General features: G+C 45.2%; 3 protein-coding genes and 1 long non-coding RNA gene across 4 annotated transcripts; 2 read left to right on the top strand and 2 right to left on the bottom strand.

Annotated features, from left to right (window-relative positions):
- Positions 1–33957: 33957 nt before the first annotated feature.
- LOC135385250 (trypsin-1-like) lies at positions 33958–49665 on the bottom strand. Its single transcript, XM_064614455.1, has 7 exons — positions 49502–49665; positions 47240–47334; positions 46821–46909; positions 44791–44851; positions 43650–43824; positions 38560–38717; positions 33958–34251 (listed from the first exon to the last, which is right to left on the bottom strand). Exons 1-7 carry the CDS (start codon positions 49566–49568, stop codon positions 34093–34095), a joined length of 804 nt encoding a protein of 267 aa, XP_064470525.1. The 5' UTR covers positions 49569–49665; the 3' UTR covers positions 33958–34092.
- Positions 49666–55392: 5727 nt separating this feature from the next.
- On the top strand, positions 55393–57120 carry LOC135383251 (uncharacterized). The gene is made up of 6 exons (XR_010419771.1): positions 55393–55807; positions 55892–55916; positions 55982–56024; positions 56093–56141; positions 56199–56225; positions 56320–57120. It is a non-coding gene; the product is annotated as an uncharacterized LOC135383251 (long non-coding RNA).
- A 48578-nt stretch (positions 57121–105698) lies between these two features.
- LOC135384430 (uncharacterized) lies at positions 105699–122866 on the top strand. The gene is made up of 8 exons (XM_064613632.1): positions 105699–105732; positions 105815–105821; positions 109329–109411; positions 110147–110362; positions 111268–111312; positions 113577–113704; positions 119553–119708; positions 122466–122866. The coding sequence occupies exons 1-8, from the start codon at positions 105699–105701 to the stop codon at positions 122553–122555; spliced, it is 759 nt and encodes a 252-aa protein (XP_064469702.1). The 3' UTR covers positions 122556–122866.
- Positions 122867–127734: 4868 nt separating this feature from the next.
- Positions 127735–256827, bottom strand: LOC135385249 (glucose dehydrogenase [FAD, quinone]-like). The gene is made up of 12 exons (XM_064614454.1): positions 256755–256827; positions 254042–254074; positions 209064–209231; positions 206877–207076; positions 175040–175229; positions 174812–174943; positions 151484–151608; positions 145292–145436; positions 140880–141043; positions 137070–137247; positions 135582–135798; positions 127735–127929 (listed from the first exon to the last, which is right to left on the bottom strand). The coding sequence occupies exons 2-12, from the start codon at positions 254049–254051 to the stop codon at positions 127773–127775; spliced, it is 1686 nt and encodes a 561-aa protein (XP_064470524.1). The 5' UTR covers positions 254052–254074; positions 256755–256827; the 3' UTR covers positions 127735–127772.
- Positions 256828–277517: the final 20690 nt, after the last annotated feature.

The following is a 277517-nucleotide window of genomic DNA, read 5'->3' as shown; positions in this document are numbered from 1 at the left end:
CGAGGGCCTTCACATGAAAAAGGTCAGTGCGAGATGGGTGCCACGACTTCTCTCGTCAGTTCAAAAGCAACAGCGCGTCGTCTGTGCCAAAGAGATTTTGGAGCTCTGTCAAGAGAACGAAGAAGAAATATTGAAGTCAATTGTCACAGGGGATGAGACTATGGTGCTCTACTATGATCCCCTTTCGACAAAGGAGTCGATGGAATGGCGCAAACCAGGAGAAGCACCCCCCTAGAAAAGCCAAGGTCACACAAACCACAAAGATTAATGGCAACAATATTTTGGGATTGTCACGGGATTCTCCTCATCGACTTCAAAGAGAGGAACACCACAGTGAATGCGACTTATTATACTTCACAGCTGCACCGACTGCGAGACGCCATCAAGGAAAATAGGCGCGGCAGGTTGAGTCGAGGTGTCCGGTAGCTCCAGGACAATGCCCTGTCCACACGGCTTCTGTTGCCAAGGCTGCACTGAAGGAGTGCGGCTTCGAAGAAATCGACCACCCACCCTACAGTCCAGACTTGGCACCGAGTGACTACTTCCTGTTCTCAAACTTGAAGAGGGATTTCAGAGGACGGAGATCTCAAAACGATAGTGAGGTGCAAGAGGCAGTTTTCACATTTCACATTACACTGTGACACTGAATACATGCGTGTCGTGTCTCACGATGCTGGGGAAGTAGTTGCATGGGAAGTGTGCATGGTTCTAGACTTTTAATTTTTGATCGCGTGATCGGAATATCGGCACCTCTCGCGTTGTGGCTTGCATGTGACCAACCAAGTGCTGTTCCCTTACTAGCGCTCCTTACAAACGACAAAACGAAACATGTGGGAAGTTATATTTTGGTTACTCATATACAGGGTGTCCCACCGAAAAAGGGCCAGGGGCTAATGAAAAAACGGAGTGACCTGCAGAAATGGAACCAACTGTACGTGCTTGGCAGTTGTGTGGTCTATCCAAAAATATATTTTTCATCGCCCCTTGTCAATTAATTAGCGATAATTAATTTTCCAACTTTTTAATTATCGGTTTTAGCTCTCAGATGTCAATGAGGAAGTTGTAGTACATGAAAAAAAAAAAGACGCAACTGAAGTGGTTCGAGGTTGCTATGGCTTGTGGTTTAGTTTTTTCCCGGGTTTAAAAATTGGTTTCAGAAGCCGCGCGCACCACAGAGCGCCTCCCATAATTCGGCGCCCGCGCGCGACGATTGCAGTGCACTCTGATAGGTGTGCTGTGAAACAGGTGAAATATCTTCCACTTGTGTGACGTGGCCCAAGGATGGTCTCCAAGCGCTAATATCAAGGTCAATGTACGCCGGAGGGCGCTGGAATCGTCACGCGCGGGTGCCGGATTACCGGACTTTTAAACCCGGGAAAAAACGAAACCACAAGCCATAGCGACCTCGAACCACTTCAGTTGTGTCTCTTTCGACATGTACTACAACTTCCTCATTGACATCTGAGAGCTAAAACCGATAATTAAAAAGTTGGAAAATTAATTACCGCTAATTAATTGACAAGGGGCGATGAAAAAAATATTTTTGGATAGACCACACAACTGCCAAGCACGTACAGTTGGTTCCATTTGTGTAAAGCACTCCGTTTTTTCTTTAGCCCCTGGCCCGTTTTCAGTGGGACACCCTGTATAACGAGAAAATGTATCGTTTTCAGGTTGCTGCCACTACTCCATGTGCCCGCAATTGTCCTGCGTGTATGATTACACTAACGACGTCGCCCTCCACGGCGGAAGTGGTTTGCGCACACGCGTTTTAGCATGAAGCCTGCAGGTAACATCTGATGCTTACCCTTCGGATATACTGATTCTGAATTTACATGTTGTAGCTTAGAGGAATTCCGAATGCCCAGAGTGACACACGCTTGTAACATCGTGACATCAGCGCAGTGGCATAAGCACTAATGTAGTGCCCCACGAAAATGAACGAGGGGCAGTGGTTTATCCAGAATCCCAAGCACGAGAGGGGTGTTGGAAAAAGTTGGGGAGGGGGGTCATCATTATATTTACGTCATTACAGCTTAACATATCATTACAGACGTGTCTGAAGCTGAAATTTCAAGGGCACCCCCTGTAGGGGGTGCACAGTCAAAAAAGCTAGCAGTCTTGTGGTCATCATCAAAAAAGGGGATATGTCGTTTTGTTCAGCACCTTATATACTTTTCTTTAATTTCAGGTGGACGTAAATTGTAGAAGGCAGCTAGTGGGCAAAAAGATCATGGTCATAGGTCATGTGGCTCCTGGAGCTCCCAGTGGGCTCCCTTGTGGAGTAACTTTTCAGAACACACACACACAGTTTGCTCACAGAACCAACGAGTAGGATGTTGCTCGAATACTGAGACAAAATGGCGTAACACATACAAATATCATGTGACACAGTATGACAATAAAAACATTTTTCACGAGGGATGCATGAAACACTGTCGCAATATTGTGTGCATGAACCATTGTGTGTGACACAAGCCGTGGGGACACACCGCCTCGGACACACTTTGGAAGCATAAAACACAGGGATTGCTAATATGGTGGATGCTTCTTTTTTCTTTTTGGCCGTGATCTTCGGCCGAAATGGGACTACCTTCGGCCGTAATGAGATTTGGCTGTAACGAGACACTTGGGGATTAAAGGAGTTTCGGCCGTAATGAGACTTTCGGCCGTAATGATGCTTTGGCCGTAATGGGACTTCCCCCGTAATAAGATGTTACCAAAAGAAGAGGGCTGTTGGTCTCAGTGTGCTTTCTCTTTACATTACACAGGCACGACTATGCAGGCTCAGATGATAATCCCCTTAGGAGCAGCTAAGCAACCCTTTGTACTGGTCTCCAAGTCTATGCCCTAAGTCAGTGGGATATGAAAGTAATGAGAAGAGAGAGAAAGAGGACGAGAGAGCGAGAGAGAAAGAGCACTATGCTGCGCATGCGAACCGCTTTCTCGGCGGATGGATACGGTCCGCGCGGTTTCTCCTTTGCGTCACCAGAATGTGCCACAGAGTGACATGGTCCACTGGGCATTCAGTCGATGTGTATGCGTACTCATATTTCATGCTTTTTTATAAAAACGAAAAGTGGTAGACATATATATTTGGTGTCTATCGATTCCCGAAATATTTCGAGAGAAAGTAAATGGGAAGTTCTTTTCGAAATAGCTATAGAAGTTTAATAAATACCTGTTCAAAGAGGGACGAGAAAAAATGTGTATTTTATCCCATTCGTGACGTCGCCGTAAAATGCATATGACATGTATCAGAAATGTATAAACGTTATCCAATTCATCTCGGCTTCCTCTTTATAGTGAAACCACCCGCGTTAAAACCTAAGCGGTGGTTACTCAGAAAAAGCATAAAATATGTTCCACAGGAAATACATTGGACGGAGAGCTGGTATGCCCTCTTAATGCGCTGCATCGTTTTCTTCTGCGCGAAGTGTCACCCTACCGGTGCATCGTGTGTAATTTCTAACACTGTCTGACGCCGTTCAGTCGGCAAAACCAACTGTGTACACAACCTGTGAGCTACCCGGTCTTTATGGAACAACAGTCCATCCCTCACGATCATGCCGTGTGTACCCTGTTTAGCCTGTTCCCATGCTTGTTTCAGCGATTCGTCCGCTAACTGCTCTTTCCGAAGCGGCCGGTGAGTATCTTCGTGTTCCGTTCGTTCGGCGTCCCGCATATTCGAACTATCAATCACTTCAACACTAGTGACCTGCGCAACAGAGTCCTCTTCCTCAAACTCTAGTGTGGGTTGTCTTCCCACATTGGTGTCCTGAAAGTGGATTCGAATTGCTCCGCGTTCGTCCTCACCAGCGTTAGCTGCTTATAGTCGTCCCGTGTGAGAAGAGCATCCAAATTCGGCGCGAGCTCGTGAGTGACTGCGCCTCGGGATTACGACTACCTGCGAATGATTCAGCTAAGTGTAGCGGCACCTCTCTCAACTCTGTCTTCATTACATGGCAGAACGCGTCCCTGAGCTTCGCCAGCGTACTTGCTTCATCGGAAGACGGGGGTAATAAGGATTTTCGGATCACAGTGATGTCGGCACCTGAGTCGACCACCGCTACAAATTCTTGGTTCCCTGATCCCACTTTGACGTGTCGGTTAGAATTCTCGCTCTCTGCTATCACCCGTTTCTCGTCACCATCTGCTTTCTGTGCCTCCTCCCTCGCTTCGAACATTTTCTCGACCCTTGCTACAGTTTTAGACTTGTGTTTGTTCTGCAAGGCGGTCCTTTTCGGGCACCCGTTTCTGAAGTGCCCTACTTGACACCGCCCTAACTCCTTGCAAAAGTTGCATCTATGTCCGTTGTTAACCCGGGGCCCACTGTCGCGGTCTTTTATTGCGATTTTTCCCTAAATTTTGCCCGCCTGACAAGTGGTGCCTTCTCGAAACTACGCACGTATGTTCCGCCTTTCCCTGTCTTGCTTTCTTCATGACATTCTGCCAACTTTGCAAGTTCCTCAGGCGATAGCCATTTTCCTGACTAATTGAGAGCTACATAGGACCTACTACTCTCACTCATAGTCAGTTTCATTTGGTCTGCTGCTACTAGTCGCATCAGCTCCTCAGATATTGTTACCTCTCTACTCTTTACGTAGAGCTCCCAGTAACTACTCTATCTTGTTGCGAATTGGACCCTTGTGTCGTCTTTCTGCTTCACAGCCGCGCGAAACATTCTGTAGTACTCCGCAGGGGAAAGTCTCATCTCCAATAATACTATTTCCCCTAGTTCTTCGTAACTAATCACCTTCTCAGTCACAGAGCGTGATACCGCTGCGCGAACCTTTTCAGATAAGAACGGCGTGACAATTGCTCCCTGAATTTCCTTCGGAACCCCAAACGAACGGAACTTTGTTTCCACGCCATCAAACCACGAAGGCACCCTGGGCTCTGAAACAGGCATAATTGTCAGTACCCCTCGCATGAGCTGCGATTACTTTAGGATTTGGTCATCACTGTCCTTAGACTCCCACCGGCTAGAACCCGTCTCACCCACGGTTGCTGCTCTTGCTCTTGCATTACACAGTACTACCTCTAACCGCAAGCGCTCGAGTCGAAGCTTTTCTAGTTCAATCTCAGAAAAATAGGCGATGTGAAGTTGCCGGTGATGAGCAGATCAAAGAGTGATATTAAACGGTAGGAGCAACTTATTTATTTACACTTGGTTACAAGTCTTTCGTGCACGATACTGCACTTCTTCAGGTTATAAAAATATGAACCTGGTACAGGAACATATATACAGTTGACGGGGGAGTTTTAGTATGAGAGGGTGATGAGAGGGTGATGGAAAGGATGCAAATAGAGGTAAAAATGAAAATATCATAAATACAAACGAAGGGGTATCAGAAGCGCAACATAACGCGAGTCCAAAGGCTTACACAGGAAACGAGAACGCATGTAGGTGACGTTCCAGGAATTAAGGATAAAGAAGGGGTTGTGGCGACGGAATAAGGACACAGGTGCGGAGTTCAAAGGTGACCAGTGGACCGTGAGAACGTGAAAACAGAGGGGGGTTCTCAGGAGAGAGTCAAACGAAGATAATATGGAAAGAAAAATGAGAGTTGTTTTACAGTTTGCGTATGTGCGTGTTTATCATTACTTTATTTTATTTTATGATAGAAATGATATTTACGGGTTAAATAATTGTAGTGGGCCTGCGTGGATGTTCAAACCGTGCAGCTTCAGAGACTGGAATTTTGCAATTAAAAAGGATTCGCGATTTTTGCGCTTCATGCCACTGTTGTAATCCGATTCAAGGATAACGATTTTGATGTCTGTACGCAAAGCGTGTCCAGGGAGGTTAAAATGTGTAGAAACGGGTGTAGTATGGTTATTAGCAATATCGGACTTATGGCCGTAAAACCTTTCCCTCATGGTGTTCGAGGATTCTCCGATATACTGAATACAGCATTTAGTGCACATAATAAGGTAACATATGTTAAAAGAGTTGCAGTGCAACCCCTGTCGGATTTCGAAAGTAAAGAATTTGAGGTGCTCGAGATAAATGTACATGGGCTAATGAAATGACATGTTTGGCAGCGTTTGTTACCACAAGGGGAACAACCAGGATTTGGTCGGGATAGACGGGATGAAACTAGTAAGTTACGAATGTTACGTGATCGGCGGAATGCGATATTGGGGGGAGCAGGAAAGATTATTTTAAGCCTTTCGTCGCTGTGAAGTATGTCGAGATGGCGGTTGAAGATGGATCCTGCGCCGCTGAGTGCTTTGTTATACGCTTCGTGCAAAGCGTCCGGCGCGCCACGGAGAATCCTGGCGGCAGCCATAAGAACTTGCTGTGTGAGTCCGCTCGGTTCTCGTGGCTTATTCGTACGCTTTCAATATTCACCTTGCTTGGGTGACGCCGCGCCTGAGTTGATAGCTGCTAAAAGTAATGCCGCAACGAACTGTTGCATCGTTGGGTGCACAAATACGTACGAGAACGCCGGGCGTAGCAAAAAAATGGTCCCTGGTTGTGTGGGCAGAAAAATGGTCCCACATGTTCCTGCGCGCCCAAAAATACAGGGGCGTGGTTGCGGATAACTGATGAAACAAATCACAGCCGACCGAGTGTTACCACTCACTCTCCCCATTCGTTGAAAAACGAGGCATAGGCCTTTTTCATCTGTTAATAGACAATAAAATCTGCAGGTCATTCAATGAGTAACATAAAAGCGACATAATTTGCAGCACTAGTTCGCTGGATGCTAGCATTTCTCTACTGTTGGTCAGACACCAGTTTTGAGATTATAAGTTTGAGCTTCATTGTAAAAGAAGAAAATAAAAGGAGACACGAGTTTTACCCCCCTGCACCTTTTCCGTGTTGATGTTTGTGGACAATGAAAGCTGTTGCCCTCTCATTCGGTGGTTCATTGGCTCTTCAACTCCGCTTCTGCTGACCTAGAAAGTATGACAGAACAGCTGTAAAAGCTGTCAGACCAACAATAGGAAAGCACTAGCTTGAATTCGGAATCGTAACATTAGGTTGAATTGGGAACTACATCCAACGAGCCCCCCCCCCCCCCCCCCCCCCCGTACAGCAAGTGTGAGGTGGGAGCCAGGCGGCAATGCGCTCAATACAGCCGATGCAGCGAATGTAATCGCTTTCCCGCCAAATCCACACGACGTCGACAGGAGTAGAAGATGGATGTGGGCCGTCAAACGTACGTGTACAAAATAAGCTACTCCATGAATTCCGTCTTTTTTTGGCCAATGATCCTAATTGATTGCCGTAATCAGACCGTATATCGTTCGTGATGTATGTTTTCAATTCAGACATGAACTTCCAACTAGCTTGGACCTTGTCCCTTTGTCCCGCTCAGGTAATGAGACTTCTGCATCCTTTTGGTGTGGGTGCAACCTTTGCAAAGTTACTGTAAAAGGTATAAAAGAAAACACACGCAAGTGCGGTGCGCAGGAAGAAAAGCTCAAAAATTGTAATAACGCTGACAAACCTGCTTCTGCATATGGTCTTATGCCTTATTGACCGCTGAGGACAGAAATTAGCCGTTCTCAGTTTAAAGCGATTGAAACCGGCAAAATTACGCAACCGATTCATACATTTTTGATCTGCATGACGCCCGCCACATACACTTTTGACTGGTTCCGATATCGGACGACTCACACAAAAAGTTCGCTTTCCCACCGCTACGTGGCCACGCAAAGCGCCACCTTTAGTCTGTGCACGAGGCGTATAGGCGGGAACGAAGGATAAGGGATTTTGGTGCTGCCGCGGTTCATGTGAAAGTAATTTATTCCGAGCTTGAGATTTGCACTTGGAGAGAGCATTGTTTAAATGGTTGGGAGGGTAATTTCGTTTTCTAAAATCGTTCGACATTTCTTCAGCGCATGCCTCAAAATCTTCTGGGTTAGAGCATATCCGTTTTAGACGTGTGAATTGACCAAATCGGATATTCCTTTTCTGATATTAGGATGGTAGCTGTCAAAATGAAGGTACTGGCGTTTGTCAGTGGGTTTCTTGTATAGGCTCGTGACCAGCTTACCAGACTGTATAGAGACAGTCACGTCTAGAAAATTCACTGATGCTTGAGAAAAGTTACAAGTGAACTTGATGGCCTGATGTACAGAGTTAAAATGCTCGAAAAACGCAATTAAGGAATGTTCATCTCCCGACCATACGATGAAAATGTCGTCAAGGTACCTTCAGAATTCTAAAGGTTTGATCGGGAAGGATGCCCCTAATGTTTTAAAGTGCCCCTTGAAAAGATTCGCATAGTTGGGAGACACGCGTGATCCCATTGCTGCACCTTGAATTTGTACAAAATGTTTCTCGCTAAATATAAAGCTGTTATACATGAGCACAAGCTCAAGAAGCGAGAGGACAGCTGATGTCTGGAGAACTTCAGACGGGAAAGATTCAAGAAAACGTTTCACCGCATCGAGACCCTCATCGTGTGGTATATTTGTATAAAGGGATGTAACATCCATAGTAGCCAATATGACGTTGCTCAAATCGCTGTTCTGCTTATTAATCGAATTGAGTTTAAGGAGAAAGTCATTTGTGTCTTTTACGTAAGAGGGGAGAAGCGGAGGAACGTGTTTAATACAATGATCTAAAAGGAGAGAAATTATTTCGGTGGGTGTGTTTATTCCCGATATTATAGGCCTGCCGGGGTTATTTTTCTTGTGTACCTTAATTAATAGGTAAAATGAACATGGAGTAGCATTTTTGGCTCTAATGAAGTCCGCGATGTTACGTGGAATTGAATCGTTAGGGATTAGTGCGCTGATCTTCTGGCTAATTGAGCGACAAAATAGTGGAGTGGGGTCAGAGTCAAGAGGCTTGTAAAACCTAGCATTACTGAGGTACTCGTTTGGTTTGCTGATGTAGTCTGAAGTATTCATCAAGACAATTCCTCCGCCTTTATCAGCGGGCCTGATTGTGATGTCATCACGAGGTTTAAGATTCCGTAATGATATCCGTTCTTCCTTGGATAAGTTAAACGATCTCCGGTTGAGAAAATTGTTAAGAAGGCTTTTAATGTAATTGTATACTGCTTTAAGATTGTCGATCATAGGGCTAGTTTTTGATGGGTCAGGAGTCCAGACGGAAGCTTTCTTAAACGGCGTTACTTCAGTGTGTGCACTGCCGTGAAAAAATGTTTGAAATGCATTCGTCTACCTAAATTTTGGAGATCGTTTAGAACTTTAAATTCCTCAATACCATGAGGAGTGGGGACAAAACTCAGTCCTTTGGATAAAACGCTAGTTTCAGCTTTGCTTAAAGTAACGTCTGATAGGTTAAAAACAACATTTAGCGGTGGGCCTACTGAGGTCTGTGGTTGGTCTAATAAAGCAGTAATGTCGGTAAGGTGGATATTATCACGACAAGCTTTCTTGCACTTCGTACACTGTACTTGGGCGAGCTTATCGGAAGAAAAACGATTGAATGTGAGCACCTCTTCTGGGAGAGGGGGGGGGGGGGGCGTCAGAGCGTGAGCTAGTTGACGGACCTGGTTGTCTATGTCTTTGATGATGAAAAAACTTTCTGTTCGCAAAATTCTGATCAGTCCTACAGAAGCACGCGTTGATATGTTACGCCATCTCTTGGAATTTCGCGGTGAGTGGAAATTAAATGATGGGTGAACGTCAACCATTAAACCTTTGGGTATAACATTGTGTGCTATACAATCAGAGTAGAAATGGAAGTGAGAAACAAATCTAGCTTTTCTATCTAACAACTTACGTGCCCTAAGGAACGTTGTAGAGTTTATATTGTCCGCACATAGTCAATGAGAGCTCCTTGTGTTGTACGTCCGTGTCACACGTCGTTGCTTCTTGGGCAGGCGTGTCCGGACCGAGGGAGCTGTGGCGGCGATGGGGGTGTCGGCCTGAGCAGTGACGTCCGCGGTGTGAGGTGAACACGGTGAGTTTCTGTTTGAGGGCACTCCAGACGTTTGGGGATGAGGGCTGTACACAGGGTTGGCGCAGGACGTGGGCTGGGCAGCACAATGATCACGGGGAGCATTTCACCGGGTAGGTGACCGTGTAGACGAAGGCGGCCACTTAGGACGGTTCCTGATGGAAGGGGATTCTTCGGGGCGGTGGTGGGAGAAGCTTGAGATGTTGAGGGTGCGGTGCGGGCTGGCTGAGTTAGGGCCGTTCCTCGTAGTCGTTGCAGCGTTGCCGTGTGGGGATCGTTGACTAGGGTTGGAGCTCCCATTTGGTGCAGCAGGGGCAGCAGACGGCTGACCGATGGGAGGGAAATCTTCGGGACAGTGGTGAAAGCCGCTGGAACTGTTCAAGTTGCGATTTGGGCTTGCAGAGGCGACAGCGGTGGGAGGAAATTGCAGCTTGATTACACTCCTATAGCGGGAAGCTAGGACTTTCGCGCCTCGAAGATTCAAATGATGACCGTCCAGCGCAAGTAGATCCCATGGGGACTGATCCGAGCTGTGGTGTCGGATGAAGGCAACGTGGTTATTTACAATCGACAGGTACCAAAAATGTTGGTTCAGGAGTCGGATTTTGTAGTTGGTATCAAGGATAAAGGCTCGTTGGTTCTAGTGGACGTACCAGGTTGGGAGTCGAGGAGCGATGCTTGACAATACCACAAAAAGGTGTGGCCGTGAAGATTGGATGTGCGAAAGTAACAGGTCAAAATGCTCCACACACGAGAACACTGATGCTTCACCTATATCGATGGAACCAGCTTGAATAATAATTACGTCCAAATCTTGGGGGAGGCTATCCACGACGGCGATTAAATCCAGAATCTTTCTTCCTGGGAAGGCTTTGATCATAATGTCTTGCGAGCAGAGAAACTTGGGTACCAGCTTGATTAGGGAGTTACCGATTCTGGCGATTCGGGGAAGATGTTCCGCTCCGTTTGGGCTTGACATGATGAAACAAGAAGATACGAAGGCAGAAAAATAGGCGATGCCAAGTTGCCGGTGATGAGTAGATCAAAGAGTGACATTAAACGGTAGGAGCAACTTATTTATTTACACATGGTAACAAGACTTTTGTGCACGAGACTGCACTTCTTCAGGTTACAAAAATATGAACATGGTACAGGAACATATATACAGTTGACGGGGGAGTTTTGGTATGAGGGGGTAACAGGTTGATGGAAAGGATGCAAATACAGGTAAAAATGAAAAGAACATATATACAAACGAAGGGGTATGAGAAGCGCAACATAACGCGAGTCCAAAGGCTTACACAGGAAACGAGAACGCATGTAGGTGACGTTCCAGGAATTAAGGATAAAAAGGGGGTTTGGCGATGTATCTGAGGACACAATCTCCTCAGATACCGCGCTTTCCGCTACTGATGCACTTACAGTACCCTCTGCCATCTCTTCTCTCAGTTAAGTGATTCTGACTGTTACCCGCAACGCGTTCCAGACTGTCAATTTTCTGAGTAACTGACCTAGTCACAACTGGCATAACCAAAAGCAGCCTGTGGAAGCAATCGAGGTGTCTCACCTGTCACGATTGATTCCTCTTCCACGACGCTTGCTCTTCACCGTGTCACAGTCACAGTAACACTGCACCGGCCAGTCTACGTTGCACAACTTGCTCTGTATGTCCCTCGACGACGTCACTGCTACACCCAGCTTCGTTGCAGACTCAGAAGCGTGTAGCCGATGTCTACTCTCCCAGCGTAAAAACTGGAGCTCTGCCGATGACTTCTCCAAGGTTCCACCGCTGTTGTCCACAGGTGAACTGACCATCCGTCCCGACGTTCCCGCATCATCCTTTCTACGATACAGCCTTTCGCTCAGTCAGTGATTTTCCCAGGCTTCTCCGCAGACTCCGCTGTCAGCTTTCAATGCAACGAAACGATGTTGCATCCGCCTCTCACCTCCAGTAATCTAGCTGTTACTAACGTCGCACCATCCTGTCGACTACGCCACTAAAAATGTGGATGGATGAATGAATGATGATTATGATGATAATGAAGTTGTCCGTAGTGTTGTCATCCTACGATGGTGGATGGATCCAGATGATGTCAGCAGGCAGTTCCGGACGGGTTCGGATGTGGACGTGGTCAAGCGAAGAGTCAGCCGTGGATCGATGAAGACAGCAATTTATTTACAATAATATACATGGCGTCTCATAGAGACCAGACTTCCAAGTTGAGATCCAGAATATCTTCACAAAGCCAAGTTTCTCCTTTTAAAAGGACCATGGTGCCATGTCCCGCCTGCATAGTCGCATCACACTAATGACCAATAAACACATCATAAATTAGGGACAACTCACTTTCCCAAATTAAATATCAATCACATCGCCAGAAGCTGACGTGTGAAGATCCCATCTAATCACGGGTTGTAAAACTCTCCCAGATCACAAGCATGCACTTAATTCCAGTGATGGTAGTGAAAATGTTACGGTTCCCGGGAAAGCGGGGAGGATTAACAGACACAAAGGCTGACCAGGCTTTTCTTTCGCTGGGAAGTAGGCCGCTTGTTTCCTGCTTCATGAATCTAGTCCCTAATCCACCTGCTCCGTAACTGTACGGCACCTCAATGAGCATTGTGAGTTAACTCTCTCTTACTTACATTGGGTATTCGCGGCCTTGGCTAAGTGGTGTTATACAGCAACACGTGATATCATTTACATGTTTGGGGAAGTGACAAAATTCAAATAATCACAACGTGACAATCACTAAAAATATATATTTGTAGACGTCAGAACACTAAAAGAAAGGTCTCTTTCGGTTTTCATTTGCTTCTATGACATTTGACAGAACTGCGTTATATCCAGTTATTATTTCAAATACTTGGCGCTTACTGTGTGCTACAACAATGATACACAATGGCACAAGTGTCGAGAAACGAGCTGTTTTTCTTTCAAATACCTATGGAGACGAGATCGGCAATAACTGCGAAATAAAAGCAGGATTGATGGAAGCTCGGAAGTTCATCTTCAAGGAGATGACTGTATATTATTTATCGATACCACACAGCTTTTCATTTCAAGATGGCGTATGGTGATACGCAATTAAAACATGATGAGGCAACGCAACGGACCAACTCCCGTGGCAGAGTGGTTAGGATGACAGCTTTTCACGCCGAGACTGTGAGGTGACGCGGGTTCGAATCACCCCAATGGCGAGTTTTCCCTGGGTTTTCTGGTACACTTTCCAGACGAATGTCGGCACAGTTCCCCCTGAAGTCGTTCCAGCACGCATACTAACTCCCACTCCTTCCTGCTGTCCTCTCTCCATCTGTACTCCCCTCATAACCGCAGTTGATTCGCGGCGCTAACAAGAAAAAAGAAACGCAACTGAGACACTTGTGTCCCGGACAAGGTGATCATGGCGGTTTCGATCATTTAAAGGGGTTGGGACACTTCCTTAGATGTGGTTCATTACATCATGGTCGCGTTGTAATGCACGCCAGAATAGTGAAGAAAAATTATTTTTCTACGTGTCTTACTTAGCGAGAGACAAGCCCTCAAACACACTCCCGAGCAAAGCGCCGACGTCAGAGAGCTCATGGTTGCGTCCATTCATATTGGCAGCCGTAAGCACGTGACTTCTCGTGCGGTACCTCACTGGCAGTAGGTGTCGCTGTGACGTCAGAGCCGCGTGAGTTTCGGTATTTGCGGTGCTCATTTTCTTCGCTTCTATTACTCTTTCCGCAGTGGAACTTTCAATGCGGGCTCACGTCGGTGCAAAGAACCATCTTTTACGTGTATCCGGGATAACGTGGGAAGTCCTGTCCCAGCCCCTTTAATTGAAAGCCGTTTTATAGAATTGTTTCTCATTTCATCAGGAATTCTGTAAAGTCGAGCTCAGTTGCGTCACAGCACTTTAAGCTGAACGTATAGTCATGATAATGACGAAAAAATAACGTAATGAAAAGTTGTCGGGCACCGATAAATACGCACAGATCGGCCTGAAGATAAACTTCTGAAGAAAGTCAATCCTTTTTTTTTTTGTAATTGTTATCGCCCTCATCTGCGCACGTCTTTCAAGGAAAAGTTCCTAATTTCTTATGAAATGCACTAACTTCTCGCAGTTATGGCTCACCACTTGTTTGTGCCAAACTTAGTTTCCTTATTGTTGTCATCGCATAAAGCACAGCTAATGTGGAAGAATAACTGAGGGAACACAGTTTGTGTTTCAGAACCAACTGGAACCGAAAACACGAGTTTCTTTCACTGGCTTAAACATATAATAATATAGTTTTCACACTATATTTTTATGTGATAATGGCAATGGAGAATACATAACAGAAGAATGGCGACCCAGAGGATGGCAACTGTCGAGAAATGACAACTCTAACCAGAACGCCTGTACGCCGAAATAAATCTTTTAAAATAAAACATTAAAAAATCAAAACTTAAAATTCCACCCTTCAAAATCCATTTTCTGAAATAAACCGCTTAAAAATACACGCCCTCAAAATACAGGGCGTATCCCGTTCGAAACCCTTAAAAATAACCTTTCAAAAATAAACGCGTAAGTAGGCACAGTTAAGAATATATCTCCCAGAATATACAGTAACAAATCAACGCACAAAAATAATCGTTGAAATATCCCCGTGTAAGTAAAAACGCTAAGAAATATCCGGTTAAGAATATATCGTTAAAAATAAATCGTTTCAGAATCCCCCAAAATCCACCCTACTGTTGTTTACAGTCACGTTGTATGGCTGCGAGGGAAATAGACAATCCGCTTCGACGTATAGTCCCAAAGTCGGCGAATTTAATTGGACTCCTACCATGAGTATACATCGTACATCGCACTTCGATACTTCGCACGCGAAACAAGCGTGCTTCACTTGAACGTCAGTGCATAGAGAACTCTGGACGCACACACGAACGAACGAGCGCTCAGCACTGCCCCTCTTCCCGTCGGTGCTTTCTAAAGCGAAATAACGCGAGACATGCATATAATGCATAGCCTTTCTACATTAGAAAGGAAAACATAGGGGTGTTACACTAATAAATCTTTAAGAAGAAATCATTTAACAAAAACTCTTTCAACAAACATTGTTTCACAATAAACAGCGTAAAATTCCCCGAAAAGGAATCAACTGCGCAAAAGTACCCGCCCAAAAAACAATCGCTCAAGAATCGATAATTAAAAATATATCGTTAAAAATGAACCGTTTAAAAATATACCATTTAAAAATGAACTGTTGTTTCAAAATACATCCTGTAGTCGAAATATATCTTATACGACAGCGGACTTACGTATCTCAACACAGAGGATAGCGGCACGATGAAGCTTACATTGATGGTTCGTTGTTAGCACTCACCCCCTACCTATGTCTGGAGGGGGGATTCCCGAAATCCACCATTAAGGATAAACCGCTTAAGAATAAAACATTCAAGAATAATCCAGTTAAAAAATACACGGTTAAAAATATATATCCTAAAATAAACCGCTTACTATCCCCGCTTAGAGATCACCGTTTAATAATCCACCATTAAAAATAAACTGTTTCAAAATCCCCTCACCATCTAGCACGGAGGGGGATTGATTGTAATTTGCGCCGGTTAGCGCAGGTTATGTTAGGTTAGTTTAGTTTGGTTTCGGTTAGTTTGGGATAGTTTAGGCTAGTTTGGTCCTGTGAGGTTAGTTTAGGCCCATTGCTTGCAGTTCATCTTCATTTGGGCTATACAACATGACCCTATCAACTGTAGGGTGGATTTGGGGGGATTTTGAAACGATCTATTTTTAACGCTATATTATTAACCGTGGATTCTCTAGCGTTTTTATTTAAACATGGATACTTCGGCGATTATTTTTGTGCGTTGATTTTTAAGCGTATATCCTGGGAGATACATTTTTAACAGTGGGTACTTACGCGTTTATTTTTGAAAGATTATTATTAATGGTTTCCAACGGGATACACCAGACTATGCATTATATGCATGTCTCGCGTTATTTCGCTTGACAAAGCGTCGACAGGAAGTGTGACAGTGTTGAGTGCCCATTCCTGCATGTGTGCTGAGTTCGATTTACTCGGACGTTCAAGCGGAACACGGTTGTTTCGTTTGCGAAGCATCAAAGTACGAAGTATACTCATGCCCATAGAAGCCCAATGAAATTGGCCGACCTCGGGACCATTCCTCGAAGCGGATTGTCCATTTCACTCGCACGCCATACTACATAACTGTAGCAACCGTAGAGTGGGTTTGGGTGGATTCTGAAACGATTTATTTTTAACGATACATTCCTAACCGTGGATTCCCTAGCGTTTTTATCTACGCGGGGATATTTCAGTGGTTATTTTTGTGCGTTGATTTTTAAGCGTATATTTTGAGAGATTTATTTTTAAGAGTGGCTACTTAGGGGTTTATCTTTGAAAGGTTATTTTTAATGGTTTCAAACGGGATACACCCAAACATAGCAACAACACACACACAGAAAAATATGTCAGATAAGACAGATCACTCGGTAGAGGGTGAGTGCTGACAAGGGCATAAACCACCAATTTAAGCTACGTCTTACTGCTATCCTCTGCGTAGAGATACATATCTACCACTCCGCTGTCGTTTTAGACTACATGATATATTTTCAAACTGTTTATTTTTAACGATATATTTTTCATGGTGGATTCTTGAGCGATTGTTTTTTCGGCGTGGATTTTTTGCACGGTTTATTGTAAAACAATGTATTTTGATAGAGTTTTTCTTGAAGGATTTATTCTTAAAGGTTTATTAGTGTAACCCCACTACTGGGGGTTATTATGCCAGAGGGAGAGAGAGATAAAGCTGGAGAGGATGCATGACCAATAAAATTCGCCAGGCGCCCAATCAGGAAACATTCCCCCCCACTAAGTTGGGAACACTGGCCACGGGTCTCATACAGAGAGACAACCTACTTCCGGTGTAGAGAAATCCTGGTTCACAGTTCTTGCCCCGGCTAGCCCCAAGCGCGATGAGCGCACTATTTTCCGTGGCGGACGTAGAGCCGCCGGCTGTCGACCAATCAGGGACGGTGGATTTTAAACCGAAGTGATTTCCAGTAAGTAAAGTAAAGGTTTAAAATCACCTGTGACTAAGGTGATCTACCTTTCGTCCTTTGGGCGATAGATTTTGCCAATAGAGCCACACGAGACGTTACAACCACTACCCGTTCCTCTCCTGTTCCCACAACGCAAAGCCCGTCTCGTACAACGGTTTCCGCAAAGTATGTAAGACGAGGATGCTGAGTCTCAGGGCTATTCGAGCAAACTCCCGCCCTCCTGGCACCTTTTCGTGCCGAAGGAACTCGCCGTTGCATCGCACGTTTTCGCACACACGGGCACCCCGAGATCACCTCTGCAGCCTCCACTATTCCGGAGTCCGGACAACTCCCTGCCTTGCACGTATTGTACAGTACTCGTATCTCCAACTTCGTAGAGCAGCGACAAAGAAGATACCGTCACCATATGTAGTCTCACACTCACTTATGTACCGACAGTTCCCCTTCCTGATCCTTCTCCCAAGAGACCCACACCACTGTGTGACAACCACCTACGCTGCTACCTGAAACCCCCTCGTGCTGTCACTAGGTCTCACGACCTTCCATGATCTAAAGGAATGTGTACACAGCATGCTAGAGCTGTAGACGAGAAGGCTGTGGAGGAAATTTGCCTACTCAGAGCGGGACGTACCACAGGCACTCGGAACAGAAAATACTATGCAATCGTGTCCTTTCAGGGAGCTGGCTGTTTATTTATTTATTCAAAGTACCCTACTCCTCCACTTACTGTCGAATTGCATAGGGGAGAGGGAAATACAACTAATAACAACAATGTCAATCACTATATCTAGCTAACACAAACTGAGTGCTTTCTAAGTAGCAGGAAGATTCAGACATAAATAAACAAAGATTCCTGGAGAACCTGTTTCTACTGTTGGTGGCAACTAGGTCCCGTGGAAGGCCATTCCATTCTGATATGGTTCGCACGAAACATGAATCCTTAAAGACCGACGACCGGTGGCGATACGGCTCGACCTTGCATGCGTGATCCAGCCGTTCCGAGATAAAACGGGGACTTCGCAAATAATCGTATCGGCTAACACCCGTGTGTCCATAGTACATATCTTAAGTTTGCAGTACGTTGCCATTCAACCTCGCGGAGATTCTTGAACCGTGTTGTAACGCTGCCCACCAGATACAAGGTCTTCGTGTTCTTGCGCAGCTCTTGTGTTCCACCGGTCTGAAGACGCATCTCTAAAAGTGATTCCCCATCATCATCCCGTCATCTCTTCCCAATGATCAATGGGGCAGTGTACCGCCACTGCGGCGGTGAATCGTCCACTTCGTCATCAATCCAACGCGCGCGCGTGTGTGTTCGTGTGTGTGTGTCTGCGTGTGTTGCAAATGGTGGATTGCCTGTAGTACATGGGATAAGCAACACAGCAGAGAGTGCAGAGCGTTTTAACAAGAGGCCTGAAAAATATGCCTCGGGGTACCTCAGCCACCTCCAATGTTTCGGCAACAGCAGAGGCTAGAGAGCTGCTTTAGATGCGCCGAGAACGCAAGAAATAAATTGTCACCAAGGACAACAACAAATCCTTCCTCAGTACAAGTCGGGAGACGAGTTCGAATGCTCCCCTTTTTTTCCTTACAAACAAACAAACATACGCAAGAAATTGTGCGCCACTACCCTGTTGAAAAAACCAGTAAGATTTAAACTGGAAATGTTACTGGTCAGACCGAAAATGCCACTGGTCACACTGGAAATGCCACTGGTCAGACTAGAAAAGACTGGAAATCGGACTGGCAATATTGGAAACCAGTTGATACTCGTCACTGGATATACTGGATTTTCACGGGGTACACTGGTCACTGGCACTACTGGAGTTTCACTGGATACACTGGAAACCAGTCTACCGCACTGGAGTTTCACTGGGACAAGTGAAACTGGCACTAGATATAGTGTAATGCAGTGTACACTGATTACAGATCATAGTCCCACTGGAGTAGTGTCCTATAGAGATCAGAGATGTGTTAGTTTTACTCATAACCTTCAAAAAGTAATTAGTTGCGTGACTTCTTTATAATGCATAACACTAAATTGTTACTTTTGTACAGTACGCAGTTACTGGGTCATTAGACATTACATTGTCTTCAAGTTGCTAACAGAGTTACATTAGCCGTCAAGAATATAATGGCATTATACATTACACGCTGTATGCACACTTGGGTCTCGAAAACATAATGAATTACGTGCTGCCGCATTTTTGTAACGCATTACCAGTAATGCGCTACTTCAAACATGATATTACATAGTTAGTCAATTATGCGCTAGTTGCAATCAATCCGAGTAAGTCGCCCTGATATGGAAGCTATTTGGATTTCTGAATCTTTGACGTCGAGACGTCAGCGTTGATAAACTGACGAATCCCAGATGAATCTGGGATTCGTCAGTTCGTCGGCTCAATAACATAAAAACCAGCACTGTGGAAAATTTAAGTCATTAAAGTCACCAAACCGTCTCTTGTTTCGGTTTCAAACCGCTGCGTCTAGGAACCATGTAGAAAGAGATCAAAGTACCTGGGAGTAACTATTACGGCAGATCATCAATACCCAGGGGAACACGAAGCTCAATTACGGAAGAAAGCCATTCGGAAAATCCGGAAAAATTCGGAAGCCAGAAAAGCCATCGGAATACTACGAGCAAAAGCACTATTGTCCTTTAGCAGGCTCAGGGTCGTCCCAAAACTGTGGAAAGCTGTCGCAGTGCCAGGACTCACGTATGGCAGTGCTGTTCTGTGCGTATCGTCAGCCACAACAATTTTTCTAGACAGGAAGCAGAAGGAGGAGGGCCGCACAGCACTGAGAACCCACAGGTCAACACCTAACGCAGCAATACAGGGTGAGCTGGTTGGTCAAGCTTTAAGGCAAGAGAGACCGCAGCCAAAATTGCATACGAAGAGAGGATTAGGACTGTACCCGACTCATGAATAGTGAATAGAATTTACAGAAAAATGATATATATGGACCAGTACACGACCTGGAGAAGAAAAACAAGAGGGCATACCAGCTCTCCGTCCCAATGTATTTCCTATGGAACAGTTTTTATGCTTTTTCTCGATAACCACCGCGCAGATTTTGACGCGGGTGGTTTCATCATAAAGAGGAAGACGAGATGAAGATATTTACGGTACTAGATTTCTCATACATGTCGTATGTATTTTACGGCGACGTCACGAATGCGAAAAAATGCACAATTTTTCTCCTCCCTCTTTGAACAGGTTTTATTAAACTTCTATAGCCATTTCGAAAAAAAACTTTGCATTTACTTTCTCTGGAAATATTTCAGGAATCGATAGACATCAAATTTATATGTCTACCCTTTTCGTTTTTATAAAAAAAACATGAAACGTGAGTACGGATAAATACCGTCTGAAAGCCCCGTAAACCGCGTCATTCTGTGTCGTCCTCTAGCCGTAGCACAGGAAAAACCGCGCGGAACATTTTGACCGTATCCATCCGCCGACCATGCGGCGGGCACGCGCACCGTAGTGGTGGCTGTTACGAATCGTGTGGGAGTGTGGATGCTCATTTTGCAACATACTTTCGAGTTGGGTTGTGCGCTTGGTCTCGCTGCGATGGCTCGAGGATTTGTGTACGGGAAGCATAAGCGGAAGAAGAGGTTCATGGCAGATTTGGGTAGCACAAGTATTCGTGTTCGACGGTCTGGAAATTCATCTGTTGAAGGTTCAAATGAATTATGTAATGTTGCATGTTTGAGTGATAATCCTCCTGATACTAGCGCGTGTTCCGCTTCGACGAGTTCGGATCTCGTATCTAGTTAGACTCCATCATTGATGCTGACGATATAACGCTCCAGCTGCTGTTTCTGACCCGGCCCCTCCTGTTGACGTTGGCGATAAAACTCAAACTGGTAACTTCGTGCTTGACGGGCGACGTATTGTCGAGATTGAGCATTTATTTTCATCTTTGCAAGCTTTGTCTGTACATAGTTCATTTGGTTGTGGCCTCGGTGATATGTACGTCATATCGGAACAATGGCGAGGTCTCTGTAGTTTTTTTTTGGTTGAAGTGTAAGATGTGTCTCAGGGAAGATGTTGTCTCGACGGAGAAATCACCTGGACAGCTTGTCCAACAGCGCCTAGACGTGAATTCGGCAGCTGTAAACGGAATTGTGTCGATAGGTTCTGGTCTCTCTGGTCTTTCTGAGTTTGTTGGTGCTCTCGATATACCCTGTATGGCTAGTGGCACGTACAGTGCGTATCAGAAGAGCGTTGCGAAGGCAGTCTACAAAACAGCTTGGGAAGAAATGAGAAAAGCAGGTCTTGAGAAAGCTCGTTTAGCTAGCGTGAACCTGTGGACGCCCATAGTTCACAGCGCCCAGCCGATCAGTTCACAGTTCCAGGCGATTTCCATCCTACTCCCCGCACTTGGAAAATATACAGATGACCCCTATGGACGACAGTTGCTATGCACATGTATACTTGTCTGTTTCCTACAATAAACCATAAGTTGTACTGTATATGTGTTGCTGAACTTTCTCGATGGCTGCGGGGGTTAGAGTACATAACATTGTGTTAGTATAGTGGTTTGGTATTCAATGTTGCATGAGAGGGAGAATGCAGTGTGCCGCAAATACTCGCACTTTGCTACTCCGGCAATGAGGGTTCGCAGGTTATAATAGGCCGTACAGACTCACCAATTTCCACATAATTACGAGCACACGTACAAAGCCACAAGTTTTTTTTCACGTAAAGTCTGAGATAAGAGAACTGCAGATAGCAATCAACATTTCAGATCTAACGCCGCAATCTGTTAGTCTACATGCGTGTATTACAATGTCGAAAGCAATGTTGGAAGCACATATATTCCACCACCACATTCTTTCTCTTTATGTGTGTGTGTGTCAAAGTTCATTTCCTTACTCACGATAAACAACAAATAAGAAACAACACCCCGTTACTCTGGGAAGAAAAGGTCACTGGGGAAAAGGCCCCTGAAGTAAACGCCGCACGAAACCTAGCGATCGGCACGAATATCAAACGCGTGCATTATGCAAGATGTTCGGAACCTAACCTCAGAATCTTAGTTGCATGTAGCGCAGCAATGTGAAGTATCACTTGTGAGAAATCATAATCAATAAGCATTTTCCAATTCCTGATACGCCTACGCTAGCTGTTCACTATTCTTTTATTACTGTATATTGTTTTACTGTTTGTTACAATTTTCGTCTTCTCCCCTTATTTTTACCCACGGGTTGAAATGTCCAATGAGCAACCGTCCGCACCCCCACTGACGATCCCACTTTCTTTTACGATTCACACTTCTGGATTAGAAATTAATCTTCCAGCTTGGGAACGTGTTTCTATGCACAGTACGGTACAAAATTTCGATTATGTCTTTCGATTTTGCGCGAACTCAGTCCGCTAACAAAGAACAAAGCGCAAATGTTAGCCTCCGAATGAGGGACAAACACACAAAGCCCTGGACCGATAACCCAGAAAATGTGGGTTCGGGTCCTAGAGCTGGCTAACCTTTTCAGTGAGTTCCTTCTCTCAAAGGTTAGCGTGCGCTACGGCGGCTTGCTATTACCGGCAAAGAAACAACGAAAAAGGAAGGAAGAAACAAATAAAAAGAAGAAAAAGGAAATATATCAAACACAGAAGGAAAATAAACACGAAATTGGTCACGGTTCACCCAGAATGCCACAGACTCGCACGAACTGAACAAGTGCCTTTGTCACTTCACTATGTTGTGTAGAGCCTAGCAACGTAGCTGGCTCATAACAAGACCGACGGGAACCATGCACATCTCCAGTATTTTCACCATTATGCAGCCTCGAGGAGCGTGGGCCACGTGCATGCTCGTACTACTACACACGATAGGCCTACGCTACTCATAAGAATGATAGGAAGATGATACTCATAAGAAATAGCCAGATAACATTTATTTACTGTAGCTTATTTTTCAATGGGGACTTCGATCACGTTATTTTGAGATACGGCCAATTTTTCGATACCGGTTCCCTGGATTTTCCATCTTTCGACAATCCTTGCTAGTTGCACATTGGATGACCCAAAACCTGTACCCGTCTGTCTTTGGACGGCGAACAAAGGGAGGCCTTCTGAGGAAGATAAGGAAAAGCTCCGGGTCACTGGGGATTCTCCGCTGAACTAGTGTCTACGCTGAACGAAAGGTCTGGTGTAATGTGAAGTACCCTGTGAAAACCAAGGAGTGTCTAAAAATATAGTACTGAAGTTTCCGGGTAATAATCAGCGCAATTATGAGACGGAAATCGTGTTTCGAGACCTCGTGCGCGTCAAGTTCCTTTCATTTTATCTAGTTCATTTATACATAAAAATGGAGTTCAAGGAGTTTTATGAGCTTCCTGCTTCTCCTTTTTTCTTTTTCCATTTTTTTAATAGCTGTTTTTAGACTGATTGAGCCTATCAAAAGACCAAAAAATCATAACGCCGAACTGTCAGAAGGCTGAAAATGGAAAGGCCAAAAGACACAGGGTGAGCACTCCAGTGAATGACCACTGAATGAGATGGTGTAGATTATGAAAAAGTTTTGTGGCTATTGTATTAGAAATCAAATAACTGGAATGCATAGCATTTGGTGCTCGCAAATAGACTAGCCAGCGAAGATGAAAAACAACAATCTACAACATGTGTACTACGAAAAGAAAGTGTGTGGTGGGTAAAGTGAGGATAATTGTGCATTAAAAGCCCCTGAAATATAGATGCAAGTAAGAACTGAAATCTAGACAGCCGATGAAGCACATCACAGCCGACCGAGTGTTATCGTTCTTTTTCGGGATTTGTTGAAATTGTGTTAATAACGTTTAGTTAAATCTACATTCCATTCAACAAGCAACATAAAATAGATATACAGGGTGTTCGAAATTAAACTTTCACTACCACTTTATAAATAGGCGAACAAAAGAAAACTGGTGCTATTTTTTCTGTTCCTTGAGTAAGAAACAGGTGCTACATAATCAGCAGCACCTGTTTCCTAGACAAGTAGCGTAAAGTTATCATCCGGTTTCCTGTCATCGCTGTGTTTGCGTAGCGCTCGTGAAAGCTTAATTTCGAACACCCTGTAGTTCGTTGCATTAGTTCGCTGGATGCTAGTATTTCTCTACTGTCGGTCAGACACAGTTGTTACAGTTGTCCTTACGGGTTTTAAAAGCTCTACACCCACTTATTCAGGTGTTTCATTGCGGTTTCATTGCGTTGAAGATACGGTTCATCAACATTTCATTTATTTCATTTTCATTTATTAATCCCAAAGGCCCAGGTAGCAGACATACATACATACAACAGACAGACACACAAACATAGAAAGTATTAGACAAAAACTACAACATCATTGTCTGACCGCCACCAACAACAAAACAGAACTATATATGACAATACTAGTATTCCGGTTGAATTTGGAACTACGTCCGGCGATATCCACGTTCAACGAGCGTGAAGTCGGAGCCTCAGGATAGTATGCATTTGCGTTTCATTTCATTGATACGAATACAGAAGGTAATGCGTCATTGCGCTCAGTATTCTGTAGTACTCCCCTTTATAAAAGAACGCGGCTAACATATATGCCAGAAATAAGTAGAAGGTAGCAGGACCTTGGAAAATCACCAGTGATGAATCACCTCATGTCATAGCCAAGATTTATTTGTTGTTGGAGAATCGCTTCCTAATCTTACCACGTTGTCTGCATTCAGCAAACCTTGCGAGAGAGGAACAGAAAGAACAGATGTAATCGGCACAATGGCAAGCGGCGCAGTGGGTGTAACCGCATTTATGTTCCTTGTTCAATGGTTTTACTGTGCATTAACATGCATGTTAATTTAAAAATCCCGGCTCCCAATTTAAACAAATATTGTGATAGCGCTTGATCGGCTATGATCCGTTGCCTCAGCTGTTCACAACGGCGCTCCTGTAATTTCCGGGATACGGAAAAATCGTCCCGGGTGGGAACCTGGGTTACAGCCGGGTCCTAGGTTAGTTTTCAGGGTTAGGTTAGTTTAGGCTTGTTTTTGACAGTTCACCGTCCACAGACCATCGCATCGTCCTTATCACATTATAACTGGATATTCCGAAATCCTAAGCTGTTTGGAGAAGGCGTTTGATCGAAGACCGCTTGGTCGAAAGCCGTTCGATCGAAAGCCGGTTGATCGACGCCGTTTGTTCGAAAAACGTTTATTCGAAGGGAGTTCGAAACTCGCAGCGTGTCCTTAGCACCTCTTTTTCTGTAACTTTTGACTCGAACATATGGAGCATGAGGCAATCAGTGTCCTCTCCTTTTTGTTTGTTTGTTTCTTGCTTTTTTTTTCAGCTAAAGAGGGGAGACCACTGGTTATTTGTAGACCTTTGTCATTCACGAACAGCACAGCCTTCTGGCTTTTTACTCTCTCCATCCGAAAGGAAATAAAATCGAATAAAATTGAATTGAATTGAATAGAACAATGCGGAAGTATCCCGCGTAGCAGTAGGGCACATACCGAAGAAAATGTCTTCAAGTTGGGAGCAGCCAATAGTCTGTGCTTCCTCTGGGCACCCTTTTCATTGCTGGGATCCGAAATGGGATAGTGATATGTGCACGAAAGGCACTCGAAGTTTGAATGCTAAGAAGGAAATTTCGCCATAGTATAAAATACAGATATTGTATTAACAGCCATATAAAACTTTAGTTCAATCTTGAGTAGAGTATGCATCTGCTCCAAACGAAGCAATAAAAAAGTCAATCAAACGACCGCTGCCGTTTCGATCAAACAGTGTTCGATCAAATGGCTTTCGACCAAATGTCCTGCGTTCGATCAAACGGCTTTCGTTCTTGCGGAGACGATTTCTCCGGGGGACATTTTTCCCTGGGGCGGTTCTTCCTGGGGACATTTTTTTCCGGGGAGGAAAATCCGGCATCTCGGAGCTTTGATTATATGAAACGACTTCTTCGGGATCATTCCTTCATTGGGCAACTAGCGCTCATATTCACCTCTGGAAACCCCAATTTTGTAATTGCATCTGTGTTGCCCTTCAAGAATAGTGATTTTCCTAAAATAGCATACATTCGGCTCACATGTTATCCAGTTCTTCAGCTTTTCCACGACGGAATTTCACGTTTTCAAGTTTGGATTGAATTAACTGAGACCTCAGCATGGCAACACAACAAAATCTGGAGTAAAAATTTACGCTTCAGAAGTTCTTCTAAAAAAAGGAAAGAAAGCATATCTTATCCTGTCCCACGTAATAAGGAGGCCGAACTGCACTTTTTTGCAACACGCAAACAAGAACCTGTTATGTTGTCAGGTGACCATTGTTATTATTTTTCTGCGCTGTGTCCTTCTATTTTTCGTTGAATCGTTCCTCTTGGCGTCCAGAAAAAAAAAAGACGCCTTGTAAACGAATTTAGATATTTGATAATGCTTACTCACCGGAAATATACATATCAAAATGTCATTTTTGCATGAATAATAGAGTTATTATCAGGGTAAATTGCATGTAAGCGAGTGCAGAAAAAAAAATTAATAATACCGTTTCGAGCACTAGATTTTCCAGACTGGCATTGTAAGCGATGTGTGCAGGTATTGTTTATCGCCTAATTTACAGCCGCTGGTTGATCCAGTTGAGAGCCTCCGAGATACCGGCATCCGTACTATCCGATCACACTTGTACATCGGCATACAGTAAGTATGCACTAGTAAAACAATACGAAGAGCAACTAAGAATTCCATAATCAGTCAGTACCGGCGCCAGCAACTTGTGAAAACAATAATTGTAGCATAAATATATAACAACAAAATAAAAATAAAGTACTCATATAGCAATAGGAGACAAGCAAAAAGACGCGAATGTCTGGAATCGAACTGCGGACCTTTCGTGGCAAAGTCCGGCACTTTACCTCTAGACAAACAGCGCAGATGGCGCTGGCCACCTTATACTCGCGAGGTCAACCATGCACAATGGGGATTATTTCGGGAGTCGGAGGCGAACGGCGTGATAAGGAGGGCGAGCGTGGCGCCATCTACAATCGGGAAAATCGTGAATCGGAGTTGCTCCCCGACTGGTATGGCCTCTTAACAGAGAAAACTTTGACAGACAATGGCATACTGGGAATACGTACAATACGAGACTACGTCCGAACCTGGGAAACGGTGAATTGGCTAAAGAGCATGGACACCAAACCGGCATTGAAAAACTACCGGACAGGAAAACAAACAATTGGAGCCGAACACATGTACGACAACTCTACAGGAAGCACCCTACTGTTTGAAGCACGAGCGGGAGTCCTACGAACAAAACTATGGTGAGCAAAAATACGACGCAACGTGCCACAGCCAGCAACACAAGGGGCGTTAACTGCGCCATCTGTGGGGAGACTGAGGAGACAATTGATCACATCGTTTTACGATGCACGAAATAGGGGGTTTTCATGGAGGAAGGAAACACACATGGAGGTAAGAAACTAAGGAGAGGGCTATAAGATCGGAGGGCCGTGGGACCCCTCTAGCGGTCGCTCCTGGCAATACCACGCCCATCTAGTTGCCCGGTCACGTGATCTCCATATGTTTCGGCGTTAAGGCGGTCTGCGCGGAAGCTTGGAAGTTTAGCAAACCTCATCTTCAGCAAACCTTCAAGGAGTCCATTCGCACAATACTTTGAAGGTTATGGATTGTTTCAACATTGCCGCGTGATAAATCACAGCAAAAGTTGAGCAAAACAGAAGAAAAGCCAGGCAATGTCACGATGACGTACGTACGTCTTGTAGCGATTTAGTGATCCATTGCTTCCACACTGAGATGATCTATCTTGTGTTTCAACGGGTGTGATAATTTCTAACTCCAAAGACGTTATGAAAGCGGAAACAAGTTATTTGGCCGCAGCTCGTCTCTGTATTCAGGTAAGATACGCCGCGGAGATGGAGGACGCCAGGTTTTATGACGTCTTGCCGTGACGTTTATGGGTCACGTGTGTGGGGCAACTAGCCACAATGCCATGTGCGGGTCACAGCACGCTCGCTTGCATTGGGAGAGGCTCTTAGGGCGTCTTCTTAGTTTCTTACCTCCATGGAAACACAGGAGCGGCCGTTTCGACCAGATCTCCGTGGGACCCCTCTGGCGGTCGCTCGAGTCAAAACCGCCATTACTTCCTGTCCACGACGTGACCCTCAATAAAGTTTCGGTTTTGCATCGCTTTGTTGTTCGTGCCGTATGCGCAACTCTCCGTGCTCTGTACTTTTCGAAAGCTATTAACAGTTAAACTTTGAGTACCATCGTGGAACTAACGTGATGGTAACGTGTTCCTGTCCCGGCTGCGGCTCTCGTTCAACGGAAAGCAGCTCCGTCACAGGAATAACGTTTCATGCGTAAGTGTACTTGATCACTGTAGTGACTTCGGTCCCATGTGTGTGTCTGAGTTACCTAACTTTGTGAGCGCTAAAACTGGAACACTTTTCTTCCTCTAGCTTACCCTCTGACCCCACTGTACGTGATGCGTGGGTTGTCGCAATTGGAAGGGTGGGCTGGTCGCTAACGAAGTGGAGCGTACTCTGCTCTAAACACTTTCGCAACCAAGACTTCGACAGGACTTCCCTTCTGGGTGTTCGTTTGCGAGCTGGCGCTGTGCCTGTGCTGGAGTTCCTCCCCGAAGTCATCACTCACGAGGTCAATTTCAAAACGTATTTGAAAGTATTGGACATATTGACTTGTTCTGCCACAATTAATATACGCGATTACATCATTACAGGATGCCACTTGTGCACGAAGCTCCGATGAATGTGCGCCAATGCCAGCTAGATGCGAGGACATAGAGCAGAGTCTAGAAATTAGTAATGTGAGTACAAGTGCATCATTTCGCGCTACTCTGTCCTAAAGCTATAATTTCTTGCCTCATTGCGGCTATATAGAAACGCACCGGATCCAGCAGCGATGACATCGCATCCGTCGACGCTTGCACAAACGTTGCAGGTGAACTGGTAAGACTTAATTGTATTTTTTGTTTCCATGTAACTCTCACATGCGTTTTATTAATCCACTATATAGGTACCTACCATTCTGGTGTGTCACAGTGAAGGCGTATATATCACCTTCACAGGATTTGCCCTGTGCTGACTCAGTTTGTGGCATTTCTCGATACAGACATGTAATACAATGTCAGATGTCGCAGTCAGATAGAAGACCAGCTGCTTATAGTTCTTGCTTTCTTGTTATGGACCTCAGAAAAAGATTCAGATTTTACATGCATCATAAATCTTTCTTTATTTACTTTTTAAGGACACCACTAGCTCACCTAGCCTCTCGACTCAAGTCATCGATGTGGTAAGCCATCTGCGTAACATTTTCTATCTTCCCGTATGTTGTTATAGTAACTGAAGCTGTCAGTTTCTTTGCTTTAGTGCAAATGAACTGTGCGTTGACTGTTGAGCTACATTTTGCACATTATTTTGGCCATAATAAATTTGGATCAAGTTTCCTTGTCAAGCGCCAAAGAACGGGCAGAGACGAGACAACACAAGAGCCTGTGTTGTCTTCTCTCATCGCGGTCACTGTTCTTTGGTGCTTGACTAGAAATATGCACCAACCAGAGTGAGTCTATGCCTTGTTGTCTAAACTTTAAAACAGGTTAATACATGGGCTCTGTACAATTCAATTGCATTGCAGGAACACAGCACTCCATCAAGTGGTTGCGAACCTGTGACACCAGGCCGAAGTGGACATGTTCAATTTGTAAGGAATTTTGTGTTGTTGTGACCATAATGACAAGTTAGAGATGCTTTATTAGTGATTCATTCATTGGAAAAGAGGTTAGCAAACAGTCTGAGTAGTGTAAATCATATTTACAGCAACACAGCACTCCATCAAGTGGTTGCGAACCTTTAACACCAGGCCGAAGTGGACATGTTGACTTTGTAAGAAATTTTGTGTTGTTGTGACCGTAATGGCAAGTTAGAGAAGAGTTATTAGTCATTTAATCATTGAAAAACGGTTAGTAAACAGCCTGAGTAGTTTAAATCATATTTGCAGCAATACAGCACCCTGTCAAGTGGTTGTGAACCTGTGACACCAGGCACACGTGGACACATTCAAGTGGTAAGAAATTTAGTGAAATCCTGACTCCAATGACAAGTGCTCAGTTTTTATTTCCAGTGCATTGTTAGTTTAGCATTGTTGCATCAAGACGACCCATATAGGGAAAGCGACGCTCTTCACATTAAGATCAATTGGTGCAGCTCAGTAAGGGTGGAATGCTTACTTGTTTCGATTTTGTTCTTGTTCAGACTGGACGCTGAAGTCAACTGTTTAATTGAACTTAAGACACCTGAAATACACAGCGAACACACAGGCATGAAGTTAACTGTGCAGATGTTCTTGTCACTTTAAATTGAGGTACTACACCACATGGAGCTTTGTACAGAAACTCGCTGTTGTCAGGACCTGATTAATTTGAAGTTACAAAAGAGGTTATCGCTTTGCATGTTCCCCTGTTTTAATTTGTATTTCATTTCATGTAGTTCATTATTCAGAGAGCTAAAGGCGACTTGCATGATCACAATTCAAGGACAAGCATGTATGTCCACACATTATGGAATACGATCTGCATGTTTGATGATTTATCTAATAAAGAAGATCAAATTAGTTGTGATTCAGGTTGATTTGCATGTGACTCAGTGAAGAGACAACGTCTAACAGGTATGTGCGCCAGTTTTTCTATGATATGATTTGCACGATGGGAGCAGCTAACATGTTACCGTTATGTGTACTATATAACCTGGAACAAAGTTAGTGTATTTTTATAAAGATGTGAATAAAGAGAACATTGTGTGAACGGTGTGCTTGTGTGATCTTGCACGAAAACAATCAATCGTGCATGACAATGGAAATCAAAGCTGTTCATCATTCTATGTGACCATCTCTTAGGTGAACGTGACGCATGAACACTTCGTCATTTATTGTTTACTGAGTGTTATACACATGACCATACAGTCTCAAGACTTGTGACAACCGGCTTGTGGACTTGTAAACACTGAGAAAAGACAATAATGAAAAGGGTGAGTCAGGGTCGACATTGCTGTTCGCCTCTGTGGTATTGGTAGTGGGAGAAGTGGGAAAGTTCTGCCCCCCAAATGGCATTGGGAGGTAGAACCCTGAAAGGTGCGCGTCCATCTCTAGGAATGTTCCGGCAGGGCAGTTGCCCCCCCCCCTCTATCCGCCCTTGTAGATACTGGCACAGGGGCGAGTAGTGAGCCACAATTGGGGACAGTTACTGTAGTTAAAAATACACTGTGGAAACATGGGCCTTTCATGGTTCTTTGTTGTTTTGTGTCTCTTTTTCAATTCATTCCTATTAAATTCAATATAATCTAATTCGGAGTGGAATATTTGTGTCGACTATTATTACAACCAAATTATAATGGGAGTATTGCCACAATCTGCTGCTCCAGGGGCCATCACAACCACAGGACACTCCTGTCAAAGCCTTCCTGAAGAAAGAAGTAAAGCGGTTGGGCAACCTCCATACAGCAAGCACGAAACGAATCAAGGCAATTCAGGAACAACAGCGTCGAATGAAGCAGAAAATTGCCAATCTCGAGAATGTTATTGATGATCTGACATAAAAAAATATCCTACTCCAAGAAAATGCAGATGTGCTCTCCACTGTTGCCGGACCGAACAAAGACCTTCTAATGAGGCAAGTTGGAAAAAATACAGGCCGCCCAGTACAAAGAAAGTACAGCGCTGAGCTTCGAGCGTTTGCTTTGACACTTCACTTCCATTCCAACCGAGCATACAATTACGTAAGACAAACATTCAACACCTGCCTTCCTCACCCACGCAAACTCAGTCAAGATCACCTGGAACTGTTTTTTTTTTTGTGCAATTCGTGCATATGGAAAGTGCAACAATAACCCAACAGCAACACAGTTCGAATCGGCATTTAAAAAACTGATTGTTCAGAACGAGACTGGACAGCAACGTACGGGCAACTGTCTTCCTTTGGGTAACATCAGCATCCCCCCCCCCTTCATGTCACCAGTTCTGCTATGCCTCGATCCGAAGACATCATCAATTGGTCAACACCACGAAATCTGCTCTCTGACTCTCCAGACAATGACGACAGCGCAGTTTACCACGATCATGCTTACCTCCCAGATCCCACTGTTCTCTCACCATTTGCTGACAGGATTGTCACTTACATTGCGGGATATGTCGTTCGTTATTTGCAAAAATACTTCAAATGTGAAACATGTGTCGAAGCTCTGAGTGTTCCCGCGGCTTCCATTCCACAACACTCTCTCATTCGCCGAAAGAGCATAGGTTGGTTGGTGTACCCATCAGATGACGTCATTCAGGTATGTACTCGCAGTGAACAGGTGTTCCGATCTTTTGTGGAACGTTCAGGACTATCATCGGATAGGATTCTACAAAAAATGTTAATACAGGTTCTTCAGGCTGTCATTGTCAGCAATCACTGCAGAGTAATCATATGCTTCAGCAAGCACCACTTGAAAATCATTTTTACCACTTGATGAAAAGCATTTCACATAAATACTTGGACATACGCCTGCATCATGAATCCAGAACAGCAACAGCAGATCTCCACCGAGAAAGACTCCGGCAAATGTACACCAAATTGACGCTGTTTAAGGGGCAATAGTTACCATACTTTAATGGCATACACTAGAGTCGACACCAGGGTTAAGAAGCTGCTGCTCCCATATTGGAAGGATTCATCATTCCCCTCATTTCATAGCTGAATAGGAAGCGCAATAGTAGGTTGGCCATGGAAATGGAAGTACATGGATACCTATATCAAACTTCGGCGACTTCGAATAATAGGGATAACGCTGTGCTTACTGTGGTCACATTCCTTGCACTCTGTAGCATATGTATGACAACTACCTCAGACAACCACAGAAAGGCACACATAGAGTGCAGTGGAGAGACTTGTGTGATGTCATGTGTCCATCGATCGTCATAGATTGCAATTATATATTCTGACAGTCGTGACTAGTGTCGTTTTTCTCTGCTTTTTCATTAGCTGGAAAAGGTCGAGGTTCAATGAGGAATCAAAGCATAAAGCGTTTCTTAACATCCATGTAGTTAATTGCAGTGTTCAGGGAAAAATATCTATGTACCACCACATTTTATGAAACACTTGCACTCCTGCATCACAGGCCATGAAAACCTTAACAAGACGTTCAGTAGTCGTGTGTACAATAATGTATATACTTTTCTGAATTGCTGAACTAGTACAAATATTGGGGACTTACTGGAGCTGAAAATATCCCTCCGGTAACCCCTCTGTTTTCTTGTCATTATCATGTCATGTCAGCCATTATCAAGTTTTCTGCATTGTGTATGTATGCATATTACTTAGTTTACTGTGCAAATAATGTATGCATTTTATCATTTGTGTGTGCTGAGTGCAAAGAATTGTGTTGTCATTAAATATGTTTGCTTATGTGTCAGAGTGTCATTTTATAAAGTGTAAAGATAGGTACACTTTCTCTCGAAGATATACTGCACATTAGATATACGTATGTAATGGACATGATTTGTGTTAGGTGTTCAGGAGCACTGTAAGTACCTTCATTTGATTCATTTCATTACTCTACAAGTTTGATTAGTATTCTTTACCTTGAGCAATAGACACGAGAAATAAAACTTCACGCGCGCGTTCACCACAATGCTGATATCTAAACCTCTGCAAGGCTCACAAACGCGTCGTCTGCTTTGTGGGATGGGAGCCGCCATGCTCTTGGGGTCACATGAGCGGTACGTTATGGGTCACGTGGCAGACAGGAGTATCACAGAATCCAACGCGAAGGCTGGCACGCTGGTCCCAATGGAAAAAGTATGGAAGGGCCGCTCCTGTGTTTCCTTCCTCCATGGTGGTTTTCATAAGTCTCTGTGCATGTCTCTGTGCATGCACTTCTGAACTAGTGATCTGGGGTCAGTGAGCTTGAGAATAGTGAACTTGTGGATAGTGAACATGCGAGCAGATAACTTGAGAAGTAGAGAAATAGTAATGTTCATTATTGTTCTATTCTTTATTTTATCTTTTTTTTTTTGCTTTTTTGGGGGGAGGGGGTTGTTAGGAGTAGCAGAACACGTCGGGAGACGAGTTTCAGTTTCTCTTCTTTTAGAAACAAAAGAGCAAACTAAGAATTGGAATTTTCGCGTATCCAGTCGAGGTAGTGCGACACTCTGGTATAGAAGCTAACGCTGTTGGAGTGTCCACAATCTGTGCAGAACGATGCTATGCCAACCAGAACAGCAGTCCCGTTCTGCATTTGAGCGGCTGGCCCACCGCAGTCGCCCTGCGTCAAAACAGACATGGTTATTCTACAATACAACAAATGACAGAAAAAGTAACGCAGAGTGCTCTCTACAAATAACAAACTACATTCCTCCGACAACAACAACTACTACATGCATGACGATGGGATGACGAAACTTATGTTCATCATGGAAATGCAAGTACGTCATGGATGTGTCGCTGACATGGAGTACATGACGCCGTCTGTTAGTGGCAGCTTCCAGAAAGGCGGTCTATCAGTTTCCGATTGTGCCACTACGGGCAAGATCTCGTTTCTTCAGAATGCCATAATGTAAAAGCTTGAGCCTGGGCGAACAGATGGACGACCTTTTTACAACGAATTTTTTACATTCTGGTGTTCATAGCCTGCATCTACGCCATTTTGCCAGTGCTGCAGAACGCTACCGAATTCGTGTCATTCCATCGTGTGTTGTTTCTCGTGATGTCTCTCATCGTGATGTCTCTCTATGTGTCATGGAAGTGACCATAAAAATATTTTGGAGAGCTATGACGACGTGATGTGCCCTATCCGCGATTTGTGTGGCAACATTGGTACTTGAAGGTCGACTTCCATCTCCTCATCACGGAGTAATACGATGAGTTTGATCTCCCCCGCCCTTCAACCGATAAGATATGATCACGACGTCGATATCATTCATTCATTTTCATTTTTTTTTTCTTTTACCATCCAACATATCGATCAATCATGATTAATTTCTCTAATGTTTTGTGTCGCGGCGCGGCGCTCGCGTTCCTTCGGAGGCCGAGTTCGGAAACCTGTAGCCTTGATAGTGCATTCTTTTGTGAACATTTTCGGGAAAAACATTGATATATAAAAATTATTTGATGTTGCAAATTCACATGCAATATACTCCTAATTACCGCAGCCAAATTTTGTCGGAAGTCCTTTCTGTATTTTCTTCGCAGACGAAGACCAGCTTTTAGTGGAGCTTGAGTGCCGTTCCGCATGGCAGCCATGTTTGTTTACGTTCTCAATCAGGGAATTCTCTCCCATGGATATTCATCAGATATGTTTTCACGGAGATACGCATATCCGTAGGAGTAAGATATTTCTCCAGCGGATATCCATGGGACCTCTTGGTGGCCGCGAGAAGTATTTCCTACGAACGTACATTTAATGGACGTAACAAGGAGATACGGACGTAAGCAGGAGCTCTCTGGGACGCTGCATGTAGCTCCAAGGAATGTTGTTACTTCTTATTTTATTTTTAGAAGTGAGTATACGGTTTCTGGTAGAAGAATCAGCGTCTTTCTTTCTGCCATTTTTTTAACCTCTGCCACCGTCAGACGACATTAGATTTTCTGTTACTCCGCTTTTTTTCTCGTATTTCCAATGACGGAATATGAGCGCGGCGTTTCAAAAAGCAAAAAGAGACAAGTCCTAGAACCACTATGTCCAAGAAGCTTTAGTGGCATTCCCTTCCAAACAGAAAACATACAACACATTGGTTTTCTCGCAAGCTTCCACACATTGGAGAGTCCTGCTCGCCTGTTAGCCGAAATTAAGGGTAGACAAACAACACTGAAATAAGGAATTGTTTGGCGTATTAACTCACCATGAAGATAACGCCTGTGTTTCTTACTGCTTTGGTTTCAGAAATTCTGTTGGACATGCACACATCCAACCGTGAAGAAGATCCCAGGGATGTCACGCGGACATCCATTTCCGAAATGTGGACATTGGTATCTATTTCGGACGTCCGTGGGAGATAGTGTTCTGTCTGGGTTGTGCATGTGTGTGCTGTGCTGGTGCAAATGTTGCGCAATACCGCGAATTTTTGCTGAGATTTCAGGCAACAGATTTAGCCTCTACGGCGACGACAAAGAAGCTTCTGTCAGTTCTTCATTATGGCCTCGAGCACCGTTTAGCTTGTACATTGTATTTCTTGCGATCATTAGTAAAGCGCTGTGAGGTTATTAATATTGCACTGCCAAGGGTGGTTTATCAATGCAGTCTAGCTCCCAGGGAACGCCACCGCCGAGGCGGGGCCGCAAAAGATTTCGGGAGTGACCGCATTTCCTAGTCGAATTTCGTTGTCATTACTTCTCCTTCGTGCTCTTCACCACAGCCACTAATGCAGTACTCTTGATTGCGTAATGTTCACTCAGTGTATTCGTGTTTTGCGTATTCATGCTCTGAGCGAGTTTGATTATACGAAATAAAATCCGGAAATGTGATTTTGTAGCGACACACAACCTCCGATCGCGTATCTTTCATTCGAGATCATCTTAGAGATAATCGTTCGAGCATTATTTAACATGAGGTTAATTGAAATGAACCTGGATTTCTTTGTTCTTAAGAAAATTAATGGGTTCTAATCAACAAAAAGTTTCAAACGTTATATTTCTCTTAGATGACGTGGTATTCGCCCGTCAAGGGCGTATATGAAATTACATTTTACGCAAAAGGCCTGATATGTTCACACATTTTTTACTTCCATTCCAGAAGTTAATTAAACTGAGGCTACTGCATGCGCTTTGATGCAAACGTCGCACAGGTCCCATCACCCTGTTACCCTCTCATACCAAAACTCCCCCGCCAGCTGTATATATGTTCCTGTACCATGTTCATATTTTTGTAACCTGAAGAAGTGCAGTCTCGTGCACGAAAGACTTGTTACCATGTGTAAATAAATAAGTTGCTCCTACCGCTTGATTTTATTTAGGTAGTTTCGGTTACTTGATTTTCTACTTATATTCTTACGGAATAGCAAGTCGACACACCGTTTGGCTGACCTTTCCACTTTTTTTGCCATTTCTTTTTCTCTTCTAGTAAATATATCCCCCCTCTATTTACATACTGAGAAGCACTTCGCTGCTGTGTAAACCATGCACAAGAAAGTTTTATGGAAATTCTGAAGAGTGCCACGTAACATGTTTCTCTCTCTCTCTCTCTTTTTGGTCATCCTGCCGAATCATGACGTGTAGCTGTTATAATGCTCCACGTCCGAGTAGCTTGCGCCAAATCGGCACGACCACACAGCGTCCACACCGGTATCATTTAAATTGCCCCCCCCCCCTCCTTAGTTTTGTTTCTAGCTTGTCGTTTTTGTCGCATTCCACTGTCAGGCGACGAACAATAAATGAGAAAAAGCCAGACGAGATTGTCCAACCAAAAGGAGAAAAAAATATCCTCGAATTCATAACCAATCACAGCGTTTGCCTCGCTCTACAACACAATACCGCGGAAGAACTCAAATCAGGTCGAGGTCGCCACGGGTTTTGTTCCTTTGATGCAGCCTTGTGCAGTAACTAGTAAATGTAACTAGTTACCTTTTGGAGTAACTAGTAACCAGTAACTAGTTATTTTTCTGGAAAGTTAACTTCTAACTCCCCAATCATCATCTTAAAATAAAGTTGTTGTAACTTCTAACAGTAACTAGTTACCGCCTCTGGTAAAGTAACACTCAAAATGTAACGAACCAAGTTACTCAGGTATGAGAATATTTACCACGCGTCAGTTCCCTGGCATCGTTTTGCCTTGCAGGCTTCAAGTATATGCTGCTGTTTTTACCAACCAGGAGTTCCACGAATTTTGTCACCTCGTACGCATCCAGGATGGCTAACTCACTAACTCACTCACTAACTCACTAACTCACACCGTGACGTTACGGTCCACATGGAATCATCACGATATAAGTATGCTACAGGCCAGTACTAGTGCAAGAAGTTATTGAGTGGGTTACATTTATTCGACTTTTTGTTTCTTAGAAGGTAACTGTAAAGTAGCGAAGTTACTTTAACGTGGAAACAGTAGCTGTAGCTAGTTGCATTCGAAAAAGAGTTACTCTAACTGTAACTCAATTTTTATTTTTGCGGGCTAACTGTAACTGTGACTTAATTACTTTTTCGTAGTAACTTGACGTCAACCCATGACTGGTTTGATGTGTATTTTTTTGTGTAAAGGAACTTGTTTTGTGTATTGACGTGCCAGTATTAATTGGTGTACTGTATCCAAGCGAACCAGTGCTATTCTACAATGTCAAGCGTGAAATTTGCCCTAGGCCGTCAAAATTAATCCTGAGACCGACCACATTGGCGCGACTCATAACAATAGTTGTCTAGCGATATGTGACAACAACAACAATAAATGATGGAGAAGTGATGATGACATGGGATGTTTCCCTGCGGTAGCCACAGGACCGTACCCCCATATGTGAAATAGAGCAATAAAACCCCGAATTCAAACAAGTTGTTTGAACCCTGTCTGGTTCCCTAATTGTGGTCTGCATCGGCCAATTCTCATTGTTTACGTCGTTTCAAACCCCGAGTTGTCATATTACCTTACCTGGAAAGTGTCCTTTCCTCCGGAAAGGTCAGCAGCACAAATCATCGTCTTCCCATCGTACACTGCGCTTGGACACAAGTGGTTGTACTGCGACATGCAAAAGGAATCGTTCTGCATAGGAATGCTGGCCATCTGCATCACTGGTGTGGGGATGCCACCTGCAATGTACGGACACGTGACAACAAACGCACAATGTTCTCTGGAGGTTTGAGTAGTACAAAAAAGAACATGAATTCGTCGCACGACGAAGTCTGTTACGAGCAGAATGAGCCCCAGAATGCTACACCCAGAATAAATGAGGGTGTTGGTTGACTCGAGACGCTCAAATGCAAATGTCGGCACAGTTCCCCGTGAAGTTGGCCCTGGATGCACGATCCTTCCCCCCGAGGCTACAATCATCTGTAGCAAACGGATTAATGTCTTCATGGTGGTTCATCCCTATCTACGTCTGTGTCATAAACTAAAACCATTTCCTAAGGACATGCGCGATCCGACTCAGGAGCGCATTCAATCCGAGGAACGGCGTCCCTTTGAACACCGTATTGCTCTTCCTCGCACAACTACTGTATTCGGAAAATGTCGCGGGATGCGATAGTTTTGAGCAGTCCTATTTGTCCTGTTTTAGTCTAAAAATATGAACAGCGCAAACATTGTCTTTCTTCTGCCCACCGGTATCTGAACTCGCATGCCCCAATGACGTCAACTGCTCAGTGGTGCTAAAAGTGAGCCGAAAACGAAATAATAGAAGACTCTCATCCTAACGTGACTCTGACCTTCCGCTGTTCTGGTAGTTCTGATGATAGTTCTGTGTAGTCCTAGTTGCTCTGTTTTCGTCTAAAAATGTGAACAGCGAAAATATTGCCTTTCTTCTGCCCACAAGTATCTGTTTATATGACCCAATGACGTAAATTGCTTAGTTGTGCTAACAGTGAAACGAGAACAAAATAACATAACAGAAGCTGTCTCGTCCTAGTCTGACTCTGACCTGCCGCTGTTCTGATAGTTGTGACGATGGTTCTGGGTAGTCATATTTGCCCTGTTTGTCTAAAAATATGAATAGCGCACATATTGCCTTTCTTCTGCCCACCGGTATTTGAATTTGCATGCCCCAATGACGTCAATTGCTTAGTGGTGCTAAAATGGTCCCCCGGAAGTTATGGACCGCGACTTCACACTAATCGAGCTAAAGGCAGCGTTGAAGCTTGTGAACGCCGGCTCGTCCCCTGGACCCGATAAAATCACCTATGCCGCCCTACGAAACCTTGACGGGCGGTCACTCCAAGCTCTCCTTCATGTGTATAATACGTCTTGGCAACAATGATTTTTACCACATACATGGAAGGAGGCATTGGTTGTTCCCATCCTGAAACCAGGCAAGCCCCCAAATGCCCTACCCTCCTTTCGCCCGGTGAGCCTGACAAGCTGTATGGGGAAACTGATGGAGAGAATGGTTTTGCATCGCCTCGACTGGTGGCTCGAAAAACAACGTGCGTTCCCTCACGAAATGGCTGGATTTCGACGCTACCGAAGCTCCATGGATCCAGTTCTCGACCTAGTCTCTACAGTTCAACATGCTCGTGCCCATCGACGGATCGTCCGATCGGTTTTCCTCGACATCAAGCGCGCATATGATACCGTCTCGCACATTTGTGTGCTGCACGCCTTGCGCTCGTTTGGAGTATCCGGTCGGCTCTTCATCTGGCTCCAAGACTTCCTTACGGACCGAACTGTCGCTGTCCGTACGTCCCAAGGCCAAAGCCCTCAGCATCCTGTTCCTCAAGGAGTCCCCCAAGGAAGCATTCTCAGCCCGACACTCTTTAACGTGGTGATGGCCGGCCTACAATCAGTAATTCCTCGCAAAGTGTCGTTTTCCGTGTATGCAGATGACGTCGCCCTTTGGACAGTAGGAAAATCACGCCCAGCTCTCCAGCGCCGCCTGCAGCTCGCTTTAAACAATATCCATACGTACCTCACGCACCTCGGGATGGACCTTTCACCCGAAAAGTGTGTCGAGCTCCCTTTCACGCGTAAAGCTGTCGCCAATTTCCCTCTTTGGCTTGGTACAAAGAAGCTTGAACCGGTACGCTTTCACCGCTTCCTTGGCGTGGTAATCGACTCGGACGTGCGCTGGGCTCGGCACATTAAACACCTTGAAACTAAAGTGCAGCGATGGATCCCCGCAATTCAACATCTTTCTGGCTCAGGATGGGGCTGTGATCAGCGTTCCCTGCTCGCGGTTCACGCGGCATTGGTGAGGGCGACTGTGCTTTACAGCCTTCGGATTCTGCACAGGATATCAACAACTTCATTAAATACGCTTCGGTCCCTGTTTGCTCGAAGCCTTCGTCGATGCCTCGGAGTTCGAAGAATGGCTGAAACACGGCAAGTACTGGCTGAAGCTGGTGAGCTCCCGATTGAAGTTCTCCGTGAACGGGAAACGGCTCGGCACTACTTCCGTTTGCGTGCTCACATTCCACGTCACCCGCTCCTCAGGAAAAGTCGATACCGCCATAAAAGCGACTTCTATCGAGTAGCGCAGAGGACACGCCAGACTCTCACTGGCTTCATAACTAAGGACACTATACCGCCGGAAGCCCCCTGGTCTCTACCGGTACCTCCCACTTTTGTACGCCTCCCAAACCTTCTGGAAAGGAGAGATCAGTTCCCCCCCTTAAGTACTCCGAGCCCATTTTTATGCTCTGGTAGACGAGAAGTTTTCTACGTTTATGGCAGCCTATACAATGGTCAATGGCGCATCCTGCAACAACAAGTCCGCCTCAGCATTCGTCATACCACCCGAAGGCGTAGTGCAAGGACGACGCCTTTCACATCCAACCTCCTCCACAGCTGCAGAACTCTATGCCATCCTTTTCTTTCTACAACGCATCGCTGATTTTACACCCCGAGAATGGGCAGTCTTTACAGACTCCAAATCTGTACTTCAAGCAATTGAAAATTCCGGCATACGAGGCCCATCCGCACCCCTAGTCACAGATGCGTTAATGGCTTACCACACTATCTACGCCGCAGGCCACCGGCTAGTTCTCCAGAGGGTTCCAGCCCATTGTGGTGTCGTGGGGAACGAGCAGACCGACAGCGCCGCAGAAGCAGCACTCTCGTATCGGAAGCCGACCCGTATTGTTCTGCTGAGAGGAGACCGCCGTTCAATTCTGCGACGCCTAGTGACACCCCTGGCTTCCCGCCAACGGACAACCGACATTCTTCCCCCCTCTATGTTGAGCAGAGTTGATTCAACGCTCGCTTTCCGCATGCCACGAACGTATGCCGCATGCCACCTCGCCATGCGCCACCATGCCACCCACCATGCGCCGATCAAAAGTTTTAGTCGTTATAAATTAAACATTTTCGAAAATTTCCGACTTCGTTGGCTGTGGCGCCCCATCAACAAACCACTATGCGCCACAAACATCGGGAAGAGGCAAAAATGAAAAGAGAGGAGTCAAAGGGATCCTGACCATTACCAGCCGTCTCGACTGAACGGCCCCGGAAACAGAGAGAACTCGCCAGATTGAGGCAAGCGCAGGAGCCGCAGCCGTACACCAGTGGCTGCGGGACCAAACAGATTGTCGCGGCCCACAGTTGAGCCTGCCGAGTCACATGTACCCCCAATGGAGGTAGACGAGCTGTCCGGCACATTGGTGGCCACCCTGGTTCTCCAGGTTGGGCCCAACTGCTCGAGCGCGCGGAATCACAACCGGAGCATTTTAAACATGCGCCTGAATACCGTGTAGGCGATGGGAGTTGGCCACAGCGCGCTTTAGAACTGTGTTCGTGGACAATTAATTCGGCCACAAGTGTGACGTGTGTGAGCGGATGTGATTCCAGAAGGACTTTAAACGCCGTGACTGGCCCTGTGGCCCGATTCTTGGAGAGCACGTTCCCTGGCGTTGCCTGGCGCGTATTGGCGAAGACACGACTAGATTCGTGCTCTGCCGCAACTGCTCAGACGTGTGCAGACACAAGCGGGTTCCCTCGCTGAGCAAGAGTAATGGGTATAGGTATCTGTCATACCCTACCCATCTGCCCAAAATTTAGCCCAATGGAGGAGCGGCTGGTGTCCCCGAGGCTGCCATACATGCAGATACGCCGACTGCGGCGCGCAGGCCAGTACGGTATCGTAGGCCAGGTTATAAATGTTCCCGTCGACGTTAACAACATGGTGCAGACTCTGCCGCGTCAGTTGGACGAAGACTATTTCAACATAAAGTTGGCCATCATGCATAAGACATCGTTCTTGAGCGGCTCCGTATGGAAATCCACAGTGAAGCTGCGATACGTAGTAGACAAGCCGCTGGCTGGAGGATGAGACGGATGTGCCGCTCGTTCTCACAGGGCACTTCATACTGCCGCCTACAGACCGAGAGCGCCAACATTTTAGCCTAGAGCTGGCCGTAGACACGGACCAACAGACCACGCTGAGCGGCTCATGCGTCAGTTTGACACTCGCTCGTAGTAAGCGTACCGTTTGCAGATCTTACGTGTCTGATCTTTCGCACCACTACCCCGTCTTCAATCTGCTGAGAGTGCGAGACGCCGCCGACAAGGCACTACCGCCAGCCACTCCAGCCACTGACCGCCCGCCAATACCTGAGCTAGCACGTGCCCCTACGCCACTCGACTCCCCGCAGTCGCTGCCCGACTCGCCGTCCACCGCCCCGTCTTAGAAGGGTGCGGAGTAAACGCCTAGATTAGTGCCTAGCTTGTCCACCGTTTATGTGTAGCCCTTATGTATGTCTGATTATTTAAAATTTGTGCAATAAATGTGCATATACTATGTATGTCATTTAGTTTCGTTCATTTGACTACTACGTAGAATATTTATTGACCAGATGTGCATAACATTACCGAACAAGGTACGTACTATACAGTACGTACACTATTCATAGACAACGTTACGGGTACTACTTCGCTGTACCCCTCAACTACGCATTCTAATTGGCCACGCATAAGAAGTCTCACAGAAACCAATGCAGGGGCGTCTCTGATACCACCCACCCAAATTTTTTCCTCTTTTTTTTCCTTCCCTCTTTCCTCTCTCTGAGCGCGTTGCTCAAATCGTAGGTACTGACCTTCCGCTGTGACTCCCCAGCCTGAAACGATGATATTGCCCTGGAGAGAAGACGACTGTTCTGGATCAGGATCTGGTAAACAGATGGGGGCCACGTATCCCTTCGAGCCTTCCAAGTCGAAGGCCTCCTGCACCTTCAGCATTGCTATGTCGTAGTAAGTTTTGAACCATTTCGCCTTTGTGGACGAAAAACACAAACGGACTATATTAGTATCAAGAGATATTTTATGCAGGGTGTCCCAGAAAACGTGTCATTGAATTATAATAAAAAAAACTGCGCCACCTAGAATCATGGGGTTAACGGTATTTGTTCTTATTAGGTTTTTGCAGCCTCGTGATGTGAATGTCATGTATCGTAAGCTTAATTATGTAAATATTTGCGAACTGAACTCAGAAATTTTCTAAGTAAATATCACTTTTTTACCCCACCAATATGAAGAGCGTGGCGAATGCACTCAAATCCATGATAATTGACAGCGATATTCACGAGCTATCCCATTGGAAAAAATAGCCGAACATCATGCTTTTTGGAGCTCCGGACCATAACGCGGGATGACTTTTTGAGCGCAATCGCTGTGAGTCCGACGAAAGGAGGTTCCTAAGCCAGCCCACAGAGTAATAGAAGAAAAAGTAACATATTCCTAAAATTGGGAGAGGGAAAGCATCATCCCACCGAAAGTAGGACGCAATAAGCCATGCCTGTGTTATCTGTTTCTGTGATGCCGGGGTGGGCTGGGTTTCCAACCTCCTTTCGTCGGACTGACAACGACTGCGCTGAAAAATTTATCGTGTGCTATTCTGCGAGAGCTCCGTAGAGCATGTTGTTCGACTATTTTTTCCGATGGGAAAGCTCCTGAATATCCCTGTCAATTTTCATTAATTTGAGTAAATTAGACACGCTCTTCACATTGGTGGGGTAAAAAAATGACCTTTACTTGGCAAATTTCCGACTTGCGCTAGCAAAAATTTGCATAATTCAACTTAAGTTACACGACATTCACATCAGGAGGTGGCAAAAACCCAGTATGAACAAATGCCATTGACCGCATGACTCTAGGTGGTGTAGTTTTTTTCTTATAATTCAATGACGCGTTTTCTGGGACACCCTGTATATCATTGGATAACTACTTTCGTTCGCTTACTTTTCTACTTTGGCTGTGTGTTCCGGCTCCCACTCTCAGATACAACTCAGTCAGGTTGCTCCTGTTGAGAGATACAGGGTGACGCTCAATGTGTCGCAGCAAAACCATCAGTGGTTCTAGTGAACGCGGTTGACAGTATTGGCAGTAACATCCGCAACCGCGCTACTTGAAATTGGTAAACAGCATCCGCGCGGATATAAATATGTCTGCACATCCGCGATCGTTCCAATCGTAGGAATACAATTTACGTGATAAAATGTTATGTGACAAAGGCTTTTACTGCTAAGCGTGCAAACTGTTTAGGAACATTATGTCATCCACATGCAGTCTTCAATTTAGAGGAGGTGCGTTCCCCTAGGCATTTAGTGACCTGGACGTGATTTCAACAGGCAACCTTCTGAGCACGATAGAAGTTAAATGCACAGCAACACAACAAATGACACAATTGGACACGTCATTTTGGATTTGCTGTGTACTTTCGATTGTGGCTGCAGCTATTGCGCGTGCTCCGCGGAGCAGGGTGTCGAACCGAAACGTCTTTCGTTCCAGTTTTCGTTCAGGTTATATCATAAACGATCCGGTACCGGTTCTTCTCCGGAGCAAAAAACTAACGGTTCATACCGGTTTTAACCGGTTCCGCTTCTGCTGGGAATATTCAACCCCAGAAAAAAAAATCAATGTTACAAAATGTAAACCCGTTTATTCCGCATACACGGTATTTAATATTAATAGACAGCTGTGAAATTGGTAGCTCCTGGTTCCTGGAGGTTACTGTCTGTTCAAATAGGCTTTCTCTTTTCTTGAAGCGCATGCTACAAACGGACTTGTTTGTCGTGATGTCATACGTAAAGTACTTTCTTGCTGGGTTGGTGTGATCGCGTCCCATCCGAATGTCTGTTACTACTGTCTAGCCAGCAAGCACCACCGCACGAGTACGACGCAAATCGAGGAACACCTTCACTCACAATCGCGCTCGACGGCTCCGTTTTATTTTCTCTGTGTCCTGTCCACAAAAGAGTTGCCACTTCGCACGGGCTTGCCCTCGCGTATACGTAAATGTATTCAACTTAGCTGCTCTCAAACAAGGGACGCGTTGCGCGACATTACCGATAGAGAAGCCGTTATGCAGCCCCCTTGGGTCGCTGTTTAATTGAGGAGAGTTTGGAGGGATGAAATTAAAACGAACACTACGGCACACTGCTAGAGAGTCACGCGTACCTCTAAGTCTGTGTGCGTGCGCGAACGATAAACCATTACAAAGGGAGCCTAAGGGTCATAGTATGCCGACATACATTCCACCGTAACCGCAACCCTCGTATAGCATCCATGACATGACTTCAGAGCACACGACGTCTGTTTCATTCGCCTATCCGTAGTCCAAACCGGCGAAGTTTTTTCTTGGGCCGAAAACCGTTAAATATATTTTTCGGTTTCCCTCCTGAGCAAAAAAACGTATACGGTTAAGATTGCGGTCCGGTTCGCACCAAAATATCGTTTTTTTTTTGTTTTTTTTCGGTTTGCTCCGACACCCTGCCGCGGAGGCACTTGGTTCCATTCGTAACTGCGTTGATTTCAAAACGTTCAAACATTTCCATCAAACAATATTTGCAGGATCCAGAATATTTCCATCCGCAAATCAGGATCTCGATCACGCGGATCACCGGATCTGTGTCGTCCTCGCGCCGCGGATAACTGCACCCGCCCACACCTCTAATCATGGGAGAACCACTACCTCCTCCTAGTGGCAGCTGCAGTAACATGCTGCTTACTCTTTTGTCTAACCTATACTCTTTTCTTTTATTTCTTTTTTTTTGCGTGTGTGTGGGGGGGTTCTGTTTTATCGTGTACCTTGATTGCAGTGCATCATACGAGTGTCGTACGTGAGCGGGAGTGAGGGTTGTCATTCCTCCCTTCTCTGCCTCACTTCCTCACTTCTCTGCCCTTTCATTTAATCATTACTTATCATAATCATTTTTATTATGTTTCTCAATCTACTATATATTTGCGGTTGTTTACTGATGCGATCTTACTTCCGCACACAATGCGCTGCAGTTACCACCGTGCGTCCTGAGATGATGACACCGCCACAGTAGTGAAACCCGTACATAGTAAGTGATACCTGAAATCGATGGGTTATCATGGTGAATAAGACAGCAATGTTATGAGGGAGCAACAATATAGGCAATATTCTCATTCATTCACTTTCTTTCTTTCTTTCTTTACTTTCCAGGACGGACACGACTCTTTCTAGGCCAAACCCGTCTGCCGGATATCCTTTGTGTACGCCCCTTTGGTCTGTTTGCCCTCTATATCAGACACGAGTTACCGCATTCTCCGATATTCAAAGGTTGCAACATAATTTATAGCTGTGCGAGTTGTAATGAAATAAAGTGATTTCTGTCGCTCTTAAGCAATGAATTACAGGACTAGGTTTCATCGGGAATCTCACCTGGTAAGGAAGTTGTCCTTCCCTCGCTGCTCTGACACCGACGATTCCTTCGACCTCCACTCTGCTTCTGCCGCACTCTATGGCTTCACGTGTATCTAGATTGTTTGTACGTCAGTTACTTGAACATTCCAAACCACTTCTTCTTTCGTTTACGTAATGTGTTGTTGTAGCTGTGTGTGTTATTGATTAACGTAAATGGTTGCCTACGGTTATGTCTGGGTTGCACTGAAACAGACGCTAGTAGCGCTATTAATAAGAGGTCATTGAACTGTCACACTGAGTGCACGAAGGCAGGACATGAGTTATCCAAGGGGAACACGGTGAATTATTGTGCACGTTATGTGCTGAGGGAAGTAACATATAGGTTGGAGAACATTTCTTGTTGTAGGAAAATTTAACACGACGTGGACGGTCAGTACATGGACAGCGCCTCAAAACAATATTTACAATTTATGAGTTATGAGGGGCGATATATGCATTGCTACGCTGATACAAGAGGGATATGCACTATTTACATTCGATGGAGCATGAGACGAGTGATGGGAGTGATGAGTGATGGGAGGAGTACTGTTCACGGAGGGACACCTCGGACAGATACGGAGCCCCCTTGCACCAAAAGCGAAGGGTGGAACCGCCACCGCTGCAGAAACTCGTCGCCGCCGAGTGCAAACAGTTCTTGTTGCAAGCTATTCGTCACGAGAATGCGCAGTTGACGAACCAGCAGCAAAACGGGGATGTTCCGCCGCCGTTGAGCGACAGCCTTGCAACGGGCCTTCCACAACACTGCAGCGCCACACGCAGCGAATAGCACACTCAGCCTCTTTGGGCGCCTTTGATCACACTGCACGGGACAAAGCACATTCGTGCAACGTGTAACCAAGTGCCAGAAGATGCGGGAAATGCGGCACTCGAATAGCACGTGGCAGTTTGTTTCTGCCCTGCCGCAGTACGGGCAGGCCTCAGTTGATGTGATGTCCCACGCCAGTCGCGTGTGGGAAGTATCCGCCAGGCAAAGGACCAAATGATGTCGCGCAGTTGACCAGGAAGCCACGGGCCGACGAACGATGTCCAAGAGATGCCTGAAGCATAGTCCACCCGTCTTCGAAGGCTCTCAGTGGTTGCGGCAGAGTCCAGCAAAACTAGTTTGGTCATCGTTGAAGGCGAAGTGGATTGCAAACTGGAAGCAGCGGGGAGCAGAGACGAGACCTTCTGATAGTAAGCCCGAACCGCCGCGTGAAATCGGTGAGGAGCTGCACGATGGCCATGTTGGAGAGCGTCCCACCAGAGGCCGAGCAAAACTTTAGTTGGAGAGTCCGCGGCATTGAGAATTCGCAGTGTGGTGCTGAGCGCAATGCCCCGGTTCATCAACCCAACATCGGGAAGGTTGACTCCGCCAGCAGACTGCGGGAACGAAAGCATGGTTCGCGAGACTGTGTAGCGGACGACGACAACGACGACAACGATGGCCACGCGCGTGGAGCACCGGCTTCAGTTCCACCGGCGCGGCCATGGAGATAGGCCACCGTCACCGCCTCTCCGTGGCGTACCATCATCGCCGGTCGGGGCTCATGTAGAGGAACTCCACCTCCTCTACATTTGGTGACCTTGGTCCCCTTCGCTTCTTCCAGAAGAACGACGAGAGGCATGAATGGATGCGCGTCACAGCAGCGTGGGGGGCGATCGAAACATGACTGAGATGCCACACGCGCCCGTGCAGAACACTACGCACCAGGTAGGACCGCGCGTGATACGATAGTTCATAGTAGCTTGCAGACTCGGATTTCACTTGCACCTCTTCGAGACAACAACAACAATAAATGAAGAAGTGATGATGACATGGGATGTTTCCCCGTGGTAGCCACAGGACACTACCCCACTTCACAGTGGTTAATATGAGAGGATGAATTATGGTGAGATTGAAGCGACGAAAGGTACCGTGAGAGCCGCACATTTCCCCCTGGAATTATGTGCATTATCGATATCCGCACTGTTCGCCTTCACAAATGCTATAAACTAGTAACTGGGTTAGAGGTCGTCACTCGTTAGTTTAAAGCTTTCGATAACTTCACCTGCGAGCATAGCTCGGCGCAATCATGATCGAAATGCCTTATCAAAGCCTGATGATCGCGATCACGAGTGCGATCACGAAGCACTGGCAAGGCTGCCGCGATCATGATCGCGCCGAGCTATGCCTGCGAGCCTAACCTGAGTTACTTATTACAAATACAATACGATTCAGTGCTTAAGTAGAGTTAGACTTACTAGGGTTGCTAGAGAAAGAGCCGACCAGCAAGATCAAGGTACAGGTAACTATTACTGCATCCCTCATGGTCCTTAACGACGTCCTAGGCACTGTGTTTGCTAGATCCTGCCGCGGTTCAAACTCAGTAGTATGATTAGGTTGGGAGGGAAAAGCGTAAAGAGTACAACGCGGGATATAGATTACACGCGCCCCCTCCCCCCATCCCCCCGCCTCCAAGGGCGCCGGAGGAAGTGCGCAGCACCGTGATGTGGCGGTAGATTACGCGCACAAGCACGCAACTATATAGACATGCACGCAGCAGACATACACAAAAGTACAAGTTGCAGTATATTTATTAAAGCCAATTATATTGCCAATATATTTATTAAACGCAAATGGTGCTGGGAATTATGTTGCCAATCTGTGTGAAGGAGGAGAACCCAGCCGAATCACAGAACGAACGAACGAAACCCAATGCATACACTATTTGTATTATTGGTAGAAATCATTCATTTTACAACTCTTTATCATCATATATGATAAGCTACTAATTATAAAAAATATTGAAAATCCAGGAATGGAATGGGACCTGCCTGCCTGATTTGACGTGAAATCGGCCACCAGGATGTTCTATAGGCAGCAGCCACAAAGAAACAACACAAGTATTCATCTGAAATGCAACTAAGAAATATGAGGCTTTCCCGACTCAGAGAATATTCGACTCAAGATCAATATTTTTTATTCTCGTTAATCGAGGGAACACCTGAAACAAACCACAAGCGAGCAATTAATTCAGGCAATCATTTTCTAAGCAAGCGAGGAATGTTGTGCTAACATCGGCGAGACAACACTCAATGAAGACGAGAAAGAATAGAAATAGAAAGAAAAAAATTAAAACGTAGGTCGCACTGGTGCGACCAGCTGTTCCAGGACGCTTGACGTATGAAAGCACTGAATGATTGATGACTGATTGATTGAAAGATGAATGCACGAGAAATAAATTTTAATGACTTCCAACTGTTTATAGTAACTTTGCAACAGGAAGTTCTACATGGATCAACCATACAGAAATATGACAAGGTTACCCCCGCGGGATAGTCATTGTACTCGCAGAGAGGGGAGGATTCTCACAGGGTCTCATACATAAAATTATTGAAAGCAGACGTTTTTTTCTTTCACATCACATATTTTTGTAAATCAGTTTCCGTAAAGGCTACATGGGCGGGATTTGAATTACATTCTAAGCCTTATAGCAACACAAATTTTAACAAATAAAACGAGCACAGGTATGCTTTAATTAAGTGTAGAGCACTCTGTAAAACAGAACAAACAAGGAATAGTCATCGATGAGATGGACGTATTTTGCGCACGTTACCGTGAGTCATGGGAAGACGTGATAAAAAATTGCTTCGAAAAAGAAGAGCCTCGAAACGATTCCATTAAGGCTGCATTTCGATACGTCATATAGACATGGTCGCACTCGGAGATATGGTAGATATTACAGAATTGAAGGTGCAATAATTTGCATGTCACATCTACAATAGTTATAAAAATATCTGCACAGCTATCTTGAGGTCGGCTAACGAAGAACTGAAGTACTCGACCCCAGATGTAATCGTAATCATCGCAAAGGGCATTACATTCATCAAGAAAGCAGTCATATCAAAGTAACATCTACAAGCAGTGTATATCGCGCGATTCATTATGGATTTGCTGAAATTACATCTAACTGTTGACATAGAAAGTAGATAAAAATCTTATATGTTATCACGCGATATGTTCCACTACCGCGGCAATGCAATTATTTTCATCTACCAGTTGTTACAATGATGTCGAATGACTAGAAGTTCAATATCGCTGTACAGCATCTGATGTACCGTCACTTATTGAAACTCAACGACCATATCAACTGCGGTGGACCACCAAGTGATTTTCACCGAATACTCTCTTGTACACCATTCAAGGGTCTTCATACAAAGAAAGGAAACATCAATAAGAGATTGCGCAAGTTACTAAAGGGTGGAGAATGTCGAAGTAGCTTACCGTCTCTGGTCCCACACGAGTGGGCATCGTGACGACTTATGCTCCTCATAATTGTCAGAAAAGGGTGTACGCCTCCCGTTTTCAACAAATCAGGGCAGATAACGATATCATTCTAGAAGATGGTTGGCTAGGAGCGTGCTATACGGTGAAGTTCATTTCGAAAGTGTAGATCAGAGTAGAGAAGCAAGTACAACAGTGTAGAGAAGCGTGATCTGTACAACTTCTACACCCGAAGGATAGAATTGACGGGGAAGAATCGGTACAATTATGTCATTGAAATTCAGAGGCATGATGCATCAATCTTTGCTTACAAAAAAAAAAAAAAGAAAGAAAGAAAGGATCACGAATCTTTATCATATTTTGTGAATTAAATTCCATGCTGTGTATATTTCTCAACCAGCTGAACTAGGTCTTTTATTCTTCATAATGCATAATTGAAAGAATGTCTAGAACATCTTTTGACAGCATACGTTGAAACGAACCCATTGCCGAATGGCGCGATGCAAATAGGTGATACAAGCACAATCAAGCAAGCCAAATATTGGCTGACCTCTCTCAACAACAACCACAATATGCGGGCGGAGGCTACGTTTCTGATCGCGCAACCCTCGTAACAAACGGCGATCAAACGAATGTGAGATAAATTCTGACTGGCAATCAGATTTTGGGAGGAGCGAACCACACAATTATCATTAGAAATGTTTAACCAAATATACAATGAGGATGAGCATCATGCATAAGCACAATGGAAGACACGTAAACTAACTTAATTATAATATTTTCTAAGCAAATACTCCGTATATATATATATATATATATATAAATGAAGAAAAATAGCATACGCTCTTTGGCTGCACGTTGAACATATGTTTATAAGTCCCAAACGTCGCCACACCAGCATTGGACAGCTGTTTCGGCCTTATTGGGCCTTCATCAGCAATGCGTAGGTGGGCGACGTTTGAGCGAGTGGCGTCGGAAGGTCACGTGGACCGACGCCACTCGCTCAAACGTCGCCCACCTACGCATTGCTGATGAAGGCCCAATAAGGCCGAAACAGCTGTCCAATGCTGGTGTGGCGACGTTTGGGACTTATAAACATATGTTCAACGTGCAGCCAAAGAGCGTATGCTATTTTTCTTCATTTAATACTTTACTGGCTTCGCACTGGGCTTTCAGAGGTGAGTCACTCACCCTGACGGGAGGACATCACGTTCCACGTGACCTTCCGACGCCACTCGCTCAAACGTCGCCCACCTACGCATTGCTGATGAAGGCCCAATAAGGCCGAAACAGCTGTCCAATGCTGGTGTGGTGACGTTTGGGACTTATAAACATATGTTCAACGTGCAGCCAAAGAGCGTATGCTATTTTTCTTCATTTAATACTTTACTGGCTTCGCACTGGGCTTTCAGAGGTGAGTCACTCACCCTGACGGGAGGACATCACGTTCCACGTGACCTTCCGACGCCACTCGCTCAAACGTCGCCCACCTACGCATTGCTGATGAAGGCCCAATAAGGCCGAAACAGCTGTCCAATGCTGGTGTGGTGACGTTTGGGACTTATAAACAGATGTTCAACGTGCAGCCAAAGAGCGTATGCTATTTTTCTTCATTTAATACTTTACTGGCTTCGCACTGGGCTTTCAGAGGTGAGTCACTCACCCTGACGGGAGGACATCACGTTCCACGTGACCTTCCGACGCCACTCGCTCAAACGTCGCCCACTTACGCATTGCTGATGAAGGCCCAATAAGGCCGAAACAGCTGTCCAATGCTGGTGTGGCGACGTTTGGGACTTATAAACATATATATATATATATATATATATATATATATATATATCATTATAAACAGCACGGGCCACACCTAAACGTAGGACGGCTTCGGCCATACATATTGTGTTTTGTCGTTCTTCTACTTCTAATTTTAGTTACATCCTTCCATTGCTTGTTATTGTGTACTGGCATCCAACACAACATAACAACAAAATGCGTGATAATACTGGGCAAAATGGGGGCCGTGCCAGGGAAATGCGCCAGTACTGTAGTATATTTGATTCCTCTTAAACGCGGTTTCGTGTTGTTACGGCTGAATTTTTTGGTGATGAATCTCATTTCCTTATTTTCCGCGCCTTCTTCTGCCCTCTGTTTCCGCTCCGTTATACAGGATGTCCCAAAAAACGTGTCATTATAATAAAAAAACTACACCACCTAGGGTCATGCGGTCAATGGTATTTCTTCTTATTGGTTTTTTGCCACCTCCTCATGTGATTGTCGTGTAACGTAAGTTTAATTATGTAAATTTTTGTTTTATGTTTTTTTTGGGGGGGCTGCATAAACTGCCCATAGAAGTATGCATTGAGAAGACATGAATATGGCACCCTATTTTCAGTGTACTTGTTCTCGTGTCCTGTGATAATATTTTATTTATTTATTTATGCAAATACCTCAAATTACCCCGATGGGGCGTTACATGAGGGAGGGAGTTACAGAGTAAAAGGAAAAGGAACGAGATAAACAACAAACAAGAAAAACTCGCGCATATTTGTAGCTAGATACACTCATGAACAACAAGCAAGATGAAACGCGTATATATCACACTGCTAGGCACACTGATACTAAGTAAAGAACAAGATAACACGATATTTACAGCTAGACACACACGTAAAATGATAGATGAACAGATATATACTTAGAGTGAGACATAACGAATACATGTAAAATAACGATAATATGCATGAACTGTACGGTAACTTAAATCTGGAGAAAATGCAAAAGTTCACGTTTGAAAGCGGTTATATCACGAGTGATGACTAGCGGCAATGGAAGACTATTCCATTCGGTGGTGCATCGAGGAAAAAAAGAGCGAGAAAAATGTGTGGTTTTACTTGAGAAAGGTTCGACTTTAAAGGGGTGATCCAGTCGCGATGATATATGTACAGCTGGTAACAGAAAACTGGGTCTCAATGAACTGGTGTGAAAGAATTGGTGATAGAGACAGAGCCCCATAAATTTCCTGCGTGTGTCGAGTTCAGGAAGGTCAATGGATTGTTTAATAGCTGTAATACTTGAAGGATAATGATAGACATTACTAATAAAACGAGCAGCCCGGTTCTGTAATGCTTCAAGAAGGTTGGCAAGGTTAGCGACGTGAGGATCCCATATACTGCACGCGTATTCTAATTTTGGTCTAATCAACGTGGTGTAAGCTAGTTTCTTTATCGTCGGAGGAGCATGTTTTAAGTTGCGGCGTATAAATCCTAGTTTGCGGTTGGCATCGCTGATTATGGAATTAATATGGTTACCCCAGCTTAAATTAGATGCAAGATGCACTCCAAGATACTTGTATGAATCAGATTTTAGGATCGAGCGATTATCAAGTGTGTATGAATAATGATAAGACTGCTTAGCGCGTCCCTTATGAAAATGCATTTTGTCTTTCTGCAGACTTCTTGTGGACTTCTTGTTTCCTGTCTTGACAGTGTGTTGACTTCGACTTCTTGTTGATCAAGTCAACAGGAATTGCTGTTGACATCATGTTGACAGTCTTTTGAAATACCTTATGTGTACCTTGTGTGGACAATGTACATAGGTGTCGTTGTTGACGCTTTGTGGACTTTCTGTGCACCTGTGTAATGAGTATTTATTTCGACCGTTTTATTTTATAGATATATTTTGTATTATTAATTACTGCATTATCGGCCAGTAATGTCCCAGAGGTCGACCTCTGGGGGTACCGAGCATTTCCTAACGGGGTGGGGGGTGGCGGTATATATGTATAGAGGCATATTTGTGAATCTATTCATTGGGAGACAGGCTGTATGGGTAATATTAGCAATTTCAGGGTGAGTAAAAAAAAAAACGGGAGGTAGACAGATCAGTGTTACCGTCTTTCCACTAAACAAAGCGGTATTTGAATCTGAACTTATGATCAAATGTAGCTTAAATGACACTTTGCCACATTTTAGCTGCACACTAAAGCTCTAAATACATTTTCGTTGGCTTTGGGAAGGCGCTTCCTCGTATTATTTATATTTCAGTTTATTATGCAATATATTTCCAACTTATACGACCACATGAGGATCATGCGCATGCGACAAGTTTGCTCCACATTTTGACTCTGCGCCGCCGTGCTTCACCCTCGCCCCTCGCCTCGTCACGAAGGAGTCATCGCCATTAGCATCATCGGAATGTCGTTGGAACCGTTGCAAGACGTTTGAACGGTCTCCGCGCTCGCTCGTCCATTTGTGAACAAAGGAGGCCGTGATTTTGCGTCGTATGGGGTAAGCTGTGTGACCGAAGTGTGTGATTAAGCTCCACTTGTATTCACACCATGACTGTTGGCTTTTGTTGTTTGTTTGGAGCAGCGGCTGCAGTGTTGCGTCCCGTCAGGTAAGCGTACAAGTATCAGTTCGTGGCCGGTGTTGCTTCTGCTAATTTCATTCTCGTTGTTGCAGGCCATGAAAGAAGGAAGGAGGATATGATTTTGCGTCGTAATGGGTAAGCTGTGTGATCGGAGTGTGTGATTAAGCTTCGCATGTATTCACACCATGACTGTTGTGCTGTAGGTTTTTGTTGTTTGTTCGGAGCAGCGGCTGCAGTGTTGCGTCCCGTCAGGTAAGTGTACACTTCGTGGCTGGTGTTGATTCTCCTAATTTCATTTTTTTCTTGCAGGCTCTACTTTGTTGAACACTAAGCTGGGTGAACCAACTTTGTTGTTGCTATGACCGTATTACTCAGTTTTACTCACTTGTGTTTGAACGTTACTAATTTGCGATTGCACGCCCTATTTCAGACACATATCTCTCCAGCGCTTCAGAGACGTCGCTGGCGCCGAAATTCTAGCTGTTTCACCGTGGGTCGCCAGAAGAACAGCAGATCATTGACTCTATTGTGCGACGCGACACTATGTGGCACGAAGGATGTGTACGTGTGAAATACGTAACTACTGTGTGCGCGGGATGTTTTGTATGATTGTGTCGACACTGGATACCACTTTCAAGGTATGCATTTTCGGAATAAAGTAGATACATATATAATTTTGCAGTACTTCATTTCGTGTATTTTCTGCGTGTTGCGAGTAAGTGAACATATGCACTCTTAAAAATGAACTTCACCGCATAGCATGCTCCTAGCCGACCATCAACTCGAATGATATCGCTATGTGACCTGATTTGTTCAAAACGGTAGGCGCACGGCTTTTTTGTGATACTTACGCTGTTCATAATTGTCACAAAAATGGCGTACACCTCCCGTTTTCAGGCAGATAACGATATTCGAGATGATGATTGGCCAGGAGTGTGCTATGCGGTGAAGTTCATTTCTAAGAGAGTGGAGTCACAGGAAGTCTACAAAAAGTCTTCACATCATACGCGGGATGGTGTTACCAGAATTATGTTGACAGTACACAGAAAGAGAACAAAAAATTCCACAGCTATTCTGTAGCCAAATGTCTACAGAAAGTTGAGGGCCATAAGTCAACAAGAAGTAAACATATGATGTAAACATGAAAGCAACACAAACTCTGAAGAATGTTTGTTTTCCATGTTGACCTTGGTCTGTAGAAAGTAAACAGAAACTAAACACCCATTTTCATAAGGGATGTGCACACTTCGAAACATTAAGTGATAGGAGCCAAGTGGAACACCAGACGTTGATTCGATCGAGGTCATGCTGTAAGCAATGTCGGTCAGAGTCAGAAAAAACGGGGCGATATAAGACGCAATCGTCGGCAAAAAGACGTATGGATGAAGATATGGAGTTCGGGAGGTCGTTGATAAAGATAAGAAAGAGAAGGGGACCAAGTACAGAACCCTGAGGCACGCCGGAAGATACAGGAAGGGGTGTAGAAGTATGGTCGTTTATCGTCACCATTTGAGAACGGTTGGTCAGGTAATTTTCAATCCATTTCAACACAAGCGGGCATAAATTAAGAGAGGAGAGTTTACGAATGAGATGGGCGTGACAAACAGAGTCAAAAGCTTTGGCAAAGTCTAAGAAAATGGCGTCCGTGCATACGTTATCTAAATTACTTTGAACATCATGAATAAACCATGCAAGTTGCGTCTCGCAAGAGTATCCTTTTCGGAAACCGTGTTGAGATTCGTAGCAAAAAGAGTTTGATTCAAGATGAAGAGAAATAGCTGAGAAGATAATGTGTTCTAAGATTTTACATGAAACACTTGTTAGGGATATCGGACGGTAATTGAGAGGATTATTTTTGTCACCTTTTTTGTGTATTGGTACTATCTTCGACAGCCGCCAGTCGACTGGAACTTGACCGAGCCTAAGTGACTGTGAGGAGATAAGAGACACGTATTGTGATGATATATATTTCGTATTCTTTAGTACTTTGGCGTTGATACCATCTGGGCCGCATGCTGATGACAGCTTCATTGTATCGATTATCTTGACGATGCCATTGGGGGAGATGGTGATGGGGGAGATGGGGGAATATGAGCTTACCGGTAGTGGCGGGAAGACTCCAGTTATATGCGTGACCTTGCTTCTGGTGAGTGTCAAGGAGAGGGCAGTTCAGCGTTGTGTTCAGGCTTTGGAGTCGGGGTTTCGGTCGTTTGTGCAGAGCTGCCCTTGGATGAATGACAAGGAGCAGGGGAAGACGGCTGACCTTGGCACGCTTCCGTTATTAGTTTTGCGTCGCGTCAGAGCAGGTATGGTGTTGTGGGGATGGGTCCAGCATTAAGGAGCGCCGCGCTGTTATATCGGATGTAGCAGGTGTGGTCGGGAAGGGTTTGCCGTTCAGCGTTGTATTTGGAGTTGGGGACTCTGGCGCAGCACTTAGATGGCATCCGTAAGGGATAGAAAATGAGGGTCGACACTGGCGCTCTCGCGCTATTTGATTTGCATCGCTTGAGTGCAGGTGCGGTGGAGGATGGCTCCAGAGCTTAAAGAAGCGGCGCGTTCGGGCTTATGAATCAGTTATGAAAATCAGTCTCCTGGCACTCGTTCTTTTCCTTTTTGTTACTGCCTGCAGAGAAACATTCCTGGTGTCTGGGCGAATGAGCGAGTACATGGAAATATGGGACGGGTATTTATATACTGGTTCAACACTGAAAAAGTTGACTCGAGCTCAACTCCGGCAAGCGCTAATTTTTAGCGGCTTGGAACAATGCGAGGAGGAAAATATCGTGCTATGTTCTAGCGCTATATATCAAATCGCTGTTTGTCGGAACAGGCCTTTAATGTAAGCATTGTTTTTCCTCGTATTTGGTGTGAAGGTATACTGCACAGCAGGCATGCACCGCGACATCGTCTGCTTTTGGCACTGTACCACAGTGCACATTGAATAATAATATAATTTGGAGTAAATTTACGCACATCGTGAGTCAGCCCATTTGTGTGACGAGATGGTGCACGTGCCGACGAGACGACCACAAAGTAGATGTAGAAAGGACGCGCGCTTGCTTACAACTAACTTTAATTGGCATCAGCCGAAGATATAGAGGTTCAAAGGAGCAAAGGAGTATAATCGGTTCAGTAAGGTGATTGCAATCAATCAACAAGGTTATCTCTCGTCACCCTTCCAGGAAGCTCATTTCAATCATGTGCAAATATATCGAAGTGTTACCTACACATTTTTTACCTAATTTTCTTATATGATAAGCATCTACTATCTCCCGTGCCGTCACATCCCTGCTCCTGCACAATATTCTTGACTCATTTAAAATCGGTTTGCATGTGCAGCTTTTACAGTGGGCTGGCAGATGTACACAGGGGGCATCTTTTACGGACAGCTGATGTTCGCGTAATTGGTCATTCACACAATGGCCGGTCTGTCCTACATATACGCTACCACAAGTGAGGGGTATACACAACTCCCGCCGCGCACTTCACGTAGACATTGTGGTGATTCTTGCCGCATCCCTCCTTTTCTTGTTGTTTTTCCTCCCTGGATATGCGAGCACATAGCCTGCCCAACTTTGAAGGGGCTGAGAACACTACCGGTATACCGTGCTTGTTGGCCACCTTCTTCCAGTTGTGTGATGTCCTGTGCACACATTGTACAATCTCTGGCCTTTTTCTTTCTTTTATTTCTTGTCTTTTTCATTTTTCTCACTCTCTCGCCTTATACTTCTTGACTAAAGCTTCCGCGCTTCCCATCCGCACTGATGAAAGGTATCCCGCCCCCTTCAGTCTGTCAAGCTGTTTATTGAAACATTCCTCCATGGCATAAGGGCATGATTTTTTTAGAAACGACTCTATGTAATTTGAAGCTATGGCTCGCTTCGCCGTTTTCGAGTGGGAAGAGTCGTAGGGCAACAGTCCTTTGTGAGTTCTAGGTGAATAGTGCCAGCACACGTAGTCATCTTGGAGGATGAGGGTGAGGTCCAAAAACTGTAGTTTGTTATGTTGTGGCAGTTCATGGGTGAACGACAGTCCTTTCCCACACTGTCGGAATATGCTTAAGATATCATCGACTAAGTCGTCAAGTTCTAAGCCACTACGTCTGTCTAGCAGCAACAAATAACCGTCTACACATCTGAAAACTTTTATCACAGTTTTCGGCGTTAATGACTTATGCAAAGTGTTGTCAACATCGGCTAAGAATATATGGCATAAAATAGGTGATACACATGACCCGATACATATGCCTTGTCGTTGTATGTAAAACTGGTTATTAAACCTAATAAAAATTGAGTTCGAATAAAACTCAAGCAGAGACACGAAACACCTTACTGGAACTCCTGAAGAATTCTGGAAACGGACATCGCCATTCTTCTCGACACAGTCACGCACTGATTCAAGTAGTTGTCTGTGCGGCACAGAATAGAATACGTCCTCGACGTCCACAGAGAATGCAGTTCCTATTGTCTTGCTCTGCTGTAAAAAGGCTGTGAGGTCTTCAGAATTCTTCGTAGCATACGGGTCCTCAACTATGAGGTTTGTCAAATGCTTTTGGAGGAACTTGCTTAGTTGATGTTGCCACGTTCCCCTTTCGCTGACTATAGTCCTGAACGGGTTTCCTTCTTTGCGAGTCTTTGCTGAGAAAAACGCCGTTAAGTTGTCACTGTTGCTCTTTCTAACCGCTCCGACGAGCTTTTTCAACTCCAAGTTGTTGCATAACGTTAGCGCTCTGTTTTTAACTCTCGTGGTCTTTTCGCGCACTATTTCAAAGTTCTTGGTTATTGCGTCTGCAGCCTTCTCGTTGAACATATTCTCTGGTAGGACAACATAGCCTCGCTCTTTATCCGCTTGCATCAGCATAAGATTGCTGTTTTTAAAAAAGGAGACGATTCCTATAGCAGGATCTTTCCTAGTGGTTTTCGAGTTAGACTTCGCCACTGACTTTGACAGAGCCTCCACGCCTTCCAAGAAGCACTTGTCTTGACCTGTTTCTTCAGCTCTCTGAGCCATACGTTGGTTTGTAGAAAGTCAATCATGTCGTGCGAATGCTGTCTCAGTGCAATATTTCGGCCCTTTGACGAGGACTGACTTCACTTTGTCTGGAACAGTAATTCCACCGAGCAGGTGCGCATCTGCTGCTTCATGCCTCCTATGTTCGTTTTTCTTTTTTTTTTCATTCTTTCTTGCGTCATTGAGAACGCACATCCACCATATTTCTCTCAACTTCTTTGCTTGGAGCGTAATGTGTCTCATCTTGACGGTAGCCAGCCACTCAGGGTACTGTGTGTAGCAGAGGACTCGGAGCAGATCTTGGAATAATCGTACCTGACACCAGGTCTCAGAGCGGAAGGAAATGAAAAAGACAAGAAATAAACGAAAGAAAAAGGCAAGAGATTGTACTATATATGCACAGGTCATCACGCAACCGGAAGAAGCTGGCCAACAAGCATGGTATACCGGTAGTGTTCTCAGCCCCTTCAAAGTAGGGCAGGCTATGTGTTCGCATATCTAGGGAGGAAAAAAAAAGGAGGGATGCGGCAAGAATCAGCACAATGTCTAAGTGAAGTGCGCGGCGGGAGTTGTGTACCTTATACCCCTCACCGTGGTATAGGGTATATGTAGGACAGACCGGCCGTTGTGTGAATGAACGAGTACGCGAACATGAACTGTACGTAAAAAATTTCCCTTGTACATCTGCCAGCCCACTGTAAAAGCTGCACATGCAAACCGATTTTAAATGAGTCAAGAATATTGTGCAGGAGCAGGGATGCGACGGCACGGGAGATAGTAGAAGCTTATCATACAAGAAAACTAGGTGGAAAATGTAAGTGACACTTCGATATATTTGCACATGATTGAAATGAGCTTCCTGGAAGGGTGACGAGAGATAACCTTGTTGCTTGATTGTAATCACCGGACTGAACCGGTTATACACTTTTGCTCCTTGGAACCTTATACCTTCGGCTGATGCCAATCATCGTTAGTTGTAAGTAAGCGCTCGCCCTCTCTACATCTGCCCTGTGGTCGTATATTCTAGCGCTATCTTCTGTACTACTATAGCAGCAGTGCAGCGCAAAGAAAGTTGACACCATCAAGCCACCGAAGGCAAGGCCAAGACCTGCTATGCCTTTTCGAGTGTAACGATATCAGTAGTCGATCGGCGCGTTGCGCAACAACCAGTAAACTGGGAGGGTAGCAGCATACCAGCCGCCACGCCACTTGGCAGTCCTCATCCAACGCACCAGGTATTTGCATTCAGGCTTTCAGTACAGCCCTATTGCCACCCCGCCCCACCAAAAGGCTCGCTCCGAGAAGTGGGCGGGCAACCCGCCAGGCCCCACCCACCATAGCGACACCACAAGCAACACAACACCTGTTTAATTTACGAACGTCACTGTAAATGGCCGCCGCCCAAAAGATTACATCTGTGGCATGCGCAGTGTACAAGGCCTTCAGTCTCATACCGGGCCCTGGTATTGAGATTCAAAGTCCACCATACACGATGAAGTTGAACTCAGAACGAGTTCTGAAGTTGAATTCTGACCTATGATGTTATGGGCGGCAGGGGTTGTGTACCCTATATCCCTCACCTGTCGTAGGGTATATGTAGGACAGACCGGCCGTTGTGTGAATGAACGATTACACGAACATGAACTGTCCGTAAAAACTGACTCCCTTGTACATCTGCCAGCCCACTGTAAAAGCTGCACATACAAACCGATTTTAAATGAGTCAAGAATATTGTGCAGGAGCAGGCTGAGCTGAACATCACACACACTGTGATGTCAAATGATGAGTAATGATGTGATGGGCTGTGATGTTGAATGATGCGTAATGATGTCATGAGCTGTGATGTCGATGTTGAATGATGGGTTATGATGTGATGAGCTCTGATGGTGATGTCGAATGATGGGTTATGGTATTATCGGCTATGATGGTGATGTGATGTTATGGGCTGTGGGCAAGGCCGGAAATAATGTGATGTTGAATGAATACAGTCAACCCTCTATTTATTAACCTTCGATTTATGAATTGAAGGGGGGGGGGCGTTGGGTAGACGAGCCAGCATTATCGCGGGATTTTTCGCAACAGTGGCTGCCTCATGAACTGTGCACGTTTATGCTTTCGACATATGGTATTATTTTAAAATTATAGGCGATTCTTTTTATTTTGTACCTGAAGACTAAACACGCGTGTGGGCGGTATTTCGGGCAACAGTGGCTGCTTGATGAACTGTGCACGTTTATGCTTTCGACAAATGGCATTATTTTGAAATTCTAGGTGATTCTTTTCATTTTGTACGTGCGGACTAAACACGCGTGTGTGCGGTATTTCGGGCAACAGTGACTGCTTGACGAACTGTGCACGTATAATGCTTTCAACATATGGCATTATTTTCAAATTATAGGTGATTCTTTTATTTTGTACATGCGGACTAAACACGCGTGTGTGCGGTATTTCGGGCAACAGTGGCTGCTTGAATGCACGTTTATGCTTTTGATATATGGCATTATTTTCAAATTAATGGTGATTCGTCTTATTTTGTACGTGCGGACTAAACACGCGTGTATGCGGTGTTTCGGCAATAGTGGCTGCCTGATGAACTGTGCACGTTTATGCTTTTGACATATAGCATTATTTTCAAATTATAGGTGATTCGTCTTATTTTGTATGTGAGGACTTAACACGCGTATATGCGGTCTTTCGAGCAACAGTGGCTGCCTGATGAACTGTGCACGTTCGTCCTTTCGACATATGGCATTATTTTCAAATTATAGGTGATTCGTCTTATTTTGTACGTGCGGACTAAACACGCGTGTGTGCGGTATTTCGGGCAACAGTGGTTGCCTGATGAGCTGTGCACGTTTGTGCTTTCGACATACGGCATTATTTTCCTATTATAGGTGATTCTTTTTATTTTGTACGTGCGGACTAAACACGCGTGTGGGCGGTATTTCGGGCAACAGTGGCTGCTTGATGAACTGTGCACGTTTATGCTTTCGACATATGGCATTATTTTCAAATTATGGGTGATTCTTTTTATTTGGTACGTGCGGACTAAACAGGCGTGTATGCGGTATTTCGTGCAATTGTGGCTGCCTGATGAACTGTGGACGTTTATGCTTTCGACATATGGCATTATTTTCAAATTATAGGTGATTCATCTGATTTTCTACGTGCGGACTAAACACGCGTGTGGGCGGTATTTCGGGCAACAGTGGCTGCTTGATGAACTGTGCACGTTTATGCTTTCGACATATGACCACCGGGACCACAGGGACCACCGAGACCAATAAACCTCTTCTTTTTTCGGTGCGCTTATAGAGAAGTGAGATGAGTTTATTAGCTTCACATGGAACGTCAATTTGCTCGATTTTGCCGTTTTGGGTTTGTGCTTACTCAGTCAACTGTCTCATAAGGCTAACGAGAATCTCTTGTATTTACGGCTTGTGGAAGGCCGACTTCACAAACATTCCAGTAACGTTCAACAGGACTGCACTGTAATTTTCGTAATGTTGAAACAGCCAGCATTAACACAGATAAATGTTTCTTAGGATAACGGCACTTAGAATTGCAGCTTCATTTGTTGTTTTTCTTTCTTTCTTTTATTGATCGATTTATTTTTATCTTTATTATTTTCTTTTTTTTTCATGAACGCTCCACGTCGACCAATAAGAAAAATCGATCAAGCGGCCGCTGCACGATTATTTCCACCGAACAGTCGTTTCCGGAACCCAAATTCACATTCGCGAAGCAAGGAAAACCAACGACAACCAACGATAGCGACGGGGGAGGGCCGATATATTTATTAGACGAAAAGGAAAAAAAAAAGCAGGCTAAAGGTCAGCAAACAGGACGTCGGCTTGCTATTCCAGAAATGCATAAATAAATAAATAAATAACATTAAGAAATCAGATATAAATGAAACGGACGCGACGGAACAGCACGTTAGTTAGTTGATTGTTAGGTTAGTAAAAGTGCGGTGTTTGCATTTTCATGTTCAGGTTAGTCTAAGTGGGCTTTGAAAGTTACCGTGCAGAAATAGCCAGATAACATTTATTTACAGTAGTTGATTTTTCAACGGGGACTTCGGTCACGTTATTATGAAATACGGCCAATTTTTCAATACCAGTTCCCTGGATTTTCCATCTTTCGACAATCCTTGCTAGTTGCACGTTGGATGACCCAAAACCTGTACCCGTCTGTCTTTGCACGGCGAACAAAGGGAGGCCTTCTGAGGAAGATAAGGAAAAGCTCCGGGTCACTGGGGATTCTCCGCTGAACTAGTGTCAACGCTGAACGAAAGGTCTGGTGTAATGTGAAGTACCCTGTGAAAACCAAGGAGTGTCTAAAAATATAGTACTGAAGATTCCGGGTAATAATCAGCGCAATTATGAGACGGAAATCGTGCTCCGAGACCTCGTCGCGCGTCAAGTATCTTGTTCATTTATACATAAAGATGGAGTTCAAGGAGTTTTAGGCGCTTCCTCCTTCTCATTTTTTCTTTTTGCATTTTCCTTTTTTTTTTGAATAGCTGTTGCTAAATGCATTGCATTTATTTAGGCTGATTGAGCCTATCAAAAGGCCGAAAATCATAACGCCGAACTAACAGAAGGCCGAAAGCCAAAAGACCAAAAAGTCATAACGCCGAACTGTCAGAAGGCTGAAAATGGAAAGGCCAAAGAGACACAGGGTGAGCACTCCAGTGAATGACCACTGAATGGGATGGTGTAGATTATGAAAAAGGTTTGTGGCTATTGTATTAGAAATCAAATAACTGGAATGCATAGCATTTGGTGCTCGCAAGTAGACTAGCCAGCGAAGATGAAAAACAATAATCTACAACATGTTTACTACAAAAAGAAAGTGTGTGGTGGGGATAATTGTGCATTAAAAGCCCCTGAAATATAGATGCAAGTAAGAACTGAAACCTAGACAGCCGATGAAGCACGTGACAACCGACCGAGTGTTATGGTTCGCTTTGCTGATTTGTTGAAATTGGGAGACATGGGGTTCTTTTTCTTTTTTTTATGTGTTAATAATGAATAGTTAAATCTACATTCCATTCAAGAAGCAACATAAAATGGATATAGTTCGCTGCATTAGTTCGCTAGCGATATCGCTCGCTGGATGCTAGTATTTCTCTACTGTCGGTCAGACGCAGGTGTTACATTTGTCCTTACATCTTTTTCTGGGCCGATGTTTATGGGTTATAAGAGCTCTACACCCACTTATTCAGGTGTTTCATTGCGGTTTCATTGCATTGAAAATACGGTTCATAAACACAAAAAGTATTAGACAACAACTATTACATCATTGTCTGACCGCCACCAACAACAGAACAGAACTATATATGAAAATACTAGTATTCCGGTTGAGTTGGGAACTACGTCCGACGATATCCACGTTCAACGAGCGTGAAGTCAGAGCCTCATGATAGTGGGCATTTGCGTTTCATTTCATTGATACGAATACAGAAGGGAATGCGTCATTGCGCTCAGTATTCTGTAGTACTCCCCTTTATAAAAGAACGCGGCTAACATATCTGCCAGAAATAAGTAGAAGGTAGCGGGACCTTGGAAAATCACCACTGATGAATCACTGATTTCATCAAGATTTGAGACTGAATCATCAAGAGACTGAAGAGACTATCATCAAGATTTATTTGCTGTTGGAGAATCGCTTCGTAATCTTACCGCGCTGTCTGCACTCAGCAAACTTTGCGAAAGAGGAACAGAAAGAACAGATGTAATCGGCACAATGCAAGCGGCGCAGTGGGTGTAACCGCATTTATGTTCCTTGTTCAATTGTTTTACTGTGCATTAGCATGCATATTAATTTAAAAAATCCCGTCTCCCAATTTAAACAAATAATGTGATAGCACTTGATCAGCTATGATCCGTTTCCTGAGCTGTTCACAACGGCGCTCCTGTAATTTCCGGGATACGGAAAAATCCTCCCCGGTGGGAACCTAGGTTAGTTTAGTCTTGTTTTTGACAGTTCACCGTCCACAGTCCATCGCATCGTCCTCATCACATTATAATTGGATATTCCGAAATCCAAAGCTGTTTGGAGAAGGCGTTTGATAGAAGACCGCTTGGTCGAAAGCCGTCCGATCGAAAGCCGGTTGATCGACGCCGTTTGTTCGAAAGACGTTTTTCCGAAGCTCGCAGCGTGTCCTTTGCACCTCTTTTTCTGTAACTTTTGACTCGAACATATGGAGCATGAGGCAATCAGTGTCCTCTCCTTTTTTGCTTGTTTGTTTCTTGTTTTTTTTTCCATATAAATGGCTTTTTACTCTCTCCCATGAAAGGAAATAAAATTGAATAGAATAGAATAAAATTGAATAGAACAGTGCGGAAGTATCCCGCGTAGCAGTAGGACACATACCGAAGAAAATGTCTTCAAGTTGGGAGCAGCCAATAGTTTGTGCTTCTTCTGGGCACCCTTTTCATTGCTGGGATCCGAAGTGGGATAGTGATATGTGCATGAAAGGCACTCGAAGTCTGAATGCTAAGAAGGAAATTTCGCCATAGTATAAAATACAGATATTGTATTAACAGCCATATAAAACTTTAGTTCAATCTTGTTTAGAGTATGCATCTGCTCCAAGTGAAGCAATAAAAAAATCAATCAAACGACCGCTGCTGTTTCGATCAAACGGTGTTCGATCAAATAATGGCTTTCGACCAAATGTCCCGCGTTCGATCAAACGGCTTTCGTTCTTGCGGAGACGATTTCTCCGGGGGACACTTTTCCCTGGGGACGGTTCTTCCTGGGGAATTTTTTTCCGGGGAGGAAAATCCGGCATCTCGGCCGAGCTTGGATCATATATGAAACGACTTCTCCGTGATCATTCCTTCATTTGGCAACTATAGCGCTCATATTCATCTCTGGAAACCCCAATTTTGTAATTGCATCTCCGTTGCCCTTCAAGAATAGTGATTTTCCTAAAATACGCATAAATTTGGCTCACATGGTGTCCAGTTGTTCAGCTTTTCCACGACCGAATTTCACGTTTTCAAGTTTGGATTGAATTAACTGAGACCTCAGCATCCAACACAACAAAATCTGGAGTAAACATTTACGCTTCAAAAGTTCTTCTAAAAAAAGAAGAGAAGGCATTTATTATCCTGTCCCACATAGTAAGGAGGCCGAACTGCACTTTTTTGCAACACTCAAACAAGCACCTGTTATGTTGTCAGGTGACCATTGTTATTATTTTTCTACTCGGTGTCCTTCTATTTTTTGTGGAATCGTTCCTCTTGGCGTCCAGGAAAAGAAAAAAAGAAAAGAAAAGACTGTGTTGGGAATATCGCGACTCCCGCTGCGAGGCCTTGCCGCTCGACCTTTCCATATCTTCTTTGGTTTTCAGCCTTTGAGCCTTTCAAATATGTTACTGGAGTTTCCGGGTAATAATAAGAAGTCTGTTCTACGGCGGAAATTTTGAAAAGTCTTTTGCACCACCGCCTTGTAAATGAATTCAGATATTTTATAATGCTCCCTTACCAGAAATATACATATCAAAATGTCATTTTAGCACGAATAATAGAGTTATCATAAAGGAAAAATTGCATGTAATCGAGTGCAGAAAAAAGAAAAAGAAAGGAATACCATTTCGAGCACTAGATTTTCCAGACTCGCATTGTAAGCGCTGTGTGTAGGCAATGTTTCTAGCCTAATTTACAGCCGCTACTAGTTCCAGTTGAGAGCCTCCGAGATACCGGCATCCGTACTATCCGATCACACTTGTACGTCGGCATACAGTAAGTACGCACTAGTAAAACAACACGAAGAGCAACTAAAAATTCCATAATCAGTCAGTACAGGCGCCAGTGACTTGTGAAAACAATAATTGTAGCATAAATATATAACAACAAAATAAAAATAAAGTACTCATATAGCAATAGGAGACAAGCAAAAGGACGTGAATGTCTCGAATCGAACTGCGGACCTTTCCTGGCGAAGTCCGACACTTTACCTCTCGATAAACAGCGCAGAAGGCGCGGACCGCCTTAAAGGTCAGCTCCGGAGATACCTTGACTTCTTGAAACTGTAACAATATTCTGGAAGCCCATATCGAACTGTGTCTGAAAGCACCCTTCATTTCCACAAAACAGCCCCATATTTTAAATAATCGTAAATTAACCATTTCGAAACAGACATGGGGGCCGCCATTTTTATGACGGCAGCTGTTCACGCGGTCTATATCGCCGACGTAAGTGATATCAGTGTTCTTCAAGACTTCCCTCCCTCTCTACGGAGCATACGGGAATGTAAACAGGCGATGGTGGCAGGGAGCGTCTGCTCGATCGACGTAGGCTTCTTGATCGCATCGGTTTTTTAATATTTGGGATGATCTGCCAATGCTAAAACACGCTGTTGATACCACTTGTGCAGTTAGGATTCGTGCAACTATGCTGTCGCGTTCCGGCCATCGGCAGACTGGCTAAGAACGCAATGAACGTCACGTATATTGTCAACGGAACTGTGCTACGCCTACATACGAAAGATATTTTTATTCGCATTCTAGGTGTCTTTGATAAAGTAAGTCAATTCATCGCTTAATTGAAGATTTCACTCTCTTATAGTTACGGCTCACCACTGCTGCATCACTTGCGCGTATCTTTATCACTCTCGAATACCTGGCGTTTGACGTTACAGGAGCAGTAATCGCATTTCTTGGCATTATAACCGGGTGAACGAGTTGTGTTTGGCAACGCCATGTTATCGTATACATACTGCAGGTACTACGTACGTAAGAATTAGGCTTGAATGACAACCTTAGTGTAGATTCGCGATGAACGTATTTGCCGAAATTTTACACTGTCGAGAGAGCAAGCACCAGGTACAAGAACAAGATACTTACATGAGCGCATACGTGGCTTATGAGAGCTGAACAGAAAAAGAAATGAAGGAAAAAATAAACGAATACAAAAATACACTGCACAGTACAAGGACACCATGCAAGTGTAATTATCAGGGATATCTTGCACCTTATTTCGGCTGGTTTACTAGTGCAGTGCAGCCATGAGCCATCACATTAATCAACCACAAAAAAAGAAAGAAAAAAAAACAGAAAAGAAATGAAGATGAGTTGCTTCCATATGTGAAAGACACCAGTATTACATCTGGATCTGCATGCTGGTTTCAGGAGCTGATTTACTTCTTGAATCAATGCACATCTCCACACATTCCACAGATACTGTAATTTTACACGTAACACTGAATAGACCATAATTTTATTGAATACACAGAGATCATAAAACTATCTGACTCCCCCCATAATCCCTCGCAACAGGTAAACAAGCACACTGCAAGATGGACAGAACACAGGTGTCAGTTCAGGTGTTCTGTGGTAAGTCTTAGGTGCAGAATCAAGTCATTCCCCACAAACCAGTGAAAGGGGTTGCAACACCACCATCCCACATGAACATAAAAGCTTCTTCGTACCAATGTGTATTTTACAAACCAAGGTTGGAATAGAGCGTAGAAAATGGGCACCTTGAATAGCAAAACTCAAGCAGCTCTGACGTCACAGACCTCAGGGCTATCAGTGGAATTGGCTGTATTTCTGAGGTCCTTGACATTCGTGCGTTAGTCAGGCATCTGTTCGAGAGCTTTTATCTCACGAAGTATGACACATGAAAAAAACAAAAAAAAAACAGATTGATCACCATTATGGAGCGCAATGCATGATGCACCCATGATGTAACAAACCACGTCTATGAAAGCGTCCCAACCCCTTTGATTTTTCCCTGGCACTTCATGTAGTAAAAATGGCTAAGGAACATGGAGTACCATTTACTGTGTGCTCCAAAATCTTGTGTTTGTTTCCCCATCCCCTACGCTTCTACAGAAGCCACCGATTAATGGCGAATGAAATGCCAAAAACTAAAAATCCTAGGTATGCGACTGTTTGTACATCTTCGCCGAAGCCCTTCTGCTGTCGACTTGCATTTAATGCCTTGCAGAGTTGTTAGCGTTTACTCATTCACTGTAACTCTTGCGGTGAGCCCCCCTTGTGTAGTCTCTTCCTTCTGTTCGGGGGCTTATGAACAGCTATCGTCCACAGAGATCGAGCAGAGCACCAGAAAGCCCCTGGACATAACCTGACATGAAAATTAGCATTATTAGAATTCCTAAAACAGACAGAACAGGCTTGTGCAGTAAAGAAGCAATGCAATTCTCTGTTTCAGTAGTTTTCTCACACACATTCCTTTTGTGTAGATACAATATGTGGCACACATATAAGGTGGAAGTGATACATGACCTACTTACCATGACATACTTTGATACATGACCGAGTAACAGCACTGAGACAAGGAAACTTTTAGTGCACACAATGGCGGGATGTCCTTCAGAAGGGGAAGTACACCCACTATCCCGGATCCCCTACAACACTTCGAATGTTCCAGTTCCTGTAAGTGAGGAATGCAGGACAGTTGCTTAGTAATCGCTGCTAGCTTGAAATACTGTAAATCACCTTCGTGGGGCCAAAGCAGCTTCCCAATGTCTTGATGTGCACATCTTGCATGGTGACTTTGATGCTCATGAATATGTGAAGCAACGTTATGATCCAAATATCCATGACATGCCAGAGTATCATGAGCCATTTTACCGGAAACAGGTTGCCATTATCATTGCTTGTCCATGTGTGCACACATGTCCATGTTCACGATACTGTGTCACCATTATTGTAGCACCAGACGTTGCTTCACCAGTGCTGCTGTATGTACCTCTTTCCTGGGGCCTGAGAAAGGAGAAGCAGAAATTATAATGATACCTGTTAAGGCTAATATTGTTAGGAAAAGTGCAAAAAAGCATCTACATATTTAAGAGCTACAAAATGTGATCAACAATGTTGACAGCATAGCTTGCCCCCAGCTATACCCCTTCTAATAGGAAATATGTTGTCAACCAATGGACAGCATACATATGTGTTATGACTGTGTGCTACAAAGCAAATGTGGCCCTCTTGCAATGTGCCATGTGTCAAAACGATGATTCACAGGTAGATGAGCCTTTCTCATGACTTCACCTATTTCTGATAAACTGTGACGAGCATGCTGATCGTCATCCCTTACTGGTCAAGGTACTCAGTTGCTGGAGTCAACTTCATTAGTATAGAAGGACAGAATGGAATTTCTGGCACGTAATAACTTTACATTACAACTTGAACACACGGCACTCACAGACACAGTCCGGCTTTTAAAGAGGAACAACAATATGCTACCATGTATGCAGGATATGGTGTGGTTCCATGGTTGGGAAAAGGCTGAATGTGATCACACAGAAGTCCAGACAGACACAGAGTGTCTCAAAACAGGAACTCCTAAGTTGTTGCTGATTTCAGCTGCTGTGACTGTTTTGTCTTCCCTGTGCCCAAGCTCAGACTTCTCCAAACTCATGTAATTTCTCAACCAGCTTCTCTGAGAAACTGCGTAGTTTTACATACAACCGCGGATTATAGGGTTTAGCAGTCCCATATTTGTCGTTCACATGTTTACATTGTGTGCAAGCCATAGTGCAAGTTCGTGCGGACACTTACCCGCAACTTTGGTCCTTTGTTGCTATCCTCTCCTCTTTGTTGTCGTCGAACGAGGCAGGTGCCGCATCCCTTTCCAGCGACTTTTACAGTCCAAATCGGCCGTCAAGTGAACGACCTCGTAACATTCTGATGCAAAATGCTTCGTGCACACACGGCAGTTGCCTTGATAAGTTCAGAGCACTCAACTACTGGTTTCGTACCACTCAATCACGCACAATATCAACTGGGAACCTGGCACGAAACATCTTTCTTAGTAGCGTACCTGCGCGTACTGCGAGAAGCACGGCATTCTCACAATTCACTCACGCTGCATCTCTCACAAAGTGACAACTTAGATAAGGTTGTGTGTACTGACTAGCCGGAGTAAAAAGATAATCAAATTAAGACGCGGAGAAAGGTGCCCACACGTACACGACTCTCGATTTCGCTTTCAGCCTGACGAGTTGTGATTGCTGGCGATTGCGAAACTGCGAGCCAGCAAACAAGCCAAGAGGAGCCAAAGCGAAAGCTGAGCGTGACGTCAGCTGTTCAAGCGGACGATCGGACGGTAAACCAAAAAAACAGATTTCGCAGTAAATACAGGGTATTCGCCGAAACTATTTTGGAAGTACATTCAGTAGGCATCAACCTTTGTGCCTGCGAGTTTTTGTTGTAATCCGTGGCAGTGAGTTTCCTCCGGAGCTGACCTTTAAACTCGCCAGGTCAACCATGCACAATGGGGATTATTTCGGGAGTCGGAGGCGAACGGCGTGATAAGGACGGTGAGCGTGGCGCCATCTAGAATCGGGAAAATCGTGAATCGGAGTTGCTCCCCGACTGGTATGGCCTCTTAAAAACCCCAGAGGAAATCCGAGACCAGTTGAGTGCGAATGTGCTGACATCTCTTCTTTCCAAGATTGACAAAGCGGAAGGCATGGTCCTAAGCAAAATTAATATTGCATAATAAACAGAATATGAATGCGCTAACATCTGTGCTTTGTGAGATTGATACAGCAGAACGCATGGTCGGAAGCAAAATTACACAATATATGCCATTATAAACACAATCCCAACTCGGAAATACTGTTCCGTTTGTTCGATAGTACTCACTTAACGGAATTTTCGATTTATGAATCTTTCGATTTATGAACGACTTTTCGGGGAACCGAGGGTGTTCATAAATCGAGGGTTGACTGTATTTCGAAAAATGCCGACTACTCTAAACCCAGTGGCGGATAAATAAGCGCTATTTCTGCTTTTTTTTTTTTGCAAAAAAAGCCGCAAACACGGCGAAACACGTGTATTACTACATTATTACTACTACTACATTATTACTACTACTACTACTACATTATTATTACACATGTAACCTATTGCTGTCGCATCGTTCCATGAGTATCTGTTTCTCCACGTGCAGCCATAGAAGCCATCTTAATCTGTAAGTTTGAATTTCAAACACGTCTAGCGTCATTTACTTATTTCTTTAATGGCTTTTTTCCCCTCTTTATAATTCACTGGCTTGCACGGTGGCATTGAGGAGTGCTCAGTCACCCTCCCAGGTGTATATCGCTCGCTGAGTGATCCCTGGTTTGCCAATCCCGGACGATGCGCAGCTACCCAGGGCTGACGAGCCGCAAACACGGCGAAACACGTGTCCCCTGGTGCTGTCGCATCGTTCCATGAGTATATATATATATATATATATATATATACAGGGTGTGTGCAGAAAAACATGACCCGCATTTTTACATGTAACTCGTTGTCTACTTAGCCGAGGAACTTCCGGTGGCGCACGACGGCGTATTTATGCGTGCGAAAGCTACAAAAAAATCCTGGAAGGCATACTCAGTGTAAAAAAATAAACAGAGCGCGAAAACATGGGCCTCCATGCATTAGAATAGGGCGGTCATGACAGTGCATGGTAGTGCATTTCGGTCTCAGGAGAGTTATGTGCAGGCACCGCTAGGGGTACTGCCGATGAGCATCCATGTGGGACATCGTTTCGATTTATGCACCGATAGCTCCCCTAGCGGTACTTGAACACAACTCTCCTACGTCAACCGTGTTGCCCTTTCACATACACCCTGTTGTCCACCATGTTGCCCTATTCTGATGCACGGAAGCCGACGTTTTCGTTGTTCCGTTTATTTTTTAAGCTGAGTATGGCTTCCACAATTTTTCTGCAGATTTCGCACGCATAAATGCGCCATCGTGCGCCACCGGAAGTTCGTTAGTTAGGTAGGCAACAAGCTATGTGCCTAAATGCGGGTCATGTTTTTCTGCACACACCCTGTATATATATATATCGGGTGAGGTAAAAGGATTATCAAACGGTCACGAGGTTTTACACTTTTTTTTTACTTTTTTAAAAGTTTGTTTAAGTTTTTACTTTTTTTTTTGTCCTGACGAAGACAGTGCCACTGTCGAAACGTCGACCCCTTGCCCTTTTTAACGTCTCCCTATGTAATAAACTAGTGTTTGTAACTTCCCTAAAATCTGTTTCCGCGTCTTTTTTTGAACTTATATATATATATATATATATATATTAAACACAGGAGACAAAGAAATTGTATCAAGATAAGGGCGGTTATATTCATGGATAGCACAAGTAGAAACACTGAGTTTTCTCAGCTACTTGCGTACAGCGACGACATGCAGCATAACCTACCCGTGTGTTCTGTACTTTCCCGGTTGCATCCAGCAGGGTACTGTCAGTACTGTGGTACAGACAATGAAAACTTACTACGTTATGGAGCCAAATTAAGCGGCACTGAATAGATAACGCTAACAAGAACATGCGCAGCTCGTGATTGCTTTCTCCAGTCAAATTTTCAGCATAATTGTTCCCCAGAAAGTTCGCAACGTGCAGCGACAATGCTACGAAATTCACTGTATCACTTGTTCGTCGGTTTAGTAATCTTAACTGCTAGTATCTCGTTTCTCTCTCTTATTGCTAGCATCTCGCCGGGCGCCAGAAAACGCCATCCACGCCGGCAGCTGCCCCAGTTTGTTTGTCCCAGTTGTGGCGAAGTCTCACCGCAGATTGGCTGCCTCCAGTCACCTGATCGATATGACGTCCTCATGACGCGTACTATATGTCATCACTTCCACTACACTTCTGTGATGCAACGGTCGTGCTCCCTCCTTCGTTTTCCTTCGTCCAAGCCTGCAGCAATGACACAGCTGCGGACTTGGGAACATTGCTAGCCGCCATGCTTCTATCCGCACACCGTTTCGCAAGGTACTCAACAAACAAAACAAAGCCGTACATAAACTTTTCTTTCAGTGAACACGTGCTGGGAGTTTGTTTTCTTTTTATTATTATTGCATTCTTTTTTCGTTGTTAACGTGTAGAGGTAGCCTGACGAGAACGATGTCATCGGCATCATCACGGCGCGCATCACGAGCGTGAGCTTCCATACGTGCCGACGGCTGTTTCTCCGTCAGTTGGTTCATTTGCGCTCGCCGAATAAAGACGTTTTGCCTGCTTCATTGAGCCACAAATGTTTTGGTGGTGTGGCCGATAAAGCTGGCAGACAATTAACAACAGCAGCAAAATATGCGCCTTTTCTTCGCCCTTTATCCGCCACCTGTCTTTGAGTGTATGAGGGCCCCACGCCCTACCGCACGCGAACTCGCGACTCGTCACAATATCAACCAGATATCGTACCATCCACGAAGACGGTTTTCTTTGCCAATACCGAGCAGCCAATGCATTTGACAGCCACATGACCATGGACGTGACTGGAGACAGAAGAGCATCTACAGGGTGTCCCAGAAAACGTGTCATTGAATTATAATAAAAAAACTTCACCACCTAGAGTCATGCGGTCAGTGGCATTTGTTCTTACTGGGTTTTTGCCACCTCCTCATGCGAATGTCGTGTAACGTAAGTTTAATTATGTAAATTTTTGCGAGCTGAAGTCGGAAATTTGCCTAGTAAAGGTCACTTTTTTGTCCCATCAATGTGAAGAGCGTGTCTAATTTAGTCAAATTAATGATAATTGACAGGGATATTCAGGAGCTATCCCATCGGCAAAAATAGCCGAACATCATGCTCTACGGAGGTCGCACAGAATAGCACACTATGAACTTTTCAGCGCAATCTTTGTCAGTCCGACGAAAGGAGGTTGGAAACCCAGCCGACCCCGACATCGCAGAAAGAGATAAAACAGGCACGGCTTATCACGTCCGACTTTCGCTTGGATAATACTTTCCCTCTCCCAATTTTAGGAACTGTTACTTTTTCTACTATCACTCTGTGGGCTGGCTTCGGAACCTCCTTTCGTCAGACTGACAGCGATTGCGCTCAAAAAGTGATCGCGCGCAATGGTCTGGTGTTCCGAAAAGCATGATATTCGGTATTTTTTCCTATGGGATAGCTCGTGAATATCACTGTCAATTATCATGAATTTGAGTCAATTCGGCACGCTCTTGATATTGGTGGGGTAAAAAAGTGACCTTTACTTGGCAAATTTCTGAGTTCAGTTCGCAAATATTTACATAATTAAACTTGGAGTACATGACATTCACATTAGGAGGGGGCAAAAACCTCATAAGAACAAATGCCGTTGACCGCATGATTCTAGGTGGGTGGAGTATCTAGAATTCAATGACACGTTTTCTGGGACACCCTGTATGTGCCCCACAAGAGCACACAAACCGTGCCGCAGGGAGTGCTGAAATAGAAAGCGCACCCGTGTAAACAAACGCACGAGGCTTGGTGCCACGGCCGTGACCACGCGCTCCCCACACATTGAATAGCCCGGTAAACACACCAGTCTTTCTGGCTCAGCATAGTTTCGCTTATTGTCACTACCCTTGAATTTCATGCGCGTTTGGGTGTCTCGTAATAGAGAGTAAAAAAAGAAATATTTTGTCTGGGTTTCTGTTTTTTTGTTTGCGGCAGAATACGTGTAGTTAGGGTTTCCGTTAGCGTTTCAAGAAACCAACCCTGCATAATACATGCGGTTTTTTGGTTCCGGGGAATGGACGACAAAATTGTAGCTACCGGAATTTCTTCAGCTGCAGAATACCTAGCGCATTGGAAGAACACCAGTGAAGATCGTGCGCGGTTAGCGTCTTGCCGGTGTCATTTCTGTATTAATCCATTTTGTGTAGATGTTTTAAAAGAATTACGATACTCACGTATGGGCAAGGCACCCCCTTCTGGTTCCGGCAGAGGCTCTGGTGCAGCTTCAGCCAGAGTAGCCACGGTACCTTGGAAGATATATGAGCGTACCGATGAGATTTCAACAGGAAGTTTGTATGCAACAAGATCCGTAGAATTTGCTGACTAGTACGACGGGGAGACATATAAAGAAGAGGCATCCCGTGTGCTTTTTCACAAAGCCGTAATATATTTAGTACATCTATTTATACTACAGACTGTGTTGGCAGTCCAAACAGGGAAGGCATCAAAGAAACATTCAACTACAATACGTTGCGTAGATTTTATATAGGAATGAGGGCACTGTAACACATTATAGGGTATCATGATTGCGGCCACTCCATTCACGTACCGTGCGTGGGAAGAACAACTAAAAGAAACAGTTGCAGGTAGCGCCAAAGTTCATAAGGGATTTATTATGGATGTGTCTTGTAACCTGCGTTTGCGTAAAGGTTATATAGAGGTCTGGAGGTAGTGATAACCTATTGTTAATTGAGAAGGTAGATAAATTTAAGATGGTGACTTTTTCTGCTTGCAGACAAGGGTTCTCTGTTTCTGGATGAGTGCAATGACATGACCGACTTTCGAGGATTACATTGGTTGAAAATAAAACGGAGAGCACGCTTATGGAGAGATTCAATCTCCTGGATGTGGATTCAATCTCATTGGGTGTGTTAGGGTCCGAAACTACGTCCGCGTGTTCTAAAATCGGACAAATAAGTGTTTTATAGGCGGTTAACTTTACGGTAAAATTTGCGAATTTGCTAAACGTAGGCACCGCCGGGGCGACCACAGCTTTAGGTCCATTTCACACTGGCATTTTTTTTTTCGCCTCCGTGTTTGTCACGGAGGCCAAGCAGACCTATTCGAACCTACAAGGTTCGATTGTCCTTAGGTTCTATTTTTGAAACAAACGACGGACGAAAAACACGGAAATGTGAAAGCGGCCTTAGGCTGTGCCTTGCAACCGATATAATGAATATGATTGTTCCAGCGGAGGTCGGATGACATGGTTACGCCAAGGCATTTTACCCAGTTACTCTCATCAGGGGAAAAATTTGACAAACAGGACACAACATTTGAGGAGCAGAATAAAGCTGCATTATCAAACCTCATCACGATCTCGAGAGAGTCTGGATGTTCCAGGATGAGCATACCTCAGTATGCAGCCCACATGTCGCCCCACGCATGCGCACTGTGTGCTGAAATAATGAAGTAAACTACGGCGATGATCCCTTGAAGCGCGTATAAGTGGCCATGTTTGCGTTGGCGAACGTCCCAGTGCATCCCTTCAATTGTTGCGTCTTTGAGTCTTGTTGTGTAGTTGTCTTTGAATAGATATTCGTGTGGGCGGAAATAACAATAAAAGCAGTCACATTTCTCAATTAAGCAAAGTGTTTGTGTCGCCTTCGCTTGTTTACGTGTCACTCAGTTTTCTCGTTCATCATGTATACTAGCTCGTCTGCGCCCTTTCCCATTTGGCGATCCAAATTATATAATGAAAAATTTAAGGACAATTCTCGTTCGCGTTCGGAATTTTAATGCATTGCGCCTATGGGGATTCCGTCGATTTTGGCACAGGGCTCATGTTTAGACTACGATTTTTCGAGAGAGACAGTAAAATTCTGGAAATGTCAACGCCTATTTTTAGTCAGTACGGCGTCCAAGCCACATACTAACCACGGCACGATGTGTGAGTGTTAATCCTGATGCATCCAGGGCCTTCAAAGTTGCGACTCAGACAGGGTCCCCCTCCTAGGCGCTCGACGGACTAGTATTATCGTAATAAGCATGCGCTGAGACTCTACTGCCTTTCTCAAGGAGTTCGAAAGGCGGACGGTAATTTTTTTTTGAACTCCAAAGCGCTGACAGGATATTCAACTTTGCGTTGTCCGAGTAATATACAAACGATACCGTTCTGTATTATATCGCTTTTATATTAAACTATACAACTTGATAACCTTGTCCATTTCGAGTGCCGTTTCGGAAGCGATTTTGTCAAACGCGACCTCTCGGGGTGCAACAGGGGAACAAGGTACGGGGTTCAAACCTCGTGATCTTACTTTCAGATATACATATTACAATATCAGCTTAGGACATCATTAATATTATTGTTATATCAGACCATATTAAGCCCCAAATTTGACGGCATTTTACTTTTTTCGCTAGTGTTGTTTTGGAGGCAGTTTCCTCAAACGCTTCCTTTCCATATACAGGGGAAACAGGTACGCCCTGGCACTATGATTAAAAGGACTTCGCAGGATTTAAAGGGTTCGATCTGCTGCCGAACGTCGCAGTGGCCTCTGTTACAATCCCAGTACAAGCCGTTCATAGTGTCTTTTGGCACCATGATACAAGTCATTTGAGTCATTGTAAAGGACCCTGCTGCAGCCTTTTCCAAATCCTGCGGTAGTCTCCGATACAATCACAGGAGAGGGGCATAACATAAGTCGTCGCGTCATTCTATTAGTTTGTCCTTGTCACCATGATTAAAGGTGTTTTTGTCCGTTTTAAAGGGCTCTGCTGCAGCCTTTTATGGAGTTTGCCATCGCGTCCCTATATAATTGCAGTAGAAGGGCAATAGCATAAACCGTTGCGAATACGTATATGACTTTGGAACTACGATACAAGGGGTATCGACTTCAGCTCTCTATTAAACGTTTAAACGTTTTCTTAAGAAACGCGTTTTGTAACACGTTTCACAGATTTCACGGATTTAAACGTTTTCTTAAACACGTTTAAACGTGTTCTGTTAGATATACGTTCAACAGCACGTATACGTGTTTAAACGTTTTCCCAGGATACGTTTAAGCGTTTTCGTTTACATAAAACGTCTCACGGTACGAATACGTACGTAAACGTTTTTTCAGGCAGCGTTCCCTTTTCTTTCTTTTTTGGTTACAATAAGCGACATATCACATGTGCGTTAAACACGGCCAGTTATTGTTCATCATTTGTATATGTTACAATGACCACGAGGGTGATATTATTATAAGAAAGAAGTGAGTTGCAAATATTCGTTTTTTTTCCCTCCTCTAAACACTACAGCTTACTTTCCTTGAAAGACAGTGCAGGGTATCGTTAAGTGGCATATTACTTTGTCCCGCTCATTTGTGATCGTCTTATGTTTAATAAAGAAGAGTCACAGCGCAGAGCGCATTTTATTCCGTTTCTTGGTGGTTAATAGAGCGTTGCCACGACCCCGTTCGCAGCGTGCACCGAACTCCGCTCCTCTCCAAACTCCGAAGCGAACTCCATCACCGAACTCCGAACTCGTGGACTCATGGCATTGGGTCGCTGACACTCCAAAAACAGAGCTTTATCTCATCGAGCTCGTCCGGCAGAATTACAATTCTAGGTATTATCCTTTTCTCCACCCCAATTTGTTCATAACGGGAGGTGTACGGCTCTTTGTGGGAATTCGCGTCAGTGTATGATGCCACAAAAGTCGTGCTCATCATTTTCTTCCCACTCTGGCGCAGGAATGATATCATTCGGGACAGTGATTGGTTCTTAAGGCGTAATTGGCAAATGTTCTGGTTTTAGAGTGCAATAGTGGGAACTAGTAGGAAAGAGCAGGTAACATGCTTCAGGCTCAAGTAGTCGCTCAAGGTCACAATCTTCCGCGTCTTTTCACCAAAATACTACTCGCGTAAAGAAGATAAATACGGAATTTTTAATATAAACTACCCAAAAGATTCAAACGTCATCACCGCCATTACGAGCTCGACATGTTTCAAACTGCAGAGAAACATGTCTGTTCATAATGAAATGTACAACGAAAATGAACACACATAGCGTTGCTTAAAAGCCAAATACGAACTGAAGTAATAAGCTACTTATAAGACAGTGAGAAACTGGCGTAGTTGGTAATTACTGATGGGAACCATGGACGCGCCAGCCATAACGGGGACAGCTTCTGTCTCTGTCCCCGTAATGCCTGGCGCGTCCATGTTTCCCATTAATAAAGATAAGAAGTTGCTTAAATAGCTATCCGTTTCGAAAGGCGTTGCGTTTCGTATTAACAAGACGTTTAAACGCTTCACCTTGACATAACGTTCAACCGCTTCATTTTAACAAAACGCTTAAATGTTTCACATTAAGGACACGCTTAAACGTTTCGCATTAACAAAACGTTTAAACGTTTCATAAGGAAGGGTTTTCGAGACTATACGTTAATCTAAACGGCGTATAAAACGTTTAAACGGAAACGTTTTAAACGAAAATCGGAAGGACGTGTTAGATCCCGAGCCCTAGTATCGACCGTTCTTGGCACCAGAGCGCGTAGGTGTCGGCTGCCGCGTAAATGTTCGGACTGCCGGCGATTTGCCGTGCAAGTTCACTTTTGTGCCTCGTATCTTGGCAAGATTTTTCGTTGCCATATCGTCGCGGCTCTCTCATGCTGAATTCAAACGGCGGGTATTATGTTTTAGTCCGTTGCGCAATTCGTATCAGCACCGAAGAGAGTCATTGTTGTTCGTCTGGCTCTATCAGCAATGCTCATAGAAATCAAGATGCGGGACCCGGCGTGATAAGATGTCTGCGTGATTTCGAGTGAGCGAACCATAGGGCGGTATATGTTTATGGATACATATCTCTGGGCATATGCATTGGTGGTCAAGCTGTATTAGGCAATCTCAGGAGGGGGGGGGTAATAAAATCCCTGGAACTGACCGCAATTATAGCAAAGTACCCTAGCGTAAAAAATATAGAAAAGAAACGGCATTATTACGTATTCGCATATACAATCCATCAATAAAAAACTTCACTTGACGCACCAACAGAAACAAATGACCTGCCTTTCCACATGAGACACGGAAAATTTGAAAGGCGTTTCAAGTTCCTCGTACATAGTTCTTCACGAACGATTATCCCAACGTTCACGAGCACCGAAATTGTCGGTTTATACACTGTATTGTTGATTTTGCTTTCATTTAACATGAAACAGAGAAAATCAGAGAAAGTGAAATAATTAAATTTTTTCACACAATGACCCCCCTGCATAACTGCTCCATCTGTATTTTCCTTCTTTTTTCTCTGCGCCTCTCTTTGCTCCGTATTCGCGCATCATATCCGGGGAGGCTGCTATGTTGCAAGCCCATACCCTTAATGTACTAATTAAGATGATGCCATTCTCTGCACTTGTCTTCATTATTACTTCTTAATTATCATATTACTTATAGTGTAGCTTGTCAAAATGCACGTTCAGACCAGGTCGCTATAACTACTTGTTGAGGTTCACGAGGCACAAGAACTGCTCGAAAGCGTATGCACTTCTTAACATCGACAGAAGCAGCACTACATCGAGCAAAGGCAAAAACAATGCCTGAAAACCTGGTTTCATTACGAATTATTCATCATCGGGGGGGGGGGGGGGGGGGAGCTTTATTCTATTTAGTGGTCGAGAGCCCTCGGGGCACAGAATAGCTGACTGCAAGCCATGCACATGCGGCACGCGTGTGTGAGGCCTCTGATTACCCTTCCTCGAGCAATAGATAATGTTCTCAAGGGAGCGTAGCACTTGTTTAGCGTTATCTCCAAATCTACTCAAGAAGAACTTTATTTTTGACGTTGGGTATCTAATCGGCATCAGCGATATTGTGCCCTGTTCGAGCCTCTACTACCACTCAATCCGATGCCAGCCTTCATACCATGGATCCATACAAATGGTTATTGGAAATCTACAATAAACATTGGAGATCAAGTTGAAATGTGTAGGCTGGGATGGAAGGAAGGGGTCGCGCTATCAAACCGCGTTATTGTTGTTTCGTTCCAAGCTTATTGGAACTCGCTGATTGCTATGCATTTTAGTTTTGGAGCACCTTAAATTTTCTACGCATAACTGTACTACTAAATACAATAGACATCGGTCGACGTCTGTACGCCGCTCATAGCCACAGTTACTTCGCGGCGCCAACACGCAATAAAAAAACAAAAAACAATGTAATACAACAAACTCCGTACGATGCATTCGATGCACTCTACATTTGTAGTTGTAAGGGACGAATGTCGCCTCGGTAGAAATACTTTCACCCACTGGATCATGTCACGGAAATTTTCCTTTCCGGGCGGGGAGCGGCAGACGTGCATTGTCATTCAGAGATGCAATAACACACCGCCGAACGCGTTTCAAAATGGATCCCCAGAAAAAAGCTCATTTTCGTGTTATTTTGGTTTCCTCACTGATTTTCCTTTCCCACACTTCAGCCATTCAATGAAATTTTCCTACCTCTGGAAGGCAAAATCTGACATGGGGGCTTTAAGTTAGAAACTGCAACATCTGTTGTCTGTTCTTGTGTTGTAAATTGCCCTGCGACCTATCCAGCTGCGACTATACCCACAAGTATGGGAAAACCAGTATTGTAAATACACTAAAATAAAATTGACTCAGTGTTCTCTACCTCTGCACCGCATCTTGTGTCGCTGACTTTCTGTATTCCTAGCCACTCCAGGGATTTGGGAATATACACGCCTTTTATTCGGAATGTGTGTAGTGGTGCACCAAAATTTCTGTTCCAACGAAGTCGCGTTTGATCGAAACCCAGGTAGCACTCGCAGACGCCAAATTGTCCAAATCTTCCATTTTATTTCGTGATAACTCTTGTCTGGATTCACAGCAGGTTGTATCAAGGCCGCCACGGAGTTATCTCGAGCAATAGAGGTTATCAGTATGGCAGTGTCATATTAGATTAGCCGCTCGCAATCGGAGAGGGACCACACACGTGCCAGAGTGAGGGCGCTGGAGTGGCGCGATTGCCAAGTTAAAAGGACGATTAAAAGAGAAGAAAGCGCGGGGACATTCCCGAGAGAAGCTGGGTCACGGAACGGAGCCGAGCCAGCCTGCGGTTTGCATCGAATGGTAAAATAAACCATTGCTTTGTTCCTTACGATGTTGTCTGTACTTCCTCCGGGAGGGCGAACGGGTCAGGGACGACCCCGAGAGTGGGACTATCGTCCTTTGAGGGACAGAAGGTAGAGAAGTTCCCACACTCTTGATATAAACGTGATATCGAAGATGTCATCATTTAATTACGCAGTCTCTATATCCATGCTTAATAGCTATGGGTCCGCGGCCCACACCTGTTTCCCTTGCTACAGCCAGCGAAATAGCGTTTGGTCAAATTGCTAATTTTCAAGCGACCACAGAACAAACAGGAGACGAGGTCACACACAAATCGATATGTTGTTGTTTCGTGTTTGTTCTTTGGTCGCATGTGGATTTACACCAAAAAGCCCAATCTAAATACTTCATACATTTTGTCAAATCGTCGCATAAGTGGCACTCACTGGTGCCAAATTGTCAATTTCCTCTATTTTAGCTCGTAATAACTCTTGATACCAACTTGACATTGACGGCATCATCATAAAATTACGTAATCGGTATATCGTCTACGGACCGTAGCTGTTGTCCTTGCTGCACCTTTAGAACTCGTATTTAGTCAAATTGTCGTCCAGAAGACTATCACATTCGCCAACCAGCCAATTTCGTCCGGCAATCTCCCGATATCTGGAAAGTTTCATGCTCGTTCCCACAGTTATACATCACGTCTTATTCTTTATCTTACGCGAAAGTTCCCTGGCGTGTTATCGGTGTTGTTATGAGATCGGGGCGCGAGAAGGGAATTGTTCACCTCAGATATAGCCCCCTCACGCTGCTCAAATCTGTTCCTCCTCACGTACTCACGCACCACCCTGTAAACCTCCCAAGCAGCACAATGTACTGAAAGTCGAGTGCAATAGGGGTGGGCGGTACGTGTCTTATCAATGTTCTTTAGCTTCACGATTGCGTTCAAGGCCTTCCACCTACCCGTCCACCCCTATTGCACTCGACTTTCAGTACATTGTGCTGCCTGGGCTAGCTTCCTTGCGTAGTGCTCTGCTATTAGATCATGTCGGGTTTCAGAGGGGTGTCCCGGAATGCTGCTCTTGTTTATCTCCCCATGTCGATTATGACTTACCGAAGGTGACAGCGAAGGTGAAGATTGTACGAAGGCAAGACATGGTGTCAGAGCTTCCGATAGACTTCTTGGGAAGAATCATGAAATCGCTCGTTTAGGACAAGTACATCGAGACAGGCCATTCGTTTCGGGCAGCATCGAAGAGGCTTACCTGTTGAAACAGACGATGTGATTTAGAGTCCCTAGCCCGTCCCTCAGTATATATGTGCGTCGTATGATCTCACGAAGCACGTGTTGATCCTGGCAATTGTTCCAGGAAATTAGCTGATGAACTACAAACCGGGACTCCAGGGCCACATCGGATGAATTCAGCGTAAAAGTAGACGTTTATTATTGCGCACTTTCCGCTGATAATACTGTGCAGCTACCCGTGAAATGACTTCCCAACACGTGCTTCGCATGCTCGGTAAAGCGTTTCGTTAGCTAATGAATCATTAAGGTTCAGGAACGCGTCGAATAAACTGTAGCACGTTTACGCGTGGAACCACCTGTGCTTGCACTGCAGTTCCCGAATACCTGCGTATAGCAACGAGCGTATTTTAATGCATCCAAGATTTAGAGAATCCCTACAGCGAAAGTGAGTGCGCATAGTGGTTCTATTTGAGTGCCACGCAAATGTTTCTCCATTGATGCTACCTTTGTGATGAAGAAGAAAGACTCACAGGCCGGGCTAGGTTTCCGGGGAGGTTTTCTCCGGGGGCGTTTTTTCCAGTAGCCTTTTCTTCTACACCCCCTCACGACACCGAGCAATGCCGAGAATGGACGGAAGGATGTAAAGGAATAGATGAAAATGGAAGATGTGAAGGAGCAGAATCGGAAATGCTATTATTTTCGGGAACCAACCCTGGTACGACGAATGGTCTTTGTTCCGCAGGCTTTAAAGCTGAACAGGAGTTGGTTTCTAGATAATATGTGTAGACGGACCAAAACGAAGAAACAGAGATCATTCGAGAAAGTGCGTATGGAATAGATTTTTCCTTTTTTTAGCTGCGCCAGATTTAAAAACAAAAACAAACACACACAAACAAACTATGAGGACATCATAGATACCGCTTTTAATTTAAGCTATAGGAGCAGGCGGACACCGTTTCTAAGGAGTATGTAGCTACTAGATGACTAATTACCTAAACTTCATTCATTAACCCTTAATTTAGGGTTTCCAGAGCAGACCTCCCTCTCTTTCTCATGTTTTTATTTCTTTAGATAAACGATCCCCCCCCCCCCCCCCGCTAGAATAGAGCTAGGGTTAGCAGAATGGGAGACAATTCTCGTTGAATGCTATTCTGCTTTAAAAACGCTCAAAAGAGTACGTACATTGAGATATTCATCGTCGAATTTCGTTATTGCCATTTTTCCAATGCGAATGAGACGAAACCGCGTGGCTTAAGAACACCTGGTCTTCGCCGTCGGAGGCTCATATAGGCCGGCCATCGGCTGTTCTGGCCAGTAGATCGGCATCTGCTCCAATGAGGTCCATCGCCCCAAAGCATGTGGCCACCGATGTGTTGTTGTTGTTGTTGATGGAACTGTATGCACTAGTCGGCCACGCTCAGCCCCGCTGACGTGGAATGAGCGTTGCCTTCCCTGCGCTGCTATTCCACTGAGTTTCGGCTTCGGCTCATTATTCATTTAACAACAAGAACAGTAACATGCAACCCTTCACCTGATTTTCCTTTCCTTTTCGGCTATAGGCGTGTCCATGCCCACTCGTGTGCGGCCAACAACGGCAAGCTATTCAGCACCCCCTCCCCCCTCTGCAAAATCCGACGATGGATCAACGTCAACGTCCCGTTTCATGATTATTTCCTGTTTCTTCTTTTTTTTTCTTCCTACTTAAATACTGTCCTCGAGAATGTGTCCGCCTGCCGTGCAGCTCAACAGCAGTGACGACGCGTATGCGGCTCTCGGAGATTTTTTCTTTGTGTGTGTGTGTGTGGTAAAAACACCTCTTGAAGGCTTACAAGGACTGCTTTCGGGTCATGGAGCGTGTATGACACAAGCCGCATACAGAGCCCACCACACGCGAATGTAGGAAGTTACTGAGACGCAGCTCCTTGGCGTGTGGTATTGCATAGAGTGCGACCGTTAGACGAACACCGATTATGTTTGTAAAAGGCTAAACTGGCTGAGAGGATTACGTAGCCATGACGTCAAGTGGTATGCCCAGGGTTCTGTTCGGAGTTTACTTTTTGGGCGTAATCGGATAATTGTACTTTGGCGTTTTATATTTCTCAAAAACTCGGTGTGTTTCGTCATTCACCCTCCCTTATTCTAGGATCTGATAACCAGAGATGTCAGGCAATCTCGACACGAAAGGCAACGAACCCCACCATCCTTCCATCAGTGCTTATAGCTTTTCTTGCTCAGCTCTCGATTGCTCGAGCCTCCAAACGCGGATTTTGTAAATATATAAATGCGAATAGCGTTAACTTGTCTAAAGCTATGTCTTTCTAATCTTTGGAACTAACGCGAAAACTGGAACGCTGGCTATGTCGTGCCGTGACTTCTGCGCGCTCTAATAACTCTTATATTGCCTAGGTAGGTATTTAAACCCTTACAAAAATGGGCTTTCTACAGACTTCTCGTGTATGTTTTGTTTCCTAATTTGACAGACTGTTGACTTTGACTTTTTGTTGAGTAAGCCAACAGGCATTCCTGTTAACTGTGAATGTACAACCTGTTGAATGCATTTCTGTGTACTTCCTGGAAATGTAATCCACAGACGTCTGTGTTGATGTTTGTTGACATGTCAAATTCCTTGCTTACGTGCAACATTTTAACTGGGCTACTCCGTAGTGGCAATAAGGTTCAAATATGTTGTCACCTTCATACTCCAATCAATTTACAGTATTTGTACATGCTGTCAACTCCATGTCCACACAATAACAGCAGGGAAGTCAGCATCATGCTGAGAATGAGACAGTTATATATTCGTTTACATTACTTGGCTTTAGTAATAATGCGCTCAAAAACTGTTATGCAAGACATTGTATAAACTCTGAATAGAGCAGCATGGGAGCATGCTGAAAGGTGCATGAAAGGTGTGAAAGGTACATGGTCAGGTAGCCTCAACAACAAGATTATCATGCAATGCAAACAAGTGTATTGACCTGTCAATGGCCAAGGCAATGCATTTTTCGGCTTGTGACGCATCAATCACGATAACTTCTTCAGATCGTTCAGCACATGCAAAGCTGTCTGTGCGGAAGTCATCTGCGGAACACGAAGTAAAGTTTGCTTTGTGTTGAAACCTTGGAATATTATCATTACTGGAGCCGTTCTTGCTTCTGCCGGAACCGCAGTTCTTTCCTCACAAACGTATATTTCCAAAATCAGTCCAAACCTCTCTCCAGCTCTCACATAAGAATTCCATCGCCGTGATGTATACAGTCGAGGAACGGAAAAGGTGAACGGGCCGCGAGTGAACTTTTAAGAAAATAGCTTTCCATGCGATGCCTTTCCTTTTCCATACAGTACAATATTACTGGAACCATGAATTTTCTTGTGGGGCTTGTATGCCTTCAGTAGCTCATCAAGAAGAGGCTTGGCACAACTTGTTTAACGGTGCACTGGGAGGTTTGACAACTTTCTTGAGATGTTTTGCATAAACAAATACTTCTCAGCAATTTGTTCCGCGGCGTAGCGTTCTCCATGCACCAGCTTTAGCAGCCGGCCGTTCATGTTCTCGAACGTAAATGTGGAGTAGTTCCACAAAGATCCCCAGTTCCTCACACACTGCACTAAATGGATCATTAGGTGTGTGTTGTATTTCATGTGCGTCTTACCATACATCTTTTGGTATTCCGCCAAGAAGGATCCCATGTGTTTTTGCAGGTCGGCCATATGTCCAAGCACATCCTTTTTAAGTAGATGATGCATGATACACACAAACCGGTAATGGTAAACCAGTTCTTGTAATACTTTCGGGGCAAAATGCCCTTCAGTACCAGTGGTGAAAAGAAAAGCAGAATATTGCGCCACTCCGGCGCTTTCCAATATTTCCACTTTTTGACCAATTGCGGGAGACGGGATAATTCCCATACCGACCTCAAGCTCCTATGTCTGCCGTCAATTTCATCTAGTCTTCCACCCAAGTGGTAGAGATGTCTTGTTTGTTGCTGAACCATATGGATGCCGTGCTTCGAACAAAACCAGCATAGACGGCGTGCATGTAATGCACTACACACCCTGTCACAACGTTGAAGAACGCTACCAAGAACAGGATGTCGTGCCCCTTGATACCCTGAGAAGACCGCCCTTTTGCCTCTGCAATTTCAGCGTTGTGCATGATGTTTTCCTGCGTCCTTGGACGAGGCAAATTATTTGTAACCGGGTAAACTCTAGCATGGCCGCTGTGCACCTCTACCACTTCCCCTTTGTACTCACACCACAAGCAGCCATACTTTCCCTTGAACTGGGCCATGTTTAAAATCTGGTACCGTGCCACACTGTCGACCGTGCAGGGACCAGGGAAGGCTCTTGTTGTCTGTTGACCTCCAGATTTCCTGGTCTACGTGAACCCAGATGATGAAAAGTTGTTCATTGTGTCAACAAAAGAATTTAGAAAGCACTGCAGATGCGGTTTGCCAAGGTCTGGTTTTTCCAAACCAGAGGCCCGCCAGTAGCACATTCTGATTGATTGCTTGATTTAATAATGGCTGATTCATAATGCGACGATCCGAGGTGGTCGATGTTCAGACTTGTTGGGTTCGCAGTAGCTCTGGGTGGGTTAAAATTGGACGTGCTCAAGCGAACAGTCACGATGTCCAGTAAATATAACAATTTAATTGAATGTTTAACCAAGACAGGATTCTGTTCCAAAGTACAGAATAGAATAGCCAAACCCAGCAACCTTGCTTAAAAGGGTTCCAAACCCGGGTACCACATGGTCACACAATTTTCCGCTTACAATGTAAGGCGAAACCATAAGTCACCATAGTTAAATAAAGCGGCCATACTCACTTTCCCAGACTTATGAACCAATTAAACGTAAAAAATGACGAGAAACGAGCGGACCAATGGCCATCCTTTTCCCTTTTTCCACATTACACATGTGGCCATGCAGATCTCGAATAACGGTTCTGAGAAACGTGCGTGGCAAAATTGTATACTTTCTAAGAATACGAAGGAGAGCTCTACACTTGTAACCAAGTCAGTGGCACACACATTGTTTTTGTCAAGTAAGGGTCTCACACCCCCTGCTACGTTATCTATGGGTGCCACTGCCGCCCTCACTGTAACATTAACATGGATGTCCCGTTCGGACAGTCGTCCAGGCTAAGTTCATTTGGAGTCTCTCCTGCTGTTACCCTTGTACATTTCCCTTTCGTCGTTCGCACTCGTCGTTTCACAGTTATTTCCTGTCTTTTCCCACGTGGGGGCATGTGTGTGCTTCGCTTGCTGGCCACAGCCGGCTGACCTCTCCTGACTTACACAAGATACTGAGAAACACCATCACACCCTGCAAGCACTTACAAATGGCTTCGTAGGATATAGTTGTACCAATGCACAACAGATACATAAATTACGAGACACGCTGTATTGCTTTTCTTTTTGTTTTTCATGTTATAACACTATAATTATATTATTGTATGCTGTAATATTGTTAAAACAGTATTATCGATGTAAGATCACGCTATAGGTGGGCTCTCTTTTTGGGGGTATACCAGCACGTTGGATGTAATGGAGCAATGCGCACGCGACTGCAACCGAAATCTGACCCGATCTGTGAGGATCTCTTCTTTCTCACAGCGGTAGCATGAGTTTCCGTGACACTCAAATAGAACACAAGTTGCACATGTGCACACTGACGTTCTCTATGGAGATTGTCTAATGAAAGCTTTAAGATATGCTCGTTGGCGTGTGCAAATATTCGGCAAGTGCAGTGAAAACGCACGTGTTTCCACGCGTAAACATGCCAGAGCCTATTTGACACGTGGCTGAACCTACTACGTGGTGAAATACTGTATAAGTAGTAATTTTCGCGAGGACCTATTTTTCGCGAAATTCGCGAACGCCCTTTTTTCGCGAATTTAAAGTCCCGCGAAATATTCGAACCAATGACAGAAAAATACGTGAAAGAAATATGTAAGAAATTTGACCCAGGACGCTGAGACAACTTATGTATACGGAGTTTCTTACGCTGTTACACTGCATTGCTTCGCAAAGTGTTCCGTTCGCCGCTGCAACTGGAGACTGTAGTCCTGCCTTCACGTACGAATCCCCCGCGGATGTAAGCCTCCCGTGATTCCGGGTCCTTGTAAGCCTGGATCATCCAGAAAGCGCGTATGCACTCTGTCACGCGTATAGACCTTTGGAAAAGTTGTCGCATCACTACCAAGTGCCAATCGCACCTGCTCGATGCGATGACAGGAATGACGGGAGACAGGGTAATTGGGGAATTGGCACAGATACGAGCCGAGTAGGACCCCTTAATCGCATCCCTTGCAGGCAGTAGTGCTCAAAAGGAAGACAAATTGAACGAGTTACCCAGTTGGGATACCTCTTATTAGCTTCTTCCAAGAAGTTCAAGGTGGATGGCCCCTAAGATGCAGGGTGGACGCAGGGCGGTACCGCGAATTTAAGGTTCCGCGAATAATTGCCTGATCCTGGCTTCTCACAAATTCGCGAATTATTGAGCCCGCGAATTTAAGCACTTATACTACTTTTCCGAGCACTTAAAACAGATGTTGGGAAGCCATTTCGCGGAGAGCTGCAAAATTTAGCGAGGTTCCACTAACTCTTTCGCGTCCTCTCTCAGCGTTTATAACACATGTTTGTAACACAGCGAAAAGTGCGCAGCAAAGTCTAGTCTTACGCCGAATCCATTAGATGTGGCCCTGGAATTCCGCTTAGTCGCGTTCATGAGGTGATTTCCAGGAACGTTCTCGAGCAACAACACGTGCTTGGAGAGGTCATGTACCGCCATACGCACATACACGGTGTCACAGCAAACGTGTCATTAAGTTATAATAAAAACTACGCCAACTGGAATGATGCGGTCAACGGTATTTGTTCTTACCATGTTTTTGCCACTCCCTGATGCGAATGTCATCTAATTTAAAATTGATGATCATTGTTTTACGATCCGAACTCGGAAATTTACCAAGGAACGGCCGCTTTCTTACCCCATCAGTGTCGAGCGCATGCCATAATAAAACTGACATAATAAAACTTAAGTTAGGTTACATTCACGTCAGGAGGTGTCAAAACTTACAAAGAATAAATACCGTTGACCGCGTGGCTCTGGGTGGAGTAACTTTTTAAGTTATAATTTAATCACACGTTTCTAGGGACACCCCGTATATACTGAGCGACGTCCTAGGGACTCTCAGTCACACCGACCGTTTCAAAAGACAAACTGCTTCGATGTTGCCCGTAGGGCTACGTGCATTTCCCCGTATTTGTCCCAAACGAGCGATTTCATGATTCTTCCCACGAAGTCGATCGGATGCTCTGACACCATGTCTACCTTTGTACCATCTTTGTGTGTGCTCTCATCTTTGGTAAATCACAACCGACAGGAAGAGATAAAGCACAAAGAAGGAATCTCATGTGCGTAAGGCCATCTACTATGTACCCGTGCATTCAGGTTGATGCAGGCCGATTTTAGCGATAGGTATACGAAGCTATGAAGGTCTTCTGGAGGATGTAGCTCTCCTGGAGTTTCATTGAATGAATCTTACATCCCCGTTCCTCTTTTATCGTTTTTTTTTTCTTCTGACAATAAGTTCCCCTCCCCCTATTTGTATGCGAATGAAAATCTTCCTTAAATTTCCCATGACGTGATTGAGATGGCCAAAAGGAAAACGGCGCAGACGAGCTAGTATATGACGAACATGAAGACCGTGAGACACATAAACAAGGGAAGAGACAATAACACTTTGTGTAATTTGGAAATGTGACTTTTTATTGCAATTTGTGCACCCGAGCATCTAAGCAAAGACCCAGCGCAGCAGATGAAGTGATAGTCTGGGACGCTCATCGACGCCAAGGTGACCATCTTTACGCACTTCAAAGTACCACCGTCCTTGTGGACTTCGTTTTGTCAGCACATAGTGAGCATGTATGGGGCGTCTTGGGAGCCGATCTACTGAGTTATGCTCATCCTGGAACACCCAGAGCCTTTTGGGGTGGTGACAGGATCATCACCATCGATCATTATCTCAGACTTTCAAACAGGCGTTTTCTACACCACAGAGGATAGTCACCACCCCTGAGCTTACTCAGACATTGAAGTTCTTTTCTGGCCGGCCCAACGACGATTTGGCTTTGGCTTTGGGCTATTTTTCTGGAGAAAAATAGCCCAAAATTCTCTCTCCCTTCTCTTCTCTCCCTTCTGCTTTATTTAATGTACTATGTATGAAATATTGTTTGTGATTTATCCACGAAACTAATAACACTTGTAGTATAATGGAACTGTGATGTTACACGTAAGCTTTGTCTGCGCAGTGTGGCGGCATGTTACACGTGCCGCAGGGTAGGACTGCGGATAATTTGGACCACCTGGGGGTTCTTTTGACGTGCGCCGGAAATCTCCGACACACGGTGCTGTAAGCAATGCTTACCTCCCCCACATTGCTACCCGGCTGGGATCGAACCCGCGACCCTGAGCTTGCCGTATCTTGTCGGAAAAAATCTGTTTGTTTAGGAATGTTTAGCTAATTCATGAACTTCTGGAAATACTGAGAATTCCCTTATAAAAATGGAACGTGCCTGTGTTTTGACCTCATTTGGACGTTATTTGGCTTCTTTGTCTTTTCTATTAACTTTGATTCCCTATTGGCAATTGTCCCAATTGTCCAAAGACTGGCATGTCTCAAGAAGTCAAACCAAAACGAAATCTACTGAGAGCCTTCGGAGTTATCTTCTCTTTATTTTCAAAAGAAAACAATCTATAGGTGACCCAAACAACGACAAAATAAGTGTTCCGACGGAAACAAGAAAAATAAAGCTCGTGTAATGTGGAAGTCTAACCGCAGGGTGTTTGGGGTGTGTTTGGTGTTTCTGTACAGCGTGACACATCAAAGAACTACATCACTTTGCAGCATTGCGTTTTAGTAACAACTGCAAACACCGACTTTAGCCACCAAACACGACAGCAGTGCCACGGCTTTGCTATCACGTCAAGCGGTGAAGTGAGACTATACCTTAATTTCCCTGTACATTCAGGACGTCCACCTCTGAGCACGCAGCACTGGAGTTTCCTTCCTTATAGAAAACAGATATTATACATTGCTTGTCTTGCGAGCTTACGCAAATTCGAAGAGTCCTGCTTGCCTCTGAGTCAGAATGAAGAGCGATGTGTCTCAGCTTAATTTGATTACGTATACAACCAACACTAAAGGGGGAAATTGCTTGGGGTATCAACTCACCATCGAGATAACGCCTGTGTTTCTAACCGCTTTAGCTTTGAGACATCCAGTATGTCCATCGAAAGACGATCCTGAGCAGTAAGACGGTTACTTCAATGACAAATTACCCACTGCACAAAAAAAAAAAACAAAAAAGAAAAAGAGAGAGAGCGAAGAAAGATGCCGGTCTCGCTTGCCCTGCAGGCGACACGCATCGGCCAAACGCCAAAGCCTAGCAGGGTAGCACTCGATGAAGCACACGGTAGTACTACTTCTACCATTTTGGTATTTCTCTCCGTTTTTCCTCGACGTATAAACATCATCGCTTCGTGTCACACTCGTTCCGAATCCTTTCCTTGTGCACCTGCTCTGATCATAATTTGTGACTATTGACATCACCATGCGGCTTCTCCAGCATCTGCCTGTGGTCTGCATATGAAACGCAATGATGGCGATTTCAAGATATCAGTTGTCCCTCCGCCTGAGGGGTGCTCAAACAGGTGCACAGCTTGTTCGAAAAGTGTCTTAGATTTAATATTTAATATGACGGGAGACCAAAGCTAGTATTCTAACTTGTTTAGTGGTTTTATTGATATCACTGCCTCATCGGTGTGTTCTTTCAGCTTCTCCGTTCGGCTACTGCAAATGCCAAATGGTATTTTTGTTTGTTGAGGACAGAACGCTTCATGGAGCGTCAGTCTTTTATCTCTCCTTTTGTGTAGCGCTCTGTATTGAATTAAAAAAAGAACACTGTATTCTGATATGTACGAGGCCGCACATCGAGGCATAAATATGTAAATGGCTCAGGATAACGACGTAAAAACGAAGAAATTAACAATGCGAATGTCGTACGACAGCATATTTCTGCTGCACGAAGAGAACATGCCGCAATCTTCATCCGATTACCTGCACAACGTTAGCCGATTGCTGCGCGGCATGTGCCACGACTGCAGAAGCAACTGCGAAGAAGGTCCCCTGTCCTACAGGGTACCAACCATGTTTTCTGAATTTTTAGGTGCAAGGGCTGAAGCTTGCTTCACCCACCCCATTGCAGCAATTGGAAAACCAAGGAAGATGGACATCTCCACGCACAGTCTGTATCCATTCTTCGGAAAGCAGACTTATCAACATTTTTGCAGTATGTATGTGCAGGGCTGCTGGAAGACTCGGACACTAGGACTGTACAGTGATGTGCATTCTTCCAAGTGCGTCAAAAAGCACGAAGCAGCGAAATATAAGGATGGAGGCTTGCGACTGTTTACATTTGGACACATTAAGAAGCTGGAGTTGTTCGAGGACCCTTCCAGCCCGAATACACTGGTCCGAGCTGATGTACTTGCTACCATGCAGACCTCTACTGTCTCATATACCTATAAGGTGAAGTTGGTGGTTGACCCTGGTGGAAAAAGTCTGCAATCTCAAGTGGTTCATGAAACCATTTCCATTTTAAACCGCTTACGTACAAATTGGTTCAAAGTGGTTTCAAGTGGAAATGATTTCATAAACCACATGAGATTGCAGACCTTTTTCACCTGGGGACAAAGCAACGGGAAGCATATCCTCAGGACTCTGCGAATGCAAATCAGGGACTAGCGGTGTCTGCAAACATCCTATATGCTGTAGTACATAGCACGACGCATGAGCTGAAGAGTGTTCCTGAAGATAAGTCCTGCATTGAAGGCCCAATGCAATGGTACACACCGCGAGACCCAAAAGCGGTACCACGAACCATAGACGCTCTAGATCTTGCGAAGGACACAACGGAGAGGCTAAGCTGTGCAGCTGTGCGATGCCTTGTACACAACTGGACGGCATTGAGCGGCACTGTAGACTGAATGGAATGAACTGCTTAGCAGATGTCATTCAGAGCAACGAAGTTGCTCTGAATGCTTGGATGCACGCCTGAACGTCTGGCTACAAATCATGAAGTTGATCAGCACCTTCCTTGCAGTCTTGAAGTTGCTGCTCAGGTTGAGGTTATTACTCGTGGGCAAAGCATGTGCAACATGTGGTCAAAATACAGAGCTGGAATGATTACTTCGTCCTCAGCCCACAGGGTATTCACATGGATAAAAGCAACTGACCGAAAGCCAAGACCGCACAAAGCGGTACCGCTGGTTCATACAGTGCTGAAGAAACAGTGTGTCGAGACTGATGCTATGAAGAGGGCACTCGATATGGAGGTTGTTGCAAAGGCAAGCTACCTGGCACAACACACGGCCAGCCACAGAAACTCACTGGCTGTGGAACAAGGACTCTGTGTGCTTCCTGGCTGTGCCTTTGTGGGCGCAAGCACAGACGGAATCAAATGCGAGTACTGCGAAAAGAAGATCATAGAAGTGAATTGGCCCCTCAGTGTCCAACGGCTTACAGTGCAGCACTTGAAAAATGAGAGACTCCGTTTAGCTCCGTATGAACCCCTTTTACACACAGTTGCAGTTCCAAATGGAAGCAACATCCATCAGTTCAGAAGTGCTGTTCATTTACCAGAATTATAGGCCTTCGGTGGAGGTTGCTGTAAAGTTTGACAAGAGCTATTATCTCAGTGTTACGAGATCATTGAGACATTTTTACTCTGAGTACGTCGTACCGCGCATTGCTACTGCATCATGCAGAAGTAAGCCGAACAGCGTGCAGTGAATAAAAGGGCCAGAACAGGTACCTCATTTTGCCACATTTACTTTTCATTCTATGACACTTCCACCAGGGAGTATGTGATTATTAGTTGTTTAGTAATGACCTCACATTAGTTCCCAATGACACAGGAAAAGTATACAGGTTTTCTGGGAGGAACTACATAAGTTGAACAAATGACAATTCCAGGCTCGTTGACTGACCAAGCATGTCTTACACTACAGCGGTTCAGATATTTTGTCCACTAGTAGCTGGTCAACAACATCCACAAGTCTTGCACAGACATGCCACACCTTGTTCACTTCTTGTGATATCGTGTTCGGAAACAGTTGTGACAAGATCTTGAAGGACTCGACTTTGCCTTTGACACGTTCAATATGAATGCGAAGACTCGCAATCCTGCGTGTCTCAACCTCTTTTGACAGAGACAGCTGGCTCTTTCCCTTTAGAAATGTTGGCCTATTCCCCCTGCCTCCTGCCCCAGCTAACATTCCTTATCGATTTGAAAGGCGCGATCTGCCATGATACTTCTGCCAGGCTCAAACTTTTTTAGCACACTAGGTTCAAGAGTAAGTTGATTGACCCAGAAATCAAGTCTGATACAAAAGTAACAAAGCCTGCAGGGTTGCAAACAACAAGGCCGTTCATGGTGCTGGCCCTTTTGTACAGAGAATACGTTTCACTCTATACCCTGTACGATGACGGCTTTTTAATGAAAATCTCTCTGCAGTCCGGTATCCCATCAACTGTGCTGTAGCGTTTCGCTTGGAGAACTGCTGGGCGGTACCCGTCGCAGAGATCTGCGGACATCCATGCGGGGACCTGTGATATTTTAATAAGATTATCAGCACTCTGTTGCATGCACATGCTCTTCAGTGTCTAGTTGAGCATGCTCACAAAAGCCTGTTTAAAGAAAGTCGATCCACGTCGTGCATATACGGGACGCAGTAGCTTCCAAGAATTGGTGTCTGGACAGGCAGGGGAGTACTACTTAAATTAAAGTGTGTGTACATACCTGCGAGCAAGATTAGCACCGTCTAGGCCATGGCGCAAACGTATTAAAGTCACGATAAACGGATCTTTCAATGGAACAACACATTTCGTTTCGTCTTGAAGCACTGCGGCTTTCCTCATTTGCCAGAAGCGAAGTTGCTTCATATAAGGTTCAAAGATCTTGTAGAAGTTTTCCAACAAGGCTGGTGACGCGAACCTTATGTAGTACTGGAGGTTTCTAACAGTCGCTTTAAGGACGTCGTACGGTATGCAGTTTTCAGCTATGTTTTGCTGTGCTGCTTTCATAGTTTTATACGCAGACCGAAACTGCGCGAGCAACCACAGGTTGCGCTGGTGCTCTGCAAAGATCTCCAGCTCTTTGCGCTATGTCTCGCCCTCCTTCCTGTGACATTCCACACGCATTTCATTAAGCTGCACATCCTTTGCTTTGAGGAGCTCTTCATGTTCCTTTTCCCGTTCGATGTGGTGTTCTTTGATATTCCACTGCTGAAGGGTCATTTGCCTCAGACGGCAGTCAATAGTTATCATCTGTGCTTTGGTCAGGGTAGCCGTCCGTGAATGACTCAGGTGACACAGTCCTGTCACATCTTCATTCAACTCGAGCTCCTGGCAATAAATGAGTGCTCACTATGAGAATGCATGCATGATAACAAAACTCGAATAGAACAGAACGCATTGGACATACTGTGTACCACAATGAAGAAAAATCGTAGCGACTGTTGCGATTGCTTCTTCTGCAACCTTGCTGACCGCGGGCATTTGTTAGCAATTGGCCCCAGCAGACAAAAATGTTGGGGTACGATTCATATATGTTTCACACCAGCCTTGAAGTGAAGACCGCAGACTCTATGACCATCTGTAGCAAGGAATTCTGAGTACCTGCAAGAAAAACGTGCGTTGACCATTCGTTCACAACAACAACAACTTTATTTTCGACCTTGGAGAGTGGGGAGTTTCATTGCCACAGGCGATACTCTACCCCATTGCTGGATGGAATGGGGGGAATAAAATAACGAGCCCTGAACAGTAATCCTTGTGTGCTAGTACAATACCAATCTACTGGGTGTTTATCTTGTGGAAACAGAGCGCCTCACAAAAGGAGCGATAAATGAAAAGGGGGTAGGCTATCCTGGAAGTACTTGAGTTAGATGCAGGTGTTGCTTGCAGCGCATGCAGGTGTCGCATGCAGCGCATGTCTGTAACTCAAGCTGCACAAGATGTTCTGTTTTTCGTCCTGTTCTCGTTTTCTTTCTTTTGTCAAGCGCGCTGCTTCTCAAACGAACAAACAAAAAATACACAGATACACATCCGCTATAATATCACGAATATGTGACAGTAACAAAGGCAATGAAAGAAAGCGGACGAACCACTAGGAAACTAACATCGTTACAGGAAATATTTCAACTCCGGCCCCGTTCGCATAGAACGCTCAGCACGTACTCGTTCTCATTCCAATACCTTTGGTAGTGCTTTTTGCGCGTACAGCGAGGGAGCGTATAATGCTATGTCAAAGCTATTGAGAATGACAACGAGTACGTGGTCAAAATACTTAAATGATATTACAAGGAAGCCCTATGTCGACACAATATTATGGCCGTTACCATGTTGCACGCGCCTAACAGGACAAAATACAGGGCAAACGAAGCCACGGATGCAACTTACCTGCCGCTGTTTCCTCTCCTGCCAATACGCCATATCCATTCGTTTCTTCGTGTTTTGTTCGTGGGAAAGTTGTAAAAGCCGAGACCTTTGCGCTTGGTGCTATTTTCGTAACAGCCGGGAACGCAACGCGTGAAGCCTCCCATCTTTCACAGAGAAAAGTGGAAAAAGCAAGGGCTCAAAGGGTATAAAATCGCGCCGCGCATACATAAGCGATGGAAAAATTCCGAGCTATGACTACAGGTACCGGCATGCATTTCGGCCGGCGCTCCAAACGGTGACCCTTTGAAACTCGCGGTGAAATCGGCTTCATGGACAGGGCTCGTGATATACAAAAAACGCGGTACTAATAAACTGATTCCAAGGCCCTGTTACGAGCTCGCGTGGCTCAGTGGTGGTTGCCGCGCTCGCCACGACGAGACGGGGAGGTATTCGGGTCCCAGTCACGGTGCCTGCTGTGCTGTCTGCGGTCTTTCATGTGTTTTTATCAAATGCGGTCACACATATGTCGGCACATTTCCCTTAGAAGGCGGCCCAGGACGCCCAGAGTGTCAGTCGTGGCGTTAACCACCTCTGTGAGCCCGACAACGGTGAGCTCTTTCGTTAGCACCAACACCAACGCACTGCTCCTTCTTTGTTAGTCCTTCCAGTAGTGTAAGTTGTTCCATTGCAAATTTTGGTAAGTGCACGTAAAAGTCTCAGTTTATACCGCACAATCTTGACCGAGGCCAAGTCAACCAACATATCTGATGAGGTCTTCTTTGATAAACTTTCGCTTGTTTGGCAGTTGTAGTGGTTTGGCTATCCACACGTTCTTCAGATTTTCAGATTGATGGTTTATTTGCGCATACAGGGATATCAATACAGTATTGTGTTTCACAAGGAGATGTCCCACAGTTCAAAACTAGTGTAGGGACCCCAAATAGTCGACGAAGAGCATTTGCGAGACAACTCCGTTATAACACTGCCTACAATGTGATGAAGTTACAACTGGTATTTTCAGACAACTAACTTGATTCACTGAAAGCAGCCTAAGTGCAGCCTAAGTATCATAATATGTACTTTCGGATGTAGTTCCGTACGGGAAACGCTAGGGCTAAAAAGAAAGAAGACACACACGTCGTTTTCCCTGAAAGAAGACAAAAACACAATTATTGAAAAACAAATGTCGAATGTCGTGTGTGAGATATAGGCAACGACACTTTGGCGGCATAGTCTGTTGCCGGTACTGCACCAAAATATTTTCACCCCTACATACTAACACTTTACCACTGGACGTTTCTTGATCACTGTGTCGACGTAAATTATTTTAGTTAATATTCGGGGAAGTTCCTCAGGACGAGAGCCGACGATATTTCGAACAGAGACTTTTCTTCTTCTGGGCGCTTGTTCTTACAGTTTCTGTTCGAAATATCGGCGCCTCTCGTCTTGAGGCATTTTCCTTCATATTTCCATACCGGTTCACTCGATTTTCTACCATTCTATACGTTATGTTAGTTTAAAAGGGTTCAAAACATTGTCTCAAATGATGTTCCATTTCTTGTGTTCATTGACTGTGCCGGTTACTTATAGTCGCAACTTTGACCTGGAACGTTAGCCAATAATTCAGTTTAGCATCTGTACAGGTTGGAAGCTGTAAAAGGTCGATCAAATTTTCGCGTGTGACGGCATATCTACTTGAGAGACACTGCGTTCTACCACCACGCAGTACATGATTTATGTCATTTTATGTGCGAAAAAATCGCGGTTGTCATGCACTGCGTAAAAAATAAATACGACCACGCAAAGTTTCGTCTTCGTTCATTTCATATGCGCTATAGCGATGGAATGAGTCGAAAGTTTGCATGGTCGTATTTATTTTGTTACGCAGTGCTTTGTAACCACAATTTTTTCGCAGGTTTCTCTGGCATAAATTCGTTATTCTGAGGCAGCAGAAGTCCGTGCGTCAACACTCTTAAACCCGTACCTTTTATTGTAGCTTTTAGAAACATGTAACTTCTATATAGACGTACATTTCGAGATTTCTTATAGGTTACACCACTGTAACGTATATTTAGAGGTTAAAAGCGACCAAGGTCATGTCTTTACAAGACGAATAGAAGTTACATCTCGGAAAAAACAAAAACAGCTTGTTGTAACTTATAAATGTACCCTCTACTCCGACACTGTAACTTCTAAGCGAAATCTCCAACGATAATTTCTTTGTTAGTTTCTTATCGTTTGTTAAATGTATCGTTTCTTGTCTTATCGTTCGACTACATGTTATCAATGCTGTATGAACACAGATTATAAGTTCGCAGTCTGGAATACTGATAGTATGTTTCTTTCTAAAGGGTGGAAAACCATTGCCAATGCCGCAACCACCAAGATTTCCGATTTCTCTGCGTAGCCGAGCCTGGTCTAGGTCTATCCACACTCAGAGCGGTTTCCTTGAAACGCTTAACGCTCGTCGTCCGTCCGTTAACAAGTGTAATCTGTTTTAATCAGTGGTTTTCCTCGCGTTTATCATAGTATCGTCAAAAAGAACGGAAAAGCTAGATGTCGCTAGCAAACAAGGATATTTTCGGTGTTCTCAGGGGAAAGTGTAGTGAGTGCGAAGATTGCAAAGAACATATAACCGAAAACGAACGTCACCACCGCAGCCCTAATTCACACACTTCATACACTGGGTAAGTGTACATTTTGTGTTAGGTACGTGCTTAATTTGATAGTAAGAGCTCTTAGCGCATGTTTGTTGTGATTATGGCAAGCGTTTTGCGGTCCTGCATATGAACGCCACTAACGCTTGCTACTTTTCTGCTCTTACTTGCATTTTGCGAGCTGCGGATATATGCATCGAGATATATAATTCGCAGCTTCCTACTTGTTGTGTTCTTACGATATTCTAAGACTCAATCGCGGAGTGAACGCCTTCCCGCATTTATGCTGCTTTATAGCTTGTGCTTTGTACGGATTTGAATGGTTCCGTAAATGTTACTCTCATTGCTCAAACTTTTGTTCCCAGGATCCCACATGCAGGTTCACATACCGTCACCAGCGCAATGCAGTACCTCACAAACTCGTCCCAGAGCGCCTCCAACGCTGATAACGCAGTAAGGTAGTGTCTCCTGCGTTACTGTACACTCATATTCCTCAAGGTTGTGTGCGTTTTATGTAATACTGTATTGCCATTTGCGCTCGCCTGTGCAACACGAATGTGGAATAAATTTTTTTCTGCTGCAATTCTCCATTTCATTGGGTCTGTTCAGCTTGGCAAACATAGGTCAGTTGTTTTGACTCGCTGGCTTCCTCGCACTTTTATGCATTGCTTCTCACTTAGAAGATAGTTCTTTTTTCCATATACATGGTAAAGCGACCATGGTTTCTCCTCACATCAGAATCGCACTTGTGCACAATGTGTCACCTCTTGACAGACTTCTGTTTTTGTAATATACATATGCTCAAGATCTCCTTTTCTGCTGGTTCATTTTGGTACCTTGGTGTGTTGTGTAAAGGTCTGTCCATATCCCACGCACAGGGTGTTTGTTTTTATTCGAATCACACCAGCGCTCATTTGACATTTGGGTTATGTTAATTTTCGCAAATTAACCCATCCGTCGTTACAAACATTTCCGACATTTCCTGACGCATGTGTTTGTAACTACGGATCGATTAATTAGCAAAAATTCACATAACCCACCTGCCAAATGAGCGCTACTCTGTTGCGAATAAAAATAAACATCCTGTATAAAAACCGCACGTTGGCGTAACCTTTACGGGCAGGTGCTGGATTGAAGGCCGTAACCTCTAACTAGTGGGTTTCCTTGTAACTTTTATAAAAGGGGTCGCTCAGAAGGTACCTGGTAGCTTCTGAAATAGAGGGTAAAATATTGCGATTTTTTACCCTTTACTAAAGGGTACCGAGTTAAGAGTGAACGAGGTATTGGTCAAGGAAGCATCACGTCACGCACGTAAATGCGACTGACCTTTTAAAGCACCTGCCCAGTATCAATATGACTGAAAGTGCTAGTTACATCCAGATGTTCTGCTTACAACGATAAACAGATAAACAGAAGTCGCCTATTGCATACAAGGGCATATGTGCGTAGCACAGTATTAGCATCAATCCATAATTCTGGCCCCGAGCTGTCGTCGGGATTATTCTACACCTTGCGAAAAGCTGGAGGAACGATGCATGTCGCTTGGCCATCACACATGATCCCCTATCCATTGATAGAGGTGGACGAAGTGTGATCTTGTCACGCGGCCTCCTTCTGCTGGTGTAGACTCTTGTAAGTTTCTACTAATTTCTACTATGCTAAATGCGCTGGATATGTCGATTGTGTGTGGGGCTGCCACGGTATCATCGCTATCTAGTTATAACAATAAAATTATCGTGTGTAGTATTTTGGGCAAACAAATATATCTACCGTACATATCAACCAGGCGGCACCCGATTCGAGACGTCAGTTATGCGTTGTCAGCTTGTCGTTCCCTTGAAAATATGGTGTTGTAAGGGGTCGCATGGTAATGTCGCGTCATTTAAGTTATTGAGAACTTATTGTTGAACTGGCTAGTACGTGATAGCTACGAAGTCAGCATGGCATACTGGAATAGTTCAATCTACTCCAAATTATTATTTACCGGAATAGTAAGGACAGAGGTTCCTAATTTAAACCCTAACCAACGCTCGTTTCTACGAGGATGTTTTTCAATAGAGATCCCATACGTCGTGCGGATGCTAACATCACTGGCGATATCAGATTTCATGATTCTGTCGAGGTGCATGATAAACCGCCGCATCAACTTTGCATGACTAACATCGGAAATCCTAATACCATAAATATTACGTGGGATTAGCGATTATTTGGGATTGGTGTTAGAGAGCCAGTAAGTAGTTAATGGAGCGACCTACATTCGTGAGATCGCTCTGCCCGTCTGAGTTAATTCTGGCGCTCCGAAGCTTCGTCCAGAAATATTACTTTTCCACCACGGTGACCGTGATCGTCCTTACCCGAAGGGGACAATGAAAAGCGTCCATTTGCACAAAAAGTACTCTATAGCTTAAATGTCATTGCTTCACGGCTATGAAATGTTTTAAGCATACTTAAAATTGACAGGCGTTTCCCGATGCATTGACACGGTCAATTATCAACGCATGGAAGTTCGCACAGTTCGAGTTAGCTAAGATAGTTCTAGAAATGTACATGAAATATTTATCTGGTGGACGGAAGAACCTGTATTCAAGGCATGTCGAGCAAGCATGGTGCACAACTGATGCCATTCGATGTGCTCAAAATAGTTGTAACAGCGCACCTAGAGATATATGAGGAGGGATATATATATAGAGGGATATGTAACATATATAATACGTTGTGATAAACATGCCATATTTATGACACATGATATGTATGTAGTGTAAGCGTCATCCATAAGTGGTACGAATAATATATGACAGCCGTAATATATCTGTGTCTTTAGGTCACAAGAGCGGATTCTTGGACCGGCAAGATGGCTCAGAGTGCCATGAAAGATGACATGTCAGGTGAGGAAATGATTTCCGCGCTCTTTCCACTGCAGGTTTTTGCGTTCGTGACAACAGGTGTTTCCGTTCATTTCCTTCGCAGTTTCCGAGTAAGTAGGAGAACATAGAATAGAACGGATGTCAAGTTTCCCGTTTGTATGATGCTGCTAGATATGTTATATAACTTCGCACCGTCTCAACAAAATTGCACCATGAATATTAAACGAAGTGTCAACAATGATGCTTCAGTACTATCCGCAGTGTGGTCTTTCCGGTCGTGCAGTCTTTCAGCAACTCAATGTTATAGTTATCTCGTTTCGAGCCTAAGGTTACCTTGTAGTTTTCCTTCCTTTTGTTTTTGTAATGGTGTTTCTATTACATAGAGGCTTAGGCTTAGGCTTACATAGAGGCTTAGGTTCTAGAACTGTTTATCAGGGCCGATTCAAAAATGTATCCATAAATGTGATCCAGACACCTTGCTAAGTGACGCCCTTTGGGCAAAAGCCACCTACACTGAAGATGTAGTAGTCCACAGTAAATGCCACCTCTCCCTTGTTCTCTTACGTTAACACGTAAAGTTGCGGTGTCGTACTCTTTATTAAATCGCCGCAGACGGATTCAAATATAGAAAGTCTGTGCCTACGAGTGGTTTCCAATGCGGCTAGTGGTGGCTTGTTCTCATGGTTACGGCCGGTGAATACACGACTGTGAACGCGTGGTGTGATAACAGTGCCACTACTTACTAAAACATTATGTTTAATTTGTTTCTTATCAGAAATTAGGCTCGCTAAAGGAGTTAGCCCTAAAAGTACGAATGCCGTCGGAATGCTGTCAATGAACTACATGCGCTTCGAGGAATTTTCGGTAGAAGGCACCACTCTCCATAGATGTGACATCATCGAGAGCCGGTGTCTCTCCAAGCAATAGCTTGAGGTCCTCCGCTCTTTACCCAACGAAGTCTGCCGGAAGCCGGGGTGAAAAAACGGTTATCGACATTCCGGGAGCCATGTTGCAAGGTGCATTGCAGATTGCGAACCCTTTACGTGATATGTCACCGGCATGGCCGACCGAGTAATGTCGTCAGCCAAGGCCAAGGTCCTGCGGAAGACAGGGATGTTATTGTGCTGGAATCCTACCACTGGCTGTGGGTATTGAGGTTTTCCTTGGGTTTTCCAGCGCGGACTTTCCAGGCGGACTTTCCAGACGCATGTCGGCACAGCTCCCCGGAGTCGCTCTAGGACGCATGCTATACACCCTGTCGTTCCACTATTGTCTGATGTCCTCTCTCCATCTGTCCACGTCTGTCGGCCGCTCGTAGCCACAGTTGCTTGGCGGCGCTAACCCGGAATATAACGTCATGCTCGTCAAGAACTCGGAATTTCACGTGGTGACAAATAAAGATGATTATTATTGTTTTTTTATTTCGGTCTTGTAGAAACAATTAGCGTAATCGCGTTTACTGTGTAGCGCTGGTGGTTTTGTTGCCGCATGTGCGGAGAATGCCCGAATTCAGAGTAACACGATCCAGGAAAGCCTGAAGTGCCATGAGCATCGCTTCTGTAATGTGCGATGATGTTAAGGAATGAACAAGTTGCCAACATACGTGAACTCCGGCGTCATAAAGTTGTCTCGATATTATGGGAGCGTACATCGGTACCATCCACATGTGGCATTTTGCGTCTGCAAACGCAACTAATTGAAAAAAAAAAGAAAAGAAACAAAGAAGAAGAAACGAAGAAAACGTGCATCACCTTTTTTAATTGCAACTGGTTTGCGTCAGGGACGAATATGATTGTTTCAGTTTCAATTCATAGTTAACAGTAGGCACTTGGGCAAAAGTGGGCTCAGTCGGTAGCGTGTTCGCCTTCTGATCCCAAGATCGCGGGTTCGAACCCGGCCAAGAACGCTAGCAACTTGGTGGCAGGGTACAAGTTGCTTAGACACGTCGTCTTCCGCGAGGGACGTTAAATACGGGGTGCCGTGTGGTGAGCTTTCATCGCACGTTAAAGAACCCTCAGGTGGGCAAAAGCAATCCACAGACCGACCGCTGTGGCGTCGCTCATGATCTCAGTTGTCTCGCGACGTAAACCCCCAATTATATATATATATATATGTTTGTATGTCAAACGTCGCCATGCCAGTACTGGACAACCAGGTCCCCCAAACTCACATCGGAAAAGCGTGCAACGAAGAAGGCCGCCACTAGATACCCCACTGTTGCCGTTCCGGATCACTTCAGCGCGCTAAGTTTAGCGGTAAAATGTTTTTGTTGTTTCTGCGAATGAATCTAGTCTTTATATGTCCAAATAAAACGCGTATAACAACTTTCTGTGTCGTGTTTCACTTTTTGGTCCCGTTTTTAAACGTGTTGAGCGATCGGAAGGATCTAGTGCACGGCTGCGTGCATCACATGGCGTACCTGTCGTACCAGGCGCCGCCAGTGGGCACCGCAGGCGCAGTCGTCCATTTCTCCTTCGGTGACTTGGCCTGGCTTGAATTGTGCTTCAACTGGATCTTTAGCGCGCTACAATCAAACGCAAGCCAACGTCTGGTAACAATGGGGTATCTAAGGGCGGCCTCCGGCATTGCACGCATCGGGATAGGAACAAATACATGGGAAAATGGCGACCTTGGGGGACCTGTGGACAACTGTTTCGGCCTTCTCGGGCCTTGTCAGTAGTTCGCAGGCAGGCAACGTTTGAGTGGATGGCTTCAGAAGGTCACGTGGCACGTGATGCCTCCCGTCAGGGTGTCCTAAGACACCTCTGAAAGCCCAGTGCATAGCCAGTCAAGTGTATAAGGGGAAAAAATTAGCAGGAGCCCTTTGGCTGCACGTATAGCATATGTTTGTAAGTCAAACGTCGCCATGCCATTACTTACAAACATATGCTATACGTGCAGCCAAAGAGCTCCTGCTATTTTTTTACACAAATTTTTTAACTTACAAACATATGCTAGAACAGACATCCCATGGTATCTTGTAAATCTGGATGATAAAGCCGCAGCGTGTAACGGCAACAAAAAACGAGAGATTCGGCAAATGTCTAATCACTTTTTTTCTTTTTCCTGGAAAGACACCCTCTAGCAGCGCGTCAGACAAGAACGGCGGTAAAAGTTAACTGCCACTTGGTTCTTTGTGACCACAGCTAAGAAAGTCATAGTTAGCAGTATGTTTTAACAACGAGAGGGAGAACGAAAAAGGCGCTGAAAAAAATAGTGTTCCGGTCGTACTTGGCTGTTATACCTATCTTGTATCTGTATGTACTATCTTTGTGTCTACATCAAATGAAAGAAACTGCTTGTCTGCTTGTCTGAGTGGACACAGCATCCAATGGCGGGCGATAGCCCTAAGGTCATGCTGAAAATGAAAACAGAGCTGGTCGGATCAAATCCCACTGTCCATAGCCGTACTTGCGCCGCGATACTGACACCGTGTAAAAGGCTTTTATCAACACCTGCACACGAGACGCAATGCCATCTCCGCTGCTAGTGGTGTGTTCTTCGTCAACTGCGATGTAAAGCAACCTTTGAACAATAATTGGCCGCATAACGTTATTGAAAAGAGAGATTTTCGCCGATTGAAATGAAATGTCACATATTTATTTTCTCATGTGCAGCGTTGAAAGGAGGAGGAAGGTCGTCTACGGATTTGCAGCAGGAGTCCTCGTAGGAGCCGTTGCAGTGGGCATTATTGTAGCAGGTGAGTCGATGTTCATCATAAAAGTCTCGAGGAAGCAGCCACGTTTTCTAGATCCCTGAATGTCAAAGCAGAGCATGAACAAGCAAGTTTTGCATGACGAATCGAGTGGTACACGCAGATGTGTAGCTTCCTAAGCAGGAGTAATCTCAAGTTCTCAACAGCCAGCGTCGCGATTTTCGTTAGGTTATCAGAAAAGTGACTTGTGAGGTTGCTCTCTGTGTGTGCAGTATCTGCTTTTCGTTGTCCTTTTTGGGCACGGGCGTTTAGCACCACTACAGCTCTACGTGGCGTGACTATGCGGAATGAACTGTCTGACGCTACTAAATTGTTATTACAGCCAGACTTTACACACGGTCCAACGTAGTGACGCAAAACGCATGAGAATTGAACGTTTCGTAAACGTATCGTTATCGCCGTGAACTAGATAAGTTCGTCGTAAAATAAGTCTACAAGTTTAGTCACTTCCTTGATTATCATTATGTGTCCTGGCGCTTCTGCGCTATGGTCGACTTTGACTGCTGAAGGCTATGTTCAGGCTGAACTGCTGTAACATGCTGAAGGCCAATCATTGCACAGAATGATAGAGTTTTCACTAAATAAGGCGAAAGAAGGACGTCACTCGAGATTATGGTTGGCTAGGAACCGGTTTTACGGTGAAGTTCTGTTTTACGAATGCAGGTTCATACTGTTGAGTGGGACGTATGGTTTCAACGCTTTTTATGAACATGTGTGCAGCCGCAATGTCTAGCAGTTCGGATAGCGAAGAGGATGTACGACCAGCAAGTGCAGGAATAGCCGAGGAAACTAAGATGACCAAAACTCTGCCGACACGGCCCTCCTTCAGTCCTAGCATAACTACGACAACGACTACTACGCGAAGGACCACACGTACAGGGTCAACACCCAAGATACCTACACGGAGTACGCCGAGGTCAACAAGGACGACCAGAAGTACGTGTTGTGTGTGCACGCACCCACTCGGTGCTCCTCTTTCAGCATCTTGGGAGTTCGGAATGGAAGGAGTTGAGCCTCTACCTTCATCGTCGAAGGTTCCTATTCGTTTAATGGAGCGTAGCTGCTTATAGGATGAAGGAGAGGGTGTAGCTATCATTGACACATACTTTGTTACGTGTATAGGGGATGTGAAGTTTGCTTTGTTTTTTGTTTTTTTTCGAGCAGGCCCCCAAGCTTACTAGCGTACTAGCGCGTACTAGCACACGTGCCTTCAGGAATGTTACTCAAAATTTCGATGGGATGTTACATTGAACAGAGGATTTTTCGTGTGCTGAGAGACGACATCTCAGAGTAGAGTCATACTGTGTAGGGTAGTACCATAATGTGGTGTTACGCGTGCCATGCCACAAGTTGACAAATGGGTGGAACCCGCAGCCACTGGCGCGCTACTCTACCCTCCACTGCGTTACACCGCACCAATGTCAGGCGTTGGAACAAAATTACTCTGGGTCAGTATAATGAGATATTCTGAATTCATATTTGACGGGAAAACTGGGCCACCCAGGATATGTAAGCTAGCTACACCTGAAAGGAACTGAAGCGCCCTTTCTTGCAACAGCACGACTGCCTTCATTGCCGTGTGTCAAAGAGCGCCAATGTGGTTAAAAGTTTTTTTATTGCAACGTGTCATCAGTTACTGATGACAACGTCTTTGTTACTGCTGGATGTGCTGAGGAGACACTGTATCTCTTTGTCATTGCCGATGCCAGGATAATCCGTGGAAACAATAAGATTAGTACAGAAATAAGCGGAATATATGTTGTCATTTGCTACCAGCGTGTTATTATGTTACGTGCTACGGTATATTAGAGACAGCCATTGACATCGCCTTTACATTATAGGAAAAACTAAGAGGACCCGGGCTACAATCCCTCCTTCTCTGTCTGGTACGTATGTTGTGCATATGTATCACGTTGGAGCTAACGGAGCCCTCGATAACCCTACACAAGATCTCATGAGACATTTAAATCCAGGCTTATTGGGCTGCTCATAACACCACCAATAATGTAACGTCGCGGCATGTTGAGTTCACGAGGATGAAAGCGCCTCTCGACATTCTCTTACGCAGTACGTGTCTGAGAGTATGGCATAGATGCAGTCCAGCTGGTGGAATGTGTCTGTCTTGGACGTGTTCTTCAACCTGTAACGAGGCACCTCATTTGCGGTACTTCCCTGATCTGGAGATATGGAGGCACCTGTATCTGATTCTTTCACTATTGTCCTCCATTCTTCATTAAGCGGCGCGTTTCTGACCACCTCTATCTTAACTACACTGGCATACGGTTCAGTGCCTCATGTCCACAGAATAAACATCGACGTCCTATCCCGGTGCTGCCACTGTGTAACAAACTGGTTGTTTAATTTGTCAGCACCCCCTAATTCTCAAAATAATCAAATCGACAGTTCTTACACTATTTTTGTTTCTATTGTTGTTTTGGTGGTTGTTTTCGTCTTACTATTCTTGCAAGGTACGTTAATATTTGCTCGCCTAATACACTCCAGAAAGCAGAGAACGTCCGAGATTCCCTGTTACGTTGACCTATCATAAATCGTATGTGACTGTAAATTGAGGAGACATATAGAAGACGCAAATAACGCAGCCGCAGCTATCGTTGTCGTTCTGTAGTTCAAGCTTGACGGCGCTGTAAGCGACGAATGATGTTGATTCCGAACGAAGCTCTCCCGAGGTTATATAACAGCTGTAACTGATGTAACAAAGGTATCATATTGTAATGACGAGGTCAGTGAGGACGAATGCAGGGTTGGCTACACTGCCAAGTACGTCAGCTTGAACTTATGAAATGGCTCAAGTGTTCGAGGCAGACTTGCCTTCCAGTTGAGAGAACAGTTCCATGTTGGTACAGTGAAACATCCCATTACGGACACCGCCCTCAGACGGATACTTCCCTGTTGCAAAAATATTCCAGAAGCCAGGAGAAGTCATAATAGAAAACAACGAAATTGCACACCGGCTTGACGCAACAAATAACAATTTTAATGCAGACGTTTCGTCTCCCATGCGGGGGACATGGGACCCCGCATGGGAGACGAAACGTACACATTTTTTTCTGAGAGTGGACAACCGCATAGAGAGGTCCCACTGTAAAATATTTTAGCCAGCATCGATGCAATGGTCGATGCGTCGGTAGCCGGTATGCTAGGACATGTCAATGTCACAAAACTGGCACATATGATGCAAGGTACAGTGGCATCAAATCAATGACAGCGACAGAGCTGTTTATCACTGAGCTGACCTCGCCCGTCGCAATGTGCATCGTTTGCCCTGTCGACTGTGGTCCGCAGCAAGATCTACTAACGTACATACACTTCCTAGGACGACCCATATAGGCGCTGTTCACCTCCACAGATACTCCCAATGCCGTATCTGCTGCTGCTGCTGCGGGCAATGAGAAGCCGGCACTCGAGCAGCGGAACTCTCATGAAGCCGCAACCGTCGCTGCGCTGTTTCTGCGAGGCGCGTGATGCACATACAACGTGTCTCTGCGAAATGATGAATCTGCATCTCGCGCCTTTTTCTCGTTTCCGCGCTTCATCTCGCGCCAAGAGAGAGCAGGGTTTTCGACGATGCGATATACAGACAGGGTCTCCACGAAATCAAGCCCCTAACAGCTGTCGCTGTAAAATGTTTATTAGAAATCCCGAATTACATAATTCGGGAATTCTTCACGCCTTCCTGAACTTTGTTTTGCGCATAAAGGGTCATCCATATTTTTTTTTCTCGGGATGGGGTCTTTTCATTAGATAATTTTCAAGGAATTACCTGCACCTAAACGGTTCGCTAACGGGATCGCGGACCACCAGTGAGAAGAGGGAGTTACTCAGAACGGAATCCTCTGGTTTCGAAATCCCGAAAATCGTTGGCGAACGTTTGATCGGAACCAATTCACTAACACTATTTTGGTGCACAGCAAAGCGAGAACTTAACTTTGCACATGAAACAACGATATCCAGTTTCGTGCGTATTATTTTTTTAACTTCTTGTTGGTGTAATAAGTTTTTGCGATTGCATCTCCGTTTCTTTCACTCAAAAAGCGCGGTGTCCTTTTGTTTGGTGTGGCGAAATGTTGGAACAACGACATTTTCAAGATTATTAATCCGTGACTCAAAAACTGACGTAAGAGTTTTCCAGGGTTCGCGGAGCCCTGTGACGTGGTACTTCTGAACAAGTCCGGCGTCTTGCAATCAAATCCGGATATTCGGAACAGGACCAGGGTTACTTGGTGCGTGGCAACTGAGCCGAGGACCGTGATTAGCGTGGTACGTATCTCGACTTCATTGCATCATAGTTTGAACGTTCCAAGTGGCTGGCTGACGTTGGGGTACGTGCAAAACTGGCTGCACGAGCGACATCGCGTCACGTCCAAGGATTCCTGTTGGTTAAGCGTTGAGATACACACACGCCGTAACGAGAATAAAAAGCTGTTGCCATTCACACACCCACATCCAGATATTTCCTTCACGTTCCTCATCTATTTTTTTTTTTCGTTTGCTTTGACACTCGGACGTCGGCGGCTAGGCGCTTCATATTCCTTCATATTCCACCTGTATGGGGTATAGTGAAACTCACCAAAAAGAGTATAGCAGTGTCGAAAACCGTAAGGCATTGCGTATGCTTGCACGTTATTCGGATCGCAACCAATATGTTCTCCTATCTTCTACAAGCACACTCGCATGAAGTTCACTTTTCCTAGGCTTAATAAGAACTTATCGCTAATCGACGTGACGTGGTCATTAGAAGTCCAGCCAATCGCAGTCATGACCGTAGCGTTGCAATGACCGTATACTATATAACCATGCAGCCGATTCCGAGGCACATGGACAGCGACTGCTAGCCACAGACTATATTTGTTGGAAACGCACTGACTATACATACCGAATATTTCCTTTATGATTTACGGATTTTTAAAAGGAAGCTACGAGAGCAGCGTAGATGTCGTTGTTGAAGTTCCGTTTTCGGTCAAGCGGACATCCTCTCGAAGAGGTGGTTGCTATAACATGACTAATTACCTGAAATCATGACTAAATCTTTAATCAAGGAATTTTGGGCAACATCAATACAGCGGAATGGGAGACAATACTCGTTGAAATGTATTCTATCTTTTGAAAATCCTGAAACGAGCTCGTGCAGTTAAATAACCATCGCCGAATTTCGCTATGGAAATGAGACGAAAGCAATACTGTGCGCCTCACGAACGCTTTATTTTTTTTTTAGTTCCGTGTTAGCGCCGCGAAGCAACTGTGACTATGAGCGACGCACACACGTAGAAACACAGAGTGTGCACCAGGAAGAAGTGGAGGACGTGGAGGGGGTTGGTATACGTCCTAGCTCGACATTGGGGAACTGTGCCAACATTCGTCTAGAAAGCCTTTGTAAAACACAGGGAAAACCTCACACAGCACAGCCGGTGGTAGGATTCGAACCCGTCACCTACCAGTCCCCAGCACGACCTTGAGAACGACCAACGAGCGGCACGACTGCATACACATACGCCGACGGAGGCTTATCTGGAGCGCAACGCTGTTGATCCTGCCAGCACATCAGCAAATCTCCAGTTACCTTCGAAGAAAAGTGGTCCTCTGACATGTACCGTATTTTCACGCGTATTAGCCGCGGCTTATGCGCGATTTTTTTTTCTCACGGGCGTCCTGCGGCTTATCCATCGGTGCGGCTTATCTGATGACTATTTTTTCCTGGTATTTTCCCCATACGCCGATTTTAACGAAAGGGCCGACAGTGTCTCTGGAACAGCACTGTCCTGCCGATGCACGAACAGTGCGTAACAGGGACGGGTCCACATTCGAGTAGATTGATCTTCCTGGTGCATTCCCCCAAGCAGCTTTAAGGAAAGTGGTGACAGTGATTCACGTCTTCTGGAAGATCACTGACCCATCAGTCCACGAAAAACACTCGACAAGGGCACAATCCGATCCTGGTAGAACTCCAGAACTGACCTCCTCTGTTGTACACTGTGCCGATCCCGGAGTATGGACCACAGGGTTTATGGCCTTCTCTATGGTCTCCTTTGTCGCACAAATCAGTCGTCTCGTATTGCCCGCGGCTTATCTGCGGGTGCGGCTTATCTCCCAGAAAATTTTCAAAACGTCCCAAAAAACGCGTCCTGCGGCTTATCTGCGGTGCGGCTTATACGCGTGAAATTACGGTAATCAGCACTGTTCTCCCGGCGCTCTCGCTCGCCGGGGTTTCAGTTTCGGCTCATTTGCATATCGAAATTCGGCGATGACTATTTAGGCGTGTGCGCGTTCCAGGAAGTTTTAAAGACGGAATATCTTTCAACGAGGGTCCTCGCCCATTCTGCTGTCTCGCTTCTGTAAGAAGTCTCCTCGTTAAAGATTAATGAGGTAATCTGTGTGCCTTTCTGCCTTTGTGTGCGGCAATAAGCCCAGCAATTAGGAGGTCTAGCAGAGAGGCTCCGATCGCATTGACGCGTACGGTGCACGGTAAGATCGTATTCCAACGTGACGCGACACTATCGCGCGCCTTCTCCTAAAGTCCGAGCATCATTGTTCATAAGCCAGTTGTTGAAGCCGTGAACATCGGCTGTTACGTAGGAGTCCTTGCAGAACAGATCAGGTCAAATTTATTGTAATACACATAACTGTGTTTAGGGGAACATCGAAAACTTGAAGACCCGGATCGTGCGGTTTGGTGAAGATACAGGGCGTTTCTTTTTATCTGCAACAAATTTTCATAAAAATGGGAGTTGCTTAGGACGCTTTTACTTTTGTCATTGGATCAGTCGACGGGCCTGCTACTAGCCAACCGTTTTTTCTCAGTTAAGGGACTAATTAACAGACATGTTGATCGACTTTTCAATTAAGTTTAGAGAGCACATTGCAATAGCCCTCTGCCGATGAAACATCACCGTGACGTATTCATGACGTTGGTAGCCATAGTGAAACCGGGGCAACGCGGGCACAGAACACCGCTGTTTCACAAAGCCGTATTCTTTCAAGGAGGTCAAGGGTCGCTTCTTTGCATTAGTGGTACACACAAATGAGGTCACGTTTTTAGTTGCTTTCCTGTGTTCATTCCCATTCCCAGTCCACCGCGGGAAGAAAAGAAGGCTCGACCTAAGGGTTCGTTGCATCTGGAAGGTCAACGTCGTAATCCTGTGCGGAATGTGGTTTTGTTGTTACGACTAGAGTCACTAAATAAGCTACGCTTCAGAGTATCGACACTGAGTTCCAAGAGCGAGCATGCGCCATCTTCTTTCCGGGCCACGCTAGTGACGTTATTCATGCGCACGCGCACATTTGTGCACTTTAGCTCACGATGCCATCTATCGTGCGCGGGTGAAATGTTCCTCTTGCAAGCAGCTCATCAACGTTGACGGCCTTGAGCTCACCTTGACACCCTCGGGAGGCTCTGGTTCACAATACATGGATTATCGTACAACAATCATTGCACGCTTCTCTGTCCCACATCGAGCATTATGTTAGCCGTCTTTGATCCTCAACCGGGGACGGTACCGGTGCGGTGCGGAAACAAGATGGCGCTCCTGCTCTCCCTTGGACCTCAGTGTCGACACTCTGAGGCGAAGCTTATTTAGTGACTCTAGTTACGACTTAGTTCGTGCTTGCTTTGTATAGAGACCCAGTGCACTCCGAGAGAAACTCGTGACCTTCAGGCTCTTGAAGATAGAATAGCCCGCTAGTCATCTTTAGAAAGGGCTACCGAAAAGATAGGGTTGCCGATAAAATGGAGCACAACAAGGCCATACAACTAACAGTATGCAAGGAATTGCACAAAAACAGTACAATATGGAAAACGATATTTAACCGTAGACGGCTAGAAATCCAATGAACGGGCAAGGAAGTACGAATTGTCTCAGGACGAGAGCCGCCGATATTTCGAACAGAGACTGTATGTTTGTCTTATGGGCACAGTCCTCATCATTGACATGGTAATTCTGTTGACTCAAAATTCGCATAGACCTTTAGTACGTCATACTTGACCCTTTAATTACCATGCCAATGAAGAGGACGGTGCGCAGAAGACCAGTCTCTGTTTTATATTGAACCGTGGCTTTCTTTTGACTCATTCACATTTGTTTTTGTAGTTCCAGTCTACCAAGTTGGCGGCGCTGTTGTACCATATGACCTCATTTGTTTGTAAAGAGGGAGAGGTCCATTGAGGTTAAAAGCGCTAAAACCCCAGTGCCGTGGAGCAAAAATCCGACACATTTATTTATTTACCCTCAGGGCAAGAAGCGTTACAGAGGGGAGTGGATTGCAAAAACGTTACAACAACAAGATTGTAATACAGAAATATGATAGAAATAAGAACATGCTGTGTTAGGAAATTTCACACTTCGGTAACAAACACAGACAGCGGTTTTAAATAGATTAATGGATCAAATCTATGTGAGACAACAGGGAAGGTGGCTGCAATTCTGGCCTGTACGAAGAGCAAAGGAATTGGCGAAGCATGTAGTATGCGAAATAGGTATGTGCACTTTTTGGCGATGATTGGTGCGGAGGGAGATGCATGTGGCAGGACAGATAAAGTTAGTTCACAGCGATTTGTTGTGATAATAGATTTTGTGAAAGAGGCATAGTCGATAAATTTTTCGGCGTACCGCAAGATCGGTCAGCTGAAGGTTAATTTTCATAGAAGTGCACTTGCAGTACATTGATAGTTCCCGAGGATGAAACGCGCAGCTCTGTTTTGGATGGTTTCGAGAGCGTTAATTAGCATTACCTGACCTGGATCCCAGACGGAAGCTGCATACTGGAGCTTAGGTCGAACGATGGATTTATACAGGGTTAGCTTGAAGTAAGAAGGTGCGTGATGAAAGTTACGTCGAATGTAACCTAGCGAACGGTTCGCGTCGCTAGATATAAAGTCAATGTGAGTTTTACGAGGCAAGTCTGATGAAATGAACACGCCTAGATATTTATAATGCGGAGCTCTTTCTAATGTAATGTTGTCCAGTGCGCAAGAGTGGTGACGTTCCGCGTTTCGTGAGATCTTAATGTGCATACATTTGTTAATATTAAGCTCCATAACCCACGTGTTACACCATGTTAGTATATTATTAAGGTCTGTCTGAAGGAGTACGGTATCAGCATCACATGAAATCTCTTTGTAAACAACGCCATCGTCAGCAAATAATCGAATTGTCGAGGATGAAAGGCACTGTGGTAGGTCGTTAATATATATTAAGAAAAGTAAGGGGCCAAGAACAGAGCCCTGGGTCACACTGGACAAAACAGCGGCAAGGTTCGAATCTGTATCATTAACTGTGACGTACTGATTGTGACCAGGTAAAAAGGAATGAAGCCATGTTCATACATTAGAATCAATGATCACTGCACCAAGTTTGCGCAGAAGCAGCAGGTGTGAAACAGATTGCACTGAAGTCTGTCTATTGAGATATTAAAATTTAATCTAAAGAGTATACTTCAGTCTGGGCGATTATATCGGCGTCACTGTCGCTGTTTTGCCGATCACTTGCGCTTTGCAGCAGACGGCAGAGCTAAAATACTTAGGTCTGTGGCGCGCGCTGCGATTACTTTTCGGCTTCATCAGCAGTTCGAGCGGACGATGTGGAGATCAGGCTTTACTATCGCAATTGCAATGTGGACCCTAGGCTCAATAATTGAAAAGTAGATGAGAATATATCAGTTAATTTGTCACCTATCTGAGATAAAAATAGGGTTGCCTTGAAGCAGCTCCGTCGAGAAGCCCAATGACAAAAGTAAAAGCGCCCTAAGGCAAATCCCCTTCCTATAAAAATCTGTTTAAGATAAAAAGAAGCACGCTGTATATTGAATCAAAAGTCTCAGATAGGAAACGCCACTATCTCGAACAGGGACTGTTCTTGTACCGGTGGAAGGAGAGTCCCGAAATAAGGCTTTTGCTTCAACGTAATTTGTGTAGTTCTTATACTGCACCGTTACGCTTGTAATACTCTACTTTTAGAGATGACGACGATTATCTGTCTTCAGGGTACACAAACAAGTTTGACTACATACTTCAGTGATCAACAAAAACAATTCGAGATCGTCATGCTGCACCAGTTAGCCTGCAGTCTTTGTCTTATACACGTGCAATATGGTATCTCACAATTCTTCCATGCAGCACTTCGAGAAAGTGAAGTTAACACAGGCAGAGCAGTGCACGATAGAAAGCATTCGACTGTTCAACGGTGGCAGTTCAGGCGCTTCGATGCTACTGATTGTCTGTGGTCTCACCATCCCAAAACCAGTCAAGACGACCGGAAACATTCTTTACGTTGTATGTATACGCTTTTTTATTAGTATGTGCACGTAATCTCACGCTCGGGGTTGTGCATGGCGGTATGAGGAGATAGCGGTCTCCTTGTGGACAGTGAGGAAGCTGAACATCTCTATTTTATCAGAAACACTTCAAAATTGGCTTTCTGTCCTTACGGCTGGACTTATGATGTTCTGTTTTGTCCTGAGATCTACGTAACTCCAATATAGTCGTGTCATTCAAAACGCGTCAGCTGCTTCTACTCCCCACAGGCATACTCCCTCTATAAATGTCATCACAGTCCCGAGCACTTCGACCAGGTACACTCCCGTAGCCGCATCATAAGTACTCAGAGAAGCTCACTGTACTGTGTCTTGTCCTGTTTTTCTGCTGAGTACCAGTTAGATCACGCGAGTTCCTGGTAGTGCTTGCATGCGTTTTGCTTATTGTGCTCGACTCCCGCAGTATTTACAAAATGTATTTATTTATTTAAACACCCCAATAGCCCTAAGAGGGCATTACATTGGGGTGGCACATGTAACACAGTTAAGTTAACCAAACCAATTAACCAGATAAGGAAGAAAAGTAACCGAAGCACTTTGGCTGCACATCGAATATGTGTTTATAGGCGCTTATCGCCGCCTTACCAGCACTGGACAGCTGTTAGTGTACTACCAGCACTAATACCTGTCCAGTGCTGATATGGTGGCATGGGGTCATAACAGGCAGGCATTTATGCTCTAAAAACAGCAAAATAGGCAAATATAGGCACTATAGCCTTGCAAGCTTACGAAGTATTTGGAGGTTTGAAACCAAGATTAGATTCCAGACAAATCCGTGATGAAGTGCTCTTCTCCAGCGGAATCAGAGATGGGAAATTAGAAGCCCTTTTTGACGGACCTTATACCATCAAGAACAATGCCCATAACGCTTACGACATAGAACGACCGCTACCGAATGGGGCTACCGAAAGGAAGATAGCGACAGCTATGCAGATCAAACCCTATCGCGAACCCTCTCATTCCGAACATGACTTTAACCTCAGTGAGGTGTATCAAGAGGGTCACCAGGATCAGCCTTCACAGGAGCAACCAAGCTTAACAAGTGACACACGATTTGCAACTCCATTGCAAGGCTTTCGATGTCACAATCCTAAACGAAGGCGCCGACCACCTAGATGGCTACTGGATTGTGGTATCTTGATTGATCCAGTTCTTCCGGAAAATCACTTGCCTTGTAGCATGCCACAATAAAAGTCATTCGCAGGTTCTTGAACTTGAAAGTGCACCTGTTTGCTCTTGAGACAGCCCTGTATTGGGTGAAGCTTATTTCTACGTCACACGGCGTCACGGGGGCAAACTTGAAACAGGAAATCTCGTGCAGGCTTAGGTCTTGACCTGGTATGGCGTGTTGCTCCCGTTTAGGACCTCTCCAATTTTGAGCAGTGTGGACAGATGCCGATTCTTCTGAATAAGTGCTTCCATCTTTACAGTGGCTCTAGAGCCTTTCCGTTTCAGGTATTGGAGCGCAGAGCAGACACGTTGGACAGTTTTTACACATTCGCTCAGAGGAACGCCAGCTGTTTCCACCTTCCTCATGCATGCCGTCACATAACATAAATTTACGTTAATATCTGCGAGGTCCCTTTCAACTTCTACATTGCTAAAGCAATCACTTGCACACTTCAGAGGCACAGCATCGACTTGTACTGGCTCTACCACTCGCTTTACTGCATTAAAATGGAGAGCGTAGTATATGGCTGCATTGATCCATGTTCCCCATCGTGTTAGGACAGGTTGTGGCGGCAGGGGAATGTCCGGTGCATGCTCTCTGGAGATGCCCATTCTGGAAGAAGCCTTGAGAAAACCTTTTTTGTATTCGACACCAACGAATCCACTTCAGGAAAAGCCAAGCGAATTTCATCGGCGACACGGTGTATAGCGTGAACAACGCACGTCACAGGGATCATTTTAGAATATAAAACTACTAGTCCTTTTGCTGCTTTGCACATGTATGACGTTCCATCTGTCATGAAGAGAAGAACCTTCTCTGTATGTTGCCAGGCCGCAGCAGTTCCAAGGACGAAGTAGAAAACCGTGCAATAGTTGAGTGGTTCACCTTCTGCAGTTCCACTGTGTTGAGCAGGAGTGGACGGCCAGCTTTCTCGGCCTTCAAACTCCCAACGATAAAATTTGCCACATAACGGCTGGTGCTATCAGTTGTTTCGTCGACGGACACCCATACATAATTCTCGCCGATTTCTTCTCCGATTTTTGCAAGAGTATCTTCATAGCAGTCTCTGACATACCTTTTACGGAGCGTTGACGGGTCGGGTACACATTGTTTGGTGTGCTTCTCCAAGAAATTGTGAAGCTCACTGTTCGTCAGTTTCCACAGAGGTATCTCTCAACTTCTCTCAGCTTCTCTCTCCGGAAACCCGTATCTCACTGGCTTTGCAATAAAGGATACTTCCATCTGTTGAAAACACACCTCCGAATACCCATATCCTGCACCGGGCAGCTGGTGTCGCTTTTTCCTTCGGCATTCTCGGTTTGTCGCGTGCACTTTGTGCTGACGGCAGTTGACTGTTGCTGTGAGTGACCTTATGTAAATAACCCTACGACCACCAAAAATCACACCAGGGGTTCATTTTAAGGTGACTATGAGTCACAAAAGTACGGAAAAGCATGCTGGTGTATGCGATGTATATGTATCACACGGGTTTGCGCGGCGGACTTTTTGATGTATCTCTTAACCGTCATCGTGTTATTTGCGCAGGTGTATCATCGGGACAAGAACGTTCACATGGGTGAATTTAAGGCCCGGTACGTTGCTCTACCTGCGCCAACTTCAAAGCACGCAACGTAATCTCTACCAACTGCGTTGAAGACTTGTCATCGAACTCATGGAACACTACCTGCATTAATTCCAAAATTATATGGTGCGAATATAAGTGCCGGTACTTAAACCGATGGCCGGTACTTAAACTGGACAGTGCCTGCAACCTCCCGTTTTCGTTTTACAACGCGTCCCTGCTATGCCATGCTGATACTTATTCTAATTATTACAATAGGATTCTATCTCGTTCGTGTTCCTCTTCTCACAGCATAAAGCATTGAGAAAGATAGGAAACAAAACATGGTACTTAGGAAATAAATCAACGTTATTACTACAACGCATCGCGAACTTTGTCGTCAGTCATATTTTTCACTAAAAAATCACTCCTGTGCTTCTCCGTGTGTTTGCGTGTGTGTGTTTTGCTGTGGCAATCGTCGTAAACGCCAAGGGCAGTGTGTTACGACAGAGTGAAGCAATGGAGCGCACGACGAGGGTCACGGGGAATCCCTTCAAGGAAAATAAATGGGGAGTTGTACAGTATACTGTAATACGTACACCCCACGTACACGTACCCATCTGTACAGTATACTGTAATACGTAGTGTGCGACGCTAACCTTTTGTGAGAGAAACAAGGCAATGACTTTCCACTCGTATTCATATCCAAACTCAGTTTGGACGTAGCTTATAGCGCAAAGGTACAAAGGTGATAGCGGAAATTTTGAAAGGTGGTGACATGCAACTGATTGATGTGAAACGTGACGTACGTCACGTTTCGCGTCAATCACTTGCATGTCACCACCTTTCACGTGTTCTAGCGTGTGTAATGCGACTACTAAGTGAGCCTACACCAAATCGAGCTTCCAATGCAGCTCAAAGTGTGAAATGTGACGAACAGCTCATGACCATATCTAATGGGGTGAACCAAGTAGTAGCTACTGCAACAGTGTGAGGATGGACAGACGGTCACTTTATGCAGAGGGGTCATATCAGCGAAGCAAATATATCGCTCCCTGCCCTACTCTCCTTACACATGCAAATTTTGCTGCTTTCCGAAAATTGGAAACTAGATTTAAACTACCTTGACCAAGCTTGTAAACGTGGCACTGAAGTCCACACACAATATTTTACTCATCTCCTGAATAAGAAGCATAATAACCTCACCGACCGGCACGAAATGTTCGCCACATAGATAGGATTTTCAATTGGGGCATAGGAAGAATCGTTTTGGAAGTTGTGTTTAGAATCTGTGACTGCTATTCTAACTGCTATTCTAGCTGCTAGTCCAGCAGCCGATCCGGAGATACGTTTCTTGGGGGTGGGGTGGAGGTCGAATAACGCGTCCTGGGCAGACTTCATCAGGAGCCGTTCCAAAAGTTGAAAAGTTCCAAAAAAGCTTCCGGTCCGTTGAAGCTAGGTTAAAGCAAAAGTCTCACGTATGGAGCTGCTTGGTGGCGGCTCAGCATTTCAGCTTCTGAGGAAATCCCCGAGGAAAGATTAGGCTGCGCAGCCGATGTCTGGTTGGTGCGTGGGTCGCTTTCGAGATTCACCAGGGGCATCGCCGAGCAGGTAATGTGTCCGCTCGTTCGCCGTGCTGAAGACTGGGAGGATATGGGTCTGAATCCTACCACCGGCTGTGGTGTCGCAACCACTCAACATTCTTCATTTTAAGCACTCACTCCCCCCCCCCCCCCCCACAAAAAAAAGAAAACTTTTCCCCGGGTTTTCCGAAGACTTTCCAAGTGAATGTCCACCCTTTCCCTTCAAGTAGGCTCAGGGCGCATGCAAACCCGCCTGTCTCCTACTTCTCCCTACTGTCCTCTCGTATCTGTCTACATCTGTACGCCACTCACAGCCACAGTTGCTTCTCGGCGTTAACATGGCAATCAGAAGAAAACTTCCCATCATTGGCATGGACGGCGATCGTAATAGCCGCTAAGCGATGGGAGCTGGTTCATGAGGGAGGGTTTTTCGGTTTCGGATTTTGTACTTTTCAAAATTCTGGCAGCCAAAATCGGGTTATAGGTTTAGCTGTGATATGCACGGACACACCGGCTTTCGTTTTTATTTTGTATTTCCGGGCCAAATAATGAAATATCGTATGTTTCTAATTGGTCGGACCCCGACAACGCACAAAAAAAAAAGCACGGCATTTGGAAGATGTGTGGGTAATTTCGTGAAAATTAAATGATGGCCCTCGCATGTGGAATGCTAAACTACGCATCTTTGCGAATACTCTTTCGGTCATAAATTGATGTACTCACACAACCCGAATTCGTGCCACGGGGAATAATTGCATGGATGCGTATTTTCCTATTATTTTCATTGGGTTTGCCTCGCTTTGTGTTCTCTAAAAAACTCATGCTTAGGAAGCTTGCGAAGCTTACGAAGCTTGGGAAGCTTTGCAAAACAACAACTTTATTTGAAAATATATTCTAAAAGCCGGCTTAACACAACGATTAAAAACAAATAGTGTAAACGTTTTGCCGCCTATCCGAGTGGCGTCATCAGTACAACAGAGGCCAAAGACGGGCATATTATACAGCCCCCCACAGCACTCGCAAAATCTGTATCAAAGTGCGTGTTACTGCGCATGGAGCAATCCGTGCCTCTCCATTGGTCGGAACACCACATGTGTTCGGATATGTTGCCGAAATTTGAAAACGGCGCTTCCTCGCCTGCGTGCTGCGTACTCTCTCGGCGGTTTCATTTGAAATTTGAACGGTGGACGCCAGGCGGCGGTATCTTTGGTTGGGAGGCAAGTGCGTTCGCCGTCCTCTCCGTGTATGATGGTGTCGTTGATCGTGTTGTATTGTTTCTTGACACAAGCATCGGTCTACGGACAGCCAATCGGATTTCAAACTGAAGTGCTGTAGTGAATTCTGGCTCGATGAACACGTTCGAGCGCCGTCAGATTTGCATAGCGGTGACAAGAAAATAGGATTCATGAAGCAGCATCATTTTATGTTTCACGTATAGCAGGCAAGGACATGATGATCAAGAGATATGGTGCGCAAGTATGTGACAGTTATTCGTTGTTGGGAATAGGCTGTGTCGATATGCGTGTTTGGCAAGTTTGAACTTTGTTGCAGTGTGCCAGGCAGCGCTACGCAATGGACTCAGTATGCTCAATGCATGTAAGCGCGTCAAGCTGCCGATTGTGCCAATATATGGCTCAGATAAATTTCTGTTCACTACAACACTTTTCACAATTGCTTTGGAATCACGGAATAACTTTACAGCGTGCATGAAAGCTAATAGATTTTGAGGTCAGGGTAAGCCGGTACGGACCAGTATGGAGTGCAGAAGTCAACAAGAGCCAGAACCGGTCCGGCTGCGAGCCAGACGGAAAGACTTCTGATTGGACGATGTGGGAAGCAATCGCTGCATTCTCATTGGCCGTGTGCCCAGTGTTGTGTGAATTTTCCTAATATGGGCTCAATGGGGCGTTGCGGAGGGTCATACACATCCGATAGGGGGCCACGGTTTGTACGTATTACAGGCTGATGCGTCACACCTGATGAACCAGGACTCTAAGAAATTTCTAGCGCCCCTTAGGCAAAGAATGGTAGCCTAATTCAGTTCTGGTTGGAGTAGCAATAGTATCCCTGGCAACGTCCCTTGTGTGCTCTTTTAGTCTTGCCCCACGTCTTTTGTCTATCTCGCCAATGTAGGTTGCATCACAGTCTATGCACTCAACTTCTTATACAACACCGCTTTGTTCATGAGCCGGGGTGCGATCTTTACGTTTTCTGAACGTTGCAAGACATACAGCACTCGCTTCCACTCCCTTATCCGCCAATGAATTACGTCCTTTTGCGCTTCACCGCGACCAGCCGCGATACAAATATGTAAACTGAAACCAATTAATTACTGCTAGAAATGACTCGCTCCCGTGGCAGATTTTTCTCTAAAAGGTGTCCACTGAAGGTTCGAAAAGGTGAAGAACCCATTTTAATGCCGACAGCGCCCTGCTCTAGAAGTTATGTTTCTTCTCGAAACTCATTTGAATTTTTATTTAAATAATGAGCGCCTCCCGCTCTTTCCCACGGTGCGCAGCTTGTAGGCGGTATTGGACAGGTACTTGTAAAAAAGAAAGTTCTTCGATTGGTCCTCCGGTTCGTGAACTACTTAGCTCGGGGATTTAACTGAGATACCCTATAGAAGGTTTCCCGCGGGAGTGAGTTCCCGCGGGGACACTCCGCTGTATATTGTTCTTGGAAAAAAATAGTATCTAATGCTATGTACATGGGTGACTAGAAGAGAACTGATGCTGCCTAATCCAGCCCAGCAACGCTCTGCGCTCAAAGCTCTTCTGACATTTCTGGGCACCATAGGACTTCGATCGTTATTGTGAAGGGGCTCGTTATTTTATTCACCACATTCCCACCGGCAATCGGGAAGAGTATCGCCTGTGGCGATGAACCTCCCAATCTCCAAAGCCAGAAATAAAGTTTTAGTTGTTGATGCTGCTGCCTCTCGATTTTTTCTTTTTTTTCCAAGGAGAAAATGTCTGTAAGGTTATTTAATATATTGAACATAATTTACCTATACCTAAACTCTTAGAAATGAACTTCACCACATAGCACGCTCCTAGCCAACCATCATCCCGAATGACACCGTTCTCGCCCCTGATTTGTTGAAAACGGGAGGCGGAGCCTATTCTGTGCCGTGCATAATGTGCACAACATAGGCTCCGCCTTCCGTTTTCAACAAATCTAGAGCAAGAACGTTGTCATTCGGGATTATGGTTGGCTAGGAGTGTGCTATGTGGGAAGTTCATTTTTAAGAGTGTACCTAAGTTGCAGCAGGAACATGAACAATGTCAAGCGACCAGATCGTGAGTTAGAAGGAACAAGTAAGGTTAGAAACATAAAAAAATTGTTTGAACGAGACTTTCGTGTAGCAGTCTACACGTCATCAGGTGATGATGAAGTGAAAAAGTGATGGAGTGTAGACTGTTACACGAGAGTCTTGTTCAAATATCTTTTTTTTTATGTTTCTAAGCGTTACTAGTTCGTTCTAATTCATATACCTACCTAAGTTAAGTGTACCTACTATTGGCATCTCGACGGCAGGTAGCTATCCATAGGTCTATCCATACCACATAGTTGGAGAGGCGCTTCCATATTAAATATAGCTCCTTCAGCGAGTTCTTACATTTCGCGTGCTTACAACATTCTCAGAACCGTTTTCACTGGAAGACAATGCTGCGACATTCTTCACTTTATTTTGAGTTACTGCTAAGATTACATAGAGTTTGGGTCGTAGAGTCCGTGGTCTTGCAATATCATAGCGGCTCCCTTGGCTCCAATCATCATGGCGGGCACATTGGTGTTTCCCGAGACTATATTAGGCATGATTGAGCAGTCCACCACTCGAAGACCCTTGATGCCACCAATCACACTGTGAGACGATAAGCTGGTCAAGCAAGCTATTACTCGGTTTAGTGTGCCAACTGTACATTAAATTGCGCTCCTTTTAGGGGTCACCATGGGATTTGCACTGGGACAGCGACCGAGAGCGTTGACGCACAGATGGCAGCAAACGTTATGATGTGGTCAAAATTGGTGGGCAGGTGACCCCCAGGAACGTAGCAAAAAGTACAGTTGCATGGAAGAGCTTCGAGGCCTTTATCAAATATTTGCAAAAATCCAGGCTAAGTATAAGTTGACGCCAGTATATGAACAGGGTAACCTGTTAGGCTAGGTAAAAGAAGTACGCCATACTCTTAAACACCGTATACCGCTTATTCCGCCTGTTTTTATTTGCCATATTTACCCAATTTTTCTCGAACATCGACCCGATATCGATCCGCATCCGATATCCGATATCGTTTCGTCCCTTCGATGATTTCCCATTCCTTTTGGGTTTGCCCGTTCTGCTGTGAAGGAACATCAATCGCCTATACAAACTAAAGCTTATAGAGTGAACACGATCGATGCTTGAAGGTCAGCTACGCCGATTTCCCGATGTGTTAGAACTGTTGTGATATTCAGAACGAGCACATCCAACTGCCCCCGAAACGCATCTTCGTTTATCACTTTTGTCTTCCTATTACGATAATTAATTAATCAAAGAAACCAAAACAAGCCATGGGCACAGCCATTTTTGTGACGTAGATGGGAAAAACCTGCTCCATCTACGTAGATAGAGAATCGTACTTCTGATTGGATGAAAGCTGAGGCTTTCTCTGACTTCCCTGGCGTCAACTCCTGTTTGCGAGGAAATCCAGTTATGGCCGCCGGCTACGATGAGCGTTTCGTCCTAGGTAATCCCGAGAACTATTGAACGATGGAAACAACAACTGCCATTCAGCTGCCATTCACGTCGACCCGTTTGCTGCTTTTACTACAAGTGCAGGAATGGGAGCGATTGCGCACCAACGTGAGACTTGGTGGTCGTTTGAACATATACCTGCAGGCTGCAGAGGACTGGTCTTCAAAGAAAAAAGACCGTATTTCTGCCCGTGCGCATCGTGCGATTGCCAGGCTTGTCACACGAGATATATATATTGTGCAGCATCGTAGTGTGACCGCAATGAACGACGTAGGAATGTATCGTGACCATTCGAACTGTTTCGTTCAGCCATTCGTCGGTTATATGAAAGTGGTCATTACAGTTGCCCCGCACAAAAACTGTTGGGTGTAGTTTTGTAGTGTGTTGGTCATCTTGTAGAGCGCATCGCGGCATGTAGATCGAGAGCCCTTATACGTATTTTTTGCATGTTTACTTCAGGGTGTGCATTGTTCTATACCACACTGGCCATATTTCATTCATAATAGTTTCGCAAATAAACACGTACGGGTCCGTCTCATAGTGCTTTTGAGTTAGGCATAGTGTCTTCAGATCAGGGTATATGTATCCTGATTTGCTGGGCCATACAGATATTATTAAGGGTAGTGCAACATTTCCCAATACTTGAACCATGCTAACATTGCCAGAATAAGGAACATTACACTGCGCTGTATGTTCCACACTCAGTTGTCTCGCGACGTAAACCCCCAATTATTATATTATCTACTCCACTTGTTCAACCAGGTAGCACTTCCCAAACCCTAATTTTTTTAAACATGTGCTTGAAATTGCACAACTGCCACTCAAGTAACTTTGCCACCAAATTAGTCAGTGACGAAAGCTATATATACTTTATCACAAATTTAATAACCTTGGTGGAAATGGTTGATGCTGCCCTCTGCCTTGTACGGTGCACTGCGTAGCAAAATACACAGAGTCCAAATGTTTTCCTTGTCCACAAATGCCCTGTCAAAGCTGAAAGACCCTTACCAAATTGGGGAAGCCCGGGCTTGCAGCGCTCAACGTAAATAACTGCATGCTCAGCAACTAAGGCTGGTGATACCGAAGACCTAATATTTCTAGGTTAAAAGGAACAAAGGAGAAAATACCACTGCGGCATATTAATGTTGTTTCAAAAGTATAACACCACAAAATTTGTGAGAGTCAGTTGGTGTATTTAGTTATGTTGGTCACCTCCTGCACCAATTTTTAACAAGGTTCAATTGCGTTGCTACCAACCAGAACCTAAGCCTGACCTAGGATCTAATAATAATAATAATAATTCAATTCAATGTTTATTTATACTTGTGGCAAGTTAAATAATAATAACAGTCCTGCCTAAGCCCGAGGGAGCGTGTGAGCAGGGACTGGAGTCAGCAGCGGTACGCGTCAATACCCACAAGATAACGGGAAAAGGTGCTAAAAGGAGGTCATGGAGAAGAAAAATACAGAGGGAAACGGCACAGTAAATTACAACTTTAACAGTAATAGTATTTTTTAACAGACGCTTTAGCTGTGATTTTGTACTTACAGTTACAATCTCTGGAGGTAGGTGATTATAAATATATGGCACGTAATAGCATCCAACAACAATAATAAAATAATAATAAATAATAATAATAATATCTATCTATCTATCTATCTATCTATCTATCTATCTATCTATCTATCTATCTATCTATCTATCTGTCTGTCTGTCTGTCTGTCTGTCTGTCTGTCTGTCTGTCTGTCTGTCTGTCTGTCTGTCTGTCTGTCTGTCTGTCTGTCTGTCTGTCTGTCTGTCTGTCTGTCTGTCTGTCTGTCTGTCTGTCTGTCTGTCTGTCTGTCTGTCTGTCTGTCTGTCTGTCTGTCTGTCTGTCTGTCTGTCTGTCTGTCTGTCTGTCTGTCTGTCTGTCTGTCTGTCTGTCTGTCTGTCTGTCTGTCTGTCTGTGACCTATATGGACCTTCAACACTATTTTGGTCTAGGTTTCACACGTGGCTTCTAGTGAAATTGGAAGCTGCTCTGTAGAGCTGACAGGAGACTTGCAGTGTAGAGAATTTTTTTATTTATATTTTCCAAAGAACACGTAAAAAACAATGTGCTGTACCACCTTGTATTCGAAGAAATACAAATATACTTTGTTTTAGCTATGCGCATGTTAGCAGATTACAGGTGACCGATGACACAAAATGGGCGTCAAGGGTGAGAACACAAGAATACTACCACTGCAGGCACTGTCCTGAAATTCGAATTCACCATTTGTCAGAAAACAATGACCACGCACAGCCTAAGGATCATATTGAGCTCCTTCCATGATTCTTTTTATTGACAGCATGTTGGCTATCATCCAGTTCATGAAAGTGACCTTTATCGTTGAAAGAATGGTTCAACAGTAAGCGAGCTGGTGATAGTGTCCATGGTGGCGAGACCTGAAGACGAGATACAAGAAGGAACATACACACACCATTTTGAGACATTGTGTATGTCCCTTCCTATCCCTCGTCTCAGGGTGTTTCGTTTTGGACCTTCATGATGTTTCCTTCCGGAAACTTCACATGTTTTTATGTAGAATTGTGAAGGTACAGCCAGCCAGGCACTGTTAGCAAATCACACAGTATTTTTCTTCAAACAAGAATCCATAGATGGTACACAGCCATCTTCAGCATTGCACACATCTATGGGACATGTTAATCACTTTGGAATGTCACAGACATGTCGTGGAGGCCGGCACATGATTAGTGGTGTTGAACAGACAACTCTTTGTCATATTTTAGGCACAAAAAGCAGTTTTGGCACCTGCATGTTGAAACAGTTCTACCTCTACATACTTTGCTATGACACAAATATATTAAGCAAGAACTGTACTCTCTACTTTATTATGGTTATTAGTCAACACTGCCAAGAATGTGGGAACACAGTCTTGTACCACCTACACTCTTCAAAATGGCCTTCACACACCACACATTGTAGGTCAACGAGACTCCGGAATGATGTCCTTTCCCTCCCATTTGGCTGAAAACTTTTTGCTACTACTTTGCATAAGGGGAAGTTAGTACAAGAAACGCACATGTTCCTTTTTTGAGCAAATCAGTATTCAGAGCGTTACCATACTGTGGTGGGCCTGCAGTGCATTGCGTGGTACAGCACACACTGCAAAAAATTTCACCGTAGAACATGTCCCCCGTTCTAATGACAGTCTTCTCCAGTTTTTCAAACTGCCGTTTCCCAGAGTGCTTTATGGTATGACACAGTACTTCGAAATCTTTACTGTAGTTTACTGGTTGTAGCAGGAAAAGATACCACCGTTTCCGATCACAGGACGCAAGCCATAAGTGCTATACGGCAACAGTACATGCTGCTGTCTAGCAGTTGTTCGTGTTTGGACATGGTATGGTGCATGCAGGGTAAATTCCATGGTTAGAATATCCAAACGTGAACAACAATTAGATTACATGATGTAGAATGCTGTATAGTACAGTAAAACCTCGAAAGTCGGACACCTCCCTACCTCGGACAACTCCCCATGTCAGACAAGATTTCATTACACGGGCAGGCTGCCATTGAAACTACATGGGGACGAAATTCTCTATGTCGGACACCTCCCTATCTCGAAAGTAGGACAGGGTTTTTCCTGCTAAGTCGGACAAAACCCTAGCCAAATTGCATGAATCTCGGCCCATCTTTGCACCAAAAAGACCCAAAATGAGCCAGTGGCCTTGACTTTTTTCCCCTATACTGGTCTCAGCATTTTTTTGTTTTAGTTTTTCGAGTCCAAAAACAAGTGCTGTCAGTCTACATTGTCATTCTTTGTGTGAGCCCTTGTCTTCGGTTTGTATAGAGCCTTTGAACGCGCACTGCACCAAAGCAATGAAAAGCGGGCTGACGCTTCAGAGAAAAGCCCTCGCTGCTCGAAAAGCTCCAGAGTTAATGGCATTGAGTGGAATCTGAACGGAATTGAATATACCAAAATAAGTAATAGTCAGTGAAGAGTGGGTAGAGGTACAGCTTGGGACAAAAGTTTACGGAACACGGCACTGGCGTATTTCTTGATGTGAGCGGCCCCCTGCTACATATCAAGAAGATATCGAATAAGAAACGGGTGTTCGGCTATTCTGTCCATCTCTCAATGTGTGCGTCCACCTCTGTTTGCTGCTAGAGTGTCGCTCAAATGGAGAAATGTGACAACCCCGTGTTCCGTAAACTTTTGTCCCAAGCTGTACCACTACCACCAGGTACCACTACCCGGCACCACCACCAGGCACCACTAAGGACCATAAATTGAAGAAACGGGGCATTTCTGGCAACACAGCGATGATCTTTTCCAATTTTTGTTTCCCTCATATTCTGTAACTCGGACACCTCTATAAGTAGGCAACGCTTAGGCTGCACCGCGGGTGTCCAACATAGGAAAGTTTTACTGTATTTATGTCCCGTGTCATGTGACCAAAAACAATATGTGCTTTTGATCATGCTGCACACCACAGGCGAAATTAACTGCGTGTGAGGATAACAACATGAAACCCGAGGAGCGGAGGAAAAGGCATGACTTTACGATCTCTGTGTGAGTTGTTTCATGTTGTAATTGCATACCAGCTCGCCTGCACCTGAGAATAGGTTTGATGCATTGTACACGCACCTTAGACATGCAGTGTGTGGTGTGTTGTGATAGTAATGTCACTGCCAATTGAAAAATAATGCTCCAGGTGGATTGTTTCGGTACAATCTTGAACTAAGCATACCAAGGGGTAGGGCATCTGCGCGACAGGTTTACCTGGAAGTAAGAATGTAAATGTTAGCTGAAGTCATTGTGTGACTAAAATTATCAATGTACTGCTGCAGATCATACTAACAATAGCACACAAGATGCTCCGATATGTTCTGCAGGAATGTCTCTGTACTCACAATATTAGTACAGCAGCTACAGAAAGGCATAAAACAAGTTTTTGTATACACGATACCACTTGAATGCAACACAAGCTTCTACTGCGATGCCAGAACACAACAGCGGACAGATTTACCATACCTCACCTGAGAAAAATAATGTACTGTTGCACACATGATGCTGTTTGAATGTAATCCTGAAACTTCTCGAAAAACATAATTTATGAAAGAAATACATCAACTGGAAGATTTCGATTTACCTTACTGAAAACTGAGAAAAGGTATGTGCTGTTGCACACATGAACCTGCTTGAACTGCTTGGGGGCTCTGGAAGAACACCTTATTTGTGACCAAAATACAACTGCTGAGCCAACATTTTAATTTATATCTTATTCAAAATACACAAGATGTGCTGCCGTGCATATGATACGATGATATTGCTTAAATGTACTCTGAAAACGCTGAAGTAAGGACACAAACACCCCAGGCATGGTTGCTTTAAGCTAGCGAGCAACAGCAAGGGTATACGAACACAAGAAGTCAAGCACAAGTGATGCAATGCACTTGATTCATCAGAAAATGAAATGTCTAATTACCAGGTGTCACTGTTCCGTCAACAAAAACAGATGGACTTTGAAGGGGCGTCTGGTTGGCACTGGTGACATCATTCAACTTGAAACCCAGACGGTGCCCAGGCAGCACAGTGTACTGAAAGTCGAGTGCAATAGGGGTGGACGGGTAGGTGGAAGGCCTTGAACAGACTTATGAAACTAAAGAGCATTGGTAAGACACATGCCGTCCACCCCTATTGCACTCGACTTCCAGCACATTGTGCTGCTCGGGTGATAGTTGAGACGTGTAGTGCAAGCTTCTCGGTGGTGCCAGAATGCCTGCGAAATCATTTAACAAAATAAGGCAATTCCAAATCTGTACTGAGAATACACCCGCTGAGGCCTAATCTCTAAAGGATGAAGCAGTAACTGACAGATAGTGTACTTTTCTTTTCTATGTGATGACATTTGCACCGCATGACTGACTTGTCCAACATTACGCGTCTTACCTTTATCTGATGCCTAGACCTGCCACTGCTGCAGATAAGGTTGGCACAGCATCCCAGATGAGATATCTTCGGCTTCGTGTGAAACAACTTGCGCATTGCTTCCGTAACATTCGTATGAGCGAAATGAACAGATCAAATCGCTGCTTTCGAAGGTGGCACCCAGTCGGAGTTGTAACCGATTGTTGCAGTCAGTAGCTTTTTCTTTCGCCTTTCGGAAAGTTGTGGTTTGAGACATTGGAACTGCTTGCTGAAGTGTTCTTGCAGACGGGAGCAAAACGCTCACGCATTCTTGGCACGCAGCACAGAACACGAAACACACCAGGAAGTTTGTACTGTCCTAGCAAATACTTTGCAGTTGAAGGAAGCAAAAGTCACGTTCCTCGTGAGTTCAGTGAAGTCCACAAATATACTGGCTCCCTAATAGCGAACTGTGCATCACTTCCCCAATGTCAATCTGCGCAGCAGACGGCTCGGCAGAAGAAACCGGCCGGCTTGACGGAAGAAACCAAGCCAAATGTCATGCCAAGCCGGAGCCCGGGCAGACCACGAATGTGTCGTCGACACAGGGTTTGAACAGGGTTTTTGGCCACAAGACGGAATGTCAGTGAAACTAAAAATTCACTCTTTCGAAAAACCGCGAGGGGTTTGGGATAACTATTTTGCACACATAATTCAGTGTTCCCTTATGAACACATCGTGTGAGTGCCATTCCATTCTATAACACTCGAAAATCGGCGTAGCTGAGCTTCGAAGGTTCGCAACAATCTCGGCGGTCTCATTCAGTGAGTTATAACAAGACAAAGAATGCCTGCAATGTCATAGTATTTCACTCTCTCTTACCTAAGCCTGGCGTCGACAACTGCATCGGTTCCATTCCCCATAGCACATGTGCCTACAAAATGCCAGGCAGTCTCCGTTAAATGCATCGAAAGGCACGCGATGTACGGATCGCTCCACAATTCATGTCCTTCGCAACCGGGCATGGTGAGGTTCCAAGGCTTCACCCCAAGTGCTCGCATAGGTGGCGTGTAGAGAACCTTCATTGCTTCTTTGGCACCTACGAGGCCAGTGCTGCTTTAGATTCACAATTCTGATGAAAAACTGGCACAACATTTGGTAAGATATGTACCGTCGTCATGTGCGAGTGTTACTATTGTACACCAAAACGAAAGGGAACGTTCCACGTGGTTGCCATTCACTGGCCTGAAGCCAGTTAATCACAATCAGAAAATGAACTTTTTAAAATTCCATTCTAATTTAATTTAGTTTAATCCATTTCCACCGAAAGGTGGGTTTAGGCAAAATACATCAAGGCTGCTTCACAAAGACCGGAAACGCTGTGTTTCAAATGTTCGCTACTTGGGACAGAAGATGGACAGGGAAGCAGTTTACTAGACAATCTCTCCTGACTTGTCTCTGCACAAAGCCGCTGCTAAGTTTCACATCACTGTGCCCATTCGTGTGCCTGAGCGGCCTGTCAACACATGTGTGCTGAGCTCTTTTTGGAGGAGTGGAAAACATCGATCATTTGAGCCTGAGGATCAGCTTTACTCATATGAGGATTCGTGATGGTATGTTGCCTTATAGTGTATGCCTTTGAAGTCAAATAACAGCACGTCTAGTCCATGTGAAGCTACATGCACTCAAAAACTAACCGGTTGATGCATCGGAAGAGCACGATGTTGCGATAATGCGGGTTGCCCAGATCTTCTGAAGCTTCAAGAATATTATATGCCCTCGTGAGAAAGTGAGCGAAACGAGGGACACCATGTACCTTAAGAGAAAACTGAAAATTGCAGTGTGGACTCATTCAATCTCATTATACTACCCACCCATTTTAAGCGACGTGACACGCACTAAGTCCGTATGTCGTCTGCTTCCGCTAATAATCTGAGACGGTTTTTAAGAAAGAAACCATGCTGCTTCGAGTAGCTGCCTGTGAACAATAGGCGCTCAAAGACTCTTAAACCGGAACTGCACCGGATAATATGCTCCGAACCAACCAGAGTGAAATCAGTCTTCCCCTGATTCCTTGAATGCGGTTCGCGTACGCCCTTTAGTGACATCTATGCAGTTACATCATCTTTCACAAAAAGGCGTATGTCCGCGGCTTCCACAAGGCAGAAGCGATATCGGCATGATTATGTGCAAGGGCTGCCATTCAGCATGTTATGCGATGAGGGCTTGCATTAAGGGGTAGCTACTCTCGTTAAAAGTGCCACCGTAACTGGAAGGAAAGATATACCACGTCAAGAACTGGACATATCGAGCATAGATGGCATCAGCTAATGGCGTTGGACAGCGTCGAGAAAAGCCTCGATAGCATACCTTCAACAGCAGCACGTATGTCGTCGGGATGGGAAAAGTATCTTGGGTCTACGACAGGTGAATCCTCATAATTTGCGCTTCTCAGAGTAACGCTACCTCTGGATGCTGGCCTCAGGACTATGGGAACGATCATGAAGCAAAACTTGTCTCTGTTTGGTCTGTAGTACGCGTCGTACACCTGAAACACATAACCATGCGACGTATCGATATACTGAGGAAGGTAAAGCTTGATAGATAAAACTGTACTAAATAAATACAGGGTTGGAGACCTAAAACGTCAGTCACATTTTCGCGCATGTCGCTATACCTACTTGACAGACAGACTTCCGCTACCACACAGTGAATAATTTGCGCCAGAAAAACGTGCGACAATATCCTGGTTACTAGACAGTGCGTAACAAAATAAATACGACCACGCAAACTTTTGTTTTCATGCACTTCCTATGCCGCTTATACCGCTGTAAACACGGCGGTCTGGGGATTACTGAATGTAGCATCCACATAGGTGCCTTAGCTGACATGAGTTTGTTTCGGTTTCCACGTTGCCAGCGTCGCTAGCGCCCCTAGACGGAAGCTGCACACAACCATTCGCAGACTGCCGTTTTACATCGGTATAGCGCAGAAGAAATGCATGAAAACAAAAGTTTGTGTGGTCGTATTTGTTTTTGACGACATGGGGTAACTTCGCCAATAGTCCTAGCGGTTACCGTGGTGCCGGGAGCGCCCCAATGAAGGCTGCTGAGGGATGCTCGCATGTTCTCTATGGTGGGTAGTCCGAGAGGACACATCCCAGAGCAAGAGGGTTAGCACGCCCCTCCCTCTCCTGTGCCACCATCATCTCTTCCTCCCTCTTTCACCCCCCCCCCCCCCCCCTCTTCTCCACGCTCTTGGTGCACCGAGCACCACTGCACCAATTCACAGCAGGCTGGCCGCACCTTCGCCCTACATCACAACCTCCCCCCCCCCCCCCCCCCCCGCATGAAGACGGAAGTTTGCGTGCTCGTATTTATTTTGTTACAGAATGCTAGGTAACCACGATTTTTTCGCAGGTTTCTCCCCGTAAATTCCTTACTCTGAAGAGCGGAAGCCTGTGCGTCAAGCACGTACCGCGTCACGCGCGATAGTGTGACTGGCCCTTTACAGCACCCTCCCTGTATATTCTGACCCGTCGCTCTTTCTCTTGTTTCTCTGATCGATGAATATTTCTTAATAGATTTAGAGGCAGGGAATCGAATTAAGGAGGAGTGTTGACTAGTCGATAGCTAAAAGCGTGTTGTCCAGAAAACGAAGCCTCCATATAACGCGAGTTTTCTTAGACACTAAGAATGGACCACTTCCTTATTCGCGTCGCTCCTGGCGACTGAATGTCGAACGTCGTGTCTTTCCCCCCAATAATGGTGATGCTCTTTTCGGACTGGCACGTTGCGTGGGAATGTAGCAAGGGAACATTTGAAGAAGAATGCGGAAAGAGTGAAAGCGCACTGTACTCATTACCAGACCTGAACGTCCGCGTAACCTTGAAACCGATTATCTCCGCACAATGAACGTGACAGTCTTCCGCAGGTGCGTCCATAGCGATGTTTTCCACTCAAAGAAGGGGTACTCAAGGGCTGGGCATGCGCATACGCGTTGTCGGAAATGGTCCATTTACGCCCATGTAGGCGTTGAAGGCGTGTATTTTGCAATTTACACCCTACAGCAAAAGCAGAACACCTATCAAGGTGCAAAGATGGTGTACTGTACAGTTTACACCACGCAGTCAAAATAGCAACACCTATCTTGGTGTAAAAATGGTGTACCGGCTGAGCCAAAAGTTTGGGACACGCACGAGCGGCGTCAACCCTCTGCGGAGCGACATCCTGCGAAACAGGGACGTCCACTTGATCAGAGGGGTGCCAGTGGCTGTTATCACATGCGATAAGGCTGTTTTCGATGCACATTGTCAGCCATCCACCCCTGAGTGAATGTACTCATTTCCGGTTTCCATTTTCATTTGGCACTGCTCGCAAGTTTTTGACCGAACCTGTACACCACTACACATTCATTTATGAGATTTGTTTGCTCTGGGTGCTTACAGAGTGTAATTAGGTAATAACAGCGAACTGCTGGCTTAAAATGGAAATAAATAAAGTATCATTATAGCTGTAAAAGTTCATGCTAAGAACAGAAGAAGAGAAAGAAACAGTACTAAAATAAATTGCATTCAGTTTTCAGCACTCCTGTAAGCTGTGCATTGCAGTTTCTCAAATTGATTACAATGTTACAAGACACCATACAGGGCCGCTTGCGGATACAATGAAAGGAGTGAGTCATACAGCTTACTAATAATGTTACTGCGTGTGGTGCTGAGACAAAAATGTGAAACAATAGCATACCAATAGTGACACATTTTATTGTGACAATGGATCGCGCTTTAACGTGCATATTAATACGCATCAATATGAACATATCCCAGCTGACTGCAGCGTTTAACTTTTAGCTCATTCAAAGTGATTTTTGATGACAAAATGACCCATGGTTCTTGTACAAGCGTACAAGTGTGATGTCTAGTCAGACAGTCTCTGTTTAAATTTTGTGTCCATGCCTGAATAGTCAGGAATAAATTAATATATTCAAAATGCATGCGAGCATTTTGCTTCCACCAGACGCATGGTTGTGGGTGGATGCACGTATAATGCTGCTATGCAACACAGCTTCCTCTAATGGCTGTACCCGTCCTTGCAGTTGAAGCACAGATCACCATCGGCCCATGCATCTAAAGGGTGTAATATCTTACACCCCACTGCTTTTACACCAGGACTGGTGTAAGTTATCAAACACCAATTTTGCGCCACAAGGGGTGTAAAAAATATGTCAGTTTACACCCTTCTCAAGGGTGCACATTCTTACACCCTACTGACTTTACACCGAATTTTGTGTGAGTTATCAAACTCCAACTTTACACTCAAAAAGGTGTGATATGTTTTAGTGTGATAGCATGGATGTCAAGACAAGCGCATGGTATGGACGAAGATATGGTATGGATAACCATGACGATGATAATTGCAATGATGACGACGCTGATCCCATCTGACAATATTTGCATACCATTATTACCCTGACTGACGACATATATCTGGAAACGAAATGACATGAGTGTTTCTCAGGTACTGTGTTTCGGACCAGGGCGGTTTTCGACATCCGCGTTGTTTTGTTTTTTGGTGCTGTGTTCCTCAGACTGAAGGGAATGTTACCCTGTCTACAGTGCAGCAGTTTGCTTGCAGGCTTCTCATTAGTTTTGTTTTCCTAACACATCGAGTAACAGTATTTGCGTGATGTTCGGGTGCAGTGGCAGAGACAGAATTTGGAGACAACACACAAAGGTTCAGAGATAAAAGAAATCCCCAGGTTGGACGTAACACCAGAATGCAAGGAAGCTGGTGCATAGAAGCGAAGAATGTCGCATTTCCTTGGGCTTCAGGAAACAGGGAGACACACGACATCATTCAATTTAGCATTGCACTGTGCAGTTCGTGTTCTGTTTTGTGATCTATTTTCACTGGAACTCGAATGCTTTTTCAGATTCTTTGTATCCTTCCTTTTGAACCCTGTTCTGCAATGTATTAAAGAAGGGTCAAACAGCACGAGACCCTTGCTGAGAATCTGACAATCTTACACAAAAGTTCCACCCGATCGCTGTTGGGTTTCACTCGTGACTCTCCCTAGACGACTAATACCAACAAGGACAACTCGGCGTCCGACAATCACCATCTCCTTTGAGAATATGTCATTTGCGTTGGTGAGGGCCAGTTTTCGTATCTGTCTGCTTACGTCTTGCCTGATGCCCAACGCTCTCGATCCCAGTTCAGCCTCTGCCGTTGCAGGAGAAAGTGACACCAGGAATGCCTGAGTGTCTGGACGATCATTTTCTGGCATGGCCAAGGCACTTTTGAAGAAGGCTTGGATTTCCACACCAGCGTTAACGGTTAGCGGACCTGCAAGCAGTTGCATTGAAGTCATTAGAATTTGACCTGGACTTCGCTCGCCTCCAGACCGGCTTCATGGACGTACGAAACACACGAGAGGAACCGGCAAATTGTGGCGGCATTAAAACACCCATTTTGCATGAATCAGAACGTGGGTAGACCTAACTCTAAAATTCGTGGTAGGTAGTAGTCCAGCTACTATACCGCTAGGTTGTTTCGTGAATACGTCGCTGAGGGGACACTGAAACAGCAGACATCGGTTTACAAGGTGAAAGTGTTTTCGAACTACATCTTCGCTGGCTCCCAACAACCGTCGTTAGATGCGGAACGGACAGCCGGTGATCGTTGCCTAAGCCTCTATCTGCATGGAAACTGCGCGTTCTCTCCTTTGTGGAAGCGTCGACTCCGAAGTTGGCGAAATCCGCAGTACCGTTCTTTGCTTGGGTTCACGTTCGGCATTCTCTCTCACGTGATAGAGCTGACAACGCTCCGATTGCTCGTAACCGGAACCACTCCAACAACAACTTTATTTTGATGAATGGGAGCGGTTGGCTGGCTGGCTGGGCCTTCGTCGGCAGGGGCGATACTCTACCCCATTACTGGTGGGGATGTGGGGTATGAAATAGTGAGTCCTATGAAAGTCCTGTGGTGTCCAAAAAGGCAAAAAGAGTTTGAGGGCATCCTATTTCTCAAAGCACCGTGCCATTTATTAGCCACGAACTGAGGCATTTGTAGCTGATGCCCTTAATACCTCAACAAAGACAGTGACTTCATTGTAGGGGTGCGGAGGGAGCGCTCCGCATCGGGTGATGCGACGAACAAAAACTACCCATCAAAACTACAATACTACAAACTATTATACTATACTACAAAAACGGAGCCCTCTTGTTAGCACGTGATTTTACTTATCGTTTATCGCCTGATATGTATAGAAATTCATTATTGGGGAAACGGAAAAGACTTCCCTCACATGGTGACGCATACTCCTGACGCCACTGCACAGCGGAGTCCTCCACATTAGCACAGATAATCCCAAGTTGTATCCTGTAGTGCTGTGTACATGAACCAACTCATAACTTCACACTTCTGAAACGCAAACGTGACATGTGCTCTCAGCAGGACGACAGACTGTTGAGAGTTAACTTCAAACGCGTGCCACACACGAGAGGAGCTGACCAGGAGGTTGAGATAGGTTTCGTTATGGCCTTCAACCTTGAGATCAGCGTTTATGAAGTCGTTTATGAACTCGTAATGTCGGATTGACAGCTTGAGTAACGAAAATGACAGTTTTCGTGTCGCTTGGCTTTCCTGGATGCCACCGTACCCCGCGTCGACTTGAAAGACGTATTCTCCCGCGTATTCACGTATACCCGTCAAAAAACAGTAATTCACCGCATAGCACGCTCAGAAGCGTCAGTCAGAATGATGTGTAGAGAGCAGATTTTTAGGGACAACAGGGGACGCTCTTAACCGCATAGCACGCAGTATGCCAATCACCATCCCGATAAGCTGAGAGAGGAGACGCGCACCTTTTTATGTATCAACTTTCCTTTTCAATCGGAAAACACAACGACATGGTTCTGAATGTTGGTTGGCCTAGAACGATTTATGCGACGAAGAGCTCTACCTGTTAGTTCCTAGAAATGTGCTCACTAAATTGATATCCTTCTGTTTCCTGATAATGTTGAAAATCAGGAGTGTATGCATCCTTCTATCAATCAAGATCAATCTAAATTGACACAAGAAACTGTCCATATCCTATGTTCAACAACTCGAGACAAAGATTAATGCATGGTCATTCGTGACGGTTGCTTCTGAGCGTGTTCGCCACCGTCACGTTCCCACATTCCTAAAACAGAACTTCACCACACAGCACGGTGAAGGCCTGCCACTGCACAGAGTGATACAGCTGTCACCTCTAATTAGCTTTGATGTGCTTTTGTATAACAATTAACGTAACTTCATAAGTGTCATAAAAACGCGTACGCCTCCCGTTTTCAACCAGTGAGGAGAGACAACGATGTCATTCTGGATGATGGTTGGCTAGCTTCGTTCTATGCGCTACATGCAGTTCTGTTATATGAGCTCACACGAGAGGAGAGCTCATTCAGAACCCTCGCCACCACCCTCGCATCGCCACTACCCTCGCCACCACCATCTATATCATGAGTATATCCGGCGCTTTCGTGTTCATCATTGTCTCTCTGTACGTGTAGACGCCGTAAAAGAACTGTTACTATAGGTGGTGCACAGATGGAGTGACCGAATGAGACAGCACACACAGTAGGGAGATGGAGGTTGTGCATGTCCTGGTAGAAACCCTGGGGAAATGCGTGGATATTTCCATCGAAGCACACGGGTAGTCACGAAGGAAACATCGGTTACCGGCGTCAGTGGTGACATTAGAACCTAGCCGCCTCAAAGACTTCACAGTGTTAGGTGTTGTGAATGGTATCCACTCAGTCGGTTTCGTGTCTTGTACTTGTACGAGGGGTGTTCAACTCAAACCGGGACTTTGTGTCTCCTGAGTTTACAAATGGCTCGCACTACACCTTTTTCGTCAAGTTCACACGCGACAGGCCTCTGCGTTTACCACGTGGAGGTTTGTGCAAAACAGAAGACACGTGCTGGACAAGATGGCCGACAACGAGGTGAGCGCGCACATGGAACAGCGAATTGTCACGAAGTTTCTCGTGAATGAAGGCGTAAAGTCATCTGAAATTCACAGAAGACTTCAGGCTCAGTATGGCCACGATACATTTAGCCGCAGCAAAGCGTTTGAGTGGTGCAAACGGTTCCGAGATGACCGTACATCAGTGCAGGACGATCCCGGCCGGGGCGGCTCAGAGCCCAGTGTCAGAGTTCTTGAGAACATCCAAGTTGTGGAGCGCCTGATCCTCAAGGACGGACGGATAACATGTCTCCAACTGGCTCGAAAGACAGACCTTTCTGTGGGAACGTTGAACACTATCATTCATGAACACCTCCAGTTTCGAAAAGTTAGTGCCCGTTGGGTCCCGATGCAGCTCTCCGTGTTTGACCGGCAGAGAAGACTGGAAATCACCCAAGAGCTAAGGTAATGTTTCGACACTAAAGGACATATTCCTTGATCGGATCATCACGTGCGATGAAACGTAGGTGCACCACTTCACTCCTGAGTCTAAACGCGCATCAAAACACTGGAAGCATCCGAACCTGCCAGCTCCCAAGAAGTTCCGAAGCACACCGTCTGGGGGTAAGGTCATGGCCACGGTTTTCTGGGACAAGGCTGGCGTTGTTCATGTTTATTTTCTGCCCAGTGGTACCACCATCAATAGCGCATATTACTGCCGGGTTGTCAGGGATGTGCATAAGGCGCTGAAGCAAAAGCGGCCGGGCCTCATCACCAAAGAAGTCCTCTTCCTACGCCCGCATACCACGCATCTCACGACACGAACCTTACAGGAACTTGGCTGGGAGTTGCTGTCACATCCCCCTTACAGTCCAGGCCTCGCCAGCAGCGATTTCAATCTCTTCAGGCCATTGAAGGCGTTCCGTGGGGGCCACCACTTCAGCTGCGACGACGAGGTCAAGAATGCGGTCCGATCATGGCTGCTACGCGCCGGTAAGGATTTCGACGATGCTGGCATGCAAGCCCTCGTGAAACGCTGGGACAAGTGCATTAGTGCAGCTGAAGATTACGTTGAAAAATAAAACTAATTTCTCGCCTGTAAGTTCATTTTACCTTTGCGAAAAACGAAAAGTCCCGGTTTGACTTCAACACCCCTCGTATATCGCACTGAAGCGCCTACTGTCTTAGCAGAAAAATATATCCCCATTTTAATATAAAAATGTTACATTACACGTAACACATGATACGTTACAGCAAGCACTGGGGCAGCGGAATAATACAGGTCACACACGAAAACAAAACGGGGGCTTCATTGGCCTATAACGGTGGTTTCCAGCAGACCACATTAATGTTTTTTCATCAACCAGTACCGATACTGCCTAGATATTTACGATACGACAGTTGAGGAGGAGTCTCGACATTTATCATTTGTCACAGAATCATCGATTTCTTGCTCATGGCCGTGGACTAGAACTTCATACCGGAATTAAATGTAGCCGTTAAAAAAATCACATCTTCACATATTTCTGGACTACTACCTCACCATGTTCGGTTCCCTAAGTACGCCCGGCATCAAAAAAGTTGTGAAATGATACTCCGATTTAGCTCTTAAAATGGTCACATTCTAAATATAGGGGGGAACACACCAGATCTGCTAATAAAGTAGTCCGACGCCATGGATAAATTTCTCGCATCTATTCCTGCGTTTTCTTCCATCGTTGCTGCCACGCCACCGGTAATGTGATGATCCTGAAGGTTTCGACCTACTGGGAGGTTGGCACGGACAGGAATCTGGAAAAAAAAAAAACTTGTTCTGTACTAACGTCTGCATGTTGTAGACTGAGTCTACGAAATATCTGATCCAACTCCCGCTGTAACACGGAAACCACTGCTGTTTGTTATGTGTTGGATTTACTGGGTTGTTGGGTGTGCCAATCATGTGTCAATCGCAAGCCGAAGCGGCTTGCGATTGAAGAATCCAATATGAATTGGCCTTGTTGAATTCATTCATACGCTGTCAGGGGTCCTGAAGGTGAGAGGCATCGGATGCTGAGAATTCGCTATGAATCGGTATACCCATGCGGAGACCCGTAGGACGCGAGTGAGGGTTGCGTAGCGGTCCAGGTCGGAAACAGAAGTCGATGGGCCTGAAGGCCCGCTGCGCACTGTATTGGACGATGTGTCGTCAGTCTCTTGAGTTTCGGAAAAGACCCGTCGTGGGACATCGGTTGGCCACTCTTCGGCCGGCATGATAAGCCATTGCGGACCGTGCCACCAGAGGGAGTCGTTGTCCAGACGATGAGCGGCGATGCCGCGAGTGACCAGATCAGCTGTGTTGTTCTGTCCCTGGCAATGATGCCATGTCTGGCGGTGGTGAGACGTCGAATCCCGGCTACATGGTCTGGACAAATGTTCGCCTTTGCGAGGGTGTACTTGTGAGCCACTGCAGCACGATAGTGGAGTCAGTCCAGAGATGGGTGGGCAAGCTCGTGTGCAAAGGGATCTGCTCGATGCGAGCAACAAGTCTTGCTGCGACCAAGCATGCGATAAGTCCGAGGCGTGGGAGGGAGACGTGATTAAGCGGAGCTACCCGGCTCTTGCTAACGAGCAAACTGGAGGTCCGCAGCCCGTTCTGCCCTGGGGCACAGATGTATAGCGACGCTTCATAGGCGCGCAGACTTGCGGCAGCAAAGGCGTGAAGCTCAGTAGACGGACTCGTGATGTCGCACGATGATGCCAAATGACAAGAAAGCCGCATAGTATTGAGGACAGGCACCTCAGAACATCATGCTGCCCAGTCAGCTTCCTCCCGAGCTTCAACAAGTTGGCCTAGCCCTGTCCTAGACGCCACAGAGATTGGAATAGCAAGCGACCACGTACTGTGAAGGGCGTCAAGTACCCGTGGGGATCGAATATGCGAGCTAGCGCGTGAAATGACAGTTCACTTTGTGGTACATTGATTCGAGAGGTACACGATGACGTTGTCGATATTGAAGATGATGTCGTCTGTGGGCCGGTGCCAAAAGAGTCCCATAACCCTCACTGCTGGCTCGGTTGACACGCGATCGTATGTCATCCCCTCTTCGAGGAATTGTTTGTTCAAGTTGGAAGAGTTTGACGACCATTTGCGCAGCCCCATGCCCCATGTAGTCAGCATTCAGGTTAGGCCCTTTGTGTAGTACTTGATCCTGTAATACCTCGCCGTGCACGTGGGATGACACATCGAAAACTACACGAACCTTAGTAGTCATTACTTCCATACGTATCACTGCGTGATGCGGGAAGCAGTAAACGTTTTCTTATACGTGAGGATCAGCAGTTACCCGTTCTGCGTGACCCTCAAGAAAGTATTCCGAGTACTTGATAACAAGGGGTACTCGATACCGCTTCCCTATTTTGGTAACGTGTTCTTCAGGCTGTTCCAATGCAGGATCCAGACCGTAGGGTTCATCGGTGTTTCCGATAGCGTCTATTTTTTACATGTCCGCAGGACTGAGATGAGGTTCGATTGGTGTACATGCTACCGAGAATGCTTCGACCACTGATGAGCACGCTAGAGTGGAGTGGGCCTATGACCACTGAATCACTTACCCGAACTTACCACTTGTCTCTACTGCGCTGAGCCTTGACGTCGGCCGCTGAATGCTCCCGGACACCATCGACCAGTAAATGTCGGAACCGATGAGTACGGCAATCTCGCCGTCATCGTGCTCGTCGATAGGCAATGCATCGGCCGCATCAAATCCCAGAGCTCGTGAATCCTCTAGATTGGCAGAGTAGAAGGCGTGGTTTGTGAGGGAGCACACTTGAGGTACTTCGAGCGCCTCTACTGTAATGGGAACAGGCGCGTACTGGCTTGTTAGGCGCAAGGCTACTAGATGGCAACAGTACCCTGTAGGAGCCTTACTGCGGCCAAATGTCTATATGTGATGTCTTCCGTTCTGAGTGTGGGGCATTCAAGTTTTCTGGCTAGATGTTGACGCATGTAAGTCCGACGACTCCCTGTGTCAAAAAGAACACGAACGAGGAGACTGCCAATAGGTCCAATACACCAATCACGGGCCGTTTGCAAAACGACGTGCGTTCCCGGTCGCATGCACGTTGCCTTCGTGATAGGTGCGTTCGATGTTTGAAGACTGTCGGACGGTGTGGACGAACGTTCAGAGGACCCGCGTTGGATTTTGCACAGCAAGGAGAGATGATGAGCCCCGCAGATCGAGCAGGTTAGTGATCGGTACGAGCGGCATTCCCGCTCAGTGTGATTGTATTTCACACATTTGAAACAACGGCGTTTGGACAGGAGTGTCTGCGCTTTTCAGACGAGGGAACTCTAGCGTGCCACTCTTGTGTTCCGTGGCTGGCGCTGTGGCACAATGGGCAATTTCGTAATCGATGATTTGTAGCCCGTGCGGCTAAAGATAATGCCGTCGGAAGTCCTGGTCTCTGTGGCAGATCAGACGAGTATTCACGTTGGTGGGCCCGCCGTTGTGCGAGCTTGCAGTCCTCACGGCTTTCAGTGTGGGTATGAAGAAACGTCATCATGCGTGTGACCGCCTTACTTCGTTCGTCGTGAAGCTGCTCGCTGGGTTGCGATGTCCGAGAAGAGGATTCAGCTTGAGCTTGTTCTATCTGCCTTTGACGGAATTCGACGGCAAGCCCCTCTGGGAGGCAACGCATCGTGACACGATGTAGCACGACGACGTATTGGGATTGTGGGACACCTAAGATATGCAGGCACCCAGACCTGTATCGTAGAGTTCCCGCAGCTTCTCAACATATTTGGCAGTTGTAACCGGATCTAAGTTTAGAACCTGGCCGATATGAGTGTGCACGAGAACCCCTTGTCTTCCGAATCGGTTCTGTAACGTTGTGATTGCGATGTCATAGTTGGCCTCTGAGTTACTGATCCACTATATATAGCACGATATATATAGCACACCTGGCTGAACCAGATAGGCATGAGAGCAAATACTTAAACTTTTCAATCGTGGGTAAACTTGCGCAGTGATGATTCGTTTTCCTAAAATGGTTCCAGAATCCCCGCCAATACTCTCATGTGCCTCCGAACGTCGGCTGGTGCAATTTTGGAAGGGTCATCGTTCGAATACTGGGTTGGGGGCTGACCGCTTCCCGACGAGTTGCCGGAGGTTTCTTGCGGAGCAGATGGACTGGCAGCTGAATTCCGCATTGTTGTACGACGAGCTCTCGATAAGGCGTCCTGACACGCAGCGATAGTGAACTCTTCGTCAAATGCATCGTCCAGCTCTGTTAACTGCTGAGCCTTCTGTTCGAGTAAATGTACGTTGTCTTCGATTTCACTAAGGGTTGGATCACTTGTGGTCGAAAGGGCTTCCAGTTTGTTGATGACCCGTGTGCCAGCAGCACGAAGGATGCCGCCGGCCTCCTGCGAAATGTTCATGTGGAGGCGGGTGTACCGGACCATGTACCGCGGTGTTCCTTCCAGTCGGGGGTCTCCCTGGTTTCGGCACCAAATAATGTTACGCAAGGAAGGGACACTCATAGACCCGTCACCAACGTCTTCAATGGTTTTAATCGCAATTATCAACAGACTCGCTCGTGCCGCTGTTCCCTCTCCCGTACAACGGTTGGCACCCGCTTCCTCCTCTATTTGCAAAACCCCGTACTCCTAGAGGTAACCAGTGTTTGTGGTTACTGATCATTTCACGAAATGGGTTGAGCTGTTTCCTCTCAGGACACTGACCTTCCGGAAAATATGGGAAAGGCTATACATTTTGCCATTTCGGGTTTCCCGCTCAGCTGATTACTGATAATGCGACCTTCTTTACAAGTAAGGCGTTTTCAGATTTTTGCGCCGTCTTAGGCATTCAGCAGAAGAAATCTTCCCCGCATCACCCTCAAGCCAACATTACCGAACGTCCTAACCGGAACCTAAAAATGTTTAGTGTGTTTTTTCCCGACTCTCAGGGTTCGTTATGAAGATCTAAAAATGATGTTGGTTGCTTTCACAAGTGAGCACCACCGCGATTGGGACCTTCGCGAGCCTGAGCTGGCGTTCGCTACACGCACGACTATCAACAGATATACAGGCTTCATCCTGGCGTTCCTGAACTTGGAACGACAGGCTCCTTTTCCACCAGAGAATGCGCAGGGCCTACGGTACGGTGCTGAACACAAGTTGTGCCGCGCCTTGTTTATAGGGGATCAGTCGTTGATTCTTTACAGCCATATGTGGAAGAAGTATGCTTCGATACTATACTGTACTATCTACTCGTAATACCTACGGGTTATTCTCCTTTATAACATTTATATGGTGTCTGTACTGGGATTTTAAGTACCGAAACACACACACACGCAGGTACACTTGATCGATTTCGTAAAGTCCGCATAACGTACCTCGAACCTTTGAAGCTCATCTGTTGGTCCGATACCTGATAGCATAAGAAGCTGAGGAGTACCAATGGCTCCAGCGCACAAGATCACTTCACGCCTTGCCTTTGCATAACGCGGAAGTCCACCTTTGACATATTCAACTCCTATAGCTCGTTGTCCGTCGAACCGTACGTGGGAGGAAGCGTGCACTGTGATTCTCTTGGAAACTGAAACCACTTGTCTTTAGGCGACTACGGTAAATCTAATATCTTGAACACGCCGTTGGGCAGGATGTGTAGATCGACACCCGGTGTTCACTGCAGCCCGGTTTTAGATATATTTGCTGTGCGCACTTGACATTGGGGATCCAGTTTCTCACATACCGCTAACTGTCGAAAGCTGATCGTGTTAGCCACTAAAGTGGTGATTTAGAGGTAAATACAGCCGTTCGGAGACTTTATGTTGGAGACTTTATGAGGATGACTTTATGAGGTTTATGTTTAGCACTTCTAAGATTCGGCATGTAAGTTTCCCAATATCTATAAGGCCATTACTTTAGGATTTGTGGCCTCGGTTGATCAGTTGGTAGCGCATTACGGCTACTGTTCCCAATGTGGCGGGTACGAACTGACGGAGGTCGCAGGTAATTGTGTGGCAGGTTACAAGCAGCTTAGAGTTGCTTCTTTCGCGTGTGACGTTACGTACGGTGCGCCGTGTGCTGAGATTACGGCGCACGTTTGGCACGTTAGGCACCACTCCACACAAATGTGTTAATATTGAAATTATCGATGTCTGTAACATGGCGTTATATATGATTTCGTGCCGCCAGTGTGCGCCAGTGCGTGTTAACTGGATTTATACCGCGCAAGTATTCCGGTTTGCGTCGTTTGTTTGCGAACAGTGAAGCGGTCTATACATTCAGAACTGTGATACCTTGCAGTTCGATGACGTCATCAAAATACTTCGTAGTGTCAAACGTTTTGAAGACAGTCATATGTTAGAACACTATGTTGGATGTAGTCAGTACCTTGTTGAAAACAATATGCTTTGTTGCCTAATACTTGGGAAAAGAAAACTGTGTCGTTCAGCAGGAAGTGGAGCGCTCTTCTGTATGAGTACACACTTGGTGGTGTTATACTTCAACACCACACCTTATAAAAGTATATGCTCAAGAATTTTACGCGAATCTGTCGTACTAGTTTTTGTCTAAATGTGCTTTCGCACTCCTTTGCTTAATTTTGTGCCCATGACCTGTATATCTAACTGTTTTGTTGGCTGCTTCAATTTCTTTAATCCTCCTGTGGAAGTGCGCCGATTATTATGCTATTGACCTAGCTGTTGTCATGCACTAGAACAAAAAAAAATCAAATGTCAAAACAATGATCGACATTGGTGAAACCGTTTTTCTGGCAACCACCATGACAAAGGCGAAGCTGGATGCCACAGAAATAAAATAACAGTGCCATAAACCCTAGACTCAGGCTTACTTTTGTAGCCACACTCCTCAGAGTTACGCGAAGATTATCCCGTTCTTGAATCACAGGGGTAATGAATGCCCTGCTTGAGCTGAAGCGTTCTCCACGATCTTGGTTGAACTGCGTAAACGAGTGACCTAAGTTTGAACAGAACAAAATGTTAATATTGTTAGCTCCATATGAATTTCCACACATTCACAAAGTTAATATTCAAGGAACTATGCATTACTAAGGCAAATAAAATTATCAAAATTGCTGCTATCATGCGTGTTAGAGAAAGAGAAACACGCGTGTATAGCAGCGGGTCACTTAATGGCGGTGTCGTATGGCTAACAAAGAAAAGACTGAGCGAATTCGAAACACTCCAGTGCGGAAGGTACACCCACACTGCAAAAACAGTCGTGAAAAATACAGACATATCGCCGTGAAGATAACGGGAGCGAAACTGTTGTTTCAAACCACGCGCGTTCCCTGTTATGTCGCGGGAGAGGAGCACCCTTGGGGGGACTCTTAACCTAAGCGGTGTAGTGACAACATATGAGAGCTAAACTTGCTGGGAACTTTTTCAAACTTGTTGGCTAACCTATTTACATATGAATGGGAGTGAGTGCGGGTATACCGGCTGTTATACGCGTGCGAATAACCGCGCGGTTTTGCGATTTGCTGGTAAAACTTCAGTGTCGCTGTGGGTTGCGCGGGAAAATGTGGGTATACCCGCCATACATCCGCCGGCAATGTGAAAAAAGAACGCGTTACCCGCTACTAAGCTAACCTTTCGTCACCCTGAGTTGCTCCAGACCACCCTTTGCTTATACTTAAGCACCTGACAAGGTGGACACCGAACGTCAAGCGAAATAGCATGTTTTCGTAGAAGTTTCTCTCGTGTCCTTGAAGTGAACACTATCCGACAAGACACGAGATGATTATCGCACCGAACCATGTTCAGATTGCACGAGCTGTTATTAGGGGTGGATCCTGGATTTAGCTGAGGGGGGAGTCCAGCCTTGGCCAGCATGGTAGATAGACTATCTACAGTACAGTGTGAAGACAGAAATCGAGGAGGGGGTCAGGACATCCTGAACCCCCTCAAGATCCGTCCCTGACTGTTACCATGTAGTGTTGCTACCTTTTCTCGGGGGGTCCCCGTAATCCACCATTTAGAATAAACGCTTAAGAATAAAACATTCAAGAATAATCCGCTTAAAAAAATACACGGTTAAAATTATATCTCCTAAAATAAACCGATTACTATCCCCGCTTAGAGATCACCGTTTAATAATCCACCATTAAAAATAAACTGTTTCAAAATCCCCTCACCATCTAGCACAGAGGCGGACTGATCGCAATTTGCGCCGGGTTAGATCAGGTTATGTTAGGTTAGGTTAGTTTGGTTTCGGTTAGTTTGGGATAGTTTAGGATAGTTTGGTCGTGTGAGGTTAGTTTAAGCCCCTTGCTTGCAGTTCACCTCGATTTGGGCCACACCACATGGTTCTAGCAACTATAGGGTGGATTTGGGGGGATTTTGAAACGATTTATTTTTAACGATATATTCTTAACCGTGGATTCCTTAGCGTTTTTATTTAAACGGGGATATTCCGGCGATTACTTTTGTGCGTTGATTTTTAAGCGTATACTCTGGGAGATATATTTTTAACAGTGGGTACTTACGCGTTTATTTTTCAAAGATTATTTTTAAAAGTTTCAAACAGGATACACCCAAAATTAACGCAGATGATGAATTCAACAAGTGCCAGATACGGGATTGTAAACGAGTAAGAAGGAGTCATATGACAGCAAGAAAGGGAAGCTCGTTCCGATAGGCTACTTCACATCTTTGCATCTGTGTATGCATGGATACGTAGCGCAAATAAATTTGAAACAAAATAAAATAAAATACGAAAAAAAAACGGTAGTCTTGTAGCATCTGGAATGTGGAGCAGAACCGGGTATTAGAGTTGTAATGACTACAAGCGGGGATGCACACAGGGGACAGTCTTTTATCTACCTTCGCCTAGCCTCCCAAACACATTCACTCACTTCTTCGGTCACGCTCGCAACAAGTGCAGCACGCACCAAATTCACTGGGCGTCTCGAACGTGGGCCGCTTTCCCATGCCCCTTTTCTTCTCCAGCTTCCACCGCACCTGGATGGGCAGGCCCAGGGTGCACTGGTGGCGCTGTCGTCTCTCTGAGTGTGCCACGCCAACGCTCCGTTACTGATTATTGGGAGAACTCGCTGATACCACGGTCTCTTGGTGATACCTTGCTTCCTGAAGGAGCGCACAGCAATTTTGCTAGCTTAAGCGGTTTGAAATAGCATACCAACCAGAAGCGTTCGATTTCAGTCGTTCCATGCGTCCGCGTTCTCTGGGACCGACGCCATGAAGACTCCAATACTACACAAACCGAATTTCTATTTCCGAACCTATGTTTTCACATTTTCACTGACTTTAATCCCATGATCTGTTTCAGGAAGTGGCTAAAAAGTCGCTAAAGCCAGTATACGACAAAATCGCTAAACATAGCAAAATGTCGCTATATTTAGTGATGAAACCGCTAAAGTGGAAGCACTGTTACCATGTCACTCGTTTTCCCAGCATACCCATGATCAGATCTAACCATCATTATGGAATATCGTTCTATTTTGTGATTGGTTTTGGAATGTTACTCTTTGCGAGTAGGGATTTAACAATAACAACTTTATTTTGAAATGGAAAGTGGGGAGGAGTAATACGCGAAACACATTGCGCCTCACGAGTTCCCCAACAGAAAAAGTGCCTCCACGCTTCGCAAAAAAAGAAAAAAACAAGGAAGAAAATGCTCCAACCACGTCGAACATGAAACACCAAATTTTATTGTCTTGCACATACCTTTAAATTGCATCCAGTACATCATCGTTTGCCGAATGCAAATGGAAAGCATACACAGTTCACTACTCCCAACACACACATATGGAGCACGCGTTGCACGGACACACAACCCATCCGATGATCCGATGCACCAGGAAGTACTCCAAACGCCGAACACACAATCCTCGAAACTTCGGCCAGGCTGGCACTGCAAAGCTCAATGAAGATCCTTAGTGACGAACACGACGGTTCCTCAAACGAAATGGTCGAGGAACAATTGCCCAACAAGTGGCAACAGACACCAATTCCATGTGAGAAGCAGTTGCAATCTTGCACGCGTATGTGTGACCGTTGAGACAGGAAACAACCTGTAAAGAAACCGAAGTGAATATCACGCTGGTATTGTTCCAACGTTAATGCTGTAATAGTACTCCATTTTGTAACTCACCTCCTCGCAGTCGATGCAGTCCCATGGTCACCTATAACGAAAGAATACAATTAACCTCGCTTGTAATGTACATCGTCGCTTCACCGATGCAGCCGATCCTCTCCTGCCGCCATTTGCAATGCGTTCACCATCTCCAACGGAATGTACTTCGATTGTTAACACGAGTAAGACGCAGGCGTCGTACGATGCATCACAGCTAGGTTGACTTACCTTAAGCAAACATTAGACCTGTACTTAAAAAGCCAGGTGTTATCCTTTTCAAAGGCGAGGTTGCAACGCAGACAGCGGGCAAGAAAGCGGGAAGGAACGTACGGGATCACTCTGGTTTACACTTCGCAAAATAAACTTCGAGGATAAACTCCTCAAAATAAATCACGAAAAAATCCACGGTGCAAAGATTAAGCCGTAAAAATCAAGTTTTGCAATACAAACGCTTCAGATTCGAACTTTCAAATTAAATCGTCACTGATTGGTCGCCAGCCTCAAAGCAGCGAAGGCTTTCGGCTCCCGAGTCTCAAAATAGTTCCCCGCAGGGTGTGACTCTTTGCGGTGGGCTGGGAACGAGAGTACCGAGCCTGCACAAATCGTTTGCTGTATTTTTCGCCGGCTATCAGGGTTCTGTTGACGCTGCAGTTAATGCTCTGTTCTGCTGCTCGCCTGTCAAATTTGAGTATCTTAAACTCTGACTTCTTGTCATAAGTCACCGAATGAGTTCCCGGTGTTGGTTCCAACTATGGTGGACACTTGCTATATTACGAACATTGTCGCGAACATCGCCATTCTCCTGCAGGGCTCCCTTGGTTGCGAAATGGTAGAGTTGAAAAGTGACGATCGACGAAAAAGCCCGATACCGTGTGGATGTGTTGTGTTTGTCCCTCTGTGTTTGTTTGTGTGTGTTCCAGCCTCAGAACCGTAGAATCGTGAAATCGGAACCTGCCTGTGTACTTTCCTACCTGTGGTTTTCCTTGTGAGAATACGTTCTGATATATGCAGGGAACAGGCACTGGACAGACTCTCGAAATGCATTTCTGCAAATAAGCTGCATAAGAATGTGAAGAAACTGTTTGTTTGTTTGCAGGTACAAACTATTTTCTCTTGCATGAATAACTTCAGTCAGCGGAGGTGCTTTAATTTTTGGAACCAGCATATGGTAATCTCAAAGTGTAACGAAATAAGATTCTAATTTCAGGAACATCCACATTGATTCGCGCACATTCCTAGACAACAATTTGCCATGCAAAAGTTGCAAGAGATGTATCTAGACATAATACTTAGTAGACATAGTACTTTGTTTTCACTGGTCTTTCAATACCCTGGAACCTAAGAATACCATTTTCAAGGTCTTAAAAACCATGAAATTTTCTCACAGAAATTTTTGCATCTTTTTTATTCGCGTGGATATACAGTGCAAATTCTAGTCGATGTCGGAGCTGAAGAAAACCAAGAACAATAAGTAACTGAAATCAGAAGTGTGAGAAATGAATGGCACCCTCTGTTGTATTTGTTTGCCTTCCTTTCTCTCCTATGATATTCGCATTCAGAAATCCCCAAGTACGTTTATTAACAGGTCACTCTTTATGCTGAGCACCCACGCCAAGAAGAGGTCTAAAATTTACGGTACCAGCTACTTCATTGTATGCAATGGTACCCTTGCACTTATTTTTACAGCGTATAAACATCGTGCTGAGATATGAAATCGCAAACTTGCATCCTGCGCGACATTACATTAAATGTGCTGCTTGCAGTTCTGCAGCATTGTTTCTCCCTCACGTTCAAGTGAAAAGGCAAAAAGAACGCTCCGAGACTTACTCTCACACAACCATTATTTCGGGGCCATGTCCTCATACCAAATGGTCACGAGCGTGCTTTTGAAAACTATAGTGGCACATAGGGAAACCGACGTTGCATTTGCACCGACCTTCTATTTCCAATAATTAAACGAGACCTAATTAGTACATTCATTTCGGGTGTAGAACATGTTCTCATCCCTTATAACTGCAAAAATGTGATTTCTCCTAGAATAAAAATATCAGTCCATGGACACGCTATATGCACCGCGCCTACTAGAGATTATCCAGTGATTGCTGAAAATGTACTGATATTTGTGTTTTATGTGATGTATGACCCACATTTTCCTTTTGACCAGCTATGCCAGTGTGAGAGCTCCTACCCCAGACTAGCTAATTCATCCTCTTTGTCCTCCGTGCGGTCACATACGTGTTACACTACAAGGAAGCTAGCTGGTACTACCACATCCAAACAGTTGACTTAACATGAACACAATCACATAGCATGTGATGCCAGTCTCTTTCACCCCACTCCATGTTATTTCATGAGCAGTTAGCATCAGAATCAATGAGCTTGCATGATGCACTTATGAAGGGTAATTTCTTGTGTGCCGATAAACATACTGCAGTGCTAATTTAAAATGTAGTTTGTGGCTGTGGACCACGCTCATATTCAGTATCCCTTGTGAACTAGGGGAGCATTTTCTGGCATAAACGTTAGATGAGTGAAGACCCCAAAAAATGTAAGCACGTGGTTATGGGCATGTTTACGTGCATTTGACAACCTGCATTTTTATTACTGAGAGGCTCTCTTCGTAGCAAGAGGGAAAGGGTGCTGGCAATATGGCACATCTTCATAAAATGTAGAACCAGAGACACAGAAAAACAAAAAGAGAGCATATCATGATCTCAATCATGTCATTGTGTCCGTGTTTCTGTCTCCTGTTCTACATTTGTTAATCTTTTTGTGTAGTTGCTGGATTTTAGCCCAACAGCGGGGGTCAGCAATTAGAGAACATCCAGAACATGCAAGACATACATTTCCTCATTCTCCGCATTCCTCTTTCAAATAACGCTGAAGAAATAACTATGCTAGGAAACAATACAACAGTGAAGCTGGCATCAGTACACTACAATATATCACATGTAACAATATATAGTATGCCTCAGTGTTTCCCAAACCGTGTGTCAGGACCCCCATTGAGGCCGCGATAGCCCAAGCGGGGCCCAAGAGAAAGCAGATGAAGTGAGCACAATATGCCACCAAAACCAAGGAAACTATCTCGCTACAACTGCATTATATTGAAGTTGTTTGACAAAAATGCAAGTTCAGTCGGGAAACAAGCTAACTCGCAGCAATGCTTTGAATCAAGTGTGTCGCAGTTGGTCGCAGTATTCCTCACCGTATGATGACGAGACCCTGGACCTGCATGAGACGTTACTTGCGCGCACTAGTATAACATTCATATTACTGTATATGCATCAGGGCATAGTACAACCTTCCTAAACAAGAGCACACACACACACATGCACAGACGGTGATCTCAGTTGTCTCGCGACGTAAACTCCCAATTTTAACACACATGCACAAACGAGGAAAGATATCGGCTGTCGCACACACAGCCATCGCGAAAGCTATGCCCATCTTCGTTGATGCACCCACGAATCCACAGGAAGACTGCCGAAGCTCTCCCACTCATATTAAGTACCTGCACCTTGAACTGCAAACAGTTTGGTGCACGCCCCACCAAACGAGAACAGCTGATTGCTGATTTCATGGGCGCGACCATGCGAGCCGAAAAGGAAAGTTCAACGTTCAACAGAGGGACAATTTTAGCTGAGTTCGAAGGCGGCGCTAGTATTCGGTGCAACAATTTCCAGAGTGAACCGACCTCGATCAGCTCAGATAGCTCAACACTTTTTCATTCTTTTTCTTTTTAGTATTATTTATTATTATTTTTGCTCCATTTCCAATTCTAATTCCAATTCCAGGTCAACGGCTCAACCGCTCAGCGCGCTGACACTAGTCCAACATAGAGTCAATAAATAGCTGGTATAAAAACAGCGGTTCAATTTCACAGCGTGTGACAAAGGAACGGAGAACTCTCGCTTCCCCAAGGAGAAGAGTACTTGATTTTTTATGATTACTCGTGTTATATGATGTATATACTCGTGTTTTATGACTCCTTTTTCCTCTCTCTACGTTCCAAAAACATATGGTTTTTGAGCCAAGACAATATAGTTGCCAGCGCAGTTGACATACAGAATTATATACAGATCTCGTATGGTGAAGACCACCACCCAAACGTGGTTGCCACGGTTTCGGTTTTGGCCCATTTGCACGTCAAAATTCAGGGATGGATATTTTAATACACGTGTGTGTTTCAAAATTTTTAAACGTCCCAGTCAACACACTATTGTAAATTCGACGTAGAAAAAACGTTGTATATCAACGAAATGAATGCTGAATCGACGATGAAAGCCAACGTGAAATCATGATGTCAAATGTCCGCTCGAAAACACGTTAATTTAACAAGTGCCGATCAACGTAAATTTAACGTATATGAAATGCAGTTTATATGTGAATACAACGTACCAGACTGTATGACATTAGAGCATAAAATAAACAGCGCTTTACAACGTTTCTCCAATGCTGCCATGACGATAAAAATTCATTGTAATTTTACATTTCCTTTTGTATATCCCCTTAACACTTTGAATGTCCATTTAGACATCCCAAGTCTCGTATAAAAATAATTTCACAGGAAAGTGGGGAATAGAATCACTTTATTACCCAAAGCACATATGGCATAGGCGTTGACTTGAATTTGCTATAGCCCTCGTGTTTATCTTCTGCACTATTGACTTGTGGTTGTGCTGGGACCTCTGCTTATCTGTACACGTAGGCACTTGGATGTTGCATCTGTAAAAAATCGTGAAGTGCCAACTGATCAGCTGCTCTTGCCTGTGTCAAGACCTCTTTGTGGTTATTTATGTTTGCAAATCGCAGCGTCCGTTTATATAGATCCCCATCACAATATCGCCACCTTATGTGAATAAGGAGGATTGTCGATGTTACTCACCAGCATAATTAGCTCGTATCCTGCCTGCTAGCGACGCAGCTGTACCCTCTGGTCCCTTGTTGCCTTATGAACGGCTACCGATTTCATTGTTCGTTCGTGTTTTCAAATCTCTGGAACTCACCGGCCGAGTAGAAGTTCCGCCGTCAAAGCACACTGAGAAAAACAACACAGACATGATACAGACATTTCAACGTTAGATAATTTTCGGATTTACGCAGCACTCTTACCTGTAGCGCATTAGACGGTGAATGATTTCAAGCTTGCTCAAAGCGCCACTTTCCAAGTCCTAAAAGAACATGGAAGATGAAAACTACAGTGAATCGACCACGAATTAAAAGTAGCACATGCACGCTAATGTGCCTACAAGCATAGCCAGCATCGTTTTGATTTTCATGAACTCAGTGGGCTGAATCGACTGGAAGAACAATAGAGTCTCAAACGAACGCTAATAAACAAAGACACCACGGCCGTTTACCTGTATAAACTGTGGCCGCATGTGGTGCATCCGTTTCCTACGAGGGATACTCACTCAACCTGTGCTTGAGCTGTTCGCGCTGGAAATTACCGCACTACTCCAAGACATCGAGACGCCGCCATGTTCCTCAGCGCCATCCTCCAGCGGCGTCTCAAACAGTTTGAAATTAACCGCTGCAACGGCGCAACGGGCTAGGGCATCACGTGATTCCCTCTTCTGCGCCTGACGAAAAAATACGCCTTCTGCGCAGATTTCTCCTGTGACCGGCTGGCCCGGGCAGTGGTACGGTGGTGTGGGGGTCTCAGACGGCAGGGGGCAGGGTTGAGAAGATGGGGTGAAGGCGAATGGTGGAGAAAAGAGGGCTCAAACGCAAAGCTTTTATTTTTCTTTGAAATGAATGGAATTTGATTATAGGTAGGGTTTTCAAGATGCTCTGAATTTGATAAAATACCGTGTCTGGATTACTGGGTGAGCACTTACTGGTTTTCCATCAGCTGTAGGTTTCCGACGTATGGAATTACTACCATATTAATATTTTCTTTGTACGATCTTTTGCAATGTTAACAGTAGCAGAATCACGCAAAAGCAACCTTGTAAAGCGCTGTTGAAGGGCCTGCGCGGCAGATCCATTGTTTGAGCCTGCTTTTTGCTAAAGGCAAAATTTGCGCAACAGCAACGTTGTATATTCGACGTCTGTCCTTCTGTGACTTTTCATTACAGTTATCGACGCTGTTTTCACGTATGACAATCTACTGTTAATTTGTGTGCAACAAATCCACGTTATATTCACGTAAAAGATTTGACATGCTGAATTGACTACGTAAAATCAGCGCGGAATCAATGTTCGCATTTTGCGTTCTACATTGTTCAGCAATATTCAACGTTAATTCTGCATTCTACCAACAATGTGTGTTGACTGGGGTGGTGTGGATTTTAACTAGGACAGTCTCCCATATCGGTATCTGGCTTTTGTTCATGACGTGCAATTAAAGAGTTAATTAATGAACTTCATTAATTAGTCATCATTATTAGCCATTATAGTCTTGCTTGGAAAAGATATGCGCCTGAACGTAGAACTGAACTGTGAAAATTACGTGTTCTCGCGGCTTCTTTATAAAAATTTGTCCAAGCTGAAACGCACACACACACAAAATAGACGGGAACGTGCCACAAAGGCATACTTCGTGGTCGTAGTCCTATTTAACACAGAATTTTTTAAAATAAAACAACTAGGACTACCTGTACATTAGTTTCGCATTTACGGTATGCGAGTGGAGGAAAACCTTATCTGCAAGGTATTTTGAGATTCTAATTTCCATAATTCACTAAGATGTAATTTTTTTTATGAAGCTGTTTTTCTTTCTTTCGAGAAACAGAAAGAGCAGAATTCCTGGCAATCTTCCTTGATGTTCATTTCAGATATGAGGTGAATCCTTCATATCTGTATGCTTCAAATTATTATCCACAGAGGTGACATTTGTTTGTATTGCACCGTTTCAGGTTTTCCATTAAGGAGATACCTCGCTCGCATTATTCTACTTCCCTTATCCGTAAGGCCGTCGGAAGTCCTTCACGGCATGGAGGAGCGAACCCCAACCTAACCTAACCTAACCTAACCTAACCTAACCCAACCCAACCCACCCCACCCCGACCCGACCCGACCCGACCCGACCCGACCCAACCCGACCTGACCTGAAGGAGAGCACTGCGGGACATGGAGTTAGAGATTGAGAAGTGCGGCATATACAAAAATAGGATCCCCTAGCAATATGACTCGTCCAAGTGATCTGATGACGGTGGACGTTATAATGCAGATGGAGAAGGCCATCTCGCGTTATGGTTACCATGATGCGGAAAAACTCGCGCCAGAGCAGCAAAAACTGGAGGTGCAGAGCCACCGTGAAAACTCGAGGAGCGGTGGACTGTTTCCCCTGCCCCCCACATTCCGATTCATACCGAAACTAAACAGGATCAGCTTTCCAAGCTAGGGCTCCGGAACGAACCGACAACAGTAAAAAACGATCAAGAAAAAAAGGAAAGAAAAGTGAGGAAGGAAGCAGCAAAAAAGGTATATTCGCTGGAACCGTAACGGGACGGAAACCATTGCAAACACGTTTTTCTTGTGGCGGCCATCGGCATTTAGAAGCCTTTCTGAACCCTGATGTGGATTACAGGCCCAAATAATGACAAATGAGCAAGCAAGCATCCCCGCTGCTCACTTCTTGGTGTTTTACGTCGTTTGAAGTGCACCACTAGCGCCACATTCGCGTTCACCTAAAATTGCTCCTCTGTTGAACTGTCCTTGTCGGCTCGCATGTGCACGCCCATGAAATCGGCAATCAGCTGTTCTCGTTTTCTGGAGTGTACACCAAACTGTTTACAGTTCAATGTACAGGTACTTAAGGCTTCGGTCCCACTCCTCTTGTGAAAACGGCCATGTTTGCCAAGAGATTGCGCCGCTCCTATTTGTCTGACGTTGGAAATATTGATGTCGTAGGAAAACATTTTTTCTATACAAATGTGCTACAGCGCCCTTTTGTTTATACATCGCTCAGCTGTTCTACTATAAAGCGAAGAACATGACCATATTCTCATTTTTTGCTCATCTTCGCCAAGGTTTTACGCGAAGAAACAAGCAAATAGCGCTATGTAGTTTTTTGCAGCGTTGTGTCCTGGGATACACAAAGTGTGCCACAGCCCAGTATTATTCATATTTGACGTAGGCAATTTATAAACACTCCAAAGAAACGCTGAAAAATTGGATTTTTGAACTTGTCATTTCGGATTGTTCTAGTGCTTGTTTGAAAGCAAAAGCCGCACTGAAGAGAAACAATTATGCACACAACAAATCCTGAAATTTTCACCGTAATCGGAGTGTATCAAGCCCGAATGCCTAAAAGCTACCCACTCACCGCCCAGCGAAACCGAAACCGATGGGCTGTGGCAAGCGAGATTTACCGCGTAAGTTGGTAGCCATGGTTTGTCCCAGCCTTCCCCGAGAGATGTCGCAGGCAAATACCGAAAGAAGACGTTTTCTGCTACAGCTGTTTCTGCACTTTTCGTTGTCTTCTTTTCTATTTCTTTTTTTTTATTTTCTGTCATGAACTTTCTGCGAATTATGCCGTTCATTTCTTTATCCTTCTTTTTAATGTAGTGTATTGGTTTCATTGAATTGAACTCGGGAACTTGCCGTCAGTCACTGTAACCGAGGCGTCAGTCTGCAAACCTTTTTCCTTTTCAACCGTATTTATCTTCCTCGTGTTTTTCATTATTATTATTTTTAGACAAAATGCGAATGGTAGATACCAAAGCACGTAAACTCACGAACTGAAAGTTCCTAAGCTCAATCCACATAGCTAACAGTGCGCTTTGTGCCTTTCGCTCTCCACAAAATCTGAAAATCTGCCGTGCAGTTTTGGTTTCGATAAAGAAAAGTTGGATTAGCTTGTCAATATTATCAGCATATTTACTGGAATTAAGATGAATTAAATACGTAACGGTAGATTACGGCAAAGGCTCACACTAAGAAGACTGCCTACCGCATACATTTTTCCGGCTTATATTTTGGAGTGGTAATCAGGGCGTGTTGCTCGCCCATCTCAGAATCACAATTGTTCTTATTCCTATCTTGTGTTTGTATCTTGCTCGTAAAAAGTCTCTATTCCATGTCCGCACCCTCTAAGTTAATCCGCGCATAGTTTGCCTAGATGCAACCAACCCGATAACGTTCGTGGGTCTAGCGACTTAGATTGTTGCCATAATAAATTTCAGGGAGATAACATTTCATTATTAAAGATGAATGGCGAATTTGCAAAATTCACGTGTACCTGAGGAGGCGCTTGCATAATTTCTTTTTTACTGGTCAGTCAAATCGGTTTCTAATACGAAAAGCAAATAGGAGTGTCCTCTGTAGCATAACAAGGTTGTGCCTAGAATATATAATCAATATTGTACAAGAATTCGTAATCAGTTTCATACAGACTAGGACACGAACTATAGGCCAAATTTTCGTTTATTTTCATCTCATTCTGATACACATTAGCAAAGCATGCTCAGAACAGTGCAAATTCCACCGGTGGATGAACCCCGGAAAACACAATCCTGAGTTTCCTTCAGGTCCCTGGTTGATCTTCTGTATGGCAGAACGCGATAAGATGCGTCTTTTTGCCCCTGTGTATTGTTTGTGAATGTAACGTAGAGTAGTCATACTCAGGTTGGGGATCGTGGGCAGAGCCGTACCGACGGGTGTGCGAGAGGGGTAGCCGCCCCGGGCACCCTCGGGGGCGTCGAACGGCAGGCCCTGGCAGGTTGGTTGGACAGGATAAAGCGGGAACGAAGGAAATTTGAATTTACGATCTCGGCAGTGCAAATAAGCGTTTTAATTTCTTTGTTTACAGGGCTTCTGACAGCAATTGGAGAAGGGGATGGGACGCTTCAGATTTGCCCTGCCCTGGCCGCAAACTTGCCTCGCTACGGCTCTGATCGTGGGGAATTCCTCTTTGTGTCGTTTGCAGGGTGATTGCCCTGCGGATCGTCTAAGAAACCTTTGGGTACTGTAACCGTAAAAGAAGGCATGCATGCCCATACCAAGAGAGAAAACAGCTCAGATTAGGTAACGTTTGTTGTGAAAGTCGTCTCCGTTGATATAGGGAAACCAATTGTGCATGGTTGCTACGAGTAAAAAATGACTGGATTCCTCAGTATCAGCACACGTAAGCAAAAGCCGAGCTAAGAATATAGTACTCATTTGTAACATGATTCCTTTATTATATTAGGCAGGGTGTTTCACCTAAGGTGATAAAAAATTCTAACTGGCTACGTACTCGCAGGAGGATTGTCAGACTTCCGGCAATTACCTTCTGGAAAATTTTGCCACCATTGAGGAATACTTTGGACAATTTTTAATTGCGGAAATTATATTTCTTCAATTAAACTTTGAAAATTGCCAGCGAACCTCACTTTTTCACAGAAATATGAAGTCCTCCAGGGGATAACGACAGGCCCCCCAAAAATTAGTACAAACTCGGCTTTAGCCCCGCCTGCTTGATTTCACAAAGAAAAGCCCGCGGTACTTGATGGGAGAGGGGGAAGTGTTCCCGCCCTTTCGTTTTACCTAGAGTTTTACCTTCCTTTGCGCCGAGTTGACCTTGATGCTGGTGACAACCCTCTTATCACAAAGAAAACAACCGTCTTCATCACAAAGGCCAAAACAAATGAAGGCGGGGACACTTTCTCGTCGTCGACTTAGGCTGCGTTCCAATACCTCGCGCCCGCGAAGCCGCCTGACTAGGCAGCTGAGTTGACCCCTTTGCTTGTCACTATTGGAACAGGCTTGCTTAGCCGAGGCGCCATCTCGTTGCTCACGCAAGAAATGAGTACGGCGCAAGCGCAGCAGGACTCTAATGCTTTTGTAATGTTTGTAGGACATCGTGCATAAACTGTCACCCTCACAACTAAACATGTGTTGCAACTCTCGACGCAGTTTAAAAAAAAAAACATACCACTATGTGCAACTTTACATTTAAAGCCAGCAGAAACAGCGGGCACGCTGGTACCGTCAACGCGCGTCTCCATCCCGGCTGTCAGATGGTCAGGCGTATTACTAGACTGCATCGATGCGCACTAGGCGGTAGCCGACTGAATAGCGGACTTGGCGAGATTTGGAACGAGACTTAACATGGCGGCGCTTCCGGTTAGACCGCTAGGCAGTCGACTAACCGGGGTATTGGAACACAGCCTTAGATTTCGCGTGCAGTTCTCTGCGAAAATCAAGCAGGAGGGGTTACAGCGTAATTTTTACTATTTTTTTTCCCTCTATTTCTGATGCGATACTGTGCATAGTCTTTGTTGGGTCTGCGGTTATCCGTGTACATCATATTTTTGTAAAAAAAAAAGAAAAAGAAAGTAAGGTTCGCTTTGCAATTTTCAAAGTTCAATTGAACAAAAAAATTTCCACAATTAAAAATTGTCCAAAGCCTCCTGTATTCCGGTCTTTCGCATTGCATGATCTCGAAAAGCTTCCGTGAAGCGTTCCTCATCTCCAACGTCCTTGACTCTTGCAAGCGAACATGTACGCGTCCTTACATATGTGGCTTCCCAGCTAATAGTTATTCTTATGAAGCCACAAAGACGTGGTAGTTAGTAGTTAGTTAGTTAAATAACTTAGTAAAATAAAAATAAAAACATGGTATTTCTGTAACCATGTCAACTGTTTTACATGGCATATCGTGTCACCAAAAATGCAACAATGCAATTCACCTTCCTGAAGTTGTAGAAGATGATGCATAACTTTCCCATCAAGACAAGAAGAAAAGAAAAAAAAAAGGGTGGCGCGGTAAATGTGTGATTTCCCTGGTGTATCAATTTCGGGTGTGACGTTTTCCCGGTCTACGTTCCTCAGTACGCTGTATTCCAAAGAGAAAAATAATGTAACTACTAAAATGCTACTGTATTCTCGTACTGTAGTGTCGACTGTACTTGGTTGGCTGGTTGGTTATGTGTATCAAGCGTAAAACAACATCATAGAAACAAAGCAAAACGAACCATTGCGCATCATTTGCCGCCATGCTTTTCACCGAGTCTGAGTTCCCGATTTTTCTATTAGCGAAAAAAAAAAAAAAGGAAAAATACAGGAAATGGGGGAAACCTATTTTTCCCTTTTTTACACGCGCCTTTCTACATTCACAACTGCAAATTCGCGGAAACCGACCCAAGATCGTCGGACAAGAGCGACGGACAAGCAGCCCTGCAGTCAAATGTCATATAGAACTGTATTCGTTATTATTATAATACTTATCACAATGAAACTGCAATTATCACAATAGGCTCGAATCATAACACTTGCGCCCTTCGCTGCGCATGACGAATCAACTTTGGTCTCCCAGTGCTACTGACAACTTCTATGTCAGCGAAGCCTGTTAGGGGCGGAAAGCAGGCTGTTACAAAACAATTGTCTGTGCTAGGCATGAATACTATTGCCCAGAGAGAAAAGAATATAAGCCAATCCCCTTCCCCAGAGCAGGCGCGTCTTTGTCTCGTTCCTTTTTCTTTCCAACTAGCGTCTTTGTTTTTTACATGTGGGGGAACTGAACGAAGAACCGGAGCATGGAAGGAGGGGGCACCACGGTAAATGTTTATTATGTAGGCAAGTGGGAGGAGTGCTGTCGCGTCCATTTTGCTACGAGGAATTTTTGTCGCACCATAACTATCTTGCAATGGAAATGCAATTTCTTGGATTTAACTCTGAAGTCTGTAGACGGATCCTCCGTTTACTCGCAAATACAACGATCGTCTTACGGCAACTGTGGGCAATCAGCGCCGCGTAATGCGATGGAGACGACTGAAATAAACTAGTGAAATGACCACATTTCGTTGCGAAAGATCACACCTCTCGTCATCTCACAAAGCGATAAAACGAATCGCAGCCAAATAAAAAAAAAATTATCTTCACCTACTAGTCAGGGCCGCTACTATGCGGGATACGGACAGGTTACACAGCGTATAATTGTCGACTTCCCTATTTTACTTCGGTTATGCCATTCCTTTGATCCTTATCATTTTGTGTGCGTACTGTGAGTTGAACTTCTAGTTTCAACAGAAGTGGTAATTTCATAATTCATGTCAAGAAATCCTATTTCTGTAAGCTGTATTGAGATAAAACTGCTACCGATCGGCACGTGAACAGACTCTTCACAGCTGACTGCAATTATTTAGTATTTGCGTCCATTTTTTATGAAGGCTGTTTGACCATTTTGCAGTTGAGATATATATTTTTATATATCTCAAATATATTATATTTTGCAGTCTTCGTCGCACGCTACGCGCGCGGTAGCTACCCCCGTGCTACTCAAAACACGAAAGCACGAAAATCAACTCGCCGTCTTGCGCGACAGTTTCAGGAGACTTTCAGGAGACAATCCTCCCTTCTACACACGTATAAACACCGGGTACAATGGCATAAAGAAGAGATTCAAGGTCAAAGGGTCCAGTCGGCAGCTGTCCCACGCGCGGTTCTCCCTAACGGGGTCATCCACGGAAACCGCGACGGTGGCGCCCCGCCGTAGGAAGTCCGTAAGTAAATTCAAGATGGCTACCGTGAGACCGTAGCCTTAATCCAAGTGGGAAAGCCTCGGCGGTCTTCTTGTGGATTCGTGGGTGCATCAACAAAGATGGGCATAGCTTTCGGGATGGCTGTGTGTGCGACAGTTGATATCTTTCATCGTCTGTGCATGTGTGCGCCATAACACATATACAATAATATAAATGTTATACTACTGTGCGCAAGTGACATATGCTGTACGTTGGGGGGTCTCGTCGTGATACAGTGACAAATAATGCGACGGACCTGACGGAAAGCACGTTAGCTCGGTTCCCGAGTGTTTGTGCGCTGAACTGAACTTCTACTTTTTTAAAACAACTTAAATATATTGCAGTCGTAGCGAGATAGTCCTTGGTTTTGTCGCATATTGCGTCCGCTTCATCGGCTTTCCCTTTTCGCCAAGTCGTGTAACCCCCACTTTGACTATTGCGGACTCCGTAAGATTTATGTGTCAGTTTTGGAAACACTGATATTGTTACATGTGACACATTGTAGTGTACTGCAGCCAGCTTCACTGTTTGACTGATACTTTGCACGGTTACTTCTTTAATATAATTTGAATAACTTTCATCTGATACTGTACCGTTAAATAGGATAGGAATCCATTATGGTTAAGAATTATTTTTCCTTTGCGATGTTCCCACACTAATCTTGGTGACAAGCTGTCTCTCATTAAATTCCTTTTGAGTATTTCACACTGCTTACAGCATAATGTGAGAATGAGAAAATGTATGCTTCGCATGTTCTCAGCATCATCTACAGCAACTGCTCTTGGGCTTCAAATCCAGGAACTATACACGAAAAAAAAAAAACGTAGAACAGACGACACAGCAAAAGGGACACGACAAAATGATTGGGACTGTGTTATGCTGTATTTTTTTGTGTGTGTCTCTCTGGTTCTGAATTTTTGTGAACATGTGCCATGTTGCCGGCACCCTTGCCCTCTTGTCACAAAAACAGCCTCAGACATAAAAATGCAGACGAAAAAGTGGAGAACTCGAACTTAACATAACAAGAGACAACAACGATGGGGACACAGAAAGCTTCTAGAGTCTTGGCACATACGCGGTGACCCCTCGGTTTGTAACAAAAACCGTGGCCCCTCCCCGAACAATACTGGTATCTCCTTAAATAGCGACCGGTTGTGCAATCTCTCATTCAGTTTGGCACTGATGACGTCCGTCGCATGACGGACGAAACGTCTGAGTAAACCTTGTTATTTCGTTATGTTAAGTCGGAGTTCTCTACCTTTTTGTCTAGTTATGCCGTTTCCCGGCTTTTGGAGTATTTTTGCATAAAGATGCAGGTTGTGAGAGGCACATAAACACTGCTTACATTGCTAACCTGTCTATCGCAAGACATGTGAAAGGATTGCCAAATTAAAATTCAATAATACAAAAATGATTCTGAAATACATAATTCCAATAGAAGGGAGAGTAAACATTGGAATAACAGGTAAATGTAAGGCGCTGAAGTATTGGCATTCTTCTGATGTGTATGATGTACAGCTCTATTTAACCCATGGCATATATGTTGTCAAACATAAACTTCTTGCATTCAACATCAAGGTGCTATACCTATTCCATCTAAGCGACTCGTCTTTATACGGACACGTGGCACACCATTTTGGCACAAAGATTTGATATCTCTGCTTGTTGGATATACCAAGCAAATACTGTGCCAAAATTGTGTTACCTAGTTGACATGCTGCATCTGCTGAGATATGTTACAGAAGAAATACTCCTGAAGAGATTAAAGGAAGTGCATACGAGTACATATGCTTTGCAAACAAGTTGTTCCAAAGTACAATTATGTTCGTGGTGAATTGGCAAATCATTAATCATCTCATAACAAAGTGATGAAAGAAACTAGTGAGAAATGCGAAGCCGCAAGCACTGTTGCATGGCCATGTTCACAATGGGCAATGACGCGTTTCACTTTCCGTACCGCGGACCGACTGTGCTCAATGAGTGGTTTGTAATGTTTATGATTGATGTAGGCCATGGCAACTACCGATGAACTTTGCAGAGTGTGCAATTATATCTTTTGTGAACAAGACAAACCTCAATATATTCCCATGTAATTTTGATCCTACAATTAATTGAGTTGAGGGTTTCAGGCATTTAGGTGTGCGCCTCTCTTCTGATATTTAGTGGAAATCACACATTAGTTACGCATCCTCTAAGCCTCTTAATGTCTTCTTGAAGTGGACAAGAAAACTACCTTCCGCAGACAGTACACTGCTGGCATACAAAACACTTGTACAAAGTGCCTTGGAAACGGTTTGGAAACGGTACAAATGACATCATGCTGTTCGTCATAAAAACAAATCGCATCATACTGTTCAACAGAGCCACCAATTTGGTACAATTGAGCTAGGCTCAAAGCAAGGGGGGACGAGTTCGTGTCTAACAGGCACGGTCTTGAGGGGATTACGGTGGTCTCTGAAAGAGCACGCGACTCTCGGTCCTACTTTTCTTTCAAGAGGAGGCAGCGAACAAATGCCCATTCATGGAACCCAGCCCTCCTCTTCCGATTTGTTTCTGTATCAGTCTGTACCAACGTCATGATGACATTTATATTCTGTTGAGTTTCTTACGTGCTGTCCGGGAAATGTATGTAGCTAGGTATGCCAAGAAATTTTATTTATCATTAACCTTTCTTGTAGTTTGAATGCCTTCAAAAACCATTGCACAGCACCAGAACACAAAGGCTACATTATGACCCAGTTTCACCAACCTTTTCAGCATCTGAACTAAGATGGACGGTCATTAAACTATCTGCTTCGCTAAAGGAGTTATTATTGCTGAAATATTCAGCACATCACCGATGGAAAAAAAGAAGTGTCTGTTAAGTTCAAGAATTGGCAACCCTTGGTCTTGGTTCAGTTAACCAGAGTTGGTGAAACCGTGCCTACGGAAGTCACCGAAACATCCATCACATCACAAACCAAAGTTTGTAAAAAGAATTGAGTGCTAGCATGCAGTTTTGGCAATTGTGAGTAGCATTTTAACTGCTGCCTATGTAGCTGCAGAATAATTACAACTAATTCAGAAAAAGTAGTACAAAATTTGAAGGTACTCTACTCTATCTTCCTCTGCATGGTACTAAAAACTGTGATGATTCCAAGTGCTCATTGTCTTGGTCCAGATTCTGTAGCAGATTTATCAGCCATTTGTGTTCCTAATTGTGGTACTGTAGCAAACTAGCCACTCTACCCACATACCAGCATTCGTAGGTTACAGGTAACATGTAGTTATAAGAGTGGTTTAAACCACCTCGCAGAAGTTGCGGATGTTGTTCATCAACTTTATTTTGAGATGGACAGGGAGTTTCATCGCCACGGGCAACACTCTACCCCATAGCTGCTGGTGGTGTGAGGAAGGAAATAATGCCCCATGGAGTCCAAAATTGCCAAAAGAGCTTTGAGGGCAGGCATTCGTGGGCTCGATTTAGCCATAGGCCAAGCAATTTTAGAGAGGGACAGGAGTTCAGATTATTGAGAGGTGCGAAAATGGCAGTTTGGAAAGCTCGGTAGTGTGGCCAATGACAAAGAATATACTCTGGGTCTTCTACAGCACTGCAGTGACAGCATCTTTGAGAGTCAACCTGCCTCATGTGGTAATGACACTGAGCTGTATATGCCCCATTGAGTCACAGTCCATGAGTCACAGTGCACCGTCTTGGCGAGAAGTGTTTTGTTGCATCCAGAAACCAAGCTCTGGGTCAACATTGCTCAGTACAGACGGGAGGAAAATATCAGTTGTCCATTGACAGGAAGACTATTTATACAATCCATTGATGTGTTGGTGAACGAGATCTGCTTTCTACATGACCAGTAACAGTCCTTTGCTATATTTCACTGTGTGTCTATCTGTCACATCTTTCGTTTAATTAAACACTTCCCTCATGTGACGGTGTTCCCGGCACAGTTTTACCTTGCTGAACCACTTTTCGCGGCTCTTATCATACATAACATTAGCGGTTCTTCGTAGGCTGAGGCCGAGGAAAGCAAGAGACGATTACATGATGTTTACGTGATTACCGTCGTGACAAATGGTCGACACAGCAGTTTTGCGGTACGTTTTATATGTTGCTCCTCCTGGCCATTTTTCACTACCCGATTTCCTGTCCAAAACAGCTACGACTGCGTCAATGTCACTTCACCCATGAATTCCTTCATGAGTTGCACGCACGTGTTAGCACACCAAGTCGTTACACATCTGAAAATTACCTGACGAAATCGGCAGAAGAAACATATGGTTTATTAGAGCTTGCAGTGATTATCCTTTTTATGCAGCACATCCCGCAACACCATACAGCTCCGTCGTTACTCCATTTTCTTAAATAGCCTCGTCCCCAATGGTAGCCGAACGGCCGAACCGCTGAAACGTTGTTTTCCTAGTATTCATACGCGTAGTTATTTAAGCCTGTAACTTAATGGCACTAAATTAATGGATTATTGAGAGATACATGCTGAATACGACACAGAATTGCATAAAGACTCGTTATTCTGGGGTGCGACCGTCTTAAACACTGATTTTCTCACGTAAAACCATGCTTAACACTGGACTGCATAGACCTATTGTGATTTATTTTGACAGCGTGAATTTCAAAGGGTTGGATTTTGAAGGGTGGATTTCTTAGCGTGGATTTCAAAATTTTTATTATTAAGAGTGGGTAACAGGGTACACTCGAACGTACTGCGGGATAATACATTGTGCCATATCACTCCTCACCGGCGGAGAGCGGAGCAACGTAGTACGCTCCAACGAAAGCAGATATTCAGCCGGCACACGCATTATTCAAGAAGCACACGAGTGCAAGGTTCAGGAGGCACACGCATTATTCAGCGGGCACAAAGCCGTTTCATACCAACGTGACGGCTTTGTACCTGCTTAAATTTGGCGATGAGGCAACCTGTGCTTGCTATTTGGTAACCGTTACGGCTGCTTCCATACGGTTACGGATGTGTACCGGCTGCACTTTCTGAGGGAACTTTTTCAAATAGCACATGTCCGTCACAGGATTTAGAGTGTAGCTATAAAGCCAGTGAGAGTCTGGCGTGTCCTCTGCGCCACTCGATGGAAGTCGCTTTCAGGGCGGTATCGAATTTTCCTGACGAGCGAGTGAGGGGGAATGTGAGCACGCAAACGTTGGAAGTGCCGAGCCGTTTCACGTTCATGTAGAACATCAACCGGGAGTTCACCAGCTTCATCCAGTACTTGCCGTGTTTCAGCCATTCTTTGAACTCCGAGGCAGCGACGAATGCTTCGAGCAAACAGGGACCGAAGGGTATTTAATGATGTTGTTGATATCCTGTGCAGAATAGGAAGACTGTAAAGCACAGTCGCCCTCACCAACGCCGCGTGAACTGCGAGCAGGGAACGCTGATCACAGCCCCATCTTGAGCCAGAAAGATGTTGAATTGCGGGGAGCCATCGCTGCACTTTAGTTTCAATGTGTTTAATGTGGCGAGCCCCGCGTAAGTCCGAGTCGATTACCACACCAAGGAAGCGGTGGAAGCGTATACCGGCTCGAGCTTCTCGGCAGCAACCCAAAGAGGTAAATTGGTCATAGCGTTGCGCATGAAAGGGAGCTCGACGCATTTTTCGAGTCGGAGGTCCATCCCAAGGTGCGTGAGGTACGTATGTACATTATGTAGAGCGAGCTGCAGGCGGCGTGTATGGCTGGGCGTGATTTTCCTACTGTCCAAAGGGCGACGTCATCTGCATACACGGAAAACGACACTTGGCGATGAATTACTGATTGGAGGCCGGCCATCACCACATTAAATAGTGTCGGACTAAGAATACTTTCTTGGGGGACTCCTTGATGAACAGGATGCTGAGGGCTTTGGCCTTGGGACGTACGGACAGCGACAGTTCGGTCCGTAAGGAAGTCCTGGAGCCAGATGAGGAGCCGACCAGATACCCCAAACGAGCGCAAGGCTCACAGCACACAAATGTGCGAGACGGTATCATATGCGCGCTTGATGTCAAGGAAAACCGATAGGACGACTCGCCGAATAGCACGAGCATGTTGGACTGTAGAGAGTAGGTCGAGAACTGGATCCATGGAGCTTCGGTGGAGACGAAATCCAGCCATTTCTTGAGGGAACGCACGTTATTTTTCGAGCCATCAGTCGAGGCGATGCAAAACCATTCTCTCCAACAGTTTTCCCATACAGCTTGTCAGGCTCACAGGGCGAAAGGAGGATAGGGCATTTGGGGGCTTGCCTGGTTTCAAGATGGGAACCACCAATGCCTCCTTCCAGGTAGGTGGTAAAGATCCTTGTTGCCAAGGCGTATTATACACATGAAGGAGAGCTTGGAGTGACCGCCCGTCAAGGTTTCACAGTGCGCCATAGGTGGAGTAGGGATTCAGTGATGCGCGTTGCGGATCAAATGCGGATTTACCGACATTGCATCCTCGGGTAGTGCGGGTATACCCACATCGCATACTGTTGGTTGTAGCTGCGGGTGGCACATCCGTGGGTGTGGTGTGGGTGGGGGTACGAATTTACTCGTACTGAACTCTAAATATGTGCGCGCGAATATTTGATATACGTGCTTTGAAGCTCCTTACACACACATCTTACCTGTTTGACTTGCGCCGTTGTAGTCGATTACATTATAGCCGACGTCAGTCAAACCTTGCAGATACGCTCGACTGAGCTGGCTTCGAAATGGCGCGTAGTTGTCAGGCACCTCGCCAGTTTTGCTGTGGTACGCTAGAAATGCGCAAAGCAGTCTTCTTAGTGGTGACAAAATGCCGTAAAGCGCAGCACTATAGGTAAATTGGTGCAGTCCAAGGTAAAGCAACTTGCCTTCCTCGTAAAACTGAGAGATCTCGAAGCGTTCGATGGACTTGAAGTAAGGTAGCACATCATCGTAGGCCCAACCTTCGGCTCCGTTGGATGCCCAGTCATCGTAGTCTCGTCTGTTCGCCCGGACGAACTGCATCGCATTGATGACGCTTCCGCCACCAAGAACACGCCCACGAATGGTCGGACAGCTCTGCGTTTTGAGCAACTATTTCATTTGCTTTCATGGCACAGGATATTTTATTGTGGTGCACACTTAAAGGTAAATGTCTGGCAACAAGGTTGTGTGTCCAATTTATTAAGGTGAACGTATTCCTGAAATTTCATTAACAGTTGTCAGTGAGTGAGCTGGGTAGTTCACGAGTCTGACTATGTGCCGTGTTTCTTGCTTTTTTAATATATTTATTTACCTATGTGTTTACGCCACGTCGCCAGAAGGCGGTCGCGGTAGCGGGGGGTACACTATACACATAAATGTATTTACATTACATATATTCATACAATGCATTATGCACACCTGGATACATGCTATACAACCAAAATATTAAATTACATATATACATGGTGGGCATCTTAATCCCGGAAAATATTAATCACATCATACTGAAGCTGGATGCAACACTCACTTATTGTTTTTTTTTTAAAGAACACTTGAAAAAGTATGTACTACATACGTACGGTTTAACCTACTGATAGTGATCGACCCTTGGGGATATAAAAGTCGGAGGTTTTAAATATCTCCTTTGCCATGGAAGTTTTACCATTCGTAACATTTTAAAAGACGTTTACCATCAGTTGCTCCCACGAGCAAATAATATGTTCCACCCCAGGCGCGCCTAGACTTCCGATACACTCACCTCTCTTCTGATACAGTTAAAAACAAATCTAGCCGCCATATTTTGTGCCGTGCTTGACAAAGTTGAGGCGTATGAGCTTTGTCAATTGAGTTTTTTAATAAAATTGTTATCGTTAGAGGACCACGGAAAGGCTCGGAAGCAATATTCCAGGATGAGTAGAAATACGGGTTACATGCTCTGGGCTATCTGCACGTACGATTGCAGCGCGGAATCCTGGTCCGCGTGAGGTTCGCGGGTCAGGGAACTGGCTTCCCCTTTCCTCGGCAGCCAGCATGCAATGTCACGCCTTATACCCAATAGCGTGGGGGGGTCTTTTCTTTCCCTTTTTTTTCTGTTTTATGTACATGCCTCGTCCATGCCGAGTCTGTCAAAGACGAGTCGACCGCTTACCGTATTCCCTCACCGTAGGAGACAATTCTGGGCAGCCAATGAAAGTGCTCGGTGATCTAACGCACGAGGAGGTGTGAGAGGTTTCGCAGTTTTGTAAGTAAATTTCTCATGAGATACGCGCTTACCAGCGGAAATATTTTACGCGGCGGTTCTCGAAGATGCCAGGTGCCTTTCTTGCTCCGTTATAGTGGCATTGGGCTTCGTATTCGGTCTTCGTATCGCTCACGTAAACATAGATAGTGCGGTGCTCGAGCGTGATGTTTTATGACCTGTTTTAGACAAGACCAGAGCAAGATTGAGATTATAGCATAGTTCTGGACAAAAGTCTACGGAAAACTGTGCGGCGCATTCCTTCCTCAGAGTGCCATACTAGCAGCGAATGGTGTCGTACGGGCTTGCAGATAGGTGACTAGGTTTACTAGGCACATGTCTTTCATTCCCTTCTGCCCAATTCACTGCTAGTGTGGCATTCTGAGCAATGAGTGCGCCGGAACGTGTTCCATAAACTATTGTCCAGCACTGTGCAAGGAAGCAGGAGAGTTTCTCTGCTCGCTGAAGCTTCACGGCACGTAAGGCGGAAGGCTTAGTTTTCCACAGCCAGATGGGGAATATGTCTCTCTGCGCGGCTCCCATAGCCGAGGGAAGAAAGAAGACCTTGCACAAGGCGGGAAGAGATGGTAGAGCAGAGTAACAACACGTGAGGGGTGCCAAGGCAGTTTAAAAAAATCCAACACCCCGCAGTGACACAAGGCATCAACTATTCAGGCCCACAGCGTGGGTCAGGGAGTCCTGTTGCGCGGTGAAAACTGCAATTGGCAAAGCCACGTTTAAAGCAACAGGGGCGAAAGTGCAGGAGCGGTCTTCCTCTATTACCAACCTTCCCGAACCACACTTTCAGGGTGTCCTAGCCAGCTGCATTCTCGCCCCTCACTTTGTCAAAATTGTTTTGTCCATGGCCAAGTCGAGCCCACTAACGCTCTACGCTTGAACCACTTGTGACTTCTTTGGACACCGTAGGACTTCGCTCCTCACTGTGAGGCGACTCATTTGTTCCATTTCACCACATTACCACCAGCAATGGGGTAGCGTATCGTCCCTTGCAATGAAACCCCCAATCATAACCATCAAATAAAGTTGTTCTTGTTGTTGTTCCACTATGATACGTTTTCCTCTTTCCTTTTTTAATGGCAAGCCTCCTGTATGGCTAACCTTCCCCTTTTTTATCTAACCATTAAAGGGACTCTGACCAGAAACTGTGGGAGCTCTTTCGTACTTGTAGTCGATAAAGCACCCAACAAGGACTCTCCATGCGAAAATTCACGCATTAAAACCCCACGGTTTCTCTAAACTCGAATTTTAAACATTCGACTTCATCCGAGTGCAGCACGCCTAGCGTCAAACCGAGAAAACATACGTTTATATAGAATATCCACCCCGGCCCACCATCAAGATGACGTCAACACGGGGGCCACTCGCAACACCCACAATTGGCTCAAACGCGTCACGTGGTCACGCAATATCTGTCAATTTCCTTCATGAAATGGCATTTGTACGTTAATATGTTTTTGTTACAGAGCCTCAAAAAGAAAAATATACCCTGCATTTATCACCTGCAACAGTTTCTACGATTTTCTTTTCAATCTGTACACGGCGTTCGATATATGCTTCCGTATCCGGTCAGCTGTAATGGATGCCGTATGCCGAGCTTGCGAACTGCGAACTTGTGTGACTCCCGGTTCATCCTCTTTGTTCGGGTCATTGGGTTGGTGTTGGAGTTGGTCACCATATTCTGAACGTTTCACCTATCGTTGCGGTGTACTGTTCTTGATCTGCTGCGAAGCGACGAACCGCAACGGCAGTCACTCGCCTCAGCGAACTTCTGTCTGCTGCATCTCAAAGGAGCATGGGGACCTGATGATACCTTCAACTAAAAAAGGCAAATGTGCTCTCGTGTGGTCCTGACGGAAAAGTAGTATCAACAAGGTTAGCACATTTATTTTTCAGTTCCAAGTACGTTCTACGTACTGAAAACCATGTAGGTGCAGTCGATGATTCTCGTAGCTGTAGTGTAACGCGTATGCTTTCTTACATATCCCACAGAACCCTCCACTTTTTCGACCAAGTTATCGTTATGAGATCCTTCTGATGGCTTCTTACTAGGCTATGTTCTCCGAAGCATTGAGATGACGAAGCGTCGTGGTAGCTGCACCTCTGCCTTCGAAAGATGAATCAGTCATTCCACACTGTGCTTACTGGCTTTGTATAGAGTCTGCAAATCCGACAGACTTGGACTGCCTTTTCCAAGAAAGTTTGAAATGTAAGTATGTGTATATTGGTTTCACATATCCACCACATATTGAGCGTGTGTATGATTGTACTTTATATGCTACAGCGTATCAGCGTACATTATTATTCAACACGTAGTGTGGCAAACTCGACATCAGTCACACAAAGCCAACAATTGCCTTTTCTTCAATTGCTTATTTTTATCATATCATGTTTTTGTCTATATCTCAATTTACCAACCAACAAAGTATATTATTTTAGTATAATCGTCTGATATTTAACAAGTCACAGTTTTACCATGGTTTTGGCGCACTATAGCCCGAGTTGCTTATGCGTCATTAAATTGAATCATCGTCATCTTCAACTGCCATTATTCAATTGAAGTGCCAGGTGGATATAATGATATGGCAAGATATATTTTTTGCTGTCATCCTGGAATTGCTCATTTCAGAAGAATAGTCACCGTGAAGTTTGTTTTCGTTTTCAGAAACATTAAGAGGACTAAAACCAAACACTTTTCTTTCAGAGCATCCCTTATGCACCTGCATTTCAATTCCAATCTGTATTACAAGAATGACAGACCACTCAACAGAGATGAACATCTGAGAGTGAAAGAGCTGGAATGAAGATACGTTAATCTGTGTCAAAGGTTCTTAGTATGTGTGCGAGTCGAGGACATAGGTCTCAAGCTTATTCCTGTCTTCAGAAGAGGTGACAACTATGTTCCTTCTATCTATTAACCAGCTCCACTTTTTAGGGTTCCCTGTAAACTAATGGCGCACATCATGTACTACCACGTTGTCAACCAAGTTGACTCTGTCAATTTCTTTTTTTAAATTCCAGCATGGCTTTAGAAAAGGGTATTCAGGCAAAACTAACGTAGTGGAATTCGTTCACAGCATTTCAAACTGTCTTGATTTCTGGGTCCACGTAGGTGTAGTATTCTTTTTATTTTGTAAGGGCTTTTGACACTGTGCTCTACGCTCGCGTGTTGGCCAAAGTAGCCTAATTAAAATTTGATCCTGCTACCTGGATATGCAGTTTCTCAACTAACCGTAACTGTGGCGACAACTCGTGAGGAGAACCTATCATATCGCCACCATGCAGCATTTGTTATATTACAATCGCTTCACATTTTAATCTTGTCAAAAGCCAGGCCTTTTGGTGATCGGTCTTGTATAATTACGTGCCCCTCCGTTATGTAACACCACACCGGGTTCTTCAACCTATGAGAGATAAATAAATATATTGCCAAGTAAATTGTCTACAAGGCTCGTTATTCCATTTCGCCGCACTACCACAAGCAATTGTCGGAGTAGTGGTCCAGGGTATTAAGCTCGCCACTAATCATCATTCAAATAAAGTTCATAATGTAAAATGCTTTACTCAGAACACTGGCTTAACACAACAATTAAGAATAAAGAGAGTAAACGTTTCACTGCCTATCCAGGTGGCATCATCCCTCCAACAGAGAACAATCAAAAACAACATCAAAGGAGTCAAATCGGTGGTCCACATTCCTTTCATCTAATGTATTTCATATGCTATTTGGAGGGCACTGTGCCCATCAGGCATTTTGACTGTGCATATCAAGTTGAGTGCATAGAATGTGATGCAACCTACATTGGCGAGATAGACAAAAGACTTGGGACAAGACTAAAAGAGCCAGATGCCAGGGCTACAAATGCTTAGCTTAACTAAACAGGACCGAATCAGTCTACCACTGCTGTCCTAAGGGACATATATTTTGATGGTGCAGTAACCTTTGCCCATGACTAGCGATGGGGCCCTAGAAAGTTCTTAGAATCCTGCTTTATCAGGCGTGATGCTTCAGCCTGTAATACATACCGTGGCCCCCTATCGGATGTGTAAGATTCCCTCTTAGATAGGCTGATGTGCTCATCTTTGGCCTCTGTTGTACTGATGATGCCACCCGGATAGGCGACAAAACGTTTACGTTCTGTTTTTATTCGTTGTGTTGAGCGGTGTTTGCAGTAAAGGACGCTACATTATGAGGTTGTCACCCGGCTTTTGGAATATATTTTCAAATAAAGTTGTTGTTTTACAAAGCTCAATACATTGCAGAAATCATTCTTGTTGCCTATTGTTTTGGAGGTGCCATTCTTGCAGTCACATGAAGCACTGAAGGGACAATTTAAAAAGTAAAGACAGTCTGATTTATGTTCTTGCCGACATGGCACAGCGTATGTACGAGGTAGCTCCATATCAGAAGCCTGAGAACACGCAATTAGTGTGCTAGCATCAGATATGGTGTACAGCATTACATACTTGCTTTTGCTAGGGCAACTAAGAAGGGTGGATAGAAAGGCAGTTACAACCTGTTTCCACAAAAGACACTCAGATTCATTAGCAATTTCCTCCAAGAGAGCCAAGGCTTTTTCTAGATTACTAGAACATGGGTACCTGGTTATAAATAACAAGAATTCATCTATGAGAAGTCAGTGTTTCACACACCCTGCTTTCCATCAACACTATTAAAAGGTGTGACCCCCAAACCTGCACAAAATTCCTGGAGAGTCTTTACTGGACACTGTTGCTGTCCCTCTCACCAGGTGCTCTCTATGAACCCGATTCACAATTCTGGATGCACTGCCTGAGCTAACTTCAGCATGCTTTCCCAACACGAATGGTAACTGCTATGAGGAGTGTTGTACTTACTGAAAGCAACATGAAATGCTGTACCTTGACAGGTAACGTTGATATCCTTCTTAAGACCGTAGAGAGATGTTCCTTGCTCCCTTTCTTCCAAATCTTACTATCAGACGCAAGCCCACTTGCCACCAAGCCAATGAGATGTGCCTCACAGTCAGTGCAATCAAGGGAATCTATCACTGAGGCTCAGAAAAGCTGTTTTCCATCGGGATCTGATCCAGCACTGAGCCATGAGTAGCCCCGTGAAAGTACCAGGGTTTCTTCGAATTCTAGATGTGCCAGCATTTGTTTTCCTCCCCTCCTTCTTTTTCTGTAGTAGCTGATTACTTTAGCCTTGTGCTGCTTTGGAGATTGAAGATGTGGAGATGATGTAAGAGGTGGAACTAGGCTTTATGCAAAATGAGGCAAAGTGTGACTATGTACAAATCTTCTGAGAATGTCTATGTATCATTCACACAAAGAGAGGATACGTGTTACATCTTTTTCCGGTTTTGATATTTATTTATTTATGAATATATCTCAAAGGCCATTGCAGGCATTACATGAGGGGGGACATCAACATGGGTCACTTAACAAATACGGAAGTTACAAGGAACATACATATTTGGAAGACAAGACTCTATTTTTTGTTCGTTCATCAGTCTTGCTCAAGAAATTGTTCACTGTAGCAATGGTACACAATGTCACGAAAGGAGTGCTCATCTATCGTTCCGCAAGGCTCATTAAAAAGGACTAGTGTTGTGTTTCAACACAACATGTTGAACTCATGAACCATGCATCATCCTGAGAGCTATAGATCATCCTAAATACAGATGCTGAATTATTTTAAATGTGATAGACGAGCTGTGCGAAGAGGCACCCCCAGTTAGGATCTTGGGTACTTGAAGCCTGTGGCATTTTCTGTGGGAAAGGCTTGCCAGACCCTCTTCACTGCACAGGCTGGGATGACCATGATCTTGTTTTTTCCAAGCTTGTGCCATACTCACCTTGCAAACTGGCGATACGCAGTGTATCTGCATCGTCTACACAGATGTACATAAAATATAGTTTAGGCAAATAGGTAACCGGTTACAGTACAGTGTGTGTGCATTGTCATTTCTACATGTACCTGAGAGTAACTGCAGTTTACCTGCCCACACCTTGTACATTACTACACATGCTGTGTTCTTTTAGAACCCAAAATTGTTTTACTTTTCACTGAACCGACAATCAAAAACACTCAATATCGCTAAAAACCTACGCTAAAACCTTATGCACAGGGCAATACATAAAAACGTGACTCAGGACACAGCACACTGACAATTACAAAATTGCCTATATTGGTTTTCTCCAGTTCAGAGTCGTGTACTGTATAGCCTTTTTATGTGCTGCGCCCTGTACTGCAGTTTTTAACGACTTTATTGCAGGACCAAACCAGTTTTGGGCGCCCAAATTTTAACATCGTTCGACAAGGACACATGTGACTTACTTGTGAATACAGTCGCTCATAGGTTCGCGCTGCCCACGGAATTCAATATGCGACCTTCAGGACAGTCATATTGAAGGATAGAAGTTGGAAATCTTTGTGGGTTGTAATGCACTCATACTGCAGTCATTCGGCAGTGTTTTCGAGCTCCTTGCAGCACAAGCATTCGATCTCCTTTGGCATTATGACACACCAGCCACACCGGCACCACGAACAGCAAGTGCGCATTAGATATCAGAACACGAAATATCTGAGAACGTTTACATGTTCGATCACATGCAGTGTGCGTTAAAAAGCTCATCGCTTACCTGAAGACAGGCGACTCGTGCTGTTTGCTTCATCTGTAACTGATGTTCGTAGTGCAGTGCATTGCGTAGTTGCAAGTTCGTAGTGCAACTTCGTCTCGCATTCGCGGCATCGGCGACGTTTCGAAGGCCTACCGAGCTGTTCAGCACGCAGAATTTTCTTCTCGATGTCTCGATCGCAGAAAGGTCAGAAAGAAGTTCCGGGCTCGAAGTCTCCGCATTTCTGCCTTCGACGTCCATATTGAAGATCGCTTTCCGGGCGGATGCCGGCGCTCTCACAAACTCACTAACAACAGAACTTCCGGTCCGGGCGCCCAATGAAACGTGGCCCTCGTGATTTCGTCACGCGCACGGAAATTGGCGGATGTCCACTGCAAAGAGGCTAGATTTCGGCCCCGATTGCGCGAGTTGAGGGGGAAAAGCGAAGCCGGTTTTCAGCTCCCTGTTTGGCAAACTTTGCCTCCGCGCACAGCCAAAATATTTCGCGTGTGGCTTGGAGGCATATTATACCTTCGTAATAGATGCAAACGAAATATTTGTCGAACTTCTGGTCAGAGTCCCTTTAAACATACCCCCCCTCGCCTCATCAAACAAACAGCGCTTTAACGGGGTGCAATAAAAGTTGGAGAAAAAGATGTTGAAGAAAGTAGAAAAAAAATGGAGCAACGTGACCATATAATTGTATTGTATTGCATGTTGTAGTCTATCTCATTATTATTACTAAATTATTGCAAGATGCGTTAATTTCACTTCTGCGGAACTGTTCAGGGATACCTAACAAGCATACGTTAACGACATAACTAACAACATTATTTGTACCTCAAAAAGCTTCAAAGTCTCGTAACTAAAAAAAAAAACAAAAAACAAGCTCCCACCAAAAACGTGCGAACCTTCCTCCACCTCCCCCCCCAAAAAAGATTTTCTGCTACTTTTTCTGCCCTCTTATTCTCCTGTCTATCATACGTAGCCTGTATTCTGCGTACACCACGCGTGAGCAACGCGTAGAACATGGCAGCACTTCATGGGACTGTGCCCTTCAACTATTAACTCTGTGAACAAGATATCGTTCCCTGCAAATAGTTTGGTTAATTTTGTACCCCCCGATTGACGTTGTTTAGAAGTAGCGCATTTCCAGGCCTCTGACGCGGAGTGTAGACTATTTTAGTGCCGCATAACCACATCAGCCTGCGATATACCTATTACGAGTGGCAGCATTTGCACCTTCCATGACATGAGTACTGAAAATCTGCAGTGCAGGTTTCATGGCTTACGTTTCGAGGTTTAAAGCTCTTAGCATGAGTCAGAACCCCGTCATTACGTCTCCATCTGCGTCTTGCTGGCGGTTTTTCGCAAACAACATGGAACCCACTTAACAGGGACATGACGGGGACAATCCAAGTTAGCGGCGAAATTGAAGTATTGAAGTATCAGTTTAGGAATGCGAGGAGGCACGTAAAAAATCATGGGTTATCTATGGGACATACAAGGCTAATTAGTTAATCACCATGACACCACCCGAAAGCGAGTTTTGTCATTTTCGTTCGCTTATTTTCGTCGAGTACCGCACCTTTCTTAATAAGCTTAATTTCTTTGGACTTTTGCCCGGCATATATTGACATGTCAGGCGAGTTCCGATAAGAGTGAAAAAAAAAAAAAAGAAAGAAAGAAGAAGACAGGACCAGTACCGTTTTCCATGTTGCACCCAACTCACGACTTCTTCTTTATGCCTGAAAAGGCCACGAATGAATGCAAGCGAGTGCAATGGACGAAACGGACAATGGACAAAAGCGCTTCCAGCCTGCTCAATAAGCAAGAATTAGAACGTTCATCGTCTGTAATGCTTTTGTGATGGCGGCTGTGTTGCTTGTATGTCCTCTGCGTCATCTTTCTTTCCTGTGCTGTGTGCCAAACATATGCGGCTAATAAACCGACTGTTTCCGCGTCCGTATCAATGGCGTGTTCTCCACCGACACACCCTACATATATTAGGGGCGCTCATAACATCGGGTCAGAGTCGCGGATGTAATATGTTTGGCAGCGGCTGCCTGTCCGGTTAGATCATCGTACCAACTCGCCCACATACTCGGCATGTCCTGGTTCAGACTCGTAATATACGTATAACGTTGATATAACCCCTTCGGGTACAGCTCATCCTCATATTATCATAGTTCAATGAAAAGAAAGAGAAACGTGAGTAAGAATAGAAGCATTCAAGGAGTCGGCACGTCGGCGTGAAGCGCTTCTAGGAAATATCTTGCTCTAAAGGTTTTGATGGATTTTTACAGCCGAGAATACGACGGGCGTATTTAAAATGAGATAGCAGGTAACCGCATGAATGAGCAGATATCGTAAATTTAATGCGGCATCTAACTATAAACGTCTCCTTCGCCCTATTATACACCGTTGTTCTGCCCCAGTTACTATCCGTAATAGAACACAAAATATTTCAAAACATGATCTCACCGAAGCTTTAATTGAAGCATCCCTGGAATTTCACACCTGATGACGCCATATGATACTCATATAAAGACGTGGGGCTACATTTCGACGAGGCACGCAGACAGGAAAGGGGCTCCCACTGTTCAGCGTTGTTTACTGGAACGGCTCTTGAAGGTAAGATGGTCAAATGCGTCCTGTTTCTCAGGGCACAAGTTCTGTTAGACAAACCTGCTTCCACTCCCATGTTGCTTTGAAACGTGTGTGTGGAGCTCCGAACACCAAAGGTAATTAGAGTACGTTTACACGAACATTGTGTCAGCCCATTTGTGTTGCGACATCCTACACCTGCCGCAGGTTAGGGCTGGGGATAATTTCGGACACCCGGGGTTCTTTTGACGTGCGCGAAGGCCATCCTGGCGAACTGCAAATGTGCAATAGTGCGTACAAGTCTACTTTGAACAAATCCGTTGTGTACTAGATGGTGTTACATAGAGATGACCCGTGAAATAACGCGCATGGTGGTTTAATGAAAGTCACCTTACGTAACGGCTCTATATGGTGGTCGTTGGATCTATTTTTTTAATTTTTCTATTACGTTTATGGAAAAGTCAGCAAGAAAGGAGGGAACAACTGATCGCACCTGCGGTATGTTGCGTACGTGTCACTGTGAAGCCTATTTCTTCCCCACTGGAATTTTCGAGTGGCGGATTTTAGGCTGTCAAATTTTCACAAAAATGTGATTACAAACCATGTGACTTGGAATAGGGCATAGTGTGTATTACCGATCGAACACATTGAAATCCTAGATTTGCTACGCAAATTTTCGAGTTCATTAGTAACATTTGCTGAATTAATGCACAACGCGGACGCGGTCACCATGGCAAAAACATTTATGAGCGCTACCCAGGAGGGCATGAATTTTGATCGTCGACCGATTTTGATGAATGAGATGGTGCCATCTCGTTGAGCAGCTCGTATGCAGTTCATCGAGGTACCTATTTGTCTCTGGTGGAACAAAAATGCCGAATAAACAAGAAGAAACTTCATAAACTTTCTCTACGCATTTACTTTTGCTGCAGATATGTTTTATACGGTGTTGCACAAGAGAGTGACTCCTAATTACAAAAAAATAAAAGATATAATAAGAAAGCAAAACATAAATAATATAAAATATATAATAAGAAACTATATACCTGAGATAAAAATGGTAAACCTTCTGCGTTACACTTATGGAGGTTTTCGCCACCCAAGCAGGTGGTTTGCGTTAGTATGCCTCACCAATTAGGCAAATTATCTTAATCGAACTGATAATTTTGCAAAGGGAAGGTATCTTTTTGCCTTAGTTACAAAGTCCGTGGCCACAACATGCTATTCCAATCATTATTTACGGTTTAGTCAACTATTCCCTAGTTGTTTGACACCCGAAAATATGCCGTGTCTGCAAGCGCGCTTTCGGATTTCGCAGTGCCGCGGCTATCAGCACGGTCCGAAGGCACTCCCACTGCACATGGAAACGACATGAGCAAAAAAAAAGAAGAGAGAAAAAAAAGGGGGGAGTGCAGGAACCGTGCACAATCACGTATTTTGCCGTCACTAGCTGATCGGTTCGCAGCCATCAGTTATACTGATAATCACCGACATCGGATGTTCTTCTAGAGGCCAGTTCCCACATACAGCGCTTCGCTTTATAGCTCTAGAAAAGAGCAAAATCTCAAAATATGGTGCTGTTTCTCCGCTTGCCGTTCTCACGTACACCCACTAATCTCGATTGTAAAAGGCTGGATCGCGGATACGGAGCGCGAGCGTGCGGCAACCGGCCGCCATCTTACTGTACTCAAAACAGTTGCCGCAGCGATCATGGCAACTTCTTGCAGTTACGGTCGTACAGCTTCGTCCAACCTTAACTTGAACACGGCGCCGGCCAGCGGAGCAAGAGGGACGACACCCTAGCGGCTCTAACTGGAATTATCGGGAGAGAGCGTTGAGGGCTGTCCTACTCGCATCACGGGGGTGCCCGTCTGAGAACTGGTGGCCCGCTCGAACGGGCAATGCTAGGAGACGCAACGCTTCAGCTTGTTTGTAGTGATTACGTGACATTGTGCCATCTGATATCGCTGATCGCTGTGAAGCGACATCACTTGCCTCAATACTGACGTTTCCGCGCGGGAGAGGCTTTGTGCGTTCAAGCGCTACAAGATAATTTCACTCGCATAACGAACCTGATTTATGCTTGAAGCAGCATGGAGGTGGTAATGGACTGTGAATAGAATAATGCGAGCGGGTAACCACGTTGTGATGTCGCATAAAAAATTCAATTCTTACGACGGTCTACAAAGCTTTCTTTACCATAAATTATTTCGACGTTTAGCAAGCTGCTTATCCTCGTTGTTGTTGTTTGAAGAAATAAATAAAGGGTAGCACGGCTACTCCACATTATTTAGTTAACATGTTTAACTTTCTCGCTAGCATGTATTATCGACTGCGACACAAGGGGAATCACTGGGATAATGGAACAAGCTTGTCAACAGGCTGGCCATCGCGAACATATGATACAACATGGCGTGGAATGTGATGCTTTAAGCAACAATCTTTTCCAGCGCAATGCAGTTACGTGTATTATTATTCAATTGCTTTCATTCTGTTGTTTAATTCCAATCAATGCGACGCCACTACAGCAATATGACACATACCAATGGCATGTTTGTTAACGTGGTTGCTAACGGCGCGGACAATCACTGATCAGATGGCGAAGATTTCAATCGCCCGCAGCAATCTCCAGAACAGACTGGAATGATGTGAGAATAACAAATATCCACGTAAAAGTCAGCGCCCGTTCGAAGCGGAGCACCCGTTCTCAGACGGGCACCCCCGTGACGCGAGTAGGACAGCCCTCAACGCTCTCCCCCGTTAATTCCAGTTACAGCCGCTAGGGTGTCGTCCCTCTTGCTCCGCAGGCCAGCGCCGTGTTCAAGTTAAGGTTGGACGAAGCTGTACCAACCGTACCGGCAATTATACAGGGCCGAAATTTCTACAGGTGAGTCATTCTTTATCAAGCAATAAATAGGCGTCCATTCTGTACGTTTATTTGACAATTATGCAGTGTCTTTGCCCAAAACCAGTACTGGGTGCAAGTTGTTTGATCGCTCTTCCGAGGTTCAATCGAACACATTTGCATTTTACCCTGCGGTAAATACAGTTTGAGTGCATAATATGCTGGAGAGAACATGTTACACTACACTGATAGTAGTGTCATCAATATGTGCGAGCACTCGAGCGCTTTTCTATGTGAAGGCTCGCTACCGACGCGTGAGTCCACGCTGAGAGGAAGCACACGAAATACCAGATTTTGTAGCACACATATTTAATATGAGCACGGAATGAAAATGTTGGCTCACAGATCGTCGTCTTCTCCCTGTTGGTGGTCGCCCTTGTCTTCCGAGTAGCTTCAGTGGCCGCTGCCTTGTCTCTTCGCTTCCTCCATCCCCCGTTTCGGTGCTGGACCCTTGTTCGTCTTTTGGGGACCGTGACACAACTGCCTCCCCGCCCGGATGTGTTCGAGAGTTTTTGAGCAAAACCGAAGCAACGGACACTTTCCGAGAAGCGACAGAGACGGGGCCGATCGACGGTGTCGCATTACACCCTTTCGACTGTAGGAACTGGACGGCGCCCCCGAAACCGTAAACAACGTTTGTGTAACGGCTGGGCTGTTCACTTCACGTCCATTTGAACTGTGAAGTTAAGCAGTCACATCTGGTCCTTCACATCTGCCCACACTTTCTAGAGGAATGCTCTCACCGAGAGCATTCCGATACGTCGAAGGCCCAGCGGGTCGGTGGCTGGGAGCTATGCAGGTGTTGCACTGAAATATTCGGCCAAGTCTCTCTTGGGCACGCCTCAGGCCTTTTCATAAACACGTATGGTGGAAGCACCGTGCGTTCGCCTATTGTCACTGAGCAGTTCCTTTAGCAGGTACGTGGGAAGACACGCATAACGTCGCCAATTCAGCCCGTGCTCATTTTCAAACGGCAAATGCCTTGGAAAACCAATTCTTACTGAACATATGACTGAAACTTCTAATGGTCAAAACATGGAGCAGTTTAACGCCGGATATATAGCACTTTGTGAAACCGCAATGAACACAATGAAAAACAACAACAGCACAAAATGCGCATCACACCAATGGTACATGAAACAGCATGTACTATATAAGCACAAAAAAAGGAAAAAACTGTATGAACGAAGTCTAAAGAAAACTGAACAAACGAAATGTTAAAGCGTGCTCCTACACCGTGGCAAATAAAATAGCAAACAAAACAAAGCAAAGCATGGTTATCACCTAGATGTATACCGACATCAACAAAACAGAAACATCAATTCAATAATACGCACTTCAGGATGTCGTATGAAATCTATATGGAATGATGCAACGAAAATGCATTCCAATATTTCTAGCTACTGGGTACCCCACCTCGACTCCTAAGAGGATAGCGACAAGGTGGGATAAGTGGCGCACCCCTTGGGCAAACTGACCCATCAACAACCATTTCATTAGCAATATTTAACTGCGGCTGTGCTGCCGCCATGCTCAGCTCCTCTTCGACGAGGGCAGGCAAGTAGGGTAGCAGCGCGTCCGGTCCGAACGCCGGGTGCATGCGAGAATCAGAACTGCGGACACCGGACGCTTTACCATCCTCTGTACGGGACTGCGCTGCGTGAGCCTGTGGATCCACAGGTGCGTCATTACCCTCTGCCTCGGGACCATCAGATAATGGGGGTCCATCGGCCGCCACCTTCAAGCGGTTCGCATGCACGTGACATGTATCACCCCCTTGTGTACACCTTATTTTGAATGTTACAGGGGACGTTTTCTCAACTACCCTGTACGGACCTTTCCATTTTGGACTGAGTTTTTTCGCAAGACCCTTGGTGTTGTGATTAATTTGAAGGTACACCCTGTCCCCTACTCTATAACCTGCCTCCTTACTTCGCCTATCGTACACCTGCTTCCGCTTTGTTGCGGCCTCTTTTAAAGCTTTAGCTGCGATATCATGCGACATCTGCATTCGTTTCGTTAACTCTTCTCGGTAGTCCTCCATGCAGGAGTATGATACTTGTCGTGGCGCAGCGGTAATTGTGCTCGGCAAATCGGGATCTCTCCCATACAGCAAGTAAAACGGAGACTCTCCGGAGCCATCGTGAACGGCAGTGTTGTAGGCGAACATTGCGAAGGGGACCCACTCATCCCAGTCGCGTTGATCGTGGGCTACATAGTGCGATAGCAAGTGCGCCAGCGTTTGGTTTAATCTCTCTACGGTACCGTTAGATTGTGGGTGGTACGGAGTCGTCTGAATCTTATCGATGGTTAGTAGTCGGCAGACGTCTTTCATGAGCCTGGAGAGAAAATTTGTTCCCTGATCAGTCAACAGTTGACGCGGCACTCCATGTCGGAGGACAATTTTCTCCACGAAGTGCCTTGCCACTGTATCAGCTTTCTGATCAGGAATCGGGATCACTTCCGCAAACCTCGAGAGATGATCCACGAACACGAGCATGTACCTGTTGCCGCTTGTTGTCACTGGTAGCGGCCCCATAATGTCCATTGCGGTTCGCTCAAACGGACGATCGACATCACCAAAAAGCTGAAGCGGCGCCCTTTTTCTGTGCTTTGGCGTTTTTCTTTCAGCGCAAGAATGACATTGCTTGCAGTACGACGCAATGTCCCTCCCCATCTCTCGCCAAAAGTAATGGCACCCGATGCGCTGACGTGTTTTGCGCTTTCCCAGGTGACCCGAAAATGGGGCATCATGGAAGGCTCGCATAACCTTCCCTACAAGCCCTCTAGGAACGACTGGCCGTTCCCAGGTACCGTCTGCTCTCCCCCGACGTTCTCGCCTACGAACGCACAGAACGCCCTCCTGATTGAGAATATACATGTTTCCCCTAATCTTGACCTGAGCACCTCGCGCGACATCTCCAATGATCTTGGTCAGTGTTGCATCTTCTTGCTGTTCACGCCTGATCTCAGCGCAGTCTAGTATAAGCACGAACTCCTGTACGGCGCGAATCCCTGTAGTAGCTGCCCGGCTTAATGCGTCTGCGTTAGTATGTATCCTCCCGGACTTGTGCTTTATGTCAAAATCGTACTCCTGCAGTAGGAGGTTCCAGCGAGCTAATCTCGAACTCGGATCGCGGACCGACATGAGCCACTTCAAGGCGTGACAATCCGTGAGGAGCTGAAATCTGCGCCCATATAAATAACACCTAAAATGACGCACGGCCCACACAACAGCCAGGCATTCACGTTCTGTCGCACCATACCTCTGCTCGACTTCGCTAAACTGCCTGCTCGCAAATGCCACTGGATGTTCACCATCATCAAAGTGCTGTGAAAGAACCGCTCCAGCTGCGAACTTCGACGCGTCAGTGGCCAGAATGAACGGACGTCGAAAATCGGGGTATCGCAACACAGGTGCTTCTATCAATTTCTTTTTCAATGCGGAAAATGCTTCCTCCGCCTCTGATGTCCATTTAAAAACTGCGTTCTTCTTAGTCAAAGCCGTAAGAGGTTTGGCAATTCCCGAGAAGTCGCTTACGTGTCGCCGATAATAACCCGCAAGTCCGAGGAATTCCCTAACTTGCTTTACGTTAGTTGGCCTTGGAAAGTTTCGCACAGCTTCTATTTTTGCGGGGTCCGGACTTACCCCTTTTACTGACACGACATGTCCGAGGTACTTAACTTCTGACCGCAAGAATTGGCATTTCTTTGGTTTTAGCTTGAGCCCTGCGGCGTCTAAGCGTTCTAAAACTGTCTGAATATCTCTTAAGTGGCTCTCAAAATCCTTGCTGTAAATGATGATATCGTCCATATAGACGAAGCACTGTTTTCCAAGCAGTCCAGCCAGGACGACATCGGCGGTACGTTGCCAGACAGCCGGACTGTTCGCGAGGCCCATCGGCATTCGTTTCCATTGATAGTGGCCAGTTGGCGTATTAAACGCCGTCTTTTCGCTGTCTTTTGGGTCCATTTCAATTTGCCAGAACCCTGCTGCTAAATCGATCACAGTAAAGTAACAAGCCGACCCGAGCTGTGCGAGCGTCTCCTCAATATTTGGAAGCGGATACGGGTCAATCCGTGTGACCGAATTCAGCTTTCGGTAATCGATTACAAATCGGTAGCTGCCGTCATGTTTCTGCACTAATAACGCTGGTGAACCCCATGGCGATTTCGAATGTTCGATTATGTCTTTGTCAAGTAGTTCTTGCACCTGTCTCTCCATCTCCTCTCGAAGTGTGTACGGCACCCTGTACGCACGCTGATACACCGGTGCAGCGGTCCCCGTTTGAATCCGGTGTTTTATGATGCCACAACGCCCCAAATCCATATTGGAGGACGCAAAAACATTAGAGTAATCGCGAAGCATACGCTCCAATCCTTGCCTTTGGAGCATTGGGAGGTGAGACAAGTCGAATTCGGTGTCAACTTGCGCTTCGCTTTGTACTTCGCCCCCGCAGACACGAACTGGATCATCTAAAACCGCTTCGGCGAAATGAAATGTGCCAACGTTCTTATTTCTAGGAAGCACTAAAGTCTCTTTTGTAAGATTAGCAACATGAAACGGAACTTCCTGTCCGTTCTGCACCTGTACCAAACAGTTAGCTCCCTTGAGACCATTGCTTAATGATTCGTTCGGCTCAATGACGCCCAGACTCCCTTTTCTAATGTCCTTGGGTACGATACCAAAGCAAACGCACTGCGACAGCGGCGGTATTCGAACTTCTGCTACAAGCCTCACAGCCACGCCAGACATAGACACAGGGTATTCATTGAGCGGTTGACTCTGTGGTCTAGCGGAGGTTGGAACTGAGTTGAGGATCGGTATACGCTGTTCTCCCACTTTCAGTGCGTTCTCGGTTAGCAACAGGTCGATGCTCTGTGCCCTCAAGAGATCATGTCCCAGGATTCCCGACACTTCCTGTGGAAGTGCAATTCTGCCGGAACCGATATAGCATTTGTGACGGAAACAAATCTCGCCAAGCGCAAAGTGCAAATATGCGGCTCCCGTAATGCCTATCGTATCTCCCGTTACACCCACAAAGCTCTTTGCATCCAATCCATTTATGTATTGTGCCTCTCTTTCTCGCTTCTGGCAAATTACTTCGAACGCCTTTTCACGCAAGACAGTGATTCTTGCGCCGGTATCAACAAGAAACTTCATTTTGCAACCATTCACCTCGCATTCAACAATAGGGCAAGACTCGTCGAAAATTCCTACAACAGTCACACTGTCACTTTTCCTTTCATCCCGCACGCGCTTGCCCTGCGTGACGGGATTTACGCGTCTTTTTTGTTGTGCGCCCCATTCGTGGTAGGTCCGAGGTGCACTGGCTGCTGGGATATAATCGGGGGGAATGTTACTAACTGTCGGCCGAACCCCGGGGCAGTTCCTCGCAAAATGTCCAACCTCGTTGCAGGCAAAGCAACGCCGTTGCCCCATGAATCGTCGCCCCCTGAATTGGCGGCTTCGCGGTGCACTAGCATTTCCAGTGGTGTCCCCCTCGAAAGCACGCCGTTCAACATGCACGTTCTGCGATAGCAAAGATTCAAGCCTGGCGAGTCTCTCGGTTAGCTCCACGAAAGCGTGGCTCCCCGCGTTCTCTTCGTGATGCTCCAACACACGCACAGGCTCCGATCCCCCAGAAACGATCTCATTTTCCTCCTCATCGGCTGCCGCCTGTACCGCGTCGTCAAACTTGGCTGGCTTTTTGGAGAGAACAAAACGCCGCACAGGATCGCGCAGTCCCGCGACAAACTGTGTCCGCAACTCATCTTCCAAAATTTCGCGCGCATAACGTTCACGCTCGGCATTTTTGCTGTCACCCGACGGCCTTAACGTGTCGTAGGCGAGGCTCTGTATTCTGCTCGCGAATTTCCTGACGTCCTCGTTTAGCCCTTGCTTTGCCTCCAGAAATTTACGACGACGTACGGAATCCGTCTCGGTATCAAATCGACTGACAGCGACCTTTTTGAATTCCTCGTAGGTCTTAGCACTCTTAGCACGTACATCCTTCCATGCAAAATCATAAGCGGCACCTGTCATTCGACACTTCGACATTCCGAGCTTTTGTGTGTCGGACCATGCGGACATGAAAGCAATCTGCTCGATAACATCAAAATACTCTGAAATTGACGGACCCTGCCCATCACCCGAAAATGACTGCACTAGAGTTGCTGCAGCAAACACACTTGCCCCCAAGGGCACGCTATTACCTGAAGTTTCAGTCATATTTTAAGTTACCAAAGCTGTACGGCTCGTGTACTTCCCGGTTGGGGTAAAGCCAACCGTTCTCTCAGCGATTCCTCCGACGTACGTCAGCGAACCCCACTTCTGACACCAATGTGAAGGCTCGCTACCGACGCGTGAGTCCACGCTGAGAGGAAGCACACGAAATACCAGATTTTGTAGCACACATATTTAATATGAGCACGGAATGAAAATGTTGGCTCACAGATCGTCGTCTTCTCCCTGTTGGTGGTCGCCCTTGTCTTCCGAGTAGCTTCAGTGGCCGCTGCCTTGTCTCTTCGCTTCCTCTATCCCCCGTTTCGGTGCTGGGCCCTTGTTCGTCTTTTGGGGACCGTGACACAACTGCCTCCCCGCCCGGATGTGTTCGAGAGTTTTTGAGCAAAACCGAAGCAACGGACACTTTCCGAGAAGCGACAGAGACGGGGCCGATCGACGGTGTCGCATTACACCCTTTCGACTGTAGGAACTGGACGGCGCCCCCGAAACCGTAAACAACGTTTGTGTAACGGCTGGGCTGTTCACTTCACGTCCATTTGAACTGTGAAGTTAAGCAGTCACATCTGGTCCTTCACATCTACATACATTGCTCGCACGGTACACGGTGTTCTCTACGGAAGCAAGTACACAGTCATTTCTTTGAATCACTTTCGCGCACAAGGTCAGTATTACGAAGTAATGAGACCAAGAGAGTCAATCTTTTTCATGTATTGGTATTATTTTGTGCCTTGGTTTGATTTGTGACAAAGAATCCTACGCAACGGTGGTGTGGTGTGACTTGGATACCGCCTTTGTGTCTGAGCTATGTTGTCAGCTTGTTGCGATAAGAATAATTTGTAGCTTGTCGTGTTATTTGTAGCAGAGTTTAAGGGAAAAGTGGTCTCTCAATACAGGTTTCCTCACGGGGCTACCCAGAGGACCGTCTGTGCAGTGTGATGCGATCGAGCTAACAGATAAGTATCATGTTCTTCATCGACGGGTTCCTACTTCACGGTGAGGAACCACCTCAGTGCATGCACTGTGGTGAGCATCTCTCAATTTTGCACCTTCTCTTTACATGTTCATATCATGGAACACATCACTTCAGAGAGTTTTATATACACCTTAGGCCCCTTCACCCAGCATTGTGTCTTGGTGATGAAGCTATAATTCTTTTTAGAACAGCGTTAAAACGTTGAAATTTGTAAAAAAATATCGGGATTGTAAACCCTGTTTTAAACTGATGTTTTAAACATTTATGCAATGCTTTTACTAAACAACATATTTATTTTTAACTAGTTGCATCCTAACCAATGTTCTCTCCTTCACAGCTGCCTCGACATACTCAAGAAATGGGTGCAAAACCTGAGCAGTGCCCACAAACTTCGATCACCGCAGCACCTCCAAAAAGTAAAAGCATATGTGTCACATGAGATTTTTAAATGTATTCATAGTATATAATACCTTGTATTAACTGTTGTAGATCTAACCCACCTCTACAGTATACACCGTCAGGAATTAAAACTTGTTGGGGAACTGTGATCATTGTTTGAGTTAATAGGCATGCACAGATATGCTATAGGAAGAAAGTTATTTCTTGAGAATGCACTACTGTTGATCACATTCATGCAGCTGTAGGTTTACCTTCGGCCTCTTGGAACTCCTTGTAGTTGCCTTAGCTGCAGGAGGAGTGTCCTCCAGCATGTCAACTACTTGCAAAAATATTGACGTATTTAAGATTACGACACAGTTTGAACGATTTCAATGCAGGAAATATGCAGTGGCAGGGCCTGCCAGAGTGAAACCTACTGAATATTTTATGGTGTCGAAGTGGCGGTTCCTTCAGGATAGGAATATCTTAGATGGTAGCAAAAAGCTTGAACTTAATAAAGTGTTGTTTGAATTAAGCAATTTGTAATGCACTGAACACATAGGCAGCAAAACAAAAATTTAAAATTCAGCATGTATGAAAATTGGGTGCAACAAATTTACATAGTGTACCTGTACATTGTCATTCCTGAGATATATGCTGTCATTGCAGGGAGGTCACAAAACAATGAACCTATTGTTTTGTCACCTCCCTGCACATTCATTGTATCTTGAAATGCATATATGCAAGAATAAATGTTGAACTTGAAAAATGTATATTCTTTTTATTCATAGAGCATAACATCACTTACCTTCTTTACAAAAGCATATTGTGTTACACCTTTGTCACGCAGAATGCACAACCAAGAAAGCCATCTTCCACTAAACATCACGTTTGACATGATTCAGTTGGTATCATTTCACAGACAGGGTATACCAGGGCTCCAGTTTCAAGCTCGAAATCGTTCATATGTAGTGCAAGAGAGCCCTCGCACATTAAAATGTCAGATGGGAGTCACTGTTAATGCAAAGTGACCCCTATGAGAGAGACTGACGCTGAAGAAAAGTGTGCAAACCGCGGAATATGTCATAGAAGGTCTTCAGAAATCGTGCCTGGTTTCACGGCAGTGCTACCACACTCCCTTTTAGATGACGATGATAATGTCAGATGTGCAGCTGCATTTTTGCAGCGTGCTCCACATAACAAGCGTGACAAAGTCAGCAGTGGATGGCAGGCCCCCGTCCCTACGCAACTTTGTTCACCCTGCAGTTCTATTCAGCAAAAGCATGTGAGCACGCGAGAAGGACATTCAATTTCACCTAAAAATAATGAGAGCAAATGAAGGAAAAAAAAAAAAAGAAGTGCTGTACTTCAAAAGGAGATAAGTCTTGGGTCTCAAAGAGGCGTTACCACTTACTAAGTAACTTGATTAAGTTCACATCAATATCTAGATTAACTAGCCTAAGCGTGACCTAGTTGCATGAAGTAATTTTTTGGGCTGCTTCGGTGTGTCCATACTTGCGAGGCATGATACCGCTGTTGTTCACTAAAAGACTCTTTCTGCGGCGATGCTTGATATAAATCATACTAAACGCATGCACGGCTAAAACAACGGCTTTGATTCTACAGAACGATCTCTTTCTGCCATGCGAGTACGTCTTCTCCCGGACCGTTCGTTATGGAACAATTTTTGTCCAGAACGCAGCACGGGATATTATATACATGGTTCTTGTTAACCTCACATCGTTTCTTATTGAAATATTGGCTGGGAAACGTGCTGTAGTACAATCCCCAGCGCTGCACTGCAGCGACAGTTTAGTTTCGGAATGCAAAGCATAACGTGATTAAGAATCGAACGGCAGGACACCTGTGAAACACTGTTAGGATACATCAGTGTACTGGCACCTTACAAAATTGTGTGACGACAAACAACGATCAACGCCTGCAGCGCAATAACTACTCACAATCTCTGTTGCCGCCCATTGTTTTCTATGGGCGCACACAGCGCTTTCCACAGGCCTCCCAACATGGCGACCCGCATGCGTGCCTCTCCCCCACGAGCCCCTCTCCCATGCGCGATCCAGCCTTTATACACAAAGATCAGTGCATACACCCGAGCACACAGCGCTATCCTGCTGCAGTCACGGGATATCTCGTTGCGACGTGATGCGCCGGTACTACCGTGACTGTTTACTGTCCGCGTCGGATATCCGCAGCATGAACGCGGATGCATGGGCAGATGCAAGTGCAGATGAAACTCGCGGTCATTTTCACGTCGTCGTCAACCCTCAGCTTCCGCGACGTCACGGCTGAAAGAAGCTCACGATTGGTTAACGCAGACTCAGCGTTCAAAATAGCGCTAGAAATGTTGACCGGGGCTTTACTTCGACAAGAGTGGCTTTATAGCGGTTTGCAGCAATGCAAACTGTGAATATATGTGGGAACTGAATATATATATATATATATATAAAGAGAGGAAAAAGCCATTCAAATATAACAAAAATGACGCTAGATGTGTTTGAAATTCAAACTTACAGATTAAAATGGTTTCTATGGCTGCACGTAGAGAAACAGACACTCATTGAACGATGCGACAGCACCAGAGGACACGTGTTTCGCCGTGTTCGCGGCTCGTCGGCCCTGGGTAGCTGCGCATCGTTCGGGATTGGCGAACCAGGGGTCACTCTGCGAGCGATATACACCTGGGAGGGTGACTGAGCACTCCTCAATGCCACAGTGCAAGCCAGTGAATTATAAAGAGGGGGGAAAAGCCATTAAAAAAATAAGTAAATGATGCTAGACGTGTTTGAAATTCAAACTTACAGATTAAAATGGCTTCTGTGGCTGCACGTAGAGAAACAGATACTCATTGAACGATGCGACAGCACCAGAGGACACGTGTTTCGCCGTGTTTGCGGCTCGTCGGCCCTGGGTAGCTGCGCATCGTTCGGGATTGGCGAACCAGGGGTCACTCAGCGAGCGATATACACCTGGGAGGGTGACTGAGCACTCCCAGGTGTATATCGCTCGCTGAGTGACCCCTGGTTCGCCAATCCCGAACGATAGCCTAGCCTATACACCTCATCGATAAGTAACGCCGCCACCAGTTCTATATTGTGACCTTGAAAAGAATGATATATTTCATTGTAACCAAGTTTGAAAGGTCTGAAGACAATTAAACATTAAACATAACGTACAGTTGAACCTAGAAAGAAAAAAAACAGAAAAAAATTCCTTGAATCGCTGCGAACCTGCATTAAAGGTTTCACAGCGAAGAGGGCAAAAAGAGCGGAGAAAAAACTGACGCAGCTCTGACGTCACAGCCCTCTTCGCCCCAAGTTAGGCTGCACACGAGAAGTCACGTGGCACGCCTCACAATGAGAATGGACGCTACTGTGAGCTCTGCGACGTCTGTGCTTTGCACGGGAATGCGTTCGAATGCTTGTATGTCGCTAAGTACGTCACATAGAATAATAATGTTTCGGTTTTTTTTTTTTTTTTCAGTATTCTGGCGTGCAGTACAATGCATCTATGGTGTAAACCACATCTATGAAAGCGTCGCAAACCGTTTAATATAAATTAAGAAAAGGAGGGTTGCAAGTACAGAGCGTTGAGAGATGCAGAATGTGACAGGGGAGAATGAGGAAATACAATTACAAGTTACAAATGGAGTGCGATGGGAAAGAAACTCGCAAATCCAATGTTAAATAGAAAAGTCCAAGTTTAAAGGAGATAGTTTTAAAGTAAGGCAGTTGGGTGTTGAACCTATCGAAGGCTTTGCGGAAATCAAGGAAGACTGCATCAGTTTGTGAGGAAGAGTTGTGTGCTGTGCTCACAAGTTGTGTTTGACAAGAACTGTACTTGAACTGGAGGGCGTAAAGTTACTTGTTTTCTTCGAGGAATTTTGAGACGTGAGAAAAGATTATATATTCTGGGAAACAACTTCATAAATTGTAGCAGTTGGTACAATACGTAAATTCACAGAAAAACTCCAATGTTGGGCAGGACTACGACTTGTTTTTTTGTACCCTGCACTCAGTTTTGTTTGTTCTCAGGTTTGTATGTTCTAGGATCTAACAACGAATACTAGTCAAAGAAACTGGCCGATAGTTGCTAGCAGCATGGTTGTGCAGCATGATTGCTAGCAGCTGTCTCTACATCTCCTGATGTAGAGATTGGAATGACCCCCATATTCCGATCGATAGGCAGAGGGAGCGTTGAAATAGCTAGAGAACTTACAACAGTTATTAGACTTCGCTTGCGCTAACTAGTTTATTATTATTTTTTCGTTTCGTTTCAGCACGAAGTATCTAACTTTCCTCCAAGAAAACTACAGGGAGATCTATAAAAGCGTTCACTTCCAGCATCACCTCCTACCATCGATGTTTCTCACCGGGGCCATACTCACAGTAGTTACCTCTGTAGCATGTTCGCTTCTACCACCAGACGCACGGGCTTCTCCCAAGATTAAAATTTCTCCACGACAGTTCGATTGGCGCTGCTCCCTCAACTACAGTTCTTTCGACATTGGCGACAGGTCCTCCTGTACATTCGTTCGATCAGAAGACATCGACAATGATAGGATTCCTCGCGTGCTGCCCACGGTGCAGTGCAAGTGCCTTGGACTGCAATGTAACAGCGCTGCTCCATTGAACTGTCGCGAAGTACGAGAATCTTTCGAAGTGGCTTACCTAAGAGATGGCCAACCAATTTACAGAAACATTATACTAACGACGGGGTGCGTTTGTGCTGCGTCCAGGAGCCTTCCAGCGGAGGGTCTACTGCCTAGACCGAAACATAACTGGCAAGGTGATCCTGATTAGCACTTAGTGCGCCCTCTGACGGTCATCTGTTGTATTAATGCTGATAAGTTCATAAAGCAAATAAAATGTGGACTGAACAATATCTGACCCTTGTGAATGCCATGCGCAATGCCCTCGGTGTACGGGAAGGGCGGAGCGGTGACACCGACCATTCCTGCGTTCATTGACGCTGCTCATGCATTTTAATGTTCAAAATCGAATCGTTGAAGCAAACTGAACGGTACTATTAAAGGAGCATGGAAATGATCGCAACAAAATATGACGGGAGAAATAGAAATTACGATTCTGAGCCCTGTGATACATATTCGCACAAAAAGTTTGGGCGTAGCGCGCAATCCTGGCAAGGGAGCTTTGAATCTCGCGGCAGAAATACCCCCTCACTCGGCTGCCAGCTGCTGATGTCATGTGGCCGCGCCGACTTTTTCTTCCTTTTTTGCGATTTCTCCGGCGTCGCGCTGCCGGCAAGCCGACCAAGCAGGAAGCGCTGTTGTTCATCGGACGTCGTGGAAAGAACAGGTGAGGAACTGAACACTCTTTAGGCGACACGTCTGCTCTTCTTGACGAAACGTTTGATGGAGTTGGAGCCTAAGCTCCGCCAGCTTCGATTTCGCCACACGAATGTACCGGAGGCTGGTAAGTGATGCTGCTAAGTGTGAACCAACATTCGGATTGAAATATATAGTGCTTCTTCTTGGTTACAAATGCATAGTCATGAAGACGCGGTGCAGTGACCAGTGTTTTCATTTGAAGAGGTCGTCGACCATCATAACTTCTTCGTGTTGTGGTCAACACTATGGGCTCTGAACCGCATGGACACTGGCACCTCCGAGGCGAAAGAGCGGACCGACGAATGCATAGCTGTGTAACATTGTGCTTACCATATCTTACTGATTACAGGCGCGCAACGTCTACACAAGCACAACAACATGGATACCAAAATAAAGTCAGTAGAGTTCATCTGCTAGCGATCTGTGGGAAACCCCAAAACACATGGCCAAATAAGCGTTTTCTTTTTTGGATGGTCATACGCAGCATACAACAATGACACATGCAATAAATCTCCAACTGACAGGAATGCATTTAGTCATATCATATATATGCTGCACACACAGGCACAACACTGTTCATTAATTAACGACACCCCAGCACAATCGAAACAGAAACCACAACCGCGTATGATCCACCTCAACCCGGGCCGTGACGGCAACACAGAGGCCTAGCCACACCTTTTACACTGCCCGCAGTCTTGTTTTATGCAAAACGTACGAGACAAATCATGTAAGAACGCAAGTGAATGTAAAACGCAAACGAATAGCAACAGCGTCTCAGTCGGTAAGTCGCAACGATTCCGGAACTAGCAGACAATTCTGGCGGGGAGCGGACGCTTCCGTCAGCCAATGAAGTACTCGGCCGCCTGACGTCATCACACGCCAGACTCGACTTGGGGGAGACTGTCACCGCGGAAAGCATTCCTGCAAATTAATTTTCTCAGGAAATTCGCGCTTTTCGAAGGAAATATTTTGCGCGATAGTTTATGATGCTAGTTTGTTCATATCAAGCGCTGAAAAATATATGTTCCAAATGATTTCCATGCTCCTTTAGCATAAGGAGTCCTCAACGAAACTTCTTAAACTCCCCAGTTTCCTCACTTAGAAGAGTTTTATGCTCTAATAGTAACAATCTTTATATACGTGGCCAAGAACAGTACAAATCCATGGTGTTGGCGCATGTTCGAGAACATGAGGGTACATAAACGGTATGGGGGCCCCCGATCTCACCCAACGTGAAAGAGCATAGCTATCGAATCGACGTGAAACATAGCGTCGATAATGCATACATGGGATTATTTGATTCTGTATTAGTGCCGCGAAGCAACTGTGGCTATGTGCGGCGTACACACGTCGACAGATGGAGAGAAGACAGCAGGGAGGACTGGCGGACAGGGTCGTCCTGGGCCGACTTCAGAGGGAACCTTACCGACTTTCGTCTGGAAAGTCTTCGGAGAATCCAGGAAAGACCTCAGACAGCACAGCCGGTGGTAGGATTCAAACCCACCACCTCTCAGTCTTCCGCACGACCTTCGCTGCTACCAACGAGCGGGATGCCTCAACCCGCTCGTCCTGTTTGCACTGGGCCTTAAAATGGTGTGTCCACAGGGGCGGCATCCAATGTATTGCTTCGTAGACGAAAGCATGCTGGGCGAACGCAATGCATCCTGGACAGGTCCTGTCGCACGTCACAGCAAACGTCAAGGCATACGTGGCCTTAAAGTTAGCGGCGCCCGTGAACGGCGGCCAAACCGTTTGTAAACTATGTGGTTGCTGCTTCTGCGCGACGTTTTGGATGTCTTTCGCCCACGGTGATTATGTTTATCCGATAATCTCGCAGTAACACGCGCAGTTTTGCACATGAGGCCATGTACCGTTGACGACTTTCTAATATGTGATGACGACCGCGCGTTAATACTCATTGGCCGACGCAATGTACTTAAGCTAAGGAGAAATGATATACCATGTTGCGGAAGAGGACCGCATAGTTCACGCTGGCAAAATATGTTCATCTCTTGGCCTTATGACGATGGCAAGATGTCGGTAAGTGGCAGAACGACATGTAAACAAAGTCACATGACCTCAAAATGACGTTTTCTGTGACGTGCGACCATGACAAGATGGTATTTTTGCAAAAAGCACCCGCTTGAGGGTAGTTACAACAATAGCGGGTTTGTGTCACATCTGTGGGTGTGTCGCACACCCTCACGGGATAAATCACGTGCTACATCACCTTCTAACGCCATCCGCTGAAACGTTGTCTGCACGCGTACTGCTGACGATGGCTGGCGCCACCCTGGGATACGGGACATCATGCACCATCATCGCCCCCTTCTTCCCATGAAAAACCTTCCTCGAAGCATACAGACCCTAGCTCCATAGGCTCCGCACCGGGTGTGCGTTCACCAACGCTCGGCTATTCAAGATCGTCGCTAGCGGTGACGCCTGCTGTGGCCACCGTCAACAACCCGAAACAATCGAACACATCCTGTGAGACTGCCGAGCATACCATTCTGCGCGCGAAGCCCATCTCCCTCGCTCCACCTCGGACACGCTAGCGGACATCCTCTACCCCGCTGGTTCTTCTGCCGAACGTTCCGCCAAAGCAAGAAACCTCATTCTCGTTCTGCAGAAGGCAGGCCTTGCCCGACGACCCATCTAATACTTTGCTGTCCCCGGATGTGTTCGATGTCTCCCCGACTAATTCGTGCACCATCACCGCATCCCCATCCTTCATCCTCCTCTATCCTCCATTCGTCCGTCCTTTGTTTGTGTTTTGTGTTCTTTTTTTCTTCTTTGGCTGTAGTCATGACGACGCCCACTTCTCTGTGGCCAACAACGGCGAACCTATCCTGCCAGTAACCCCCCCCCCCTTTTGCCGATGGCTCAATAAGGCCTAAACAGCTTGTTGTATGTGAAACAAACTTTCTTTAAACAGCTGTCCAGCTCTGCCATGGTGACGTTTGAGCACCTACAAACATACACTATGCGCGCAGCCAAATGACTCCGGTTATTTTTTTTTTCCTTATATGCAGGGTGTCCTTTTTGGATACAGATTGTTCATTAAGAAACTATAAGGGCTGTAGACAGCCTGTTTTCACATCTATCATTTCTGAGCCGGCGGACGTCCTTGGCCATCTGCTGCTCAACCGTCGAATGACTAATTACCTAAAAATCGTTACTTAACTTTTTAATTATAAAGGCTACAAGCTACAAGGTCGTTCCAATGAGAGCATCTGGTCCCTTCGGTCACCTGATACCGCTGCGGTTTGCAGAACAAAAATACGTTCGATAGATAGTCCGCAAAACGTTTGTAAAGGAACAGTTTTTTTCTATATTTTGTTCATTACGCATCATCGGAGACGCGTCTTTCCTTCACCCCTAATGTGAGAGGGTGAAAGACACAATATCACTTCTTGCGCCCAGGAAAGAGATTAAAAGAAAACAGAAAATGCAAGCTCAGATAAGGGCAGTTCGGATAGCGTCACCCGATACATTTCTGTTTGTTTTGTTTCCGCAAGTTTGAGCTCACCTTAGCCGCATGAGGCGACACTGTGCTCATTCGCTCTCTCACATTGAGGGTGAATGAAAGACGCGTCTCCGAAGCTGCGCAATGAAAAAAAAATAAAGAAAAAAATGTGCGCTTTCACGAATTTTTGGCGGGCGATCTATCGAACGGATGTTTGTTCTGCAAACGGCAGCGGTATCAGATGACCGATGGGACCAGATGTTCTCATTGGGGCGACCTTGTAGTTTTTGCAATTAAAAAGTTTTAAATTTTGCATTAAATTGCAATTAAAAAACCATTTTTAGATCATTAGTCATTCGTCCGTGGAGCAACAGAGGCCTGCCCGGAGGCGTATTTAGATTTACTAAAGAGCACAGGAGAAGGACGCAGCTAATTCGTGGAGTGTGAGGAGGTACACTCGAGGTGGCTGTCTTTCTCTGCCGGCAAGCCGCTCTGTGCTTGGCGTTTGCTTGCTTGGGAAGGTAGCGCACAGCATCACGTGGGCGATATGTACCTTGGGTTCAAGAGAGACTCATCTCCGCTCCATTACGCATGCACCGGTGTTAGTTTCTCTTTCTCGAACTCTCACGCGAACGAAATATGTGAGAACACCTAACCTAACTGACCCTTATGACGGACTCTCAGCGCGCCCGCCGCACCAATCGTCCCCAAATGTGTGTGAGTGCACGTGTGAAATCCAGACCCATTACACGAAATAAACATAATCCTATATAAAAAAGTGATAGTTCTCAGATGAGAATACCGATGAAAAAAAAAAGTGACATGAAACTTCAACTGTCCAGTCTCGTGAAAATATGTTCGCGTACATGCCCGACCATGGCCAGCGTTATCGAGCCCGTACCGAGCCCAGGCCCGGTGGCTGAAACCCCAGCCCGGCCATGGCCCGCATAAAAAACGCGAAGCCCGTGCCCGCCCGGACCAGGCCGGGCTGGGGTTTTCGGGTAAGCCCGGGCACGCGCAGTGCTCCAGCTTCTCTCACAAAAACTCGACCAGAGTTCACTAGGTGCCATTATCTTCTAAACGACTACGGCGATTCCTATCTAGCCCCCGTTGCATACAGGGAATGTGAGACGTTAAAATCCGCAAATTTTTCCAACATACTTGCCGAAACAATCGACCAAATGGTCGCAGGAACCGGTGGCACCGTGCATTAAGCACACACTGAAACCTTTAACAAGGAAAGGAGGATGTTCAGGGGTAATTTCTAGGAGAAAGGACCTTACGTTCGAATAATTCCATAATAACACCTTACTGGCACAGTAACTGATTAGTTATCGGTGCGCCACAGAAAAGAAGCATTAGAGCACAGTAACGAAGGAATCTCGCACTCTGTAGATGTAAACCTGTGAATAGAAGCGCCACATTACAACCAGGCACCTTCTAAGCATGTAGGGCACGTGCTGTCTAAAACATCTTGCAAAGATTGGCATCATGATGAAAACAGCAAGCAACGAGTCCTGTTTTGCAGTTCGCACGCTATTTGACCGTCAAGCTATAGATGTTCGCCCGAGGTGGCTGTGGCCCATATCTTCAACCTGTCGTTGTCGCGTAGGTGCATCACTTCACCCGTGATTCGTCACGGCCTCTCGCGAGAGGGCCAATCGCAACGCTGAATTAAATCTCGCCGTATACGAACGCGGTTTCCACGTGCCGCCGTATGACGTTTGGAGCGCGGCAACTTCAAAAATAACGATAACGCTTGCTATGTGTCAGTCCAAGTTTCGGGCCCATGTCCTATGTGAGGTCGGTAACCAGCCGCATGCCCATCGTGTTGACGACGTGTACACGGGACCTTACTCACAATGGGCTTGTACCAATTGCGAACGTGTGACAGTGACGCTTTGCTGTTCTGCCACGCTGTATACGCCGTTTACTTACATGATCCTCATATGCTAGACACGCTGAATGCTGTGGGACTGTCCGAGACCACCACGAGAAGTCATAAGTGTGCACGAGGCTCGCTAAAGGAATTCGTGCTATGAGGTCTTCTGCGCGACCAGCTTCAATCAGAAGCACCGAGACGTTAGGATTAGCAGAGAGCCTGTTGGCAACCACGCATCCTGAAGAACCACCGCCCACTTGTCGTACCCATGGAGACATGCAATGAGAACCGGAAAGTAATTAGTGAATTCTGGTAGAATGGATTAGGCAAAACATGCTATGCTGGGTAGATTCTTAGTAATCTGCTGCTCATGCTTTCAGAAGGAATTATAACATGTCTTTGACTTGATTTCCCAGAACTCTTTATTTCTAAATACCAGGTGCTATTACGTTGAATATGAAAATCTAGTGGACCTCCAAGGTGAACCTCGTTGTTTTGATCAGGATTTCGGTGAGCACATGAGTTGATATTGGGGCTCTGCCAAGACTTGTCAGACGGAAGACCAAGAACACACACACACAAAGAACAACAACAACAAAAACTGTTTTGTCTGCGGTGCTGCTATGGCTTATCGTTCAGACGAACCTCTAGCACGGTTGCTGGTCGAACGGTGGGTGCTCCTGTGGTTGCGAAAACATGGAATACAAAAAGCATGAATTTTTAGGTGCTGTAGTGTGACTGCCATTCTTAATGATAATGTCGTCATCGCTAGCAGACAATCTAATTTGGTGCGCAATTGCGAGTTCATATCAACTTACTGCTGTAATAGACTCGGACAAGGAGTTACACGGTGTACACGGGGTCCCATTTATGTTCTAGCTCCTTGTCCGGGTCTATTGTTGCAGTAAGCCGGTATGAACTTGTACCAACTACCCCCCTTTGTCCCTCTTGTGGAATTTCGATGTTTGTTATTGTGCTGACGGGTGTCCCGTACTGCGTCAAGGCACGCTGAGAGGAGAACGTTTATAAGAAATCTTTGGCACGTGCTAAGGGTGTTAAGCTGACACCTGAGACACGCTGTTCAATAACCTGCCGCTCCCGAACTTGTCGCTAGCTGAGGAATGTGACCAGTTATGCAGCGAATTCCAGCCGGATATCAGACGCATATATCCTGTCCTACACTCGAATCAGTCAAACGTGATAAAAAACTCGAGACTGGGATTTTCTTCCTCAAGAATGCACTCCATAAGCCGCACTGTCATGGGATTTGGGATAGCTTCGAGTTCCACGCTTTGGAAAAGTGGTGTGCCATGCGAGTGTGCCGTGTCCTGGAAGATTCGAGAAGAGGACCACAAGAGATGACAGGGAGAGGATCACGTTCTCTGCCCAGGAACCCGCATCATCATAAAAAAAGAAAAAAGAAACATGTTGCCAATGAATCAGTGCGAATGTCCACGACATTAAGTGTCAGTTATATGGATTATTCCGAAGTATTCTAGAAGAGTAAATGCGCGCATGGCTAACGTAGACAACCGTTTATGCCTTGCAGATAGGTCGTAGTGTATGAGACCCCATTACTACAAGACAAGCCGTACAGGGCTCGAAAAGGAACACTGCGTGAAAGACAAACACTGGAGACACGACAACAGGTCGAGCGCTCCTCCTGTTGCCTTCTTCTTCTGTTTTTCTTTCACGCGCTACGCCTTTCCGAAGTGATCTACAAACTAAACCAATAGTCAACTGTCGTAAGCCGTACGGAGGCCTGACACTATCAGTGCTGTGCGGGAACTTCGTCACGCCTCCGTGAGTTGTACTTGGACAAATATCCGCAATATTTCTATGATGTCCGTGATGAATGCGACGGGACGGAATGCCTGCCCTGCTTTATAACTATCACAGGGCTCCAACTATCGGTCGGTGGTCGCAGCCCTGCGAAAATCTATCCGTTATTCCGATGAGATTCTGAAAAACTTATCACGAAACTATTCCTCGGACCAAAGGCTGCCGAACTTGCAAGATAATTGCCCTGTTGGAAGATACCAGTGTAAACTGCGTTATAACGTAGTAGCAGATCAGGCAATTCCATAGGCCGCTTTTGCCTTTCAAAGGCTGAAAAGGCTGCTGGTGCCTTTTCTTCAACTGTCATTATTCAACTGCATCACATACTTTCGTATTTTAGTACATATCGTCATTTGCTTTCCCGTCCTCTGGAATTTTATACTCTGCAAATGAAGTCAACTTACCGACGACGAAGTCATACTCGCTTTGAAATTCTATAATGCCTTTCTCATAGTAGAAATCAGCTGGTGGGAGATTCATTATATCCAAGAGCCCTAGTAAACTTTGCAGCACAACTGCTGGCAGACCGATAAGGTAGGCGAAAACCATTGTCCAAGCATCTGAATCCAGCACTGGAAATACGAGAAGCTTTATTCAGAAACGTTTCTTATCGAAACACATACCTCAGAATATTATGCACGGTTTCGTTTCCCTTGGTATATTGCTTTCTGTACAGCAACGCATAAGAGGAAGTAAAGAGCCGTAAGTACGCAGGGGCGCTTGAAAATTCAAGATGAAAACGTACAGTTGCGTACGCGTGCAGCACGCGGGATGCCTGCACGGGAACATCATGGTGTTCACTGCAAGGGAGGTTGCCTGACAGGGCAAGTATGAAAAGATTGTGAACAAAAACATAAGCCAGAGCGTGAGGACTTCGCATGTCATCAGGACAATCAGCACGACATGGGCCCGCTGCACGGCTTAAAAAAAAATCTAGGTGCATTTTGGTTATCGCATTGCTCAGAATGCATTATTCGGTAAGATCCAGTCGCTGAACGTTAATCTACATGGAATATAAGATACGCTGTTATCCAAAAAGTACACATTAACTCCAGAAGGGGAGGAAACGACGGCTTGTCCCATACGGCTTGTCCCATAGAGAAGCCCTCTAGATGAGTTTTTTACCACTTCTTGAAGGAGTAAACATATATTCGTTCTGGACTGTGATATGCTCCTTCGATATAGTCCTGCAGCACGCATGTTATACCAATTGAGGAGTGAAATACGAAATACCGATAAAGGGAAATGCAGCACGTCAGTTTGGCACCACAGCGAATAACGAATATGAAATGTAACACACATTTATTGGCTGTAGAGACACGAGTGAAACAGTACAATAGTACAAAGAGTGATAAGTACATAGGTCCAAATTGGAATCCAACCGGCTTGACCATTAGTATCGAAGAGTCTAGTATCGATCACTAAACACAACACAATGAAAGGCAAACCTGAAGAGTCACAGAAACGACACTGCAAGGTTTGGCACATTAATTTCATGGTTCCCTATGCACCATTTCGTTGAAAGCATGTCTTTTCCAGCAGTCCAACGTCCAGCGACCAATTTGCACGCAAAACTGCAAAACAAATACACGTACGTCGTAAGCGGCTCACCACAAGAACGCTGTAAGGACCTGTAAAGCTACATGATCTCACCTGTGTTTTGGTCACAGTGGTCACTCACGGCCGTGTGAGTGGACATACTACCGAATGCATTCAGTCCAAAGAACCCTTCCCAAACATTATCAATTCCTTGATAATTCTGAGCTTCGCACATACGATCTTTGACGTCTCAGCCGCAGTGAAAACCTTGCAAACGACCGAACAAAAACCTCTGTTCGCCAAACCGACTTGAAATATCGCGTAAGGGTACAAGAGCGCAGCAGAATCATGTTCACAACTAATTTGACTAACAAGAGACAGAGTTCACCTATTTCATATCATAAGGAAACATACATTCGAGATTTAATTGTTTAAACGTTTAGTAATATTGGGAACTACGTGTCCTACATGCGCGGATGAAAGTGAAAGCCGGCGCAGCGGTCAAGGAGAGAAGGTGTAAGAAGGCATAAGGTGCACGTGTTACCACTTCTCCGCGACGTTCGTACCTCTCCGATACACCTTCCTCTCAAGTGAATGGGAAAGGACCATCTTTTCGCCTTTTGTGAGGAGTAAAGCTGACGTGGAAAGTCTATAAATACGAAATATACTTTTTTCATTCCACCAGAACACCTTTTCGAATAACAGCGTAGTTTCGTTTTTCTGTTGGGTCTTTCCTCTGCGCCGTTCGGATGTCAAGGTACCGTTGCGCTTGGAAGGTGTTACTGAGCAGGCTTGAACCAAAGTATCAGGTGAGGACATCCAGATATCACTCACCGCCTGGAATAAATGGAGACAGGGGGTGGAACGCGTACAGCTCGTGATTCTACCCTGATATCACTCGCCAGCAGCTCCGACACGGCGACGGATGCACGCAGAACTAACAATTCTTGGCCCTTAGTGCATGGCGACGCCCGACGCGACGTCGGTGGCGGAAACAGATGAGGATTTCCGGCGTTTGGAGAGGAGAGACGTCAAGCCAAATAAATTGCCGCGCCGAACGTCTTTCACGACGTCAGTGAGAGTTCTCGAGAACGATATACTGGCGACGTAGTTGATGATGATGACGATTAAGATTTTAATGGCGCAAAGGCAATTTTGGCCATAGAGCGCCACGACAATGGTATGAATCAAAGCTAGTTAAAAATAATCATTTCATTTAAAGTCAACACAGGAAAGGTAAAAAGCAGTGAAAATATTTCCATGTTCACAGGTCGTTCAGGTAACCTATGTCTCTTAAAAATTTTTACACATGGTTAAAACTGATGAGAGGCTCGTCCCCCAGCAAAAGCGCTGAGTGAAGAGGAATCCTATACTTGCAAAACAGTGAGAAGTGTTGTTGACGATGGCGTTCGTGATGGGTGCAAACTATGAGTATATGCATAACAGACAAGGCTGTCCCGCAATGCTCGCACTATGCCCAGTAAACCACTAATATCCCTAGGATATCCCTACAAGGTCGTGAACGTCCTGAATATCTGGACATCCAAGCGATATCTGTGGGATATCCCAGAACAACATTCGCGTTTCAGTTTTACCCAGTAAATAACTGATGTCCCCGGGACGTCTGTAGGATATCACGCTTTTGATGTTTGAAAAGAAGCAGCCTGCATCCCCGAGGTATCCATGCAAGATCTAGTATATACCAATTTTGGGCACTGAACTGATTTGAACCATTGAACGTCAGTGGGATGTCGCCAGGACGTCGCCTGGAGGTATACGGATAAGTATGTGATGTTTCACATGTTAGTTGGACAGCAACTTTTTTCTTGCGCTGAGAGCAAGCAAAAACTTCTGTGAACCTTAACTAGATATGTGGGAACAAGTAAAACCGTTATGTATCTCTATCGTTCGCGTGCAGCTGGCCATGCAACGTATCTATCCTGTGCGTGACACTAGTCGAGCAACAGAATTCGACCACCTTTACAGCTCCACTCGGCAGGTAATCACATTATAGACAATAGCCTGAATTAAAAACACAATACTCGATAGGAAGGAATGTCAGAAACGTCATTGGTTATACCTTGAATCTGCACATACACAAATTAACTGCAAAGACGCACCCCCTCACCGTTACATATGTCTTACGCCGCAATACTCTTGTAATGAACGTGCCACAACAACTTTTATTTCAGTATATGCTCCAGCCATTTCGGCAACACACTTGATTGTGGATGCTCTGGTACCCCTCCGCGTACGCGGTGGGGTGGAAGGGGGCGCACAATGGGGGACCGCTCTTATTTTTAGGGTGAGAGCACCTTTAAACACACTTACGTTCATTAATTACCATATGTATATGTTTTGTAGATATGTAGGCTACTTTCCGTTAATATCACCGTGGCGTCGTCACTTCTGATGCATCAAGTGAAATAAGTGCACATTATATTAAATTTTAAGTCAGAACAACGGTTCATAAACGTCCCACATTTGTCCCAATATCCCGAGGTGACATCGCAGGGAGATACCTGCGACGTCCAAACAGTGCCCATATCCTGGTCTCCTGTATGTCGCATGGATATCTATGGGATATTCAGGCTGCTCCCAGGGATATCCCATTGTCCAAAATGGGATATCCTACAGACATCGTCTGGACATCTGTTGTTTGTTGGGTGGTATCTCCTCGCCTCGGAGAAGATACCCGTGTGTTAAGAAGGTGTGTCCAGCTCTCAGACGGCTGAATAGAACTTCATTTAATAGATTTTCGAAGTGTTGTGCACACTGTTTTATCCGTGGTTTGATCGTGTGCAATTTGTTCAGAGTTTGCGTGCCCCAAGAGCTTTGCAATTCTTTGTTGATAACATGTCTGAGGTCTCTCAGGAGATCACTGAGAGGAATCTCAAATGCTGTAATGTCGGTATCCTGAGCAGCAGCGGCAGCACGATCCGCGCTGTCATTTCCCTTTATGCCTACATGGCTGGGCACCCAACAAATGCACAAACTGTGGCCCTTTCCTTGTATAAGACTCGCAAGATACTGTGCTCGTCTTACCAGCAGGTTTTGGTGCATGTGGAGACCACATATGGCATGCACTGCACTAAGAGAGTCTGTGTATATAACCGATGATGATGTGTGTGTGTTTGCAAGATATGGTTGAGCGCAACAATAATGATGCCATAAACCTCAGCACTAAAAATTGGCAAAATATTGCTTAAACGGTGTGGCTTAGTGTATACACCAGATACCATGGCACATGATACTCCTGTATTTGTTTTCGAAGCATCAGTGTATATCTCCACATGGTCGCCAAAGTTTTGCTTGAGGGCTTCAAATTCTTGTTGTATTTGCAAGGCTGGGCATTTCTGTTTGTCAAATTTCAGAAGAGTTGTATCATGTTGTACAGGTGGGTACCAAGGAGATACCAGTTTACTGCACAACAAGGGCGGTAGATTATAGCTTGTAAAATTGTAACGTTCTACATCCCGCTGGCCACGAATACTAAATGGAGCCACAGCATTCGGCTTCTTAATAAAGAGCCGTTGAAAACGAGTGCTCGTTACAGTGGAGTGTGCAGGATGATGTGGATAGCTCCTTATTCTCAGCCCATAAGACACTGCCCCAACAACATCTTTAAAATGCTGGTGTTTCCCTTGGAAACGCGTACAACCATACAGATAGGAAAGGACCAAACATCCTGATGAGTCAACAACGTAATGCATTTTACAGGGGTTAGATATTTGTGGGTACAACACTCCAAAGCCTTCAAGAAACGAATAAATGCAGCGTTCTAAGTAATGAACATGCATATGGGGGAGGTGCCTGCTAATGAGAAGGTCTGCAGTTTCAGGGAAAGCTATATACAGCTGCCATGCTTCATTGCCATGCACAGGTGCCACGCCATACATGGTTGTCTGTATGTCGGCTGTGCATGTTTACACACATATTTAATCACCTTTATGTGCATACATATATGGACCTCAATGTGATTATACGCAAAATGCTGGTACTTGTGAATACACAGTTACCAGCGTATTGCCACAAACCCAGCAGTTTTATTCGGCGTTACACCCTTTACACCACAATTGCAATGAGGGTTAAAATACACCTTAAAAGGTATGCGCCATGAACATTTTGATTTACACCCTTTAAGGTGTCAAACGATTTAGAGTGTAGTTACGGCAATAATTTCTGTTACTATCTAGTTCTCAACTCCTCAAACACACGCAGACGCCCAAGCAAGGCAAACACTCCACACACAGAGCAGACGACAGAGGAGCCGACGCTAACGCTATCCATGCGTTTAGATTCAAATTACGCCGTCAGATATTTGCACCGCCGACGTTCTTTCAAATAAAGCGTCCATCAGTGGAAACGACACTTTGTTTTGAATTGCAAATGACACATTTGAGCTTCATTTATTACTAATTACTACACCTATACCGGCCGCACTTTCCTACTTTTTGTCCCAGACGTGCATGATTGATCCTGTCTGGACGTTACCCCGCGCGCCATATCGCGCACTGGGCAGCGCCTAGCGATTTGGGCGGACTCTGCGCTTAGAAGAACGTCCGCCGGATGTACGTTGGAGATTGAGGACATTTGGATCTGTCATGTACATCCGACGGACGTTCGGTGTTGTTGGGGTGCAAGGTAAAAGCGTCGCCTTTCCAAGGACCACTCGTTTGACACAACATACAAGCTTTGAACCGGTGTGGTTCTAAAAGCTCCAAGTACCAGCCGCAAGCCAAGGTGATGCACTGGGTCGAGAGCTTTCAGGACTGACAAGCGTGCTCATCCATATGCAACACATCCATAATCTAGTTTAGAACGAACAACAGAACTGTATATGCGGCGAAGAGTCTCTCTGTCCGCACCCCAGGACCGGTGTGAAATGGTTTTAAGAATATTTAAAGATTTCAGGCATTTCGCTTTCAAGATCTTGATGTGCGGCACGAAAGTGAGCTTTTTATCAAAGATGACGCCAAGGAATTTGTGTTCCTCATGTACTGCTAGAGTGCGACCATCGATAGTCAGCGTGGGGTCTGGGTACAGCCCCCTTCTCCTGGAAAACAGGACACAAACAGTTTTTTTTTTCGAAGAGAATTTGAAACCATTTTGATCTGCCCATTCGAGTAGTTTGTTAATTGTGAGTTGTAGTTGCCTCTCACAAGTACTCAAGTTTGTGGACGAATAATAAGAAATCTGTACATCGTCCACATACAAAGAGTATGAAATAGAAGGGGGAATAACGCTTGCTATTGCGTTCATTTTAACTACAAAAAGTGTTACGCTCAGCACTGAACCTTGTGGACCTCCATTTTCTTGAATAAAAGGCCGCGACAGCGCTGTCCCCACTCGAACTCTGAATGTCCTACCTTGTAAAAAATTGGTTACGCAACTGAGAAGTTGGCCCCGTACTCCTAATGAGTAAAGGTCTCGGACGATACCATACCGCCAAGCGGTATCATACGCTTTTTCTAAGTCAAAGAAAACAGACGCGCAGTGATTTGCTCTGACAAAAGCCTCTCGAATTGTGGATTCAAATCGGATGATGTGGTCTGCTGTCGAACGTGCATTTCGAAAGCCACACTGGTTATTATTAAGACAGTTATTAACCTCAAGATAGTGCATCAGCCGGTTGTTAACTATCCTCTCGAAAGTTTTTCCCAGCCAGCTTGTCAGAGCAATCGGTCGGTAACTGGTTGGGTTTGAAGCATCCTTCCCAGGCTTCAGGAAGGGGATGACCGTTGCTACCTTCCATGTTGATGGCATTTGGCCCTTTTCCCAGACATTATTAAAAAACTTGAGCAAACATTCTTTAGATTCGCTTGACAGGTGAATGAGCATAGAATATGCAATGCGGTCTGGCCCCGGGGCACTGACCTTTACTGACGACAGTGCTCTCAGGAGCTCTACCATGGTAAAGGGCTTGTTATATTGAAGGCTCTCACCACCTGTGACTGCAATGGCTTGTTTTTCACCTTGTTGCATTATGGAGAGGAAATTCTTGTTATAATGGGGGGGGGGGGGAGAAGAACTCGATATGTTGTGAAAATGCTGACCGAGTAGGTCAGCCTGCTCGCCCACAAGTTCTGACATGAGGCTCCATTTACTTGAAGTAAGGGGATAGAAAAGCCTGTATAATCACCTTTAATTTTCCGAAGTCTATCCCAAACGACCTTTGATGGAGTGTTGTGTGTTAGGGAGGAGATAAAACTGCACCACGAAGAGCGCTCTGCCTGCTTTCTCGTCCATTTGGCTTTCGCACGTGCTCTTTTAAATGCAAGGAGGTTCTCTGGAGTGGGGTATCTGCGAAAGATACCCCATGCTCTGTTCTGTTCTTTGCGTGTTTTCCCACAATTGTTTGTCCACCAAGTTTGGAACGTTTGGGGAGACGGCCACATGTTTGTGGTACGGATTGCAAAGCAGCATTTATTATTGTATTCGTGATAACATTATTCGCTTCTTCAATGCTAGTGTCCTCAAAAGATAATGACACAAGGTTGGCGTCTTTCTGAAACAAGTTCCCAGTCTGCTTCAGAAAGTTTCCATCGTGGAGGTCGTGACCTTAGAGAATTTGTTGGACCACGAAATTTTATAATTATAGGAAATTGTCACTACCACGAGGGTTTTGCTCAACTGGCCACTCCAGACGTGAAAAAAGTGTAGGACTGCACAGCGAAAGGTCTAAAGAGGAGAAACTTTGCGTTGAAGAATTTATGTATGTTGGTAACCCTGAATTTAGGAGACATATTGGCCTTGAGAGAAGAACCCTCTCCAACATTTTCCCTCGTCTATCTACTTTTGAGCTGCCCCACAAGGGATTGTGAGCGTTAAAGTCGCCTGAGATGATGTAGGGCTGAGGTAGTTGATCGCATAGCTTTTCAAGCCCTCTTTGTTCTATTAATGATGATGATTCCAAGTATAATGAACACACTATCAAGACAGTGTCAAGGCAGACTTGAACAGCAACTGCCTCCAAGTCTGTGACAAACGGAAGTTGTCTTGCAGCTATACTCTGCGGGAGGACCACAGCCACTCCGCCAGATGCACGAGCCCCAGTTGTACGGTCCTTCCTTAAAATATTATGTCCGCGGAAAGGATTATAATTTTCTTCGTGTAAGTATGTTTCTTGTAAGCAGAAGCAGACGGCACTATACTTTTCAAACAGGTCATGTATATCATCTATGTTAGTGTGAAGGCCTCGACAGTTCCACTGAAGGAATACTTGCCCCATAATGAGAGTGTGAATTAACAAGAACAAAGGGAGACTGGCCATTGTGTGTACTAAGGAGGTACAACCCTTGGTGGGGGTAATTTCTGTTTATCTTGGGACTTGCCCCTACCTCGGCCTCCTTGTTTCTCTTTTTGCTCCTCCTTTTGGGAAGGAGCACGTGGGTTAGATGTACTGGGGAGACTTGACGATGATTTCTGCGACATACAGTCATCATCATCAAGCTCTATGTTGTGTGTATCTGTCTGGACTGAACTCCCAGTGAGCCCAGTGAGACTGACAGTACACCATCAACCTCTGCAGAGGCTGTGGTCACTATTTCCTGGCTGCCCATTCGAGCAGCTGGAGCCAATGGAGGATAACTCTCCACAGGCCCTTCTTGTGTTTGGGGAGCATGGAGTAAAGACCCAGACGTCTGGGTCTCTACGGATTTCGTCGGTGGCGTCGCTCCACTACGCACCACCGCCGCATAACTGCCTTTTTTGGCAAACTCAAATTTTGTTTTTGCTTCTTTGTATGTGATGTTTTCAGTTGCTTTAATCCTCAGGATGTCTTTTTCTTGTTGCCACTTAGGGCAGGACCGTGAATAGACTGGGTGATTGCCACTACAGTTTGCACATTTAATCTTATTCTGACAGGTTTCTGCTGTATGATTTTGGTCTGTATCGGCGCACTTTGTGCAGGTAGTGCGTCCCCGGCAGACCTGCGATCCGTGCCCAAAGCGTTGGCACTTAGAGCAACGACGTGGGTTAGGAACGTACGGTTGCACGGGGCAGTTGATATATCCTGCATTGATGTCTGTCGGAAGTTTGTGCAGCTGAAAGGGAAGTACGGTATGTTTGGTCGGGATTTCTTTGCCATCTCGGCGCATTACAATCCGCTGGACTTTTACTACACCCTGATCTTTCAGGCCTTCCTCGACCTCAGAGTTAGAACAGTCGAAAAGCTCATGTTGTGATATTACGCACTTTATGATGTTGAGTGTCCTATGTTCGGAAATCGTAACTGACACATCCCTGATTCTCTTGATGGAGAGTAGTGTGGAGCTTTGCAGTTTCGTTTGTACTTGGATTTGTATGTCTCCTGTAGGCAGTTTCTTTGCTGTGTAGGATTTCCCAATGACTTTTTCAAGCTCCCTAGCAACAACAAACGGTAATATTTTGGTCAAAGGCTTCGTATTGTCTTCTCCGTGGATAATAAGAAACTTGGCAAATGAAGGTTCTAGAGTGAAGTCTAGTATTTCGGTTGGCTGTGCATCGGTGCGGTGCCGCTTGCGGCACCGATCTTGATGTTTATAATTCTCAGAATCCATAAAAGGAAAGTACTGTTTCAGTGTAGCAGGCGTGTCACCCACCATCGAGCCCAACAAGAGGGCATGCCCCGCGAGCCAACACTTACCTGTACACTATACCCGAGTGCAGCTCCTGGAGAGCGAAAAGACTGCCCTAGGTTGACCCTTGCCGCCAAAGAAGGTGAAAAGCAGGAAAGATAGAAAGAGAGAAGAAAGAAAGAAAAAGTGACGAAAAGCGAGATGGCGACTAGCTGAATAGTCCTGGCCGGGCCTTCCAGGACCACCCGACTATGGGAAGCAGGGGCCAAAGCAGTGTGCTGCTTTCCCAGAGGGGCCCCGAATGGTCCTAAACAACCTCCGGGTCCACTCAACCGCCAGGATACCCCTTTCCCCAGACACGGGAAAGCCACGCACAGCTATACGTGGGGGTCTCCCTCCTGCGGCGACCCAACCGTTGGAGCAGGAGGGGGCTATTGCGGCTGCTGCCGGGCGATGGGGGCGCCACTTTCCCGACGCCGGGACTGGCGACGTAGTGACTGTGAGAGCCAATCCGTTCAATACGGCCTCACCGTCATTGTCATAAGCCAGCAGTGCCGCCCCTACGTGCGCTAACGTGACCATATCACTATCCATCAATCGATATCACTAACGTGCTGTTGTGCGTTGTTTCATCGTACGACGTTCGTTACGTTAGTGATATGGATGTTGGATCCTTGCTTTAGCTCATTCGGCCTCATTTTCATCAAGGAAAGGTGTCTGTCTCAAGTCAAGAAATGGTTAAACAACTTTTTCAGGGCACCTTTATCGAAAATTAAAATACAGGACCTTCTGAGATAACAAACGGTGAAAAGGACCAACGACAAGATAAAATTTTAATGTTGAAAAAATGATCACAGACCGCAAAAGGTACTGCACTGAAAGCCATACACATTACGTCTTGGAATCACGACTACTGGATGTAGCCAGGTCAGATTGATGTTCACTACATCTGTACATGTTCACTTTGTTGCTTGTGATGGGGCTTGCAAATTGGCAAGTGCTCCACACACACTCATGACCTGTTAGATGTTTGGGTACCCTGTTGTTTAAAATGTTGGTGAAGGCGCACAAAGGTGGCACCAAAACTGCATCACGATCTTCAGTAGTCGTCATAATATTCGGAAACGACGTATCATTGAGAATCACACCTCCGGGCTCAATCATAGAAAGGCAGAATCGCGGAGGGTAAGATGCCAGCTAACTTTGTGAAGGGAATAAAGAAAATATTGGTGCTCGGGATTTACGGAGCTTTAGCGTCGGTACAGTCACGTGTGTGTTCGTAACTGTTTAATTAGGGTGATGTACGTTTAAAAAATCTGGCATCGTCTCTTTGACTGCGTCTCGTGACGGTGCGTAAACCTGCGTAAACCCATTCATGGTACGTGAGGTTCATGACGCTTATGTCTTCTGGACAACTTGTGAAGCATTTGCCTTGCAAATATCAAATAACGAAGCAAGTGCTAAAAAACTTATTTTAAGCCTGCGAGTCGTAAGGAATAATCGAAGTTAAGGATAAGGAAATGGGCGCGGCCTTGGCGCGTGACTTCCTTCTTTCCTTCAGAATACGTAGTAAGGAGCTGTGGGAGAGGAACGCTGATATGCCATGGGAGGGTCACACGGGCCGATGAGGGGAATCTGCGATAGCCCCCGCTCCTCCTGTAGCTGCTGGCCCGCTATTGACTGTCACTCCAAAATACGAGTCACGTTGGAAATATTTCTATTTCGATCGAGAGGGCACGCACGACAGTTTGGAGTCAGATGCTCCTGCCAGACGCTTCATTGTGTTTGCGAGGTGATAATCCGTGGCTTTTATGTCGCGAGATAACTATAATCATGCGCAACGCCTCAGCGGTTGGCGTGTAGATTAATATTGGCCACCTGTGGGTTCTTCTAACGTGCCCCCAAATGTCAGCACCAGACTTCGAGGTAACTCGTTACTGTAACTAAGTTCCTTTTTTTGGCAACTTGTAACTTAACTCGGTATTTTAGCGCTATGGTAACTTTCAGAGTAACTCGCTCCTTTTTCAGGTAACTTTGCCAACGTAAGTTCAGTTCCAAGTTACTTTTAATTCGCTTTTCACTCACGTGCACATATTTTCTTGCTTTCTCTCTGGTTCCTTCATGTCATTTTTTGTCATAAAACGTGATATTCAATCATTGACATTCAGGAAGCAAGAACCGCTGCCATTGCAATGAAGCTGAACCATTGTGCGCCCATTGGGAGTAAGATGCAAAGCATTCGAATAGACCTCTACCAGAGAAACGTCATCATGATGTTGGTAGACACACTGAAACCGAAAGAAATCGGAAGGAGAGGACTGGGTTCCACGAACGGGCACTTGTTCGCTACTCCTATTGAAAGAAAAGTAGGACTGAAGGTCGCGTCCCTGTCAGGGACCATCGTAATCCCCTCAAGGCCGTGTCTTTCAGGCGGGACCTTGTTCACCTCTAGCTTCGAGCGTATTTCAACTCTACCAAATTTGTGGCGCTGTCGAACACTACGACGTCATTTGGTCACAAACAGGGAGAGGTCCATTGTTGGATATACGCGAAGAAGATCTAAGCGTATTGCATTCCTCCGCAGGTAAATCAAGGTCTAACTCAACGGGGGGGGGGGGGGGGGGGGGGGGGATATACGTTTATTTCGGAAAGGTCAGCCTGACCGAAGGTCGGCTTGCTATTCCTCAAACAAACTATATCACAGAGATGAAGTAAAAACAAATATAAGATGATGAAGGTGGTGTGATGTGTAGATGACATGAAAGGTCAATTCATAGTTTGTTCATGAGGTCTGTCGTGTGGACAAAGTCGAGGAAAGCTCGAGTGACGCACCACTGACGGGAGTGTCGGACAGGGCCAAGTAATAAAGGAAGGTTTATGTCTGTGTGTCCCAGAGCAGTCAGGCGTCCTTTGAGGGTGTCGCGTGCAGTGTCGTAACGTCTGCAGTGCAGTAGTAGATGCGCTGGTGTCTGCTTCCACCCTGCATGTTGCGCATGCTGAGGAGTTCAGTTGGCCCATCTTGTATAGCAGTGACGGTGTTCGTGCTACGTTTAACCGTAAACGGTGTACGATAGTTTCTTCCGTTCGGGTGAGCCGCAGAGTGGTCGTGTATTCAATCTTCGGGTCGATGGAGTGTAGGAACGTGTTTTCAGGCACAGCATTTTCTATGAAGTGTAGTGTATTGCGGGCGCAGTGCCGCCGCACCTGAATTCTGCTGGCGGACGACGACATCGGTACTGATGCAATTAGCTCACCTTCCTCATGAGCGCGGCGCGCATCATCATCAGCATATGCGTTCCCGTGCAGGCCAATATGGCCTGGCACCCACTGGAACCAGACACGGTGGCCTGAGGCGAGTAATTCATTGTAGCGCTTTGCGATCCTTGTGCAGATGTCGTTAATCGTATTAGCACAGTATGAGGCTATCATCTGTAATGCTGACCTGCTGTCAGTGAGAATGGTCCAATTGTCCGCTGATGAACGCGATATGTATGACAATGCTGCATAGATGGCGTAGAGCTCTGCCTCTGTGGAGGATGTTTCATGAGGAAGCTTAAGTCCTTGCTGGATGTTACAACTCGACACGTAGAATGCGGCCGTTGAACTGCCTGGTACCACAGATCCGTCAGTGTACACTTCCCTTCGTTAGTGGTGCGCAGAGTCTAAATGTTCCAGCGCAAGTTGGCGCGCGGTGACAGGGGGCACGTTACTCTTCTTTGCTAGGCCAGGGATGTCCGTGTGGACTATAGGGATACAAAGGGTCCACATAGGTGGAGCATATGAGAAATGTGCAGTGGACGATGGTACGCAGCTCTTTAGACGGGAGACTGCAGCTCCGAACGTAGACGAGGGGCAGTTCGACTCGATAGACTGGAGGTAACGTGATTGGTGTCGGGTGAGAAATCGCGTGTAGGTACGGAGTGTCTCTCTGTCTCGCAGGACATGCGCCGGTGGTTCCTTCGCCTCAGCTAAGACGGAGTATGTCTCAGTGGTCCTAGGGACACCTAGACATACTCGAAGACTACGTGCTTGGATCCGTAGGGGTTCCATCTCTCCGTTTCTACTGAGTCCGTGTAGGGCCGGCAAGCTGTACCTTAGGGTTCCTATTATGAGGGAGCAGTGTAGCTGTCGCAGGTCAGCACACGTCAACCCCCAGGATGCTCCAGCGACGCGTCGTAGCACGTTGGTACAGTTGTTGGTTTTGGTCAAAATTGACTTGAGGTGTTTCGACCATGTCAACCCTCTGTCTATGATGATGCCCAAGTATTTATAATGCGGGACAAAGTTCAGCGGTAGACCCCCAACATGTAAAGGGTACTTGCTAAAAGAGCGGCGCGTAAAAGCCATGGCTACCGTTTTGCTTGGTGAGATCGAGAGCCCGCGGTCGGCGAGGTAGGATACAATAGTGTCTAGAGCGGTCTGTAGACGTTGTTGGATCGTATCGCGGCGGAAAGCTGAGGTCCAGACGCATACGTCGTCAGCATATATTGTTACGTGGACGTGGCCACGTAACTGTAAGGGGAGTGAAGCCATAATGATGTTGAAGACCAGTGGACTGAGTACGCTTCCTTGTGGAACGCCATGGTGAACGTGATATGTGGTCGTATCTCCCTCTGAAGTGCGCACAAATAGGAACCGATCAGAGAGGAAATCTTGGATCCATGATAGCGGCCGGCCCCCTATCCCAGCCTCTTGGAGTGTGACGACAATGACGCTGTGCAGCACGCTGTCGTACGCCTTCATCACGTCGAAGAAGACACCAGCTGTTAGCTGTCCTTCAGTCCGAGCTTGCTGGACGCTGGAGACATGGTCTATGACATTATCTATCGCTGATCTTCCTTGGCGAAATCCTGCCATGACTTCTGGGAAATAGGCCCTGGTTTCAAAATACCAGTTTAAGCGTGAGTGGATCATGCGCTCCACGATTTTGCCTATGCAGCTGGTAAGGGCGATTGGGCGAAACGAGTCGAGGTTGTGCGGCGATTTTCCTGGTTTTAAGATGGCAATTACCATGGCGGTTTTCCATGGACTCGGAACAGTTTTCGTGCACCAAGATTGGTTGATTATATTGAGGAGTGTTTGTCGTCCGCTCACTGGAAGGTTTTGAATGGCTTTATATGTGACCTGATCTGCCCCCGTGGAGGTGTGCATTCCGGAGTGTTGTACTGCAGAGTCAAGCTCTTTGATCGAGAAGGGAACGTCTACAGACGGTTCATCCGATGACTCCAGTACGACGGGAATGTCTTTTGCGGCTGCCAGTAAGTGATTAGGAGTTGCAGTTAGGCGAGCGCAGTACTCCTCTGCGATCTGTAGCTCTGTGCGTCCCGCACCTAACGATAGCGATCGAAATGGCTGCCTCTGAATCACAGGTGCAGAGACGGAGGCCTTTGAGCACGGACCAAATTCGAGAGAGGGGTGTGCGGGGAGAGAGGGACGACGCAAAGTTCCTCCAATGGTCGCGTGCAAGCTTGCATAAATGTCTATGGACTACCTTTTGTATTCGTTTGGCTTCTGTCCAGTGAATTGGAAGGCCGGAGCGGCGGGCTCGGCGCTCGGAGCGACGGCGGATGGCACGAAGCCTCTCGTATTCTGCATCTACAGCTGTGAACTTCTCGGGGACACGGAAAACCTTCGTAGCGCTTTGGGTAGCTCTGGCTACGGTATGGGAGAACGGCTCCTCGCTTGCGGGTGTAGATGCCGCAACAGCGTTCTCGACCGCGTCACGAAATACATGCCAATTCGTCCTTTTGGCGTAATGAACGGAACGATGTCGATGCGCTCCACAAATGCTGATCAGTACAGGTAGATGGTCACTTCCTAGTGAGTCGACATCAACATGCCACCGGAAGCGGCGTGCAATTGATGCTGATGCAGCTGTAAGGTCCAAGCAAGACGAGAGGAGGCTGGTCCTAATAAACGTTCGCGAGCCATCGTTAAGAAGATGAAGATCACGTTCTGCGAATATGTCGCCCAATCGCTGTCCCTCGCATCGCATCTTCTACTGCACCAGATGGTGTTGTGAGCGTTGAAGTCGCCGCATAATACATCGGGTGATGGAATTGTGTCTAATATTGCTATAAGGTCATTCACCTCGTAAGTGAATCCAGGAGGAAGGTAGAGGTAGAACACAACATCCCCTATGTGTACCGTGGCACAGACGTATTCTCCCTCAACTGAGGCTCGAACATATATCTTTATAGCCGGTATGTCGGATCGGACAAAGAGTACAGTGCGGCTTTTCGACCCCTTAGGCTTAGAGACAAACGTGACGTATCCTGAGGGACGGAAGTCCGCTGAAATTCCACACTCTGATACACACATTATGGGAAACTTGTGTCGCCACACGAACTGACGAAAGACCGATACTTTGGATTGGAGGCTTCTAGCATTCCACTGGAAGATCGTTGTCTCTTGGTATCGCAGAGTGGTCGAAGTAATGCTTGTGGTCATGATGAGTACGATGAGTACGATGAGGCCACCATGGACGTCTAATCCCTGTGGGGATCAGCTATGACCATGGATGTGACAATATTCTCTAGTTTTATGATCGATTGAACTTCTTCGAGGGCGGTACATTCAGGGCACGCATTTACGATGGCTTTGAGGGCTGCACAAAGGAGACGTATAACGATTACGGTCATGTCTGTATTGCGCGGTCGCTCCAGTGACTTCCTCTGACCCCCAGACCGTGGCTGTGATAAGTCACTGGGTTCCTTGTTGCTGTTCTCAGATACAGCATTACTTTGGTTGTTTTGGTGACCTTGTGGTTCCAGCAGAGGAAAGTCACGCTCGGTGAATGGTGGTGGTTGTTCTTTTTCGCGACCAATCATACCCGACGGCTGGCTTCCAATCTTCTGTGGGTTCTTTTGCCTAGGTTTTCTTTGGCGCTGCTTCGTTCTGACCTTGACTTATGCCTCTTTGTAGCTGGTGTTGGACCTGGACCTTTACCTGGTAATGCGGCATTGCTCCCGGAATTTCGGACAGTCTCTTGAGGTGGCTAGATGCTTCCCTTTGCAGTTGATGCAGAGGGGCTCGGAAGTGGGACAATCAGGAGCCTCGTGATGCGCACCGCAATTATAACATATTTTCTTACGGCATGTAACACGCCGCTACATGACCGTATATCATGCAGTTATTGCACTGTGTCGCTCGTGGCAAGTAATTCCTGACTTGCATTGTCAGGAGATGTAGATTAGCTGTTTGGGAGGAGTCTGGCCGAGGAACGTGAGCCTGACCGCCCCAGCGTCCTTTCGTATTCTTCGCGCTGCGAGAGTGGGCGGATCAGACTTAATTGCTTCCATTATTTGGTCATCAGACAGTGACGTGTCTACTCCCATGATGACCCCATAGCACGAGTTGAATGGACGTGGTACGTATGCGCGGACGGCGATTGAGCATATGCGGTCCAGCTTCAGGTGGAGTGCCTTTGCAGAAGGGGCAACAACGTCGACCGCAATTATGTTCCTGGAGTAGTTCGGTCGTATCTCCTTGATCCTCCCAGGAAGTTCTGAGGTGAGGAATTGGGAAAGCTTAAGGTGGTTTACCTTGGCCAGGTTGGAATTCCGGTCCACGGGGGCGAATATCACCGTAGTTCCTTCTAAAGAATTGGTTCGAGTAGAGCTACGGTTGCGTCCCTTCCGGGCACGTTTTGGAACGTCTTGGAACGGTTGCTCCTCCTCCGAAGACGAAATCGTATGGTCACCTGTTCTCACAGGAAATGTCACCCCCGACCTTACTGTGCGATTGCTTGCAGATGAATCAGTGTCAATTCCACTTGCCTCTTCCGTGGAGGACTCAACTGTTCGGGCGCGCTGCACCTGTGTAATGCTATTCTGTGTCAGAAATAACTTGGAAGTAACTCGTTCTTTTTTTTTTTGGTAACTCAGTAACTGCGAGTTACATTTTAGTCTGAAGAACTTCGTTATTAACTTAGTTACATTTGTCACACGGTAACTTAACTCGTGACGAGTTCTTTTCGACGGGTAACTTCTCAATCTATGGTCAGCACAAGGCGCACCGTTTTTCGCGTCCCTCGCGGAAGACGGCGTGCCTGAGCAATTCGCACCCTGCCACCATGTAGTGGTAAGAAGGGAACGTTCTCTTTAATTTGATGCAGTCGCTCGTGCAAGTGTCTTGTGGTGTATGCGTTTTTGCCCTGGAGATTCTCATCAGTTGAACCCACTTCCCCCGCTGCCCTCTACGTCCTTTTCCACAATTGTTCTTTCATTTTTTCTTAGATTATTCTTATTTTCTTCTCACAAGCGAATCGTATACGGGTGCTGGGGTAAACACTCCGACCCTGTCGCGAAGTACGTACATAATCTTTTTCTCGTTCCTATCATTAACTTCATCATTCTGCACAGAATCATTTGAAATAAAATTTAAAAGAAAAAAGACGGAAGTGCACGAGGCTTCCCTCACTGACATTGGCGATAAACATATGACGCTCACTGTAGCGACCCACGTAGGTTAGATGCGCATTTGATAGCTAATTCGAATAACTCCATTTCATTCTATGAAGTGCAATGGGTATAATGTACGCGGTATGCGATATGTATCCTGTTATTTACTACAAATTAATAATGTCGGTGCATTGTAGACTTGACGTGGAGGTTCAGCCTATTGTATACTCTCAAGCTCTGTGAGCATAAGATGAAGGTTATAGAATTTACAAACATGTTAACATTCAAGGGCACAACGCACTGTGGTCATATGTTGCTGAAGGGGACGATCGCATCCGTTCCAGTCGATTTCAAAACTATAGTGTCATTTTATTCCTCCTGTCATTTTACCAACTGGCCCACCTCTCCACGTTATGTAAAGATGACGTAGTTTGGCTGTTATTTGATGGAATACATGACATGAAAGGGTGAAAAGAAAAGCTAAACTAATAGTTACCAATGTTCGGTAACAAGTCGCTCGAATTCAGTTACTGCGTAACGTCAGGAATTATTTTCGATAGGGTGGCATAGCAGGACGTGTCTCACCATAGATTCCACGGTTTTACTGTGGATGCACGTCTGTCCTGGCGAAGCATATTGCAAGCTTGGAGGTTAAGATCCACCTCTGGATTGCTGCAATCCGTCGCTTGGCAGGCATGAGATGAGGCAGCCGCACAAGCTCCCACTTGGCCGTCCACAGGGCTTTGGTGCGAGATTCGCTCGTGTATAGTTTACCGGTTCTTAATGGCCTCCCGCCATCTTCTGCTCATAAGTTGCAGGGCCTCCTGGCGCGAAACCTGCATCGGATTACCGCGAGCACCAGAGACCCGAACAGTTATTACTGAAGGGAAGGGGACCCTGCTGCTCTCTTCACACCGGTGAGACCTGCTGAGATTTCCTACGCGTTTTATCTCATCATCGACGGCACCAGCTCGTCTAGATGATTTTGATAAGCATGCACTGCAAGGGTCGCCCGGTGACTGCTCAGCTGAAGCCTAGCGTTCCGCGATTTGTGGTGAAGCGAGTGGCTCCCAGTACCCTTCGATGGTCTCTGCAAAACGCAGTCATCTGCTTACTTGTTCCTGGCCTGCATGAAAGGCAAGGGAATACAGCCCCGTGTGCCGCCAAGCACGTTACCCTGCGCATGATGAACGATAGGTACACGGAGTCAACCTCGGCTTTCACTGGCTGGTCATATACCAGGGACGGCTCGCCCTCAGCGTTCTTTATTCCATCTCAGTTAGTCACCAGTGGTTACGATATTTCGCACAGAACATCACCTACGTGTGCCGAGCTGTGTGCAATTCTCGTTGGCATGCAAAAAATTAAAAAAAAAAGATAAAGGAAATCGGTCGTGGGTCATTTTTAAAGACTCTGTTTGTGGCCAACTTGGGGATACGCGGCTTCTTCAATCTTGTTTTCATTGACGTCCTGTAACTGTCTATGTAGGCGAACGTTGCAGGGCACATTGTCGCAACGCACTGCTTACGGGGACACGTCGGCATTAGCGGCAATGAAAAATAAGGCAGGGTGGGCTTGAGCGCCCATCAGCACGTGGCTCTTTGCCCGATAATCCTGTCTCCGAGGCAGTAGAGACCTCCTTTGTATTCTTACCGACCCCAAGACCAAGGCGAAATGGTAACACGACGTAGCCCACTCCCTTCTCTCTGTTGTAGGCCCCGCGCTGTCACTTGAACTTCATCCGCCACTACCGCACCCTTTACTGCACTCTCCCACCACATAAGGCTGGAGGTAGCCTTTACACCTGCCTTTAAACACGGCCTAGGCTTCACCTAGGCTTCCTTCTGCCCCACACGTGGAGTGCACGACTACCGTTGCCAGCTCATCCTGGCTTGTGGGCAACATCACCAAGATCGCGCTCTCATGCAAATTGCTATGCAACGTATCGACCAACGGCCGTTCAACCTCACGAAGATTCATGGACCGCGGTCGAACGCAGCCCACTAGATCCATGGCCTTCGGGTTCCTGCGGAGATCTTGAACTCCACGATCTGCCGACGGATCTCTAAAATTGCTCCTCCGATGATCATCCCCTCGTCCGTTCCCAATGAGCAATAGGGCAGTCTACCGCCACGGCGGCGGTGAATCGCTCACCTCATTATCATCCGATGTATACAGCGTGTTTATTCTTAGCCTTTACAGAATGTTTATAAAAAAGCTATAAAACTTAGCTAAAATAAAAGCTATTCTATAAAAAAGCAGCATACATGTTGTTTTTGCAATTGAGTTCTACGACCAGGCGGACATCCTCTTGAAGAAACTGGGAAACTACAATATGACTAGGGAGGGAATTGCCTCAGGACAGAAGCCGCCGATATTTCGAAAAGAGACTGTTCTTCTTCTGGGCACCGTCCTCATCATTGGCATGTTAAAGGGTTAGGTGTGACGTGAATGTTCATACGAATTGTGGGTCAACAGCCCGGAGGGAAGAAAAGGTCCGTACGAGCTGCTACGGCCGGAGTGAATGGCCGCTTTGTCAGAGTGAGGAGGGGATTATGTTAACATGGTGATCTAGGCTCCAGACCGGTTACAGAAAAATGGGAGGTTCACGAGCACGTGGACGAAACGGGACAACAGGAAGGAATTGGCAAGCATAGCAAAAGATAAGGAGGTTAGTGGTTACGTGGGGAAAATTCCAGAACCAGAAAGTTTTTTTTTAAATATCTGTTACAAAGTTGTGGCATGCAATAAAGAAAGCTCTAGTGCTAGCTCTAGTGCTAGTGCTCTAGAGCTAGAGTGGGCATCAGCCCATAGCAACACAGCCCGTACGTTTCTAGAAATATTAGAGAAACAGTGCCACGCGCAACTCGCTACGATCCAGGCCCATATAAACAATATCACTCTCACCGACGCGGAGGCAAACACTCTCGAACTACACATTCAACAACTCAACCGCGAGCTAGCTAACAAGGAACACTCAAAACTCGGAAAACCTAATTCCAACAACGACACGGATACCGGACCCACTAACACAACACACGCATCAGCCGAACAAATCATTTCCAGCACCACAACCACAACTCTCCGCAACATCGCTGAGCTACGCCAAGAAAACGCTGACGCAAGCACCGTAATAGATATATCACGCTCAATAACCAGCGACGAACTACAAGTCCTCTCTAGGGGGTTAACATTCTGCCCTACACGCAATTCTGTTAATGAATACGAAATCCACAAAGACATATCAGACTTTGCGAGACGGCTACGCCTTAGAGAATTCTTCGCTGATACAACACAAGAAAACAACAACGACCTCCGACTACCACCAACCTGGACACCAAATCAGGGCCGAGACCCCGCATTAGACCTGTACATTAAACAAGTAAGCAACGACATCCTTCCCGGTATTTCCCAAAGCTCGCGTGGTCACCACCTCACTAAAACACAGCGTGACATCATCAAAGCGCTAGCTGACAGAGATGATATCATTATCAAGCTCGCAGATAAGGGTGGGAGTATCGTCATCTGACCCAGAGATAAATATATTTCTGAAGCTCATAGGCAACTCAACAATACGCAACACTACCTCAAACTGGACCATTACCCAACAAAGGAGTACACGGCGCTAATAACACATACCATACAGGACCTCCACGAACGAAAGCTCATCACACCTGATGACCTCAGATATCTCACCACATCAAACACAGGCGCAGGTCGTTTCTGTTTACTGCCCAAAATCCACAAGGTACACGCCAACGAGCTCTATACGGCTGACATCCCCGGCAGGTCAATTGTATATAATAACAACACACCAACAGAAAGACTCTCGAAATTCCTGGACCATTATTTAAACCATATTCCGACAACACTGCCATCGCATGTACATGTCGTCATCCTCTTCTCTCTCTTATCCTCGTCAATCTCATCGCTCATACCTGTAGATAGATTTTAACTACCACACACTCTCTCTCACATCATCTTTCCCATAATCATCTCCGACACGCTCACCATGGTTTTGGCGCTCTATGGCCTTTGTTGCCTTTGTGCCATTAAACACATCAATCAATCAATCAATCAATCATGTACAAGACCTACCCCACCTCCTCAGAATAATCAGAGATATAAACAACACTCGTACATTTGGTAGGAACACAATACTAGCCACGCTGGATGTGACATCACTGTATACTAACATCCCACACAACGACGGAATCATAGCCCATGCAATGCCCTTTCTACAACAAACACCAGAAAAGACACGGAAACCATACTCGCTCTAATGGACTTGGTCCTTAAACTGAACTACTTCGAGTTCAATGGCGAATACTACCTACAAATACACGGTACAAGTATGGGCACACCTGTTGCACCCACATACGCAAATATCTTCATGGGGTTCTTAGAAAACAAAGTTCTCAGCGCCCTCTCATTAAAACGCACTGTGTACCTTCGATACATCGATGATATACTGATAACATGGGAACACGGAGAACATGAATTTCAAAAGTTCGTAGATCTACTGAACACCGCGCATAGCAACATAAAGTTCACATCACAACAGTCAACTCACTTAATTAACTTCTTCGACACCACAATATCACTAGACAACGGCAACCTCACCACAACCCTGTACGAAAAGCCAACTGACAAACAACAATACCTTCACTTCAAGAGTCAACACCCGCGTCACTGTAAGGTTGGAATTCCTAATGGGCAGACTGTAAGACTACGCAGAACTTGTTCAAACGACACAGATTACGCTGAGAAGCTTGACGAACTCTGCAGTACACTTGCCCAAAGGGACTATCCAGACTCCCTCCTAACCAATTTCCGTCGCCAAGCACTCACACTCGATCGAAACGAGGTTCTGGAAAACCGAAAAACTCCTGACGCGTGCCAAATAAGCTTCATCACAAGATATTCCAACGCACTTCCAAACATCAAAGCCATTCTAGAGAAGCACGAGCCCCTCCTCCAAAGCAGTGACCGACTTAGCAATATATTCACCCATCCCATACAGGTGACATACCGACGCGCAAAAAACCTAGCAGGCTTCTTGGTCAATGCCAAAATCAGCAAAACGAGCACCCCGTACACGGGAACACGACCCTGCAACCTCCCGCGCTGCAAAACATGCAAGCACGTTCAACACGCTAACTCCATCAATAGCACTGCGAGCAATTACACCCACCCCGTTAATCACGCATTCACATGCACAAGCTCCAATGTCATATACTGCATTGAATGCGGCGACTGCTCTATGCAATTCATTGGTGAAACCGGCCAACAAATGAACAACTGCCTTACCGGACACAGAACCGAGACATCCAACAAACTCCCCAAAGCAGTCGCCGAACACTTTAACGTTCCTGGTCACAATTTTGACAACATTAAACTATACAGGGTGTCCACGCTAAGTGTGAACAGATTTTTTAAAAATATATCAATCACTTTTTCCGAGATGAAATCAATTGCAATAGAGCATATGCTGAAGGGCACTCCCTATGGGGGCATTGACAGACTCCTAAGGCAATGTCTTAATTAACTTTCAATAATTAACTTTTTTAACTATAAAAGCTACGAAGTTGCTCCAATGAGAACATCTGATCTCTTCGGTCACCAGATACCAAAACCGTTTTCAGAACAAAAATCCGTTCGGTAGGTCGTCCGCAAAAAATTCGTGAAGGAACGCCATTTTTTTCTTTATTTGGTTTATTGCGCATCTTCAAAGAAGCGGCTTTCCGTTACCCCCCGTGTGAGAGAGTGAAAAAGCACAGTGCCGCCTCATGCGTCGAAGATTAGCTTTAACTTGCGGAAACAAAACAAAAACACAAATCTATCGGGTGACTCTATCGCGACTGCCCTTATCTTGGGCTGCATTTTCTGTTTTCTTTTAATCTTTTTCCAGACGCAAGAGGCGATAGTGTGCTCTTTCATCCTCCCATATTGGGGGCGAAGGAAAGACGCGTCTCTAGAGATGCGCAATGAATAAAATAAAGAAAAAATTTTTGCGGACGATCTATCGAACGGATTTTTGTTCTGAAAACGGCTTTGGTATCTGGTGACCGAAGAGATCAGATGTTCTCATCGGAGCAACTTCGTAGCTTTTATAAATAAAAAGTTAATTATTGAAAGTTAATTAAGACATTGCCTTAGGAGTCTGGTAATGCCCCCCTAGGGAGTGCCCTTCAGCATATGCTATATTGCAATTGATTTCATCTCGGAAAAAGTGATTGATATATTTTTAAAAAATCTGTTCACATTTAGCGTGGACACCCTGTATATTCTAGAAACCGGGTTTAGATCCACACGTGACAGACGTGATAGGGAGTCTTATCTCATTTACAAGTTCAACGCTCTTCACCAGTCCGGTATCAACAAATCACAAGGCACCCTAGAAACACTTCACAAATAAAATATGATTTTCCCTTCTATCTCCATTATCATCAGTTATGTTCTGCATGGCAACGGCTTTCTGCTTTCTTTATTGCATGCCACAACTTTGTAACAAATATTAAAAAAAGAAAAAAAAACCTTTCTCGTTCTGGAATTTTCCCCACGTAACCACTAACCTCCTTATCTTTTGCTATGTAGATGGGTAGAAATCCAGCGAACCGGTAGAATGTAGGAAGGGAGTTGAGGGAACTCCCTTCCTTATCTTTTGCTATGCTTGCCAATTCTTGCCTGTTGTCCCGTTTCGTCCACGTGTTCGTGAACCTCCCATTTTTCTGTAACCGGTCTGGAGCCTAGATCACTATGTTCACATAATCCCCTCCACACTCTGACAAAGCGCCCATTCACTCCGACCGTAGAAGCTCGTACGGACCCTTTCTTCCCTCCGGGCTGTTGACCCACAATCCTCATGAACCTTTAAACACGTCACACCTAACCCTTGAAATACCATGCCAATTATGAGGACGGTGCCCAGAAGAAGAACAGTCTCTGTTCGAAATATCGGCGGCTTCTGTCCTGAGGCAACTCCCTTCCTACATCTCTACCGGTTCGCTGGATTTCTACCCATCTACAATATGACTAGTTACCTAAAATTCATTAATTAACCTTTTAATTGGGGGATTTCAGGCAAAAGCGAGATGGCAGATTGATAGACTATCATAGTTTTAAGCCAGTTCACTATTAACAAATCCTGAAATCGCACGTGCGTTAAAATATAAATCCTCGAATTTTGATATGCAAAGGAGCCAGAACCAAAACCGCGGCGACAGGGAACGCGGGGAGTACAGCGCTCCTCTCACGTCAGCTGAAGACGAGACTTGGAGCAATGGAGATGATTGGAGCAGGTGCCGCTCAGCTGGCCAGATAACCGCCTTCCCGCCGCCGGCTGTGCCCGCTGTGCTGTCTGGGGTTTTTCCTGGGTTTTCCTCAGACGCTTTCAGACATATGTCGGCACAGTTCCCTTAGAAGTCGGCCCAGGACGCACATTCCCCCAGGGCGTGAGTCGTGACGTTGCCCACATACGTGAGGCCGACAACGACAAGCCCTATCACCACCACCACCACCGCCTTCCCGCACATATAAGTCTCCATAAGCGAGGGTGATGCGCGGTTTTTGCGGTTTCGGCTCATTTGCATATCAAAATTGGGGATGGATATTTTAGCGCACGTGCGTGTTTCAGGATTTTTTGAAACGTGGAATGACGTTCAGCGAGTATAGCCTCTCAATCTGCTATTCGCTTTTGCCCGAAATTCCCTGTCTAAAAGGTCAATGAATTTCAGTTAATTAGACACCTGGTAGTTACATACTCTCTTCCAGAGGATGTCCTCCTGTCCGTAGAACTCAACTGCGAAACGAACATCTGTGCTGAGCTCAGCTTTTTTTTAATAGAAATTCTGTAAAGGCTAAAAATAAACACACTGCATGTCAGCGTGTGTCTCAGCACCAGAATTCCATGAAGTGCACCAGCTGAATGGATCTTTAGTGTCGGGATGGACATCTTTGGATTTGAGCATGGGAAGATTATGCTGATTCAAACTCTAAAAAAAACAAGTGTTGAACGACAACTCGTTCAGATGATACTTCAGATTCGTATCATAGAAACTAGTAGATTTGCGTCTTTTGAACGACATTCTTAAAGGAGCATGGAAATGATCAGATCAGTATTTTATATACGACGGGAGAAGTAGAAATTACGATTCTGAGTACATATTCGCACAAAAAGTTTGAGCGTAGCGCGCAATCCTGGCGCGCGAGGAAGCTTTGAATCTCGCGGCAGAAATGACCCCTCACTGGGCTGCCAGCCGCTGATGTCATGTGGCCGCGCCGTCTTTTTCTTTCTTTTTTTTTTTTTTGCGATTTCTCCGGCGTCGCTGTGCCGCCAAGCCAGCCGAGCAGGAAGCGTTGTTTTTCATCGGACGTCGTGGAAAGGACAGGTAATGAACTGAACACTCTCTAGGCGACACGTCTGCTCTTCTTGACGAAACGTTTTATGGAGTTGGAGCCTAAGCTCTGCCACCTTCGATTTCGCCACACGAATGTACCGGAGGCAGGTAAGTGATGCTGCTAAGTGTGAACGAACATTCCGATTGAAATATAGTGCTCCTTCTTGGTTACAAATGCATAGTCATGAAGACGCGGCGCAGTGACTAGTGTTTTCATGTGAAGAGGTCGTCGACCATCATGACTTATCCGTGTTGTGGTCAACACTATGGGCTCTGAACCGCATGGACACTGGCAGCTCCGAGGTGAAAGAGCGGACCGACGAATGCATAGCTGTGTAACATTGCGCTTACCATATCCTACTGATGCCAGGAGGGCAACGTCTACACAAGCACAACAACATGGATACCAAAATGAAGTCAGTAGAGTTCATCTGCTAGCGATCTGTGGGAAACCCCAAAACACATGACGTTTTCTTTTTTGGATGGTCATACGCAGCATACAACAATGACACATGCAATAAATCTCCAACTGACAGGAGTGCATTTAGTCATATCATATATATGCTGCACACACAGGCACAACACTGCCCAGGCAGCACAAACCCTCGGGAAAAGAATGGGAACGCAATGGGGGCTTCGGCTCCTGAACGGGCGATAGTGCCCGACTGGTTCCCAGCGGTGTGGGAACTGAGGAGGTAGAACGTAAGAGAAGATAAGGTAGTCCCCCGACGGTGCCCTGATCATTTCCGGCTCTGGTCTCCTTTTGGTCATGTAAACAATAATATAGGATCGCTCCCTGATGCTGGTCTCATCATTTCCCGATCTGGACTGACCTAAAGTCATATGACCAAAATATAGGATCGCTCCCCGATGCTGATCTGATCACTTCACGATAATCAGTCACATGACCGGGTTGCAGCAACAGATTTCTCTTCCCAGACTGTCAGGCGCCGAGTGATGCAATCACGTAACCGACAGTTTCGAATCTGACCAATGATGTTCCTCGATCATCCAGCCGTGTTTGCACTGTCGGAGTCCCCGTCGCTCTCGCTGCGAGAAACGAATGTATCCGGCCGTGCTCCCGAAACCTTCGAGGAATTCCAACATTTTTAAGGGATTCATCGAGTGGTAAGTGCTATTTCTTTTTGTGGTATTCCTCGCACTGATAAACGTTACTCATAGATGGTTTTCAACATGAGTGACACCGTTCTAGAAGGCTTCTCTCGAAACTTAGCAGCGCAGCATCGCATAGTTTCGATTTCAGGGATCCATTGTGGTTTATGCGTTGCATTTAGGATAATGGACCGCATTTTGGTGAAAATATGGTTCAGTAAAGTGTGGAATCGTATGTATTGTGTGTTTGACATCAAACGAAATATAACAATTTCTCAGGACGACTGCGTGCTGCAGCTGTACTTTCCATCTCCTGCGTGCGTACAAAACTGGAGTGCTGGAGGACTTCAGCTCAAGGTTCGTTTTTGTAGTCATTCTAAATGAAAAGAAAAGAAAAAAAGCAACCTCCGAAGTGAATAAATTATTCCGCTTTAATCCGTTTGCGTAATGTAATCGTCGCATGATATGTCAATTTGTTTGAAACTGTGAGTGAATGAAAGCTATCCTGATCTTTCATTCAGAATGTCATGCTGGGCCACTACCAGAGCGTGCTTAAAGTAATCAATGCCTTGATGAAGGTATCACCGAAGTGCCCACCACCAGGTCTCTGCCTCAGAGCCAGTGATGATGGTCAAGATTTTTCTAGCGGATCTTGTCATGTCATGCTGAAAACTGTAAGTTTAGCCATTTCGTCTGTATTCAATAACGTGTGCATCTTGTGGTGTGGTGTGCTTTTCTCAGTGTAACCCTGACCTCAAGCTATCTTCCATTTTCAGAATCCATCCCGCACTTCGGTTACAACACTATGAACCTATCGCGCTGTGATGCTTGCTTGAAAAGAATACAATCTGGTATGCTGTGTTGTTTTTCTGTGTTGTGTTTTGTGTTGTCTTTCTTTTAAAAGGACTTTAGGTATCCATAATAAGAGGCCTTCGTAGCAAGAAAGCCATAAGAAAAGGCATCTTCTTGATACATTAATATTTCTCCTAAAGACAAGGGTACGAGTCACACTAGATGTGCCATACTGCACTCTCAGAAAAAAGGGGGGAGCAATTAGACCTTTGAGGAGGTAATAGTTCTCGCATATGCTGTGCCTAAAAGCTTGCAATGTTCTACCTGCTACCTCACTCTCTGCCACGAATAATAGCGTTACCGCTTCTGATTCGAGGAGCGAGGGGGGCGTACACCTTTTGTTCTAATTTGGATGGATGATAATTTCTTTTACCACCTTTTTACACCCTTTATCAGACGCTATGTTGGCTTAGGAGGTAACTAAGGCAGTTATCACCTTCTCACGCCTTTTTTCTTAGATTGTGGTTTCTCAAATTGTGTGTATGTTGCCCTCGTATTAGCAAAGGTGCGCAAATATTTCTTCTATCTCCTGAAAGAAGGTATAGAACGATCATGACACATGTACTACGGATTCTCAAGTTGTTCACGTGTTCCATGTTGTTGGACGTAACTCGCTACTGTAACTAGGCTACTCGGCTTAGCTATTTTCAGTAACTTTTTGCGTAGCTCTTTGCTTTTGAGCTCCAGTAACTTCTTGAGGAGCTCGTTCCTTCACTTTTTTCTTTTGTTTCAGGGGTGGGGCGTTAAGTTTGTCAAAGTAACTTGAAGAAAGTTCAAAGTTCCTTTTGTTCGATTCTGGTCTACAAACATCGCAGGCTGTGTCCTCCCCCCATGACTTGAGATGAAAGATGGCACGTGCACGGCGCGTCTAACTCCCGTTGTTCCACGGTGAATGTTATGTTGAATTCCAATGGCAGAGTCGGAGCAAGTGGCACACTCCGCAGTGGAGCGGCTTGATCTGGCCTACAGCAAGTGATCCGAATCTGCGACTGGAACACTTGCGCCCAACTTGGAGTTTAGCCCTGGCCAATCTTCCTTGGTGGATGGCGGCCAGAGACGGAGGAAGAAGAAGAAGAGAATTGTACTCATGTTCCAATACAACGCCATGTTTTGCAACATCAAGGTCCTCCTAATCTCCTAACGTTGCCATGGTGATGTCTGGCTTATTACATCCTTACTTTCTTCAAGAAACGAAATTGCTAACGTACGACGCGAAATACTAGTCATGGCGAAGATGCGTCGGGAAGCGGCCATGTTGCCGAAGCAGAGACAGGAAATAGGAACCACGAGCGACAAGTGACACGTCTCGTAGAGTTCCGGTTGAATCTGCCTATTTTGGCGGAGCAGTCTGGGTTGCTCCCTGGAGCGACCTTGGCTCGAATGCCGCTCCGAAGCTCCCTTTGGAAGACTCCAGAACTGTTCCCAATCTGCCAATCAAACAGACTTGCTCTCGGCGGAGCAACAAAACTTGCTCTGGAATCGCTCCGAATCTGCCATTGGAATTCAACATTACAAATTATGCTTTAGCCGAGCATTAGGAAGCTCATGTATCGCGCATCTTAACGATAAGCAGTGTATTGATAATGATAGAGGGCATTGAGTAGCAGGATTAAAACTTTGTACGGTTCTCCGATATGTATGTAGGGGACAACTCGTAGAGCATAAACTTGCTTTGTGCTCCTTTTTTATGTGCCTTATTACGAGATCAAAATCATCAAATCTCTCCCTAAAGAAGCCTATAAATGTAGGCTTCTTTTGTTGCAGCAGATATTGATATCATTTTTGTATATCAACACTATTTTGAAACGTCTTGAATCGCCCATTGTGACAGCAAGGTCTGAATTAACCATATAGACAGGTCAAGAGCTGAAAAGTATATATATTGAGTAGAAAATAACTTGAAGGTAACCTATTAATCTTCTGAAGTAGGTTAGAAACTTCACGTCAATTTTCATTAGGTTTTATTACGTGTAACTGCGTTTGAAATTTAGTTACGGGCCGGTTTCACGTTAGTTCAGGCAGGGAAGTCCCATCGACCTCCTGGGTCTTCAGTATTTTTTATATTTACTTGTTTATTTATTTGTTATATTTCCAAGCTCGCGCATATTATGATCAACATTTTTGCCGAGTAGCTTTCGTGCAAAAAAATCGAGAAAATCCGACCCTGAATTCGGATGTTGCAGTTTTGCCGTGTTTGCACGCGTATACCTCCCGAGTGTTAAGAGATATTGTTGTGAAATTTTTTGATGCTGCTTTATTATGCCTACAGGTCAGCTGTTAGAGAGCAAATTTTAGCGCGCAGGTGCAACGCTGTGTGCTATAAAAATGGCGAACATGCCCTCTCGCGCACTTTTGTCCTAATTTCGACGCCTGATACCTCTGACTATAGATGTCGCTGATCGCAATACTTGGTATCGGCTCACTCAGCTTTTAATGATCTTTCATCTGATATATCTATCCTGCATATACTTCCTATCGGCATGTGATGAAATAGGCAAATGTTTAGGCATATTTCGAAATAAACATGGATTTTGCGCGTGTATTTCTCAAAAGGGTCCCACTTGATTTCGTATATATTTTGCCAGGATATGGCCCGATGTTAGGCCTTTCATCTAACGCAAAAACTTCTTCTCCAAAGGCGTATACTGCTGATTAGCGCGTTAAAACGCGCATACACTGCGTACGAACGTGTCGGAGATATCTACAGCCAGAGCAAGAAGCGTCGAAGTTTGAACAAAACTTCGCGGCAGAGCATGTTCGCCGCATTTTATACGATACAGTGTTGCACCTGTGCGCCTAAATTTGCTCCCGGAGTGCTGGCAGGTAGGTATACTAAAGCACAAAAAAATTGCACTACGATATCTTTTAAAACTCGGGGTGTATACATGTGGAAACACGGCAAAGTTGCAACAATCGAATTCAGGGCTGGATTTCTCGATTTTTTGCATGGAAAGTATTCGAATGATTAATTTTACCAATGTTGATGATCATTTGCGATGAGCGTCTAAATATTTATAAAAAATCACGAAAATTCAGGAGGTCCATGGGACCTCCCTGTCTGAGCTAACGTGCAGCCGGCCTACAATTATGTTCTGGCTAACCTTTCCAGTGACTTCCATCTTTCAACAGTCTAACTTAACTGGCAACGAGTTCCAACTTCTATCTCTGTTCCATATAACCTGTGTTAAGTGAATATTTTGAAGTAAATAGTACATATGCGGGACTGGTGGTTATATACTTTCAATGTAACACTCATTTTCTTCATTGCTGGCTAAATGATGCATTAAAGAACCCATGTATCTTGTGACTATGATGCAATAAAGAGTTTTCTACAATGACATATTGATTTTGTTTTTAAAAATCGCGCAAATTAACTCTTGTTTGGGGGGTAGGAGGTACTCGTAAGTGTGCATTGGCTGCACCTTGGGAAATCGTTGGGATACGATACAGGCTGCCGATAACGGACCATTAACATCCCCGTGTTGCAAACCGTATGCCGGACCATGGTTGGGAGCCGACCCGGTCGGGTCGGTCGCCTCCGGCGCACTGACGTTGGGTCGTCGCGCAGTGCTGCCTGGGTGTTCACTAATTAACGAAACCTCAGCACAATCGAAACAGAAACCACAACCGCGTATGATCCACCTCAACCCGGACCGTCACGGCAACACAGAGGCCTAGTGACACCATTTACACTGCCCGCAGTCTCGTTTTATCCAAAGCGTACGAGACAAATCATGTAAGAACGCAAGTGAATGGCAAATGCAAATAAATAGCAACAGCATCTCAGTCGGTGTCGCCACGATTCCGGATCTAGCAGACGATTCCGGTGGGGAGCGGACGCTTCCGGCAGCCAGTGAATTGCTCGGCCGCGTGAAGTCACCACACGCCAGACTCGGCTTAGGGGAGACTGTCCCCGCGGAGCGCATTCTTGCAAACTAATTTTCTCAGGAAATTCGCGCTTTTCGAAGGAAATATTTTGCGTGACAGTTTATGAAGGTAGTATGTTCATATCAAGCGGTAAAAAATATATGTTCCAAATAATTCCCATGCTTCTTTAAGTTAAGAACGTCATGCGTGTTTAAAAATAAAGCATTTTTGCCTGTGGTTATTCGTTCTGACTTGTGCGTGAAATGACTGTAAAGTACGTGTAAAGTATATGTACGTAGTAAGTAAAGTAAGGAGTAAGTAAAGTACGTGTAAAGAATAGGTGTATAGTAATTGAGTTACTTAACCTTAACTGCAACTGTTTACTTTCTGAAAGCAGTATCTGCAGCTGTAACTAAGTTACCTTTTCGAAAAAGAAGTGTGACTTAGTTACTTTTAGATGGTAACCGTTCATGAATGAGTTGCCTCATTGAGCTTCTCCTAGCTGTCCCGGAAGCCGCTTTTTCAAAAGTTGATACGGAAAGAAGTCACTGGGGGCAAAGTCCGGAAAATAGGCCGGATAGCTGGTAACCTCAAACCTGCGTTCCCGTACAGCATATTGTGAAACGTGGGGCCTGTGCGCAGGGGCATTGTTATGAAGCAGCATTTTTGTTTTTCCTGGATTTGTCTTGGTCCTTTTTGTGTGATGGCTTCACCCAACCGAACCAGCACTTTGATAGAGGCGCTTTGCAAATTTGCTTTCCGAGCAGCGCCATCTGGAGGAGTCCAACTGAAGCTTCTCAGCGCTGCCACTGTTGATGAGTCTTATAACGCGCTAACCTCTGAGAGACGCTAGCTTTGCTTCCTGGACTCGTCCCGCGCTTATCGATGTTAAAACCTTCGACTTACTCCTACTACAAGTGGCTATTATAAGCTGTGAGCCGGCCGCGTCGACGAATCCGGGTGCAAGGTAAGAAATGCATTTTTGCCTTCGGTGCAGCAGATGTATTGCGGCCTTGAAGTAGTACGTAGTACCTCCTACACGAGTTACAGGCATAGTAGACGAGATGTGTGCATGTCAATAACTGTCTATGATGAACTAGAGACATCGTACTGTGTATGACGCGCTGCTGCGTGCCGGCGTTCGTGCAGCGATGCGCGTGGTAGTGCTCCAGGTTACTAGTTAACTTATGATTACGAACGGTTGCTTTATTAACGTAATTGGCGTAACTATCAATAAATGTAAACCTACGATTAAGTTCTCTTACACGCAGGTATCCTACCACCGTGTTCCCAAGGACGCAGACCTGCGCAAGAACTGGGTCGTTGCGATCAAGCGTGATGAGGCGCCATCTTATTGCTGTCTCAGATGCAACTAAGGGCTGTTGCCACCACTTCCTGGAAACATATTTCCTAGCAAATGTGGCAAATGGTCACCGGCATTTACAGCAGTTTGCTGTGCCGTCTATGTTTTCCTTTGGCGAAACCAAGCCAGCAAGAAAGACACCTCGCCGAAGGACAGTCACCCATGTCAGCATCAAAAAGGAGAAAGCGCGGCATGGCCAGTACGCAGGAGGTTGTTGAAGGAGTTGAGAGGCAATGCACTGCAGAAACTCAGGAGCCAAGCGAGGAGCATGGGGCAACGGAAAGCAGAGAAGAGGATGAACCTTTTGGGTCATTCCCGGGCACGTTAGAAGAACTGACAAGTAAGGGTGTTGCTGGGGGGTGACACAGTCAGCCAAAGTATGCGCATGCACGGAAAAAATAGCCCAGCTAGAGCAAGAGCTTGCAGCAGCTAAGGCATCGGAGATGGCAACAAAAGTGGAGTTCGACCACCTTAAACTCAAATTTAAGAACCAGACAAGTGAAATTAATGTGCTCCGCTCTGAGCTCGCCGCAGCGCAGGCTAACCTGCTACAGCGTGAAGAAGGGTGCCCTCTTGGGATTGAACAGTTCAAAGAAAATGATGAAGACACTCAGTTTTACGCAGGCCTTCCTAGTTATCGCTACTTTCTGTCTCTACTTGAGTTTCTTGACCCAGGAGAAAATGGGAAGAATGTAAGGAGAAATGAAGGTGAAAGCAGTCTGCCAAACAGTGGACAGGCTGGCGGACCTCGAAAGGTCAGCGTGGAATAACAGACTGTTTCTTGTGCTCGTGACGCTTAGGCTTGGTGTGTTTCACCGGCACCTTGGACACCTATTTGGTGTGTCTGTCAGCACTGTTTCGCGATTTTTTTGGACGTGGGTTGATTTTATGTTACTGCAACTGGGGCAGATCCCACATTGGCTCTCACGACAGGCAGTGGACCAGAGCATGCCACCTGCCTTTCAGGACATGTACCCATCAACACGTGTCATTTGGATGCCACAGAAATAAATGTTACGTGGCCAAATCATTTGTCACGCAGTCGGGACTCTCTCACTACAAATCTGCGCACACATTCAATTGGCTTTTGGCATTTCTCCGAATGCAACGGTCACCTTTGTTTCTGAATCGTTCACAGGAAGAACATCCTACAGGGAGTGTGTGCTGAAAAGTGGCTTCTTGAGGCTGCCGTTCGATGTGGGTGATTCGATAATGGCAGACAACGGATTTAGGATAGGTGACGTGCTACACAGCAAAGGCGTGGCAATCAACATTCCACCTATCCTTGTGCGTGACCAGTTCACCCCAGAAGAGGTGCAGGAAACACAAATTATAGCTGCACTGCGAATACACGTGGAGAGAAGAATTGAGGAATTCAGCGATTCAGGGGATACCACGTATTTGACCGCCCAATTCCAATTTCCCTGGTGCCACAGGCAAATCAGATGTGAACAATATGTGCCATCCTTACCAGCTTTTAGGCCCCACTTCAAAAGGATGTATGTTGGGGAGAGGGATGTGTGTATATTGGTAAGTACAAGGAAGTAATATTGTCAAGCACTTCTCTAATGCCTTCCCACTCGCTGGGATTAAACCTCACCCTGTGTATAAGAATAAAGTATCTTCCATAAACAACAAAGTCACCCCAACTCATACCTGGGACACCCATCTGCCCAGCCAACTGAAAGTAGCCCTCTAACCCTGCGAGGTCACCACCCTGGTGATCACGTAGCGATTACGGACACTTAGTCTCTACCACACCATTGGAGCCCTCAACTGGATCGTATACGACACGGTCTGGTGATTCCTCAAGCCATGGAAAGCAGGGGTTGACGAGGAGTCCACAGTCACTGACCACAGCATTGTGGCCCATCTCGTGTAGCACTTCTTCGTACGGTTGTGCGGCTATGGGTTCATTAGAAATTCCAGACAGATTCTGCAAAACATGTATAAATTCAGGTGGGTGTCAGCTGTATGGGCAAATCTTATTTCTACCAGCGCAGTGAGCAACTTATGAAAGTACTTTGAGGTTATGTACATTATTTCGAAGTAGCAAAAATAAAAAGGCAAATTATAAACAAATAAATCATTACTTGATTGCAGGTACTCTGGACAGGTCCTTCTGACTTGTGGAGTTGTGGAGCCCTTTCAGGGTCCACTCTCTCCGCTTCTAGACAACAACAAACTGCGAAGATGTCACATGGTGCTTCCTCTCGAGGTGCCACATCGAGCTTTTTGACTGTTGCCGGGTGTCTTTTTCGAGAGCCCCTGCTGCTTCATGTGTTTTCGGTAGCTTCTGGAGCACAGACAATATCCAATGTTTGTAATAAATAATTGTGAAACATGCAAGTATTCTGGAGAAATTAATGCGTCATGTGCCAATTTGCTTGAGGCTATGAAATATTAAAGTTACCTGCACAACAACGCTTTCCCTAAGGCAGAGTGGAGGGTCCCAAGCTTTGGCAGCTTCAAGAAATTTAATGGGACGGATGGTCGTTGTGGTTTGGCAAGCAGGGGAGATACCACACACTAGTGCATCAAAATTGTGTGGCAAACTTGACTGCTGGTAGCTCACGGGCGACAGGACTGATGCCGAGACAAATCTCGTTTTTGTGCGCTCATGTGCAGGTGTCATTAGAAGGGCCTTTGGAAACTGATTTTCAGGGTCAATTGACAGCAAGTCAGTTGCAAGGCTTCGCTGTGTATTTTCGTGTTCCTGCTCGTGTATAGGGTGCACACTCCGCTCCCTTGACGCTCCCGCACACGGCTTTTGGGACGACTGCACCACTCTCTTTCACCTTCCTCCAATCGACGGATGGAATGGACGTGCTTGTTATCTTTTTGCCACGAGTAACCCCCCACTGTTGTGGTAAATCTGTACATGAAAGTTGGCTCCGTGCCTCTGAAAGCCCCTTTGACTGCAGGAGCAATAGTGTTGTCTGTACCGCTACAAGGTGATTGCATGCCACTTTCCCAACAGGCCAGTCACAGATCCTATCAATGATCCCATTTTCCTTGTCCAATTATGATGCTGTACGGCGGTGCAGTCTAAGAAGCACGTCGCCTTGACGAAGACAACCCGATGCATGAAATCAGTTACAATCTTTAATTAAAGTGAGCTGCAAACAATAATGTGCGGTGAAATATTTGCTAGCATTAACAAAGCAGAGGACAATAAAGAGCCTTAGGTTTATGATTCCCGTCCTCCTCATTAGACGTGCTCTGCTACATAAAAGTGATTGCAAGCAGGAGACTTTTTCATACGAAATGAGGTGTTGTAAATATCTACTTAGCGCAGCCAAGAACGCTTCAAACAGAGGCTTACGCAGCATAAGACAGGAAAAAGTAATATGAGCTACTGTACCTTCTTTGACAAGTGTTCATCTTCAGTGAACTGAGGTCGACTTACGCTCCCACGTGAAAGTTGTATCTACGATCGAAACTCCTCTCGGTGCCCGATCTGCGGACATAGAAGTCTCGGATGCTTTTGTTGGGCAACGTCGGTATGACGGAAAGGTCCCTGGTCTATATACCGTTATTGGAACAATATTCTGCAATGGTCGCAAACGTAGTGGACACGCCGTCGCGACATTAAAACTGCTCGCACCACTGCGTTGGGTTGTGAGTGAAGCGACTTGATTACACCACTCGTCCGCAATGGCGGCAACTGCACAGTGGTGCTCGAATTCCCAAGGTTCCCACAGTGTTGCCGACCACATTTTGCATCTGACCTATAATAGGCTTCTGTTATGTCCTAGGACCAAGGACAATTCTTATGCTGCCAGGCCATGCTCCGTTTGCTTGCCCCATGTTGCTAACACCCTATTAGTATTCCGTCCATAGTTATCGCCCCCTTGCCTCTATAATCTAGGCAGCACCACATAGACTACTTCACTTTCTTCGTTTTTTTCCTTCCCCTCCTTGCTCGTTAAACTTTTCGGTCGTGGATAACAAACCCATGAGGCATAATCACATCATCCTCATCATCCTCATCGGTCACAACGGTCTCCTCTCTGCTTTGTTTTACTCGGCGCTTGAATGGATCAGATATCAGGCATCATATTCGCTTCTTTAGAGACGGCAAAGCGGCGTTCCCCTTCCCCTACCTCTTGTCTTCATGTTACATATTTGCACCTGCTATATTAAAACTTAAGCTGCTGGTTTGAGCCTTGTCTTGTGCTGTTCGTTTTGTATTTTGCCTTTTGTCCCTCTTAGAAGCTCAGGGACATGTTGCCGACGCCAAGTTCTCTTAATACGTTCTCGTATTATAGTGAGACGTTGAACGAATGTGTCTGTCATATTCGGAGTGTGCGACAAACTTGTGGCGCAGCGCTGCGGCCTCCGGAGAAGGTACACTGCGTGATCCCCGTAGTGTAGCCACCTTTGTTTACATGTGAAGTGCGAGCGTCTTTTTTGCCACACTACCGCTGTTGCATCGCTAACTGTGCATCGCGTAACGCATACCTAAAAGAACTCTTCACTAGGGAAGAACTCGTTCGGTCGGTGTCAGTCTAGTGATTTTTATGCTTCCGATACCACCGAGGGCACTAGACTCGCAGCTCACAGCTATGCATATATTATATTTCTTTCGTTCTAGTTTCGGTGACACTGAATGACGACCTGCAAAATGATCATTGATTTGAAGCTGTCCCTTCCGCGACCGTAAAACGCTGCTGGATACTGTATCACTATCACATGAACCGACCACACGGCAGCTTGATTCGGAAAGAATGAGTGGAGTGTTTCGTCGCCAGAGCCCAGCGGCGATATTGCTCCTGGTAATTTGGCTGGCGATCATCACAGTGAGAACGGAAGTTCTACACCGTCCAAAAAGTTTAGTATTTACGCAGCGACCATTTCACAACCGTCGTGCCGCAAGTCTACAGCTATAGCAGCAAACACACATATACAGTACATAATTTGTTCCTTGATCTCTTTTTAGCGTTATTGTTTGTGAGGATATCAGAAAAACTGCAGCACATGTTCAGACAATATGCTGTAACCACACGTGCTTATTAGCATGGGTAAAACGGACGCACGATGTAGATTTCAGTGACGACGCTACCTGCGCAGTGGTGTGCGAAACAGACGAAAGGAATACGAGATTCAGTGAAAAGCATGATGTACCTGGTGCCGGAGTCAGAGAAGTGTGCCTAGTCTTTGCCAGTAGGCTAGGATTTTTGAGGCATCAAATAACCATGCTCTCGACGTATCACTTACAGGTGTTATGACGCGATAGACGCGAGTGGCTGTGTCTCGTTGATCCTTGTTAGATACATTATAAATATGGTGGTTGCTCCAGTGCAGTTTGTCTCCCTTCTCTCGATTCGCGCCCCTGGGAGGTTCCACATTACTCGCATTTTGAGAATCAGCCCTCCTAATTACGGCGGTCGCCACGCAAACGTACGGTTCCACTTGAGAGTGCGTAGAACGCGCGGCATAGTATCACGTCGGATACTCCCAAGACCGCCGATCGTGGCGCTGTCCCGACGGAGCAAGCAGACTCTTTTAGGTGTCCCGCGGCCCTATAGGACATGTATAAAATTCTGCTACAGAATTTCAAGTAATGGAGCATTCGTAACGTTACAAGATTCCAGACGGCTGATTCCTTCAAACTGAAGCTTCGGTAGTACATAACAACTTTAGTTTTAAGGCGGTGATTGTTAAAGGGTCTCTGACCAGAACCTGGTCAATGTCTTTGTTTGTATGGATAACGAACCTACATGGTGCCTCCAAGTTACAACTGAAACGTTTCGTCTCTGCGGAGCCGCCAACTATTCCAAACAAGGAGCCGAAAAGCGGTTTCGATTTCTGCCGTCAACTCGTGCGATCAGCGCAAAACTCTAGCTATTATGCAGTGGTTTTCCCATGTGTATGACGTCAAACGCCCGCGACGTTTATTGGTGGAAAGTCCATACCGGAAGTTCGGGCGGTTTCCGCAACCTCCGTATTGCTGGGTGCTTTTTCAATATGGACGCGGAAGCGCAGCGGAGTCGAGAAGTCAGCTTTTCAGCTACCTGAGAGGCACCTGCTACGTGCAGCAGAGTTTGGAGGCCTTGCTTTTGAAATGTTGAGCCGCGAATCGACTTCAGCATGAAGAGGAAGTTCCAACGACAGACTGTTAGATGAGCTTTCAGCATCCATCACGATGAAGCACATGAACAGTTTGTGTAAATTTCATGTTTGACGGCGCCGTGTAAAGGGGCCGGAGTGGTTCATTGCATAATAATGCCGAAAGAAGTCGAGTGCTTATGTTGCAAGGAGCTGCTCCTAAAGTAGCATATTTAGAACTTCGAGGGCAGCACGAACCTAGCGCTCATATTCACAAGAAGCGTACGTGTCCCGTGCACAATCATGCTGGTTGGTTTGAATACAAAATAGTTTTTCTGAACTTTTCGTTATTGTTCGTCACTTATTCAGAAAGAGTGCAGCTGAATTAATACTCGGCGTCCTACTAGCTTTAGCTTTGTCCAAAGCTTGCGTGTCTGATACAGGAAATAGATACGTACACTACATACCAACAGTTCGTGAGATGGATGTTGCACAGACTTGAAAAAAAAAACAAGAGAATCGTTATACCAGTCTGCGCGGTGAACAGGATACGCAAAGCCTTTCCCATAGTAACTACTACATGCTTTAAATACCCAAGATACTAGGTGGAAGTACCCCCTACAGGGGGTGCCCTTGCAATTTCAGCTGTAGACACATGTCGGTAATGATGCAACTATAATAATGATCCCCTCTCCCCCCGAACTATTTTCAACACTCCTCCATGCTTGGGATTCTGGATAAACCACTGTGCTGACCCCTGACACAAAGCACCATCTCATCAGCCTGCTCCGCCTGGTAGGAATTACATTGGGCTCTCAATTCCACCACAGACACAAATCCAATCCTGTTCTGACGCATCCTTTTGTCCACCCATTCAGTCAATATGTCGTAAGTGTTGTTCGAACTCTTACTGTCTGATAGCACCCAAATAGTATTGTTTAAGCACCTCAAGTATTTTAATGATCGTTATGTGGAAGTAAATCACACTGTTATGCAGGTTACCCTGTGTGTGACCTCGGTTCGTGCTCTGTCCTCCAGAAGTGCTCACTACACAAGTTGACTATCGAAAACCTCAATCTTCCATGCATGATGTAAAACCCCAGTTCGCTTGCTTCCTAGCCATTTTTTTATTCGCAATTTTCCTTTTGTGTGCAAAGTGCACACCCAGTTCGAGTAGGATGTAGACCTTGAGGAACCAAGATTTGTATCTTGGGCTGCTCAAATACTCAAATAGGCATGTTTTAGTCGAAGATGATGTAACATGAAATGTGGTTCATATAGTTTATTGTGGCACTCAGATAATATCTTCATAATATGTCTGCAGAGATTGCTCCAAAATAGCATATGTGATGCAGCGTTATACATTATTGGGCTTCTGGGAAAAATCATGATTCACCTGATACAGACGGCAGCCTTTGTAACGGTGTCTGACACATTTTTAGCAGCCACTGTTTTAAAATATGCATTAAAATGCTCCAACTATGAAAGTATCACGAAGTTCTTCATTTCATTTGTTTACTTAAAGACCCTTGTGAAGGGACTTACATAAATGCGGGAGGTTTTTTATCCAAAAAAGACAAATACCAAAATGATGCAAACAAAATTCGTTCACTCACCACAAAGGAATTCATTCGATCTGAAAACGATCATAGCACTTGGAAATAAATGACGATACATTTTGTTCTGATGCTATGTGGGCAGGTGTTTGACACCATCAGCTGGTGCGGAGAGTAGAGGAATTTTTTTGTTTGTGTAGGTGGAGCAAGTACTTTGTGCGAGTCATCAAGTCTTGGAAGTAACTTGTGAGGATATTCACAGTAAGTGGGGTGGGGAGGAGTGTGACTGTAATACAACTTATGAAAGAATGCCAGGCCTGATACCTTTCATCTGGTAATCAAAGGAGTAAGAAAGAGTTTGGCTTTAATGGCTGAGACGCTGGAAACAGGATGATAATCACGAGCAGCAAACCGTGCGGTTCTGTACAAATTCTACTTTGTCGATTAAGAGATGTTGGGATGGGTTCCAGATTGCAGAGGCATATTCCACTTCTTTTGAACATGGCAGTTGATGTTCTGAGACTGGAACACATAGAAAAGGCAAATACATACAAAGCATCAAGTGCCTAAGAAATGAATGATGAAAGAAGGCAGTCACTGGAAAGGTTAGCTAGTAGTAGGACTTGAACCCACATCTTCTGTATTACCGATCCAGGGCCCTTACCAATTCAGCTAAGCTAACATGCCTCTCCAGTGGCTTCCAAGAGTGCAGATGTACCCTAGGAATAGGTTTATGGGCAGGAGAACATTAGTCACTGTTATTATACAGGCATAGCTCTCTGTCCAGTATGATCACCGCAGAGCACATTTACAGGAACTCACAGGCACAAAACTTGCATAATAAATATGTAATAACCTCAAACAGATATTATATATAATAACTGGGACATGGAACTCCAACTGCAGATGGTCTGGCAGTACAGCACAGGTAATCTTGCCATCACTATATTTTTCCCAAAATGCTGAAAATAAATCGATAGAATTACTGCAGTGAACTGCTCAATTTTTCACCTCAGATATATTTTTAGCACTCTGTCTTTCATGTTTCAAAATATACATGCATCGAACCTGCAGAAGCTTGTGTGTGTAAGTGGAGTCACACACCTCATGTGCAACAGGCAGGTCTAAGTTGTATTGAGATATGTCAATTCCTTACGCGTGCTCACCACCTGTAGATTCCTTTAAAGGGAACAAAAAACTTTTGGTTATTAACAACTTCACGCTATATACCACATTTATAAAAGAAATTGGTCCCGTACCTGACGGACAACTGTCATGACCATTGCCAGATGTCTTCCTCTCCTGTTCCTTCCACTTCCATGAAGTCATCGCCCTAACATTGTTAAAAAAGCCATATAAATGCGATAACTGAGATATTACTACTACGAGCATACTGCAAATCACAACCACATAAATAAAATACACAATTGCACCGAGCTGTCCACATTTTCACACACACACACACAAAAAAACATAACAGAGTGGACTGTCTCTAATAACACTTCAACAAGTTTGTGTAACCCTGTTTTGAAACTGGACACAGGAAGGCCATTTCCAATCAGCTGAAAAAAATTGTTCGGAAGAGGAACAGTTTCTGCTGATTTCTGTAGTTGGTCCGTAGCAGTGGAACCTTGTAAGGTGGTACAGTGATAGATTTCATACCGTAATGGCAAGTGTTTGGGATGGCGCTAAAAGATCCTGAATTTGCAAGGCAATTTTGTGTAAATGTCTGATTTCCAAGTGAACGCTTTGTCTACTGTATTTTGCATGTCTTGAAGAAGCTGAGGGGCTGGATGGATGGATTGTAGTGGCACCCCTGCTGGGCCTCTTTGCAACGAGGGTCCAGCACGTTGCACCTGTAGACAACCTGTAGACATGGTTGTCGTATACCAGGAATTCTTTCTTTCTTTTTTTTTTGTGCACTGCAATTTTATCGTAGTTGCCCTCTGTGGTGTTTCCCCAGATTAGACAACAATAGTACAGCTTGGGGTAAACTAAGGATTTCAACTGCGTTGGTTTAGAATCCAGAACCCTTCTTTACTATGTGCAGTATGCTGCATATTATAAGGAAAACAAATAGAAGAAAACTTGTACCTGATCCCTGCCTTGTATTTCCAACATTTGGTTCCACATCTTGTCCAAGGAAATCATGAACTACATTGGTGCACACTGCTGTGACAATTATAATGTTACATCTAGATGCTGAATACACAGCTTCATTTTACGTACTGTGAATGTTGCTTACTGCATTCGCATGGCTGCATTCAACAACACTCAGAACTGTACAGTAATCTTTTGATTTAGTGCGTAAACTTCAATTTGCTTTAATCCGTATTTTTCTTTGTTGCGTAAATGGTCTCCTAACATCTGCATGCCACAACGTAATTCTCACAAGGAGAGTAATCACTGTATAAATTATACAGAAGACACTAACCTCGTCATGTCCAGATGTAACAGTCTTGGACTATCGATTCAAGGAAAGCACTGCGGACTGCTGTAGGCGGTGGTTCTTTGTACTCAAACTGAGGGGTCCGTCTCATAGTCTGCATTCTTCAAATACGATTGGCAAAATCCGCCGCGGTATTATCCTGCCGCTGCGGTTGAACGCGCAGTATGGAACTGAATGCCCGCCGAGAAATCTCGCTTTGATGACACAACTGAGGCACGTCAAATGAAGTAAGGGCTGTACCTCGATAAATTGGTCGTTGTTCCAAAAGATAGAAATAAAGAAAACTTTGAATTACACACACTACGCTAACGCAGTGAAATAGCTCACTGGATCCCGGAAGTCGTCGTAGCTCGTAGCCTCGTAGCTCCTCTCTCCACGGAAGTCGCTAATTGGATTATCGCAGTTATAAAACAGGTCGTAGATTTCGAAGTATATACATATTTTTTATTTCCAGACATTGTGACAACAGTATATCGGCGTAAAAATGTTGGTTCTTGCTGAAAGTTGTTGTTGTAGTGCTCGATCACGTGACGGCATTCTGCGCGCTGATTGCATGGGCGATTGACGTCATCCCAGTGGGATGACCAGATGAGTTTTCTATATATGCGTACGTTTTCTTGGTTTGACGCTAGGTGTGCCAGCGTCGGCGTGAACCGCGATGTTCAAAATTCGAGTTTACGAAAACTACGAGGTGTTGAGGCATGAATTTTCGTATATGAAGTTGCTTTTGTGTATTCTATCGGTAGCCACTGCGGAAAAGGCTCTCCAGCTTCTGGTCAGAGACCCCTTAAGTACATGCAAGAGCATTCCATAAGCATAAAGGAGCGTTTGCAGAAGTGAACATTTTTTTGTACATTGTGTATAATCATGGCTAAGGTGCGAAAGGCATTGTTAACAATGTGAGAAATATGTACTGTGAACATCAGTTTGGAATGAAAAAGTAGACAAAGGCTCCCGACAACGTCGTCAGGTCGAAGATGGGTAGAGGCTCTAGTGTAACTACATAACAGTGCATTTGATCTTTTCGTGAAGGAAAGTGCAGTACCCTTAGACAGATTCTAGCGAAGACAATTGCAGGTACACCAAGAGCAGGGATGGGCATAAATACATTTTTAGTATTGAAATATAAATACAAAATACTTTGTTGAAAGGGGTATTTAAATGCTCTTCATAAATACTTTTCAACATGAGTATTTAAATACAAAATATAAATACATTATTTAAATACCTTACCTACTACCATAAATACTGTGAGGAAGATGTCACCTAGAATTACAGAAATAACGATGATCATAACAACAAATCAGCAAGGAAAAATCATTAATTTGTGAGATTATCAACGCGATTTTAATATTAGAAGTTTCTCGAAGACCGCATCTTTTAGGCATCTTCTGTTCGGCCGTACAATCAGATTCGCAAAGGATAAGAGCATCTCCACAGGTGCAGATGAACAAATGTTTGTATTAAATTTGACGAAGATGCAAGGTAATCGGGTTCTCGCGACTGTTATCTGCAGCAACAGTGAAAGACTCGATCGCCAACTAAGTGCACCGCACCACCGCGGTGAAACACCATCTCATCGTCATGATTTATTCTTGTTGTTGTCGCCATCTAGAATGGTTTGTTACATGTGCATGCTAGCGCAAATACGGCGTAACTCGGCCCCAAACTCGCCCGTCTTCCCGAGAGGTCAAATGCAGGGCAACTTTAAAATATGAATCAGTACATTCTGTATTTAGGGGGTATTTATAAAGCATTTAGAAGAATAAATACCCGACCATAAATTCGTATCTAAATATAATTATAAATGCATTTGTCAAGACCAGGGTGTCGAACCGAACCCAAACCGAAAACCGAACCCGAACCGCTATTTTTGTCGGAACCGAACCAGAACCGCAACTTTCATGACACTGTTGAACCCGAACCGAAGTCGAACCGAAAACAATAATAGCGGTAACCGGTTCCCAACAAAGCGGTTCGGACATAAAAGAAGTCAGCATGAGAGTTCAAGTGCCTCTCCCCGAACGAGGACCCATTGGTCTCCATATCATGGTCGACTTACTCACATCCCTTTATTTTTCCTTTATCACATCACCATCATCCATATAATGGATTTCGCAAATTTTCACCTAGCAGACACACGAGGGCGTATAGTAAGTATGCTTTCAGCGTCTTTTTTAACACCTTGAAGCGCAGCTGTCCTTACGAGCGCCGCGGCTAGCGCCCCACGTACGCGCTGCGGCGTCTGCTCTTCAGAGAGGAGGAGCCAGGCGGACGAACGAAGTAGGAATGGAGTAGGCCAGTTGTGTAGCTCTATAGGACGAACATGTGATTAAGGAAGCGCCCAATGTTTCCCTTTAGACGTGGCCAGTAAAAATTAAACAAGTCAGAAACGTGAGAACTGGATAGGGAGCGTACGCAGAACGGTGCCTGTTTGATTGATAGTGGTTTGAGAAGTAAATGTAGTTCTGCTTACTGGAAGCGCAATTGTGTCATGACACATTGTTTGTGTGTTGTGGATTAACGGTACACAGCTGTGAGCAAGGCTGGCACACTTATTTTCGACATGCTTCAGTACGATTCACTCTGCGAATGTAGTCTGCTGGCAGCTACCGTCCCCTGTGGAAAATGTTGTCCATCTTATTAGGCTTCCTTTGAGTGTAGCTCGCTTGCACTGTACGTGTGAAAAAAGAGGTTTGGGGACCAGAAAGCAGCAGGACTACACCGCTTCATTAGCGTGGACACTACAAGTGTTCATCGATTTCCCCTTTCTCTCTCTAAATGGAGTACCTGACCACTAAAAACGTTAATGAAGACAACAGCAGTAAGCTATTAGCCACGTATTTCCCGATAAAAGCAGTTTTATGGTAGATATAAAGTGGAAGCATTGAACCCGTTCGCGAACCGGTTTGTGAACCGCTTCTATTTTTGGCGTGGCCGAACCGGAACTGAACCGGAACGAAATCCAAGCAACGCCAACCCGAACCCGAACCGAACCCGTATTTTTGCGGTTCGACACCCTGGTCAAGACTGTATTTAACTACAAAATATAAATACATGTATGTGATGAACACAGGAACGTCCGTTCCGAGCAATGTGAGCTTAATGAATGCATGCCCATGCAAGAGCGTGAGTTCGGCCTGTTCCTCGTCACATGTATTTATATTTGGAATAGTATTTTAATTACAATGTATTTAAATACTGCCCGTCCCTGACCAAGAGTATTTAGCGATATTCTAAAGCAATTAATCGCAATCACTCTCAGATGGAATGCATCGGTAAAGCCATCAGCATATTGAATGATCTTCGAGTGTTTGACAGTTATCTATATGTCATGTACAAATATATTAAGGAGCGGAGGTCCCAGCAAATGAGACAAAATGATAATAATAGAAAAAACGATTATAACGAGCCACGTATGCGCACAACATTCTTCTTGTTACTCAGATAAGAAGAACACCAGGTACACGCACCTTCAAATAACCCAAAGTAACCTAGTGAGTAACAATATCGTACACTTTAGGTAAATCAGGATAGCATCGAGTTGTTGCTGATTACATAGGCGTTCACTAACAACGTGCAGAAACGTATCAAGTTTTGTTTACACAGACTGGCCGGTTACAAAACCGTGCTGAGCCACGGAACAAATGGAAGGAAAGGAAAAGTACATCTTTCTAAAGATCACCTTCTCAAATAGTTTAGAAAAGCGAAACAGGAGGGATATAGGGCCTACAGTTAGTAATGTCAATAGCTCATCCTGATTTCAGAATGGGACATCATGCGTGCGTGGGAAACTTATTGAACGCCTGTCAATTCTTCCCCACCCACAAAATTTTGGTCCGTGGGTACATCATAAAAACAGCCGTATTCAAGTGGCCCATCGCCCAAGAAACGCACATCCAATTACATGAAAGGAAAATGACATCGTAGTAAACACTGTACTTACGAAGAAAGGATGTACTGCGTGTGTTAGGATGACCCGACAAACCAGCCCAACGCGCGCACTGCTTGGACTTATGAGCAACCTCTCCACAAAGGTACGAGACAATGGCGCATAAAATGATAATAAAACGTCCAACACGACAGGCGCGGCATGTGCTTGCATTCCGCCTCAGGAGATAAAGAATCCGAGATACCAGTTTTCTCTCTGGGATCGTAAGTCATGCGTATATCCTCAGTCGATCTGCCTGTTTGCTTGGCTGTTCCGAAGCGAATTACCTAAAATAGCTCGAGAGTTGGTCAGCGTACACCTGTTAACGAATAAAATACAAAAGCACTGAGGCATCGCATGGAAGGGAGTAATACGCATTCAGCTTTTTTTGTCTATGGTTCGTATTGTCGTGGAACGTAGTGGCATAGCAAAATTTTTGCTGTTGGTGATGCTGTTGGTGAATGGTGATGCAATAATTATCTCTGTAACCGACAGAAATACATTATAAAAAGTTGATATGACCCTGAATTCCAAATTATTTGAGGTAAGTCATTCCAAGATGGAATTGTTCTTGGAAGACTTGAAAGGGTATTTACAAGTATCAGCTTTACCATATATTTGCTTTATTGACAAAGTATGCCGACCACGTATTACCAAGTGCTCTTTAAAGTGAATGAAGTTCCTTAAACTACTATTAATCAGTCTGTGCAGTATTAAGCAGAAAAATTTGAGTATTGCCTCTAAGTTGCTAATTTCAATAGTTTCTAGGTATGCCTGACGGAACATAGCCGTTGAGGATTCTTCTCTCCATAGCGATTATAGAAAACGTTTCAACAAAGTGCTTGTACCTTCTCAATATCTTCTTTAAGGGTTATGGTGTATGGATTCCAGATGACCTTGCCATACATAATGACTGGTAAAACCAAGACCTTATAGGATAGCAAGCGGACCTCGGCTGAAGCGTAACAAAGTGCTCCCCTGAGGTAAAATAGCCTTCTCCTAGATTTTGTTACTACGTATGGAACGGGGGGGGGATATAGGTTTATTGCGAAGAAAAAAACAAAGAAAAAGGGGAAAGGTTAGCCTGGCTCCAGAAGCCGGCTTGCTATTCTCGCGTAAAAAAAAAACGAAAAGAGCGAAAGAAAATAGGCGCAGTCACAGGCTCAGCGCGAGCCCTGTGTCAGTCAAAAAGCGCACGAGTTCCCTTCCGACGCGCCACTGAAGGGGGCGTGGCAGGGGGCCCAGTACCGTTGCCAGCGAGACCTCCCTCAGCCCCAGGGCAGCTAGCCGCTCGGCCACCCCATAAGAGTGGCACGGGGAGCGGCGAACAGGCGACAGTGGAGGAGCAGGTGGGAAGTGTTGCCCTCGGTAGAGCAGGCTGCACATGTAGGAGTGTCATGCATGCTGATTTGGAAGAGCCGTGTAGGCGTTCGAGCCACGCTTAACCGCAGACGGTGGATAGCAGACACTTCCCTCCTGGTGATGTTTGGGGGAGGAACGTATTGCATTTTTGGGCCGATGGAGTGGAGAAATGTATTGGGCGAGATGGCACGTTCTATGAAATCTTGGACACAGCGAGAGCGCGAGCGACGTATTTGGAGCTAGCAGGCTGACATTGAGAGCGGGATGCTGCGTATGGAACGTGTGAGCTCCATCTAAGATCGCCAGTGAGAATAACACCCAGGTGCTTGCATTCTTTCACCGTTTTAACGGAATTGCCCACAAGAAACTATTCCTTTTGTATAGCTTTTGTTTTGCGTGTGACTGATACGCATACAGTTTTATCAGCGTTCAACGTCATCTGCCATTCACGGCACCTGGCACAGACTTGATCCAAGCACATTTGAAGGATATCGTTGTCATCACCTGAATAAATTGTTCTATACAGTATGCAACCATCCGCAAACAGACAATTAATTCTTCTCAAGTTAATTCTTGTCAGCATATCATTCACATATAAAAGAAACAATAAGTGACCTAAAACCGAGCCTTGTGGTACCCCTGATCAGACATTTTTGCTTGATGATTCGCATCCGTTATGCGCTACGAAGTGAGTACGACCACAAAGGTAGATCCAAGAAGAAGACCGAGAGACACGGACACAGAAGGGGGCGACACACGTAGGTTCTCTGCGTCCTTCTGTATCCGTGTCTCTCGGTTTCCTTCGTGGATCTATACCAGCTAGCCTGCACCCTTTCCCTTGTTTCACGAAGGCAGTTACGGAACCAGGAATCTTAGGGTCACGCTCCCAGCTTGAGGATTAGTTTATTGTGAGATACGCGATCAAACGCCCTGGAGAGATCGAGGAACAGCACATCCGTTTGTAAATTGTTGTTACTGGCTGATGATAAATCGTGCACTAAATCAGATCGGCCGTGACGTATGAAAATCATTAACGGAAGTACTGTTTTAACGGGCTGAACAGCTGATTTTGCTAAAAAAATGCTGTGACGTGCTTAGAGATTATATGCTCCAACAATTTACAGCAAGTTGATAACAATGATAACAATGATAGTGGACGATAATTTGAAACCAAAAAGGCACAAAAAAGGCACAGATTGAACACATGTTAAGCATTAATACTGCCGAATGAATGTAAAGACGAAAATAAAACACAGAAAACTTACATGCCTAACAGGTACTAGTTTGCTACTAATAGAGATAGTAATATGTGCTGTGATGCTACGCCACGACAAACCTGAAAAGTGCACTTCCATGTCACTGGTTGGTATAATACCTCTGTGAGACGGTATGCTAAATGAGAGATGGCATAAGCGGCCTTTCGAGTTTGAAATAGCCATGATGAATCACCCCCTGTCAAACAAGACGCAAATTAACCCCTTGCTGCTGGCTTCTTGCGCCATCATGGTCTTTCTGTTTCATTCTTTACCGCCGTATTAAAGTTTTCATCTGAAAAAACGTGGCCAACAAGGTTATAATCTGGATTCGGACTCGTACTGTCACATTTAGATGTTTTTTTCTTTCACTTGAGCATCGTCAGAAGCGAAGTGGACGAATGCGCCTGTTGAGAGTAGCGCGCTATGCATCGTAAAGGCCGCTGGGAAGTTGCGCTGAGCGTAAACGGTAATTACTAAAAAGCATACTTACGCTACCGTCTGACAGTGTTCTTAAATGTCATTTTTCGGAAAGGCGCTGTTGAAAAAAAAAACAGTAAGATCTAAACTGGAAATCTTACTGGTCAAACTGGAAACGTCAATGGTCAGGCTAGAAATGTCACTGGTTGGACTGGAAATCACAGTGGAAACACTGGATTACATTATGGAAATACTGGAAATCACCTCACACTGGTCACTGGCTGTAATGGAATATCTCTGGTATAACTGGAAGTGACACTCGGCATACTGTAAACTAGTGTACACTGGCCACTTTTGATACTCGCCCTAGTCTAACGAGGCCGGAGGTAGGTGGACTGCGTTAGTTTTCAGTGCAATACCTTTATCCATAACCTTCTGCAAAGTGGTTCCTTACGTTACTCATTATTCTGCCATGCTTTGTAATTCATATTACAAAATCGTTACTTTTGTAGAGTATCACTCTAGCCGTCATCACATTTTTCAACTTCCTAACACACTTAGTTCAGGTGTTCGAATGTGAACGAAAGGAAAGTTAGGTAGCAAGCGAGCTGGTGGTGACCATCCATGACTTGAAAACTCGAGCTGAGTTTGAGACCGTGTTAGTGTTTGTCTGTTATCTTCACAACCTCGTCTCGGGTTTTCAAGTCATGGGTCGCACGTGCTTTGTAGAAAGGACCAACTGGTTCTTTATTTCGGTAAATATTATTGATGGCAGAAAATTATGTGTGAAGTTGAAAACTATGAACGATTTGGTCTGGTCATTGACAAAAATCTCCACGAAAAATCATCCTGTGAGTAATCAACCAAAACCAAGTAATGGTTAATGCAATTACACATTAGCAGGCAAAAAATGTGGATGTAATATACATTAAACCCCCTCATATATATATGGTATGTGATACATATGTGATATATGATATATATATATATATATATATAAACCCCCTATTATATCAAATATAGTGACATTAGATTACAGATCACAAGCCATTCGGAAAATGTAATGTATGATTATCATTGATAATGATGATGATAATAGAAGAATACAATAGGAGGTGAGTCGTGACTAAATCGGACTGGCTACCCCAGTACATATAACAGTTATCATTGTCGAAATGTAACGCATCGCCGGTAATGTGTTCCCTGAAGCATGTGGTGACATTATTAATCAACGCTGTAGAACATATCGTTTGAGCGTGCCCATATGATTCAGTGTATGATATCAAAATATAGCTTCACTTACTTTTTATTTAGGAAAACCACGTGCCAATGTTGGGGAGCATATAATACTCACTCAGAAAAGATCGTTGTACTCGCCGTGTGGCACATTAAAGCGGAACCACATTAGACATGACATACATTAGCGTTGTGAGAGGAACGGGTTTCGCTGCTATACGCATACTTGTTTTCATAGCGCATGCAGTGGAGTTTTGGTGATGTTTTTGGACAAGCTGACACCATGGTTGCATGCACTTCGTGATCTTCGTGTTCGTTATTGATGGTACACTCTTGATCTGGTTGCTTTTCGGGCCACGTTGAAAATGCTGTAACATCTAATTTAAAAGTTATACTACTTTACTGACAACGTTACACACCTTCTATATGTCACAGTAGAAGGTACTCGTCGGTAATATAAGTGACTGGCCGAGTGCCAGATGGTGTAGCTTGTAAATATTTGTGTTCCCTATCCTTCGAAGTAACGGTAACTTATAAATTTTACCCTCACTTGAGCGTCCTTGGCCGCGCGCTATGCACACGGTTTTCTCTCGTTCTTCATCATTCGCCCCTTGACATGCAACTGCCTGCAGATCTTGGACGCCATTTTTTGACACTGAAAATTTACCAGTTTTGACAACGTATGAGCTTCTTCATTTCGGAGGTTTTCGGCTGTCACCAGCTCGAACTCTGCTGACGGAGGTCGCGCTGATGTGTCAAAGGTAAACTGTTGCTGTGCTCAACACGTTCTGCATGTCACTAAACGCAGAAACTGCTTTTTCATGCATCATGCCGTTCTCAGGTACGGGCGTTCGCCATGGAAGGTGTACAGGAGATGAATGCGACTGCCCAGAATACATCTCTGAGACACAAGAAACTGGAAATCATAAACGTATATTGTGCTGTTACTGCTAGCATGGACACGGAAGGTACTTGGCAGTTTCTGAAATCGGTAGAAATGTCGATTTAGTTGAGGCTGTATCTTTGCTCAATAGAAGGAGGGGAAGATGTAATTTTTATGTGAACGATTTCACTGACACGTGAAGAGACACAATAGCAGCGCGCACGTGTGCGCAGCGACCATGTCCGCCTAACGTTCATGTTCCCTCATGACGTGTAAAAGCAACGCTTAACACCGCGTCAGTCGCTGAAGGAAGAACAAGCATTGAGTTGCTCCTTAAAAAGAGAAAGAGAAACAGTAAATAAAATAACGTTCAGAAGGCAGCGAAAGGAAATAGCAAGAGACCAAACGATAACTCAAAAAGGAAAAAATAGCCACCTTGCAAATATGTAATTGGATATAATGTATGAGCTTGAAATTTGCTTCAGGTGAGTTTCAGTGAAATTCATTGTCCTTCTAGAAACTCTAGAAGATTCTCTTTTTTACACCGTAACAATTTTGCCGTCCCTTGACTAGATCGCAAAACGAGACGAACTTCCCGATTATGTATAATGTAAAACCCCGAGACTAGGGAACACGAAAGGACAGACGCAAACACGAAGTCTCAAACACAGCTCAAAGCTCAAAGCTGTGAGCTGTGTTTGAGACTTCGTGTTTGTGTCTGTCCTTTCATGTTCCCTAGTCTCGGGGTTTTACATTATGCATCATCTTCACTAGCTCGCTTGCTTCCTAGCCGTTTTTTTCATTCCCGATTATATTAAGCGACCTAGGACATCTTCCCTCACGCAATGAATGTTTCTGTCTGTTGATTTTATTGATTGAATTAAAAGCGGATTTACTGACAAGCTGAACTGAAAACACGGGCGCCAAAGTGTAGCTGCATTCGCAAATAAGTTCTTTCTGGTGCAGCTTTAAGCAAAAAGTTCGCGGTGCGGTGGTCTATAGCCAAAGCGAGATTCATTGCGTGTGATAGAATCTTGTATTACGAATTTTTCTTTTAATTCTAGTTAGGAAAGTAAAACAACCTTTAAAGTTTAGCATCGCCTTTAAAATTTATTTCGCTCTGAGGACGCGTTCAATTTTTTTCCGATGATTGCTATATTCTGTCACTTGAGTAACTTGAGTGTCACTTGAGCCTTTGTGTGTGGCAGAGCCGTTCCAAAGACGGTTTTCGGATTTTGTACCGAAGAGTGGTTGAAGTATATGTAAGGAAAGATACCGCCTGTCATTTCTCGTAGTCCACTGACATAAACTCATCGCCACGTTACACAGGTCACTATTGAAAGCCAATCACAAAGCTGGCGTCTGAGGTAGTCCTGACTTGCTCTTATAGTTAGTCCTTTTGTGGCTAGATAAAGGTCTTAATCGTATCAGTCTCACAGATCAGTCTTTATGACTGACCTTTAATAGCGACCTGGTCAAGAAATTGAGGTACCGTGCCCGACAAAGGATTACGGGACACGAGGTAGGCGTAATTTTTCTTCAACGTGATACGGTGGCTGTCGACACGAATGGAGGAGCGGAAAACAGAAGAAGAATCCATTACTGCTTCTGCTTTCCACTTGTCCTCACGTGTCGGCGGCGGCGGCACTGTCACACACAGACAAAGTACGCCGACCTGGCGTCCCGTAAACTTTCGTAAGGCACTGTATCCTTAACATAAAGGTAACGGGAATATACATCCGCAAGGCTACGATAGAGCCTCTAAGCAGAGGGTACAGAATTCAAGGCAACAGTAACCTTAACAGAAAGGCAACGGTGATAATTCCATAAAGGTATACACAAGCCTCTACATAAGAGTTACACTTTGTAAACGGGCCCGTACTCTAAACATCAAGGTAACCGTGATATTTTAAGAGGTACACCGTAGCTTGTATGGGAAAAAGACGAAAGGGAACAGTTAATACTTCTAAATAGAAATAATTTCTGTGCCATTTTTTTGCCTTTACTATAAGGGTACGAAGCTAACAATGTAGTCTGTCGGTGTATTTCCCGGAAACGAGCACTCCGCAAAATTCGTCGCCAACCGTCGCTTGCGTCGATTTCACACTATTAATCTTAATAATGCGAGGTTTTACATGGCGAACTTCAAAGAATTCCGTCTATAGCTGCCACGTAGGAAGAAAGAAAGAAAATAACACAGCCAGCAAAGCATACCCGCATACCACTCGTAGTTCAGACGTTGAACGGCTGTTTTACCTCGTGGTCTCCTCTCTCAGGCGTCAAATAGACATCGCTGCGTTTCGGACACCATCGGACTTCGACTATTGTGAAGGACTATCGTGGACTATCGAAGGACATCGGACTATTGTGAAGGGGCTCGTTATTTTATTCCCCCCATTCCACCCAGCACTGGGGTAGAGTGTCGCCTGTGGCGATGAAACTCCCCACTCTCCAAGGTCGAACATGGTCCCCAAACAAGGTCGAAAATACAGTTGTTGTTGTTGTTGTTGTTGCTGCTGCGTTTCGGCAAGATTTTGCTCCGTGTTGTGCGTGATATTCGTTGCAGTATTCCCTATTTTTCTCATGACGTATAAGCTTGTTGTGCCGGTTGTGCCTTATGACTACAAGCGGGAGACGGATACATACTTCTACAATGTGCCCTGGATGATATACTGGTGCTCGGAAAACCAGAAAAAAAGCAGCAGTGAGGAGTACTGTGAAGCGCATATACTGGACCTCGCAGGTATGTATTATTTATTGTTTCGTGATACTTATGCGCGTTGTAGTTACACTAGTATGTGTAGTTTTTTTGGGGGGGTATTTACCGTCCATCGCAGCTAACGTCACATTTACGCGTTTTAATTCGTGGATTGTTTTTTTTTCTCTCTCCCCTGCAGTCACTAAGAGGGAACCTATGAAATTGAGAAGCAAAAAGCTGGCAATACCACATATCTTCCGATGCAATGAAGAGTGTGACCAAGCGAATAACAGTAAATACATTTTTTTCGTGGTACGCGCGTGCAGGGTTCACTTCGTTCAGTCCATTTTTTTCCTTAAATAATATTGTGTTTGGCGTTGCGTGTGTAAACAAGCATCTGAAAGTTGTTATCCTTCTATACTATTATGTCTGTTTATGTGCACAAATAACGTGGACCGTAAGTTTACTGGCTACATACATTCTTCATTTTCAGTTACGTCGCCCATGGTTACAAATGGAATGCAGACACATACCTAGTTACTAACATTATGTTGCTGGACAAAATTGGTGAGTATAGTAGTGTGGCAATGTGTAGCCCTTTCGGTTACGGCGGTACATTTATCATTAAATGCTAGTGAAAAACCCTCATTAGGTACGTTATTATCCTTATATTAGGTATATAGGTATATTATAATCCTCATTAGGGCCATATTAAGGACAAGGACAGGCGCTTCATCTCGGTATTTTTCATGCTGTCAATTAACTCACGGTGGCAGAGTCTCTCCGTCCATATTCAGTTTTTGATGTTGGCAAATGATCAGACTAGGCAGCAAGTCCTTCACCTAACAACGTCCATTCTGGAGAGTTCTTAATGGATAGTGCTAGCATAGGGAGTACTTCAGTTCCATAAACTTGAGTGTCCGCTATGTGAAGGTGGGAGTATGATAAAAAGACCAGGTTCGTCATGACAATACGTCAAAGGCCAGAGCCAAGGGGATGAAACTTGCTAGTTCACTTGCGGACTAAAGTGAGGCGCTGCGAGCTTTTCGCGTCATCAAACGTCATGGAACGTCAGAATTTTTACGTCGAAGCGCGAGTTCTCAACCGTCACGAGCCCATTGGCTCCTGAGGCCGCTCCCCCGGTATGAGAGCGCTCATTGGTTGGTTTGAAACTATGAACTTTCCTTGGTGCGCTGAAGCCGGCGACGCCGTGTCGGCGGTGCCGGAGTGTTGGGTGCAGCAGGACGCAAGCAAAGCATCTATGCCGTTACCGCTTTGGATGGTTTTTAGTGTCCTTCCCTAACATGTTGTCGATATCGACTGTGAAAAACTCGGTGCCTCATGGATACTTCTGCAAGTCAATTGAGTGGTAGATAAGTGGAAGGCATGCAGGTCTGCTTCGCTTGCTTGGTGCGACAATGATTCAAGAAGGACGAATACTGTGTCTTTCCGCTACTCACTCGATGACAGGTAAGTCAGTTCCTATTCCATTTTGCCGCTTAGCATAACATAGCGCCGCACCTGTGGCATATACGCAGCATTTTGACAGGTAGAATATTTGTGTTTCGCGTTTCTGATCCCTATCTTTCTTGTTCAGGTATAAGCACTCAACTCATATCTGCTTCAGAATAGCATCTGCATGGATACAGTAGACTGGATAAGACACTCAGAGTGGTTGGAGCATCATCTTTCGGCATAGCAGCTTCACAATTTCCTTTGTGACGGGTCAACCAGGCGCCTACACAAGCAGCAAAGGGATATGGGCATATTCTCTATCATGCCGGATCTCTGAATGTGTGTGCCTGTGCAGCCAATACACTGTTGTTCTACTGTGAAATCTTCCACGTGAGACATCAGCAATAAGTGAATGCAAAGTTGCTTCGGCAATTCATTCGAACTTCAGAAACAATGTTCATATCATGTTTGTGTTTTGCACAGCTACAGCAGACTTCATGTTTGTGCTTTGGAAATACCTATCCCGGAAAATAAAGCACCTTGTGTAACAGAAACAGCCAATGCTTCCGCATTTTGTTATTCATTTCACTCGACGCGAACGGAGATCCACAACCACCCAGAACTGCCCAGAACCGCCAAAGCGGGGGAGAGGGAGAGAACAGATGGGAAAGGGAAAGCCTCGCCAGCGTCACAGGTCACCCAGGGAGACAAAAAAAAAAGCTAAGCAAAAAGCTACTCAACCGACGTCCAACGATTGGCCCAACGCTTGAGGTCACGTGAGTTTTTCCCAACAATAGAATTATACTACACGTCCATTCCCCTGCCAGAGCTTTACATTATGGCAGATTTCACTGTATATTCGCGGATTAAGGTGCCTATGAGTGCCCCGTGATTCCTATGGTGAATGACATGTTCGTGTGAACATGATGAACATGTGTGAACGACATGATGTGATTTATTGCATCACTGCATGTGGTACTCTGTCGTTCCACTATCTGTAGTACACAAAACAAACGCACTGTTTGTTTGTACCGTGGCGCCTTTGCGCCATTTTTGGCCTATTGTACTGATGCGTAATATGTCTACATGTTGACTATGGTCCTTCATGTACTTATTTTTCTATGTTTTAAGTGTTCTGGTGTAGGCAGCTCCTGTGTTTTGTAGAAGCCACCATCACCACATGTCTATTCTCTAATTGTAATCTGATGGGCCTTTCTTAGTTCACGTCGGAAGTACAGCCTGTACTGTATTCCAATCTGCAAGTATTGGTGTCGACATTGCTATCACTTGTGATAGATCAGCCAGTCCTCTTAGGCGGCTGTTACTGCAATCAATGTGTACAATTACAACAAAAATTATATATCCAATATTTATCGTTCGTTCGTGCTCATCATGTGTGCAAATTCCAGATTCACCTTAGGATGACCGTTTCATTCCTGAGAACTTCATATACATAGAGATGTGCAAAATGAACAAAAAGCTGGTAAAGAATTTCACGCGGCATTTCTGGACCCAAAATGAAATTGCGGGCAGCAAAATTACAGGACAACCCTGCCAGAGATATGCATTCGATGGGCCCGTCAAGCTACAGGCAACGTCAAGAAGCTGGAGGCCGTTTCACAAGACAGATCGCCTTCATATTTTCTTGCGTTCATTGAACATAAAAATAGGAGAACAAGTCAATTCACACCCCTTTTTCTGAGCCCATTCAGCAGTGTGCCTGAAATATTGATTATCTCCGACATTTCTGTTTCAGATGGCATACACGTCACGTTGCATTGAGAGCCACCACCACTCAACTTCCAAAAGAAGCAAGGCTAAAACAAGGCGGATCCTCGTTGATGTTGCCCTGCAAGGCAAACACAGAAAAGTGCCACAATAAAGGAAATAAATCTGGCAATAGTGAGTGAATTCGTATGTATTTCTCTGCCTAGCACACTACGCATACCGATCAGGACCAGACTACAATGCTTATGTCTTTCTCTGATTACAACACAATGCATACAGAACTGGGTCAGTAGAGTCGATGGACCCCTTTGCCGGACGACCGTAGTTGCATATAACCCCCTGTGAACGGGCATGACCTGTGCCCACCTGGCCTGGCCTCTCCTGTGAAACCAGCGCCCACTAGACACTCCAGTAAAACCAAAGGCTACACTGGATTGTCCAATAAGATTAGCGCACGCACTGGACAATCCAGTAAGCCCAGTCTCCACACTGGGCTTGGCAGTAAAACCAGTGCCATACTGGGTCAAAAACCCAGTCTAAAACTGGGTACTGGTTTCCAGTCTTTTCAGTATACTGTTTTTTTTCAACAGGGGCCAATTCCACAAACGAATGTGGCCTTGTCGTCTGACGGGGGTTCGGACACGGTTACACACTCTATCATCTGTTCTATGAATTCTCTTTGAATTAACAAAAAAATACAAATAAAATAAAATCAAAACGAAAAATAAGGAAAAAATAATAAAAGTTCTAATAAAACAGCGAAAATAACTAACAAAAGCTCAACCGTAAAATCATGATGACTCAGCGATGACTCGTCAACCTAGCATAACAAAAGGCAGGTAAAGCGTTCGGCAATAATTGACACCGTTACACCACAAATTCCTGTGAAATATGAAAATTAATCAAGGAAACGAACTCAAGATCTGCGATGCTCATAGTGGAGTTGTAGGGGGTCTGACTAACCATCAGCCATGCTGTGCATTCTAACGCTGAGCTGACGGTGAGGACAAAGTACAGAGACAAACAAATTCCTGCCTTTGTGGCGTTCGTTTTTCTGTTGCGTAATGTTTGTGCACCAATATCCAAAATATCGAGAGGTAACAGACAGCAACCAACACATATTGCCATCTCCGTTGGTCCTACACTAAAGGACGCGAGGAACACGACGGCCATGTGCGAATGCAAGTCAAATAAAAGCCGCCGAATGACTCAAATGCTAAAGAACGTTCCAACGAAACTCACAGACTCTTAATAAAGCATTTGCCATAAAAAAAAACTGAAAAACTGAGCCTAATTGAGTTAACAGAGGTTCACTGAATAAAATAGAGCACGGCAAGCACATCGATTAACAACGTATCATAAACCAGTAATAATACGCATAATTGTTTACCTGTAGTAGATGCACAGACGGGCAGCCATCCGTGTTTCACGTCATCCAACGGCCAAAAGAGGTTCTCGCGCCAACGTCACAATTTATAGTCACGCCCAGCCCCTCTAGCGTTCAAGCCGTGCACTACAAAATCAAATATTCATATAGCTAACTGAGACTGTCTACACGTTGATCAATAATATCACGTTGTTAATAAAGACAAAAAAAAAGTGTTATTTTTCATACCTCTCCGTACAGTGTGACGACTCACAGAGCCCACCAGTGGAAAGGATGAAGGAAAGGGACAACACTAAAATGGATAATTGTAATGGCGTCTAACGGTAATACAAGGCAGAGGCGAAGTACGTCCGTACGCTCTATTTTGTGGATATTCAATTATATAGTAATTAACTACGGTAGGATGTAGCAATGCTGCCGTTTCTCATCTATATTCTTGTTGTGTGCCCCAGCTGGAAGTCAACTCGAAAGTCAGTTGGACACCATTATAAGACAATCGCATTTATGTAAGTGGAAATGGTTCTAGAAATGCTGTCTAGCATTCCTGTTACGAGCAAGATATCGCAATTTGCTGTCGCAATTTGCAACACTAGATCTCGGCTCGATTTTGAGCCTTACATGTTTATTGGGCATGTCATTCTAGCAGACGGACGACCTTGACCGTTCATATATGCTAACCATGTCTGGGCAGTAAACGTTGCTTCTCATAGCTCTAAAGCGTTAATCGACAACTTTTTTTTCTGATATTTGAGTGTATGACCAACTACGTTATCTTCCTGCACAAAGTGTGAAATTTCAATATCAGCGCCTGCCTCTTCGTTGAGGAACATATCCATTTCACAAGCACACGTTAACAATGATGAGCTGCTTGTAGCTATCCACATGCACTACTCATGTCTCTTGTCTTGCAGCGGAATCGCTTCGTGGACAGCTTGCTCACACATTTGGTATCATCAGATATCCCGTGAAACCACACGTGCTATCGGTCAAAGCTGTTGCGCCTGATAGCAGGCATAAACTCCCAAGCAGCACAATGTACTGAAAGTCGAGCGAGTGCTTTCGGGGTGGTCGGATAGGTGGAAGGCCACAACTCTGAAACCATACATTGAAACATACTCGTGAAGTCATAGATCACTGATAAGACCACGGTGCTACGCTCCGGCCTGCCGCCGTTTTAGTGAAGCAATAGGAGAGCTGTGATTGTAGAATTTCGGCATTCCGCCGTATGGGCGCTGCACAACGCGGACGGGCCAACGGGAACCAAGCGCATATCAGCTGGTTTTCATCACGTGCTGCCCGCATTCAGTACTTTATCTTGAGGTACGCGGAGCCTGCTTGTGCATCACGGTTAAGTCATGTACGACAAAACTGAAGCGTGGCAGCAGTGATCCTCGTTGAGGACGACGCAGAACATGCCGAAAAACCGTTCGGTGCCGCTGTGTCTGTCAACAAAGAGGACAAGTTCAGGCTTATCGTACCACGTAATGGCGTAAAGCCAGACAGTTCGTGATGCACGGCTCAACGCAATATCGCGGAAGGTGAGCGAAAGGGAACGCGCTGAGTGCCAGCACTACGCTCGATCGTTTTGTTCCTAGCACTTCAAAGACGACGACTTGAGGCCAGGAGTAAAAAGAACTCTCCTGCCTGCAACGGTAAGCCTCTGAATTAATTCCGTTAGCAGGAATTATAGCACACTTCACTTCGTATTTAATATTCATCATGCAGGTGATGATAAGCAATTCGTAAGATGCAACCATGTCTGCAGCATTCTCGAGTGCCTCTTAACTTCACAGATGGGTAGAAATCCGGCGAACCGGTAGAGATGTAGGAAGGGAGTTGCCTCAGGCAGAGCTTAACTTCACAGTTAGAGACACGTTACCCAATAATACCAAAAGGCCAGCCCTGCAGGGCCTCCGTAACTCAAGTACTTATGTTAGCATGTATTTATGCTTTAGCATGCAATCGCACATTAAGTAAAACGATATATGCTTGGACACATAATTATGATGTGTATCGTGTAATCTTCTGAACCATATGTGTGGCTGCATACGAAATTATTTTTATGTCCATGTTGTACATTCCTAGTCATACATGTGCACACGAATAACGGTAATAATAATAATTATTATTATTAAAGACGACGTACGGGCACACACAGGGTGACGCTACGGCAGCCTGTGTAACAGAATGAGGAGAGGGGGAAGATATGTCACCTTTTTTTCTTGACTTTGATTCTATTGGTTAAATTATCATTTTTTCAGCAATATCTCTGTGTATATTGCAGGGTCGGTAAATAAAATTATCAGTTCAGAACCAGCAGTTGTGTTATAGCTGCCTGATTCTGTCGTTGGCTGACTGTGTTTACAATGTGCATGTTGAAAAAAAAAAAAAAGCATAGAAACCCACGAAAAGAGCGTCCTGGAAAGCTGCCTGTTCTAGTGCTCACACGGAGGCAACGCAATGAGGTAGCGTATTCCATTAATGAACTGTACATAGTAGTACAGGCGTCGCCACCCTTAACCGTAGCGCGGGAGCGCGTGGCCTGCTTGCATGCCAGCGCCGCCCTGTGTCGACGACGGGGCGTGCTGGGGTGGAGACTCTGGGGCCCTGGTGCACAAGCGCCCCCTCTCGACGGGAGCACGGCAAGCACGCACGGATCACCTACTCGGTTAGCTATCTGCAGACACTTCACCGATAAGAAAATCAGTATACGAGCAAAAGTATCAGTGTTGTTTCTTTGGTGTATTTGCATCCACACAATCACGTTACCAAATCTTTCCTCAGCACAATGAAAAAAAAAATCTGTGATAACACGTATCATAGTGAACAGAATGCTCAGAGCAAACATGGGTGAGCCTACAGTGTTTGCATATGTCTCAAACTTATTTCAGAATATTGTGCCCCTCAAGCTCGCCCTTCCGCAAACCGGCACTTAGATAAAGCGTGGTAGATAACGCACACACGCGGTTATTGTGCCTATTTTGCGAGGGCGTAAGGTGATACTATACAGCGGGTGATCCGTTCGTACCATGCCGATTACCCTGAGCTCAACCGATCGAGAGGAGGCGCTCGTGTACCAAGGTCTTAGAGCCTCCACCCCAGCATCGACGCAAGACGGCGCTGGCATGCAAGCAGGTCACGCCCTCCCGCGCTACGGTTAAGGGTGGCGACGCCTGTACGCGTCACAACAGCAAGCTATTATCCAATTTTTTCTGGAGCTACTTTGTCTTATGGAGATTTTTGATTGTCTAGACTGTTATTGGAGCTTTATGTGATTCCTCTCTCAAGATATTTTAAGATTGCTGATCTTGTACAGTTCGTTACTTTTGAAGCTGTACGTGGTCTGGTACAAAAAGATAATTGTCATACCCGCATTTGAATATACAGGGTGTCCCAGAAAACGTGTCATTGAATTATAATAAAAAAACTACGCCACCTAGAATCATGCGGTCAACAGCATTTGTTCGTATTAGGTCTTTGCCACCTCCTAATGTGAATGTCATGTACTCCAAGTTTAATTGGGTAAATATTTGCGAACTGAACTCGGAAATTTGCCAAGTAAAGGTCACTTTTTTACCCCACCAGTATGAAGAGCGTGTCGAATTCACTCAAGTTCATGATAATTGACAGTGATATTCGCGAGCTGTGCAATCGGAAAAAATAGCCGAAAAAAAAAATCATGCTTTTCATAGCACAGAACCATAACGCGCGACGACTTTTCGAGCGCAATCGGTTGCTGTCCGACGAAAGGAGGTTCCAAACCCAGCCCACAGAGTGATAGTAGAAAAAGTGACAGTTCCTGTAATTGGGAGAGGGTAAGTGCGATCCCAACGAAAGTCGGATGCGATAAGCCATACCTGTGTTATCTCTTTCTGCGTTGCAGGTGTGGGCTGGGTTTCCAACCTCCTTTCGTCGGACTGACAAGGATTGCGCTGAAAAATTTGTCACGCGCTTGGTTCGTAGAGCATGATGTTCGGCTTTTTTTCTCATGGGATAACCCCTGAATATCCCTGTCAATTATCATTAGTTTGAATACATTAGACACGCTCTTCATATTGGTGAGGTAAAAAAGTGACCCTTACTTGGCAAAGTTCGGACTTCAGTTCGCGAAAATATACATAATTAAACTTACGTAACACGACCTTCACATCAGTAGGTGGCAAAAACCTAGTAAAAACAAATGCCGTTGCCCGCATGATTCTAGGTGGTGTAGTTTTTTTATTATAATTCAATGATACGTTTTCTGGGACACCCTGTATATGAATTGTAAGCACTCTCCTTGTTGACAATTCTATTTGCCCCAGGTCCCAACAATGCTCGCTGATGGAAAATATAAATAAATAAATTTATTTGCTTGGCAAACAATATATGTATACGTGTCGTCTTTTCTAATCTTTCCTAATGAGATATTCCCTGTTCACAAGGCATAACAATCGCAAAGTTAAAGAGGCAAAATGTTGGTATAGTCTCGCATTGGGGTTTGTTTTTTTCTTTCTTTTCTGTGCCACTTGACATATATTCACCATTATTCGTGTGCACATGTATGACTATGAAGGTACAGCATGGGAACATGGGCATAAAAATAATTCCTTATGCAGCCACACATATGGTTTAGAAGATTACACAAGGCACTATATAATAGGTGTCCAAGCATATATCATTTTACTTCATGTGCGATCGTATGCTAAAGCATAACTTCGATGAGTACTTGAGCAATATGTGCTCTGGTATTTCTTTTGTGTCTGCATGGTGTGCAACAGTATGACTTTTGAAGCTTCCGTGTGCATGTTTTTGTGCTACGGTGTTCATTAAAAACAAAATTCAGATGATAGGCATCAAGTGCAGTGGTTTGTAGCGTGGTACACGATGCAGTATGACATGGGAGTGTGTGATTCAAAGAAAGCTTCTAGAAAATGTACAGAATCCCACAAGAAGTTTAAACTGTCATTGGTGATGTGAAGCTCTTCCGCGAGTCAACCAAAGCTGCTTTCGAGCGCGCGAACTTTAAATATAACGATAACGATCGCCATGTGAAATCTCAACATCTGGGCCCAAGTCTCATACCATCAGCAAGGTCTACCTAAAAAGGTAGCGATACTCCCATAAGGCCCTACGTCTTCAAGTGTACGCCGTCGTTTGACGGTCGGCGCCGTCCATCGGTTGTGCGAACAACTGCAATTGTGAGGTGACTCATGATTTCCAGTGACGTCACAGTCGACGTCAGTTAACCTGTTCGCGCACTTCGGTTTCGCTTTTCCTTCCTTTCCTCCTTTCCCCTCACCCCGCACGCGCTTCGTTTTCCTTTACTTCCATCCTGACATCAAACCGTGGTTGGAAGGCCGATGGACCGCCTGTTTGACCATGTAAGTAGCCCACCGAAGAGAGTAATGAAATACAAGACAGGGAAAACTTCATGTAATAGTGCACTTTTAACAAGTTTAATGACAACTCACCCATAGTAACATATGACGACTCGTGCGAACATTCAGAGTTTTGTGCGTGGTAGCTTGACGTTTACAGGATCCGCAAGCAGTAGTATACACAAGGCTATGCACAGCACAAGACATTGTGTGGTGCACTTGTGATCTCATAAGGGTCCTGCTCAAGTTTGGTTTACAAGAAAGCTTTCAAAGACGCTAGTCCATTCCATCACCACACATCACTGCAACACAAGGTCTACAATCTGTCAGAGTGCACTATGTAATATAGACCGTTTTCTCCATAAATCTCTGGGCGCCGCCATATTGAGGTAACGTGGCCTTCCGCCATTGCCGGTCTTCAGCAAGTTCGCTGTCGGAGTCTCGTCCTCGCGATCGCAGGCACGATAGCAAGCTTGTTTTTTTGCTCTATTACATTCTGTTTGCAAATCCTCGTCTTCCTTTATCACCATAGACGTACGGCATGTAAATAATAACTGCCGTAAGCGCTGACACGGAATGGGCGGACGACACACGACGATGGCTGGGGCGATTCTGGGGTAAACAACGAGATTTGGCCGAGGCAGACCACATTTAGGGACGACACAAACATGTAAGCCTCATACGCCCGGAAATCAACGAATGCAACAACTCAGGGAAAAGAGGCGCTGACGCCAGGAATCAAACCTGGGTCTTCTGATTTCCGGTCAGATATGCTACCACTCTCGAAGCATTGGAGGTATGTGCACCTATTCGACTCGAGATCGAACTGTAGGTGGCGCTGCGGCGGAGCTCTAGTGGGGATACGGCATGATCCGGCGCAGCAGGCGCAGGCTTTTCTACGCGGGTATGGCAGTGTTTCTGGATGAAATGTCGCTGTCAGTGCTTCACATATTGCGGATATGTTGAAATGCGCTACTTAGAACGCTGATGAAATGTGAAATTTGACAATAAGTGCTGCACTGCGAAACGTTGAAATCGCGAAATTGTGAAAAGAGAATCTCCTTTGTGCGTTCGAAGGGAAACACTGCCATGCCATTCCTTTGTTGCAAGCGAGATTTTGTTTTTATCCTTGCCTGCTCTCACTCGGATATTTATTCGTCGTTCGCATAGCTGTGTTTCCCTGTACCTTTCTATCTTAGATCGAGACAAGCATTGAAAAAAAAAAAATCCCTGTCTACATTGGTCTTGGCAACCTAAATGTAAAAGTGTGCAAGAACACAACGTAAGGGCAGAATAGTCCAATAAGTATTGAAGCCCTTCGCTCTAATTTTTGCGTCGTATAACAGCGGTGGTGATTCCCGTCGTGCGAGTCTGGAAGAGGTTCGAGGTTTGATTCGTCTACTGTGCAGGCATTGGTTAAACGGTGCTAAAATATGTTACGAGATGACCACACCTGTGTGGGTGGACTTAACTTTGTATGGGGTACTATATACTGGTCAGGTATGAATTACATAAAAACTAAGTTTTTGGTTCCAGCGGCAGGTACATTCTGAAACATGCCGTTGCACACGTGCCTCATACCCCACAAAACACGCCTGTTTTACAATGAACGTTCGGGGATGGTGATATCATTTTTACCTTGAGTTCGTGTGTTCCAATGATTACGTATGCGAAAGACAAAAGTCAATACGGTCAGATAAAATGAGATGAAAGCTAGAAATTCACACATTTAAAAACACCCATATCATGCATATATTCCACGCGTTCGATATATTCATACATTCGATACAACGTGTTTTAGCGCGCGTAGGATATAACTGGGCATTACGAAGTAAAATGAAATTGCGAGCACAAAAACCATTCCATAAATAACTGTGACATTGTTACATGATTAAAAACCAGTTACAACATTGACCTTAGCCTTCGGTATATTTTGTTCGACACACAGAACCACGACAAATATAACAAAGGCCGAGTGGAATCCGTATGCTGGAACATGCACGTTCTGTAGTTTTCTTCCTTCCTAAGCACGCTTGTGCAGGGAACTAGAAAAGTTGAAAAAGGTATCCACGAAGTCATTTTCACTCATTTTGAAGCGATTTGAAAAACTCAAGCGGACAGACATGCACGTTTTCGAGCATTATGACCACAGCGCAAGCACCGGCTGAAGCAGCGCATCCCCACTAATGGCAGTTCATGGAGCAGCCGCACTGTGGCGACACTGTTCGATCTCGAGGCGAATAAGTGAAATTCAGTTCAGGTATACGATAACTAAAGAAATAATAAAAATATTTCCTTCACCGCATCACCACAAGCAATGAGGTAGAGTATCGCCCCTTGCAATGAAACTCCCCAGTCATCATGTCTTAATAAAGTTGTTGTTTGATTTTTAAGATAGGTAAACACCCACTTCATCCCGCATTTGCTGCAGTTCCGGCTCACGCCTTCAAAGTCTTCCAGGTTTTCCTATGCGCTTTCCTTCGCTGCCGGCCCTGGTAACATCCTCAGTGTCTACCACGAGACATACAGTCTATCTGAAATGTGTCGCAAGGAATCTGAAAATACGGTTTCACAAATATTACAAATAGAATGTTGCATCTACTTCTAAAGTGTCAACTTCCATTTACAAAATATTCAAGCAAATGTTTTCTTTGATGGAAAACACATACACGCACGCACGCGAATGCGACCAAATCTCTATGCAACAAATAACGTTCACGTATCTTGCAGAAAGAAGCCTCCACACGTTTTCTCGTTATCCTTCCGGAAAATAGCGTGATCTGGATATTTCGTGTTCCAATTGAAAATCCGTGGCATGATTGTCTTCAGAAAAAAAATTTTCACGTTCTCCACAGAAGCAAGAACGCGATTGCGGTGAAGAACATCAGGTATACACACGTCATCTTGGCACCTCATTAAAGGAGCAGTCTAAGACCGAGGAAAAAAAAAAAGTTTTTGATCGTGATGGAATGTCCGACCACTAAATAACGTTTTCG

The sequence above is a fragment of the Ornithodoros turicata genome, chromosome 2 (assembly GCF_037126465.1).
Source record: "Ornithodoros turicata isolate Travis chromosome 2, ASM3712646v1, whole genome shotgun sequence".
Classification (NCBI taxonomy): Eukaryota; Metazoa; Arthropoda; class Arachnida; order Ixodida; family Argasidae; genus Ornithodoros; species Ornithodoros turicata.
Note: the sequence above shows the minus strand (reverse complement) of the source record. Positions and strands in the feature narration are given on the sequence as shown.

Excerpts from the sequence above, each read along its gene's own strand:
- LOC135385249 (XM_064614454.1), bottom strand. Across the intron at positions 151,609-174,811 it reads CAACGGCGCAAGTCAAACAG|GTCACTCGTTTACGCAGTTC; the intron begins GTAAGATGTGTG and ends GTTCAAACTTAG. Across the intron at positions 137,248-140,879 it reads CGTTGGGCATCAGGCAAGAC|GTGTACGACGCGTACTACAG; the intron begins GTAAGCAGACAG and ends TATGTGTTTCAG.
- LOC135384430 (XM_064613632.1), top strand. The coding sequence starts at position 105,699 with ATGGCTCAGAGTGCCATGAAAGATGACATGTCAG. Across the intron at positions 111,313-113,576 it reads AATCCCTCCTTCTCTGTCTG|GGTTCGCGGAGCCCTGTGAC; the intron begins GTACGTATGTTG and ends AGAGTTTTCCAG. Across the intron at positions 113,705-119,552 it reads CGAGGACCGTGATTAGCGTG|CACTTCGAGAAAGTGAAGTT; the intron begins GTACGTATCTCG and ends TCTTCCATGCAG.
- LOC135385250 (XM_064614455.1), bottom strand. The coding sequence starts at position 49,568 with ATGAGGGATGCAGTAATAGTTACCTGTACCTTGATCTTGCTGGTCGGC. Across the intron at positions 46,910-47,239 it reads AAGGACAACTTCCTTACCAG|GTATCACTTACTATGTACGG; the intron begins GTGAGATTCCCG and ends CATCGATTTCAG. Across the intron at positions 43,825-44,790 it reads CACACAGCCAAAGTAGAAAA|GCGAAATGGTTCAAAACTTA; the intron begins GTAAGCGAACGA and ends TCGTCCACAAAG.